Below are 250262 nucleotides of genomic sequence, written 5' to 3'. Positions count from 1 at the left end.
GAAATAAAAAAAAAAGAGAGAGGGAGAGAGCGCAAGCAAGTGGCTTAAACATTTTTGCTACCTTCATGAGAAAACCTTCCATGATGATATACTATATCACCATCTGGGCTAGCCCCGGAACCTCTTTTTAGGATTTGTGTACAGAAGCACAGCAGTCGCACACACACACAGTTTCCCCGTGCTGCCCTTAGATATTCTGGCTCTGTTGGATTCAGCAGCTCTGAAGCTAAAAGGCCGAGGAGCGATCTGTAGTCAGATGATCGACCAACATGGAAGAGTGTCACTCCAGCGTTAATTTCTGGGGTCCCACTTCTCATATACCTCCAGGAGGCAGGAAATAATAACTCCATAAGCCTTTTCCTGATTTAATCCAGTAGCCATTACGTGGATATGCCCGCATGCCCTTACGCAAAGTGTCTCTATCTGAAATGGAGAGCATAGCTGCGAAATGAGGGCGGCCTGTATCTCGGTAGTGTCTCACTACCAGTACGTTCTGCTTTCCCAGCTTTAACACAGAGAAACAACACAGCTGTCGACATAAGTAGGACACCTTTGTACAGGATGCGAGGTGCTATGGGAGAGTTTGCCTTTCATCATCATCATCATGGTATTTCCAATTGCACCACAATAGACTCCAAGAAAGGGAAGAAAGTGGCGCGTTTCTAAGAAGAAGTGATGTGAAATGTCTTCACAGGTGAAAATGTGGGTGGAGATTTGTAGCTTTCGAGGCTTCTGAAACTGTTTCAATCAACGAGCAGCAGAGGAAAAGTATTTGTTGAGACCGCTAAAGACTCAACAAGGAGGTCTTTTGAATTTCTGTTCATGTGGTAGTAACGTTTGGAAAGCAATAGAAAAGCTTCCACAAGTTTACACACACAGAGTTATCAGCCTATTTCTGTTCAGCGCTTCGCTCGTGGCCATTTTTTTTTTTCTTTTTTTAAAATCAGAATTTCTTTTTTTGTTCATCCCCCTTTTAAGCTATTGTTTTGGTTTCATTCCTTTGGATTTAGGTTTATATTACAGACCCAAGTGTCTTCTGTGTAAAGACTTTCCTAACACGTGTCAATCGGGTACAGCTAGAGAACACTCATTTTGGGCATTGGCCTTGTTTGTTGCTCAAATTCCAGAGATGTAGCCTGACATTGACAGTCACATGTCTTAGTTTTGCCCTAGCAGCTCTCAGAGCACAGAAATCCCCTCAGTACACCTAAGCTGACTGACTGCAGTGCGTCCGCCAGCGAAAGCTCACTGTCTCATTATGTTTACGTAATGAACGCTTTTTCAACAGTAGCCGGCACCATTTTACATTTGACTACTTCAGTAAAATCGATAATCGTAAAGATGTAGAAACACCCCTCTGTCATAAAGCGGCTCTGTTTTTTTTTTTATTAACCACTAATTCCAAACCCGACCGCGACGTCCGAGAGATGTGCCATGCTGAAAAAGTTATCCCATGCTACTCATTGTTATTAGAAGATGAATCAGGTTACGTGTGTCTTCTTGCATCCCTCCCTGCATTGTTTCAACACTGCATTCTCTCAAACGAATGTCTTCTCGGTTGAGCTGTCGTTATCGCACAGGTTGTTTAAATCCTGTCACCAAGTGACTCCCACGCTGTAGAAGTGGGGGGGCGTTCGGAACAGAAATTCCCAGGCCTTTTTCCTATGTCCACGAATGTTTTATATTCTGACACATTTCCCTTTTTGTTTTGTAAATGTATATAGTTACTTAAAAAGAAAAAAAAAGCACTTGGAGATAGGAGTGTTCTGTTGGTTGCACAAGGACTTCAGTTGCTCTAAAGTAGCTGCCTGGCAATGTGATGTTTTGATACGGTGTACTTTCATAATGTGCAGGAGGTGTATTGGATTTGCTGTGGGGTCATTAGAGTAACCTCATCCCGTGCTGCATAGAGGAAGAAGCATGCCACTCACCTCTGTGAGCATAATACTGTAGTTGGTAGACAGTCTGTAAACACTGTCAATCATAAAGTGTTATATTTGTATGTCTTATTGAAACTGGTGCGGGCTTTTTGATGTCTTTTTTTTTTTTTTTGTAAGGAAAAGAAAAAACTCTGGCCTGTCCTTGTTTCACAGCCGTCTCACCTTGGCTGCGTTCAACAAGGTGTGACACCCCCAAACAGATCCTCGAAATGACAGCAGAACAACAACAGACGCTCGTTTTTCAATGGTTCACTCTGCATTCTTTTTCATTTCGTCTACGCTCGACAACCGTGTTGGATTTAGAAATGGGCGGTGACGGAGAGAAGGGCTCCGACTGTGCATTCTGAGTTTAGGCTGTGGGGGGAGAGGCAGGGAGGAGGGGGGGTGTTCATACAGTGACAGTTTACCGTGTAAAATTTGTATGTAAGATACATAAGATTAAAAACTAATAAACCATAATACGTTACTCGGTGCTTTGTTGCCTTTTTGTGTTTTTGTACAAATATTCTGTGAGCCAGTTGGATCTTTCTGGACTTCAGGAGAAATGTTTTTAAAATGTAAACAGTTCTCATAACCTGTTTTTTAGAGTTTTTCAGATTAAATACAGTTTCTTGGACATTTCACTTTTTTGTTTTTTGTGTTGTTTTTCCTCACAAATCATTAAAAAAAAAACATTAAACATATTTTAAACAGATGTTGCATCCTTTACTGGGTACTATGCATAATTTGTAATTTCTTATTAATGTATTAGTTTTTATCTTATAAATTATTATTTTAATTAGGTTTGTTTTTCTGGATTGTATAGGGCTCTTGAACATTTCACTTTTTCATATGGACACTTTTTTTCCTGCTGAAGTTCCCTCAGGAGAAAAACTCATTTTTGTTGCAATCCTTTACTGGGTACTTTGCATAATTTGCATTGTAATTTCTTATTAATGTATTAGTTTATCTTATTATAAATTATTATTTTAATTAGGTTTGTTTTTCTGGATTGTATAGGCTTCACTTTCTCATATGGACACTTTTTTCTGAAGTTCCCTCAGCAGAAAACTCATTTTTGTTGCAATCCTTGTATCCATGTATATGTTTTATTCTATTTACTCATTGATATATTAGTTTCTTGTACAGGTTTCACATCAGTGTCGTTGTATGATAAACCACTGCGCGCCGTGATGACGTGTCCGACACGCTCATATCTTTGCGCCGCGCTTGTTGTTTTTTCGTGGATGCTTCATTTGGCAGAAACCCGTGAACACATAATCCACATTTAGAGCTTCGACACAATGTCCTTCATGGAAGATATGTCCTCGGACCTCGGAGAGGCTCGTCAGTCAAAGTTGGAGAGCTTCCTGTTCAGTAAGGACGATTCAAACAGTTTGTCCGCGCGGCTGTGGGGGCGCACACGTGGGTCTCCTCTGTGATGATCAGTGGAGATGCCTGCTTTGATATTCCTGCAGCCGTTCAGCGTGTTTCTGTGTCATGAGCCATTCATAAAATCTAAAAAAAGTGTAACTAAATGTTGGGTTTGTGTTCCAGGCTGCGAGCTGTCCTCCAAAGTGCCTTTCTACACTTTCCAAGGAGATGAAGAGGAGGACCTGGAACACTTCCTTGAACTCAGAACAGTATGTACATCTGCTGTTAGTTTGTTCATAAGTGTGTGTCGAAGTGTTTTCATGTTTTCTTTAGTGACAACTCGATAACTGAATACGTTTTGTGATCCCTGCAGGTTTGTCTGGGCGAGGGTGTCAAGGAGGAGAGTAATGTGGTGGAGGTAACGGCCATGAACCACCAAGGAAAGACCATTTCAGTGCCCATCGCCAACCTTCACATCAGCTGTCTGCCCATGGTACAGTGTGGTGATTTCTCTCTGTGCAGGTTAATTCATCACACACACACACACACACACACACATAGTCGCTGACCTTTTACCTTCTTTTCCTCAGGTGAGTCTGGGAGAGTTTGAGCTGAAAGCCCCAGTGACCCTCCGGCTCAGGGCTGGCACAGGACCAGTTACCGTCAGTGGGTTACACCTCATAGGTAACAATTCAGTTTTTTTTACTTAACAAAAACACGGTGAACGTTCTGCCTGTGCCGATCTTTATCAAAATGTCCAATAGTAAGAGAAATAAGAATAGTATAGTGACTTTCTCTATAAGACATCCAGAAAAATAACCGTTTGTGTGTACTGCTTTAGTTATTCTATTGGTTGATCGACTGAAAAATGAAATAGTTAAATAATTACTTAATCATGTCACTAATTTTTAAGCCAAAATATCAATAGTTATCAATAGTTCTTTGATTTCCGCTTGTGAATAGTTTTATTGAACTAAATATCTTAATTTTGCACCGGTTCTGGTCTCTTGGATGAACAAAACAAGCTATTTGAATATGGAAACATGGGCTAATTCTTCCCAATTTCTAAAATTCAAACTGACCAATCAATTAATTAAGAAAATAATCAGCAATTTAATTTATATATATTAATAGGCAGCTGGGCTACAACTGGGGAAACTTGTTTCTTCATTTAGTTTCTCTTGAATTTGACCAAACTATATGAAAAGTTTAAATGTGTCATCCAAGACCTTTGACACTTGTGATATGTGTTTAAGTCAGTGAAATGTACATTTATTAATACTGCTGGTAAGGCTCCATGATCACCTTCTCTTGCTCTATACTGGCTGTAATGAGTGTGTGCAGCCGCATATGTCTAACTGCATGAGGTCAACTGAGGGGGCAGATTAAATAGAGCCACCTTTTTGCCCTCATTATAATTAAATATAATACCGGGATTAAATTTAAAACGTTGATTGAACATTGTCTCCTGTTCTTGTGCAGCCTCACAGGTCGAAGACTTGGACCTGTCTGATGAGGAGGACGAAGACGATGATGAGGACGACGAGGAGGAGGAAGAGGAGATCACCCCCATTAAACCGGCAAAGAAGAAGCAGAAGCAGTAGGCGGCGAGGTCACTGATGGGTTTTTGGAATGGCCTCACTCAATCTCCCTGATACGTTTTAAAGAAATAACAGCTTTTTTGTACCAGACGGAGATATTTTACAAATTTAGTACTTCTTCCACACAGCCAGGTGAACGCTGAGTGTGGTGGCAGCTGAACACGCTGTAGGAGGAAGGAACATCACAGCGGACTCTTTATATTCTCTCCATATGTCTGTTTCTCACTGGTCTCAGCAGTTGAGGCTTTCACTTATAGAAGAACTGTTTTTGCTATTAAATGCTACCCAGTGTTTTATACTGTATATGATACAGTCACCACTGACATGGATTTATTGCAGCAGTGGTGGGAAGATATGTTTTTACCACCAGTGGATTCAGGTGTTGTTTGACGATACTGTTCCTGTTAAACATTGCGTGTGTACAGAAAAAAAAAGGGTTTCCAGATGAATTGATTCCAACTGAATGGTGCATTCAGACACATACAGTTTATTAAATGTTCTTGATGCACAAGAGTATCTTCATTTCCAGCTGTTTGTAGTTTCAAAATACTGTTTTTCTATGTGACGTGTCAATCATAAATGTGAAGATTTTGTACGTATAGTGAATACATCATGAAAAGTGTTTGTGTTTTCATTTATCCCCTTCTTCGAATTCAAACAGTCATTTTTAGCCTGTTAACACTGAAGGATGTACAGTTTAGGTGTCTACATGGTCACTGAAGCTTAATGCCTTCATCTGAGCAGCATTCAGGCTGGAAAAAAAAAAAGCAGAAATTAAATGAATGACTTGATGATTTTTATGTGTCATGCATAAATCATATACCCAGCACGGATGAGCTTACAAGACGTCATTATTTAGAAACAGGAGACCAGAATAGCAACATAAATTACAAATGATACTTAACAAATTCAAAGCTTGAGAAACAAATGTAGCCAACTGATACGCACACAACAAGGGCCAGAGGAAGGATTCCTGTTCTCAAATGTGCAACTAAGGACCTCTGACTCCTTGATAAGTTTGTTACGGTACAAGGTTCAGTGCCACGACTATGCTTGATTTAAATGTATTTTATGTTAAAGGTTAAAATATCCTGCAACCATTTTTTTCCTTGAATGTTGGACTAAATACGCAGCAGAGAAGCTCCAGAATGAGAGTTAGATGAGTGAATAAATACAGCTACTTGCCCGGAAAGCACCACTACCTAAAGTTAAATGTTGCTGTGTCAAATTATTGAATGGATAAATCATTGCTGTGGCTAAAGGGTGGCGGGATATCAGTTAAATCTTTATGAAGGCAGATGTGGTTGTATCAGGTTACAGTCCACATGATCAACAAATACATACATATATCCCATCTGCGCTGTACAAACATCCTCGTATAAACGTAATCTTTTGCAAGGCAGCTGTAAACAGCATGTGTGTGGTGGATTGTATAACAGGTTCATCTGCAGATTGTTTAAAGTCAGTCTGTTTTTTTTTTTTGAAGTAGAAATGCTACACTTTATCTTCATACTGAGGAGCACTGAAATTACAAAACCAGAAAGCATCATCACTCATAGAGGTGCAAAGAAGAACGCGATCCTCTAAAATAGAAAGTGTTGGATGGGTAACACATTAAAAATCATCTTAAACACTGGGAGCTATCACTCACAGCTCACCTGCATGAAATCAAACCTCCCCCATCTCACAATGACGGGCAGCGTGACTGAGGCACAGTGGGACTGAAGAGGGAAAAGTCAGGAGAGAAAATACTAAATATCGACACCGCTGAGCACCAGATGTCTATAAGAGGGTAACACCACCACAATTTTTGTCCCAACAACTAAATCATGCCAGGTGCTGCCATGGTAACATGAGAAATGACCACCTGTGTGATGCCCTTGATGGCAGCTTTTTGTTAACAAGCAAACAGGACCGAGGGGGAGGGTAGGGACGCTTTATATAAATTATTTTGCATTATTATGGTGTTAAACTGAAAATCATACCCTTCATTGTCCTAGGTGGTGCTGTTATTGTGACAGTGATACCATCTCTCTCTCTCTCTCTCTCTGGCAGAAGAAACAAGACAAGTAATAACCTCAGAAGACATCACATTGCCTGCTCTAGATTTTGATAGCGCTTTCACAGATCATGAGGGTATCTCAGCTCAGGAGGTAGACTCACTGAATTACACACCACCGGGGTGAGAAAACACTCAAAGGGTCATGTGACAGATAGCAAATCAATGCCTAACAATCCCCCAACTAGTTAATGTCACCTTGACTTGGAGCAGGTGCTGCCGCTTCTTATTTTCTGACTCATAAACCACATCCAACTGGTGCATGCTGAGTGGGAGCTTTGTGAACCCTTTCACCACTTTTATTGGGTATAAGGGTTTTATGGTCCAGCATCTGTGTGGTGCGTTAAGTCCTCAGCTTCATGTAGAGGTTACAGCTGTGTCCAGAGCAGTGCTTGTAGCATAAGTAACAACAATCTGCAACACAGGGAGGAGTGTTGAAAGAAATGTTAAAAATGTCAAGGCCAAATAAAATGTTTCTTTTTGCTGAAACTTTTCCATGTTTATATGCACCATAAATGTACAGATCTTTTTTTGTCTATTCTTTGAATTTCATGCTCCTCTGTCACATATTTTATATGTTAATTGGACAGTTAAGCGTCCTATTTTTTTTTTGTCCATATGACAGCAAGGTCTTTACCTTTTATCAGCTTGTGAAACATAATACAAGTCTATGAATCAACCAAATGATGTGAATGTTTACCTCATTATTTGCAATAGCTGTTTTCATTTTTTTTTTGCCACAGCACCTTTGGGTGCTGACAACATTTAAATTAGGAGAGGGCTTAGAACTGCTGATCTGTGGAAGTATTAAAGATGAGCATACACATGGATGACTGATTTTTAATTTTGGGCTGGGCTTTAATACAAATTGGAAAGTACCGTGAAGTACAGTGAGTAATCAAGTAACTACAAAGGAATCCAACTTCATTTTTTGCCAAACGTGGGCTCATCATTTATTTGGATGATGCTGAGTCACACATTCTTAGCTCGTTAAATAGCAGAAAAGCATGAAAATACCATACAAAAGTGCAGTGTGGATTATAATCCTTGACCCTGCTGAGCTTGGAGGTTCTGGACTCACCTAAAGTGACTCGCACTCAATTCATAGTTCACCAGTGTTCAGGTGGAAGATAGTCGTTTCTTAGTATTGAACAGCTGCTATCCAGTGTTGCCCACTTTAAAACACACGCATACACACACACACACACACTCATAAATAACATATCACTGTTCAAAACACTTCCTCTCCATACCAACTGAATGAATCATCCAGATATGTGCCATGGTTGCCAGGGACGTCTCTACCTGCAGCTGTCCACCAGTTCTCTGACTTTGTTCAGGGTGGCATTAGGACATTTTGACAGTTTGTGATATTGAGGAAGCGTTTCAGTCGGCTAGTCAAAGTACTCTGATCCCAGCAGGGAGTGTCAATACCGCAGCAGCTTAGACTAATTCTAAAGGCCACCATAGGGAGAAGTTAGGTAAAAATATGAAAGATTCATGTTGTATCTCTAACTTGCCTATTGTGGTCTCTATTAGCACACATAAAATGACATTGTTCTATGTTTGCTCTGGTATCTAATTTAGGACCGATGGCTTCATGTATGCCAAATTGACAGTCCAGACTTTTAGCTTTGACCATCAATTCACATTAAATACACCCGATAAAGACAACTTTATGTGATTTGTATGATTTGTGTTGCAAATATTATGGCCCTCTCGTATGTAAATGAGGTGGCCAAGATATTAGGAACATGTCTCAGTATAATGCAGTATAGTTTACTGCAAACAGCAACCTCAATGGTAAACACAATAGTTACATTAATACCTATGAAAAATGTAGTTGTGCACACTGGAAATATACTATATATCAAATATGGCATAAAAATACTAAAGTTTAGTAAGTATCAAACTAATATTAAGGAACATAATAGCAGACTATAAGAAGACTTTAATCATTTAGTATTTTTATCATGTTTATTGTATATTTTTCCCCCAGTTTATTAAGTAGTGTTGGAATCTCTTCAGTCCATCCAGAAACTAAGAGGAGCTTTGGAAAGTACAGTTATTTATAACACACCAATAAAACAGAAAGAGAAATTATGTCACTGCTTGAAGCTGCTGAGAGGCGCTGAGGGGTTTTCTAGTGGCTCTGTGTGTGTGTGTGTGTGTGCGGTAACTGGGGATTTCTGAGCGTTTATCTGCCCTGAAACGATACAAAAAGCTGCTGAACGTTGGAGGCAGAGGGAAGCAGAAGTAAATCTAAAGTAAACTGTAACGCAGGTGTGCGTGTAGTTGTTTTTTTAAAGAAGTTTATCCTGAACACACGTTTAACGGCCTGAAACGACTTCCTGTTTACTATCACGTCGCCGTGACGCCATCACGGAGCAGAGAGGACCGTAAATCTCTACTTCTCTCTCCCACACGTTATTATTAAACAATAACTCTGTGTTTCTACTACAACCCGCATACAGATAGATAATACAAAGTAATATTCAAACTATATATAATATAAGCTGCTTTCTCAGTTTCCACCTCTGCCACTTAAATGTGTCACTCCGGTCCAAAGTTACCATGGCAACAGCTGTAGCATGCCACTTTGTTTCTCCCCACCAAAAAAAAAAAAAACTGACACCGCTGTAAATGGACTGCACTTATTATATAGCTAGTCTCCCGACCACTCAAAGTGCCAACTGCTCATCAGTTTGAGGAGCTAACCATTCACACAGCCTTCGGGAGCAATTTGAGATTCAGTAACTTGCCCAAGGACACTTCGACATGCAGACTGGAGGAGCCGGGGATCGAACCGCCGATCTTCTGATTGGTGGACGACCCCGCTCTACCTCCGAGGAGGGGACTATGCCCTTTCATTTTTCTGCATCTGAAATGAGTGCTATATTGTCTACACATGGCACACATTTCCACTGGAACAGTTTACCTGACAACTGGTTTATGTTTCAATGATTTCCACGGGCAAAAATAGACCTGGGGATCAATAAACATTGGCCAGGGCTCTTTGTCTTTGATGTTTTTGCACTGTGTGTGTGTGTGTGTGTGTCCTGGATTGGAGTTTTGGCACAGATTTCAAAGGCCTTATCAGATGAAGGTTAGCATTCTGCATGGTTGATGAATAGCCACTCTGTATGCATTATGCCTGTATATGTTCTCGCTCCTGTTAGTGATGCTGGGAGGTCTGCTAAAAGTCTGTGTGTGTGTGTCCAGACTGTTAGCCACTCATTTAATCCACAAAATGTAATACTTAATGGTGCCCTTGTCATCCACCTCTCACATCCACTGCTGAACTGACACGCTGGTTATGCAAGCAGCAAGCTGTGCAAATGTATCCGGGATGATGTCAATAATAAGCATCAATGACCTGAGTTACAGAGGGAAACTCCAGCTTTAAATACTCTTCAGCCGCTATATACCACCAGTGTTGTTCGTGTTGTTCAGTGCATTCAAGTACTTACCCTGTGATGAAGTGTTTTCATACACCCGGTTTCTCTTTGTGAGTTTCATATTTACTTTTCACGCATAATTCAATCTAGGTGAAAAATGGTGACTCTACGAAGCTCTTTTGCTTTAACTCCAAGAGACTGACACTAAAATGTGAAGTGTTTTTAGGTGGCGTTTTATCTTCAAGACATACTAGTTATGGCTATGTGACATCCCTCTAACCCACAGTATCAATATTTCATCAAATGTAAATATGCTCTGTGAAATATAATAAATGCAAGGGCAAGAAAATGAGTGTGCATGAAACAGAGAGATAGTGTAAGTACCTCAAGCAACTGGCTAAAGCACACAAACAACAGCTGCACAACAGCTGACAGTTCCCCATGCATTGAAACACACACATGTCCACACACACGTACACACACACACACACACACTACAGTCTCACGTCCTGTTGCAGGCAGCGGTGTGTTGTACTCATACATATACAGCTCCAACACACCTGCCACAACAGAGCACAGCTGTCAAGTGCATCACACTTTTACCCTATATGTAACCTCACTGTGCACACACACACACAGAGTCTGCACATACATGGGGAAACACACAGTAACTGGCTGATTGTGCGCTGACACCTGAGCACACATACGCTTATACAACAGGATTTGACTTGCACCAAGCTTGCACATGAAGCACCACAAACCAAACACACACATACACACCTTTTTTTTTCCAGGCTCAAGTTTGTGCCAATAGATAATAAGATTGATTAACAGCAGTGCTGTTAGACTGTGTAATGATCTGCAATAAAATGTTACTTCAGAAAATAGACTTTTGTTTTTTTACTACTTTCAAACTAAAATAAGACTTTGACGTCTAAATCCATAAATTTGATGTTTTTTTTCCTGTTTAAAATGACATGCTTGATATAAACATGTAGCTATAAATGAAATTATTTCTATGTATTGAATTAATGGTATGGCCTCCTTCTGGATATCTACTGTATGTTTTATTAATAACACACACACAGAAGGAACCATGCTCAAGGGGAATGCTAATAGGCTTCCACACACACACACACACACACGCAATAAATGCCAAATTCATGCCACACTGTAACTAAACCTCAGCTCCTCCTACTCCTCTGCCTCATGTATTCACTGCTGAAGGGGGTCGGGTTCTGTGAAAAGGATATCAGAAATTTCAGTATTCACTCTCTAGAATTTGAATGATGAAAAAGAAAAACAGGCCGGACAAGAGGAAAGGGAGAACAAAACAGGAGGGCAGAACATTTTATAACCCATAAATAAGTGATGTGCTTCACTTGCTCTGTATCCCCACCACCACCACCTCTCTAACCATTCCCCCCTTTCTCATCCTCTCCTCCCTCTTAGCCCTCCACTCCGCCCCTCAGCTCTCTCCCTCTATCTCACTTTCTCGCTGACGGGGGGGGGAGGGGAACGATGAAAAGAACATGAGTGACAGATAAGTAGATGACTATGCTGTCCCAGCCCTCATTAAAACTCTGTGCTTATATCATCTGCCGCTCTCACCCTCGTCCTCCTCCTCCTCCTGCTCCTCCTCCTTCGCATCGAGCCCCGGCAAATGATACCCCAGGAGAGGAAGAGACAGAGGCGAGGGGAGGGAGGTGCCGCTCATCAGTTATTCCTGTTCTCTGACCTAACTTGACAACAAGCTCCAATAATGAGACAAAGAGGGATGAGACAGAGATTTTGCCTGAGACCAGGATGTTGACAAGGAAGTGAACTGTCCTAAATTGGCAGATAATGGGGCCTGCTGTGGCCCGCTCTGTAACAAATCATTGTCCAGACCTCCTCCACCATGTTCTGAGATTCCTCTGAATACAGCAGATCTCAAGCATGCGGTCATCCAGTGTCTTGTTTTTCCATTTACAAACTATGAATAGATTGTGGGTGAGTTGCAGGGTGGGATGCACTACAATAATGGCTTTTCTTTCTTTCTTCTTTTTTTTTTGTCTTTTACAGGAAGCTCTGACATTTACACTGTAACCCAGTGAGTCAAACTATAACCTCTTAACTTAAACAAATCACACAATGTGCTTCTTAGTACAAACAGACCTCGAACTATAATCAAACAAATGTGTCACTGGTTTTAAAATATACACTCTGACCATGGATAAAAACCCACAAGATTACATTAAAATCTGTAAACCAATGCTTAAAATACAACAAAAGGGTAAATTAATATCCTTGTTTTTACAATATTTTCCACTGATTTTGGTTTATTCATAATCTTGTATAAAAATTCACGAAAAACCTGACAAGCATTTGTAGTCCAGTGTGTTTCTAAAGCCACGTGGACTTTGGAGTGCATGGAGAGGCTCCCTGCATGCTTTCAGCCGCAAACAGGAAATAATCAAGAGCTAGGAACTTGCAAGTACAATAAGAGCGTGTTAACAGTCTTTTTAGGCACTGAAGTCTCTGGAGTCCCACGTCAGGACCCGTGATGAAGGATATGTTGTTTCTTTAGTTCACTGCTTGAATGGATTTAAGACTACATTATTCACATTAGCACTTCCAGTTGAATTGAAACAGAAAATAAATAAAAATCTAAATTAGAGCATTTGGGTCACCATGGGACAGGAAGTAAACAGGGCTCCCAAAGCTAACGGCGAGATTTCTGGTCAAGTTAATGCCAAAATAACATTTCAATGAAGGCATGTTGGATACAAAAACTGACAACAAATCTCTGAGCCCACATGGAAAGGGACAAAAAAGCAAACATGGAAATTCTGATGCCAATTCTGATTTAATACAACGGCATAAATGCTGATTCTGGTTTATTACTTGGTCCCGTAATGCTTGGTTGAAGACTGTCCATACAGCCCGTAGAAGTCGGGGTGCCTGGCTGTCTGTGAGGCCTCCATCAGCCCCCTCATGGGAAAATGCTGCAGTGGCTGGCTTGCAGGTAACGGGGCATGTGAGGGAAACTCCTGAGAGGTCATGGAGGGGAAGGAGTCTGACGCTGGGTACGGAGGCCGGGCACGAGTAGCGGGGGCCCTGGAGCAGCAACAGTTATTCAGAGTGCACATCAGTACTTTCCTCCCTTCGTACATGGCTTGTTGCGAGGCCCCTCCACTGGGAAAGTGAGAGGGGGGGAATATGGTCCCTGAGTGGTGGCTGGAACTGGACCCTAGACCCACCATGTGATGGGCTGAAGTGTCAAGGAGTCGGCTATGGCCGGGGCCAGCGTGTGGATTCTGGGAGAGGCCTTCAGAGGAATACATGGATGAAGCGTGATGGGTCTGGTCAGCCAGAAAAGGTTTTTTGCTGCCGTAGAGCAAAGGTGGAGGATCCTGGGAGGTGGAGTTTGATGTGTTATTCTCCAGGAAAGCCATGCCATATTTCCTCTTCTGTAGTCCTGAACTAGTCCCCATGTTGGAGCCAGGAGAACTGCTGTGAGACTGGACGATCTCAAGAATGGGCGCCTCATTGAATGGTTCTGAAAATGGCAAGCAGTGGTAGAGAAAGAGATGATAGAGAACAGATATCATATCTTGTGTCTAAAATATAATATTTTACTGAGCTTTATTTGGTGATTTTAATATTTCTCTTACCCTCCAACATTTTTCGCAGGTTCTTTTCTCTCATTGAGAGTTCGGAGAGCAAATAATGAGAGTTGAGCTGGCCCACTCTGAGTGGAGGGATGGCACTAGTCAGGTGTGAGTTTGACCTAAAAAAAAAGACATGCACACACACACACAAAATACATTGGACCAGATTCAATGAGCTGTCTGCACCCTTGGTTGAAACTCATTCTGCACTTTGAGACTTGAGTTTTATTGGACTGGAAGATTGGAAGCACACTTTGCCCATCAACTGAGGTATGCCTTACATGTAACAATGAGGCACACACCTCTTTTTTATGCATACACATTTTGAGTATGAGTTTGAGTATAAATGTATGTGAATAATGTGAAAAGATACAGTATAACAAGGGTGGTTGATTGCTTATTCCTCTAGATGTGTCCACAATTTGCACATTAGTTATTGGCTTTAAAACAGCACAGGCATATGAAAAATATGAAAAATTAATTGTGGTTGGGAAGAGAATATTTGACTGCTGAATAAGTGTCCGTGCACTGTGAGTGTTCAATGTTTAGTTCAAAGAAATTAACAGCTTTGTAGTGAGAGCACAGGAATATCAAATGACTATAATCTCTAACCGTTTAGTAATACCAAACAGTGAATACTAGTTTCTTGTAGCATGATGATAAACACTAAATACAATCATGTACCAGTGAAGTGAGATAAAATATAATTAGAAATGCTTACCTGTCCATTAGTAGCTGGTAAGGTTTTGTGTTCTGAAACAGACAATAAGATACCAAAGTTAGCATTGTATTCTCCTTTAAACATCTCACTAACAGCTGTTATGAGCAGAATAGAAGAATACAAAGGTAATGAGTCTGCTGCAGTCCATATATGCATCAATGTTCGTGTGCGGCAATGCTACTAAAATTCCAATATTTGATTCTCTGGATAGAAATACTGCAAAACACTTCCAGTTGGTGTGTGTTTTGTGTGTCTGTAAAGACATGAACGCATGTGCAGTAGAGAAAATCAGATTTGTACCTTCATGAAGTTAATGCTGTCTGATCTTTGGAAGACCGTCTGTACTGAACTCAGGAGTTTTTCCGCTTCCTGGCGCTTCTCGTTGAGCTGGAGAACCTGCTGGGAGTTTTTCCTCACATACATGGTGAAAGTGCTCTCCAGCATCTGCATGGTTTCAGCCTGGTTCGCTTCTAGCAGCGCGTGCATCCTCTGATACTGGGCTCTCACACGCTCCTTCAGTTCAGACACTGCATCCTATGGAGAGAAGACACACATGCACACACAGCCACATGTCAAAAATTATTTACTAGCAACCGAGTGTAAAACTCAGCGTGTGGAAATGGCTCTGGAAGAGCTTTTGTTGATTAATCAAGTTTGTCTCTCATATGTTTCTTGCAAGTCCACTGAAAAAGCAATATTAATGTGCTGGAGTGCCAATTTTTACGTATAATTGCAATTTATTAGTGTAAGCACCTAAACTTTATAAACACCATTCAGCAGAAAACAAGTAAACACCTGGGATAGGAAAATGAATTGTGTTCCAATGCACAGTAATGAATTATTGTGTTCAGTTGCTGAATATTACAGTATATTCCTTCTTTCTTCATTTCATGTAATCTGTGACTACGGGACTGAAGTAGGAAAAGTCATTTGTAAAATGCATTTTCTACTCTAATGCACTAGCCATTCAAAGCTGGAGATAAATTAAGTTTTCCAACAGTGAACGAAGGTACAGAGTCATTTCATTACACCACATTCTACAAAATTATGGCACAAAAAAGCCCACATGATGAGAAAGAAGTAAGGGACCAGTACTGATAATGTTTACAAAATGAGTCTCTGTAAGTATAAGAAATGTGTGTGTGGTACTGTACCTTCATCAGCGTCTTGTCTGACTCCAGCTTGGTGAGCTGCTCATCGATGTTCTGAACACGACCCTCCAGTCTGTCTTGCTGCCTCATTAGCATGGCCTGTGGAGAGATGACATACAAGAGATGGATTAGACAGATGAAACGCGACAAGATGCACTGAAAACAGAAAACAAACACGCACTTTCTTAAAACTCAGCCCCTCTGCTGTGACCTCAGCGAACCTGGGTCCTATTCATTAGTCACTAAGACAACCTCCTCCACAACCCTGATGAGACGGAGGAAACAACAGCTGCCAGCGATAACCACATGCATTTATCCATTAGGAGAGCACCAGCAAAGGAAAACACAATTGCACAAATACATCTCTGATTGCTTCTGAGTTTAACAGGGGCCATGCTACACCAAGTTAAGTCCATTGTTGGGGCCAGCCTACTTCCTCTGTGAGCTGAATCAGAATGCAAAAAGCCAGTATAGAGAGCCGATATACATAATCCTTCTCCATTTACTGCAGGACACGGAAATCAATCTACAGTCACAGGCTGACAGCTAACTAGGAACAGGAGAGGGCAGGTATGCTTTTTAATGAACTGTTTCTGCATGGGAAAAGGCACTATGCCCAAATAAGAGAAACCCTGCTGTCATGGCAACAAAGCCTTGTGTATGTATTTATATGTGGGCTAATGTGTATGTGAGGGAGCAGGAGGGAGCAAAAAGCGGGGGGCGTCTCACTACCCCTCTGTGCTTTCTCATTTTGCCACATGCATCGCTCCCATTGTTTGCACTGGCCTCTGTGTCAGTGACAGATTGTCATGTCTGTGTGCATAACGCCCGGGTCTGCTCTCTCCCACTCCGCATGAGTGTGCATGCGAGAAAGGGAACGGCAGGAAAGGCAGAGAGTGCTGTGGGGCTCTGCTTGCACATGCCAAGAACGGACAGAAAGAAAGTGAAAAAGACATACAAAAAGGGAGTGAAACCAACAAGAGAGAAAGTTTGAAGCAAAAAAAAAAAAAGAAGAGAGAGATAGGGAGAATGAGGACATTCCTGCGGTCTCTAGTGAGAGAGTTTCAGGGTAGCTACACTGTGGTATCACAGCAACAGGCCTCTTCAGCTGCTTACAACACTCATGAAGCCTTATGTACAACAACTGGCTGGCCACTATACTATACCACAGTGAAAACATCTTCATCTCGTTTCTAAAACAAAACAACAAGTACCCAAAGTGGATAAGTGCTGACAACTTTGTCACCTGTGGAAATCACAGTTTTAGAATAACCTTCATTATGACAGACTTTGAACTGCTGGTAATGAAAAACAACATAATGAATGAAAGATTCATTTAAACTGTTAAAGCAACATAAATTGATTTTTTTGGGGCCAGTGGAACAACCTTTGGCAAATTGTGAGCAAACAGTTTGACTAGACCGACTAGGACCAACGTTAAAATTCATTTTGAGTCATTGCTCTGGCTACCCAACAAATGCAGGTCCAGTATTAATTCTCCTTTTGGCTCTTATTTGGTCTTTCTACCATCTCCTGCCTGGTTTCTTAGCAGTAACTCACTATTAACTATACAGTGCACTATACTTTGTGTGAGTATCTGACGTCTGAGTGTGACTTTATCCATTATATAGTGCCCTCACAATGGAAAGAAAAGGGTATTGTCCATGGTATGTGTACTATTGTCTGCTAAGAATTCCACAACACAATTCTCCACATTTTGTAGATGTGAAAATTACTGTTGTATGACTCTACGACTGTCAATGATGGCGCCAAATCATGATAAGCAAGCGTTGATTTACTGCTCACTACTGAGTTAACGATACGGTTTGTCAATACAACCAGCCCTCACACGTTACACGCAGCCATTTGATCTGTTGTTCATATAAAAGCATTCATAAGCACAGCTTTAAGTGCTTAGAGAAATATAATATGATCATGCGTTAAATGCTGCACCCCTGTTGCAGTGTTAATGAGGGTGCCACTTGAGAAATCAAGAATGCATTTTCCTTTATAGTTGGCGATACTGTGGGCTACAGAGTGTGAGCACAAGACACGGGGACTAACCTGAGCTGTTGAAGCAAGTCCAACATCATATAATGATAAACTGTACAGTTGCTGGGGCAACAAGACTGCCTTTAATTAGCTTCAAGGTAAATGTATGTTGTAACATTTTTACTTTGAAGGAATACAGTTGACAGCTACACAAATCACTCAGATACTTTTCCAATAGCCTCAGCAACCCCAGCATCACAGAGCCTAAAAGCTGAGCGGTGCCTCATACCTTCTGTTTGACTGTTGTATTTACAAAACAGGAAAGACCACTTTGTTGGGTTATTGCTATCGTGAATGGTGCATGAACTGCTTTATGTGACTTGGCTTCACATAATGGCAACAGCTTTTCTGTGCCTGGATGCTTCTGCACAACAACTGTGTCTTCCTCATTTTGCCATGTTTCCTCCAATTCTCTTCTCTTGTTGTGAGCTTGAAATAGCATAAGGGGACAGGAGGGAACTGTCTGGTAGCTGATCTCTCTGTAGCAGCGTGAAAGCCTACCTTTATCAAGATTAAACCCGCCAATGATCACTTTCCCCACTGTCCTATTTAGGCATCCAGACACCCGCGGGTTGCCAGGAAGCTCATGTTTAAATGAGGAGCCTCAGGCTCAATGAACAGAGAGCCTCTTTCACAATCAACTGACAACTATTCCCCACGTCTGATGTCAATGGACTGCCCTCAGCATTCTGGGGAACTGACTCACTCCAGCCTAGATACAAGAAACTGCAAACGGCAGACCTTCTATGAGCGACGGTTTCCTGCTGAGGTGCCTGAGAAAACCAAGGTGAGGTTGTGTGGGAGGGTTTCTCCCCCGCCCGTCCCAAGGACAACATTATTATTATATTACTCTCCCTTCCTCGTCTTGAAATTACCAGCACGCCTGCAAAAGGTTTGTGTAAAAGCCTCTTATGAGAGCCAAAGATAACCAAAGATACGAACATTGGTTTTTTCCTTCTTTGTTTATCCCAAAAGCAACAAGAGTGCTGCCAGGGGAATTTAAAATCCTTTTACCAAAATAGACCACAGCTCTGTCAAGGAGAACAACCTCTCAGTAAGTAATGAAGAAAGCCACTCCTGTCTCAAACTACTTCAACAAATTACGCTACAAGAAGCCTACCTTTTGCCTATTGTTAGATTTATCAATATTCGAGCGCACTCTGTGTCTGAAGGCGCAAGTATGGACAGTGTTAATCTGAGAAGAGCCAGGACCTCTGACTCCTGGATAACTCCATTTACCCTGCGAACATACAGCAGGGTAAGAAAGGAAAGATGGGTGGGTGAGTGCATGTGTGTGTGTAGAGCAGCTGTGGAAAGGGCTGAACAGACATCTTTTGTCCCAATAATAGCTCTGAACCAGAGCAACAGTTTGCACCGAAGACTTCCACAGATTTTTGAACTTTGTGATCTCCACATGGGAAAGAAATGCGTCTTTAACGTTCCCAACCGGAATAATCTGATCGCCGAACATATCAACAAGACTGCGACACAGCAGATGCTAAAACTAATCTCATTCTCACTCATGCCACTTCACAGATAGGGGAGGAACAGGGAAGAATGTGTATGAGGCAGTGTGGGTGGCTGTTTTTTTACACCTTGCCAGACTTGTGAAAGGAAAGTGAACTGAAAATCTGTACAATACTGAGGAAAATACAGAAGTGGACACCGCCATGACATGCTGCGTCGCATTCCTCCATGCATCCTGAGGTCAACCCTGCCAGGACAGATCACTTCTTGTCAGTTAGATTAACACTTAAACTGCATAATCTATTTTTCTTTGTCTCCCCGAACGTTTAAGAATTCATTTAATAGAATCTGCCAACTGCCAACGCCTAGTTGAAAAGCAAAAAAAAAAAAAAAAAAAAACATACGTCAATTTATTTATCAGTCCCGAAATACTTGACAAAGTGTCATCGTACCTAACATAAACAAACTACATGCGGATACGCTCCACTACGGGGGGGGTCATCATTTCCGGCGGATACAGATTGCATCACAGCACTTACCCGAGGGCACAGGGCAGCTAATGTGAAGGTGTGGCGGTGTGGAATGTGTGCGGTTTGATCAAGGTTAAAAGCAGCGTGTGACGTATATCTGTGTGTGTGTGTGTGTGTGTGTAGGCTATCATCTGCCCCGAAGGGTGGCTTGCACCTGTCTAGTCCTTTCACATCAGATAAGATTAAGGAATGAGGCTAAGAGAGGAGGCATTTATAGACTGTTGAAGTGAAAGAAATGTTTGCTTCCTTGTAATTCAAAGGAAAATCTGTGGAGGAAGGAGCATCTATCAAATCTTTTGACAAGCACTCGCCTGCCAGCTGATAATTCAAGTGAACTGGGTGAGTAGGGTAGTATGTGTGGGCGCGTTTTATGTACCTGCATTTGTATGCGTTGGGTATCCACTTCGCAGACTGTGTGTCTTTGGTTAGTGCAGTGAGAGATGCAGCAGAACGGACACAGAGCCACCTGCTCTTCCTCACAGTGGAGCAGCCTGTATGCCTCATGACTGGGACAGGTCCAAGCGCTCAGCTCTTCGGCATCAACTAACAGGTGTCCCGGGGCTGCACACGGCTGCTGTAGGTGTGTCTGGATATGAGTTTGGCAGCAGGGCTCCTTACAGCGCAGGCAGACCTTCCGCACCGGCAACGGGGGGCCTCGTCTGCAGAGGACACAGTGCAGCACAGCAGGGACTTTCTCAGTGTTCAAGGCATTAAACCGCTTCACTATGTTGGCAAGCTTAAAGTTCTTCTCCAGTGTGGGTTTCTGGTCGTAGTCATGGTTGCATTCAGGACAGCGGACCGCAGCGTTGTCTTTAGCCCAAGCCTCAGAGATGCAACCCTTGCAGAAGTTGTGCTTGCATGGCAGCTGGATGGGTTCCTCGAAAACATTCAGGCAAATGGGACACAGGAGCTCCTCTTCGAAGCAGTTTTTCCAAGTCGCATCCATGATTTCAGCTGGATCCCAAACTGATGTTGTTGTGTGACTAAAAAAAAAAAGAAAAAAAAGGATGAAAACTGAGAATTACTTTCTAAATATGGATTAAATGCAGTCTTATACACAGAGAAAAATGTGGGCGTATGAGGGAGTGTATGAGGGAGTGTATGAGGCTACAACAACACAACAATCAGCTAATGGAGCATTAAAGAAAGCAGGTAGGATTAAGTGAAACCAAGTGCAACCACAATGAAACTTCGACAACACCAAGATGAACTGTTGTCACAGTGAAACAATGACAAACACAGTGTTTGCATTGCAGGATTCGTTCAACAGGAACGACACAAAGCTGTGGCGTTTGAGAGCAAGTGACAACTTGCTTCAGTGTAACACTGAAATGTGACTCTGTCTGACAAAATGTCACGCTGGGCAACACTGACATCCTTTTTTAACGCGAACACACTCCTGTGTGCTGTCATTAAAGCCCTATGGCAGTCACATAAAACATATTCCGACGTATTCTTATGGAAGAAAAGCAACGTTACCAACTATTTATTCCCCATGTCGTCGGCAGACTCCGGTGCACCTATAATGCCGTACAGCTTCGCATCCAAGCCCGAGATGAGATCCAGCTCCTCCGGTTAGATTACAGCAGTCTGTCCGACGCACAGCTCACCGCTTTGGGATTTTATAACGCACCCGGCTGTTAGTCAGCTGCTTTCGTTTTCCCGTCAACTCTTTGACTAATATTTTACTGTAAGTGTAGGCAGACTGTGACTCGGTCGGCTGGGAGCTCTCAGTGCTTTCACACCGACTCACTGGCCCCCCTCCGATAACGTGACCCGTCACACAGTTGATAAATAGACGGGGAGGAGCCGACAGGAGGAAGGCGAAGGGAACGGCCACAGCAAACTCTACCGGAGAGACTGTTAAATGACCGGGGAGACATCTGTGTGACCCGGCATCCTTTGCACTACTGGCTCCTGTAAAGTGGAGTCTTGGCAGGCAGGCTGGGATAGAGGCCCCCCCAGGGGCCCATGAGAGGGTGAGTGGATGAGGTGTTTCACACATGGCCTTCATTTTGCGGAAACAAACCACTTTCCACTAAGATACCCTTTATAACATGTTTGTAACTCATGGCTTTACCAAATGCTTTAATATAGTTTTGTTCATATTATACAGCAGGGCAACTTTTGGGTTGCCAGGTTGGGGTTATTTTCCACCAGTATAATAATGAGATTAGGGCAGGATGAGGGCAAATAGTGAGAAACCCACGACCTTTATTAATGACTAATTATAATTTTTAACTGCAGAAATGATGTAGGTTATAATCAAAAAGTGAGACCTCTATGAGTACCCTTAACTGTTTTTCATGACCTGGCAACCAAAACTTGCTCTTACGAATTTTATTGGATATATTATTATTAGTAATATAATATAATATAGTATTAATAATATAATAATTATATAATATATTATATTATATATAATATATATACTATAATATATATTATTGGATATATATTAGTAAATGCTTTATTACCTATTAATAACATTAGTTAATCGTTTATAAAAGGTTTGCTTACTTACCATATATTTGGTGGGAAATCCTGTAAATCAATATCATTTAATTTATCTACTGGGAGGCGAAATAGAAGAGGAAGCCAGCGACATTGTGGCCTTACACCATAACCGTTCAGTTATCAAGTTGCTCCGATATGTGCATTAATAGGACCATATAAAGTAATATTATCCAGTGTGTCTTAACATAGTATACATACACAAAGAGGCAATTGAAGCTCAGAAGATAGAGCAGATTGTCTATTTAGATTCCCAGTTTTTCCTGTCCTTGACCAAGAGACCAAACCCCAAATTGTCCCTGATGGTTACATTAGTACCTTGAATGTGGGAACGAGAGGCAAATTGGAAAGCACTTTGGATGAAAGCCCAAAAAAGAAAAAGAAAAAAAACACAAAAAAAGCTTTAAAAGAAATAAGCTCCTCTGTAACTCTCTGAGTTTTGCAGCTTTATTTGTGTAAATATCTACACTCTTTAATGCACTTGGGATTACAATCAGCCAGTTCAGTCAATAATATAGTAATTACAAAATACCACATCAACAAAGTCTAAACTTTACATTTGTCACTCTGAATAAAAAAAAAAGAGAGAGAGAGAAAGAAAAATAAGATGCCATCACAAGTTGTATAAGAGTACATTTTTGTAAGAAGACACTGTAGTAAAAGGTTTTCTGTTTTAGTGTTAAATTGGAATGCGAGGACAGGGATCAAGAAAAAAAACGAACAAGGCAGCAGTCCTGATTCAAAGTGATATCTTTTTAACAATCAGGGAGCTGTAGGCAGCATTAACAGTCAACAGAGACTACATGGTCCTTTTCAACTCAAGGCACTGAGGAATGTAACTCCGACTCATTTTCAAACAGGTTTTTATGTGGCCACTGGAGACAACACTTGAGGACACATAAACACAGATTCTCAGTCTTTGAGCGTTTACAACGGACCCGATGTATTAAATTTCAAAACTTTAAAAAACACGCATCATCATGCGTGAGAAAACACGTTCCAAGAAGTTATTACTCAATATGAAAGTCAAGTTCTTGGCACGAAGGAGAACAGGTGGTTTTACCTGCAGCATTTGCCAGATACCTAAGAAAACATTTCAGATGGTTGTGTTTATCCCAGACAAATAGGCGGTGAATAGTATTTAACGATAGTTCAAGCCTGCCTATTATTGCAAAATCATGACACATTGAGACACAGAGACAGTACTGGCAGGGGGCTGCCAACAGATAAAACTTTGGTATGACCACAAACACATAAAAGAAAAAATGTCCAGCATTTGTAAATACTATACACAAGCTCAACTGAAAAAACAAAACAACACTGATAAAAAAGGTTCAACATGTGACTTTTCCATCCTTTCTAAGGCCAATGGAATAAATATAACTGAACAGCAACCCAGTTATTGTTTGGGACACTGTCACGCTGTCTGATGATGACAGGATGTGTGCTCAACTGCATTAGTGACGTACATTTTGGACCTCAGACCTTGGCAGGCCTGACTGGAGTGACATCCTGTTATGCCTTACAGCTAGTGTGTCACCTATGATTGTTCTTACAGGTCGACCATCTGGACAGGCTGGCTTCAGGATGATTTGACATTCTCGAAAGCATTTCAAGCCTCAGAGAAATGTTGAAACAGTGGGGCTAGTCTGAGAATGCAGTAACAGGCAAAAGTGTTTAGGAGTGCTTCAGGAGTCAAACGGTCTCTGGTCTTCCACTGTGGGAACGACATATGTGTGCCCACCGACAGCACAGGGTCATTGCATGTCCTGGGAGGTCTCCTGTTCATGATGGTCCACTCTGGAAGTGTGTGTCTGCAGGTGTCTCTGTTGGTATTTTCTAGCATCTCATTGCAGTGGATTATCAAACACAGAGTCTGGTAGTACAGAGATCTTCAGCTTCTTTTCTGGCCAACTGTACTCCTTTGGTAACTTTGTCTATACAAAGAGAAAGGATATACAAGGTCAAAACAGACAGGAAGTTGAATATAACCCAAATCAAACACAAGTTAACATACAGTTTTTTTACTTACCTCCTCACGAGTGTTAAGTTCCTGTAAATCCCCAAGCATCTGCTCTACAAACTCTTCAGTCAACAATATCTATACACGGAAAGCAGAATGTCAAATAAATGCATGAAATACAAAAGCAACACAAGAAAACTTTGATAATATGTGTGGGTCTGTGTGTGCATACCTGAAGCCAGGGGCCATGGGCTGCATACGGATGCTCTTCAGTAGCAAAAGCTCCTTCAACTCCCGTGGACACAAATGTGATGGCTGTGTCTCCGTTGATACTTTTGTAGGTGAAGTGTCTCCCATGAAGCAACCGACCCCTGTTAAAGATTTAATACAGTACAGTATAAAGCTTTACGGAATTTAAAGACTTCCTGGACTTCAGTCTTTCCTTTCCTTGTTTGTGGTACTATCCTAAATTACCAAGAGTGTGGTAGTGGTAGTTAGTCTACCCATTTCGGTGATCTGAACACAAGTGGTAAGCTGAGACACACTGTTGTTTACACGTGTATCCACGATGTCCAGCTGAACGCGTTTGTTCAGATGTTGCTTCCACTTGAAAAAAAAAGTTCCAAGAACTAATTAATTAGGCCAAAGAACGCAGAAAACAACCACCACGTCTGAAACTGATGATGCATTTTTCCGTTACATCTTATCGTGGACACATCAGGACGCATTAGCAAAATGCAAAAAAGAAAAATACAAAAGATGTGGTCAAATGTGTGCCAGACCACTTTGGCGAGTGGTTTGAATAATCGGGTCACAGTGAGGCTTGGTAGTCTGTTGCACTATTTAGCACTGTCTACTTGTACTCTGTTCAGTCCAGTCTGTAGCAGAGTGTGAAATGCATGTGAAAATAATTTTTTGGCCAACCTTCACAGATATTAAAACTAACATAGTTTGTAGCCAACATTTGGTGTACATGCTCCATGCCTCCCTCACATAATTGGGCCCTTCACACTGCATTCTAACTCCTAAATCTCTTCCTCTCACACAAAAGGCCTCTTTGTCGATAGAGATTACATAAATGTATCATAAAAAACCTGCAGTTCCCGTTGGACATTCATTATTTCGATGGTATTTTGTCAGCAAAAACACATTCCAAGAAAATGTCACATGTTCCAAATAAAGGTCAATAAACAAGCCCAGATAGTTATCAGCCACAGGTGTGGGAATTTCACAAGCACAAGCACTTCAAGGCACAAATGTTAAGAGACCGCAAACTGGTATGTCTAAATTAGTTTTGTCACCATAGCATGGAATGAAATAACCTGCATGTTATTTTTGTTTCCATGTTTTTAGCCTTTTCTTTTTAGATATTCCTAATGTCTGTGAAACTTAAATGCAAGTTGGTTAACATGGCAAGCATCCACTGATCATGTGTTCATTATTGCGCAATAACAATATAACTTTATGGCATGATTAATGTTCATTGGAAATCCCAGTTTTAATCAACTGAAGCGTGATATTTGGCCTTCTGGCTGGCTTTTGACACACATCTGGTTGAGCAGGTGATCACTATAGTGACATTGTACTACAATTATGGTGTCAAGGGTCAGGAAAGAAGTAAAAACAGCATGCCAGTCCCTATCCTTTAAGTTACGAGTGACTAAAAATAAATGCACGATGGTGACTTCATTTACGTCACAGATTAGATTTATGTTCACTTTAAATGGTTTCATTCAGTTAAAATAGCCCTGGACATGCTAAAAACTGCCTAGTTTTATTTGCTTCGCACTTTGAAGTGACATCAAAGTGAAAGTAGGTGGAGGAAAATCAGAGGGTGACTTGCAGAAAGCCCCTTTGTAAACTTCTGAGAAACTGCTGTCATCTCTGCCCTGGTATTTTATTGAAGACATTCTGCCACACCCTTCCAACGCAAATGTTTGGACTATTTTTATTTATTTTTTTAAATCAGCCTGCCTTAGGGACATTCCAAAAGGGTAGATATCATGTGTTGGAGTTAGAAAGAAAACGGTGCAGTACCGCAGGCAGAGGGGCAGCAGTGTGCCTGACTCTTGGTTGAATTTCAGATGGACGCTCTCCAACTGTCGTGTTCGGACCAACTCATGAGGAACAATGGCTGCTGAACTCTCACTCTCCAAACTGTCCTTCCGACTCCTGAGAGACAGACGAAGACAAAAGAGGAGAAGAGGAGAAGTATAGGTGAGGACGCCTGATATGGTACAATAAGCAATGAGAGAATGGCTGGCTGTGGCAGCTCTTTGGCCTTTGTCAAAAAATGAGAATGTGTGGGCAAATATTTCACAACTTCTCTCACAGAGCTGTTACCTGACTCTGCGGAAGACTCAAAAACTTCAACAGAAAATAGCAAGTAATCCGTCACAAACCACCATATTATGCTGGTAGCTAAGAAACAATGGTGATAACAGTTCAAATGTCAGTCGTGACTCATTGCACAGAGTGGAGGGAGTTATCCTGATGCAACCCTTGTGCTGAGCTCAACCCATGCTAGTGTGTTTGTGTTGGTGTGTGGGAGGAACACTCACGGAGGTCTCTCATGGCTCTGTCTCTGGCTATTGATGGGTGGTAGCGCTGCCTTGCTGTTAAACTCCAGTCCTTTTCTCAGGGTCTCCCTGATCTGCTCTGTGTCTGTCAACACACAAACCGAGATCAGCGTGGAATTATCCCATCGTACACCGCTGACAGCAGGAAAGCAGAACTCCTGTGTACAGATTGGTTTAGCGTTCTCCGTCTAAATTAAAAGGATCGACTCTTGTCGCTCCTTTTGGGACTTGGCATACCTTTGTCCGACAGCCTCCGTGGCTGTGATCCTATGCAGATAGATCGGCTGTCCTCCTCGTCCTCTGGAGGCCGACTCAGATCGTCCCACACACATTTAGCGCTGACCCCGCTCAAGTTAGAGCCCTCTGTCTCGATACCCTGGTCCACTCTCTCCTGCTTAGATGAGCAAGAAATACATACGCAATCATTAACACTAGCTCACATAAAGTCAAAAAAGGTTAAGATATTCAGAAACATGACATTGCATATCGATTTATAGGCCAACAGATGGTGCTAAATACAGTCAGAGAGCAAAATAGGATTCATGTTGAAAAATAACAATGCCTATGAAGGCTTCACTTTAAAATTCTTTGTAAATGTAAAGGTCACTTTGTCTCTGAGATCTAGGACAAATCCTTGACCTGGTCCAGGTTTGCACTCAAAGTGATAAATGGCTTCCTTCTATTTATATCTTTATATATGAACAACCTGTTTCCTTTGGGTTTTCACTTAAAACGTAACTCTTGAGCTTAACTTTTTCACCCAGTTCCCTTTACTGGCCATCTATCCAATGACATGGCTTCACCATAAACACTTACATACAATATACTAGTGGACTGCGTTGATGCTACACAATAAAAAAAATACAACATACAGCAAGAGAACAAAAAAGAAGATCAACAGTAGCTAAAATACACAAGATTGTTCCTTTGACACAAACACACAAACGGACACTATAAATAAAATATTTTGTGAAAAATAAGTGTGCAGAAGTTAATAAAGCCTTACTTGTAGGTGTGGATCAATGTCAAAAATGGTTTCCCCTCTCCTCATGTCTGTGATTAGCCAGGGGCCACCAGCTCTGCAAGCAGAACAATCATCAAAATTAGTCCCAGACAACATTAACCTCAAGGTAAACAGAGTTAAGGCTAACACAGAGTTAATGAATGAACGAGTAACTACGCTCCGTTTGTCAAAGCAGACTTTACATTGGTGTGGCTCTGATATCACTGTGTTTTCGTCATCTATATTTGATTTGCTACTATACAAAAGAAACAGATGCATGATGGTGGATGATGGGCTGCATTAAGTCATCAGCAAATATTTCACACACAAAAGCACCAATAAAGACATGAGGCATGTGTCAAGTTGGGTTATATTTAGTGAAAATCTAAATGACAAGTGTTCCATCACATACTAAAATTGCTTATGTTGACACAGCAATGCTAAACTTCGGGAAAAAAAAAAAACTGGAATAATAACATACCCCAATATGTAAAGTATCATTTAAAATAAAAAAACTGGTGCTGATATGTGTACTGATGCAGACACTCACACTCTGACTCCACGCATCAGCTCCAGGATGCCTTGGCCGTTCCACTGTTGGGCCGCCTGTAGCTCCTCTGTACATACACCCACAATCTATAAGAGACGGTGCAGAGCATGAAAGGGCGCGGTCTACAGTTTTGTTACTTTCTAAATGCTGCTGTTACAAAAAAGAACAGATGAGTGCACAAACACTGTTCGGCATCAAGGATCTATCATTTTACTGGACAGTGAAACAGATTATACTTGGACTACGCAAATGTTTTCTTCTTTAATTTAGCATGCAAAAATATCACAAAAGTCCTTGATGTGAAATTACTGACTGACTGTGTTATTATCACATATTTCAACTCACCTGGAGAAAGCTCACTGTGCCAAATGGAGTTTGAACTGGTTGCATCTGTGGGTCCTCTGTAAGCAACATATGCTGGATACGAGATTCACTGTTGTCTAGTGGACTGTGCCACGATACGTGGTCGCCACTACAAAATGTGTTTTCTGTAAAAGGGAGAACAAAAGGAGACATTGATCTTTAAAGTATGACATAATATGCTGTTTTGAGTTGTGCAAAATGTGCAGTCTGTTATGAAAACCTGTGTTGAGCCAGGAGTTTTTATTTTGCATTATTTAACAGTAAAGAAGCAGACAGGAAACCGGGCAGAGCGAGGGGTAGAACATGCAACAAAGGTCACTGGCTGGAATCAAACTGCCGACAGTTGCGGCGACCATGTGGGCATGTTGCATGAGCTGTAACCATTCGCCTACCAACATGCTCCACAGTGCAGAATTTCCAAAGGAAAGCTACAGTAAGAGTAGAAAAAGGGGGCGAAGACCAGCAGGAGAATGAGAGAGAAATCAAAACCCAAACGTGGCAAAACAAAAAAGCATAAAAACTACATTTCCATCTGAGGAATGTGTCTGCCTGGGAGGTAACGTGCACCCAGTCCAGATTCGCTGCAGGAGAAAGGCAAGGGGGAAGACGGCCAGAAATCAGCATTTATTCATTTAGCTCAGGAGCCCAGCCCACCCAAGCGCAAATTGACCCCAGCTGGATAGCAGAGAAGGGTTGGGTGGTGAGGAGAGGGGAGCGCAGACAGAATAGCCTTCTTCTCTTTTCTGAGAGGCTTTTAAATGCCCCCTCCCCTCTCAGCCACACTTTGTGCGCATTATATACGCGACTGAAGGATTTAAAGAACTTAGTAGCACAGTATATACCCACTACACACAGAGTATAGATTCACACACAAGAACAACGGCCTTATTTACCATTTTAATAGGATTGTTTTCACAAATGGCAAAGGGAAATAAAGGGGAAATTAGACATCCTGTCAATACCGAGAGCTCCAACAAACACCCGTGATGTGTGCTAAACTTAGGACTACTCCCTGAAGCACACTCCCCTATTCTCTTTAAATCTAACACTGGAATTACAAGCTACGTTTACAAAAGAACACATTCTTCACTATCACAAAGACGTGACAAGGAGCCTGAAGGCATGGCAACAGCAACCAAAAGGGAGCTGCTCTATCGAAACCTTTGGAGATAAATCATTTACTGTTTAACTATTAAAACTGGGACTAAATGAAAAATGCAAATCACTACTCTTTGACACAAGTTTTCCAGGTGAAGGATGAAGAATGTAAGGTTGCAACAATGTTTTTCATTATATCTTAACCTTTTTGATTAACTCATTAAACAGTCTCAAATAACATAATGAGTCTGACTCAATGAATGACTGAATGACTCGGATGACTAACTAAAAAAAAAACAACTCTTTACAGTGTTAGCTGTCATTATTAATACCTAATATTCTCTGTTGCAACACAACTACAAACGATGAAGATGTCTAATGTTTGATTGGTTTATAACAGAGAGATTAATATGTAGCCAACACCTCCCTACATCGTGATCTTACCTGACTGGAACACATAGCGTGCCAAGCCTTGCATGAGTTCAGCTGGCCAGGTTGGCGGCGCCGTCTCTCCAACCTCTCTTTTGAGTCTGAAGGTGAGCTCAAAGCCAAACCCACTGGGACCGTCTGGCCCTGTGAATCTAACACACACACACACACACACAGTAAGAGGTGGGTAAACAAACCTTAAGAACATGTACTTTTATTCCATTGTTATGTACATGAGGGGCTGTGAAAATCCCAGTGCTTGTCAACATCCACAGCATGCTGCAGAGTAATAGAAAATCATTAGGTGCTTTAATAGTCAGTAGGGGGTCTTAATCTTCCAAACAAACATTGACTTAGAAAGGCTCTCTGCACAGAGGTCCCAGCTTTTACACTATATAAAATTAATTAAATAAACTCTTCATCTATCCCATCAAACATGTGTTGAAAGTTATCCAAGTCTCCCCTTGTGCAGCCAGAAGTTGTCCCATAAGTGTACTTACTCATGAACCCTATTATCCCCATACAGGTCACTCAGCCCAAAGCTGACATAGTGCCAGTGCTCCTGGATGTCCTGAGCTGGACAGCCCATACTCCGATACATACTGATGTAGTCTAACGGGTCTGGGCCCCCTAACCTGTGAAGAAGCACAAAACTATGTCAGGAAAAAAAAAAGTTTTTGTAATGAGTGGACTGTGTTTACTCTACAGTGCACCTATGTAAAGACAGCTAGGTTACTGCAGACGACGCAGCTTGTATATAAAAGTACAAAAGTACACATATATGTTTATATTTGTGGTTAATTGAGCTTTTATAGTTTGGTAGTGAATCTCCAAACCCCCCGAAACCTTCGCTGTGGCTCCTTAGCTTAGCAGCTAAGCTAACAGTTGGCTATCCATCACTACATAAAACTTGTTCCCCCTCACCCGACTTACAAACATGCCAGACCCTCAACAGCAGGAAAAAAAAGGTAGGGTACCTACCAATATTTTACAATAGCTGTAACCTGAAGCGGGTTAGCCTGCTCGGGGTAAAGTCGCCTGCATTCCCCGTAGATAGCCTGCAATCCTGGGGGAAACAGCGGCACCAGCCCGTGGGCTTGAGCACCACTGGTAGGCCGTGCTTCATCCATGCCAAGGCCTCGAACAAATCTACTTGTTTACTAAAAAACAACGTATGTGCAGTTATCTTCTGCTGTCTACCCCTAGCTCAACAAAAAGGTGATGAAACTAAATCATAAAGACGACTTAAGTAATAATATTTATCAACGAAAAAGAGGCTTAACCCCGAGCGTTGTGCTACACTCAGCAGGGGCACAGCCTGTTGCTTATCCTCTACAAAAAAAAGCAGCTTAGCCATTGGTTGGATGGGGATCGTGACGTAATGACTGACGGCTACTACTGACCAATGTGGGAATGAGATTTTAGGTATGTGCGGACTTGTAGATGATTTTGATTGGCTGATACGCTGTCAATCAAACAGTAGGCAGATGTGATTTCAGGGTCGGGGCTTCACAGTTTTCAGGGGCTAAATGACAAAAAGTTCAAAAGAAGTGCCCAGGTTCCTTACATGAAGTGGAAAAGCATGTAAAAATGTAAAATGAATCTATATCATTTGAGTCTAACTCTTCAATAGGCATAAATATGTCCCACATGACAGTATACTGATGTATTATTGTGTAAGCATCATTTTAATGCTGTAGTTAGTTTGGTGGTGGTGGAGCTAATTTTACTTTCTTACTGAATTGTCTAACATATGATCATAATCATCAAAGTCACACATTTCCGTCTGAAATGCAGTGAGATAAACTAGGAGGTAACATAAAATGTTGTAATATGAAATGTTAAAAAATACTACTTGAGAACGTAATTGTAAAGAACTTGATTCAATGTGTTTAGTTACTGAAACAGCAGTTGTATTTAATCACATTTTATATCCACCAATTATTTAGACTTTCTCTTTTTGGAGTTTATTTATTTACTAGCCCAGAAAGCATTAAACAAAATTATAATTGTACTGTTGCTAGAAAACATTTCATAAAAGAAAGTGACTTCAGTCAGAGCCTCTTCATAAAGGGTTATTAACATATCATGTAAATGTGACCATGATAACATCATTATTTTGTGGCGAATGTGGTGAGAATAATGTGCGAGCGGAGTGGCGGTAAGCATTGTTTTGTCAGCGGACAGGTTTCCACACATATATTACATCGTTACATGGTACAAGCGAGTGGTGTTTCCATTACGCCTCACTCGAAACATGCAGCTGTACAACAGTGGATACCATTTTCTGCCTATCACCACCACGCTAGCATACAGCCAGAACCTGGAGCCTGGAGGCCAAGACCTTTAGGACTAGATTGATAAAGAATACAACCACTACTATGGATCCTGTAAATGCTGGTAAATTGATGTGGGCTATAGTTCCAGGGAAAGGTTTGGACTGGTTTCTTGGAAAGGGTGTTTGTCCTGTCATGGAGCAAACAGAGGTTGTCGGGGTCTGTGTACAGTGCACGGCATATCCCAGAATAACACTGAGACACCACAAACAGAACTGCTTTAAACCAGTACTGGTGTATTACAGCTATCTATGATTGAGTCTGTGTCTCCTAAAAGTGCATATATAGAACATGTTGTTCTGTATTTATTACTTCAATAGCCGTGGCTGGAAATTTTGTTAAATTCCCATGATATTGTAACTGAAACGGATGTCGGCTGTCGTATCTAATCGTATTGTTTATAGGTAATCTACCTAACTGCCATCACCATGGCGGCATATTTTATGGAACTACAGCTGAGATAAGATCTAAAAAAAAAGGGACGTCCACATGTGGTTGAAATAGCATGTTAGTCATTGTATTTCTGAAAATCATTGTCCTTGAATGCACTCAAGATCCTGTTCTTGTGAAATGTGCTACTACTTAAATGTTGCAATATTTTAAAACTGAAACAAAATGTGAGCAAGAGTTAATAAAGTACAGAGGAAAATAATTCACTTTAATTTACTTTATTAAAAATACACAATCAACATCAACATCAACTTTGAAAAACTCACAGGAAATTTATTAATTTATATTATATTTATATTTATAATTTATTCATCATTTGAAGAAAGGTAACAATTTAAACAAACATAATGCGCGGTAAATGTAATACATGCTGGAGTCAATGTAAACCACACGTTTAATGTATTCTTATGGTCATAATTTCCGCTCTTGTGGCGCAGCAAGGCTGAAAAACTAGTACCATGCCAAAAGAACTGAGCCCATAGATGACACCTGAAGATGCCACCATCTATGGAATTCAGTTCTCATAGTAGAGCACTGATCAAAATTCGATCCTCAAGAGCCTCTTGTTCCTTAAACAGCTTTAATGTCTGTTATTAAGTCACGCTTTATGATGCTTTTTTAAAGCAGTTTTACAAATAAATCAAAAATAAAATAAAGCCGTTGATAGCCAATATAACAACACGAGAATAACTTATTTAACAGTAAACATGGGTTTAGGATATAACATGTTAAGCAGCAGACTGATTAGGACATTTATTAGTCACTTACGACCATCCCTTTTCTCAAGAAAAGCAGGGTGATGATACGATACCGTCAGCCCTACTTCTTTCACTGGAAGATTGAGCAATAGGTCATTGCAATGGCAACTACAGTTGAGTTTAACAGTGATGAATCATAGTTGGCATTTACATTAGTAACAATATGTAATTTAAAACATCTACTTATTCATAAATTGGAAGCAGATTGAGAGGAATTTTATGTAAGTGAAATAAATACGAAAGTGGAAAACAAACCTCTGAAATGAAGTTAAGATTGAATGGATCCAATGCTGTGGTTAGACAGAGCCTATGGAGGGTTTCTGGGTCATCTGAGGAAACCATCTTCTCAACCTAAGTATTCCTGGAAATGCTTCACAACCACTGAAATGAAAGTCTGTCTACTGGGCTGATGCAAGCACTGAATCAGAACATGGTGATAGTGCGCTGGTCAAGGAATGAAATGACTCATCAGTTATGGCCGAACACTCCCAGGAAAAGAACTTTGGGACAATAAGATTACTCACATTCAGTTTGATCTATGTATCTTTGAACCCTCCACAGTAAGTTTTGGCATTAACTGACCTGCATTGTATTAAAGGATCACTTCCTTCATCTAAAAAACCACCTCATTCAAGGGTTAGAGTCAATATTGACACTGACAGTGAGATAGTTTCTCAATGTTATCTCAGTTACTGTGGGTTGTACATTCTTTTAGGACACATGTAATACAGTACAATGAACTTTCTGAGGAAGGCCACACCTGAACACGTTCAGGAAACTATCTTTCCGGCAGTTGGACTGGGAAACAACCGGTTCTACAGCCTATTACTGGACAAGAAATCCCATATTAGGGCATTAACCCATTCTTAAAGCCTGTACTAATTTAAACAGCTCTCACACGAAGATCCGGTTGGTTAACATACACACATGGTTCATATGCCGGTGCTCAGAAAATGTGGAAGTTAGTATCTCTTTGTAAGAACACTACTGCATCCTCCTAAAAGAATTTGCAACTTAAAACATGTTGAAAGCTTGTGGCATGTAGTTTTGTACAGGTATATCTGACAATTTCAGTAAATAAATTGGTCATTTTCTACCTATATACTTACCCCAGACATTCACTGAAAATGTTCACGCTCCAGATCTTGAGTATATCAGAAATACATCTCCTAATGAAGGCCTCCCAGGACTGTGCTCTCACAGCTTTAAACAAACTTCAGCCGTCCCATCTCAACGAAAAGATGTTTTAGCGTTGAATCAGCAGAAATTCTTTCCAGACTGAATGAACATACAGAGGAGCCATCCCTCCTTATTTCACCTGCACGTTCTGCTCACTCTCCCATGTCCTCCAAGTCCCAAAGAAGGATACAGCATACTGTCTGACATTCAGAGCAAAGAACCTTAAATACCACCACCTTTCACATCACACATCAGTCTCCCTCCCTCCTCTCTATCTGTTTCTTATACACTCCCTCTGTTCGGTAAGCCTGACAGTCACTTCCCAGTAAGAAGGAAACAGTGGGAGTGAAGAGCACGCCCCCTCACAGTGAATCAACACATAATAGTTTCTGAGGAAAACCATCTGACTGGCCCTGCCCCCTGTTCCCATAAAGTAAGCAGGGGAAAGGCTGTGTCTACTCGAGGAACCAGGAATTCCCCCACAGACCATGAACAGCTGTCGAGATGAGAGATGATGACGAAGCTGACACACTGGAAGTTTGCTAGTTGGGCATATACAAACAGAAACTGTGTTTGGTGTTTTGTATGAGCGCAAGTGAAATACTGTTTAACACTATTGTGTTTACATAATAGGTGAATGGAAATTCTGTGGGTGTTGAAATGCACAGTCATGTTTGAGCTGGTGACACCATGTTTCCTAGAAAAGTGTTTTTATCTTTGCTAAATATTATTTATCAGCAGGGCAGCGTATACTGCTTGCGTCATGGGTGTGTTTCGGATGAGATCAATTCATGTGAATATTTGTGTAGCTGGAGTCATTTAATCAGGTGAGGTCTGATAGGGGTGTATTCAATAGCACAGCCTTTATAAAATGACTGTCAAAAACAGTTTTTAAACACGGCAGAGGAAAGTAATATTCATAGTTTTATGGTTAACTGTCCCTAAAAAAAAAAACTCCGATTTCCTCATCCTCTTTTTACCGAGTCACCTCATGTACGAGAAATTAGTCTGGACTTCATGCCTACTTCCTCAGAAAAAAAGCCCTGTCAGTGTAACACAATCAATTTCCTTGATCTGGACAAAAAGGGGAATCCACATACTGTTGGAAAAATTACAGCACAGTTCCCTTCTTGTATGTGGACACAAATTTACACATACTTCCTAGATGTATATACTCATTATGTGTCATGACTTTCTGTTTCGCAATGGAGCACACCCAGATTATGCAGTGGCTTTAACGGAGGGTAAAAAACCCACAGAATCACCAGGAGCCATTACTAGAATAAGAGGTACAGAGACCCCATAGAGTCCCACCATTGATGTGCAGTGACTCTAGACTCCACTTTCAAGCTACATCCTTGGGCTGGTGGGATAAGTTGCAATTGACATTTTGCGCCGGACTTCAGAAACAAGCCTGGCTTTCATGCTGCTGTTTGAACACTGGGGAAATCACTCGCAAAGGTCACTGAGCCCATTTCCTTTCTTTCCTCCCCATGCATCTCAAGACCTGTAACAGCCCTTTTCAACTGCACTTCACTTACTGGCAGAGATATTCAAATTTCTATATAGGAAGGGAAAGAGGGTGTAGGTAACCAAAGATCACATAGGAGATGAAACAGCATCTTTTATTACAGCTCTTCCTTGTTTTAACACTGTTGAATTAACATACAACTTACAGGTTCATATGGAAGATTCATTTTTTTTATTTTAACTTGCTTTAAAGTGTGTATTAATCATGATTCATTTTAAACAGAGCAATTATTACACAAATAAAGCTGCATATTACATCCAGCACTACTTTACTCATTCAAGTGTCCTTTGGCATTTTAAAACGCAGTACTACTACGTGTCTCTGAAGTCCTTCTTCGCCATCCCACAGGTGATCCAAAGAGAAAATACCCCTCTGCTCCACAAATGTCTCAAACAGGTGCAGCCCACCACCTACACCAAAGTAATGGGATTTGGTGGCGAGGTAGACCAGTCCACCCGGTGAAAGCAGTTTGTGAAGAGTCTCATGTAGTGTGGGGTAGTACGCAGTGTTGTAGATGGTCTCTGAGGTGAATATAATGTCATATTTGGGTTGTGGGTCCTCTTTTTTAACCAAAGCAAGAAATGTGCTCCAGTCACCAGAGAAAAATCGACACTTGGCTAGTAATGGCTGCTCAGATAGATCTATAGCTCTCTTCTTAGGTGCTGGGTTGCCTTCTTCTACATCTTCCTCCTCTTTCGCCTTTATTTTACTACCAAATTTCTCTTGTATTTTTCCCTTGCCGCTCGCTTCCTCATCTTCACTGTCTACTTTATCATCCTCTTGGCAGTTTAGTATTACATTTGGCACTGTGAGTTGTTCAACAACTGTACTGTTATAATCTTGGAAGTGGACTTTCTTGGCTCCTCTCTTAAGAGCCAGTATCCCCAACAGCCCTGCACCACAGCCCAAATCCAAAACGGTCTTCCCTCCAAAGGTCTCTCCGTCTTTCTCAATCAGCTCAAGGAGGTCGTAGGTGCACTCCCACACCTTCAGCCCTCCCTCGTACACACCAGAGATGAGATCAGACCTCTGCTCGGAAGTGCGCGAGAGAATGTTCTCCTCATCCTTCCTCTCCGATGCAGTCTTTTCAAAAACTGTCTCGTTGAGAAAATGAAGAGGAGGAAGCGTTCCTATGGTAACCGTTTCGGTGACAGCATCCATTAGGAGGAACTGTGGGTCATTTTGAGGAAGGTGCTCTTTGGCCTCTTTTAAAGGCTCTGCTGGTTTTGTGTTGTCCTCAATCTGAAATATAAAAAGTTGTATGCATGGTTAGGAAACAAATGTATTCTATCAGCTACATATGTGTCTGATATAAAAACAAGGAAGCAACATGTGTTTTAAGTTGACAATATCATGGTTTGAGGCACATCTAGCACTACAGATATATATCAGCAATACAGATATATATCAGCAATACACTCAAATGAGTGTACCTAGAAGCAACTACTCACAAAATAAGTATGCTGTGTTGTGTACTGTAAGTGTTTTGTTAAGAGAAAAAGTAAACGCTGTTTTATTAATACATAAAATATTAAAGCTGTCACTGAACATACAACAATAGCTTACTAATTGAACTGTCGTTTTAAGTCTTACTAGCAAGTGGTGATACTGAAACTTTTTTTTTTTACAGCTTTGACAACAAAACTGATTCCAGAAAAGTTGGCATGCTGTGTTAAACATAAATTAATGTTCAAACTGAACTTTTTTTTTTAAATATGCAGTACAAGTCAAAAAGACACATACAATGTTTTTTGTTACTTTCTTCATTGTAGATTAACACTGAAGACATCAAAACTATGAAATAACACATGAATTATGAGGTGGTAAACAAAAAAGATTAAAAAATAAAACTATAGTTAGTAGTTAGTACTATAGTTAGTAGTCAGCTTTTACTTTCATGACAGCATGGAAGCATTCTCTCAATAACATACAGTGCATGTTATGTTACAACATAATAAAAATAAATAAAAACCACTGAATGGGAAGTTTGGGCCAATCATTTGACCGATACTGTACACTCAGTCTGAAATTTTATGCTTGGAAGTTCCAGAAAAAGTTTGGACAGGAGGCAAAACATGACTGTGAAAGTTGCATAACGCTAAAAAACACCTGTTTGGAACATTCCACAGGTAAACAGATAACTGTTAACGGGCAATAGTATTATGATTGTGTGTCCTTGAAAGGCTTAGTTGTTCACAAGCAAGGATGGGTGAGATTCACCACTTTGCAGTCTTTGCAGTCTCATATAGCCACAGCGCTGTGCCAATTCTAGAGAAAGGTCTGGCTGCACCCACCATCATGTTGGTATCGGAAGAAAATACTCTGGAAAAGGTAACAAATGCTAGCTTGTTTATGTTTGTACTATTAGTGACCATGTTTAGGTAACCTGCCATTTGCAGCGTGTAGGCTGCTAGATAAGAGGTTGGTGTTTTCTCCCATAGCAAAGAGGATTCCGAAAACACTCGGGCTGGTACCACACAGATAGCAGAAGAAAGAAAGAATGCCATGTGAGTGATGCGTCTACTGGTAGGCTAGCACACACAGTCAACATCTGGTGATTCAGACAAAGCACTGCAAGTGAACAAACATCATTTCTCATGAACAATTGCAAGGAATTTAGGGATTTCACCATTTAGAATCCATGATGTCATTAAAAGATTCAGAGAACCCAGATAAATCTCTGCAAACCAACACTGCATGCCCGTGTGCTGTGGTCAAGTCCACATTTCTGTTTTTGGATGTCACGTTCTCTGGGATGAAAAGGATCATCCAAATTGTTACCAGGGCAAACTTCAAAAGCCAGCATCTGTGATGGTATGGGTTTGTGTTAGTGCCCATGGCATGGGCAACTTGCACATCTGTTAAGGCACCGACACACAGGTTTTGGAGCAACATATGCTACCTTCCAGATGACGTCTTTTTCTTAAAGGACATCCCTACTTATGTCAACAAGACAATGTCAAAGCCACAAAACAACAGTGCAGCTTTGTACTAACAGTGCACGTACTAGACTGGCCTGCCCGCATTCGAGACCTGTCTCCAATTGAAAATGTTTGACGTAATAAGAAGCACAAATTACAACGACAGAGGCCGCAGACTGTTGAGCAACTGAAGTTGTATATCAAGTAAAACTGGGGAAACATTTACAACAATTTTCTGTTGTCGGAAGAAAACATGCAACACAATGGAAAACATGCCCCATCTCGTTACGTACGTAACGTTCGTTTGTTTTTATTTATGCCTTCAACAGCATCCCAACTTCTTTGGAATCAGGGTTATAGATTAAAATTGGTTCACAACTCTTAGTTTTGGTTAAGAAAATGAATGTTGTGAGGTCAAATAAAGCTCTTTTCTTATAGGATCCTTTGGATTTGCTAGACATGCAAGAACTTGGATTCAAACTAATCTTTAACAGGGCTGAATGTTAGTTGGTTTTCAACAATGCTATAGAACATCCACATGTTTGTATTGGTTAGTCTCAACTCATTTAAAAAAAAAAAAAAAAAAGTTAAGTGAACTAATGAACTCAGACGCAAGACTGTTACAAATCAGCCATGTGATTTGCCATATGACTGAAACATTGCAAATATCATGTGTGGATTAGTTGTCCATGGAGTCACATCCAAAGCACGACAGTGAAAATAAAAACCCCTGACAAGTTTTTGCACGTCTCAGTACTTTTGGTGTCTGACAATACCAACTCACACGGACCACTTTCGGTATGAAAATGTATGACTTTCCCTATGACTTTTTATTGACATGCCTCGGCCCTGTGACGTCATGGCTCGTGGGCAATAAGATTGTCAACCTACACTCTCTAGTGGACATGATGATTAAGAACGGTGTGATGGAATCACTCATACAGTGTAAATTACTCAATTAAATGATTGCATATTTATGTTGTGTGTATTTGTGGGTGGGTTGTGCCCTTTTCTTCTGTGCTCATTTCAAAGGGCAACTCAATTGTATGATCTTAAGATATTAAAATCAATACCATTTTACCCTTTAATTTATTTTAAACTGTAGCCTGAAAAATAAAACATAACAAAAGATAAATTAATTACCATTATGATAGTGGGTAAACACCAAATTAACTCAGGACACCCCCCCCAAACTGATTTTATTTACAGGTTTAGATTTTTTTTTTTTGGTTTTTAACACCAGCAAATCCAGATATGGTCAAATCATGTAGCAGTTTCTTATACATTTCACCAGGTGGCACTTTTATCCTCTCAGTCCCCTCTTCTTAATGTATAGCAAGTGGACTTTTAGAGACAGCACTTTCATATGCAACTATCTATGTTAAGTTTTACTGTTTTGTTCTCTTCTCTACTCTTTGCTTTGGTGCTGTCCTGGCCTTACATGTTCTCCTATGATCATTCAACATTTTTACCCAGCTGACGTTACTCACAGGTTTTGCAGCATTGTCTTTCTTTCTGTTTTGCAATTCATTTCCGTCCACGCTGTCCGGATTTGTTGTTGTTTGTGCTGGAAGGTCGAAGTTAAAACAAAATGACATGTTGGCTGACAACAACACGCACACACACACGCAGCTTGAGACCCTTGAAAGTTAGTTTCTCCCCCCCACACACGTTTTTCTACAGGCTCCACATGGCGAGCAAACGCGCAGCAATGTGTAGCTTAGCAGAGCCGCTACGTCTAAGAACTCCAAATCCCAGAATTCTCAGCACCAGCTTGTCACCTTTCTATCAACTGAGTCAACAGTTTCAAGTCTGTTTGAGTGAGTTGGGTTTTAGAGGGATGTAACCGAGCACATTTAAGCACACAAATGTAAATTTCTGGAGAAACGATTCAAACGTTGTGTTTAGTTCCTGACTCAGACAACCATGATGCCTTTCGGGGGGCCACTCTGACGCGTGCGCAGTGTGTCCTGATTGGGACTGACTGTCAGAAGGTCCCTGATCCTCCTGCTCTTCTCCCGCTATTATGTGGCAATAATCCCGTTTTTTTGCCTCCTTTTTGAAAATGTCGACAGAAGGGGCGGTTGCGGCAGTTTGTATGCCTTCCTAGAACAGTGAGTATGCCCTGAAATAAATCTGAAATGTTATTAAATATGAAAACGCAGCACACGTCGTCGGGTTTTTTTTTTTTTTTTTTTTAATGTGTATGCAATCCAAACAAAGGGGATTTGCGTGTTTTACTCTTGTGGACAAATAAAACACTACAGCTGCTGACAGGAGGTAGCTTCAGAGCACAGGTGACTGAGATGACCTCAGGTAAATAGAAAACCTCAGCTCAGACAGCGCCCTGTCTGGAATGCGGCTCGTCCAGCTTGATCCTTGAGGAGTCAACCCTCATACATGTTCGTGGTTACCTTTATCATTATAACACATGCACCAGCGGAGGCTATAGCTTGCTGCTCTTCTAATGTTTAAATTGCAGTCGTGCCTGATGACAGCAGACAGATGTGGGGAGTTATAAAAACAACTTAACTACTAAAAAAAATCCAAGTTGGCTGGCTCCCAAATTCAGCGTTGGGTGAGTTTGGTATAAATCACTGAATCAGAGTTTAGTTTGAGTCACTTTTCAACCTAAAAGGCAAAACATTGTCTGCTTACAGCTACCCTTTTGTGTTGACATGCTGCTTTTCTGTGTGTGATATTAAATTGAAAATCAATGGACATTTTGACTATTTTATAGACCAAACCTACCTGTGAGAGTCTGTCATTTATTGTTTTTTTCTTTTTTCCTTGAAGGTGCGTGCATATCACAGATGCAGGATGCGGTGGTGTCCCAGCTCAGTGCTCCACCTACTGCGCTGTGTGCGGTTACGGCCCTGTATCAGGAGAGGAAGGAACAGACTGCCTCTGTGGGTTAGGGAAATATGGGCTTACATGAGCGTACTGGCACAGTCACTTTACTTTAACTCCCTCACAGACTCAGATGTGGTTTTCGACTCCGTCTTTGAACCGTTGTTTTGGACTGTGGATTATGTGACCCGCTGGTTTGGCACAGTGAGTGTGTATTTCTTTGTGTTCTCAAACATATCACACAGAGTTTTTCTCGGAAGAAAACTCAATATGAATGTCTCCTGTCTTTGTTTGTCAGGTTTTTGTTTTCCTGGTGGTGATACTGGTCAGCTCTATCTTGGCGATAGCCTATATGGTCCTACTGCCTCTGGTTCTCAACACATACTCCCCTCCATGGATTGCTTGGCATGTTTGTTATGGACACTGGAACCTTGTCATGATTGCGTTCCATTACTACAAGGCCACCAAGACAGCCCCTGGGTACCCCCCTACAGTAAGATATCAACAACACTTTTCTGCAGTATACAGCAAACAGCTTTACTAATCTAGACTTAAATTAAACTTTGTGTAGTAATGCAAATGCAAAAATGTCCTCTTTCATTCAGGAAAAAAACGACAGTCCATTTGTGGCAGTCTGCAAGAAGTGTGTCATGCCCAAACCAGCAAGAACACACCACTGTGGTATCTGTAACAGGTGTGTCAATGTTGTTTTTCTTTTGTTATTATAACTCCATTTTTGTACACCACCAGAGCTAAATGCTGTTAGGTTGAATTTCAATCTTCCAAAAACACAAGAAAGTAAAATGAAATGAAAGTTAGCAAAGGCTAATTAAATATATATAGTCATATGATTTTGTAACTAAATAATTAGTTGACTTAATTGAAAAAGAAATTGTAATTGTTTATTCACTATCGACCTTGCAGTCTTGCAAATATAGAAAACTAATATGTAGTAATGTATGTGTGCTTTTGATAATATGATTTTGATGCAGCACTGTTGTGCAGTGGTTAACACTTCGGCTTCCTCTCACAGTCCAAAGAGAAGCACTTACTAAGTTAATTAATGACTCTACATTATCTGTAGGTGTGACTGTGAGCATGAATGGTTGTTTGTCTCCATGTGCCAGCTTTGTGGTGAACTGATGACTCGTCTGGCCAGCTATGCCGGCTGGGATAGGCTCCAGCCCTCTGTGACCCTGATATGGATAGATTTTGATATGACTACCATTTTGTTTGCTAAATCTACATAAAAAGGCATAAAAAAACTTGCTTGGCTGACCAAGATCCTGTCAACTGCTTAGTGGAATATATAGAAATAAATGACTTTAAAGTAGGTGTGGTTGTCTGTTAAGTTTTCTATATATTGATATCAAGTATCAGTAATATTTTCTTTTTCTTTTGCAGGTGCATTCTAAAAATGGACCATCATTGTCGTATCCTTTTATGCTGACATTATTTTGAATATTTTTTGTACTATCAAGTGATGTTGATTATCCTTAATGTCAGCATCTCAGCCTGGTTGAATAACTGTGTGGGTCACTTTAACCATCGTTACTTCTTCTCCTTCTGCCTCTTCTTGACCTTGGGCTGTGTCTACTGTAGCATCAGTGGCAGAAACCTGTTCCTAGATGCATACAATTCTATTGAGGTGAGATTCTCAGTCTTGTTGACTGTTGGCCAGCTTGGTGTTTTTTCTTTGTAAGGCTTGTTAGGTTAAGTCTCTTACTTTTCCTCAGTGTCTGGTGTCTTTCTTTGTGGGGCTTAACTGTCCCTGACTGACACTGCCTTGTTTCTGTCTTTAACACTTGGGTTTGTGTATGCATGCTGTTCCATTAGCGCTTTAAACATTTGGACATGGACAAACCAGGGGTACCAGTAACAGGGATGGGACTTCTTATAGGGCTTCTACCACCTGGCCAGGTACAGCTTCAAAAGTACACACATGATAACATGACTAAGCTTGTGTGTATGTTAGTTATGTAACATGTGTTCTTTTTTAGACCAACTACCAGACACCTGCACCTCCATACACCTTTAAGGATAAGATGATTCATAAGAGCATAATTTACATGTGGGTGCTTACCAGGTAAGAAATGCCTTTCATGTTGCCACTTGTCATAGGGAGTAGGCCAACTCAGTTCAAAGCAGGTTTTGTGTATGTAGCATGTACACACAATAGAACGGTGACAAAATTAAGGATATCAGTATGCGTACACTTTTTGAGCATGCTGTTGAGGTACACTGTTGTCCAACAATGCAATGCATAAAGGAAACTAAAGAGCTGCTGTAAAAACAGTAGTGGTGAAACCCCTACTGAAGGAGGAAACAAACTAAAGTATTAAATGTTTGGAAAACCTCCTTATCACACAAAGGGGAGGCATTCGTAGTCAGATTAAGAGATACTTCCTGTTAGTACAAAACAATAAGATGTACTCTAAGTTGCATACCGTTAACAGTTAGTATATGTAGTATAGAACTGGGACAGAGTGGCCTTTGTATTATCTTGGCAGTGTTTCAACTAAAATCCATTTTGTTTTGTTTTTAGCACTGTGGGAGTGGCTCTGGGGGCGCTGACTCTTTGGCACGCAGTTCTTATATCCAGAGGAGAGACCAGCATAGAAAGACACATTAACGGCAAGGAAATAAAGAGAATGGCAAAACGAGGAAAGGTGAGCATGCTAAACATTATACATGAATGTTGAAGTAATTAAAAGTTGTGGTACATTAAGGGGGGCGTTCTTATAATATGTTTTTATTTTGGTCCTTTTTTCTTTAACTGTTCTGCAGGTATACAAAAACCCTTATAGTTACGGCAAGCTGAATAACTGGAAAGTCTTCTTTGGCGTGGAGAAAAAGAGGTGTGTTTCTGGATTTTTTTTCTGTTGAGGAAGCCATTATATCTATCAGCACCACTTCATATATCACAAATGCTGCCTTGTCTTTCTTGTAATCCCTGTTTTGCTTTATCTTTATGTCTCCAGTCACTGGGTGACGCGTGTTCTCCTTCCATCTGGACACACCCCACATAGTGATGGTTTAACGTGGGACGTCTTCCCAGTCAAAAAGGACTTAATACCTGTATGACCGATGATACTTAGGCATACTTGTAGCCTGATTTCAGCGGTTTTTGCTGAATTCAACTTACTCTGGTTACTTGATCTGGTTGGCTTACAGAATCCATGCATGGTAGCTCCATACAGCTGAAGAAATGGAGTCATGTCAACCTCCAATACCTCAAAAACATGCTGTGGCATTGCTCAAGATTTGACAGTCTACATTATTTGGAAGGTTTATCCTTTTTCTGGGCTTTACTAAGTCTTACAAACGGGTCTTACTTGTCTTTAAGCTCACGACAGGTTTGATATTTTTATAAGCCACATGTACTGACTGACATATTATTGGACTGAAGTACCTTTTAGAATAGTGAATTTTTTTTTTTTTAAAGCAAACTATCTGTTCTGCGCAAGGAAAAAAACTTTTTGGGACATCATTGCTCCTCCCAACACCTCCACCTCGTCCCATATGCACACTTCAGTCCAATATTATCAATTGAAACTAACTTTTAAGGAAAACCACAGCACCATCACAATGTTGTTATTTATCTGTATTTTGTACCTGTTAAGTTAAGAAATCTTTATAAATGACTTTATTTAAGCAGATGGTTGCAGTGAGTATTCAGTTATTACTAAAAATACACACTCACTGTTATTACACATGCACAGATTTTTGTACATCAAACTCTTTTTTATTGGCATTTATGCCAAAATAAAGATCAATTATGGTATTCATTTTTTTTGTCCCAGGATTACTTTGCAGTACTAAGCAGCTCCAGTGTTATGTCACTGTGTTGCTTTTGTAGACATACCCAGAGACATGCTGCTAGCAGGGGAGGATTAATTGAGATGCTACACCAGACCACATATTTCAGCCTGTTTCCAACCCTCTTTCACCTGCCGCTAATTAGATCCTCCCACTCCATCTGAAACACACTACAAACACACACACACACACACACACACTCACACACACACACCTGTCAATATGTAATCCTCCAGCAGATGGTTTGGTCAGTATGTTGGGAAAAATAATTGATCTTAGTAACTGAGAAAAAACATCAAGTCTAATAGTAATGAAACAGCATAATTTTAATAATTTATAATAGTTTTAGTATTATATTAGTATATTACTATTTTTGATAGCTGAAGGTTAACATTAATCAGTATGGTGCAAATATGTCTATCGTCATTCCTATCATTGGGTGCTTTAATCAAAAAAGGTAACAACCTGATACACACACACACACAAATGTAATGTTGTCATGAAGGTAAGAAGTTGAGCTAATTCAATTGAAAAGTATTCAACCACACAATATACAAAGGGTAACCCTCTTTATCAGGCACTTGAAGCTATTTATATTATATACTATACATTGGGAGCTATTTCTGTTTTTACTCTCACTGGTACTGTAAATGCATGTAGACATACAGTATCAGTGGATAGGCTAAATAAAGTTAATAGTCATAGCTTGCCAAGATTAAACAGATTTACTTGTTCCCAGACTGGCATACAACAGAATCCAATATAGATTTCAACTTAATAGTTAATTTTTATTTAGGCTACATACAGAAATAATCTTTTTAGTTTTAGTTTTGCAGTATATCAGGTTTCCACAAATTTACTCCAATGAAACTGGAAATGATTAAGCAGTATACTTTAATCATTTTTAAGTTATATAAATAAAACTCCAGGTTAAGATCAAAAAAGGTTAGAAACACTTTGGCTGTAAGGAAACGTCAATGGACACTTATAGTTAAAAAGAAAAAACATTTCCGCCTTGCATTTCAAAGTAAAACCCATAATAACAAGATTAATTCACATATTCTACAATAACCCAGTTATAATAAACCAGTTTCGTTTTGTTTTATTCACAAAGTTTATCGTGACGGCTGTTTTTATTATTCTAAAATCCTGCTTGTTTTGAAGCTTAATGGTTATTCTGGAGGGGTTATTTCTCGGTTTCCGCTTTTATTCCCAGAAGCTTGACGCAGGGATAGACATGTTTATCTAAATTGCGCATGCGTGTGGGCTGGAAAGGCTTTAATACTAGATCAGTGCAAACTGCTTGTGCGGCTGAGCTCCATCCATCATGATGCGGGGGGAATCCGGATATTGATTGCAGTTTTTGGGGAGAAGCTGTCAAAGTTTACCCGGAGGCTCTGCAGGGCCAGAGTGGTCACCATCCGGCCAGCCTGCACGGACTCTCCGCTCCCAGTTTGTCAACCTGCTGACTCGCATCTTCTGATCGTCGCGTCGGGGTCCAGTGATAACTTCACTTGGTAACAAGTTCGGATGTGGCAAGCAAACTGCAGACGGATGCATAATATAGCAGACTGGATATCCGGTAGGCAAAATGAATTACAGCTGTTTGTGTGTGTGTGTGTTTTTTAAATTTTTTTATTTAAATAAAGAAATACTGATATCAAATAAATTAAATCCTATCAGATGTATATATTTCAAATTACAAACAGATAACACTGTAATAGTGCGTCAACACGTTTTTGTAAATATGTGAATGGAAAGTCAGAGGTTGAGGCGCGTGTCCCCGTCAGCTGGCAGTACACGTGACGTAAACATCGCCGCCTGTCTGACCTCACAGGAACAAGGAGTGCTGAGCTGTCACTATTCCCTGATGATGCTTTTCATATAAGGCACATCATTTGACGTCACCTTTAACTGTTTGTTTCTCCGACATGATCACATTTGCACAATTTGAAAGCATGTCTACTTAAATATGTGGCAAACAATGTGAGTAGACTGATGATTTTTCCTCTTGGTGTGGGATGTAGGGACAGTGATGGGAGGCTGTGTGGGGAGGAATAGGATGGATGGACAAGGGAGTGCCCCAAGCTCGACAAGGAGCAAAAAACGTGGAGGTAAGAAGCTCAATGGACTATGTGTGTGTATATATATATGTGGTTATTTTGGTGAATGCATTAGAAACACTGCTGCACAAACAGAAGTGCTTTAAAAATCAGCAAATGATGTCAAAAACTGTGAATAAGACCGTTATTTCTACATGCTGAGTTAGTGCTGCTACAAATGAGATGAAAGGTGGTGAGAATGTGTGGCCATGTATTATAATTACATCACTGTCAGAACCAGTACGACACAGCGATTTTCACAATATTACACCTTGCATAGGACAGTGCAAAGCCGGCCAGCCAGTCAGCCAGATTAATAATTCATGCGATGATGCTGCATGCTTGCGTGGATGTCTTTCTCTGTCTGATAGCTTACTGTCTCAGGCGTCAAGGCTTTAGTCATGTGTCTAATCTGTGTTGAGGACCAGCCCTGACAAGACAGAGTTTTATAAATGCCGGTCAATCCATTCCTTGTGGGGAAAAAAAAAGCAGCTGTGCACTCAGCTGGATTGCCATGCATTATGCATTGAGCAGCAGACATGGTCTGCGCAGAGTTTTCACATCAAAGTTTGACCCACTTGGTGGATGATTTGCCTCAGGTCAACCTGCTGCAAAATATATTTACATGAGAGAGAAATAATTTACCTGCAAGACAGACATGACCTCTTAGATCATGCTCATACACCTCCTTCACTGCCCGACTTTTAGTTGTGGAAATGTAGTATCTGAGAGACCGATATTTGTTTATTCATAAAAATAGCTTAGTGAATTAAAACATCACCTGTTGGAGGCAGTTCACAGAGGTACAGCAGCTTCTCCTTCAAACAGACTGTCATAGTCTGACAGGGGTTTATTGTCTGTTAATAGGTTTAGCATGTTGTCTTTGGATATTTCTGTCCTGTCTCTACATAGAGCTGATAGGATTAGATCTCTTGTGCAAGGAAGTGACCTCCTGGCTGGGACACTCAACTTACTCCACCTGAAACTGAACGTCTTTCCATGAACTGATCCTGTGGCATTTTAGGTTTTGAAGTGGTTGTTATTAGAAAGAATATTTGTGGAGGGACTGTGGCTACTTTTAAACCAGCTGGGGAAATATCACGACAGTTCACTGAGCTCTGAATCTGAATCTGCACATCGTGGCACACTAGATCGGGTGATTGTTGTTGCCGTCTTGCATCAAGCTGGTTGGACACAGCAGGGCAGTCCACTTTCCTCAGGGTCGTCGGTTGCTCATGCAGACTTTAAATTGACTTACATTAAACCTCGGGGAAAGAACAACTATGGGAGTACCAAACTCCAGGGAATACAACTACTATCACACGCCAAACACACCCTTTAGGATTTTGCTGAAGAGTAAGTATGGATTTTTGTGTGGGTTGAAAGAAATGCTTTCATGTGTCCTGTTTCCTTTCCTGTCATGTTTATGCGTTTCACTGTGTTGTGCCAAAATTGGTTTCAGAGGGTTTTGTGTGTGTGTGTGTGTGTGTTGAATTCAAGATCGCCTGTGCTGTTGAATCTGTTGTGATAGTGTTAGGGTTTAGTTTGTCTTGTGAAGTGAGGTACCAAACAATTCGTAGTACTAAAAATGCAATAGAACAAATGACAAGCAATAAAAAGGAAAATGGCTCAAAAATACAGAAAACAAGGTTGTCCAGAGGTCATGACATCTATATATATATAAATAGAGTTGAAGTATTCATATTGGCGATAGTTGATCATTAACTTAGATGAAGGTGTTTTTTTGGGTTAATGCATCTTTTAGCATTAAAAGGGTATCTTCAAGTGCCTTGTGCTAAACTACTACTACTAGTAGTAGTAGTAGAAGCAGTAGAAGAAGTAGTGCAGCAATAATGATGGCCTTAAAATATCACTTGAACTAAGACAGTGGGTGGTTTTTTCATCCATCGGAATGTTTCTCAAGTAAGAAGAAACTTGATCCACTGATTTCACTGGAAAATTCTTAGGATTTGGTTCCAGGTAGCTGAAGACTTGCAGCTGAGGACAGGCTGTCACAGCTGACCTCTGTGTGCACTCTGTATACTCAGTTTTTACAGCAGTGATGTGGATAAAACATTCTTCGTATAATGCAGGTTTTCATCACTGATGTCTTTAGACTGGCCTTGTATTGTCTCTGAGTGTGTCTCACGACACTTAGGCTTGATAATTGTTTTTCTGTAGCGGTTGTCTGCATACTTCTTGAATTAATTTGTTATCATAATGGATCATCTTCATGTCAGTCAGGTTGCATGTTTGGATTCCAGTCAACCATACCATTTGCATTGTTTGGTTGACATAATGACTTCCTGCTTCCTGTACCCTGTCACCAAAGTAAACATGTATGTTCGTGAATGAGAAGTAAAAATAATAGAATATACATGTTCTCCCTGTGTCTATGTCGGTTTTCTCTCTGTGCCAGGTTTCTCCGACAGTCCAAAGACATGTAGGTTAATAAATTAATTGAAGTGTGAGTAGTTGTTTGTCTCTGTGTCAGACCTGTGATGAACTGATAACCTGTCGTGGGTGAACCCGCCTCTCACTTAATGTCAGCTGGGATCAGCTCCAGCTCAACCTTGCAAAGAGTGAGCTGTTATAGATACTGGATGGGTGGATGGATCAAAGGGATAGTATAATTCTTTATAGCTGTATATCTGTGTATTACTTTCTCCAGACTAATGTAATCATCGCTTTGAAAATGTGGATATTTGTTATTAAAACATTGCCTTTTATTACAGATGCATGAAATGTAAAATATAACTGCAATGTGAAAATTCAGGGTGTCATATTTATTATTATGCATCTGTAATGACATAAAAACATAATTGAATCTGTGCATATTGTATGATGGGAATGGCAGCTTAGTACACAGATGTAGACATTTGTTCTTGTTGTATACATATTTGACAGAAGTGAGGCCTGGTTTGTAGCTCTACATTTCATAAATGTGATCATGTGATGATTAATTTGAGAAAGGTTTGTGTTTGCTTTTTCCATCTGTTGTTTTTCGACTTGCAGTTGTGAGTGTTTTTGCTGGCTGTCATTGGCCAAAGAGTGCTCATCTCTCTAACCAATGCCTTATAGGGTAGGAGCAGATAAATCCTGTTATGTGGAACCTGATTACTGCCTATAATCCACTGGTCTGTGTGTGTGTGTTTGTGTGTGTGTGTGTGTACGTGCGTACATGTCAGTACTGTATGCATCACTGCCACTGCAGTAATCCACAACACTATAAATAATCACTTTGATTTTCCTCCCTCTTTAAATTAAATTGAATTTCTTGCTATGCTGGTACAGTTGATATGCCTGTGTTGAAAGTACCCTGTTTATGTGCTGACAAATCCATAGTGGTAATCGGCTTTACTTTCCTATCCTATATTGATAGACTGTGCATTTTAAAGTGTTGTCGAGAACATGATGCATTTAGCTCGTCTAATCTTTAAAAAATTATATCTTATACTGTTTGTCTGACTCAAATCAAATCATTTAGCCAAATCATTTGTTTAGTTCTGCTTAGGGAATATATCAGTAACATAGCTGAATTACACACATATATTTCTTATTTAATATCTTATAAAACTGCTGATGACAAAGAGCTCAACTATTTTTACAGCAGTTGTGACCTAACTATCTACATACTAAGCAGGTGCCTGAACTTCACTGCCAGGTGCTTTTACTGTTAATCCCTTTTAGCTGTTTTATGTCATTAGGATAAATTAAATACAAAAAGTGTTCCTGGCACGTTTTTAAAAACTGAAAGTTCATTGCATGGCTGTCAGGCTCTAATTATACTGGGATATAGTCTTTGTATCAGTCTTTAGATCAGACTAAACACTACCTTCTTTTTTCTCTCAGGACGCAATGAGCCCCTCAAGAAGGAGCGTCCAAAGTGGAAAAGTGAGTACCCAATGACGGAGGGCCAGCTGAGGAGTAAAAGGGATGAGTTTTGGGATACTGCTCCAGCCTTTGATGGACGGAAAGAGATCTGGGACGCACTCAGAGCAGCGGCCCTGGCTGCAGAGTGCAATGACCTGGAGCTAGCACAAGCTATAGTGGATGGAGCCTGCATTACTCTGCCACACGGTATGAAACTACCCCGATTCACATGAACACACACACACACAGACTCTCTTTCAAATATGGAAATGTGCTTAATCCAGCTATCAATTGTAAACTGAGAATATCCTGGATGCAATGCATAATGCACTGTAATAATTCTCAAAATGTCAAAGGACAGTTTCAGAATGGCATGCATCAGTTGCTCAGAGATTACAGCTGTAATAGTTACATAATAGTCGCAGTGCTGCGTGACCACTGTGAATGGATTGGCCATGACAGAGTGTGCTCGTGCACAGTGTTTTTGCTTTGAAGCGTTTTACTAGTTCAAGGACACTGGTGGTGTTGCTGTAAATGTGATGCAAGTAAATATAATATAAATGTGATGGTGTCTGTTTTATTAACAGTGACTGGGGGTAGAAAAGGGGGTTACAGTTAATTGCTGTTACTGATAGAAAGATTTTTGGAAACCTGTTGTTTATGTAGGTCATTTCTTCCTCTTCAGGCTCTCTCACAGAGAGTTATGATGAACTGGGCAACCGCTATCAGCTCCCGGCCTACACTTTAGCCCCACCTGCCAACCTCATCACTGAAACGTCCAGTGACAGCAAAAGTTCTGAATCCACACAAAAACAAACTCAAGCACCTCCATGCAGACAAGAGTTCCAACTCCGGGTGCGATTGTCAACAGGTAAGAAACACAGATTGTGATCTATAAATATATACTGTATAAATATGACATTTAAATCTAAAGAAGTACAGCTGCAGCTTTCTCCATGCATATGACATTTCATCACATCTTGTCTTATCTAGGCTGGAGACTGATACATAATTCAAATCTTCGTGTCTCACAGTGCGTTCTGAAATCTGTGTCAACTCTATTTATGCCTTGTGGATTTCTTAGGAAAGGATGTGCGTCTGACAGCCAGCATGGCCGACTCCATCGCTGAGCTCAAGAAGCAATTGAAAGAACAGGAAGACATTGACGTGACCCGCCAAAGGTGGTTCTTTTCTGGGAAGCTCCTGACTGACAAGACTCGTCTGCAAGACGCCAAGATCCAGAAGGACTTTGTCGTCCAAGTGATTGTTAATACGAACCCTCCTGTCAAAGGTAACTGAGGAGTGAGACACAGGGCCACGGAGTGAAGAAAATATAAAGGACGTGCCAGAGAGGGCTGCAGGAATAGGAGTAGAGCTTGAAATCGTTTTCAAGTTGGTATTGCAGTGGAATTTTGTGTACATTTTTATATAAGAAAATATTGCTTTTATATTGCTCCTTTTTGTATTTTTTCCTTTTTTCCAAATGAAGCAAGAATATTAAAAAGCACTGAAACACTTTAGATTAAAAGTAGAATCCTAAGATGCACATCCCAGTGTCTGTCTGTCCGTCTGTTTGTGTGGACATCAACTCACAGCTCTATTGTTTACACGCCTCCTTGTCATGTGTATTATTTGTGCTTATTGATAAACGGAATATGGTTCACCTGGGGATCTGGATAAGGACAATCCATCCCCTCTTTTTTCTTTTTTAAAGATTTCTGTCGTGCGGTTTGAGAAGTAGGTTAAGGGTGGCAGAAAACTGTAGAGAAAAAGAAAAATGTAAATATCAGTCTTCATATGTGTTTGGTCATGTAACTATGTGCAAACTACATTTTCAGTTCACCACTGTATATTCATGATAAATACATGGAATGTAACAAAGGCACCTTTCTAAAAGGTAACGAGATGATCTGTTTTTTATTTCATCCAAACAAGATACTGAAATCTTCTGTAGGCTACAATATGATGCTCACTGTACTTGAATAACTTATCAATAAATATTGTAAATTTAAAGTCATTCTCTGCATTCCTGATTCTTGGGCACCACAAGTCTCTATTGAAATGTTTGCAGAACTTATCCTAAAGCAATGTTTCCCAACCAGGGTGTCCCAGGGTAAATCTGGGAGTTCAAGGGATAAGAATGAAATGTATACACTCAACAAAAGTAAAAATGCAATGCATATTTTTTGTTGAAGTAAATTATTCTATGCACACAAAGGGTTCATTCATTAAAATCTGTGCCAGTGAGCTCTTCTCCTTTGCCAAGATAATCCATCCACCTGATAGGTGTGGCATATCAAGATGCTGATTAAACATGATTATGACAAAGAAGGGCAAAGTCATGACTCATCCTATTGTCTGGTTGGCTCACCCTGATATTAGTACTAGCCAATCAGAAGCAGAATTGGATGGGCAATAACTTTCCCCTTCTAAGAAAAAAGTATTGGTATCTGCAGCTTAATGTTAAATAGTTCAGTGACTAATAACAAATGTCTGCACATTTTAGAGTGACTTTTTATTGTAGACCATCCAAGGCAAACGTGTGTAATAATCAGGCTGTTTAATCAGCATCCTGATTTACCCCACCTGTTAGTGAATAGATCATAGTTGCAAAGTGCTCAGAAACTAGATTTTAACAAATATCTGAAGATAATTTGAGAGAAATAAAAGTCTATAAATAAATGTTCGACTCAAACAAAAAAAATGCATTTATATGTTTGTTGAGTCTATTTCTGTTGCACGATTTAGATTTCTTTTCTTAATTTCTGCTTTTTTTTCTCCTAACATTTCTCCAGGCCCATTTAAAAAATAAATCAAAGACCTATATTAATGTCCATTTCAAGGTCACACCTTGAAATAAATATTCTTGACAAAAATAGTACAAAACATATGTAAGTATTTAGCAGAGACACACATTTAGTGTTACTGGCTCTGTATTCCTGCACATTAGTATAATAAAGTATCATTCTACGCTATTAAAGGACTCTCAGCTGCAATTTAAGGATGTTTGCACTCACACATGGAGTAAACTGGTCCATCATGGACCAAGGTTTTGAACTCTCTCTGTATCACACACAGTCTCCATCAGTTTGCTCAGTTGTCATGGAAACGAAAGCTCATGAAGCCTTGAGCACAGTTGGAAAAAAAAAGTCCAAATTCAAGGTTCAATAGCTTTTCCTGTGCTTTTAATCGCATCACACGGTCTTCACGAGCATTACATATTTGGCTGTGCTCGATTGTGCAGCATTTGTTGTAGCTCAGCAGCTGTTTTAATGTTGTTTAGTGTTGAACAGCGCCACCTACTGTCCCACACACACACACACACACACACAACGCGAGTCAGACACGTGGGTCCACTCGTGACGTCGTTTGGTGAGCGACAGAGTCATCTGGAGCTGCACGGACAGGGTTTTGGGTAACGTGATTACTTTTAAACCCCCGCCTGAAAATGGTCAAATCGGGGAAACTTCGGTCCGGGACCGGCTCGAAACTCAAACGGTGGAAGAAAGGACACAGCAGCGATTCAAACCCGCAGACCAGCCGCTTTCGACAGGCTGCTAAAAGCCGCTTCTTCAGCAGACCCTCCGGTGAGCTGCACGTCACACGTGGGTCTCTGGCTAGTGCTAACGTTAGCTCAGCCAGCGTCAGCCATTTAACCCGAGCTAACTTCATGTGCTGCGACATTAAATGTTTGATCAGCTGTCCCAAATGAAGATGTCAGCGCTGAATCTAACTTCATATCAGCTGAAATAACTCGTCAGATTAGTTGTAGGTTAGAAATCACAACACATAACAACAACAATCACAATCGTGTTTGCGTGACCAAAACACACACTGTGTAACTATACTTAAGTATATAAGTATTTATCATTTAGTGCTGTTGGCTCTGTAATCCAGCACAAATGTATTTATGATAGTCTGGAGTTGAGTAAACTGTGCAGAAATGATATAGTCATACATGGAGGCAGCACAGTGAACTGTATACAGGACTTAGATTAGATATACTTTATTCATTCAAGTGTAGCATACACTACAGAATTAGGAAAAAAAGAAAAACACACAATAAACAGACTGAGGATAAAAGTGGCATGATATATAAAAAGAGTACTGTAATGTAAAGTGAACATAGTGTAAGAAATATTGCAAAGTAATGAAAGTGACCATAATACAAATAATAATATTATTGCAAGAGTGCACAGTGAAAAGTTTCACCAAGGATCATGGTGATGCATGAAACATAAAACATAGTGCAGACAGGACTACACTGAAGTGCACACACATTACAACACACAATACAAAAAGGGCTACATAAAACACACACACGCAACAGACTTTGATGTGTGTGTATGTAAATGTGCTCCATATGGATATGTACAGTATGACGTTAGTAGGTAGATATTGAATATAATTAAGTAGCAGCTGAGAGTTGTGAGAGTAGTCGGACTTATAACTGGTGCCGGGGTGCCGCTGTGTGGCTTGTCCATCAGTCCACCATCTTTCTATATTTGTGTGTGTATGAGCCCGCGTGGAACCGATAAAGTTGATGAAACACGTGTTAAGTTGCATCAAGGTTTATGTGTAGAAATGTGTTGTTTATCTTTAGGCTAAGTATGTATTAGAAAAAATGGTTTGATTCCTGCATTGTTCACCTGGCCATATAGTTGTTTCATGTCTGATTCAGTGTGCTGGAGTATAGACCCAAAACAACACAGAAAGAGTCTCTGTATAGTTACTGAAAGGCAGCACTGTGGTTGTCATGTTTCACGTCAGTCTTTTACGCATCGCTATTTAAGTCCTCCACTCTGATGTCTCTGAGTGTGAGACCCAATTATGCTCTTGGACAGCTTCCATTTCTCTTATAGGACGGTCACCTTAATGTTTTTTTTTGTATCCCTACAGAAAAGAGTGATCTAACAGTTGATGCTCTTAAGCTGCACAATGACCTGCAGACAGGTCCTCTGGAGCTTAGTGCAGGTGGCCGTCAAGACGCCAGCATGGAAGAGGAGCCAGATGAGGCGCTTTCACAAAGGACCTCTGGCACCTTCCTCAGCGGCCTGTCCGACTGCTCCAACCTGACCTTCAGAAAGGTGCAGCGCTACTGGGAGTCCAACTCAGCTGCTCACAAAGAGGTAGGCATTACATTAAAGGTACACCATGCATTCACAACAGCATAAATAAACAGCGTTATATGGCTGATGCTGTAACATTGTCACTTGATGGCATCCCTCACAGATCTGTGCAGTGTTGGCAGCTGTTACTGAGGTGATCCGTGGTCAAGGAGGGAAGGAGACTGAAACGGAGTACTTTGCTGCTTTGGTGAGTGCTACTTTTTTAAAAGATGTTTAATGAGACATTACCAAATACCTTTTTTTTTTTTTTTTTTTTTATTACCAAATACCTTTTTTTTTTTTTTTATTGAACCTCTGTGCTGTGTTTAGAAAATAAAGCATGTGTGTGCTTTTTGTAGATGACAACCCTGGAGGTTGTGGATTCAGCAGAATCGCAGGCTGCGGTAGCGTACCTCCTCAACCTCGTCATGAAACGGTTAGACTTCTTTCTGAAACAAAAAATAACCACGCATGTCGAGGCTGGAAGTCTGATTGTTGTGTTGTGTTCTCCAGGGTTCCTGCTCCTGTGCTCATGTCTAAGTTTTCAGACACCACCAAGGCTCTGATGGACGTCATGTCTAAACAGGCCACGTCTGACACCGCCTCAGCTCTCAGATGGGTGAGTAGATTTTTCTCTGCGCCTGTTTTTATAATTTTTTTGTTTGTTTAATGTTAATTTGCAGCAAAGATCGATTTATTGTTTTTGCACCTATAGATCTTGTCATGCCTGGCCACTTTGTTGAGGAAGCAGGATGCATCTGTCTGGACTTACCCATCTACTCTGCAGGCTTATCACGGCCTTCTCAGCTTCACAGTGCACAGCAAGCCTAAGGTCCGTCTCATCAGCATCACAAGCACTACATGTCGAATTCGGCATTAAATCAGGTGCTATAATTTTATGTCCACTGTCTTCCTCTCAGGTCCGTAAAGCAGCACAGCAGGGTGTTTGCGCCATTCTCAGAGGTAGTGACTTCCTGTTTACGGATAATGCACCAAGCCATCACCCTGCTGCAGTGACCACAGCCAAGTTCTGCATCAAAGAAATGGAGCAGGCAGGAGGTAAGATGGCATATTTTTACTCATAGCATTTGTCGTTCTTGCTGTGATGAAGGTAATATGTGATTCTGTGGTTGTCCATAAACTTGTACTGTATGTTTTTTGTGTTCTTTCCCCTCAGGCAGCAAAGAGGACACCACCACACTTCATGTTCTGGGTCTCATGAAGGAGTTGATGGGGACGTTTCCTCTGGGAGCTGTCAAGTCCTGCTGTGAGACTCTGCTGCGAGTGATGACGCTCAGCCATGTGGTAAGAGCATAATGTTCACAGGTGCAGCCAGATACCCTTTGTTCATCTATATGAATACTCAAATGTAGTTTTTAATATGTTTCTTATGTTGTTTCCGGTCGCAGCTGGTGACAGCGAGCGCCATGCAGGCCTTTCATAGGCTGTTCAGCGGGAAGCCAAATGCATCGACCCTCTCACCAGAACTCAATGCACAGATCATCACGGTGAGGGAATACAAACAGAACAAATAGGCTCAAGTCATAATGAAATAATGTGCTGTGAAAGCTAATATCTAATTCTCATCCTCAGGCTCTGTATGACTACCTGCCCAGTGACAATGACCTGCAGCCTCTGCTGGCCTGGCTTTCTGTCATGGAGAAAGCACACGTTCACTTGGCGAGGTAAGGAACTGTGTTTCTCACGACATCGTCACAAATCCTTTTTCTTGCAGTCAGGTTAATTGTATGTTTTTATTCTAGTCAGTTTAGTCAGCGGTCGGTGTGTCTTTGTCTAGTTTGCAGAGTTCTCTGAGTTTGGGACACCTCCCTCGCCTCTTCTCTGCTGCCACGTCCTGCCTGTTGTCGCCCCACACACAGGTGGTTTCTGCAGCCACCAATACACTGAAGGTAAAGACAATATCTTTGGGAAATCCACATGGAGTAACTCAAGTTAATAAAGATGCTTTCGTTTGTCGAGTCTTGCTAGACTCAGGATATTTCTGGATTGTAATTGAATCTTTAAAGATGCATTCCAGACAGAATGTTGGTAAATCCTCCTAAATCCTGACTTGCAGTCTATGCAGGGCACTAATTGATGATTTATTTCTGTTTGATCTGTTTCAGACTTTGTTGACTGAATGTGTTGGCCCTCGCATGGAGGAAATGGGCATGATCACGCCCACAGCCTCTGCAGGAAACCCCTCATATGTCTGCAAAATGTTCCGGTAAGCTACCTAACTGTTAACCAAGCTACCCTCTTTTCGTTGTAAGGACTCAACATGCTAATTGTGGCTGTGTGTGTTTGTGTTCTAGCATCGTAGAAGAGGGACTGTCCTATCGCTTCCATGCCTCCTGGCCTTTCGTGCTGCAGATCCTGGGCTGCTTCTATCGAGTTGCAGGGAAACGGGCTCACCCTATCATGACCAAGGTATAGCCGCAAAAGCTTTGTAGATCACTGTGCGAGTAAAGAACGAGGAATGTTAGACTGAGTCTGTTGTGTTGTGTTCTGGACAGTCACTGCAGTCTCTGGCAGACCTGCGCTCCACTCCTCAGTTCCCCTTCAGCGGTGAGTTGGACCTGGCTATAGGAGGAGCTGTAGAGAGCATGGGGCCTGAAGTTGTACTGGGTGCTGTGCCTCTCAACATCACCGGCTACGAGTAAGTGGAGACGCAAACACTGAGTAGAGATCTTCTTGCCATTATTGTGGTTTAACTGACTTCATGTTGTTTTCTTTTCTTTCTTTCTTTTTTTTTTTCAGGGATGACTTGGAGTTCCCACGCAGCTGGCTGGTCCCGGTCATACGGGATCACGTGAAGAACACTCACCTCGGTTTCTTTGCTTCTTATTTCCTCCCTCTGGCTTCTACGCTCAAGCAGAGAGGTAAGTGTGTGATGCTCTACTTAAAGTGGTCGAGTGACTTTTTTTTTTAAATGTGTATAACTGGTGACTCTGTCCTTCTTTTGTAGCTGATGAGTTGGAGGAAGCAGGGCAGAAACTTGAAGCCAAAGTCTACCAGACGTTACAGCTACAGGTAGCTCAATGTTGACTTAACTTGGCCGTATTCAGAGTAAAGAGTTCCAGTGAATGAGTTGTTCAGACATGCATGTTTGTTCCCATCCTCCAGATTTGGACCATGCTCCCTGGCTTCTGTACATCTCCTGTGGACCTGCTGACCTCCTTCAAAGGCATCGCCCGTGTACTCGGCATGGCTATTAACGAACGGGCAGACCTGAGACTCACAGTGTGCCAGGCTCTACGCACCATCATCACCAAGAGCTGCTCCACTGGTGAGAGGATGCACATGTTCATGGAGAGAGACGACACATTAAAAACTACTGAAACCTCTTACTGTTGAATCCAGTCATTACATAACCCTGTTGTGTCTGCTTTTCTGTCTACAGAGGAAGAAAAGGTAGAAGTGGGCCGCTTCTCCAAGAACTTCCTGCCAATCTTTTTCAACGTATACAGCCAGCAGCCTGCAGCCGGCGAGTCCGGCACCTACAGAATGGCTGTACTAGACACCATCAAGGTCTACTTAACTGTCACAGAAACACCGGTGAGATCTGCATTCTCCTGCACACTGTTGTGTGTTTTATTTTTATTTTTTTTCATACTAAACTGATTGTTTGAAAGGCTGTCTGTCCTGTGATAGACCAGATTCTGGTTCTGGTGTCTCCCCTAATTATAACAATCATCCTCAGATGATCTGCACATTCCTGCAAAAAGCTACAGACAGACTGAGCAGCGCAGACAGCACAGAGTTCACACGGTAGGCCATTAAGATGATATATTGCTATAGAATTATGTCTTTAATAAATCTGATATCGGTATACTTACTCTGTTTGCTTCTGTCTCTCAGGCTCTCAATGATGGACCTTGTGGTTGCCATGGCGCCCTCAGTAGACGAGGCCACCATGACTAAAACCTTTGAGCTGATTAGGCCATATTTGGAGGTAAGCGTACACACAGTGTGCTCAGTGGCATCGTCTGTTTGTTTTTTTTTTTATCCAGATCTTTCTTGTTAAGCATGTGTCTGTTGTTTTCAGAGCTCCAAAGAGCCAGGCATGCAGAAGAAGGCGTACCGTGTGCTGGAGGAGATGTGCGGAGGAGAGAGCGACGAGTGTAGGTCGTTTGTCGTGGCAAATCTGGAAACACTCAAAGTTGTCCTGCTCGAGACTCTGAAAAACGCCTCTTCACCTGCAAAGAGGGTGAGACTGCTGTGTAGAGATAAATGAAATAAAGCAGACTTGCAGGGGATTGAAGACTTTGATTTACAGCGCTGTCTGATCATATCTTCGTATTTCTATTACTTTTTCTCAGCCGAGACTGAAGTGTCTGATCCACATCGTGAAAAGGCTCAGCGAAGAACACAAAGACTTTATCTCTGCTCTGCTTCCAGAGGTACAAACACATTACTGCTGGCAGACACACAAACACAGAGAGTATAGATATTTATCATCTTCATGGGGTCGTTCTTTCTTTCAGGTTATTATATGTACCAAAGAGGTGTCTGTTGGGGCTCGTAAGAACGCCTACAATCTACTGGTGGAAATAGGAAACGCATTTGTCCGGTTCTGTGGGAACGCAAAAGGTAACACGCTTGTCTTCTTTCGGATGTGTATGTGTGGACACAAGTTTACTATTTTTAAGATTTTGTGTGTTAATGTTTAAAATCCTAACTGAGTGTCTGTCCTCGATCCAGATGCCATGGACCAGTATTTGCTGTTGGTGTACGCAGGACTCACAGGCTCTGTGACCATGATCACCTGCACAGTGTTGGCGCTAACTCGGCTCATGTTCGAGTATAAAGGTAAGACCGCTAACTTCCAGCAATTTCCTGCTGGTGTCTTTGAATGCTTATATTTGTGGAGTGGCAGACTCAGTTTTTGTGCACTTTGTTTCACAGACGCCATAGACGTGGCCACCAGAGAGCAGCTGCTTCACAATATTTGTCTGCTGCTGTCGTCTCGTACCAGAGAGATCGTCAAAGCCGCCTTGGGCTTCATTAAGGTCATCCTCTTCATCATGGACCCCAAGACGCTGGCGTCACATGCCACTGTCATGGTAGGCACGGACGTTATAGATATAGAATCCATGATAAAGAAGCGGCTGTGCCCTCATTTAACACTAATCTTCACTCTTGTGTTCAGATGGAAGGCGTTGGGAGCATCAAAGACGATGTGAGGAGACACTTCAGAACCAAACTGAAGAACATCTTCACTAAGTTCATCAGAAAGTTTGGGTGAGTGCTGTTTTGTATTTATTTGTATCATAAGCATGAACTGGGCATAATTCAGCTAACCTGAGGCTGTGGAAGAACTGAGTTTATTTTCTGTGCTGCTTTTCATCGGGAACTGACATTTGATCATCAGGGATGCATCTGTTTTTTGGTTTTGGAGTTTGCCTGCTACCAGTAAACACAACTGATTTAAGCTCTGTCTGGTGAAATTGTAATTATACTAATACTAATCATATGCTGACATTGACAAAGTGAAGCTTTGGGGCTGTAAATGAGATGGTTCCACATTATTGTACCATTATTTTATTTTTTTATTTTTCTACCACCATCTGTCACTATGCTTTTGTTTTGTGTCTGATCATCTGCTTCTTTTCTTTTCTCTTCTTTTTTTAGTTTTGAGCTGGTGAAGAGCATGTTGCCTGCAGAACACCACAAGGTGCTCGCAAACATCCGCAAGGCTGAGGCTCGCACCAAGAGGCGAAAACAGGCCGCAGAGCAGCAGGACGACTCGGAGAGCGAAGAGGAAGCACCTAAAGCAAAGAGCAAAAGGTAGACCACTGTTTCCAAACACAAAGCTTTGCCTTCTCTCATGCCATTAGCTCACTTCTTCCTTTAAAAACCACCTTTCTTCTACTCTAGTATTGAGGAGATCCTTGCAGAGTCAGACAGCGATTTGTCAGATGACGAAGGAAAGGCCGGTAATGCTCAGAAGAAGGCAGGCAAACCGCAGAAAGGACGGGCCTGGCTCAAAGAAGGAGGGGAAGATGACCCACTTAACTTCCTGGACCCCAAGGTTTCCCAGAGAGTGCTAGGTAATAGATGGTTAACATGAGCCAGCATTTTGATTTGTGGAGAAGAAAGTTTAATATATTCTGTCTGTATTTATTCACATGGCTTTTGTTGTTCCTCAGCTACAAACCCGGCAATGAAAAAGAGTGCCAAGGTTGAGCACGGCTTCAAAGTGACGTCAGACGGGCGGTTGATCATCAGAGAGGATGACGAGGAGGATGTAAAGGACAAAGGTAAGAGGAAATCCTGTAGGTAGTCCAACTGTTTTGCACATTACTTTCTGTCTGGACAGGCTGTGATAACCTGTTACTTTCCCCACAGACGAGGGAGAGATGAAAGATATCCTAGAAGAGGCTGGAGTCAAGAGTGTGAGTACTCTATATGTCACACAGAAATTTTGTAGCTTCCCTGTTGCTGTTGAGACATTTTAATTGCTGTTTTTCATTCATCACCTGTTTGTTTTTTATCATCGACAGAAAAAGACACAGAAAAGAAAGTTCCGAGATGACAACTTTGATGAAGACATGGACATTGAGCCTGATCTCAAATATAAAGGTAGGACTCATATTAAATCTCCCCAGTGAGTTGTTTGTAAATTTGACTATTCATTTGGATATAGGCAGGATTACTTCAGGTCTTTTTAGATTAACATTTCAGTAGATTCTGGAGTTGCAGCATGACTAGAAAATCAAGTCCATGATAACTTTTAAGAGTAAAAAGCACATCCTTTTTCCTTCTCAGCCGGAGGCTCGGGTATTCACAGACCCCTGGGAGGAAGGGAAGACATTGGGGGAGACTACAAGTCAAAGGTAAGTCCGACAGCACCCATAAACACACACTGCAGGAGTTGTTGGTTAGAAACTATAATCCTGAGTGTCTGTTCTCTCATCCTACGTCTCTCAGAAAGGAAAAGGAGACGTGAAGAAAAAAGGAAAGCTCGATCCTTACGCGTACATCCCTCTGAAGAAGGCCCAGCTCAATCGCAGGTACCAGTAGATTTTCTCAAACGTCTCTGAAAAATGATTGGTCAATAAGAATGTCGGACGCTAACATATATTTTTTTATTCCTTGCGTGTTCACAGGAAGCGTGCAAAACTGCAGGGCCAGTTCAAGGGCATGGTGAGAGGAGCACAGAAGGGGGCGCTGTCTGGGAAGAAAATGCAGAAGAGAAAGGGGAAAGCCTGAAGAACATGCTTATACTACTCCAAGGACTTGAAATGCGATGCGTGTGTGTGGTGGTGTGTTCATAAACATACTAAAATGTAGACATACACCTTGGATGTGTGTGTCTGTGTGTGTCTGTGTGTGTGTTTCAGACAGCCTGGAGGTGAAACCAGTTTGTTTTTAAACTGTTCCATCTTTGTAAGCTCTAGGACAACTCAATAATAGGTATGTGTGTGTTGAATGTGCCGTCCTGCCTTGATGGATATTGACAGACTAAAGAGAAAACTGTGACCTGCTGTGTATGCATCAGTTAAACTCTCCCTTTAGATAAACAAAAATGTATTTATGTATGAACATTGTCTAGATATGTAAGATGTACAATAAGTCTGGAGAAGGTTTGTGGAGAGTAATGTCCTATTTGAACACTTGAGGGCGCTGTAGACTTCCTGCTTGTTAACAGTGTATAAGAGTACTCCTGAATACATTTAAAATGATTTAAATACAAATTTAAAACAGTTTTTGTCCTGAACACCATTTATTCTTTTCGGAAACTTGCTATAATCTGTAGCCTGTGGTTAGTTTGTCATCTGATATTGCGCCTTTAATACAACTCTATTAAAGTCATGGAGAGAGAGAGAAAGACCCTGTAGGTTGTTGTGCAGGGTGAGTTAACCTAACATTAGCCTCGTGTGATTCATTTGCCCTGATGCATTGCAGTGAAATGAGTCACGTAGTCACTGACTGACCTAATCTCACTCTTTTGTGGTCTGAGCTCAGTGTGTCAGTCAGTTTCTGAGGAGGGGGAGCAGATGTCCCGGACTGATTCAAGACATTCTCAGACGAGGCATCATCAGCACTGAGGTTAAATGTATAGAAACCACTTCACTTTGACCCCCACCTTATTGTGATTTAAAATGGATTACATTTACTCTTTAACTACACATGATGATGAACTCCTTTAGTTTGCACTTTTGTGACAAAAAGATTTCTATCAGATCGGTGACATGTTCCCGGAAATTTGGCATTGAATAAATCCAAAAGCAATTACAAATCTTATTTTACAGGCTACCTATATAAATGTCATGAATAGAATATTAGTGTCCCGACAGCAGCGGAAGTGTAATTAGTTTAATTAAAGAACATTGCTTAAAAACACCAAACATCACAAATTGCTGCATCCTGGAATATCCAATTAACTAATAAATATGTCATTAGGCCTCTGTGGAACTGACCCCACTGTGTTTGTAAGCTGATTCACAATATGACTGTGCAAAAAAAAAGTCTTATTGAAATATAATGCCATCATTTTTTCAACACTTTTTAATAACTATGTAAGAAATCACAGCAAGGCAGCACATAAAAAATCCATTTTGTTTATTGAAGACAGACACAAAAGGTTGTTAATAAAGAAATAATACAAATGATCATTTCAGTCAGTAAATGCAATATACAGGAGAACCCTGAAGATACAAATTTTCAATGCAATCTTTCACTTGAAGGTGCCATTAAGACCACAAATACACCAGATGCCGTGCCAGAATGCTTCCTCATATCCAGCTCCATCTTCCCCTCCTGCAAAGATTTTAAAAACCCAGAAAACCACCTGATACTAAATAGAATACAGATGCAGACAGGGCTTGTATTATAATAAATAAAATATGGAGAAACTGCCCTGCAGTTGCAATGAGATCACTTAAGTTTTACACTAAAATTTAAGTAGAATGTAAAAAAAAAAGTTTCTTTGGTTGTAAAATTATGAATCTGCGTGATTTGTAGCAAGATAACGTATGTTTAAAAACCAAAGCCAACATAACTGACATTATTTTCATCTTTCACTACATGCTGTATTTTTCAAAAGATCCATGCTCAACCGTATTAGTCTCTACCAATCCAAAGTAAACAGGTGTACTTCCCAACATTCATTCACAAACTGTCACAATCTATCAACAACACAGAAATCCTTTTTGTTGAATTTCCAGAAAGGATTGCACTTACTCTTACTGTTTAAGTCAACATGTCAATGTCTAACACTGTACATACAGGTTTACTCAAATAACTACAAGCTTGTCTTTTCTACAATGTTAATGTGTTTTTTTTATAGAAATGTTATCTTTGATGAAACTCAGTAGCTGATTTTTGATATCAGATAAATATTTTTTTTTGCTGTCCAGCAACAAAGCACAGAGCTTCAAATCAGAGCTCCTGATTTTACGCCTCTTTGCTTTCTCAGTCTTTGGGGTTGGTGAAAGGAGGACATGTTTTTTTTTGTTTTGTTTTGTTTTTTATGGACCAACTTGATCTATCAGTTGTTTTATTGGAGGCCCCTCTCTTCATCATCAGAGCCTGGGTGGGGGTCGAGATGGCGGAGGTCCAGGGGGTGCACGAGTTGGGGGTGGACCTGGAGGGGGTTGGATCACAGAAGGGGGTGTGCGAGAGGGTGGCGTGATGCGGGGCCCTCTTGATGGAGGCTTCGTACGCGGGACAGAGTTAGAGACCAAAGGTCGCTCCTCGGCGGGTGGAGGAGGAGGCGGTGGCGAGGGAGAGTGATGTGTGCGAGGCGGGGCCTGGTGGTTCGGGGGGGACTCCCCATGTTTAACTCGTTGGAAACTAATACAGCGTCCCTGCAAGACAGACAGACAGACGAAGGTTATTCATTTCATTGCAGGATACAGATTAAAATGCAGTGCGCCTTTGTGCAAAATCAATGAGCTCCAAAGATCCACCAGCCAAAGTGGTTTGTTTGAGCCTTTGCCCAGCTCTGCTGACAGAGGCATGTGTGTTCGAGGCCCCCGGAGGGCACACAAAGCTGCTTCTGTCTTCTGTCCACACCTGCACTACAATAGCTGTGATGCTCGCAAAGACAGGCACTGACAAAGTTATCACACACACAGGCGGTGGCTTTCCCCGTTTCCCCTCCTATTCTGTAGTAGGCTCTGCTGTGACTCAGCCTCTCTTGATGCAGAACAGAAAGTGGTTTATGTCTCTTATGTGCTGTGACTTGTTGGAATGTAAAGGAGGGTATTTCACTATCCCCTCAATAGTTAACAGAGGCCCCTTAGCGTTTAACATAATTTACAAGTCTGGGAGAATGGAACGCTTCTCTTATTGTTCTCATTGATGGTCTTCCCTCTCTGTCCCCAGCATCCTTCTGCAGACAACACACACACACACACACACACACACACACACACACAAACCCCTGTCTTGCTCAGTCAGTGTTTGAAGGATGGAGAGTAGGTCTCTGTGTCACAGACCCTTGGTGGTCTCATTATAACACCTTATTAAACAGAGAGGCCCTAAAGTCCCACAGGGGCCAATAAGAGAACCCCAGCAGCAGTAGCTTTTGTGACTGAGGGGGCCATTGTGTGTTTGTGAGTGTGTATATGAGGGGTGCGTAATTGATTGGAGGAAGCCCGGTTGGGGAGGTGACTGCTTCGGTCTTGACTCCAAGGCAGCGGTGAAAAGGGCCAGTTTGTGAGCAGCAGAGCAGCAGCACAACACCAGAGACAACATATGGACACAATGAGAACACAAGCTCATGAATATGAGTGTGTTTGTGTGTGTCTGTGACTGTAAGCATGCCTCCGCCAGAACATATGGCGTGAATGAAACCTCTGCCTCATGAATAACAGAAACAGAGGAAGAGAAAGGTTAAGGGGCCGGCAGGAGAGAGCACCAAGAAACGCAGGATCGGTGGCAAAAGTGGTAAAAAGAGGAGATTCTTCTTTTATGTAGATGATATACAAAGATGAGTTATGTGAGAGGTCAGCAGTATGTCACTCGCGATGGTCAGTCCCTGTGTGCCCCTTTGGCTGTAATGTCTGTCACCGCCTTACTTCCCCTCTTGGCGATTGTTTACTTCAAACCCTCAACTCTTAAAAAAACAAAACACCTCCAGCATCCCTCTTCACACCACTCCTCTGTTTGTCCTCATGAGCCCCAAGACTTTTGCCCTTCCATCACAAACACACAAAGATAGTTTGTGGACGTTTACAGAGAACTGACTGTCACCGTTATAGTAAAGAAAACTGGAGAAAGACGAGAGAGTGGAGACACACATCTGACCTGACAGCTCTGCCTGTCACCTCGCATGACATTATGGCGATCTACTCGCTTAGGGAAAGCGCTCCATGTGTTAACGCACTTCACAGACAACATATGATGCTCTGAAATGCTTAGATAATGCCAGGATAACAGATCAGAAATGGAGAGGTTGGCCATTAAAGGGTCAGTTTACCCAAATTACACAAAAACATATAATCACTTACATTTCGTGGTCACCGTGTAGGTAGTAGGTAGTTTACTGGTTATAATGACTATAATTACACTAAAGATCATCCTCAAGTCAATCTGTGATCCTGTTTGTGTGTTTTCAGTTACAAGTGTGGCTAATTGGGATTTACTGCTCTGGATAATCAAACAGTTTTCACTGGAACTGCTTTCTGTTGAACAAAACCCAAAACAAATTTCCATGAATGATCTTGTGCTGTGCTCATTTGTTTCATCTGTGTATAAGGACGGAGGGACGGTGGCCGCCCTCTGGTCTGCTCTGTGGTTTCTGGTGCTGTGCGACAAGGCCATCAGTGCCATCAGCTCTGGGGACAAAAGAAGGGAATCTCTTCTGTCACAATATGGCTCGTGGCCTTTCAACTCCCCATCTGTTTGTGTGACGCTCACTCGGGAGAGCCGACACACACGTTACAGTGACACGCACATGCATGCACGCACACACAGCAGGGACAGATCAAATGCGTACAGGGAGTGTGGCAGAAACTGGCAGCCCGCTGATGGCCGTTTGCGGAGGCAGTGAAGTAGGAGTAATGTGCGGAGAAAGCAGGACGAGCTCCTCCTGAGCTGCTGGTTAACAATCTGCATTGAGGAGTCTGATCCGTGCTCGTTATCGCTGTGCTTTTCGCCAACATAGTTGGGCTTTTTTGTTAATCCTGCTGTACTGTTTGTCATCCGGCTTGCTTTTGCAGAGATGTTTGCCATTACAACTGTGAGGAATTCATGTTGAGATCTGTGCCTGGCTTTTGTCAACATGAGAGATCATTGTCGTCTTTCATGTCTGATATGGTGACAACCCCCCTACAACAAAAGTGGATTTCTTTCTCCTCATTTCTTTCCATGTGAGAAGTAGCGTTTTATTTTCCGCAGTTAATGGCTCGTGAAGGGACTTGTGGGGGTCATTGTTTGAGCGACTCTGTGAACCACAGCCCCACAGAGGGTGGCTGACAAAGACTTGAGAAACTTCTGTCCTGAAACAGAGATCAATTGTTCTGTTAAGAAAAAAAAAAAATCCAAGACGGAAAGAAGGGATAAAACCCATTGATGAGGACCACTTTTATAGACTCCAGATACAGTAGACACACACACTCACACTCATACAGTACTGTTGCATGAATCAAAGGAGAAAGATGAATTATGCCATTCAAAGAACAAATCAATAAATTTCACGATCTGGCCTCCGCTACGAAAGGCGACAATGAAACCATTTACAACAGAGCAGATGTTTCACCATGACAACCGGTATGATGATGAAAACATGTCTGTGGGGTTATGGGATGCCATACACGGGGTCAAGGCTGGATAACTCTGTTCTGTTGCACACACTTGTCACAATTACAGACTTTTTTTAGGAGCAGCACTGGTGGCCAGTAAAATAGCACATTAAATTTGGCACATTGGCTGTCTTTTGCTATAATTATCACTTGAAAGTAGAAAGCGAGTGTGCAGCATGCTATGTGGAAACATGATAGAAACCCAGTCATTTTCTGGGAGTCACAGGGAATCCTCCTCAAAGAAGAGGACAGAAGAGTACAGTACTCCTGAACAATGGCAGCTTTGACGAAGAGAGTGGTGTCAGTAGCTCATTGACTCGCTCTGTGTGAGAAGAAAATCAGTACCAAGCCGCTGTGTCAAAGCTGTACATGTTGCTCTCCGACACTTGTTGTCTTTATTCAATGTGACAGACGCACAAACAGAATGCAGATGCCCCATTGTCCACACACAGAGACGGAAAAGACTTCTGTGCTGTCCTAGTTGGTCAGGGTTAGGGTTAGGGTTAGGGTTAGGGTTAGGGTTGTATTAGTAATAATCCTTTTGGTACACCGGATTGTCTAGTCATGTTTTAGGTGGAGATAAAAATCATATGTGAGCATAACAGAGAGAGGCGGGCTCACCTGATCTCCAGGATGTGGTCTCATCAGAGATACCTGGTCGTAACCTCTCCTGAACAGAGCCCACAGAGCATCTAGCTTCCCCTGGAGGAAAACCCAAAAGAAAACCTTGATGCCAAAACATGCATTTCATATCTATATCTATATATCTATATATATGAATATATGAAACAAAACAAAAACCTTAACTATGTGTTTAACTCAATACTAACCTTGATGGGTGTGTACCACCTCCTCTGCTGTGGGGCGCGGCGGGGTGGTTTTCGAGGCTTGGGCTCATACGGTTCAAATTCCTGCTCTGGCATCTTTACAACTGCATTCTTGGGTTTGTCCAGCTTAGCACCTTCCTCAGTGGACCCCTTCTCACCCCATCGCACCTAGGAAAGCCTCATTGAAATTTATATTCTTGTGAGCACTGAAAATGCAAATCGTGTGTGTGTGTGTGCGTGCATACCTCCATGCGTTTGATGCCACCCACTCCTCTTCCTCCATAGTAGGATGCATCCACTGTGGGCCACCTCTTCTTGGGCATCCCGTCATCATCATCTGAGTCCTTAGAATGACACTCAATTACATCACACAGCTCTCCCACACATGCTATTAATATTAAAATAAATACTACTAAATCAATAACGGCACTAATAATGCAATAACACAGAATTAATACCCGCTTTTCCTCTATAGACGTCTGATTAGGATGAATTGGTACAATAAGAGAGAAAAAGCAAGTCTTACTGGTTCTGGAGGAGGAGGTGGCGGAGGTTCTTTGATCACCTGAAGATTAAAAATGAATTGACTGAATTGAATTGAAAAATAAAATGCAGTGAAGGAAACAAAAATAGGATCAATAAATGACTGAAAACTTTAAATGCTGATGTCTGATGTTGAAACTTACCACAGTGCAGCAGAGAGGCCAGAACCACCACATCAGCAGCAGAGCCAACAGCAGGAACACCACCAGCAACGATATGAGCACGATGGTGCCGTCGAACTACACACAAAACACACAGAATGGTCAGTTTAGGATTAAACTGAACTTAAACACAAGAGCTGCGAGAAAAACAAAAAAAGGTGAAAATGAAAAGCGGAAGTACTCACAGTCTCCTCTGATGGACAGAAAAACAGAGGAGACCTCAGAGAGGAAGGAGAGAGGAAGAAGACTAGAGAACCAAAAGAAAATAAGAAGGTTGAAAGACAGTTTACTCAAACAAGGCGGCATGCCAGAGGGAAATATCATGCGTTGTAGTGACAGTGCAGATGAAATACACACAGGATGTACTCACACATTCAGTAGTAGTGATGTGAACAGAGCTGGTGATGTAGGAGATGCCCTCGTTCATGCTCACTTGCAGGTAGATCACCCTACAAAACACAAACCCATGACTGATCTCATTCATCTGACACAGAAATGCACACATATCACACACTTGAGTGCACCACACATTCATGGTCTTGTTTCCGGCTCTCCGCAGGTGTCAAATACATTCCTCCATACACTTTGTCCATACTTGCTGCTTCATAAGCACACAAACATGCTGACATAGACACAAAGCCAAAGCCTTTAAAGAGGTCAGGGAGTTCTCCACCCACAGAAGGAATCTCTTCTCTTTGGTTCAGGCCCAGACCTCTAATGTGGAAACCACAGACAGCTCAATGACTTCTTATTCTCCAGGATTCAGCTCTGATATCTGCAGTGATGACTGCACAAAGATAGGCCAGGGGGGGGCAAGACACGAAGAGATTGTTTTTGGTTGGGATGATGACAGGATAGTGGTGTGATGATGGAAGCAAAGACTGCATAAGATTGAGGTAGCAGAGAGGAGAGTGGAATAGTTGGTTGACAGGTTATTCATAAGGCTCGTAAGAAATATGAACAAAAACAAGACGTGGTAGCCAAACAGGCGGATGAGGGTGGAAACGCAGACAGCTGGATTGTAGTTATAGGCTTGGAAAAGAATGGAGAAAGGCTTCTTGTGCTGTTCTTATGGTTTGGGGGTGGGCAGAGACAAGGGGGGCATTGAGCTCTGGGTGTAGATTTGAGGAGGGGGCGATAAAGGGGAGGAGGTCACTGCAGGGTGGGAGGCTGAAGAGGAAACAGAGAGTGGGGGGATGGTAGAAGGAGAGCCTTTCCTGTTCCACATCCCTTCAGCACTGTCCCTCCCCTCTGAGATCCCCTCTTCAGTTCCTCAGTCACTGACTCTGTTTTCGCCCCCTTCTGTATCCTCTGTAGCTCGTCTCATAACTCATGCTGACACTGACTTCGGAGTAGAAAATTGGCGGTGCAGGTGCCCCTTCCCCACAATATGGTCAGCCCTCCTATGAGGCAGGCAGGGGACACGGTGCTATCAGCTCCTCTCTGACAGATAGATCTCAGCCCCTATCAATCATCAATCTGCCCACTATATATGTCTTTGCCCTGTGTGTGTGTGTGTGTGTGTGTGTGTGTGTGTTTGTGTGTTTGTGTGCAGGAGGGGGAGCTGCATCCGGAAGGTTCACAGTCAAGATAGATTTGTGTGACGGGAGCGTCAATGACTTCATTATATGTGATAAGACTCTGGTGGAACAGGAGGTGAGCGGGGCTCTTTAGGGTCTGGGTGAAGAGGTGATGCTGAGAGCTGGAGTCCTTAAGAGACTTTACAACCCCAAAACAGGAAACAGTTCTTCTATAATGTGATCTGACATGTAAGGGGGATTTTTAGGACTGCAGCTGAAGATTATTTTACAGGATTAATTAAGTTTGGTCTCAAAAATGGTAGAAACATTGAGAAAGAAATGCAGTATAACTTGTCCTGGTGTGTTGGTGGGTAGAACTACTAGCTGCATGCCTTATATTTTATTTTAACCACTGATTTTCTTTCCTCAGTATTATTTAATATTTGTGTCATTATCACTGGTCACTGTTCTACGATATGCTATGATAATGGACTTCAACAGCTGAGCTTCAAGTTTCATTCTTGACCTTGAAAACTTGACAAACAATTCAAAACAAAAGGTCCACTTATTTTTAATTTTGAGCAATTCTATCCTCTGAGGGACCACGAGACAGGGTTGAAAACTACAAAATAAAAGTGGACCTTGTGTTCAGGAGTTGAGCAACGTTGGTGTGATGGTGCTGCTTTCTTGGTCAGTATGTGTTGTTAGGTTCTCTTGAATATAGATGTGTAAGTATAGGTATTAATCTGATGATGGGGTGATGAGAAGGAGGATCTTACTGAGATCTATTTTGGCATACAGAAGTTCACAAAGGAAATTATTTTGAATCATAAACACCTGTCCGACCTACACAGTGGTACTCTTGCACCACTACATAGTTCCACTTGCTCGTCGGCCAGCTGTTGGCCCCCTCTCTGGGCCCTTTAGCCATTCACAGCTGACTTCCTCTTTAGTAGCACTCAGGGTGTTAGGCAGCGCTGACTCTGTTCTAATGGGCTTCTGCCTCCTTCAGGCACCATTGCAATGTGTAACGATGCTCCTTGTTTAGCTCTGCTCTCAGGAGGTGCAGCCCAACCTGACTGGATATTCACTGGATTGTGAATTAAGCAAATTGTTACTGTTTTAATGCTTCTTCAGAAAATCTGTGTTACAATTCAAATTCAATGTGCCATGTCTGGTATAACGTGTGAGTGAAATATACTGTGTGTGACAGTCTATTACATTTCCCCGCTGCCACAGTGTGAAAACAAAATGTATGTTTTCCCCATCTCTGAGCAATACTTCCCCATCAAAGCGGGACTTTTCACTGGTGGACAAGACAAGCTCAAGTCACAGTAGAAATCTGAGTGACAGCAACAAGACAGATGAAGACTGGGAGGTGTCTGAGGCCGCAGGCTGGAGTGTATAATTATGCACAGGACTGCAGGCAGCGGGGATGGGAAAGCTGCTGGGCCTCTGTCCTCTCTGAGCACAGCCCACAGCATTGCTGTGTCTGCCCCGCAAGAAACTTCTCCTCTGAATCACCAGGAGCAAAGCTGGAAGCCCTCAAAGGAAACTTTACACTACCCCGCCAACTCACACTTTCACTCTCCCAAAGTGTCTGACAAAGATTGGGATACATCACACACAAAATAGACAAACAACTACTCGGTTGCGAAGGTCCTCTCCAGCAGGCTCTCATTAAGTCGTGTTCCTGGGCTCTACTCCTGTTGTTCCCTTGTGATTGGTGTCTGGCTTCGTTAGCTGTGACAAACAGTGATTGATCACAGACACTCAATGACTTTGGCCCTAATTTGTTCAAGGACAGCAGTCTTCTGTGTCCACACCAAACTTGCGTGCAGCTGGCAAATATCTGGGCTCAGGGTGTTACAGCTGAACATGGAGAGTTTGGCAACTGGAGCAATAACAGAGAGACAATGTAGGGGTGAAAATGAAGTAAGAGCAAAAAGAGATGTGCAGCTTACTTTCCAACCTCCTCTACGACAGGAGCAGGGCACAGCAGGAAAGTATCTTCTATCCCAGCTGGTCTCTCATCTGCACAGGGAAAAACAAAATCATAATTTCTGCTGTAGAAGTTTTAACATCTGCAGCCTAAACATGATCCCCGCATTCTTCTTAAATGCACAAGCCAAACCAGAATCCCACGATACATGAAAGTGTAAGGATTAATGCATTACAGTGATTTGCTGTAATCAGAAACATACAAAAGAAATGAATCAATCAGAGATCAGTGTTCTGTTCTGACAATAATTTGAGCGCAATAACAAGCAGGAAGTTTTATGTAAAGTTTCCAAACTTGATTAATCACGAACATTTACGTAAACATGAATTATTCTTTCTATTCTGTGCAAAGCACGCCCTGCTCCTTTGTGTGCGTCTGTGAGTGTGTGCACACGCTTGTGTACATTTGCAGAACTTACCCACAGTGTGTGTATCATTCAGTTTGAAGCTGCAGAGAACCTGGTCAATGTTTCTGGCATGGAGAAACCCATTGCCTCTCACAACCACCTGGAATCTCTCTGAGACAGAAACAAAAAACGTGCAGGCACCATAAGAGATGATATGTACACTCGTGCATAAAAGTCATAAGACACATATTTTCAGCTGTATGTGAGAAATGTAAAGCAATCAAAATTGACCACCAATTTTTGTTTTAAGTAGAAGAAAATGTCCTGTCTCCTGCTGTGCTGATGGCCATTTCCTTCTCTGATGTGCTCAACTTAAGCAATAGAAACTTGTGCATGCCTCATTACCACTTGTTTATATCTGTGTGCTTGTGCGTGTATGTGTGGAAAGGCCATAATAAGCTCCAATGGTGCTAATGCTAAAAGTGCTGCTATTCACAAATATGTACTGTGCAGTAGCCAGAAGGTGTGTGCGTGCGTGTGTGTGTGTGTGTGTGTGTCTTTGACCTTTAGTTTCCCTCAGGCGCTGTTAAAGCGCACTGACAGAGGCTTGCCAGCATATGCTGGAGTGTCTATGTGGCTGCTACCCAGCATATGTTAGAGAGTGAGGAAAAAAACAATTGCTTAAAAACATGCCTGCAAGGCTGACAACAGCACAGCACTGTCAAAGTAGGTTTGACCTCACCTATGGCACCATTAGCAAATGGATGTGTGTACATAATGTATGTCTAAGCATCTACATATAAGTATGTAGATGCAAGCAAGCAAGAATGCATGCATGTGAATGTGTTTTCCTCTAGCATTACCCTGCCTGATAGAAGTCAACATTTGCTGCACCTTTAACATTTAATGCTGCAGCGTGAAGATCACTGGATAAAAACATCACAGTGTGTGTGTGTGTATCTATATGTGACAGTATTTCCTTAAAGGTCAGACATGCTGCTATGAAAAGCCACAAATACAGACACACAAACTTAGGCAGAGCTAAGTGGAGGGGAAAAAAAACATCACTTATGATTTGTCTACACATCTCGACCTGTTTACAGATGCTGTAAAAATGCTGAAGAGTGCAGATTTGCTTTTGGAGCAGATCCAGAAGGACAAGTGGTAATGTACAAGACAGATGTGTACTCTCACAGAGTGGTGAATAAGTTGTTAAGTCTGTTATGTTATAGACATTAGATAATAAGGATTATGAAACACATTACACCTTAATTTGTAAAGACAGTGCAGTTATCCAGCCTTTAGATAACTCATTTGTCAAGTCAAATTTCTAAACTCTGAAAGTGTGCACACAGTTAAATTCATATAACCGTGTCCATCTGCGTGCGTGTGTGCACTTATTTACAGGCGTTCAATGACTTGTCAGTACTGCTCATGTCATTTCCTGAGCTAGACTCAGATTCTACTTGGTGTAAACACACACATACACACAACTGCACATACTGTATATGCCACCCGATTATATGCCCACGCTCCTCATTACAGACAGCCTCATCGCCTCATAATGTAAAACACAACCATAACAACCAGAGCAATAAATTAAATTAAAATAACTTGAATTGTATTTATTTCTGGTGGTTTATGTGGGTGGTAGTGGTTTGCAACCTCAACAATGTGCAACTTAATTAGAGGTCTTTATACCAATTATTCCCAGTGCTCAGCGCCTCGCCCCTCCCTTTCACACAATGTTAGCATCAAATAGCACGAGCTGCAACTGTGACAGACACAGAAAAACACATAACGTCGATATGGAACAGATAATACTCCAGTTCAACTGTATCAAGTAGAAAATGAAAATTGCTCACTAGCTCTGCTTGAACAATGAAATAATACATTGTATTGTAACTACCTGTAACAGTTTAATTAATTATCAAGATATCAAATGCGGAGTTACCATAAATATTCCCAAACCAAAATGTTCAGTAAAAATAAACATTGTTAAATACACTGTATCTTGTTGGTTTCCACAAATGTTTTATCAATCTGTACATCTTATACACACACCCTGACACACACAAACACACTGAGGCTTGATGGGCTAAAAGGTCAGTGCTGTCAGACACATGGTGGGCAGGGACTGGTGGTGCCCTGCTGACATGTACAACACATATGCTGCCACCCTTTCCTCTCTGCTTTCTGCCTGCGTCTGTGGCCACACGTCCATCTGCATCTACACCTGAATGTTTGACAAGGATTGCATGAATGTTTGTCTATGTGCAATGATAACACATGCGCACGTGTGTCTTGTGCGCGTGGAGGAAATGGGGGGTATGGCTTGTCCGAACGGCGGCTCTTCAATCACGTTAGTGCGATGGGACAGTGAAGGGCAGGGAGGGGCAAAGGAGGACGGGACAACGGGGAGGAAAGGGTCAGGCGTTAATGAAAGCAGCAATCTCTGCTGTCACGTTAGATCTAAGGCCCGACTCTCACTGTCCTCTCAGTGTGTGTGCGTGTGCGTGCGTGCGTGTGTGAGGGGAATCGGTGCTGTCATGTCGGATAGTGTGGCCCTACGTTCACTGTCCAGTCTGATGGCCTGTTTGCGGGCAGCTCGGTCTGGTCACTTCACATCATTGTGAGAGACGTGTGTGCACATGTGCTTGAAGATGTGTGTGTGTGTGTGTGTGTGTGTGTTTGCAGACGAAAGAACATCTTTACATGTGTGTGTGTGTTGGTGTAAAGCATGTATGGTATGTGACTACATAGAGAAAGACAGAGAGAGATAGAGAAAGAGACTGTCACAATACCTATGCAATATGTCAGTATGTACTAATGTTTAAATGCATCAGGATGGATGGATGTGGGTAGATGGTTCTATTTAAACCATGTCCACAGTCTTGTAGTGCTTGACAGTAACATTAAATCACATTATGCTAATAATAAGCTTTGAATAAACCACAGAACTGACAGTTATTTATCCAGAGCACAATTTAAAGCCATTCATGAGCATAAGATGTAAGCATTGGATGTGTAAAATATAAGCGTTATATTCTTCATGTCACAACAAAGGCTAACACAGTGCACAATGATCATGTGTTCACCACATTAAGATCTTGGCCCTTCATTAATTAGGCCAGAATCAAGTCTTGGTTAAAGTGGGTCCTTGGTTTCTTAGTTCACTGACCATTAGGCTGCTCATCAATCGAATAATAAATGAGGCTGTTGGAGGATATTTAGGTACATGTCAGCTGACACACTGTGGATTTGGCAAGAGACTGTAATTATCACATGAGGACAGCTGTGTCCTTATTACACCTTCCTCATTTTTGTCCTTTTAGGACAACATTTTCATTGTTCTCCTCTCATCTCCTCTCCAGATCCTCTCCCCTCCTTCATATCCCATAATGGACACTGATCTCCATTAGTTGTCCTGGTAGCAGGGCTGCAAATGCACTCTCTTAAGTGAGCCCTAATAAGGTCACGTCAAAGCTCATCCATCCTTCTGGCTCTCTCTTTCTTGTCGTCTCCCTCAGCCCTTATCCTGTCTCTTACTTCCTGAGACTGTCCAGAAGCAGAAGAGCTGGACATGGAAGAAGAGGTGAGAAGGAGGACAGGGTTGAAGACAACCACTTTAACATATACGATGTGGCAAACTAGGCCAGAGAAGCAGCCATGCTTAAAGATTCATGGCTAATTCCTCTGACCAACACCCCCCCCCCCCTCTCTCTTTTTTGCACACACGCTGTGCTGAAGCAGCTATGCTAATTTCCCCTGGCCGTGAATGACAATACGCTCTCTGTCACTCTGCGGTCATAAGCGTCCACGCGATTACTCAACCTCATGTTCCACTCCAGAGGCTTTAGATGACTGTCATCTGACACAATCGCACACTGTGACTGCCCAGTGTCTTAACAAGGAAGGGGAAACCCTTGCCCCTCACACTTCTTACCTCCTGCACACACACTGGATGGCTCTGCTGCTAGAATCTCAATGCAGGACTTCTTGATGATCTGAGAGAACAAAAAAAAAAGGAGAACAAGTTAAGTTAAAGGCATAAAATGATTTTATGAATGTCTCTCTGTGAGTGGATGAGTGTTTGTATGAGTATACATGTAGCATGTATGCGTCATACCGAGTCAATGATTCCCCTGAGGGCCTGGAAGCCTCCCCATACAGGAAACACGTGTTCTATGGTGTCTGCAATAGTCGCAAGCTAGAAAAACATACAGACACAGAAAAAAAGAAAATGTATTTGCTTGCTTTATTTTTTTATGTATTTTCCAGCATCCTCAATAACTTTCGGTGGTTATACCTGTGTCTGGTTGAATTCTTTGACCCCTACGCAGTAAACAATGGCTCCCATAGACCTCGCCCGCTGTGCCTGCAAACAAAGCATAATTAAAATTTCCCCAGGAAGGTGAGTCATGTTTGTTAAATACCAATTAGCAGCTTTGAAATTAAGTCATAGGAATTAAATAAAATCCACAGGAACTACTAAACAGTCCTGAGCTCACCAAAGCAAATTCTTAGCAATTAAGTGCTGAATGTTGAACCTTTTAAGTTGAAAGTAATTTGCATTCAAATTGCAGGTGCATCAATCAAAACAAACTGATCTAAAAATGATGAAAATCACAAAGGGTATCATTTAGACAAATCAGGAAAAACAACTCAAACCACGTGGACACATACAGAAACAAGACCAATGTTTGCAAGTGACTTTAATCTAAAATTCTTTGTCATCAGACGTTCGCAACATTTTGCTGATCACCTCTTACCTCTCGCTGAGCTGTGTCAAACTGCCACTCATTCAGTTCTCCATCGGTCAGAGCAATGATAACGCTGGCTGTCCCTGCAGAACACAAATCTTTTTTTTGTTCTCTGAAACAATGCAAGTAAATTTTGGCTAAAGTAATAATCATATAAGACCGGGCTTACCATGCCTCTCTTGATATATCTGCGTATTAGCCTGCAATTGCAAACAAGACGTTAAGATTCTGAACCAGTCTAGTCGAAAAGAAAATCAAGAGCAGACGTTACAACAGCCTGCACTGGGTTTAAATATGTTGATATTGTAACAAAGCCAGCCCGCAAAATCTTACATCTGCTCATTGCGGTCTGGCGAGGTTCTCTATGCATGCAGCTTAGGACAGGTGTCATTTCATGAATGCTCTATGAGTGAAGATTAGTAAGTGCTCTTTTGCAAGGACATCAATACAGACCTGACTGCATGAAACACCAGTGACAGAAAGTCATTCAAGATCTGAGCTACTCCAATACTAATCAAATTGGTCTTGGTTCCAGCTGCCAGGCTCAATTAAATCTCGGTGAATACTTCCCAGAGTAAAATCTTACATTGAAGGCTAAGGTAGTGTAATCTAGGCTGGTTTTTTACCAATGTGCTGTGTCTGTGTCAGCTTCATACTTACCATCTCCAGGCCTAGGTTCATAAATGTGTCTCCACCGGGGATAACCCTCTTTAGAGCTGTTAAGCCTCCAGTGATGGCGTCCCTGTGGGGTAAACAAAAGCAGCTGATAAAATACACTGGGAGGAAGCTGCACTTTTGGGGAAAGCTATAATACAGTAGAAAGAAAGAGAGGGCTGGAGACTGGTTGGAGTTTTCAAGTAATTGTGTGGCCTGAGTCGTATCCAAGATTAGCCCTCAGCCAAAGCCATCCTTAGTAGACTGAATGCAGTGCTTTGTATTATTAGATTTCCTAAAGCTGGATGAAATTTGTATGCAATTAAATTTGAGTTAGTTAGAGAAAATCTCGGTTTCCAGGTTTGGAAAACAAGAGATAAACACAACAAGAGAGGACATGGCAGTGTAGTGTAGTGCTACAGGGAAGGATTGTAACAGTTCAGGTGTTGTTCAGCTGTGCATCTCACCTGTTCTCAGTCAGTTTCATGATGATGTTTCCTCGTGTGGAGAAAACAATGAAGGACATTCGCAGCATGGGGCTGCAAACACACAGTTGTTTTACATTAACACGTAAAAAAAACCCACATAAAAAACACAAAAAAATCCAAATTCTTGGATGACTCATCCCATTTTTACCTGATAAACTTCTCTGCCAGCTGCTCCACAAAGGAGTAAATCTCTATCCAGTGATGCTTCACACTTCCAGATCTGGAAAACAACAAAAACACAACCTTATAAGGGAATAGTGTGATGTTGCCACAGATGACTGATTATCAATATATCTACAGCCAATTTTACTGAAGTAAACTAAGGATAACTGAGTAAAAGAGCCAGCTCTTCCGAGAAGTCTAGGCTTAATCATAAATACAGAAAATAAATACATGTTTTTAAAATCAAAGCTGACTAAACGCTATCATCCACACTACTGGTGTGGCTGTAGGGATGGCAAACGCTGGTCTGTCAGCCACTCAGTCCACCACTTTAACCAAAATATTTTCATATGGACTGCCAGGAAATTTTGTTCAAACACTGATGATCAACTGTGATAACTCTGACGATCCTTACACTTCAAATTTTAATTTGAATCAGGTATTTGACCAATACCTGCTGAACTAATCAGCCTCAAATGTACATTGGATTTCATTCCATTTGGTAAATGGAAAGACATGTTAATCATCAGCATTTTGTAGGATGATTCAAAGGTAGTGTAGTTATTGTAGGACACTGATTGGATGTAACATCCATGAGATATAAAAGTAACAGTTTATCTCCTCCACGTTTGAGCACATTCCCCCGGCCTTCCAGTCACATTCCATTACTTCGGACGGTAACCTGTCAGTGGTGAGAGCTGCTGGTTAGCCTGCTACATGCTGCTGTGTCCATGACAGTCTCCATAATGATGCCCAGTCCCAGGGGGCTGCTAATGGGGGCTAATTGCTGCTGGGCCAGAGGGTTGAGGTTAGACAGGGACAGATGTAACAGTCTGCCTCTAGCAGGGACCATGTAGCAGGCAGCTGGCCTGTGTGTCCATGTTTGTGTGTGTGAAGTGTTTCGATGACCGTGGATGTGTGTGTGTGTGTGTGTGTGTGACTGTGAGGGGGAACAGATGGTCCTAGTGAGCACAGCAAGTCTAACAACAGGTTGGGGGTCCACAGAGTGAAAAGGCTGCGACATGAACAACAGTAGGGAGGCAGAAGTAACACTCAGCGGGGGGTAAATGTGAGCGTGAGTGTGAGTGTGTGTGTCTATTGTAGGGCACAACATCAGAGAGCTTAAACACCAAACTCAGCAAGGCTACTGTGTGTGTGTGTGTGTGTGTGTGTGTGTGTGTGTGTGTGTAATTGGGTCACAACACTCACGATGGCTCCTTTGTACCTCCTGTTTAACCAGTCGCTTCCTGCTTCACTTATCCTCTTCCCTGGATGTGAGGGCATGATAAAAGGCCTGATCCAGGAGGAGACTCCTCAGAGATCACGTATCACACTTTGATTTAACAATCTTAGGATGCACCGAGTTAACTGATACACGTACACAACAAAAGCTTGGTTTCAAACCAGTGTGCAGGCCAGAAAGCATCTTACAACACTGTAAAAGTCAGAAAACAAAGCAAGGGCAAGTGAAGCAAAAGGCTTTTTATAGATTATGTGTATAAATGACTGAGAAGCAGTTGGTTTCATTAGGATTATACTTTTCTATGTGCGTAAATGATGGTTAATCAACTGATGGGAAATTGACAGGTGGAAGATTTGATTATCAATTAATTCAATAATCATGATTTTGTATTTGTTTATATAATTGAATATCTTTGGATTTTTGTTTGTTGTCAAGATAAAAAAAAAGGTATTTGGAGATATTAACTTTGTATTCGGGCTTTTCTCATCATTTTCTGACATTTTTAAAAAATTAAATATTCGATTAAATCAGAAAAGTCATTGAGAGATTGATCATCACAACAAAAACAATCTCTTTAGACACTGTATGAGTGAGTTTAATTGCTCTTAAACACTGCATGCATTAGTGGAGCTATACTGTACTATAAATCCAAGTCACACTGTAAACACTGAAGGTGATACATTTAAATCACTGCCATAATCTGACCAATTCAACAATTAGCCTTCACCTTTTTACCTCCTCATGTCAGCATAATATCAGGGTAGGATCTCCTTCTGTCTGCAAGTGGTCGGTTCGTTGAAAACAGTCCTCTGTTCAGAACCGAGTCTTAAAACGCAACACCTATTATTCTATTAGTGGGCAACCAGATAGAGAGGAAAAATGCAGACTGGTATTTGGTGTAGGTCAGACATGGAGTGTAGGAATGCGTGGATCTGATAGTGCTTTAGTTTTTCTAATGTTCATTCTGCACAAACACACTCTAAACTCTGCATGCCTAATAACTTCCTGGACAGAGAAGCCAAAGCCAAACATGTGAAAAAAACCCAGTGTGGACAAGTAAAAACCATCATGATTTTAGGTCTGATCTCCATCATCTCAATCACTGTGTGACATTTAAGATCTGAAAAACATCCAACAAGTCGGTGCAATATCTTTGGAAAAAAGAGCAGAAGCTTCCTGAAGACTTGCTGAAGCATGCAGGTCCAGACAGTCAAACAAACAGAGGCGTACCAGAGGCTTGGCCATGCGTGACGTGCCACAATCCCCAGGCCTCTCCTAAACTTTTTGCAGCAAAGGGTAAAGACTGAAGAGTGACTGACAAATGTTGCTGTGGACATCCGAAAAGAATATGAAATGTGCCATAACCAGTAAGTAAAACTCAACGTGTGCACCTCATAGCTTGTAGGTGGTGCGTTTAGAGCAACTGAGGACATGGAGTGAGCCTTTTTAAACCATCACCTCACTGTATCTATTCCCAAATGTCATACACAATACCACAGTGTTTAAGTGCTTCACCACAAAGTCACAGTCACTCTTTTCAAAGCATAATCTGTTCTTTTGACAATATAACCTGTTAACGTTTTTTTTTTTTTGTAGCCATGTGTTTTGGGTTGTCTCCCCCTCTCTCTCTTTACCTCTGCTCACTTTGCCTGTTTTGACATGTCTGATTGTTCCGCGTCCACAATTTCACCTTGCAACTCCAGTCAAGATACAGCAAAAACATCAATTATAATGCCTGAGCTGCTATGAACAGCAGGCACAGTCTGAGACCGCAGAGAGATCACACGTGGATAACTACTGCATAGTCAGCTTTACACAGCCCAAAAAGGTGGCAAAGACATCCTCACTGATCATAAAGCATAGACATGTGTATTATTAAGTATGCGAGATGGCCAAATGTGAATCCCTCTTGGCTTATAGATGGTGCCACCAAAATGTCTATCGAGTTTCAGGTGGTGAAAGTGTTAAAAATGGCATAAAGATATTCAGAGGGTAGTCTGGGATAGATAATTGGTATATTAGTGTTAGGGTTGTGGCCATCTTTGTGGCTTAGAGGTCTGACAGACATAAATGAAAGCAGGGTTTCTGATTCGAATCAGGTTGGGGGCCTTTGTTTTGTCATTGCTCCCTTATGTCTCATTTCCTGTCAACTCTACTGATAAACAAACATGCCAAAGAAATATTCGAAGAAAGAAACACATCTATTTTAGGATAAGATCAAGGTTCTGGTTACATTTCTAAAGATGCAGTAGTACCACTTTTATATGCAGCAAGGTTTATGATGCATATTTAAATAAGGGGTTTTAAATTGTAACTATAAAATAAATAGATATGAGTTCAGTTATTCTGCAGCTTTTTTCTGAAAAGTTAATGTTGACATCCTGGATACAAGGGATTTTTCATAACTTGGCAACCTAAATATTGTTATTCCATCTGAGCATTATTAAACGTATTAACCAGTTATAAATTGTGAGTAGTTACAATGTCTCAAACATGCTTTAGAAGTGTTTTGTGTGTTTTTTCTGGTGTTTTTGTTCCATAAAACATAATCAGATTTAGTGTTAAGAAATAAATAACTCCCTGCAGAAAAACAATAAAGAATGGACCCTGCTTAAAGTCACTACATAATACAGTAGATGGGGAGGAGAATAGTTTCAAGGATCACAGGGCCACATAGCACCGCTGTGGGGCAGCTGCTGCAGCTGTGTCCGCAGGCGTCATCAGCCTGAAACTCTATCCATCCTGCTCGCCCTGCCCACATCCCGTGGGTAAATCTCATTCTGTTGCTCTCCACTTTGAACCGGACGAAAAGAAAAGAAAAGCATGCCCCAGTGTCCGAAATATTGCTCCAATTTCAAATACAATGTTGTATACACGTGCGAAAACCCATTTAAAAGACAAATAATGAGGTTTAAAGTGTTTTTGTTCTCCGTGTAGTCATTCAATTAAACAAGAAATCTTATTTAGGAGTGTTTTTTTGTGATAGAAATAGCACTTTGATAAATGTTTCGAAATCCAAACTCAAACATGTTGGTTACTTTTTCTTTACAACAACAGAAACGTGGAGACTGAATCTGACTGATGCGCTCCGCGTTTCTAAACAACTAGGCGGTTGCATGGCAATGCGCAACGATGAGAAAGTAACAAAGCCATAAATAATATCGGGGCACTCACTTGTCCAAGACAAAATAGAGGTCGAATGCGCCCTGACAGGACCTCTCCTCCTCCTCCTGTTGCTCTCCCTGCAGCTCTCCTTTCACCGAGACATCGAGGAAGAAAATTCCCAGCAAAGCCAAGGCGAGGAACATGCGAGTCTGTGTCCTCGCCATCTTACCCGGTTACTGTTGACTACTCCAACACTGTGACAACTAAAAGATCTTCACATTTTCTCTCTATCGTCTTATTCTGAATCGACTGTACGCTTTGTTTCTCGGTGTTCTGTCCCGTTAGGTTGAGTGCATTCAGCCTACAGGGGTCTTGTTCAGTTTAAGCCGGGCTCTCCAAGTCTTCTCTTTCAGCTGAGAGAGAGGGAGAAGAGAAGAAAAAAAAATGCAGTGAAGCAGGGCAGGATGGAGGAGAGGAGCGACACCCGAGGAGAGATACAAAACTCCACTTTTACGCATAAAAAAAAAGGAAGTCCCAGGAAAAAAGTAGTGAGCAGTTATGGGGCGGAATTACACAACTATTTGAGAAGGGAGGAACAAAAAATCAAAAGGGTCTCTCATAAATCTGCCTTTGTCTTTTATTAGTTCATGTTTTGAAACATAAGAAGACCAAACCACGTGTAATAAACCTACATATTATTCATTATGTCCACGCCCTCTGAAAAAATGTTTCTACTCAATGTATATAGTTACTTCATAAATAATATTTAAGCTTTAGTGTGGCTTAAATGATCAATGATCTAATGTCATATTTAGTAAACCTGAATTTGCTACCTTGTTTTACCAATAAATAATAATTTGGTCATTTTTTGTGCCTCTGATTATGTGTGTTTTTTTTTTTAAAGGCCCATCTCTATCCATTCGCCTCCTCTCGCACTCAAATGCAAAACAGAGGAACAAGCGCAACTCGATTATGGGCCTGAATACAAATCGACCCATGATATGATGTGATGCTGAAAGCTTTGCAAAGTGTTCCTCAGATTATTATCAAACTTCCCAACACAGTGTAACGTAATAACCCACTAACATTGGAAGAAATGTGCATCTAATATAAAATTAAATATTTTGCAGCCTGTAATGTAATTGCACTTTAAGCAGACAGTTGGAGTTGCGCCCGAGGAGACTCCAGCAAAGGCTTTCATGTGTTCCCTCTTCCTCATTATACACGAAGTTGGCTCGATAACCACCAGGACATTTACCCAAACCGAAGATTTGATGCAGAATAATCCATTAAATGCTCATTAGACAGAAACATTTAGTTTATGAATAATGCATTTGCCCGGTGGCAAACCCAGACCACCCTGCATCATATCATGTAATAGTGGCCAATTTTACAATTTCCTATTGCCCACATTAAACCAGGGCCATTTAGACCACTCGTGTAACTCTCGTGCTGGACTTATTGTTTCCAGAAAACCAAAAACCTGTCTCTGAATCCCACATAGCGTGTATAAACCGTGTACTCTGAATATTTGCTGCAAAGTAGAGAGCACAGTGTGGTGGTTTTTATCTGAGTGCAGGCTTGGCAGAGGCTTGTGTGAGGCTGAGGTCCTCTAAGCTCATGGTTACAGGGTCAAATTGTACAATTAATAAGCAATAAGACCCTACCTTTATATTTAAAGAACTGTCTACAATGAAAATGTGCTCTTGTTTATTTCCACACCAGTCAGATGCATGCATGCTCTGGATAAAGAAGATGAAGATTGAAGATTAATGTGCATTACATGCCAAATTATCACCGTCCTTCCCGACTAGCGCCCATATTTCTTCTCTTTATCGGTTCCGACTGTAAATCAGACCAGAGAGGATTAGCCAAGACGTGTGTGCGCGTGTGTGCGTGAGCGCGCACGTGTTTACATCAGTGCGCCACGCTTCAGTGCGCTCTCTGAAGGGGATAAGTGGGAGTGGGAGAGGAGAGGGACGGCAGTACGGAGAAGGATTCAGTCGGATAAGTAACTCGTCACCGAGAAAAAAGAGAGAGGGCATCGCCACCGAGGTCCACTGCACCTGCTGCAACTTGCTGCCACACGGCACAGACATCCACCTCAATGTCCGGCGGGTGAGTCCACATGCATGAAGCACCATGGATGCACTTGTCTTCTTCACAGGGGTGCACGATTTTTCTCTCAAATGTCATTATTTTCACTAGCAGGACTGGCATTTTTCAGATTGGCACTAGATGCTGCTGCCAGGTCAACTGTCAAAAGATTACACCTTAAAGATCTGATACTTTATATTGATCAGAGATGGGAAAAAAATCAATCAATTCGTGCGTTAATATTGTTGATAAATTACAAAATAAAAGCACATTGAACTTATCCTGCACACAGAGGAGGCAGTTGGGCTGCACGGCAGATGGGAAGACAAAAGGAGAAACCGACTGAAAAACTGAGACAAAGGACGGTAGAAATCATTTAGCCTCGACACCGGCTGCGTCTGCTTCGCAGTTTGGACGCGTAATTCTGGTAGAAAAAACATTAAATACGTGGCTACAAATATTTATTTTTTCAATATTCCATGTAGGTGTGGGTTTAGAGCATCTGAATCCAAATCGGCTCACGGCATGTTAGACCATTCAAACCTAAATGTTATTTCTTATAACCCAAAACATTCTCTTTATAATTTGTTTGACTAAAACAAATAATAAAAAATGTGCATTAGTTATTACAGCTCATTATTTTAGTCTTATATTAAAGACTGTGTCTTGTGATTTTACCTTTACCTTGAAATAACCATATACATGGAATTAATCAAACCTAATTAAACCTATATTCTTTACATTACCTGTAACTAATAATAAACGTTGTATTTTATTACAGTTTAACGATGGATCACACTTTCCTGCCTCGGTCCATCTGGACCGGTGACAGTAAATTCCTCCAGCATCCAGTGGATCTTTACACCAGCGTGGTCGTTACGCGCAGCATCCCTGCAGGCACGTGCTTTGGTCCATGTGTGCTCCAAAACACTTTCTACGATACTATCGCCTTCATAGCGCAGAAATCCTGCGACAAGAGAGCGAAATCCTACATGTTCAGGGTGAGTTGTCATGCAGCATGTAATCAAACAGAAGACATCATTAGCAGATTTATTTTTAGTTGGTTATTATATAACTCGATGTGGATAGAAGCCTGATTTAATTTTGATGACATTTGATGAATCTTTATTTTATATGACAATATTTTCATGCTGCCCGTGCGCATTTTTGTTTGTCATGAAGCTGCTGTAAAAAAGGGCTAATATTTAAAATACGGATTGGATCGTTTGAAAAAAAAAAGTGTCACTAAAAGTGTCATCTGTAAGATTTAATTGAAAATTATCTTTATTTTAATATAGAGATTCAAATGTGGCAAAGCTCAGCTTTAGTAAAATTTTAGCGATTCCTCTCAACAGGTGGACCCAGAGGCCATGCGTAATTCTGCGCTTGTGCTTTCCTGGCTGCGGCTGGTGCAGGCTGCGCGTAATGGAGAGGAGCAGAATACAGAGGCCTTCCTGAAGGCGGGTCAGCTGTATGTGCGGACCATCCGCGACATCCGGCAGGAGGAAGAGCTGCTGGTGTGGTACGACCAGGAGCTGTCTCACCTACTGGGCTTCACAGATTTGACAAGAGGATCACGTGAAGGTGAGGAAGAGCTCTGTAAAGTTAAAGATAGTGACTGTGCCCTGCTGAACATGGACTTTAATTATAAAACCCCTCAACAGGATCACGAGCACCCTCTCATTTAAAAATGTCTATTTTATTGTATGTATTTCTGTGTTATATTTTATATGTGCATAGTCACATCGTGTGATTTTTTTTTTCTCTCACCCAGAATTCAAATGTGGAAGATGTAACCAGGTCTTCAAGAATGAGTACCCTTTCCTGGCTCACTGCCGATTCCTGTGTACTCAAGTAAAGAGTGACACCTGGAGCCGCGAAGCTTACGAACACAAGCATGTGGAAATTAAGAGGCAACATCGAGTGACAGATTTCCACAACATCGCCAGAGATTTGGAGCACAAAAAGTCTGGCAGCAACGAGGATGCGGAGATTTTCCCCAAGAGAAGGAAATACGAGGAAACTCTTTATCCCAAAGGACGGAAAACAGTTTTGTTGGAAAAAACAAATATTTCAAATGATGACAATATTACACAGCTGAGTAAGGGCCACGATGAGGCAGCAGGAGATGCATCTTCGTCTGCGGGGAAACTAAAAGCTGATAAGATCAAACCGGATCATTTGGGATGTAAGAATGATGTCTTTACTGAACAGAGGGAAGCCAAAGAGACTTTTACGCATGGTAGAGAAACAGACGCACGATCGGAGACAGGCGAGAGCTCTGGTGTGCACTTAAGCAGCAGCAGTGCATTTTCTCTGGTCCTGTCTAACAGTCAGGGCGAGCAGAAAAGTGCTTTCTGCAAACCGAGTAAAAGAACTTCCCCTATTGACCCTCAGACGCATCTCAGTGGCGCTTCAACAGCCCCCTCTAGCCGCCTAGAGGCGATGACTGACGCCTTTACCTCCAGGACTGTTATGGGATACAACAATATGATGGCGTCCAGCATCCTGAGCGGTGACTTACAGACCGTACCCTCCCCAGTTTCATTAAACAACTCTTTCCATTACGCACCTGAGCACTGGTCCAGGAACATTGGCGTACAGTTGCAGACCACATCTTCTCTCACGATCCTTCCACCGACTTTCACCTCATTCGGCGTGTCGGTGCAAAACTGGTGCGCCAAGTGCAACCTCTCCTTCCGCATGACCTCCGACCTCGTTTTCCACATGCGCTCTCATCACAAGAAGGAGTTTGCGGCGGAGTCCCAGGTGAGGAGAAGGAGGGAGGAGAAACTCACCTGTCCGATCTGTCACGAATACTTCCGAGAGCGGCACCACCTGTCCAGACACATGACCTCTCATAACTGAGACAAGAAGAAGGGACAAAAAACAAAACGTAATTTATTTCTTAAACCATGCTTGTATTTAAGAGGTTTAGACTCACGGCGAGTCTTTGGTCTATAACAGTGAATGTAGGTAGCTGTCCACTAGATGACGATAGAGGCACGCTGTAAGCTGATCTCACTGCAGTTTGTTGTCTGTCCTTTAACCCTGTATGTTAGGTTGATGATTATTTTTGTGCCTTATGGAACTAAGGAGGTGAAGAAAGACGGAGAGATGTCGAGGACAGCTCATGATTGTCATACACACTTTATTTATCAGCTTTTCTCTGCTCTGATTTGTACAGGAGGGTATGGATTGAGTGTGTTTGCACATTCGTTTTGAAATCTAAAATTATGAGAATGAAACAGTCGTGTCGAGTATTTTCTTCCATCATGTTGGTGTCACTTTTTGTCTGTTCCAATAGGCGGCGACTGAGACCAACTTTTCACTTTTATTTCCTTCTCTAGATCATTCAATGTAAATAATGACTATATGACCTGAATGTGACCAGGATTGTGGATGTATAGAAAGAAACAACAAGTTTCTGCGTCTGATTTCCAGGCTGCCACTCCAACTTCAACTTCTACTTTCATGGTTATCATTCATCTGCAGACCTGGATGGAATCCACATAAGCCAACTGCTTTGGATTTGTGATTTCATGTTTCTCCACCAACCCTGCGTCCTATGCAGGTCAGGTTGCAGACAGATGGACTTAAATAGCCATCTCTGTTGCAGGTAAATGAGGCGGGAAGAAACTATGAAGTTCATGGGAAAGTCAAGCCTCAACCCCGTTTAGTCATTTTAAACTTGGATATAAACCCACCCACACTGCTGTTATCTACTTTTATTTAAGTAACAGAGTTCAAACTGATTAGACTATCAGATGGTGCCTTCAGGGAGTTCATTAATACTCATGGAAATATAGGAGATTTGTGGATAATGGATATGTTTTACTCCTGGCACTGAAACCTACACAAGACATAGACAAGAAAAAATACACTGCAACATGTTCTCAATCTTTCATTGAGTTTTAAACCTCCATTTATCGTTTGATTGACTAAATTCTATTAATTTCCAGACTAAAATGGACATCTTGGCTTAATAAAAGTTTTTTTTTTCACTTTCTTATGGAAAAATACGATTTTTAAATAAAATATCCAGCGTCACCACATGATTAAATAGGTGATTAAGAGGCACAGTGTCACTCTATTAAAGCCATGTCCTAATGAATACAACTATTAGTTCTCTGAGCTCAGTAACCATGTGAGGAAAGAGCCATTTCAGCCCAGACACAGAAAATCCTCTGTTGTCTAATAATGGCTGTATTGCTCTCCTTTAATTGAACAGTCATCATGTGGAAAAACAAATATTGTTCTTGGTTCCCCGCTTGACTCCTTTCGTTTTGGCTTTTAGGCCCTGGGCTCTGAACGCGAGCCTAGACTACTGTGGTTTTCTCGGCTGGAATTGACCATTGTAAGTACTCTCCCGTGACTGTGATTGCGGTTGACATGGGGTTCACTTTGTAATAGCAGACTGTGGGTCCGGACTGTAAAAAGGATCAGTCAGGAAATGAGGAAAAAAGAAAAAAAAAAGAACCTGGATGTGTTCATTACAATTGGCCTAGCCTACTATGAAGCAAAAACATTTATTAATGTAAACATGATTTATAATCACCCTAATTACAGCCATCATCATAATTTAAATGGAGCTTAGACGCCATAATGGGTCAATGCGTAAAAAGGCTTGTTGTTGCTGAACATTTCCACTTGGAGATGGAGAGAATTGAATCATGCATTTGGTATTTCAGACATTTCTCTAAGCCCTCATCCGTCTCTCTCCATCATCCTCAAACATTAAAGATAATCTCTGTTGGCTTGTGATAGTGTTTATCATCTCATGTCAGTGAATACTCAGCAGCAGGCCATACTGTCTCTTTATCAAAACACCAGTAAATCACAAATGGTAAAATAGGGATGGTAAAATGATAGCATTTATGTTTTATATTTTATGTATTAGTTTAATATACAAAGTTCTTATTCTCCTTGGAGGTTTTCATGTTTTATTGCCTTATAATATCAAATTAGGAGATTTAATTTGTTTTTTATATCTAAACAAAAAAGATCTGTTTATATCCATGTGAAAGCAGATTTCTACAAATACACAACATATAAACATAAACATAAAATACATGTTTGCAAAAGTATTCACCTCCTTACATAAAAACCTAAACCTAAATCAGGTCTGGTGCAGCCAGTAAATAGAGATCTTGTGTGTCGTTAAGGGCTTTGATTTGACTGCAGTATACACCTTGAAGGTCAAAATTGTGCAGAGTTGATGTTGTATTCTTAGAGACATTAAATCCAATTTTATTTTGGTAAGACAGTAAAACATGACAACATCCAAAGAGGATAAATATTTCTTCATAGTTTTAATATATCTAATGGACAAAGTAATGCAGACAGGAGGGGTGAGTGTTCCTTGTTTTGTTTTTAGTTCTCTAAGCCCACTTGCATGCTAAAAGACTTACAGCATTATTCTCAACTGCAATGAAACAGTATAAGGGCTCAGTCTCTTCTTCCTTTCCCCCAAGCGGTTACTAAATGTCTCTGTCTTTGAGACAAAATTACTGTCCAGGCTTGGCGAACTTCAGAGCATTCTGCTGTCACAAACAGATGTGGTACTCTGTGACTGCTTTTTCAGGCTCAAGGCAAAAACAACCACAGAGTAATAGGCTGATAATCAAAAGGTTCCCTCTGTCATTTCACTGTCACACTGACACACTTCTTAGGCACCATGTGGGTCACCTTCTTCCTCTTGCGAAAGAAGTGACAAGAGTTTGAGTTAAAGTAGTTCAGATCTTTTGTCTGTAACCATCCGTTTAAGAAAAAAAGTCTATTGAGGAGAACATCCTGCACTTGGAAATGTTCTGCTTTTGAACGGGGGCGGGGGAGACAAAAGGGGAAGTGCATCATGTTTTGAAGTTCAAGTGGCTGACGTCCTAATAGGTGCATGCCTGCTTCCTCTATCAACCATTAACCTACGGCAACTGCATCAGTCACAGTATTTTGCTAGACAACAGACGTCTGAGCCTTTGGTGTGGGGTAATAATGGGTTCAAGGGGCTTTAAGGGAATGTTGGCTATCTTGAGTGGAACCTTCCTGCTTTTGTGCTAAGTTATTTTGGAACAGTTGTGCCCTTTTAGGTTTGTTTTGACAAAAAAAAGTCCCCCCCCCCAAGAATCAAACATTATATGCAGTAATGACCAAGAATAACACAACGTGTATGAAACAATAATATTCCAGAAAGAGCATTGGATTAAATTACCTTTTTATTCTAATTTATAGAAGGCTACCTTTTCATAATTTAAGCAATACACATGTACAAAACACAGTATCATCTAAAATATAGTAATACATAACCTAGTAACCATGACAAATTAATTTTAACCAAGTTTCACATTCAAAATAGAAAAATATTTCTGGTTTCAATATAACATTCTTGAAGTGTTATGAGGGGGGGTGGTGGGTGTAAATGAATTCCAGATGTTCTCTACAATTCATTGGATATTTCCTTTTTAAGATATACAGAGCAAGAATGTACAATAATCTCCCTGTCTTGCAAACAAATTACGTTGCATGTATGTACAATGTGGCGTCTGATTAGCTTAAAAGTAAGAACAGCTGTACACAGTATGTAAAGATGTAGAAATATGTTTCGTGATCTCATCAGTCATCTGTATGTGACTGTGTAAGCTGCCCGATGACACACTGATAAAGTCTTTTATTTATAACCTTTGCGTCCAAAGAAAACATGAACACAAACTCACTGTGAGCTGTTTGAAAAATGAGAAAGTTCTGAGATGAAAAGAAAACATCCCTTAAACGCTCCTGTTCATGAAACCCTCAGTATTATCTCAGACGCAGAATCAAAACAACTGGGCTTCTTGGACATGTGGAGCCCTGACTTTACATGTGTGACTCTGTTCCTCTTGCTAAGGCAGACGCCAGACAATGTGTCTCTTCAAGTCTGCTGCCGCAGGACAGAAGAGATGGAAGTGATTTCTCTACAGCCTATGTTCCTCAAGGAATAACAGCGGCCAAAGTGACGTTGTTTCTCAGTATCGAGAAACCACTTGACAAACAGAGGTATGGTTCTGTCTCCATTAGTGCTGTTTTCTGGTTCTCTCCACATCCACCCAGTTTTGTCCTCTGCCCCCATTGACCCTTCCTATCTGCAGGAGCAGGACTGGACGGACATGTTGGGGTAAACTTTGAGCACTGGGTTCCTGGATTCATCCTGGTAGAGCACAGCTAGGGGGGTCATCTTTTCTGGGACACAGCAGGGCTCAGGGACTCCAGGGATGATCCCGACGGCTCGGACTATGCTTTGGATGGTGGCGTGGTTAGACGGTCTTACAACCTGAAAGAGGTGTGAGTGGAAGAGAAAATCAATAAAAGGGAAACGATCACGCTATACTTAATATAAAATTTTGGAAAACATTTAAGTGGCTTAGATGTTTGTGCTCCTACCTTGGGCATGGGAAATCCACATGTGCCAGCGCAATAGTAGGCATCAAAAGCCTTGGGTGCTATGACCCACTCGCTCCAACCAATGTCTGCAAAATCCACTCTGAGGTTCCTCCTGGAGCAGCCTCTGTGCTGGTTGTCGCCCCACTGCCTCCTCCGGGCCTTACGCATGGTTTGTTCATCAAAATTTAGAACAGGTGACTGAGAGATTGTGCTCCCCTTGTGTTTTTTCCCATCCTTTCCCTCGTTTCTCCGCTCATGCTTTCGTCCATCGCTGATGTCTTTGAGTTTTTTCACAGTTGAGTCGTCAGGTTTGAGCGCCTGTGATGTTCCTTCTTCATCTTGAAGAAGCTGAGGTTCTTCTCTGTCACGTGCTCCTCTACCATGCTCCACTCCTTCCTCCTCCTGACTCTTTCTTTTCTTTTCCTTCTTTCCGGGTTTAAGCTTGGGTTTGAGTGCCAGGTACCAAGTGCTCTCCCAAAGGTCATCCTTCCTGTATCCATCAGGCCTGTAGTCAACCTCTGGCAGCTCATTGTTCTGAATGGGGTCAGGGAGCAGAGTTGCTTCCCTTCTCACGCGTCCTTTCAACTCTGGTGAGGAGTTGGGTCTGTGCAGGAGCTGAGAGGGCTGAGAGGAATGTGAGGGCTCTCCTCCCTCGCTGAACGGGTCATATCTCTGAAGGCTTGCAGACACACTGTTGGGCTCTGCTAAGGCTTGGTCATTAGCATACAGTAACAGGTAGGGCAGGCTGCCAGCGGACAGCACCTCCTCTGGTTTCCTCTGGTACTTCTGCTCCAACTCTACTGACACCAGGAGATGACCCTTGTCCCGTGCCTCCATTATGACCTGGGTCACATCTTTCATCTGCCACACCCCTCTCCTGTGGGGGTGGAAGGTCACATTGCCTAGAACTGACCCCATTGACCCTGATCTGACCTCTGACCCAGAGCGAAGGAGCAGGCTGATGGACGGAGAAGGGTGGACGGCTGAAGAACGACAGGATGGGCTTTTGAAGCGTTTACAGAACCAGGGTTTTTGATGAGGGTGCCGGTCAACCAGGAAGTGGAATGTTGCAGAGAGGATGACCTCGGAGTCCTGGAGGGTTGTAAGGTTTAGTCGATACACCGTGCTGTGGCCAGAGGGGTCTGCAAAGACAATCAATCAATCAGTGTCAGATAGTCAACTAAACAATCTGACAATTTTATTCACAAGATGGTTTATTCTAAAAGAATAAAAATTTCCACTGATCCTCGACATGAAAGATGAATCCACACAGAAACATTAGGCAGTTTTGTGGTTTACATGTTTGTGTTTGAAAAGGATGAAGTAGTTTTATGTGTCCCATTGTTCTTTTGTTGTTTTTGACAGGTCCATACTAATGGGCTGAAATATTTGACATGGTTTGACAGATGTTTTGCCAGTGTATGCATTATTTGTCAGAAGAATAAATGACTGGAAAATGAACAATTTGATGTCCTGGGAGGAAAAGGATTTGGGGAAAAAAGGGGTCAAATTGAACCAAAAACACTCCTGCAGCAGTTAAAAAAGTGTGACTATTAAACAGCTTTCCTTGTTCTGTGCTACATGACTGGGCTGTGTGGCTGGTGCTCCTTGGTAGGATTGCAGAAGGTGCCCTTAAGAGGAACCAGACTCTGGGGATCTGGGTAGTACGAGTAGAGGAGGAGAGAGCTACATATTCATGATGAACATTAACTTCAACAGCAGAGTTATTGTTCATTGTATAAGAGTTCAGCGGAAGTATGGACTGACTCAAGAGATATACATTACCTCGGATTCAGTGTGCATATGGAAATGCTTACCTCAGTTTCTTTTAAAGCCACCCCTTAAGCCTAATACAGCCAGCACTGTCTGCCCAGACACCAAGACATAATCAACTGTTTTAACAGATCTGATATTGTTGTGAAAACTCTCTTACATCTCTCCTTGTATTACACTCAGCCTCTGCAGTAAAAATACACACGTGTTATGATATGCCATCTGAGAACTACATGGGATATAAATGTCTATGAGTTGTGTTTATAAAAACAGCATCAGACAGAGAGGAACGACTGTGCTTTAAGCTCCCTTGACTCCAGGACGTGGAGTCAAACATGTCCTATAGCCACATCAGGAACACAGAAGCCACTACAGTGGTCTTTTTGCAGCGCCTAACTGCCGCTGAGGTTTTACTGTATTGGAGCTGGGCATTGCTCGCAGGGGATCGCATGCATTCTTGCGCTTATTGCGCGTCTGTCTGCGGTAATTGATCAGACACCACTGCAAAAGGGAGACAGCTGCTGCCTCAAACCCAGTGTGCCCACAGCGTCCCAAAATCATTTAAATACATTCTCAGACTGTTCCAAAACAATCATTTCTATTTAGAGCGTCTGACCGAGCCATGCAGACCCATTCAACGCTTGGACTTTTAATAGCCATCCATGGAGAGGATTATGGGAGCTTTCTGAACTCTCCTGATATTTATTTTTTGCTTTTTGCGTCAGATCACTTGCGAATTAAAGGCACACAATACTATTTTTCTTCTATAATAATAAAAAAATGTTTCCTTTGAACGCTTTTGCAGTAGGTGATAACTATCGATTGCGCAGGTTAATCAATGCATTCACACACCTTGACTGGCTCTGAAACTCCTGACAGTGTTTCCCTCTTTGAGACGGTTTTCTCTGTTGTATTTCTCGTACAGTTTGGACATGTGCTGGGAGACCATGTCCTGATCCAGGTCATCTGAGAAGGGGTCCGGCGAGGACGGGAGGAAGCTACTGTCCTGTGCGCTCCCAGAGCTCCCTTTCATGGTCCTAAGTGATGCAGCACCCAGGAAACAGTTTAACATCAACAGGAACAGGTGCGATGAAATCAGATTTGGAGCTGCCATTTAAGTGCTGAAATGAATACAGAATCCAAACAGTGCCGAAAAACGTTGTCCAAAACTATCCAAGGTGGGCTTTAAAGGCGCGCCAAAACAATCCAGACTGAAATGGCTGTGCGTAAATGTTCCACCTCTCCTCTCACTTTTCCGCTTCGTGCTCGGTGAGCCGTCTCACTCCTCTGTGTCAGACTGTGTGGGACGTGGATGCTGAATGGGTTTTAGTCCAGGCAGCAGTTGGAGCTGCTACTTTTACACTTTCGTCTGTGTGAGCGCTTGAGGCTTGAGGGGGTTATACTGGAGCGGCGAGAGGTGCTGACGTATACTCCTGTCAGCCAACGAGGTCTCTGCAGAGCACACAGCCAGAAGTGGAGGTCATGATGCTGACCCCCCCTTCTCTCTCTTTGATGATGATGATGATGATGGTGGTGGTGATGATGATGATGGTGTTGACGATGATGATGTCTTCCTTATGTTGTTTTCCATCGATGGAGTAATAACTGATCCAGTGGCTTGGCACAGTGTGTCAGGGCAGCACTCATTTGTTTAGGACTGGTCAGACAAAGCCACTGTTGAAACTCAACAAACTGTTTTTTTCTTTTCTTTGCAGGCAAAGTAATTCTACCTCACAATTTCCAGCTCTCCACATTATTTCCAGTAACTGCTTTTGACATGCTCTCAGTCACACATAATTAGCATAGAAACACCTACAATAATAGTCTGACCAACCACCCAAGGGCTATTGTTAGCGATAGTGATCCACATTTTGTACAGCGTGTTGCGTATGTGTGTGTGTGTGTGAAAGGCTGTGGTGTAGCGGTAGTGGTGAGGTGAGAGTCTTTTGAAGGACTTACCATGATTTTATTAATGGAAAACTCTGTACAGATTTGTCTATGGTGTGTATATATTTATGTGAATGTGTGAGTGTGTGTGTGTGTGTGTGTGCATAGGAGTTGTTGCCAGTGTGTGTCTCTGGTGTCTGGAGCTCTGTACCAACAATGCTTGTTTTGTGGAAGTGGTGGTCTCCAGCAGAGAGGTTGTAACTAGCTGGGCCTCTCGGGTCACTCTCTGCCACTAGACTCACACACACACACACACACACACATACATGCCCGAGCACACATACAGAGCTACATAGTACCTTTCTGGCCCCCAAGGGCCCCACAGGATACTCCTTTTCACAATGTTCCACAGCAGCGACAGGTCTTAAATCTGAACTATTCTGGAGATGTGTTTGGAAGTTCGTGTGTGTGTGTGATAGCGGAGGAGCCTTATGAGGGAGTTGGCTGAAGTGGCTTACTCTTGTCATAGAACACAAACACATTAATGCTTTTACCATACCATGTCTCTGTTGAAAAACAAAATATGATTAATTGTTGTGGTTATTTGTTTTCCATACATGCAATCCTGTTTTCCACTCGGTTGATTGTCGTCTTTGAAAAACACAGTGAGAAATTCCAGGGTGAGTTTAAAGTGCCATTTGAGAATGACCACTCTCTATAACAAACCCCCTGGATACACAAAGAGATATTGAAAGAATTACAGTTGTTTCTTTGGCAATAATAACATTTGGAAACCAAACAATAATTTCCAAACATGAAGCGGTTGATCTCTGTTATTAACAAGCCATTAAAACCTCCCTGTCATTATAACAACATAGGCGTAACCGTTTTATGATGTAGCACATGGAAATAAACAAGGAGATCTTTACATCATACACAAGTTGAGCAGCTTGAGTCATTATCTATCCAGCAAAACGTTTTATACTGAAATACCTCAAACTTTTTGAACAGACCTAACAATATGTGTGAGCAGGGAAAGAGTGAGGGAGAGTTAAAGTGATATCTGAAACCAGGGCATTAGGGTCATAATAAATAGTCCTGGGGGCGAGAGACAGCCCGATACAAGTTCAAGCGTGAGGATGACAACATGAAATGGTTTTGACCTCTAACCCTGATTATGTAGGGCAGTGTGAGATTAATGTTGGGCATTATCTACAATAATGCTGCTCTCTCCATCATGACTGTGAGGACAGCAACATCACTGTGTCTAGATCAAATAAGATAAAAAGGAAAAAGAAAACAGCAGTACAGAGAAACCATGGGTAAACGCTTCTCCAGAGAGATCTCCACCAGACGCATAATCTAAGGCTATGGTTACACGTGTCACTTCAGTACGACTTTAATGTTTCTGTCTGAAGCACAGAGGCATTAAGTGACAGCTTATAGCGCCCCAAAACTGGATTTTTGCTTATGTTGCTATTGGATCTTCAAAGCCACATGTGGAAGTATTCAGACTCACACTGAGATGAAAATCCCAACACATTTTGATTTTGATAAAGCCACATCACATGCATAACAGACACTTTTAGCCCAAGTGTGGACATGCAGCAATATGATCTATAGAGTCAGAAATGATTTTAAAAGGACAGCTGAAACTGCAGTCACAATGATACACAGCATGTGCACCATCGAGCGGAAAGATATGAAACAGAAACAACCAGATGGAAGCAATGTGGATTGTTGCACAACTGATATGTTAGTACATGAACTGGCTCAAGGCTTTATGGCTGAATATGAATTGTCGTAGCACAGTTTGAATGATTGTTGTATAATCCAAGTCTTGTGAGACGTGAGTCGATCTCTGCAGCGCTGCACTCTGAAGCCTCTTGTATCTGACTACTCAGGCTGTGTTACAGAGCCGCGGAGTGTTACAGTTTGTTCAACATGGAGGTCCCCTCGTAGGGCCATCCAAACCAAACAGGAGTTGTGTTCTGCTCTCTGTGGGGGTATGGAGGAGCGTAAGGAATTAACATGCCTGCGTGTGTGGTGCAAGGACTGATGGTTGGTTCTGGAAATGCTCCTAGTTTAACACCTTTGCGTGGTTTTGAGTGAGACTTTCTGGTTCCAGAGCTTAGCTCTGGGGGCCTGATAGATATTTGTATGTGGGCACAGGGGATTTGGTATGGATCAAGTATTGGCCAGTCATTCCCTATTGACTGATGTTGCCTTGAGTTGTCCAAAAAGAACAGTGCTGTGCGTGTATGGAGAGTAACAGGCAATGTCTTACACTTATAAAAATAAAGAGAGGGTAGTTTGTTCTCATGTTGTGTTTACAGCTCCTTCAAGGGGCTTTCCTATGTACCACAGGAATATTTTATGGCTGGACAAAATAACAGGTCTCAAGAGGTCATTCCAGATTGCGGGACTTAAGCAGAAAGTTTTATTTCATTGAAGAGTAAACTCACCCAAATTCTGAAAAAATTAATTTGCTTTCTTGGTAAGAGTTAGATGAAAAGATTGATACCATTGGAACAAGTTTTTTGGTTTTATTCGTCCAATGGGAATCTCAAAATCTTACAACTCTGAGATTTCTGTTTCCTACAAGATACAACTGAGCTGAAAGGAATTTTGTTTGTGGTGCTCATCAAGAGCAACATGTCTCTGGATAATCCCCATGACAGTTTTTGTATGGGCTATGATTGATAAAGTTCCAATGAAAACAGCTTACAGAGAAGTCTATGAATTATTCAGACCATGACTATGCCATTGTTTCTGCAGAGACACATCGGTGTTGCATTTTTAAAATGTAACGTTTCGATGCTTTAATCACCACAAACAAAATTCCATTCCACTGGGATCGAAGCTGAAATTTCAGAGACAGCAAATAAAACCAAAAACTATGTGCACAACTAGATACCAGTGAGAAAATATGTTTTGGGGGGATTTGGCTGAATTAATCCTTTAATGCTTACTTGTGGCAATGAAATCTTTGCTTCAGCATTAAGACTGATACCAGGAAGCACACACACTGCCTACAACTGGAGATTTATAGTTTTTGGCCAGATTCAGACAGTGCGACCGAACAAGAAGACAGGTTAGAGGGTTACGAAAGACCAGGAATCCCATCATGTGAATGTCTCTGCCTGGTAGGTAGGTGTGTGAGTGTGAGAAAGAGCAGGAGTGTGTTTTTGTGTGTGTGACTATGGAGACTATAGTTATGCTAGGGGGTGTAACTCTGTGACCCATTCACATGGTTAATAAAACATTCATAGAAGCAGAGGAATGTTATGGTTTTTGTGCGAGTGTGTATGCATGTTCGGGCAAACGTGCATGTTTGTGTGTGTGTGTGTGTGTGTGTGTGTGTGCAAGAAAGTGAGAATGTATGTGTGCTTGTGTCTGTGATGTTGGGCCTCCTGCAGTGACCCCACGGAGTGCACCATTCTGTCCGCAAACAAAGGGCCGGCTGTTCCCCCCCACTTCAACCGTGGACTGCTCCAACACCGCCGACCGTTCGCCGCCGAGCAAAACCAAATATTTCCCTTCCTGCTCCAAATTTGTCTCAATAAATAGATTTGTGTTTTGGGGTTTTCTTTCTCCTCTGGATCTTTGCCTTTGATAGAAGACTCCTGAATGCACAGGTGGCCATGTAATCCTAGAAAGCAGAATTGGACGTCTTCTTTTAAATCAAGATTGAAATCTATAAGACAGAACCTGGATTTTCTGTTTTACCTCATGTGCCATCCTGACATTTGTATGGAAAAACCATCTCCCAGTACAAGAGAATATTATTTCATGTGTAATTGACGTTTGACTGATTCAGATTCACCTTGGTTCATTTCTGTCTTCACAGCCGTGGCAAGGTATAGAGAGACACATTGTGCTTAAGATCTCACTGACTGACTGAGTATTTTCTCTGAGCGTGGCTCAAACCACTTGACAGGAGGACTGATCGGTGATTAAGAAAAATAAATGGAATGCATGTGTGTGTGTGTTTCAAACACTCGCAGGATTGATGTCCTTTTCCAGGTCTGACATACAACCTTTGTTCGGTGTCTCTTCATCTCTCAATGACCACGTTATTCACCGACAGAATCGTCAATGTCGTACTATTCGCCTCGGCTGATAGCTAATAGCTAGTACTATTCATCATGGTTCACATTCATGTCGTTGTGTTTCTGTGCACCAATTGCCATGCCGGCTCCATGGAAGTTTAATACCTTAAAAATGTTTGTCAGCTATGGCTAATCCGTTCATACAGTATAGTCTCCAGCTAGACTTATTTTGCAGACAGTAATAAGTGAGCGGCTCTGTACTCAGACACAGAAGTAACTGTGCAGTGTTAGCTGGGAATGCAGAATATTCTAGAGAGAGTGTGATTTGAGCTGTGACTGGTGGTGTTGTGTTTACTCTGACGCCCATGATATTCATTACAGGCTGCGCTGTGTGCTGCTACTTCCTGAACACGTCCCATAGGCCCGTGACCTTCACCTCCACAGGCTGCCCTTAAACTCCATTGGGTTGGAGCCAGGATGGAGGAAATTGCACTGGGAGATTGATTGGCTAAATCCTTTAATTATTCGGATTTCACAATGGGGCCTGACTGACTGTGCCTTTGGTAGATGACCGTATCAAGCAAAGATGTAAATGTTTTGCCTTCTTGACTGACCTTTTTTTTTTTTTATTCTAAAATTCAACTGAAATTTGAGGTTTCATTTGTGGTTTGGGAATTGCAGCAGGTTTCATAATATTGACAGAAGACAGAGAGGAAACACTTGGGAATGAGCTTGAGTATTTTAACTGTAAAACAAATCAAAGGGCACTTATTTGTCACTTCCTCCTCACTTCATGTTTCGTGTGTTTTTTAACCTGAGTTCTGACATGGGAAGAATAGACAGAGTGTATTTCTTCAGTGGGATGTGATAATTTCGTGCACGCATGCATTGGTGTTTAACCAGATTGTAATATGCCCACACACAGTACAATATCCTGCTGAGACTTACATGGGGTTTATTTCTGTTGGGCTGACTTTTACCCAATGGCCTCAAGGTTCCTTAAAAGAAAAGCTTGTTATCCCAGCGCTCCGGCTCTCTAAAGAAAGCAGATATGTAATACGTGTTGGGAATATGATGGCAGGGTCTTTTCATAGCTTGATGGATCTGTCAGATTGACCCTTGCTCTAATTTGCTTCTGTCTCCGACATTTAGTGAGCCGGTGTGTGATATTTCCCAATAAATTTACCCTCCTTGAAGAGTAATAACTCCAATATCTATTTCCCATTAGTGGGGTTTCAGGCCTCCTGTCGATCTCCGGGCTGTAATTGGACGTGACCAGTTCACCGGTGATGTCATGTCAGTGGGTTACAGGAAGAGAAAAGCCCGGTAGTGGTAAGTGACTGATCAGTGAAAGTCAGAGAAGTAAAAGAAAATGTTATATTTCTAAGTCATGTTGAATCAGTTTGATATTTCTTGATTCTGGCAATCGTTGACACAAGAGCAAACACTTCTAATGGGATCTATTGTCTCTGGAGGAGTTACAGGCAGGTCAGCCTACAGAACAAATATACAGTATGAGAGTGAGACCCATGTATATTGTCAGCCCTGGAAAGCCTGCTGTAAGGTCAAGGCCAGAGCAGCGGTGGCCAATCTCACAGGAACGCAGATTCAATTAATATCAGTGAAGGCCCTTTGTTGATAACTTCTTGGTTTTAAACAACGTGAACTTTCAGGTTTCACAGTGTTATTGCCTCTATTCTGGCATCAGACAAGAAGACAGGGGGGAACCTTTTTAATTAACACAGGGAACAAGCACTGCAACATATCAGGGACGACACCAAGATGTTTTAGAAAAAGTGATCGAAGATAGAGTTGCGATGCTGCATGAATTATTAAAGATATCAGCATTGCACAATATTAGAACATGTACATTTGAAGAAAGCAGGTGTGTGAATTTATGACACTTAATTTGATTTCAGGCAGAGAATCAAAACAAAAGTAATGTCCATATTACAGCTGGAGAAGGCCTGAAGATGAATGTATTAATTATTTAACCTTAGAAAAATCTGTATTTTGTTTTAATCTTAGAAATATTTAGAGATAAGTTCTTTAGATAAGTTATTAAAAAGTTATTTCTCATTCTTTCTCTGCCTTTCTCTGGCTCACATCCACTTTTCTTTGCAGGTGACTTTATTTGACATTTCCTCCCCAGAATTCCCACCACTCTAACTCTGCTGTGTGTGTGTTGTCCATGGAAAAACATAAATATCAATGATAGATTGCCTCTAGATTAAGCTCATTTTTGTTGTGTGAACAGGGAATGCTAAAAGGGATGTGATAACTGATACGTCTCCCAGTTATGTGACTGCTACCAGAGAGTCACAAGATGGAATGCAGCAGATTAAGGAGAATAAGAAATTTGCTGCTAAAGTTTCAGATGTTTAACTGCGTGGTTAAAATGAACAATGTCAAATTACGGGTTACCTTACATTCACGGTTCAGTAGAGTCTATATCGCTTCATGATCGATGGTCCCAGTCCACCTTATCACAACCTTTGCATATAAAATCAAAATATTATTTATGAATGGTTTCGGATGTTGCGGACACAGGCTGTTAACATTCAGTCTCCGTGTAAACTGAAACCTCAGTCCTGGTTCAGAGTCTTTCTGATTCACAAGGCATTTTTCTGAAATGAATGGACTTCCCCTCCTGACACGGTGGGAGCAGCAGGGAAGCGGTGTCAGATGTTACAGTGTGTGTGTGTATACCTACTGTGTGCATGTGCGTATGTGTTTGTGCGTGCTTGTGTGTGCACTCGTGACTGCCTCCAAGGCCATGGCCATGGACCATGAGGTCTTCACATTATGTCTGTTGTTTAACCTCTCATACCATCACAGACTGACTCCACAATCCTCACATTCAACTTAAAAGCATCCAAACCATGGGAGTCGAGGAAAAGCAACCCCGAGGCTGTACTATGAAAATGTGTACGCCTGAACACTCACACAGATGCACACTCCTCCTCCCGCACTCCCCTCTACATGATGTACCTCAGACATGAGGTAGAGGCAGATGATAGATTTGAGTCGGAGACGTCTGATGTCATGCTTGGCAGCAAAATAAGCCTGGAGCGAGAACAATATTCTGTCCAATAAGTCATTAGTGCAGTTATTCTAATGGAATGGGAAATGATTTGTTGGAATCGAAACACTGTGAATCTGTATGTCCTCTGCATGCAATGCGTAGAACTTGATGCCCTCATTATTTTTAGGAGTTTTGCCCTGGAAAACTCATTAAATATCAATTAAATCATCGTCAAATGAGCATGTGTAAGTGTCAGCAGTAGCTATGATCTCACCAACACATCCTTTTTAGCAGAGTTGTGGGGCCACATAAGGAAGATAAAGCTGTAAAGGGAGCACAGATTGGGTCATGACAGTGTCAGGGGTGAGACATGTGGCACACACCAGAGTATGTCTGCTAACACCCAGACGTCTGCTGTGCCACACAGAGCTGATTGTTCCACAGCCATGGGCCCTTCCATTCAGGATCCAGCCCATCTCTGGTCCATCCCGGGCCCAGAGAGGACTCCCTGCTCCTGGGGTGACTAATGCTGAATGACAGGCAGACACTGATCAAAGCTGCTCCTGGAAGCCCTCCTGTCACAGTTCAGAGGGGGCAGAGAGGAGACGATAAGTGGAGAGACAAGAGCAGTATGCCTGCTCTGGATCAGAGCCAAATATCAAGGATCAGACAGAATGGCTGGACTTTATTAGCTTCATCACAGACAATACACTCTCCACAGTGGACCTCCACCATTGCCAGATTATCTCATCTCTCTTTATAGCCCTGTGGCCCAGAGCCACACCACACTGGAGTTCTGGCCGTGAGGTGAAGAGATTCCTGGTTAATAGATGCTGATTCTGGCCTTTACACTTTATTTGCTATCATCTTACTTAAACCTATGCCTTTTCAAAGTACTTGTTAAAGCTGTCATGTCAAAAGAGTCTTTTCCAACCTAAGGTTTCTGTTTTATGCTCTATAAAATATCAGTTTTATAGAGCATAAAACCACTCATTCAACTTGATGTACAGTTATCAGATTCCCATGGACGTTCACCAGGCTGGAAAATGTATTCACAAAATATGAAATATGATTGAGTCTTTGGAAAACTATGTTTGTACTTGTGTGTTTGTGTGTGTGTGTGTGTGTGTGTGTGTGTGTGTGTGTGTGTGCGTGTGCACATGTATACATATATACTTAGTCCATTAAATATCCTGCTGCATGTCTTTCAAGTAAAAGCTAACCTTTGAGCAACAGATGAAGTAAACCTCCATTTGATTTTACCTTTAAAACATGTTTATATTTGTAATATAAAGTAAAGTACAACATGTCATGGTATATCCTGGGAGCATATTTTTCTCCCATGTTACCCATTCTGACTGGAGCCAAGGAAAACATTGCTTGGCCTGGACGGCTACTCTGAGCGACTGTCTACCTTTTTCTATCAGTGCGCTTGGTGAAAAGTGGAACTGTACAGCAAGAAAAAATGTATAAAGTGTTCTTTTCTTTTCACAGGAGACATGCTGCCAGCCTTTTTGTTAATCTGCTGAGCGACATCATTCTCAGCTGTATGAAGGAAATCGAGCCTTTTGTGCAATCAGTGGCTAAGTGGGACATGTGATGGGGAGAACATCGCTCCAGGGCGTTTATGAACTTAATAGGAAAGTTTTATCTTGATTTGACAGTGCTTTGATGCTTGTCTGTTGTTTCCACTACAAGGGTGAGGTATAGGAAGTTCTTTGTGACCTCTATGCTCTGCGCCTCAAGGCAGCTTTTACACTGAGCAGCACCCAGCGCTGCAGCTCAGTGGCATTAATTGCTGGTTGGAGCTCTGCGTTCAGAAAGTCCTTGATGTGATGGATGAATGAAAGGCACAGAGCTGCACTCTGGGCCCGATTGTGTTTCTCTTCAGTCACCACATTGCCAATACAAACCTGGACAGGCAAAGACAAACAGGAGAAAGGCCAATAAGTCACTCTCCCTCTCTGTGGTCACCAGCAGTTACATCTAGCTTGTTAGGTTGTGGAGGGACTCGCTCTGTTCAACAAACTAATAAATATGTTGTCCTTATGGGCTGAACACATCAATATGTTTAATGTACTACTGAGTGACTAACACCATTAGTAATCGTCAGCAGCCATCGTAAATGTGTCCATTTAGCTTTTCTCAAAACAAGCACATTTGCAGCAGTTGGGGTCATGGGCCAAAGTGGATCCATTTAGTATATAAACAAAAAATAAAATCATCCTTCATGCACTCGCGTGTGTGAAGTTGTGGCTGAAAATGCCCTTGACCCTCTGTCCTTCCTCTCTGGTTGGCTTCATGCACCGAAAGTAAAAACTATCCAGTATTCTGCTTTGCGTCTCTCAACAAATCTCAATATATCATTTGGATTGTTTATGTTTATGGAATTATTTCTTTTTTTTTTAATGGTGCCGGAGAAATAGTTCAGTGCTCTAATATTGCATTTCATTACATTGAGGATCTTCAAACATGTTCCCATAAATCCTGAAATGCAAATCATAGACCCGCCGGATTGCTGTGGTGCCTTGAGGTCTGAGTGCAGTTTTGATGGGGTGAAATTCAAAAGAATAATCATGGTTTTGGGGGAATGAAAACTGAAACCATAGCCAAGAAGGATCGTCTCTGAAGTGCTTCCGTATGCCTCCTGAGTCAAAAGGCCTATGATTTCATTGTTCAGCCGTTACAGTATGTGTTCTGAATTCATATCGTTCCTATTATTATCCACCCAAATCCACCTCATTAAGTCAGCCTCTCCTTGTTTCGGCGAAATTGTTTCAGTGAAGCTCAAAAGCGGCTTGTTTAATTTCAAGCTCCATCCACAACAATAAAACACTGTTATTGTGGCCCCCAGGCCTGCTCCTGAAATAGCACTTTAAGTGTCTGCTTTAATAGCAGAGATCAGCATGAGCGTCTTTGAAAATACATCTAGTCCGTAGCTCTGCAGTTTGGCCGACCACAACAACCAGCTTTGACAGAATGTGGGGGCAGATCCATGTGTTCAGGACATTTGGCTGCTTGACTCCAAATGTCTGTCTGGTTATGATATATAGTATGTATATTTGTAAGATAAGAAAAAAATGGAATATTCTTAGCATATACTCTCAGATAGTTTTGGTTATATTTGCACAGGTTTTGAGTTATCAGTCACTGCCGCCTTGTCTGGTAAGAATTACCCTAATCCAATAGAATAGATTTTTTTGAGATGCTCAAAGGAAAAGGACAGAACATCCTCTCAGACTAAAACCATTGACCGCATGTTCTTAGGATTATCCATACTGATGAGGATCTAGAAAGGCATGCTGCTGTTCAATATTTTAAATATAGTTTATTATGCTCTGAGCACCACAAATGACTGTGGTGGGGGGCAGATACCTCATGGATATCTCAAAACCAATGTGTTAATGTGTGTAATTTTGTTTTGCAAACACTTCAAAATGATTTATAACAACCAAAAATTCAAGGCTGTGAAAATAATTCTATTGCAAAAATGTAGTGACGTGCTTCATTACGCCTAACACCAAATGCAGAGTCTCATCTACGCCACAACCATGTTGTGTGGAGGAAGCATGCGGATTACTCTCATGTATTCTGGGTGGGAACATGTTGGTAATGCTGACAGGTTATAAAACACCCAAGACATGTGGTAACATAAAAATATTAAAAAGGGTTGATTCAAGTTCTGTTGGTGGAGACTAACAATGGACCTCCACTAATTTAAAGCAGCGGTGATTGAAATTTAGTTTAAAAAAGCAAATTATATAGAGATGATCAGTGAGTTAGGAATGTGCGTAAGCAAAAAGATATGGAGGCGAAGAAACAAATAAACAGGGAGAGTAACACTGTGTTGCAGCAGAGTTTGGTGGAGGGCCAGAGGACTGGGGTCCACTCCTTCTCATTTCTTTTACTGCATAAACCCACATGGCACATGTCCAGCTGTTAACAACCCTGAAAGAAGTCGTCTGATTGTTTTTGGACATTGTAGCATCAGTAAATGTGTCCTTAGCAGTCAGTCTGGCCACAGACACATCTCAAGCAGCTCTCAGCCTCAGCAGCATTCCATTACTATTGTAAATAATCATAGGAGTGTGTGATGAGCACCAGAATGTCTTTCTTCTGAGACCTGGCTGCTGCACGATGCCTGGGAGGAAGGAAGTAGGCTTTTCATTTGGACTGTGAGACTTTAAGGAAGATGACAGCTGACAGATGCATCGCTCTTGGTGGCCACTGGTGCTGTTGAAGATTTGGACTGGATCAGAGGGCGATGCTCATCAACCACTTGTCACTTGTCTCCTTCACAGAGCACAGCTGAGTGAGGTCCGGAGGGTTGTGCGGCGTGTTACTTGGCCTCAAGAAAACGAGAAACTGTGTCCTTCATTTTCACACTCCCACGTCTTTTATCTTATTTCTGCTCTTCTGCTTTAGAACTTGTGTCCTTTGATAAAGGCCTTCATGGTGGGCGGGTCATTGGGACCATGTGAGTTCCCATGGGAATGCTTGATCTGCCCACTGCTCCAGAAAGGTGATGTAGTTCAGTCGTTTCATTTTCTTGCTTTACCGCAGCAAGGCTCTTGCATGACATGACCCGCAGTTAATTTGGATTCTTGAAACCCCAAAGCCAGCACTTTATTCTTTCTTTGTGTTTTATGTTCTTTTTTTCTTCTGTGGAGCTGCTACTGAGTGGAGGAGCTTTATCAGCCTTGCTTGCCTGCTGGGGAGATAAAAAAACCTGCAGTGCTGGGTCTAATGAGTCCAGCTTGTTGATTTATTCCACCTCGAGATCCAAGTCCTGCATGTCTCTCTCCAAGTCTGTTTCTTTCATTCTCTTCCTCCCTCGTTAGGTCAGCGGCACAGGGAGGAGTAGATAAAGTCGTTTTTTTTTTTTCAGCATGGACATTTTCTGTTTCTCTCAAACACACATACACACTTAGACTGGACACTCTCACCAGCTGGCAGCCTCAGACTGTGGAAGAAGAGGGCTTTGTGATTGAGGGCGGCCTGCTGGGCATGCTCTAAACACACCCACAGTGCTTCAGGGGAGAGGAGCTGGGAAAGGAGAGGCCTGAGAGAACACAGAGGCCTCAAAACAGCAGCCAGCGACCCGGCTCGCTGCTAACACTTTACATTATCGCCTCAACACCATTACAATACACAAGGGAGGGAAAGATCCCAGTCACAGGCTTGGACACTCCTAAGTAGGACCTACGAAGTAAGAAATAAGTTATAAATGTTAAAGCAGGGGGTATGGGGCCTGCTGCACAAAGTCAGCTGAAGAAAGTTCTGTAAATTGTGTGTATCATTATTGAGAAACGAGGGAGAGAGGAGAAAGAGAGCATGGGTTTGAGACTTGACAGGCTTCTATAAAGTGTGGGGCACCTCGACGTCTAAAAGGTAAAGCCAAATAAACTGAGTGTTGGTGCCAAATCTACAACTGGATTTCAAAAAAGGCTTCATGTATTATTCAAAGATAAAAGAGCACATAACAGAGAAAGAATAATAAACTCCCTGCATGAGTGCAGTGGAGAAAGGCTTGTCAGTTGCCTTGAGTGTGTGTGTGTGTGTGTGTGTGTGTGTGTGTGTGTGTGTGTTTAAAGTCAGCAGAAGATTGATGATGCTGTCGTCTTTGGTGGTATCGCCGTATCATAGTAACTGCGTAATGGAGTGGAGATCTGAATTTGGAGGTAATGACTGTCAGATGCAGATGTGGCAACATCCAACAGGTGTGCCTTGCCTCTCACCACCTATTCTTTCTTTTTGAATTCGTCAGTGCTAAGTTTAGACTCACTGTATATGCGAAGCCAGTACCGAAAATGATTTTGCTGAACAACTTAAACAGTCTGCACAGCACAACTTTAGTAGAACCTGTGAAATGGGAATCGTGTCTATCACTTCACCCTCATTTCATGGTTAAACAGCCCCCCAAAACAAGCTACTAGAACATTATTGAACAGTAACAAAGCAGATATAAAAAACAAGCCCTGTGCTAAGCTAATTAGCTCAGTCCATAAGCAACATCATCCTGAAATGTATGTTTTTACAGTTATTCACTGAAAATCACACTACAGATTATTATTTTCTCATATAACACTATTAATAAGTGCAGGTTTAAGATTCAACTAAAGCCAAGCATTGCTGAGACTATGTCTCGTCTAAAATATCATAAAGACTTCACTGGGAGGTTTTGTGTTCCATGGAAAAGAGCACTTGTAATTTGGGGGAATTGTGGGCATGAAAATCTCATTTAAAGACATTATGCATGAGAGCAAAATATCAGTTACTGGCAAATTCAGTCCAAAAGTGTCATTTTAGTCCTTCTGATGGCTATAATCATCCAATCCTAGTTGATGAGGCAGAATCTCTTACATGCATCCAAATCATAGGTGTGAAAAATGTTGATTTTGTCTAGTTACCCATGACATCAAGTGCCAAATGATCCATGATATTCCATGACATAGTTCATCCTGCCAGCCGAGATCAGCCAGTGCCGCTGTCTGGATGTGTGACTTTATGGAAACTATTAGTGCTGAGATGTTGCACTTCAGCTTCAATATATTTCAGTCCCGAATTTGTCCGGCATAAGCAGTAGGGTGCCAGTCTTTCTGTTTATCTAAAATCCAGTGTTTGGAACGAAAATCACCAAAATGCTACCCTCATCGATGTCTGCTACCCTGCAAGGTTATAAGCAGTTGTGTTCCACTACCACTGGTGGTTTCCATGCACTCTTTAAGGCCAACTTTTTTGTGAAATCAGTTTGCAAAGGCTTTCCCCTCCCTTTCTCGTTAAACAGGCTTCCACGTTTAAGTTTCCAGCCTGTGTTCTCTCTGGGGTCTTTACCTGGTAAACAGAAGACTCATCTAAATCAGTGGAAAACTGTGCCTCATGGTGTTAGGGAGCAGTGCCTCCCTTTTACACTGCAATTCTGCAAAAGCATAAAACATCACAACCACATCAGCTGGAGACCACAGATTGAACATGAATATGAATATGAAATAAGGAGTACAATGTAGTCTAAGGAGAAGGAGCAGAGATGAATAATTGTGAGTCAGGAGGACTTTTATGAAGTATTTAATGTACAGACACTGATTCACCACTGTACTTGGAAAAGCTTCAATACGAGCTGACAGAATGACGTTCAGGTGTCTGTTGCACTCTGAAGGATGAAACAGGGTGTCTCGGTGCAGCCACACTCCTACGCTCCAGCTATTTGATGTCTTAATAACACAAATGAATCCAAACAACCTGCCGACTTCCTCCATGGCTTTTTATCTTTGTCCAAGAAAAGCAGAAATTAGCATGCCTCACTCACTCTGCATGTATGCATGTCATTGTCTATTAGCGTGTATGAGTCTGGGTGCCTGTGCGGGTGGAGGAAAAGGATGTCGAGGAAAGCCCTGGTGAGGTGTTTTCTCATGGAATCCCCCTTTAAATGCTGCTAGCTCATTAGAGTTTCCAGCCACTTATGAGAAACTCTGTTATTATAATACACGCACACACACACACACACACACACACACCTGCACACACCGACACACACGCACACACACATTCCGGCTCAGTCACATAACAGCCTACACAAATACAAACGTGCCAAACTATACACAACGTTTTTGATGAAAACAAGGTATTAATGTTCTCTAATGTTCTCAATTTTGTCCTGGCTTGTAATCAGATTCTGCCTCAACATAGACCAGAAGAGCGTCTACATATACCAGACTGTTAAACTGTTTGCTTGTTGAAGGTTGGCTAAGGCATATATGATAGGAGAATACTGTGAAACAGTGAATAAAAGCCTCCTTATGTGTTTTACAGCCCCTGTTATAAGGTCATAGGCACAGAGTGGTCACAGCTCAGTAATAGTTGCATGGCCACGGTTGGTTTCAGGGGTCTGATTGATGCTGTCCAATAATGATCTCCATGTCCCATGCTGTGAGGTTCACTAATTGTTAAATAGACTGAAATATGGGTTTGTACTTTAGCAACAGCATGACGGGCCCTTGGCCCAGAACCATCTGCTCATTTCAGCTAAAAAAATGTTAGACTTAACGGGGATTGTTGGCATCAAAGGTTTGTTAAATTTGTGTGTCTGCACACACAGGACTGTGTACGAATTTGATGTCTAATTTAGAGTTTCCCGCCAAAATGGACTTTGCTAATGGTCCCCCGCTGGAAAACTCAAGTCTCAAGTGGTTATAAAAGAAATGTGATTGATCATGTATGTGGTGGAAGGACGAAGATGATGAATCTATCAAAGTGTTTTGGGCTGTCAGCTCATAGCTGATGTGTGTGGGAAATGTCAGAAAGTTAGGGTAAGGTCACAGTCATGCACCCACTCACGCCCACCTACACACACATATTTTTTATTTTTTTTAAAAGCATAAAATACACACATCTTTGTACACAAGTTTTTTCACTCAATATACAGTGATTAATGACATTCATACAGTCTTTATATAACACTGATAAATGATGCTTAAAATAGGAATTAATGATCTCCGCTGTTCTTGCATACATGCACCTAAATGGCAATTTGCATCCGTAACGCCTCATGTGAGAATGAAGATATTTAGCTGTCAACAAATACCCCAGGGGGAATGGGGAAGCTTTTGTCTTCCCCTGCTTGTGGTCTCACTTCACAGCATCAGAAATAAAAAAGAAAAAAATGCCACTCTCCTGCACAGATTTTCATCCGCGCTTCAAAGTAAACATGTTTTCTAATTCTATTCTACATCCAAAGCTGTCAGCGCTGCTCTATTCACGCATCCCGCTGGACATTTACTCAACAAAACGTCATGCATGCACATGCAGTCATGATACAATCTGAGGAAAACACACATTACAATAGCAACCTGTGCTTCTAGATATACACATCTCTATCTTCACCAGTCTCTGGCACGGTCCTGCTGCCGTCTCTTTGTGCTCTAAACAACATCTTCCCGTCCTTAAAGAATGCCTCTGATGGGCCTCTTTGACATGCATTGTTTGTGCAAGAGAATTTAGACCCTCAGCCCCTGGCCTTGGCCCTCATCTGCAATCCAACCATAGGCAGGGCTGCCACTGTGACTAATGCCTTAGAGACCTGCCTCTCTGAGTATGTGTGTGTGTTTGTCAGAGAAAAAGAGAAAGTGTGACTAATGCCTACAGAATGGTATTTATACATTAGGGGGCCATTAGTAGTTTAGGCTCCTGGGTGGAACAGCAGGGAGGGAGACAGGCATTGTCGTGGCCCCCGTCACCCCTATCACAGACAGCCACTGCTGTTCATGCAACACACACAGCCATTTTGAGGATTTTAAAGAAACAAACAACAGCTGCCACTGCACTGGAACATGTTAAATAAACACGCTACTTAGCATCTAAATCAGCAGCTAGATCTTGCTTTTTTGTGGTCAGGTTGTTTAATTGTGCGTGCTGCCAAAAGGATTACTGTGACAGTATACCTTCCATATTTCATATTAGTTTCAATCAAGATGAAACATCCCCTGTAGGTGAAGACTAAACTTCATGTCCCACTGCTGCTACATCATTTTTGGGGCAAATCACTGAGGACTCTCCAGGTGAATTTTACTTTTGTTCAAATAGAAACTATATCAAATATCCCCTCCAATGTGTCTCCAGACTCTGGAGCATGTATACTATGTTATGAAGATGTTTCACTGTGAGCTTTTTTGTTTCATTGTGAGCCTATAGAGGATGGAGAGAATAAAATAAATGAATCAATGAAAACGAGTCAGTTTTTCTTACAGAATGTTTGTATCCCGCTTGTTAATACAACACTGTATTTGCTTCACAATAAGTTCACAATAAGACATTTGTTTTCGTCACCAGTGTTGCCACCTCAGACAGAACATGACCCACTATTTGTTAATGAGTGTGTCTTTGCATGATTTAATCAGAATATTTATTTTCCCCCAAGAGAATAAAGTTGCACCATCTCCTGAGGAAGAAGAGTGTTCGAAGGAGAAGAAAAGACAAGAAGACAAGAAGCTCCTTAAAAGTTAAAAAAAATTATCGGAGCAAAAGCTGTCTCCACAAAGACCCGCCGACATCAGTGTCGTGGGTGAGTACCTCAGCATACACACACATTTGCGCACACACATGAAACAAGGCTGTAGAGACTGAATCCATCAAACCAAAGTAAAACAAATCTACTTCAGAATTAATGATACTGAGATCTATTTGAATGATGCTGACTGTATTTGTGTGACAGGTTCCCCAACCCAGCACATATCTGCTACATGAACTCCTGTCTGCAGAGCCTCGAGGACTTTGTTGGAGCCTTCATATCCCAGGAGCAGGTATGGAGTTCAGACACTGAAGCTGCACTCATTAGGTACAGCACCCTTAAGAAATGTTGTGATTTTATCCTCAAGTTGTATCCTGTACAGAAAAATAGAGACAGTTCTTCTGACCCTTCATCCCCCTCTCCAGAGCATTTATGGATATCAGAGGGTCTCACCTTTCCAGTGATGCAGGTCATAAAATCCACCTCCTCATTGCATTTAATTTGAATTTGTACTTACACTGTTTGAGTAAATGCACACAGTTACAACCCACCATGCTGGCAGACAACATGTCTCTATTATAACTATGTTGTCTTTTGAATGTGTAGATGCGGTGCAGCATCCACCACTGAGGAGGAGTATACAAACCTGTCCCTGGGCCTGTTACCCAGAGGTGGAACAGTAGAAGAGATGCTCCATCATTACTTGAAGGTAAGAAACGCTTTTCCTGAGTCATTACCATTAGAACTGACTGATGTAATGTTAAAATACGATGTAGATAACACATTTCAATCCAAGCATCCCTTCTTGTGTTAGTACTTGTAGGGATGTAGTCGTTTTGCTTTTTGCTTTTGCTTTTATAGAAGTATAGAAGAAGAAAGCATGTCGGCTCTGTGCTGTTCGGCAGGAGACTGAGATAGATTATAACTGTGAATGTGGTGGCACCACATCATGCCATCGCAAATGACCAAATTCCTGACCACAGTGGTGATAATGGTTAACTCAGTCATATCAAACTGATCCTGAGGAGTAGTGGTGAAGAATAAAAATAGAAAAAGTTAGTAATGCCATATTTGATTTTTTTTCTCACCTGGTGCCCATATATCTTCTCTTTCTCTCTATAGAGTGCTGGTGTTGCACTTGAAGCGCTTTTCAGGTTTACTCCATCTTTCCAGCTCCAAAAAGTCTGTGACCATTTTGACCTCTTTGGAGACTTGGTGGTGTCCTCCAACCAGGTAAGGAGAAAACTAAATGATTAAATTATGATCATCAGATATGGGGCTGTTGTGAGTCAATATGTGAACTGCATGTGTATTAACTCTTTCTCAGACTGGTGGCTGCTTCTCTCTGGTCAGCACCATCAGTCATGTCAGCTACACAGCAGGATGTGGTAAGATAATCATCATGTCTCATGCAGCTGTTTCTGTTGTTTTTTAGTCAGATGCAAATATAAATATTTTCTTTCTTTTATACACTGAATCACAGTTGTCTGACATCACAGTTAAAGTCAGTATACATACATAACATTCATTGAGTTCTGTGACAGCACCTCCTTTCACATCTGTTATGGGGTAGATGTAAATGTGGCACAGGAGGACCCAAGTGACCGCTGGTTCACCTACAATGATGAAGAGGTCAATGAAACAACTGGAAGGTCTGTGTGTGACGAGCAGAAAAATATCTCCTACATCCTATTTTACAAAAGACATGTAAGTGGAAAATGCGCCATGCAGACTTCATGGAAATGTGGCAGTTTTTAAAATCTCCTCAGATAGCATGAATACAGTTGTCAGAAATCCACAGACACTGAACTTACTGCAAGTGTGTTTCCATTCTCAGGACCAGATGGTGGGACATTCCTCGTGGAAGTAAAGCCGTCAGTAGGAACAGGACCCTGGACTATACGCAATGCACTCCGAAGACACAACACAAACACTGAAATTCTTTAAATGTCCTCAGATAGCATGATCCAGAGAGCCTGGATCCTCCCAAGGTTTCTTCCCTCAGGGGGAGTTTTCCCTTGCCACAGTTGCCAGACATTAATTTTGGTAAATATAGACAGCTGTAAATGTGCATTTGTTATGATTATATTACTTATGATCAAAAACTAGCAAGTTGACGAGCCAAACAGCCAAACATCGAGCAAGTGCAACAGCACAAAACACAGTAGCCAGCTAAAATTATTAACTAGTCCAACCGCAACAGCTCGGCGTCTGTCTTTCAGCCTTTTATTTCACAAAGCTCTCAGCAACAAGTGAAAGTCAAATTTACTCTTGTCGAGCAACTTCTTGTTCAATCACTCTCTTTTTCTCTTTTATCCTTCACTTCTTGTGCTCATTCTGGTGTTTCTCCCTGTGTGAAGATCTTCCTGGAATTCAAAATGACAAAAGACAAAAAACATAAAACTGATAAGATATCATCATGTTGACAAAGGACACTGAGCACACCTCCACTAAAAAAACAGCTAGTTGTAACACTGAGGGGCAGTTTTGGAAAAACGTTTCATCAAAAGTTTGTTGATTTTACAGCACTTTAATAACATCTACTCACAAATCCATCTGAAGTCAAGACGGATGATTCTTTTTTTTTCTTATAATATAATCATGATTATGTCCAAAAGGCAAGTATTATAAGTTGTAATTTCTTGTCATCATGGTTTCCAAGTCCAGACTAGCCCAGACAGTGAAAACACCTTTTAAGTGAAGGAAAGGCTGTCTATTCACAAAATATACACTGTCTACCAGCTCTGCATCCCGATAAGGTGTTTGTATAACACAGAGGAAGTCAGTAAGTCCCCAATGGTGCTTGCTAATGGTACAAGCAGAGAAAAGCTGTGCAGACACAGATAACAGATGAGAAACACACCAAATGTGAAACAGCAGAGTGAAATAACAACCTCAGGTGGGAAACAAGAGCTCTATAAAAGCACATAAATTCACCATAATATGAATTCAAGGACTAGTATAAAGAATGATGAGGATTAAAACTGCTCTTGTGACATGGGACTCTTTTTCATCTTCAAGAGTTTCGAGTAGTGTTAACAATCATTTACTACACTGGCTCTGATCCTGACATTTGGTTAAACTTTGCAGAGACATGAAAGGGTGTCTCAGAGTATAAATGTTCAAGTGTTTTAGTATTTGTGTGTTATGCCCAATGAAGTAGTGCAGCAAGGCCAAGGTTTGCCCTTCATTGGATGGGCAGAGTTGGAAGACCCAGAGTGTGTGTGTGTGTGTGTGTGTGTGTGTAGGTGTGTGTTTGTGTTTGTGTGTGTGTGTGTGTGTGTGTGAGGCAGTAACGAAAGGTGTAAAAATACCATGCCGCTCCAAGATAAACCCTCTCTCCCACGGTCTGACATTTACAGAGGGCTGGAGCGTGGGAGTATGTTAGGGGGTTGCCCTGTGAGTGTGTTCTCGTGCATGCTGTTTGTGTGTGAGGTTTCCCTCCACCTAAGAGAAAAGCTCTATTGATGTAATCTGGTGCTCCTGTGCCCGTGTCAAGTGTGCCCAGGGTCAGAAGGAAACTCTGGGATTTTCCACAGGTATACAGCTATGTATGTGCGTGTGTGTTTGCATGTTTTCCATGTTTGCATAGAAATGTGTGACGTTTTAAAGTGTGTGATTCACACGTAATTGAGAGGGGAAATCTGTTTTCATGCCGCAGAGCTGTAGGAGGGGGGTGGATGCCCCTCTGTAGGCCCCCGTGTTGGAGGAGGATGTCTCTGAGTAACAATGAATCATAGTGAGTGTACATGGGCTGAGATCCCTTAACATATAGCTTTTTAAGGAAAAACTTAGGTTGTTACAGCTTCGCAAACCAGTGTGAAAAAATCTAATCGAATACTGAAGTAGCTAATAGATTTTTAGTTGTAACAAAACTCTCACAGGAGTCAGAAAAAAGACATTTTGATGTAATGACAGTCATCTACTGAGAAATAATCATAGAGCATCGCATGGCTATAATTATATGAGCCATGTAAAGTGGAATTGTTAGTGCTAAAAAAAAAGGTTTATGTGGAAATATGAAATATGGGCTTTGTTTAAAATCATTCTCTAAGTCACTTCTCCCTATGCAAACTCCATAGTGTGCTTTAAAATGTGCATTGAATTGGTGGATCATCATCATCAACGGTGAAAAAAAAATTATATCATTTTTTGCATGTTTTGGGAATATTGTCAGGAAATAGTGCACATGCCGTGGACTCCTTTGGTGTGATTGCTTGATTATTTTTTTACAGCATTATATACTGCATAAAAACTTGCATTATATAGTAAAAAGAGAATGATTTTAGACACAAAACATATTCAGTTTAAAGTTGAATTACCATGTGTTTAAATATCTGCATCATCACTTCTGCACATGCGGACTAAACATTTACATTTACTAATGTAACAAATTTGCATGTGGCTTGAGTTCATAAAAAGCAGAGAGAAAAAAGCTTTGAAACATCTAAGCTGTTCTTTCCTTCAAACTGCCGTGTTTGACATTTTCATGTCCAACACAAACAGCCCTTAACCATCAGCCTTTGCTGCAGCCTTGTCACCCTTTCCAGTAGGCCCCCGCCAGAGTCCTGTCAGGTGAATAAAATATGACCTTTGGCAGTGTACATCTGATAAAGTTCCTCACTTTACGTGGTGACAGTCTGTATTGGAGTAATTTACTGGGCTTCAATAAAGGAGCACTCAGCTCCTTTACTTCTCCTCTGGCTCAGTGGTTTGTGACAGGCGGGCAAGTGGAGGAGCGGCCCAGTCACTGACCCGCCATGGTTGATGTTCATCACAGTGACACTGACCTACTTAACTGCCATCTCCTCTTGGATGTCAAAGAAATCACTGCCTGACATTTGGTATAAAGCTTGGTCAATATTAGTCAGGCATGACAAATAATAACCTGCACCCCCCCACCCTGATAACAGCGACTACTGGCTAAATAAAAGAGAACAGAGAAAAATGACTCTTTACGGGATAGTCCCTATGTCTTATCCTGCATCTGATTGGTGTTGTCTTTCAGACGGTAGGTTCATTTGCTCTGTGCTCAGAGCACACACATGCCTAAGTAGAGGCCATCAAAGCTAACGTCTCAACTTAAATCAGACACAGATTGATGGTGGTGAGGCAAAGAAGGCTTCTCTGCCGTGTACTTAGTAAGAGGCGAATGTGGGAGGCAGTGACCCGGAGCAAAGGTCTCATCAGTGCCTGTCCCTGTCTGAGGCCCCTCTGCCTGTCAAAGTCACATTTTAATCGCAAACATAATTTGAATTTACACTAATGAATACAAATGACTCCCAGGACTCCACAAGCTGAGAGTAATAAATTATTATCGCCGCTAACAATCGCGTTTCTGAAGCCCTTTTTCAATTAGCCGCCCCTGTGGAGATGATCATGGAGGGCCTGCTCAAATGAAGATAAACGATGCCCCTTGCAACGCCGTGCGTCTGCTCTTCTGATTTAATAGCTTTCTAATTCAGGAACATCTTCGACGTGACGAGGCGTGAGGCTTTTTTTTAATGTTTCCAACCAGAGCTTGATGAGAAAGTCAGTTAATTGAAAGCAGGTGTTAATCAACCTTGCTCTGATGTGGCGTGTGATTTAGGAGGGAGTTTGACAAAGAGAAGATCGTCCTTGCCACTCAGTGGCACAGACCATTCAGTTCACAAGGAGGACTTTTGCTGCACTCTGCAATATTTGTAGAATTGTCCATTTTCCATTTAATCAAATATCTCTATCACATGATTTTCTTTTCTCTTTAACTCATCTTAGATTTGACAGATTCTAACTGCTAGAGGATTCGCACATATATGCATGTCATTAATCCTACATTTAGCCAAATTTCAATTTATCGTTTTGTTTTTTTGGTTACCAAAGTAGTCCATCCTGTACAGAGCATCTACAAACTCAAAGTTTATGCTCATTGACAGGTACTCATTTATTCTGGTTTCTTGGAGAGGTCACATGATAATTATGTTAAATTATGGTTGTGGAAAAAGATTTTTCCTGAGCTCTGTTGGTGGACTTGCTGCTCTAGCGCACACAAGCTAAACACCAAAAATACAATATTGTTCAACTTCTCTGCACTTTTACAATGACAGCTGTAGTTGTGTCACTAAAATACATAAGTGGCCAACTGGCATCTTATTTCAGACAAAATGCTACACAATGTTCTGCATCCATTCTCTCCATCCAAACATTTTCAGCACATGGACTTTATACCACAGTAAGCTCAGACTTTTACACACAGATCTGTGCTCCTCAGCATTAGAACACTGTTTATATTAAACAAGGTCTATACTTCTTTAGGGAAAAATGCTAGTGTGATAGAGGTGAGGAAGATACGTTAAGTATCAATACAAAGTCTTTGAATATCAATCCTAATACATAAGATAGATTCCAAAAATAATGGATTCAACCACATTCTGGGTATGTGAACACCATCACCTCATCAGGACAAATAATTCACACAACAAACCTTTTTGTTATTTACCACTAGATATCGTCTTATGTTTTAACATACAACTCATTAAGTAATTTAACATTGTAATGCAAATGCATTAAAAACATTAAAAGTTTCATGATGCATTTGCTTCATACATCATAATACATCATGTGACAGCTTTATGTCCTGTTCGGTCTGTATTGTTATTAGTTGTTGTAAAACTGTCTGACAATGAGGTTTTAATTTCCGTAAGACTTTAGCCACTCAAGAACTCCTCCCTTGGCAAATTGACTTGACTCTTTGACACAAAAGAACCAACAGAAAACGCACTGCTGGATTCACTTACTGAACACGATAGATATATGTATTTCTAAAGAATTATGATTACAGGCCAAGCTGTAAAGTGTATTGATGTGGTGTGTAGTTTATCTTGTTTGTTTTATAATTTTCAGACACAATAGAACAGACCAGGAAATGACATGCGCTCACTAGATAACTAACAGTCTCAGAAAATTAAATCCGTTTCACAAAGCACCACTGGATGTAATTCTAGACCCCATTGCAGCGCACCACAGAAAAGCCAATGGTGAGCCCAGCTATCCCTTTACATAACCAACTTAAAATAATTACAAGTGAACATACAAGACAAGACCCTAATCATAATCGGCTTCCTTTGACAAGTCTGTGGTTTTTGAAAGTCTGGAAAGCCACAAAAGTGACATTCTGCTCAGAGAGGGGATGAATGGCTCTCTGTGTCTCTGTCAGCGGGCTGTCAACACAGAGGAGCCTATGGGGTCGACTTACAAAGGGCATGGTCAACAACAACTCAACGAAAAACACATTAATGCTCATTTATTTTGCTGCTTGAAACCCAATCAAATCCCACATTTTGGCATACAGAGACAGTTCAGTTCCTTGAACACAGCTGCCTGCGGTGTAATACAATTAGTTTATGTAGCATAGGGAAACTTTTAGAAGTGTTTTAGGCTCTTTTACTGTGTTGATGACAGTGAGGCATTTGCTGACTTCCACCTTATATAACACACAGGTACATCAACATCATCTTCCATTGTCTGCTCGTGTAGAAAAGTCAAAACAGAAATGTCATTTTGAGCTCATTGTTTTGTTTTTTTGGCCTGAAGCTCAGCTCTGGTTCAATCTCACTGCTGTCACAGTGTTGCTTATGACTATAGCAGTCAGATATTTCCCTCACGAGTGGGTGGAGATAAAAAAACGGGACCAGAAGAGTGAATACTGGACTTCACATTCATGATGTGGCCAAAAACACAACTGCAAATAAATTAAAAATGTCTCTCCATAACTGCTGTATACAGTAGATAAGTAGCTATTGGCTAACATGTTTGACATGTCATCGTAAAGGTGATGATGGATCTGTGATGTACAGTATGAGTGAGTGTTGTGTTCATAACTTGCTTCTGCTGCCCCAAAAGTGTTGAAAAAATCTAATAAATAAATACATTTTAAACCCATTGTTTAGCCAAAAAATGAATTGTCACAGAGCTAAAACATGCATGCAACATGCAACAAGCATGGCTTTCACGGGACAACCACAATATTTTACATGAGATCCAAAGACCACACATTAATGTGAATGTTGGTGTGTTACATGGCAACTAATCCCTAGAAAAAAGCTGATGTTTTTACATGTGATTTCTTACAAATGGGAACCATCTAAAAACTGGTTAGGGTTTCTGATAGGTCTCTGATAGTTATTAGCTCAAGCTTAATCTTGCTGGTTGATCAGAAAACACGCGCTGGAATTCATCCTTGTGTTTTTCTGGGAATCCCAATGGTCTATGACGGGGCCTATTTTGCAAGCATCCTGCAGGGTAATAACTCTCAGACCTCTTGAGCTTAGCTGTAGTGGGAGGTACATACTTAACCTCTTAGAACCTAAAAGACATTTCAGGGGAAGAAACTGTGACAAATGCATGGTGTGCCCCCTGACTTTATCTTAACCTGCAGAACTTTTATTTTAAATTCTCGTCAAGATCCCAAAGTCTCTATTATGGCAGGCTGTAATACAGAAAAGGTGAATTAAGTGATGCAAGAGACTATCTAGGATTTTCCATGTTTCACTCTAGTTTGAAGGATGGAGCTGCATCAGTCACACGCACACACAAAAACACATAAATTCTTGCAAGGAGTCATTTGCCTGTTAAAAATTCAAGGTGAAATCTGACAGGAGGGGACAGGGAGGCAGTGAAGGAGGAGGATGGAACATTAGGAAGGTGGTGGGGGTAAGAAATTGTGTGTGTGTGTGTGTGTGTGTGTGTGTGTGTGTGTGTGTGTGTGTGTGTGTGGAAGCAGCACATAATTTGTGTGCTATTTTTAATCAGTACACAGAGAAACAGGCTTGTGTCTGTGAGACCAGCAGTGAGCAAGAGGATTTACTGAGAGCATATGAGCTCATTTCTACACGTACTTCACACCTTTAAATCACACTCTGACTGAACGGCCTTCTGTTAATGACTTTACCACCAACTTTGTTCCCACCTCTCTACATCCTCCTTGCTGCAGTACTGTCAGAACCTGCATACACATAGTACAGAAGATATTCTTCCCTGATCCTTGATCATATTCCTCTAATCCAGCCGTTATCAGCTGACTTTGGGGTGCAACAGATTTTCACCCTCCCTGCTATCACCTTTAAGCAAATGAGCCAGCCAGTAATTCTTCCCCTGACATGTGGTTTGAAATTCAGAGGACAACTGTTTAATAAAATAATACAATCGTTAATGTGAATGGGCCTTGAATAACCGAGTTTCTGTCACCCCTATCATAACTTACAGCAATAACAAGGTTTAAGTTGGGGAGCAAGGAGAAAGAGGGGGTGACTGGGGGTTTGTGTATGTGTGTGTATGAGAGGGGGGGTTGTAGAGATAGCACCCAAGGGCAGTGGGAGTAGACAGAGAGAGAGTGGAGAGAAGGTGAGGGAGTAAATCTGCTCCGTGGCTTCCCCCAGCGTCAGGTTTATATGTGTGCGGAGCGTGCAGTGTGTTTCCAGGGGTTTCCATGCTGTCACAAAGACCCCTGTGAGACCAGCTTATTTACCCTGCAGTAAAACCCGAGAGGGAGTATACCCTGCAGTAAAAGTGGAGAGGGGGCTCAGTGGAATTAGATTTAGGGCCGCCTCCGGCTCTCTGTTCTGTGTGTGCCGTCAGGGAAAACCCACTCCTGCCGCTGTTGTTCCGTTCTTCAAGTTGAATTATGTTGCGCTCAGAGTCAAAGGGGTAAAATGTGTTGTATAACATGCAAACAAGCTTCAGAATAGTTTTTAATTAAAGAGAGAGGTATTACATTGTTCTCAGTTATTGGTTACATAGTGGCTTGTACAGTGACAAGATATTAATTTAGCATAAATAAGCAGTTGTGCAATTAAGGATTATTACATTTCACAAGGCTATTGCATGAGCACTTGCTTGACTGTACAAGATGCATTTTCACAGATGAATGCAAAATGTGCTTTTGTTTGTTCTTTCAAGAATGATCATTTTCCAGGATCTACGGGAGAAGACATATCAACAGGATCTCAAAGAGAACATAAACTTGCACATAACAGAGGGTTACCTATTGCTAGAAACCAGCAGACCAGTATTGAATGAAAATATGTTGCCTACACAGTACAGAGGCTGACGGCTCTGCAAAAAAGCCATCCACATGGCAAAGGTACAGTACTGCATTAGTCTTACCAACATGCTCCAAACAGTCTGGAAGATGTTATTGGGTAAGAGGTTGACATTCTGCTCTCCTCTCCTCGTGGAGAGTATTGCTTTTGTTACATTCCACATTTTGATCAAGTCATTCAGTCAAACTCCAGGCTCAGACGTCTGTACTTTAAAGAGTCTGCATGCAATAAGAGAGCTGGTGTGAGTGTGATAGCAGCTGAAAGAATAAAGCTTACAAGCAGTTACATCCAGAGGTTCAGGTTCAAACCAGCAGCTAGAAATCATCTTTGATCTGTGACTTAGAAGTGCAGCTCTGTTGCTTTGTACATCATATACATCTAAAGTGGCAAAATGGAAAGTTTGTAAACCTCATAATATTTTTTGCATTTTTGGCTGAGTTTGTATTAAAATAGCTATGGAATACAGATAAAGGATGTTGTCACATAACAAATTACACCTAAAAGCTCAACAACTAATCAGTTTTGTACATTTTACAAAAGAAAATGGAATATTTAGTATTCATGCCTTGTCCAAATTTTAGTAAAAGAGTGAATTGAACATTTATGAATTTATCCAAACGTTTGTTATGTCGAATCATACTTTATCTGTATTAGGGTGTGCAAGTTGTGATTATGTGTAGTAAGACTTTCATTGTGATAGTGTTCTGTATAAAATGGGCCCACAAACAAAAAAAGATTGACAGGCGATGTGCAAACTTCACAATGTTTCTAAGTTACAACTAAAATATGTGATGTAATCCTCCTCTGGTTTGGATCAACCAAACATCCACCTCAGAACACAGACAGACTGAAAGCTATACATTCAATCTAACCACCGTTGGGTGCTCTCAAATCAGTTTCTTGCTCTTCGTCCCTGACCGCTTTTGACAAGTGGCTCTGGGTCAATGTGGAGCAAGCGGTGTGAGTCATTCCAAGGCACTTGATTCTTTTCATTTCCTTAGATGATGAACTGAAAAATCAATAGTGTTCTTTTGCTAATGCCCTTTTCTCCAGGGTACAAATGCACTTAATGAAATGATAACACAATGCTTAATCAAATCCTACTCATCAAGGTTACAAACAGATTCCCCCCTTTGGTATGATGATCTTAATGTACACTTGTGCACTTTGATGATATTAGTGACATTGTTGCCAGATAAAAGATGTGAATATTACCAGGTTTTAAATTCCATGCAACGTGACTATAAATTAATGCAATCTGAGAATTCAAAGGACACAGAGAAAAATAAATGATATACATTCAAATAGTGACACAAAATTTAAAAAAGATGCTAGAGACAGAAGGCAAATTACTAAGCCTGAAAAGGCAAACAACCTCAGTGATCTAAATTAAATTGACATAAAATCACAGCACCGAGAGCACATACAAGAACAAAACAAATAGAGCTGAAGTCATTGTAACTAAACAATAGGCCTCAACAAACAAAGTATCAAAACAGAGAAGAAGTACAGGTTTCATGTTATAGCTAACTAAACTACAGCCAAAAAAAAAAAAAAGGTATCACCAGTCTATGATGTGATAGACTGCACAAGGTTACCCAAACACAGTCTGTGCTTTACAGGTAGGTGAACTGGAGGTGGAAATATTCAAACTACTTTGTGGTCTCGGGGACTTTCAGGTTGCCATTGGTTGCCGTGAAGCTGTAAAATTCCCTGTAAAACCTCCAACCAGACTTTGTAGCAGAAGAGATACTGTTCCTGAAACGAGAGAGACAAAGGGCACGGCTAACTTTTGGGAACTATGTTTTTCTTTTTTAAAGCTTGAACTTTGAACTTCAACCCATCTGTCGGCACTGACCTTGGTTTGAATCATCCCATGCCGCTGAAGTCTCATCTCTTTTACAATGTCGCTCACATTAATCTGAAGGCGGAGACAAAAGGTTGTTAGGCAACTACAGCACATTTGTGAACAAGTCTATATGTATGTCTTCAATTTATTTCTAATATCAAAAAATACAATTACAAGCCTAAGAGTCTGCAGCCATGTTATGGGCTCTGTGAGGCTGTACTTAGGTAAATGTTCACCATCTTATTTTAGTGTGTTAGCATGTTAACATTTGCTAATAAGCACTAAGCACAAACTACAATTGAGGCTATTGGGAATATTTTGTAGGTATCGGATCAGGAACCAGAACTAATTAAAAATTCAACATGACGATGGTGTGAGATAAAAAGTCATCATTATAATTATTACAATTTGTTTCTTTCATAACAATGCACTAATCTGATGGTGGTGGTAGAGGAAAAGTCTGGGGGAAATAAATCAATCTTTCTTTCTTTCTTCCTTTCTTTCTTTCTTTCTTGCAATCCATTGGATAATTGTTGGAATATTTCAATCTGAATTAAAGCGATGGACATGAGGCAATTGCCATACCACTAGCAGTGCTACCAACACAAACATGGTATGGTAAACCTATTTGTAAAATTAACAGAAAAGCTTCCACTCACAGGTAAATCATTCTCAATGAGGTTGATGATAATGTCAGTGCAGATGAGAACTCCTGTGCGTCCGATGCCGGCGCTGCAGTGCACGGTGACTGGTCCCTTGTGGTGCACTGCCCTCAGGTAGCGGATGAAGCGAACCAGCTGCTCAGAGCTGTGCGGCACGCCGTGGTCTGGCCAGTGCGTGAACTTCAGGTGACGAACAAAATGGGCCGCACCAGTCTGGAACAATTAGTTTAAAGTTTAAGAATTCTTCCCCTTCCAGATGAACTTTAAAGTTTAGAGCAAACCATAATTTTTACAACAACAGACAGACAGACAGACAGATATTCTTCATAAATCCCTCACCTCTCTCTCCACCATGCGAATGACCTTGATGTGGAAGTACTCCAAGTACTGTTGGTTCTCCAAGTGAAGCTGGTACCTCCCGGTATCCAGAGGCATGCTCAGCTTCTCTGGCCAGTACTTGTGACATTTGATCCTTCCCCGTTCTACTTCCTGGGTCATCATGGCAATGACATCAGATTTGCTTTCCCAGATCATCTGCCAGAAGGCTGGCACTGTGGAAGGCAGCGGGCCCTGGCAGGAGATGTAAAAGAACTCTTCATCGCCAACATGCATGCGGATGTAGCTGGCGTTGATGTAATCCTGGTTGTCTCCAATGGCAACACGGGTTTTATCATCTACAACGGGAAAGAGACAGAGGCAAAAGACACCCTAAACTGCATGAATTCAATGAAAATACTTCCAGCAGCATCCTCTCACAAACTGACAGACATTCTGTTTTTTAGATGTTGATCATATACAAAAACACTGCTTACCTTGTTGTTTTGCCAAAAAAATGCAATCACAGTGTACAGTAAATAAAGCCAAATAAATAGCTCTGAGGTCTTGATTCAGGCTCAACAAAGCCAGCGCTGTGAAGAAGTTTGTTGGCGATGAGAGGGGTGATAGACGGAAGGCAATTAGGAATGTTTTCTGGGTTATTCCGCTGCCTCCTGCTTGTGAGGTCAAAAAAGCCACAGAATGGAAATCAGCCTTTCTAAATAAAATAGTTAAAGGCAATGAGTCGTATCGGTAAATAACTTTCCCTTTTTTTCTGGACCCTTTGCACAAACAGCAGTTGTAACAGGCTGCAGGGAATAAGGCATTTGGTGCAGTTCAGTGGTATTCTGGGGGGTCACTTTTCTTTTCATCACACTCATTCATCTCAACTATGACCCTTTTAAACCTAGCACACTCTTGGGGAATGTAGATGTATTTGTTTATATGCGTTTGTATGTGTTTTCCAACTAGGGTTACATTAAGAACATCCCTAGTAAAACATGTTCTAGTGTCATCATTGTTAACCACATTTCAAGCATGGCACACCAAGATGCAGACACACACACTGTCTCTCTGTTTACCCCCTGAAATTCCCATTAATAATGCAGCTTGGAATATTATTTTCTCCTAATGCTGATTCATTTATTAAAAATATAAATCCCAGATAAATACAAGGTTGGTAACAAATGACATCCTCTTAATCATTACATATTTGGCTGACTCCAAGAAAATTATAAGTGCGGTACCAGTGAATTACTGATACTAATGTAGGAGATGATTTGTTGTGCAGCCATTGCTTAAGCGTTGTAAACAAATATCTGCACTCCCTTCAGTAAAGACCTTGCAGTCAGCTTAAACTGAACGCCTAAGAAAGGAGCTGACAAACAGGCTCTCCTATAAATGCCAAGTCTGTGAGTATCCAACTTTTACAAGCTTCAGCTCACCAATAAAAAACTCCAATAGGGAAACATAAAGTGAAGCGCAGGGGTTTGAACAAATGGAGAAAGTAAAAGTTCAGATTCTGCCTGAAGAAAGTAAAAGTAAACAGTAGTCCTTGTTTAGACTTACAAGGTAGGATGTCTCTGTAGCGGTTCTTATCTCTGTTCTCAGGGGCTTTTCCCACCAGACAGTTGTCAGAAGGCTTCAGATGCTCCAGAGCCTGAAATGAACAATATGGACACAAAAAGAAGAAAAGTAAAACTACATTGTTTTAATAATGACAGTATCTATGTGTATCTGTGTTCTTTTTATGCAGCTTTTCCTTCAATGTGTCACAGGATAGTATATGTTATAATCTCTTTTGTAAAGCTCTTAATGGTAACATCATAACATGTACACACCATAAACTCTTTGACCAGTTCCTGCTGGTCCAGTTGATGCTGCAGAATCTGGATGAGAGCCTTGACCCTGGAGCCTGAATACTGGCTGGTCTTTGATGGGCTAATGAGAGCTAAACTGGCCAGTTCCTCCTCTGATACTATGGGTGGGCCTGAGGAAACATAAGAGGAAAAGAGAGAGACAAGCGTTGCTTGTATGGCTCAGCAGAGATGCATTTTACACACTGATACATCAGCACAAGAGTGGAGGAAAAGACACCTGTTTGGGGTGAGGTCTTTTCCCGACTGGTGGCGTCAAATACATCATCTTCTTCTTCGCTGCTCCAGCCATCTGACTGTTTTTTCCGGATGTCTTTGCAGGACTGGTCCAAAAGTTTGGTCACAATTTGTTTCCTGGGGGAGTCAGGGGGCAGGGGTGAGACCAGACCATTTTTACTCTTCGGTAGGAGGGGATGAAATCATGCAAGGCTGAGCTTCCTTTCCCTGCGACTTTTCCACCTAAAATACAGTATAGACAAGAGGCTAAAATATCTTTATACTTCTGCCATACTGTTTTGACGCTACAGATTTTTAGTACTATACACCTCCTAACTGTTACACTATTTGTCTCATTGGGGTTTACAGCCTATAAGCAACAGCGTTTATCCTAGAGTGGTGTTTTATTCATTGCTCTCTGCTGCCTCCTTGTGATTAACAGTGGAAGTCCGGCAGACAAACACAAGGAAAGATGCAAGAGGAGGAGGGAACGGAGAAGAGGGGAGAGGAGAGAAAGTAAGTCGAGAATACAAGAGGAGAGTAGTTTGGGTGGTTACTACCTGTCAGAAGCTCCATGCAACATGTCAGTGACATTGAGGGATGGGCAGCAAGCTTGATGAGAAGGGGTGCTGTTACAGCTCTCCTGTTCCACAGACAAGCAGCCAGAGGAGGCAACGGACAGGAGGAGCAAGATGTTAGTAGTAGATGTTAGTAAAGTGTTAAGGAGGGGTATGATTCCATTAAATGTTAACATCGTAATTACTACACTGCATTTTATGTGTGTGCTTGTTAGTGTACATGTTACCGGCTTAACTGAAGTCTCATCTGTTATAGTCAGTCGTCGGTGAGGTGAAGGAGGTGGTGAGGAAAGGAACACGCCAGCTTCATTGACCACAAGGTCTGCCAACGCCTCTGAAACAATAGTGGACACAATATATTTAGTTGAAGTCCTCTGAGGCCAAGTCAAGTCACAAGTCTTTAGATGTTTTCAGTGTATACTACTTTAATAATTAACTGAGTATGCAGCTTTGCAGTCCCTGTCTGGTCTTATTCATCTTTTAAATGCTTTGTAATGTTATCAGATCAAAACTTACATTTCAATTCTAAAGTCTTTTAGCATATTACTTTCAAGAATAGCAGCATAGGGGTCAGAATGGACTTGACCAAGAGAGATCGTACCAGGCGGGCGCTCAACTGGCTTTTTCAGCATGACGTCAGGTGAGGGACAGGCATCAGGGCTTGACACAGGAGCCGGTTGCTCAGCTAAAATAGCTTCAGTCTGAGCGGACATGTTAGGCGGTGTAGGTGACTCAGAGTAAGTCAGGGGCATGATGTCTCTGCAGATGGTGAGCTGTACAGTGCCCTCAGCTTTACGCAGGATATCCACCACCTTATTGTGGCTCAGTCCCGACACAATCACACCATTTACCTGGAATATACACAGTGAGGATCAGTTTTTTTTTCCCCTGCTGGGGAGATAATAAAAGAATATAGAAAGTCTGATGTTTTGTTACCTCAAGCAGAATATCTCCCACTCTCAGTCGACCGTCCTGCTCAGCCACCCCACCAGAGCAGATTTCCCTCACTCTGAGCATGCTGCCATTGGTTCCACCAACCAAAGCAAAGCCAAGACCTCCTCCTTCTGGTTTTGTGAACTCCACTTGCATGATACAATTCTAAATGTAGCAGAGGAGAAAAGCAGGAGAGGAAAAAAGAGAATTTGGAGGAATCAGTGATAGGGGAAGTGTGTGTGTGTCAGTGTCTGTTGGTTTTATCCCAGCATATTTACACTAGATAACTTGCCAGTGTGTTATTAATACATGAATCAGGTGTACAAAAAGCCTGACACACACACACACGCTCACACATGCAGACAGTGAACCCCAGGGGAGAATGCATTCGCAGATTGACACACAGTAGACTCATGTTACAGTGTGTGTTTCAACAAACACTTCAAAAGATATGCAGTTAAAAAACGGATAGATAGAGCTGACACCAGAAAGAATGAATTTTCGGACAAATATAAATATGGTGAGAAACTTACATCGTGATCTTGGGTGAGAGAGAGACATCTGAAATTTTCTGCAGACCTATATACAGGTTCAACTGGAAAAAAACAAGAAGATTTATCAATGAATGAGGAGACAGTGCAGACAAAACAACTCTAGTTATTGCATCCAAACATCTGGAGCGCGGCCATAAGCTAAAAGTAAAACTTTGGTACTTTCTGTACCAATTTCCATCCAATGCGACCATTTTCAGCCAATGAAACAAACACAGAGAAAAAACAACACACACCAACCTCCCGCCTCTTCGGCCATTTTGAAAGAGAAGTGTTGATGGGTGCCTCTCTTCTATGACAGGTCAACAAGGCTGCTCTTTTCAGACTGACCCTCTCCACTGCCCCTTACCGCTGCATGCACCGTCACCAGGCAACTGAGTTACCTGCCCCGTAAGACCACTGGCTGTATGGCACTGCCTCTGTGTCTGTGTGTGTATGTGATGACTATAACCCTGCAGTCCAATACACCAGTGGAGGGCCTGAGGCTTGCTAATTATTAATCCTGCTGTGAGAGCCCAGGATCTGTCTGTCAGCATTCAGATCACACACACACACACACACGCACACACACACACACACACCCACACACACACACACACACACACATTGCTGCAAAGAGTACTATCTTTCAGCACGAAGCTCCGGCTTCACGCAGACAATGGAGCAACAAGCAAAATGGTGAAAGGGAACCAGTTATGGTGCAACATGCAAGAGTTCGGATGGGATGAGACAGAGGTTTAAATGAGGGAATGAAAGAAAATACTCACCATCTTCTGTCTCCAGAGAGTCTTTCTCTGAAGAGACAGGCTCTTCAAAACGAGCAAAAATCTTCTTGTCCCTTTTCCAATCAAACAGACCTACAAAAAGCAAAACTTGTTAAAAGATGCACAACAATACAAAACAACCCTTTTTACTGCAGGTGCTAAATCTAACAAAAATGAACAGTATGTTTTTTTTTAGAGCTGAGAACACTTTCTGGTAATGATTGAACTTAAATTATCATTGTTCAGTTGAGCACAAACATATCTGGTTTCTAGGCAATACATCTGTGCATATAACAACCAAACTATCCTGTTTATGTGTTAACTCAAGCAGAAGAAACCATAAATCCTTCAGAAGCCCTTACCATTCCACTTAGCCTTGGGGGTCACTGGCTGGTCTTCTCTGTGACAAACACAAACATTCAAAGTCATTCAAAGACACAAAAACAACCTACTTCACTGTCTACTTTTTCAACCTTTGTGGCCACATACCTGAGGATTTTAAGTTTAACTTTACGAGGGGCGATTTCACAGGCTTTGACTGCATCCTCCAGGGTCATTCCCAGTGTGCACCTGCCACAGATGTAGAGGATCTTGTCATTGGGTTGTACAGTGCCCTCCTCGCTCGCTGGGGAGCCTGGCACCACCTGCAGACAGTAGATGCCCTGGTATTTGCTGCCGATGCCTCCGGTTAGTTTTATACCTGGGGAGGTAACATACACGTATAGCAAACACAGTCAAATAACACCGATGATGTGTCTGTGTCTTTGAAATGCGTGACAGTATGTACAGTGCCCCACCCAGCTGTCCTGATGGTGTTTTGTACAGAACTATATCAGGCAGGCTGTCACAGGAAGGCGGGGCCACCAGGTTGCTGACTGCCCTCCCGAGGGTCATACTGAGTCTTCTCGGAGATGACCTGAGAATTGTCATGGCAACATCATCTCCCACACGGGTAACATCGTGTCCATTTACCTGGAAACAAATGACAGAGAAGGAATTACTCTTAGTCAACTTGTACGGAAATTTACATAAATGTACAGATGTGTGTATTTGTGCCTACTGTGACGAGCCGGTCTCCTGCCCTGAGTCGTCCATCTGACTTGGCTGGGTTATCCAGTATTTCCTGTATGTAGTAGCAGTTGTCCAGCTTGCTTCGAGTAATGGTGAACCCAAAGCTTCCACTCCTGGACTTTGTCAGAAACACTGACAGTTCAAACTCTTTAACCAGTCCCTGACAGACAAGAAACAATCATAATTTACCTTAAGACATACTTTAATAATAAAGACATAATTTGGATTACCTCGTCTTAAAGCTTAAACTTGAAAACTTTGTTGACTTGACAATAGTTGCTTAGATCTTTAATTACAGATTTCTCATCACCTATCTATAACATTGGCTGCAAATTTGTTGAACAGATAAAGAGAGAGATATAAAATAGCCAAAATCCTTGTTAGAAGTCTGGTTTGTTAATGTTGTGTGGCATCACAACTAAAATGTTATATGTACAAAAGACAAAAAATATTCTGGTAAATGGTTTAAATTATTTTGCAAAACATAAACCACATTCAATCATAGTGTATCTATTTATGTTCACTATTGATTTCAAGCCAAATTAGCAGCTAACCTTTACCAGCCAGGCTCCCCAGCTAGTGATAGGCATTGACCAAACTTCTTGGAAATGCTTTTAAAAGTTCTGCTTGTCAACAAATCTGGCAGGTTTCAATTTTACATTGTATTTCAACCATATACAATATTTTCGGCAAGGGTAAAGTGAGCCAGAACACAAAAAACATACCTTTCTTCGACTTTCTTCCTCCTCCTCATCCTCCTCTTCATCATCATCCATGTAATCTCTTTCTTTCTTCTCTGGTTCTTCCCTTATCTCTATGTGGCTTTGTGCAGGAGACGGCAGCACTGTGGGGGACAGTGCCGGGGCAGGTGGACTGGTACAAGGAGGCACAGAGGACATGACCTGGGCTGTGATCGGGCTCAGTGGAGGAGCAGGCGGCGGGGGTGGAGGCACCATAGGCCTACTGTTCTTGGAAATGGCTTTGTAGTGACTTGGAAGAAGCCCTTGCTGGATCGGGTGGTCCTTGGCTTTCGGTGGCTGGGTTGTGAGTGGCTGAGAAGGATGGGACAGGGAGCAAGTGGTCAGGGTGTCAGATGGGAGGCCGAGTGGGAGGATAGGGGTAGAGGAGGTTTGAGAGCGCAGTGCTGTGAGGTTTGTTGTCGGAGTCTGAGTGGCCACACTGGAGGGAAGGCTGTGAGGAGGCTCCAGGGTGGAGCTGATGGTCAGGTACTCTTCATCTGCCATAATAGTCAATCCATTTCCCATCAGGCAGTAGGTCACACTTCCATCTGCCTCCTCTCTGACTCCACTGCAGATAAACAGTACATACTGGATATAATGTGCATAAAATAAAACACAAAGCAAGGCAGCTACAAAAGAGGAATAATTGATAGTTTTCAGTTTTTTTATGTGTGTATGCATCTCATACATTACCTAGTATACACATAGTTTGAAGCAGTCTTAGGACAGACATCCATAAGCATCAAAGATGAGCTAGTTGTCGTTGCAACCTCCTCTTCCCCATCCTTGTTCTTCTCCTTTGCTTCTGCTTTCTCTTGTTCCTCTGGTTTCCCAGCTGTTGGTTGTGACTCTTCTGGTGGAGCTGGTGGAGCTGGTGGAGCTGGTGGAAACCCAGAACTGGGTGAGGCAGGTGATGCTGGTGAGGCAGGCGAGGCTGGCGAGACTGGTGATGGAGGTGATGTTGGTGAGGTGGGCGACGGGGGTGAGCGAGGAGGAGATGGGGGAGGCTGGTTGACCTGCACTTCACTCTCCAGTCCCTCCTTGGTCTCTGGGAGTACTGGAGCTGCAGGAGGTTCGGGGTTTTTCTCTGCTGTGTTGGTCAGATCTTCCTCCTGGGTGGGGGCCTGGTTTTGGGCAGGTGGTTTGACATCAAATTGAAACTTCAGGAGTTGGCTGTAGTCCGATTCTCCAAGTCGAATGTCCAAAGAACGAGATCGAATCTCTCGGAAGAGTGCAGGACTCTGACAGGAGGTAAAACAATGTCTGGATTACAGCAACTATTTTTTTTCTGTATGTGTGTGCACTTGTGTGTGTGTGTGTGTGTGTGTGTGTGTGAGCACTCACCAGTGTGTTGTCCTCTACTTCATATAGTATCCCAGAACCTGGTCGGCAGATCAGTAGATGAACTTCAGATGGAGCTCCACGTAACAGGAACAAAACTCTCTGAAACACCGACAAAAATCCCAAACAAACTATGTCATGATGCAGGAATGTTTGAATACGGAGGGACTCGATACAGCTTGAGACAAATTTTATTTAACTGTTGTATGTTTAAATGTTTAAAGGTAAGTATGTGAATGACATTGTAGCTCTGTGTCAGTACACAAAAGATTAAATGAAACATCAAACGCTATGACACAACCAGTTTGCTATTTTTGGTTGTATGAGATTAAAGGATTAGTGAACCAATGACGTGGTCGAGATCTTAAGAAAGCACAGGGCCACTGGAGCCGCTCATAGAGTGACCTCATTCACTATTCATTAATATTTATCTATAGACTATACTATACTGTCATAAGTGAACAAAGTTTATGTTGGAAACAACTCTACAACCACAACAAATCCACCGGTATAAATAAGTGAATGATTAACAATCGCACCCTACCTGGTAAGACAGGTTCTTGACAGGGTTTTTGTTGACTGACAGAATGATGTCTCCCTCTCGCAGCAGGCCACTCTCTAACGCTGGCTGACCAGGGAAAAGGCGTTTAATGCGGACCACGCTGCCACGGTCTGGCCCTGAGCGAAGCTGCGAGATGTTAAAGCTGAAGCCGAGGCCAGACAAACTCTTCTTCAGTACCACCTCATGCGTGTTTTCTAGGAAAGAGGACAGATGGAGGGGAATCTTGGAGCATTAATGTATGTTGTGTAATGTTTAATCTGTAATGTATGCTGTGATGTGGTACACTATGATAAAAAAAGTGTCTATTACGACCCCCCAACACTCATATATTCCTTATGAGAGGCATTTATTTTGGCAGAAATATTTCCAGTGACAAAAGCTGTAGAAGCAGACAATACTTTTCTTTCTTTCTTTCTTTCTTTCTTTCTTTCTTTCTTTCTTTCTTTCTTTCTTTCTTTCTTTCTTTCTTTCTTCTTCTTCTTTCTTTTTTTTTTTTACATTTGTTTGTACCATTTCCAGTCAAGAAGCAAATAAGCTTTGTACAAATGAGGCACTGTCCCTTTAACTAAACTGAGCAGGCAGCTTCGAGGTTTCAGAGCATGCAGTCTCGGGGGGGACTGAGGGCGCGTCAGCTTTGGATGACTCTGACAGCAACCACAATGTAGCTGTCAGATGGCTCACAGTCACCTCTGGGCAATGTGAGCAAGTGTGTTTGTGTGTGTGTGTGTCTTTTTTTTGTGAGTGTGTGTGCCCCTTCATCTCCCCTCTCACCATCAGTCACAAAGCTGTAGTCCTTGGCTCGACCACTCAAGGTCGTTTCTATGGTGACTTCACTCCTAGGGGGCTGTGTTTGTAATGGACTGTGGGCCAAAGGGGGGCAGGGTGACTCAGGTCTGGGCTCCAATATTATTGTGGGTTCCCTTTCCAACAGCAGGTTCACCACCTGGGGAACAGATGCACATATACACCTTTATATGTTCAATAGTTTTCCAGAGCATATTCATAATCAGCTTTGAATGGTCTGAAATTAAAAAGCTTCTCAGGATTTCTGTAGAAAGGGTCGCAGAGTCCAACAAGTTCTTGCATCTAAATTCCAAAAAGGCTTATTTTAAGGGCTGTCTGATCTCTTAACTCTTTATGGTTCAACTTTAGGAAAGTCAAGCTAGTAGTAGTTAGGATTAGGGTTTATGAAGGACTGTCATTATGGTTGAAAGAAATCAACATTAACTTCTAAGAAATAGGGCCTGAACCCTCGACTCACTTTAAAAAAAAAATTTCTATAAAAGAAAATCATATTGTACTGATATTAATGCAATAATATCATAAGAGAAAGTATGTGTGTGTGTGTGTTGGCCTAACTGTTTTACTGCATGTGCATATCTGCATGTGTTTGTGTGTCCGTGCATGTGTGTACCTCCCCGGTCCTCTTTAGGCACTCAACAGCTAGATGGTGAGTCACGCCCCTCAGGTTGGACCCATCAACCTCCAGCAGTCTGTCACCTGTCATATACACAAACACAAATCTCATCATCATTAGCAACATCAATATATAAACGGTTTGTGTGTGTTTGTGTGTGTTTGTGTGTGTGTGTGTGTGTGTGTGTGTGTGTGTGTGTGTGGTTAATGGGCATGTCAACAAAACTAAAAGTCGTTCCTGTTCACTGAAGCATGAACAAAGCAGGCACAAACACAGCGCAGTGGCTCCAGCAGCACACTCAAATAACTGACAAAATAAAAAAAACATTGTCAATATTATCAAAGAATGCCATATACAGCGTCACTGCCACGCCTGAGTGAACATGTGGCACCAAATCAAACTTTTCAAGAACAGTTTTTGGAAGCCCTCTGATCACATATTCAAATTACAAATGAAAAACATTACCTATCTGAATGCGCCCGTCCTGCTCTGCAGCACCTCCACACACCAGACTCTTGATGTAGATGCCTCCATGTCGCACATTGGTGTTTATTCCTCCCTTTTGGCAAAAATAAATACACAAAGAAATGTTTAGTCAATCTCAAGAGCCTAAAATAATCACAGAAATGTACACTGACTCAGCGTGTCAGCATCCAAGTTACTGTGCATCGTTGCTTGTTGCCTCCCATTTAGTCCTGTAACTCAGTTGCCCGAGCTGATCTCACACAAGGCAGCAATGTAAATTGCTTGCATAATTTACTTGGGAGTCAATAGCTCAACACTGGAATGCGTCACAGACAGAGTCACCTTTTTAGTCATTGTCGGGCATGGAGAAAATAATCAAAACTAATCTAAATCTAAACTGTCAGTTAATTACATACACCTTACTATATCTAATGTCTCATGAAGGTTATAATGTTTGTGTTGAAAGTGATTTAGAGAGCAGTTGATTCAACTGTATGGTCCTTTGGGAGGATGCAGTTTTTTCTGCTGTCAAATTGTATTGTGTTATACTGTTATAGGCATCAATGAGGGTAGCCTAAATAACAGAAACATCTCTCTGTTTAATTCAATACATTTCAACTGCAGTCTCCAGGAAAGATTATACAGTCAAATCAACAGCTCTTTAAAAGAATTTCAAACAAAAGCTGAGCATTGTAACCTCCAGGACTGCTGTAATAGACCATATTAGTTTATTAGGTACTTCTTACTGTATAACAAAAGTAAAACATTAAAATTCACTCACAGCAACACTGATGCCAAGACTGCCACTGCTTTTCTTCAACTCCACTACAAACCGCTCTGCATTTTTTAAACTTAGGATAGACGGAGACCTGGAACACAAATCCTGAAAACCAGCAAGAAAGAGGTCAATAAGAAAAAACTGTTGTCAGGACACATCTGATGCAGGTGAATAACAAGTCAGAGTTTGACACAATAAAGATCACGCTTAATCCATGTAACAATTAGCAAAGGGTGAGCTCTTTTATTAGCTTTGACCTCAGGTTGAAAGCTTTGCTTCCATGGAAACAAAGACAGTTATGTCTAAACATTGTTATCTGAGCACCGGTTCTAACCTGAGCATCATGTATTCGCACGACAGGAATGTGAAGCCTCTTGCCCAGTTTTGGCGTTGCCATGTTGGACAGAGTGATGGCTTCCTCCAGTTCCTCCATGACAGGACGGTATTCTGTGCCACTCAGCGTTGTCTGTGACCCGAAGCCCCTCTCCAAAGCCAAACCGAGACTACTTTGAGACAAGGAACTCTGTCTGTCCTTCAGAGACTCTGATAGAAAAACAACCAGGTGGCATAAAGAACATCAGTACACCTATAGGTTGTATTTTAGTGTCACTACTATACATAGTAATGGTTTGACAATGATTTATGAATATTTGTGTGACCCTGTGAAATTCTCAGGCTGTGCATGCAGAGGAGAAACACTGAGCAGATCTTACGTTTAGGCTGGGACACAATGAGTTCCACCTCTTCGGGGCTGTTCTGTAAGATGGTGGCAGCGTCACTAAAAATCACTCCTTCCAAACTAGTCTTGTTTAGGGAGATGAGACGTCCACCTGGAAAAATGAACAAATCATTGAAAAATCCATGATATAGGTTGTCATGTGCAGCCCAATTTTGTCTCTAACAATGTTACGTTGTCCAGTTCTGTGTCTATGTTTCCGTTCCTATTGTCGGTGCTTCTTACCGGGTTTGATTCGTCCATCTTTGTCCGCAGGTCCATCAGGCACAATGGAAGCAATGAAGATCCCAAGGTCAAGTTTACCTGTATTGTCCTCGCCTACTATTACAAAGCCTGAAACAGGACCAGAGAGGATGTGAAGACAAAAGTCTCCTGTTAAAGAATCAGAAACGTGGCACTCAGCTCATTAATTTTAGATCAAGTTCACGGCTAATTCCACCATAATTAACTCACCGAAGCCCAGCTTGGGATCTTTCTTTAGGTTCACACAGACTATTTCTCTCTCTGGTGGGGTCCTGGATGGTGTATCAACTGCAAAGCACATATTTTACATATGAAAAATGTGCTACTGTAAATTCAGTAATATATGCACTATACTTAGCAGGTCAAAAAGGTTAACTCACATAAACACACACATGGATAAATTTGAATTTCCAAACCATCTAATCTGCATGTCTTTGACAGATGGGGAAAACAATCTTGTTGTGACATGACAGGGTTAACTAGAAACCCAGATTGTACATACAGACAAGTATAGATGAGACAAATTAAAAAAAAAGACCTCAGTGAATGGGAAGAGAAACAAAACAAATGCAGATGCTTCCATAAAGGGGGTGAGGTGTCTCTACAAAAATGATTAAAACTCCAAATGAGGGAAAAACTAAAAATGACGACTAAAGCTGTTCTGTTTTTTACTTTTAATTTGTCACAGAGCTTGTATGTCTGAAAAAATAAACGTATTCACCACGTATGGAGGAAGAAGCGTCAGAGTCCTGCTTCTGTAGTGAGACCATGGACATCATTCTGGGAATCGGCTCTGAAGCGCTACAACACATTTGTACAGTTGCATTACAAGGCGGTTTCCTTAATGTTGACAGAGATTCTGCAGAGACACTAATGAATGTTGTTATCATCAAGGGCTACCTCCAACACTGTCGCTCTTTCGTGTCCCTGAAGTCTCCTGTTTCAGGGAGCTCCTTGTTCAGCTCTCTGCTCATCTCCCTCCTCATCTCTCTCTGCTGACGTAGCCGCGCCTCCAACTTGGCAGTCAGGTCGTCACAGGACTTAGAGAGGGAGTCTGGTTGACCAGGTGTTAAACCTACATGGTTCAGCATGCTCTCTGAGCAGGATATGCGCTTCAGGTTCAAATTACGATTTCGGTAGACAGATATGTTATCCATGTTTTCATCTGGGGAAACAGGAGAATAAGACATTATTCTTGCTATAACCTTTGTGAGTTGATTTCTTTTATTATGTGTCAGTATTGTCATCAAAAACCATTCTTCACAACCAGTACAATTTCCCCACCTGGTATCATGGTGTGATTAAGTTGACGTGATGTCATCTCGCTATGAAACTTGTGCTGTGCTGAGCAGAGGTTCAGGAGGTACTGTGCTATTTTTGAGCTTTCTGTTATAAAACTGTGCTTTTTCCCGCTGGGTCCACCACACTCTATAATCAGTTTACGCCGCTGAAAGACAAGTCATCATACATTTACTCTTGATCTTCAACAACTGTACAAAATGAGCTGTCCAAAGTCATTTCTTATATTGCAAAATCTGACTGAAATGTCGTTTTACCCCTGTGGATATGGAGTCAGTTTCCCTCCAGAGGAAACGTCTGGTGACAGTGCGGAGGTGGTTCTTCATCTCGTACACGATGATTCCTTTGGCACAGACTCCCAAAACGTACTCTCCTATCTCTGGCCTTTTCTCTCTCCCCACACGGTGGAACATTACTCCATATTCCGGCAACTGCTGGGCAATCTGAGGGGTACACATTTTATACATGCATTAACTTTTAAATTGTAGAAATTTATTTTAACACTCAATCTAGCCTTTTAACGGAAGTGGAACAGTAGAGTTTTGCACAACCAGATCACTTTAACATATTGTAAGGTGAAAAAAGAACAATGTGAACTACTGGATAATCTTTCTGTGTGTGAGTGGATGCATTGGTAGTCTGGATACCTTTAGGTACTCTATTTCTGCTTCTTCTGGAAGCATCTGGGCATGACTTGCATGTAGTCTTGGCAACTCTTCCTTGACATTGGGCAGTGCCAGCTTCTCTAGCATCCTCTTGGACACATAATGCTCTGGCTGGTAATAGTCCTTACCATACAGCTAGGAAGACACAAAACAATCAAATGAGCTGCTGTAACACAAGCTGAAAAATGACATAAGATGATTTTTTTTGGTCCTTTCTACCTCTGGCATGTAATCCCCAAACTCAGCCTGCAGAGCAAGAGCAACCAGAAACAAGCCTGTCTCCTCATTACAGTAAAGCCTGTCTTCCAGGATGTCCTTACGCAGTTGTAAATAGTACTGGTGACGAGTTAGTCTGTGTCTAGGAAACAGGAAAGAAGATAAAGTAAAAAACAGAAAAGTAAAAAAAAAAATGATATACAGTATTTCTTTAAAAATGTATTACATAAAAGTAAAACACCAGTACTTACAAAATGAAGGCGATATCATCAACAAAATATTTGACTCGAAGAAACACCAAAAAGGAGGATATCTGTCCCTTTTTCCAACTGTCGGGCGCAACTTTGGAGATTTTCGTTTCATGCTCCAAAAAGAAATATTCATCATCTTCAGAATAACAAAGAAAGAAAGAAGAAAATACTATTTAAGCTCAGACTTCTGAAGTGACTGAAACAACAAAACAAGCATTAAAAAATGCATTCAACTTTTAGATTTTTTTTTCTAAAAATTTCACAAGTCATAAAAATGTGTTAATAATCAAAATATATACCCAGTTTACCCATGACGCCAATTGTGAGGGCACAGTATCACAATCAGTGCATTCAAGAAAGATTAGGTCCCATATAATTTATGCTCTTACCATCGAGGAAGGCAAGACCAAAGTAGAAATGTTCCACCAGGTTTGCGTGAGCCACCACCATGTCAAACACATCTCTTGCTTTGGACTTAATGTCACAGCGAACCATCACAAACTGTCCGTTGGGCAGCACTACAGTCACTTCTCTCTGAGACGAACAAGAGCGTCCCTTTCTGGACTGTGGTGGACAAACACAAACAAACAGACACACATGGATATAGAGAAAACAACAAACATGCTCTTACATAAATATACAAATACTGTACATGCAACTATTCAAACAGACACTTCAGAAAGAAAACAAGAAAAGACAAGTCCAAATAGTGTGAAAGAGCAGCAATTCACATTTCAAGAGGAGATGAACATAAATCATGAATTTACCACAATAGATCCCGGAAGCTCGAGAACAATTTGATGCTCGTCTGGCATTCTCACAAACTCAGGACCCAAAGCCTGACAAAACAAACATTCACAATATAAATAAGCAGCAACACATCCGGCTTTGTGCTTGTCTAAATGCTCTGCTGTCTGCTTTTAGAATTAAATTTGACCTTCACCCGCACTAAATACTCTACAGCTCACTGTTATTCAACTAAATACTGTATAGCAGCATCCCTAGGATACTGGTGGAAAAGCTGCTTTTAGTACAAATCCACAGTATACACTTTTATTTACGTTCTACTAAAACATTTTGAATGAATGAACGAATGAAAATTGTTATCTTACCTTAGCTTTCCTCTGGCTCAAGCTGATCGAGGACTCGCTAAAGGTGATGGAAGGACTGTGAGATCTGCCTGATGTCTTGGGAGAGATGTCGTGATGGGGGCTCCTACCAAGCCAACTGCAGTTGCTGTCCCTGTGACGAATCCCACGTGGGAGTCTGAGGGGAGAGAGAGGGGTAGGAAAGGACGGATTGTGTAATAGTTGTGCACGCAAGTTGGAAAACACAAACTCTGAGACAATGTCGTGTCCTCTCAAAGTCAATATGAACAATGAAGGAGCACAAGAGGTGAAGCTAATGGATTAATTTATGTTGACATGCATACACACACTTTGTGTATGTAGGTGTGTAAGTATGCACATATATAGTACAGACCTGTCTAAAGAAGACTGGTACAACGGTGTGGGAGAGCTCCTTGGTCTTTGTCTCCAAGGTCTCTGAGGTAAACTCCCTAGAAAATAAGCATAAATTATCAAAACAAGTATTTTACTGCTGGAACATACATTAAAGAGAGGTTATTAATGAATTCAATTAAAGGTTACATCCACACACCAGAGTGAGGGATTTTGTAAAGTGAACCCAAGACAAATTATTTTACCTTGTTTACCTTATTTTCAGTTTTGGTTTCACATGCGTACCTGACTTTGAATCAGAGTCCGTTGAGTATCTTCTCCCTTCAGCACTCCCATCACTGATGTCTGAAAATGGCCCTCTCTTACCTGCCAACCAGATAAAAATAAAAGATGAAAGCAGTGTTTGAGTCCTGTCTGTCTCTGTGCTCCTCTGTGAGAGGTTTGGGCAGAGGGTTTAGCCTGAGTGTCTGATTATTGGCTCTCGCAGAACCCTAATCCTTGGCTTCCTTTAGGTTAAGATTTTAATCCTGTTGACTACTACAATGTCCTGAGGAAAAAGACCAATGACTGTAACTACTTTTTTGTGAATATGTAAAGTTAAAGGTGAAATTGATTTATCATAAATATAATCAATAGAGATTTTGGTGAGTCTGAGTCTGAGCATTAAGACTGACGTAGTAACGATGATGTAATCAAACACCTGTTTGGTTGTCCAAGCTTATCAAAGATTTTGGCTCATGCGTTGGATGTTACTTGCATTTACAGTACATTCATCAGGACTCTAACATCATGCTCACCATGAAGTCTCTCTCTGATCATCTGGCTCCGGCCACTCAAAGGGACGTTACTGTCAGGCAGAGAGCTGTGGTCCATCTGGAGAAAAAGAAATCTTTACTATTTACAACTGTTATTTTTCTGTCATTATGCGGATCATTTTGCAGTACGCCTTTAAATTTTGACACCTACACAACATCCTGCAGAAAAGCTGAAATGCTTACAAACAGGAACATACTGTAGGTGGATATCTAGACTCACTGATTCATGAAAAACCTCCTCCACCAGCTGTCTGATGACTTTGGCGGGCGGCGGCAGGATAGAGGCTTTATGCTGAGATTCGCAGGCTTCTAGGATGCAGTTGAGATTTACCCTGCGGTGGGCCAGGTCCTCACACATGCTGAGGAGGAGGCTGTTTAGATGGTCACTCAACTGGACTGGCTGAAAGAAACAAGAGTGGAAAATCGTTACGATAATGTAGGTGTGGGACTATGATGGTACTAAATCAAAAATGACAGCGTTGTGTTAAAGGTTCCCACCTGATTTTGAGGTAGGTGAAAATCAACTGACCAGTAGAGAGTCATACCCAGTGAATACACCAGCATCTGTGCAAGAAAATGAATTAATTAACAACAAGACAGATTGGACACATTGTTATAATAATTAACTCGAAAACAATGTATTTGTGCTTAATGATACATTGATGTCTTTTGGATTTGGATTCAACACTTGCATTATAACTAAAATCCTAAGCTGATATTAATCATTATTATTATTATGTTTACACACAAAGAGATTTCAAGTGTATTAACACACACAACACTCTGTGGTCTTGAATGTCTCTATGAATTCAGAGGGACGTGGTGTGTCTGATAACTTCTTCTAATAGTTATAATCTATCATTTTAATTTAAATGACAAAGTCCTTAAAGTGTGTAGGATTTAGTGGCATCTAGTGGTGTAATTGCTGATTGCAACCCCTTTGCCTCACTTTCTATTTCCAAGCATGAAGAAGAAACTTGCAGCAAACATGAAAGGGCCCATCAAGAGCCAGTGTTTAACATGGTGGAAGAGGACTCACAGCATCTGTAGATATAAAAGGCTGATTCTAAGGTAACCAAAACATAGCAATTCTTTTTTTGAGGTGATTATACAATAGTGAAAACATACTTATGCGTATTATCTTCCATTTTGGCCATATTCTGTAAATAGGGCCCCCTAAATCTTACACACTGGACCTTTAAGTATGGTTTAATACATGGTAATTTAATCAATTACTGTTTGAACAGAACACATCAGTTAAGTAAAAGGCAACAATTGTTGTGATTTCTATTGAACAAATCGTGTATTGGTTCAGGACATAGCAAATATTGTTTTGTATTATACAGGAGGTGACATTTCCTTCAGCTTTTAAAGCTCGCTCAAATAAATGCTCTTCTGTCTGTAAGTTATATAAATACATACAGACATATTGTGACTACCAATATGAGCCATTTATCGAAGCAGATTACTTAAAGGTGTGTGTGTGAGAGAGAGAGAGAGAAGTACACATATATTTGATATTTTTTCTGTCTGTATAAAGATTTTAATTACTTCTTTACCTGTTACTTTAGAATATTTTCTACCCAGTGTTAATAAATCAGGGCCCTAAAGAGCAGAAAACAGAGTAGAGGTTCTTTTGTTCAGCCACTAGATGGCACGCTTTCACCTCAGTTGTCCTTCAAGTCCTGACATCCTGAGATTTTACACTCCAAGTAAAAAGACACATCAGGATATGACAGTGAGGTTTCAAGTTACTAATAGAAAAATGACACTCAAGCCTGTCAACTTCTGCTGTGAGCTATCAGGACAGATATGAGGATGTATGCACTGACCCTCTCTATGGCAGGTTTGGTTGAGCTGGCACGGCCCTGCAGCATCTCAGGAGCAGTGAAGGTGGATACCTCATCTGATAGGCCACAGTTCTTGAATGCTAAGGTACCAGTGGCTGACAGCAGCAAGGAGGTGGGGCTTATGATATTACACATATTGTTCTGACCTGAAAAAAAAGGAAGTACATTATATATATATATTTGATTCTGCTGGTACAGTTCACTAAAGTCACACTGGCTGAACCAGAAATACTGCAAGATAAATTGTTGTTATGTACATTGCAGTAACATAAGAGTATGGTCAAGGCATTAAGGGATGAGCCTGCACGAAGAAGGAGATATAGAAAATGCTTTACCCTTATAGGAGACATCCACTAAAGACTCTGCAGTGCCCAGCAGCAGAGACCAGACCTCCTCCTCCAGCAGAGGTCCCCCTCGTGCCTCCAACACTTCAGCTAATGTAACAAATGTGCTGCTCATCCTGCACACATTCCAAGCACGCACCTGAGGATGTAACACACATGTGCATATATAAGAAACACATACACGTGTACACACCTAAAACATCACTGATTGGTGCCCTAAAAGTTCTGGCATCTATAGGAGTTTAATAGATGTCTTACATGTCTTTCACCACTCACATAAACAAGTTAAGCTCTATGTTGCTACTCTTTGCTGGGTGTTAAGCTTGTTATCCTCTTATTATATTTGCGGCACATTTCTATTTCATCTTCACATCCTTCTAAGAGTTTGCTAACACAGCCTGTCAATGGGATTTTGTTTTCTGAGGCAGTTATGAGAGATAGTTCTGAGAAAAAGACAGTTCTTCGTACTGAACTGATTGGATTATCTTAGTCCATTAGTCTCACTGCCTCTCGCCCTCCTTGCCCCTCCCATTTCATAATAGGCTTTCTCATGACCAGAGGGCAGCTCTGACAGAGCTGTGCTTCTGAGCAACTGTGTCATGATCTCATGTTAGTTTGTTGTCACATACTCACCACAGCTATACAGTTGAGAATGTGGTGGGGGGAAAGAAACCTGACCTGACAGACAGAGGATTGTGTAGGAAATACTAAGAAAAGCTTTTTTATTTTTAATATCATTTGTATTTTTGCTAAACATTGAAATGTGTCACATACTGTGTGATTTTATGTATAATACATGCTATATTGACTATAGTCTACATTTTGTTCTTTCCTGACAAACGTAGCTAATACCAAAACATGTTAAACGCATAGATGTTAGAAGCATAATTTAACTGAACCAAGAGTAAAATGTGCAAAAAGTGCATCCATGCATTATAAAAGATTGTATTGTAAAGTAAAAATTGGGTATATCATTATTTTATCTGGGTGAACTACCTGATAAACACCTACACCTGTCACAAAGGGCAGAAATAACTGCAATACACTGATGGTTAAGTCCAACCATATACAGATAAAGCTGAGAACATGAGAATAACACTGTGAGTAAACACACTGCGATTATGTTTGTAGGTTGAGCTACATTTTCTCAATGACAGAAGTTAGATCCTGTTTTTTTCCCCCTGATTCATGGTGAAAGCTGTGAAACCCAACCACAATCCTTTTCATTCCACTGAATCATTTTCTTTTTTTCATTGTGACTGTTTGTTCCTCTCAATGTTCCAGAGCAGTAATACAATAGGCTACTCACAGCCAAACACATAGAGTACTGAACGAAGCAACATACTTCCACTGATAAACACCAACCTAATTAGGCCTGATTAAATCCTTGGCTTAAACTGAACTTGTGACACCCAGATTGTCGAATGAATCCAAGGAAAGTCATACAAGATTAAGTGTGTGGCAAAAAAGCAAACAAACAAAGAAAAAACGGTGAGGTTGTGCTGTGTAGAAATCCATTAAATTCAATTAAACCTTGATATTAATGATAAATAATAACATAAAATCATCCTACTGGATCTCTGCACGCTGGTTTGTCGTTATGACATAGAAAGGATCGAAGAAGATAGTAGGAACCTTGCCAGGTGCATTCACTCTTGAGCAAAACTTTAGCAGCTATTGTAAAGCTACTAGGGTACTATTGTGAAGCCATACACTGCTGCAGGAACCATCATAGAAACCTGCTTGACTGTCGTGTGGATCTGGCACATTTGGATGTTTTGTTGGCCTAGTCAGACTACCTGCTTTCTCCCACCATCAACATCTAACTTTCCATTACTGCATCCGCATTTCCTAAATCACAACATTTAAACTTCACAATTAAGTTGGAATAACAGCACATTTGCAGGATGTCTTATGCTGTCTAGACCAAACTCCTTTTAGCATTCAATAATCTGAAGCATATCCGTTTTACACACCAGTTGTCTCTGCATACACATAATTTTTTTTTGCCTTAAGTAAAAGCATCTATATCCTCCTATTCAGTATGTTTGGACCAAAATGCAGAGCACACCATGATTTGAAATTAACATCTAGTCTTATAATCCTGTTATAGACAAACCACCATATTGATCCATTGAGCAGACATGATGTAGACACAGACAGACAGAGGAGAAGCTGCACTGTAATTCAAGGGAATTTGGGACAACATGCTTCTTCGAGATGTAGGTCTCTTACACCCTTCTCTCTCTCTCACTACAGCACAAAGTGACAATACATCCCCACCTTCATCCTTCATGTACCATTAAAAACAAAGAGTGATCAGCATGATCTACTGTGGCCAGAGTCTAATTTAGCTACAGCATAATCAGCCTTTAACAAACAACACACATCACCAAGATGTTTTTGTCGACACAGGCCTGAATATAAAGGCTCTACTATGCATTTTATGACTCTTAAAGGTAAATCACAGCACAGTCCTGTGGATGTATAGCCTGGGCTAGTGCCTGAAGTGAAATCATCTGAAATCTCTAGTTAATTAGCAGAATCTAAACATGGAGACACCCACCTCAATTCAGCAAACTGTCAAACAGCACTGTAAGAAGAAGGGACATGATAAAGGATATAGCTCAGTAGTCGAAACATTACCTGGTACCATATGTAACCTATGTCAGCGGTCTGATCCGGTGTGTTATCTTCAGTGCTCCCACCTCGGATCCAAAATAATCCTTGTGATCATCGCATTGCTGCTTTGACGTCCTCTCTGTAAAAGGCTGCTCCTCTCTGGCAGGTAATTCATCAATGACATTAACTATACATGCATGCTGCCCCATGCATTTGCTCTATCACCGCCGGCACCACGCTGAACATCTGAAACTTTTTACTGTAATTGGCGCTATTCTTAGCTTCTCGCCTTTAAACACTTAATTGGATTAGCCTCGCGGTTTGACGGCGACAGGTCAGAGCCACCAATAGCGACTGGCGTGAGATCAGCTACACCGATTTAACTAATCCGTCTGACGCCCAAAGGTGCGGTGGATCCCCGGCGGTAGGTGCGCTACAAAGAAGCCTGGGAAGGACAAACGACCTCGGCCAAACGATCGGACTGTAGCCTGCTGCTGCTGCTGCTGTTGCTGCCCACAATGATCATAACACTGCGGACTCTCTTCGAACAAGGGGTAAGAAATAGTCTTGTCTGCTTGCTGCGGGAGTCCGTGCTGGGACGTTTATCCATGCCGGCGTACTGCACGCAGCTTGTCTCTGCAGGCCCCCGGGTATCTGCGCAGGGACAAGGATAAATAACAATCATCCAAGGCTGTCAGGTGGGTGCAGGGGAGAATTTAAACTACTCAGCGCTAAGTTAACGTAATTTTATCTAATGTCCTTATTCAGTCACATGCCTTCGCAGAGCATGGCTGCGCTCTTACCTCCGTTGTTGTAGCGTGTAGGAACTGATGGCTGAACTCTAGATGGTACCCTTACTACTATGCTATGGATTTCTGCAGAGCCGATGCATGTCATAGTCCACACATGATCACCACTGTTTAGAATATGGACGGGAAATAAGACGTGTGAGCTGACACAAGAGGCCAAATATTGCCCTGATGACACATGCAAATAATAACAGCCCTCAGTTCATTTATTCAGGTAATCACTGCAGCATCATTCTTTCTGGAAACAGCTACAGACTTTATTATTGGATCCAGTATGGAAACCTCCTACATTATCCTCCCCAAAAACATAGAAATGTCACTGTTATGGAAAGTCAAGTCAATATTTTTTTTTATCTTATAGTAAATTACAATTATACTAACATACAACAAGAGTTAAACTAAGATGAAAAATGACTTTTTGTCTCTTCATAAAGTGATCATGAAATAAACCTGTTTCCTCCTGTATTCACCAACATCAGATCCTACATGATGTAAGAAACCCCTTTAAAAGATAATGGTAACTTTACATCTTGCCTGTTAGTCTGCAAAACACCTGTCAGTTGTGAGGTTTCCATTTTTAAGACTACATTTTTGTTTATTAAAAAAGGGAAGAAAGAAAGAAAGAAAGAAAGAAAGAAAGAAAGAAAGAAAGAAAGAAAGAAAGAAAGAAAGAAATAATTCTTACAGATATCAATGTCAAATGTCTCCATAGATTATTTGGCTTGAAGCTGTGTGACTGTACTTCACCATATGCCCTTTATGTCCTTTCATTTACCTCTGTAAAGGATTTTGCAGCAAGGACAGTTTGTGGGGGAAACAGTGGGCATCAGTTTCCAATGCATTTTGTTTTAGTTACAGGAATACAGTATGTGAATGCATCTTTGACCTGTGTGCTCAGTGACCCACTCACCAAAAGAAAAAAAAAAACATTTTAAGAAATATAAAGCAGGAAAATATGCAGCCTCATCTTTCATTCTCCATTACACCACTACTGGAAATGGTTATTTCAAACATAACTTGTGTAATGCGCTGTTGGACAGAAATATGGCTAATATCTCTATCTGGAGTCTGACTTTATTATCATGCAGTATAAAGTCTATATTTTCAGTGAGGCCAATGTCAGCCCTCTATAATAGATTTACTGCAGGCATAAATAGCATAAAATAACATCTCATGTATCATGTTGGGGACGGAAGTGGGCTAAAACAAGTTAGTGATAGATAGATAGATAGATAGATAGATAGATAGATAGATAGATAGCCGGAAGGAAGGAAGAATGGATGGAGGAGGTGGTGGGTGTGTCTGTGGATGAGTGACGTGCTGGTGGGACGCATGCCCCGTGCGCACTGCGCGTCCCGGCCTGTCAGTAGCAGCCAGATGGAAACGTAGGCAAGTGATTCTGGTGAGGTCATGTATTTTTAAGCCGCACAACGGAATAAATCATCATTCACCGGCGGCATAAACAAATAGTCCGCTGCTCCGGAGCATTTCGCCGCTGATCGGACCTCGGTGATAGATCGATAGATTTCACGACAGGAGGTAAGATGAGCTTTTTCGTACCTCTGCTCCTCAGACGTGCTTATTGTTTGGCCGTGGGGGAGGGTCGTATGTCGCTTATATGTGCATGCTGCTTTACGGACGTGGTTTGTTGTTTAAGGGTGTAGCATTGTAGCTTCACTTACTCACTCAGAATCCAGATTATTTTTTCCACGTCCCTGTGGTGTTTTACGTCCATTATGCAGGCGATCGCGTAAAGATCGAGGCAGCAGCAGCAGCAGCAGCAGCAGCAGCTAGTATGATCACCGACTGCGCACTGTGTTTCACAAACGGGCCCTGTCATATCACGATACGGGGTGTCATTATCACTGCAATAATGTCTTCTTGTGCAGTGTTGCTGCTACGTGTATTATTTATTTATTTATTATTATTATTTTAGCATGCATGGCTTCTTTCTGATGCAGCAGCAGCAGCAGCAAACCGGTCATTTACCTGCTGCCGACAAGACGAGACGAGGGGTCGTGTGGCCAAGGTTAACACGCTGACATCCAATGAACATAAATAACGGGTCGATAGTGGTCCTCTGCTGTTAATCTGTGCCTGTGATGAGAATGTGGCGAGGTCTTTTTCTCTTTCTATGTGTCTTTCTCCGCCCTGCTGACGGTTTTCATTTGTGGATTGGAAAAAAAAGAGGCTGCTTTAGTTTTGTATAAGGTTGATTTTTATATATGAGGTATTTTTTTTTTATCCATAAGGTAGATGATAATAAATATTTGCATGGCCAAGATGTGTCCCTTTTCTCATCCGCCTGTGCCTGATAAATTAAGATGGTATTTCCTATAGGAATAATATTAATATAATTAATATAAATAATAATGTGGGTTTGTTTTATGCTACGTGATGCTACAGACAAGAAAGCTGCAACATATCTTTTAATAATGTGTCAATATGTGATTAAAGAGTCACACAGGTTTCCATGAATGTGTGTTATTTTTAGTATGACATTATTAGTTAACCACCATTGCCAGGATCTGAATTGTCCTTTTAAGTAGGCCCGTGTGCCTTGGAAGCCATTCATTAAATCATTAAGCTGTGGCAGCTTGTTTGGAGAAAACAGAGCATTAGAAGGCAGTGCACTCTAGGAATGACCCTGCTGTGTTTCTGCTTTTGCAGGAAATATACAAAGCACCGAGATGTATAACAGCTCCCTGCCTTCAAATGCATCCATCCACGAGGTCCAGACCTCTCAGGTGCTGCATGAGACGACTGATGTGGTTTGCTGCATTCCTTGTAAATACTGCGGCTGACACCTAACTGCAATCTAATAGTGTGTAATTTATTTCAGAGGAATTTGTTGATGCAGCATGTAGTTGCAAGCATCAATACTCGTTATTTCACAGCAGTACACCACTGTCTGTGATTAAATAGGAAGCGACTAACATCCTGTGGTTCCCTTCCTGCACTGACCTTACCTAGTTATCCTCAAAGATAGCCAATATTACAAAAAACAATGACCTAACAACAGAGCAACAGATAACTTTACATACCACCAACAGAACTGCATGTTAACTGAGATGTTATTCAAGCCATCTTAACTCAGACGAGCGTATTTGTCTTCCTGTCTGAAATATAAAAAGAAACGGCATGTCTATTTTCATGTTGTGAGGGAGGGAGATGTTATGCACGTCTTTGTGACGTCTGTGAAGGAACAGAAGGAGAGCTGACTCATTTTATTCTGGCAATTATATCCCTCATATGGAGTGTGTGTCGGGGAGAGGGAAACGTTGCTTATGTAAGAAGTGAAGAAGCGGAAAGGAAGCCGATGTTTCTCCTTTTTTAGATTTTAACAGGTTTCAATGCAAGATCAAACATGTTTCCTGAACATGTCATGTACACAAATTGGCATCTCTGTGTTGTGTGTTATCTAGGCTCACAGACTCATGGTGCAACTTGACCCACTTAACATGTGCATGTGGAAGACCTGCTTGTAGAACTAGGCTGGAGTCCTGGGCAGGGGTCCAAACTCACAGGAATTATCACTAGGCTTGGTTTTCCAGTGTGACAGAGTCACTCTGAGAGTCATGTTTAATATGATGGAGTAGACCTTCCGTTGGCCTGCTGTTCTGCCACCATTGCTGATGATATCAAATCTTCCATCCTGGAGTGTTTGCTGAGTTGTTGAGATAAGGAACCGCAGTGCTCGCCTCAAGTGTGAAATTCAGCAGTGTCTTTTCTCCTTTACTCTTAATCTGCTTTCTCTGGAGCAGGAATTTTCATTTGACTTTCAAAATTTTGGCTGGTCCTCTCAGCAGCTATTGTACCATTCGTGGTGTAGTCCTGGCACCAAAAGAAATGTAACCGCATGTTTGTTTTTGTCTACACAGAGGACATTTTTGGATGCACAGAGAGCAGTAATTGAAGATTTCACCATGAATAAAAACAAGAGAGAAAGAGAGTTCTACAGCCTAGATGTTGGGGATTCGACGTTCACAGTACTGAAGCGGTACCAGAATCTAAGACCCATTGGCTCAGGAGCACAGGGAATTGTCTGGTGAGTGTTCATCCTCATCCATATTCATTCAACAGCTACTTGGTGAAATATGGGTTACCACAACATTCATGAAAACATTTCATTTAATGTCAAGAAATTACAATAACTCCATAGAAACTGAAATTTGTGTACTACTATTTGCTTTACTAGTTGCTGACAAAGGTGGAGATGTTGACCTATGATGTCTAAAGACTATTATGTTTTATTAAGTTGTGACCATATTCTGACGTGATTCAACGATTTTGTTCCTCAGCTCTGCCTACGACCAAATCCTTGAACGAAATGTGGCCATCAAGAAGCTGAGTCGGCCCTTTCAAAATCAAACCCATGCCAAGAGGGCGTTCAGAGAGCTAGTCCTAATGAAATGTGTCAATCACAAAAATGTGAGTTTGCAAATGGATTCTTTCACATGATGTTAGTGGTGTTTTAGATATTAGAAAAAAAAATTTGTGTGCTTACATGTGATCATTCTGACTCATGTCATATTATACCCACAGATCATTGGCTTATTAAATGTATTTACGCCACAAAAATCATTAGAAGAATTCCAAGATGTGTAAGTAACCAGATGTGAAGTGTGTGTTTAGAGCACTTAGCATATATTGTTCATAAAACTGAATTACTCCTCCTTGTGGGGTTGGTTAAATGCTTCCCGACCGTTTGTGTAAACTGTTTCTGCTCTGACAGATACTTGGTGATGGAGCTGATGGATGCCAACCTGTGCCAGGTCATTCAGATGGAGCTTGACCACGAGAGACTGTCTTATCTGCTCTATCAGATGTTGTGTGGTATCAAACACCTCCATGCTGCCGGCATCATTCACAGAGTAAGGATCGGTTGGCTATGACTACACACACTAATGCCAGGCCAGTGTCCCAAAGAGGAACTGTTAAACCTGCTGTGACACTTGACACTAAAGTGTAAGGGCAAACAGTCAGACGGCGTTCTTGTAGATGCTGAATATAGTCTTTTATACTGCAGTAAAACCCTTGTGAAAATATACTCGAAATATTTTTTTACTTTCTATTAAAAAGTAATTTTTGACAGTATCTAACAGCTTGTCTGATACAGACCTCTGGCCTTTATATCGAATAGGGCAGGTGAATGTATAATTTTCCCATATGGATCAATAGTAAGCAGTAAAATGTATGCATGCACTGTGATTTGCAATTGCACCTCATTAGGAAGGGAGACTACATCAGAAACATGGAGCCAGGTGTGCATCTCATGACAGAAATGATGCCAATAATAATGTTATCACTGGTAATAGCTTAATAATTGCTGGTTACTTAAAAAATGTATTATGCAAAGGTCTTTTAATAAGGAATGTTATATCTTCAACAAAAAATATTCCTCATTAGAATGAAGAACCAGCCAATCTTTAAAAAAAAAAATCAATATTGTAATATGCCACTACTTAATTCATCTGGAAACTTTAAAAATGCTTTTCTTGCTAACAGGCAAAACACCTCAGTAAGCAATTTGTACCTCAGGGAAACCTGACATAGACAAAAGTAATCTTAAGAAAACAGCTGCAGCGTGAGCTGGAACCTGCACACTATCAGCTGGATTTTAGTCATGATGGATAATGTATCATGTGACTTGTACAGACAATACCATGATCACAAAACTAAACACAAAGCTATAAATAAATCATGTTTGAACAATACAGCAGGTTAAGATAAAATGATGTAATGTGTGGTCCATTTTGTCTCAGAATGTTGTGAAAAGATGTTTATGCCACTTATATGTATATGTCACTTCTCTCTTTTACTTAAAGACAGTTAAAGAGAAATCAGTACATTAGCTGCATTAAAGGGTCTTTTTTTTCAACCTGGACCTTATTTTCCATTTTTTGTGTCTGACTAATGGGGACAGCAATTCTTATGAATTTGGTCGAGTATTTGACCAGCAGCTACAACTCAAGCCTGCAACATAATCTGTGTAGGCAATTCCACACAGTCAAAATATGGCTATTAAAAGTACTTGTTTTTGTCACTGAACTGCTCAGTTTGTTATTATAACAGTATGACAACATTATGGAAACAATCCTACAAAGAAATATGTTCTGTACCTTTCTCCTGATCCAGTCTTTAAATCTCTTCTGTGGGTACAGAGTTACGGTAACATCACTAGTCTCCAGAACTTCACAGGCATGTTGCCCGTCTCTGTCCTTCACTTTGTAGTCTTACACACCAGCTCAAATTAATACAGGTGGCCATTGAGTGTAAAAACCCTCATCCACATTGTCAAAATCAGCTAAATATATAGCCATAAAATGAGACATAAATGTATTTACATAACATTAAGCTTTCTTTACTCAGAACATAATAAATTATTCCCTGCTGGAGCATTACTATGCTCACAGTACAGTACCATTGTTGACATCCTGCAACAAGTCAACTCACCTCTCCTTAGATTTCAGAACACAGCGGAGCAAGTGAAAGGAACAGAAAATGTATCATTTCTTATACTTATATTGGATGATTGCACAATTGTCCGTAGATTCAGGCTGCAGCGCTCTCACTCAATACACAACCACATTCAAAACTTGTCCCCATTAGTCACTTTGACACAGAAATATGGAAGTATAAGGTCCAGGTTTGAAAAGTACTGAATAACTTTTTTTTTATGTCCTTGCTTTCCATGGACAAAAATCTAAAAAGTTACATTTTGGTGTGCATTCCTCTAAAGGACCTCAAGCCCAGCAACATAGTTGTCAAGTCAGATTGTACACTGAAGATCTTGGACTTTGGCTTGGCTCGGACGGCTGCCACAGGCCTCCTGATGACACCGTATGTGGTTACACGCTACTACAGAGCACCAGAGGTTATCCTCGGCATGGGCTACCAAGCCAATGGTTAGTGATTATCTATGTGCTGTATCTGCGACCCCAAGTGTAATTCCTTGTTAGTTTTCACTGTATAAAAATGAATTGACATTGACAGTGACACTGTAGATGGATCTATAGTAACCAATGAACAGGGATAAATCTTGCTGTTAACACTGTGTGAAAGCTGCATGCTGTACATAATGCAGATTTTTGTATGAAAATGCTCACTAACTAGCCTTCTCTGTGTAACTAACCTGTTGTTGTGCATTCCTCTCACCTCTTATTGGCTTTGTTTACCGTGTTCCACTTCACTAGTGGACATATGGTCTGTGGGCTGCATTCTGGCAGAAATGGTACGCCATAAAATCCTCTTCCCAGGAAGGGACTGTATCCTTGGGTCTTTTTAAAATGCTTCACACTGTTCATATTAACAGTCTTTAAAGTGTTTGTGCTTCATGCTGTGCAAACTGTCAGAACGTTCCCTGGTCAGTTTTCGCCTTGAATATTAGATTTTGTTCCAGGCCTCGGGGCAGTATAATGTGCCATATTTGAAGCCTTCTGGCAGTTATGGGCTGTAGATTTCCATCAGCATGTCTCTTTTCAGTTTTATCTGCTCAACACTGCATTGCTCTCTCTCATATATCTGGCTGATGCTGCATGTTCTCCATTTTCCATTTCCACATATCATCACACCACTGTCATTGTGTTTGCATTCTTCTCACTGTTGTTGTGTTTTTTTTTTCTCCCTTCACCATTTTGTTTGCATGTCCCACCTCCCTGTCATCTAAACGTCCACCTCCAGTGGATGTATGGTCAGTGGGCTGCATAGTGGCCGAGATGATCAGGGGAAGTGTGTTGTTCCCCGGCACTGATCGTATCCTTCCCCATCATTGATTGATCACTGTGTCATCACTTCATTGTGTGTGAAGAGATCCAACACCATCCTGAGACTTTCCCTCTGTCACTTTGCTATCCATTGTCAAATTTTCCACCCGACAAACATGTACCCGCCATCATTGCTCTGCTGCACCCACTTATTGGAAAAAAAAATCAAACGGTAAAGGGCGGTAGCTGCTGAGAGAGTCTGTGCAATAGTTATGTATTTTCTGAATAGGAAAGTGAGTGAGTGGCTGCATCACTGTAGATCATGTTATCTAGGTGTGGGTGTGTAGACACACAGTAGATCTGTTGGTGTGTGCACCTTAAAGAAAATTAAATGTCACGCTGCCCTAATGGTGTGTTAAAGTGTGTGTGTGTGTCGGATGCAGTAGTGTGTGTGTATCCTCTTCCCTTAACATTTACACTTCAGACATCGACCAGTGGAACAAGGTAATTGAGCAGCTAGGCACTCCATCTCAGGACTTTCTAATGAAGCTGAACCAGTCAGTAAGAACGTACGTAGAAAACAGGCCACGCTATGCTGGATACAGCTTTGAGAAACTCTTCCCAGATGTGCTCTTCCCTGCTGACTCTGACCACAACAAACTGAAAGGTAGTTGGGGTTTTTTTGTGCTTCATTGATCCTGAGCTTAAATCATAAAGATCAAACCACATTTGTAGACTCACCTATTTGTTGTTCCTCACCTCAGCGAGCCAAGCCAGAGACCTCTTATCCAAGATGTTAGTGATTGATGCCTCCAAGCGCATCTCCGTAGATGAGGCCCTGCAGCACCCCTACATTAATGTTTGGTATGACCCGGCCGAAGTGGAAGCGGTAAGTGGATCACCGATCGGACTGCTTGATCTTTAAATGGGTCCCTTGAGATTTTAGTTACATCACTTGAAGTGGAAAGTTGGCATCACTCTTGTACCACCAATGTGCCATTTAAGCCATTTTCTCTTTCGCAGCCCCCTCCGAAGGTCCTAGACAAACAGCTGGATGAGAGGGAGCATACTGTGGAGGAGTGGAAAGGTTAGACAGTACATTAAGATTCTTGACACTACACTCACACTTGTCAGTTTCAGTGTATTATTTACCCTCTGGCTCCTGATGCAACACAACAAGGATTAAACCACGGCACTACGAAGAGGTTTTATTCAGTAAAAGTGAATAACCTGATAGGAATCAGAAGTAGATAACTACAATTTGGTTTTATTTTTGTGCAAATCAGATGTGTTTACAATGAGATAGAAATGGTCAGCTGGTAATCAGATGTGTTTACAATGAGATAGAAATGGTCAGCTGGTCAGATTCGATGATTGCAAAGAAATCCAGTGGCATAGCCAGTGAATGTGTAGACATGCAGTCATTTGGTCACAGACATTGTTTCCCAAGGAGGTCTGTATCTCCACTAGAGTTGCCAGAGGGTGTGTTGCGTGACTTGAAATCTCCTTTTAAAGCCTCCCAGTTAGTGTTTTCCACTGTGGGGAACCTGATTCTGTGGAGCATGCAAGAGTTTAAGATTGTGAGTAAATATCACTTTCAGTTGTGCAGCAGGATGAGCTCATCTTGACCCCCTGCCAGGTGATAATGTCCCCTCACTCATTTTTTGGAAGGGTCACACCGGCATAGCCTGTCAAAATTAGAAACATGACGCTGTTTGGACTGTACAGTATGTAATACGCTCTGACTGTAAAGAAAGTGTATCACACGATACACGCATCAATGATGTCTTTCCTTTCCTAATTAAGCTCCTTGTGTTCTTTCATTTGTAGGGCTAATTTATAAGGAAGTGAGTGAATGGGAGGAGTGGACAAAAAATGGAGTGATAAGAGGCCAACCACCTCCTTTAGGTGAGTAATCATTATAACTTTGGGAGATAATAAGAGGTGGAAAGGATGAATTAGAGTGAGTCAAGGCAATTTTGTTTGCTCGAGGCACATATTTATTTTATTCAGGGGATTAATGTAGACCTGAAAGTGGTCTGACACTTACAGTAGTCTGTATGATTGAATAATGAAAAATGCTAATACTTTTTATCTCATATCAAGAGTAAAGAGAGGTGACATAGCCTGCAGACACAGACTGTGTACTGGTAAAAGTATGCTGCCTAGGAAAATAGAAGATGCACATTTAATCTAGTCTACGCAGTTCAGTCATAACATATAATAATCTGTTCTCCCAGATAATTCTGTTACTTTTTAGTATAAATTTATTTTTGTTGCAATATTGTGAATTTTACACAAAATATTGCAGCTTTACTCTCAAATGGACTTTATTCTGGAAATCTTTTTATTTCTAACTCCTTACTTATATTAAGTTTAAGCACGTGACTCATCAGATAATGGTAGCATCCCGTGTATTTCAATGAAACCTATTCGTTGACGTGTGTTTTTCGCAGCACAGGTGCAGCAGTGATCGACAGCCCCCCTCAGCCCACGTCCTCCTCCTCTTCGGCCAACGATGTCTCGTCCATGTCCACAGAGCCCACTGACCCGAGCAGTGACCCCACCATGACCTCTGAAACAGACAGCAGCTTGGACAGCCACACCTCTCTGGGTGCACTGGCCTGCTGCAGATAACGCACACATACAAACGTACACATTCACACACCTACACACAAAAGCAAACCTTTCCTCATCAGTGTGTGTGATGGGAGAGGGTTTAGGCCAATGGAACTTCTCATGTTAGTTTGTAGAGCTAAGCTTTTAATGTACAGTTTGTTTTTATTTCCCCTACACTGCTGTAAATGACTGTGGTTTGAAATTGTATCATTATTACTGTATTTTTGCTGCAAAGAATCAGAGTATGTTTTGATGTGAATCTGTGATGTATGTTATGAAAGAGAGGGATTCGAGTGTATTTTACACATTGCTGTTTTTTAGCTACCGCTAAACAGTCGAATACCATACTGTTAGCACTGCAATATTATGTTGACTATATTTTTGAATTGTTCATTTGGCATTTTTGTATTATTTTTGGGACAGTTGAATGAATCTACACCAATTCTCTCTTTAACAGTAGACTATAGCACATTTCATCTTGGATCCAATTGCAGATGGATGATTTTATTTTGATATTGTTCCTCATCTTTCTTGTAGAAAGCGTCGCTTGGTTTATCCAAGTTAACTTATTTCTTAGTATTTTGTCACCTCTGATTGTGTGCATCTTGACAAGCAGTCAAATTGTCTATTACCCTGACACTGAATTTCTTTTTTTTACTATAGAATACTGTTAACTGACTGTATTTTAACTTGTTTATTTACATAGATGTCATTTGTAGGTGATGGTCTGTTGGATGAGGAAGAACAGGGTGAATGTAAGTGAATAGAAATGTGAGATAGTGAGGAGCCAATGATTAATGTTAGCGCTGTAACAAGTTAATATAGGCCACTCCAATGGCTAGAATGAGTTCTGTACTTGGGGACTGTCACCAGAGACTAAGTCTAAATTAGTCACTTTACCCTTTTGGCCGGTTCTTTCAGACATTATTCACAGCTGTCTGATATTTAAGATATTTCATTTAAGTGTCCTTACTCAGTTAAATGATTTTCGGTCCTCTCCGTGGCAGACGCCCCTCTCTTCTGTGGTGCGTCTTTCTGAGTTCTACCTCACATATGCACACACACTCAAACACATTTTTGAAGCATACAGTATGTATATCATGGCACACATCATTTGAAAGAAATGAGAACAAAAGATCTTTTTTTTTTCTGTATTTGTGTTATTTATTTATTTATTTAATTTATTTCAAGCTAGGAGGCGTCTATTTTATGTAATGTACATTTCATTCGGAAGTACTGTTTATATGCATTTTGTTTCATTTTTTTTGTTTTCTGTGCAATATAATTCATAGATTAGTATAGTCAGTGATTGATCTGTACATTTTATTGTAGATGTATGTATGTTTTCTGAGAGTCAGGAAACAGGCATTTGCTACCTGCCATGATAACCTTTTGGATGTATTTGATGGCTCAAATTCCCAACCTGTCCCTTTTGCCCCTTTCATGGTTGGGCACTCTAGGCAGTTACCCCTAGCATCAGCTCTCAGAATGCACTTTGGGGATTGTGACGCATGTCCTGACCCCTTCTGGGCCACATCTCAACTAGACTGTTGTGGCTCCCTCTTTGTGTGGTTTTCCTCTCCTTCATTTCCTCAAAAATAGAAAAGATAGAATAGACTACGCATGAGTTTTCTCTGAGCAAATCTGGTTTTAGTGCAGGTACATTTAGAGGAAAGAAAGGAAAGCCATTCAGCACTACTGGGATGATGCTGCAGTCTTCTGATGGTTTGGCCAAACACTGACAGCAAAGAGTTAACCTGTTGTGGTGTGTTTTGGTAAGGCCAGTTGTGTGAATTTTAAGATCTGAAATTGCCTCACTAACAGACTAATTATATACACCAGAAATGGAAACTGTCTACTTTTAACTCCAGCAAATAAAGAAGTTGAATTTTAATGTCTCACATTGTTGTTTCTTTTACTGTCAAAGTTAACATTTCTGTCAAGAGTTCTCGAGGGAAATGAACAGGGTGTGTATGGGAAGGCTAAACCTTGCATGTAAGGCTTTTTCTGCTCTCTAACAGAGGAATTTAATCAATAAATAATTAGCTATGTGACCTATGGTGTATAATAGTCAGGGATTTTGTGGAATGGTTAAATGAGAGCTGCTTGGTCCAGAAGAGTTCTTGTTTGGCACCGGCACTGGTCAGTGTAGGCACAAGACGGCTGTACTAAAGAGGACACGATGGCAAGTAGTACTGCACTAGAGGTATTTGGTCTTCAAAGCTTTGGGGCTGGCTGATCTTTCCAGTAATCAAGCTCCTCCTCCTCTGCTGGACCAGATGAAGGCAGGTTGGCTTTGTCTAGTTGGTCCGTGTAGCCCCCGTGGTCAGATCTCCAAGGGTTTTGAAGAACTCCTCCATCTCTTGCTGGAGGAGAATGTTTCGGTTCTCTGCGTCTTGATGAGCCCGCTCTGAGTTCCTGAGTCGGATCTCTAGCATGTGAAACTTTTTCTTCTCCTGGTCAAGTTCCTCCTCAAGGCAGTTTACCTGGGACTGGTACTTAGCACAGGACTCCTCCAACCTCAAGGAAAACAGAAAGATGTTACAAATAACACATCATGCTGATTTTAATTTGTTATTTGACAGGAAATGGCAAGTGACTCATTCTTACTTGCGAATGCAGGTTTCATAACTCGTCCTCTGTTTCTTCAGCTCCTGCTTGAGCTCAGTCAGCATGTTGGTAAGACCCTCATTTGTTCCTGCGAGATCATCCTCAGTACCACTTGCACTGTTGTCCAGAGTATTTGTACTGTCCCTCACCTCTGTGGATCTCTCTTGACCCTGCCCTAATTTTACTGCCTTATTGCTTCCCTCTGGCTCGGCCAATGAGATCTCGAAGGATGTCCAGATGGAGGTGTCAGCAGGCAGGCTTAGACTGGACGGGGCAACGTTGTCATAGGCAGACAGTCTGTGGGATTGGAGGAGGGCTCTGTGTGAGAGGGATGTTTGAGGGGAGTCTTCATCAGAGTCTCTATGTGAGTCCTTGAGTGAAAGAGTGGTCTCTTTAAGGGAGAGGGTTGAGTCCTTCAGAGACAAAGTAGAGTCTTTAAGTCTTTCACCTGATGAGGTTGTGCGCCTGTGAGCTCGGAGGGATGACAGGCCATTCATCAGCCAATTGCTCCCAGCAGCTGCTGACACATCTCCTGCTGACCCCCCGATTTTCCCCCTTGGCCCCCCAGATGCGGCATTGCCCTTGAAGGAGCACCTCCAGGAAGGCAGGGCTTTAGATTGTTTACTGGGGCTAATGGCTACTTCACTTCCACCTTTCTCTTCTGCTTTGCCATCTGCTTTTTCCTCTGTCCTGCTCTCGTCCTTCCCTTCAATCTGAACATCCTCACCTTTTTCCAGCGTTGTTATGGGGCTTGGTGCTGTTGGCTTACTGACTGCAGAAGGGGTGGAGGGTTGGGGTTTCTCTTTCGGGGTTTTCAAGTCTGTGCCTGAGGAGGGTGGAGGGTCAGTGTTTTCTTGTGAGAGCCATTCCACTTTGCACCGTTGGATAGTATTCTGCTGTTGCTGTGGAGGAATCTTGATCTCAGTTTCCGGCTCCTCCCGTTGGTAAAGTCCAGCGTGTTCACTGATCAACACAGTCATCAGATGCTGCACCTGTGAGCTTCCTGTTTTTGAGTACACACATTAGTATACACCTGCTTGAAATGTGTCCTAGTATTGTGCATATTGGAAAGCAATTTTAATATATTTTTACCAACCCTCCATCATTGTGACTGGATCTTCCACTCTGGGCCGAAGGATATTGGGCCCAAACACAGTGGCCAGATTCTGAACACTCATCTTATTCTCATTGGAGTAAGACTGAACTTCATCCAGAAACCTGAGCAAACAAAAAGCAGAACCTATTTCTACATATGTTTAATCATCAGTGTTGAGTCCTCTGCTTCAAACTATTAGGAACCAATCATTCTTTTTTATTCTGTAGAATTCGAGCTGATGAAAAGGAAGACTGAGTCATGACTCTTGCTGGAGTGTGGGCTCAGCTGACGTAGATGATATAGATGAAGAAGGCACAGAGGATATATAATTAAACACACTCAGAGTCAATCAATGTGATGTCACTTCCCATGATGACAAGGGTGTGGGTGTAATGAATCTTATTTCTCTTGTATGACAAGGTGTCAAATCCTCAATCGTCAAAGAGTGAATGGGAAATAGCAGCAACAATAAAACCCATTAGAGTCACATCAGTGTGTTTAACAGCTACTGATTTATACAGGAGAGAACAAGACATTGGTTACTCACTTGCAGATGTATTTAAGGAGGTTGTAGTTGACCTGAGGAAGGGATTTAACCTGTTTGCCTAGCTCTAGGATACCCTTGAAAAAAAGACATGTTTACTGTAAAAGCAGGAATTTGCAAACGTGTTAAGGAGAAAAGAAATGTTAAGGAGACAATAATTACCGTTGCTTTATCCTTGGTAAGAAGCTGAGCACAAGAGAGAAACTGTGTGTATTTGGAGAATGGGATTATAGGCTCTGGAAGCTCCCGTATGTACAGCTTTAGCAGGGATGCCACTGTGTGGACGTCTGTGGTACTGTAAGAGAGTGGACATAAAGAATACTATCCAGCATAAATTATAGCTTGGCATGCTGCTATAGAAAAAAATGCCCCCTTCCGGTGCATCACCTGTCAAACACTGGCTTCTCGCCACGGTCAAATGCATCCTGCAGCTCTCGAACATGATTGGTCTGTCCAGGGGCCCTGAAAAGGCCCTCCTCCTCAAGCCCATGTTCACGTATGAAACACACACACTGTTCAACCAGCACAGGGACCAGTCGCTGAGGGCCACATTGGGCCTCGTATAACATTGTCTCCTCTAGGTGCTGCCCAAAGACACCTACAGCCACACAACACAACAGATGAACACAAATCAGGTCATTAATAGCACAGAAGGTTTTCTTACAGTATGTGTGTTTAAGTCCCTTTTTAAAATAATTGATTACTTAAGTTACTTACAGTAACTACAATAAACAGTACTATATGTAGACATTTGTGTGTATGTGTATGCTTATGTTTAAGAATATCACCTCCTCCGAATGGAGCCCATATGACTCGACGTATGGCCCTGACCCATTCCTCCATGTCGCTCTGAGAGTTGGCCATCAGCAGGAATGATTCATGGCTTATTCCTGTTCGATCCTTTTCTCCAGTTCCCCCTGAAAACACAACCGTATTTCATTACCTTATCACTAACATCTCTGAACCACTGCGCTTCAAATATGCAGAATCATGCAGAGAACAGATACAGCTTTTGCAAATGACTTTGCTTATCACATAAGCTGTATCGTCTATAAAACCGGGGCTAACACCAACATAAAATAACAGTATTTTCAATAACCTTATTAGCTCCAGCACCCCTGTAAAGTACAAAGATACAGCCAGGCAGCTCTGCCTCCTCTTCCTCTGGCTGTACGCAGCTTGATACCACCCAGTTTGACATTTTAGTTTGACATTTTAGTGTATTTTAGTTTTAGTTCCTTAATGTAACTTTGTAATCGCGTGAGAGGTACAGTAGAAGCACTGCTCAGTTACAAATCAAAACAGCTATTCATAGCTGAAATGTTCTTACATTTTATACTGATGAAAACCATTTTATAAAAACAATCTATAAGACAGATTTTTGTGAGTTGATTTGGGGTTGCACATCACTTGGTGAGTAGGCTTTATAAGTCCTGCACTGTGGTGCATGGTGTGTTGTGTGTAAGAGAAATGACCCAGAAATAGTAGTATTCCCTGTGGACACCAGCAACTGCACCGTGCCTTTCATGCAGTGTCTTTCTGTCGCGGGGCTTTACCTCTATCTTTTCACTAACAAAATTTCTCTAGAAAGCGACACTGGATGCCACCTCATGTTGAAAGACCACACTAGTGTATTTGCATGTTTTCACCCCTTTGACTACGAATCGCACATAATTTGCATGACTGCCAACAGTTTTCCCAGGGACATCATAGATTTTTAAGGGTGTTTTTCTTCATTTTTAGGCAGCCATTCATTTGTATTGGCATTGCAGATAACTAATAATTTATTAGTACCAGTAATCAGTGGCTGAATGTGAGGTGGGAAAAAGAAGAAATAGGTTAGGACATCATTGCATGTATTAATCAACAATTATGAACAGTTTAGTTGAATTAAAAAAAATAGTAACCATAGATCAATATCAAATTACAATATTGCACTTCTGCAATAAATTTACAGTTCGCTAACTGAAGAATCAATTGACTCAGTTAGCCCTCTGTCAGTGTTCATTAATAGTAAATGAGTTTAAATGTGTGTTCCACTGGAATGGTCCTTTAAGTGGAGCTGTGCACAAACACAGAAAGGCCACATACATAATTAAAGCCACTATGATGCAGTGTGTTCCTTTTACCACCATGCAGTCCTGCAGTAGCTGTTAAATGTGCTGACATTAATGTAATTCTAAACACAGGTAATGTGTGAATATGTGCTCACTGTATGGGAGTGTGCGCAAAGATCACCAGAAACTGAGGCGGTGCAGCAGAACAGAGACTGACGTGCTAGTGTTGTCAGACAAAATATCACACTTGTTTCTGTGCACAGTGAAAGAACTGTCGCTTTATTCTTGCAATACTGTGTGTTTATCTTGGGTCGCTTCTGGAAACTATACACCAAGACCTTGTCAGTCCTGCCAAAACTGAAAGCCAGAGAGAGACAGAAAGATATACAATACATTTTAATAGTTTAATCTGCTTTCAAAAGTATTTAGTATAAGGGTTACAGTATTTGTACAATACATCCTCCTCTTTGATAATCAAATCTGATAAAAATGTACTTACTACAATCATAAACCGAAACCTCCACCTCAGGATAAATTGTCAGGGTATTACTCAACCTGCTGCAGTAATGGCCCATGGTGAACCTGTATCGCCAGTGGTAAACAGGGGCTACAGCTGAACAGTGGCTGCCTTTAAGAGGAATGAATTGCTTGCAAGTGAATCTATGATGATATGAACCGAGATGCCATTCCTTCAGAGCCAAACAGAGGCACTGCCATCTTTCTTTCTCTCTTTCTTACTTTGTTTTGACCGAGCAGCCCCTCTGATCTATGTGCTGCACATACTGTCCACTGTTCTGACCGTAATCATGCCAACCCCACGCTGTCAAGAGCAGAAATGAATGAAGTCCTTGTTTAACAATCCGACTCATGGCTGTGGCAATCACATCTATTCTGCTGTTCTACATATTTCATGCATGTGTTACAGACTGTGACTCATATGCAGCTATGATTTACTTCTGTTCGAGTCTGGGTCGACAAGGTTTATACAGAGATTATGACCTGCTCTATGTACAGTATAATAAATCACAGAGAGATATTTTCTGTAATTTATAACAAACCATCAGGCTCATTCTCTCATGCTTGTTGTGTATGGACTGAGGTTACACAGTTTGGGATTTTATCACCTACCAAGCACCAAAAACTCATGGGTGGCAAGTATAGCGAGATGTGGTACTATTAGCACTGAGTTCAGCTTTGATCTTTATGTCTTTTTCTGCAAAAAACATTTAAAATTCTTGGTGTTGGTGTAAAATTATGTTAGACATGCTTGATCATGCATTTTTAAACAGAAATGTAATGGCTTAGCCCACAGGTTTTTCTTTCTGGCACTCAGTACTAAACAGATGGTTCAGCATCACTTACTCAAGAGGCTCAACAAGACTTACTCATGTACTCACTTCCACACATCCGACTTGTCACTGTGCCAACTCACCTGGAACAATTTCAAAAGGGTGGCGACCAGGCTCATCCTGATTGGCAGGTAGCTCATTGACCTGACTGCCCTGAAGAGGAATACAACCCTGTAGGAGAAAGGAGAGTAAGGCACGAGACGGACAGATACACAGATAGAAGGACAGAGTGACTGACAGACAGACAGGCATGAGGAAAACATCAGTATCAATGGTATTCAAGGGCCAAACAAGAAATCAATTAGTGATTCTGGACCTGGATGTGTAGTGCATGTTAAACATTATAGGGTTCTGAGTACACTGGACTCTGGGCATCCATCCAACAGAGGGAAGTAATGATGATGGAGGGAGGGATGACTCAGGGAAACATCTTTTCATCTATTTATCCCTCTGGTGCTTCCTGATGTACTTGCATTTCTAATCTTTCCAGCATAGAGGAGGTCAAAGGTCACTTACTAAGTGCTAACAGCAGAACCACAGGGCAGCTAGTTACCACATTATCAGTGTGTGTGTCAGGGCAATAACAACTCACTCTGGCTGTAATGGAGAATGTGGGATATCTTAATGGAGGATGATTTTTAAGTGAAAGATGTATTTATCCAGCTATAGTTTGACACCAAATATATAAAATTGAGAGAATGTAGCTTTAAAAATCGTGGTCACATAATACAGAAAAGTGCTATATCTTACCCAAAGGCTCCAAAATGTATTTTGTGGTCTCAATAAGCAATTTTTAGTGTTAAAGAACATACAGTGGATCGACCCTGAGGGAATCAGATAAACTCATGGAGCTTATATCAGGTATTGAAGCAGAATGAAACCAAAGCGGCGCAGCCTCCCAAGGCAACAGGTAATATCAGGTACCTGTCTTGTCTCATTTTATAAGCATCACCTGTGCCTTGGTTTCATCCTGGTCCTTGTAGAAATACAAAGCTTCAGTCCTCAGGACAAACCAACGCAGCTGCCAGTTTTTCATGATACTCCGCTGTCTCTTCAGCCAGCCTGCCTTCAGTGCTTTCTCCTGATCCAGAGGAGAGCATGGCCTGGAGACCCGAGACAACTCTCCAAGCACCATGCTCTTGGACCGTGCTGCATGGACACACACATAAAGTGAGCTTACTGGATTAATAGCATCAGAATCACAGTGAGTCAGAGAGATCAAGAAACAGAGTTACATCAGCACAGAGGATACATTCTTTTTTTGTTTTGCTGTTATTCTAAGAAATTCAGCGAGAGACGATCCTGAATCATTCACAGAAATCTCCCATAGGTACAGCTAAGCCCACAGGATTGACCATGCCTCCATGTTTCCACCAAGCCGTGGTCTCCATTTTACAGCAAACACATCCAAGATAAAATCCATTGATTTATACTTTTACATTTTATTATATGGTTGTTATAATTGTTTTTAATGTCACTTCTTTGCATAGAGGAATTCTGCTTTAGATCAGGTTGCACTTTAACTATCAACATGGATTTTATATCAGCATAGGTATACCAAAGGTATAGAGCAAAAACAGCTACAGTAGCGTGATGGGAGAGAGGAGAGAGAAATCAATGGCGTTTTTTTCTTCCTGTTAATTGCATCTTGCTTTCTGCTGAGGACAGCAGGGAAGGCATCTGCAAGGGTCTGACTGAATTCTCTCTCCAGTTTCCTCCCTCCCTCTCTCTCTCTCTCTCTCTTGCTTATCAGCTCTCTGTCTGGACTGCTCATTTTATTTCTCTCCTTTCTGGATGCCCTTCATTTGCAGACTCATGATTGCTGGGAAGGGAGTGTAGAGATGAGGCCACGTGAAGCAATCATTAACAAAACTGTATGCTGACAGCAGAAGCAGGCAGAACAGGATCTAAAAATACGACTGACATAGCTGCGTCTTGTACTGCTTTTTTTTTTCTTTTTCTTTTTTAAAAATGTGGAAATCACAGGGAGGAACTGTCTACTGTGAATGAAAATTATAGTGTACAAGGATGTCTTATGTTATATGAAATGATATACACATCCACTTAAGTACTTTTATGTTACTAATGATGAATGATGATAATACAGGAAAATGGCCCCTTTGAGTGTTAAACTACTTATGTTGAGTTATTTTTACATATGCATTAATATGTAAGCAGCATATCATAGTTAGTGGAGGTGGAACTAATTTAATGTCAAATCTTAATCTGTAGAAAAACTAGTAATTATATCTGTATAATAAAAGTAAGTATGAGTTATTTCCCTTTGAACTGTAGCGTATAGTAAACTATGTAAGTGTACTGAGAATATGTAAGTACAGTTTGTCAAATCTGTACTTAACCTGAGTTGTTACATTACTCATTATGTTTGAAAATGGCCCAGTCAGTCATTATATCATAATTACATTTGTTACTAATGATGCTTTGCTGCATCATTTCGATGTGTGTTGATGTGAGCAACAGCACATAAACTGCATCTTGCTGTGAAATCTAGAGCCAGTGATCAGTTTGTCTGTTCTGAATTACTGTAGAAACATAGTGGACTTACTGAAGAGGACCTTCTCCCTTTGTAGATATAAAGGCCTAATTATAAAGTAATGATTGTAATTTTCAGGTGATTATAAACTAATGGAAACATGCGTATAGATATGACCTTTAAGATCATGATACCTTTCATATATACAATCTTATTCTGTTAAGTAACTGTGAGATGGAGTAAAAAGTACAGTGACGTACAGAAGTGACGTAAGAATGTCTACAGCAGCGTAGAATGGAAATACTCAACTCAATTATGTTTACAGTACTAAGGTACATATTGTATTTACACACACATATTAATGGTCTTACTAATATATAAATTAAACTATAACAATATTTTGTAATTATTATTAATAGTATCAAAACTTTTGGTTTTAAGGTCTCATTAATGAAAATTTGAGGCAATAATAAAATGCTATGTCTCAAAAAGGATCACATCCTGTTGATTAAAACCCTTCATTATTTATTCAAATGTCCACATACTGAAAATGATTCAGCCACACAGATAATCGAGAGAAGCCTCCAACAACACCAGTAACATCTTCCCATGTAACTACTTAACAGCTTTAGGATTCTGGTCTTATATCCAAGCTTCTGAGTGCAGATCCAGCTCTGTGATGCTGTATGAATCTGCCCTGAATGATGCTGCATTAAAGGGTCAGAGGAGAGCAGAGCTGGAAATCTAATCAAAGGAGAATACCATTACAGCAAATGAGAGATGGCAAGCGCACAAAACGTGGCAAGCAAACTGAAGTGGCTGCTGCACTCTCCAACTGTGTTCGTGAAGGAGAAAGGAGAGGCACTTCTCTTTCCCATCATCTTTTATAGTCTTATTTTTACAGCTGGTTTAGAATAAGACAATGACTGCCAGGGGAGAATTGAAGCAACAACCATGCCTGAACACACACAGAAAATAAGTGATCTTAAGGCTTCTGCGAACCAATATTCTGCTCCGTTAAGTCCATTTTCATACAAAAATGTGATATTAATTCAAGGCGATGACAGATCCCCACAGAATCTTTTACTATCTCCTGTCATAGTGAAAATGCCTCTGGGGATATTCTTGAAAAAAACAATGGTAGTGCATTTCCTTGAGACAAGTTGGCAACTGGCACAACTCCCCAGGCGACCTGAAACAGTGTGTGTCGGTTGTCTGTAGCAACCACCTGCTATGAAGAGCACAGCAAGTATCTATATTCTGCATCGTGCTAATCTCGGTGCCAGGAGTTGTTCTTGTGATTTACAGCTTCCTTATTCATCTTCACACAGTCATGTGAGAGGCATGAATATATGGTGTCCCCACTTCAGCGGTCACAATTGGATTTTACCCCGCGTTAGAGGAACTATGTTTGACAGTCAGCTGTTGTGATTTACAGGAGTAGAGAGCCCTGCATTCCTCTCTCCTCTGATCTATCTGTTGCCGACCGAATACTAACCCAATAAACCCTGAATAAAATAAGAGATGTGGTCATGCGCTCAGGTGTGAACATGTCAGGATGCAGACCACTGTTGGAGGATTTTCCATCCAGCAGCCATGTTTACTACAACCCACAGTATCTCCATCAGGATCAAAATCTTCTAGGAATGAGGACAGCATAATCAAGAGACACAAGGGATTACATCACCTTATAGTAGAGCCTGTTAACTCTCATTAAGCCTTGGACACAGAAGATAAATACCTCAACACTTCAAACCATGCAGGAAAACTCAGGTCATTGCTGATTACAATAGTCATTGGGATGCAGGATGACACTGGTGTGCAGATTCTGTGCTAACGTGGCACTGTTACACCTTTCTGATGTCATAATCAATGAAAGCACTGACAACAGTATTGATGGTACATTATTACAAAGACAGCAGGACAGATGGAGCTCTGCAGAGGCAGAGAGAGAGAGAGAGAGGGAAAGAAGGAGGTGGACTGCAGAGAGGACAGAAAGAAGCATGGAGGGAAAAAAAAGAGATGGAGCGCAAAGGAGTGATGGAGAAAGGGGAGTAGGAGGGACTGTGCTTACCCCGGCGTGCCTGTTTTATCTTGGGGCTCAGCATGGTTACCGTTGCTGTGCTGCTCCCTCTCACAGAGACATGACTGCATCCCTCTGTTCACACACTATTCCTCAAACACACACACATACTCAGTGCCTCTCACTGCTGCCTCGCCCTGTTACTCCTCATCCTCTACCAGCATCTCTCTCTCTCTCTCTCTCTCTCTCTCTCTCTCTCTCTCTCTTTCCCTCCCTGGCTCACTGTCTTGCACTTGGACAATGTCTGGTTTCACACACACACACACACACACACATACACACGCTGATAAGCACTTAACCACACACTCTCCTCTTCCTCCCCTCCTCTTCCTTTCGTCTCACTCCCCCCTGTCTGTCCCACCGGCCGGGCGTGCTGTTGTTCTTACATACCTCGAGCCCTGCCCACTCTCTCTCTCTCTCTCTCTCTCTCTCTCTCTCTCTCTCTCCCTGCTTTGCTCTCTGTCTCTCTACCTTCTGCTGCACACTCTCAGTATCAATTTCTCACCGTCTATAAATATGTCTGGCTGTGTGTCCTCTGTCTTGTCACCCATTTCTTTAAATCGGCTCCCTCACACAGTTCCTCCAGCTGTTTGCTGGATCTAAAGTACAACCTCAGATCAATACATTTGATTTAACTGACACCATTTTTTACCATTTAATGAAGTGGTCAAGTCATTGTATTGTCTTTACCTATAAACCATAACAGACGTGTGACAAATCTGAGCAAATGTCTGTTTAAAACTGACGAAACTCCACTGTAAGACATTTAGTATCCTGACTTGTTCAGGCTAGGATTCATAGACTGGGGGGAAACGCCACACTACTCAGTCACTCAGCAATCTGTAAGGTGAAAGCCACAGCACTCAAGGGTGTGATGTTCTTGTTCCTATTCTGCCTGGTAGGATTGTAGTGGATGTTATAAAGCAGATAAATGCTGCCGTTTGAGAGGCTGGATGGGACTAAAATGCAGCCCAGAGACAGCTGACTGAGGTTTCTCATAAGATGAAAATACTCAGCTCACACATAACAATCATTCACAAATGGTTAAAACTCTACACTGCCTTGATGATGGCTTTATAAAGGGGTTGCAGTACTTGCATACTTTCATAAAAACAGCTCAAACCCTGACAGATAGAGAAGGGCTCATACAGATACATATAAGACAGAAATTGTGTGGACCCAGATATACGTATATTAAAAGTAGAGCTTAACTTTACATGAGATTTGAGACAGCCAGAAAGTTGTATCATAAAAAACATAACAAACATCATAAAAGCAAACAAAAAAAGAGAACGCTTTACCTGCCAATTCCTTTTGTTTGTCACTGGTGAGAGATTTCCTGAATGGTTTCATGGTTACGAACTCGTCTACACAGTGTATACTTCTGCGCTGGGGCCATTTCTAGAACCACAACACACACACACACACACACACACACACAGACCCTCAGAGTCTAAACAATGGCAAGACTGAGATCTCAGTCCTCTACTTAATTGAAATAAATCAAATGACATTCACATACCCAAAGAGAAGTGACTACTATAGCTACCATCTTTACCACGCATATGACGTGTGCCTGAAGAATGCTGATGTGAACAGACTCTGATAGAAGGAAGGAAATAAACAGTCATGCGAGTATTACTTGCCATGTCATCTCCGATGGGCAGACCAGACGACTCTCAGCCTGGAGCCAAAGTCTCCGTGCTGCACAAGAAAGCATCATATAGTCCCAAGAAGCTGCAGTGATAGAAAGTGATTTCCAGAGAAGTAAAACACAGCTGCAGTGGCCTTCTGCCCTCCTCTTCTTTTTCAGTCTGTCGCTCACTAAAGGAAGTGAGTTTCCCTGATGGAGAAGTGAAAACTGCTGACTTCTGTGTAAACAATATTATAGAAAAACTAAACTATTTTAGTTTCTCCCGCATTGCTCACATTGTACATACTGTACACAAAACTGCTTCTGCTCTGGCAGTTAGTGATTTGCCTATGTAAATGGAGAGGAAAGGTCACAAGCTTTGAATTTGAAGATATCAATTTCTTTCTAGCTACACAGAGAAATAAAAGAGGACGTTTTTTTATATATATAAATGGCAGACTTTAGTGATTTATTAAACATATTATGTCATCTCAGAAACCACAGATAAAATACATAGTACACATAAAATTATATTTGGATATCAACAATTGGCAGCCAGTTAAATACAATAACACTGATCCAGGAACGGAGAAATAGAGAAAAAAGCGCTCAGTTTCACAGGCTTACATGCATCCATCTTAACCACTCCAATATGCATGACGGCCAGTACAGTAGACACTAAATAATATCACGTGATGTAGCCACTCACATAGTCCAGACACACGAGCCTCTGAGGGGTGTGGAGAACATCATCTATAATCTAGAAATATGGTCCTGAGGGACACATAGGAAATGAGTGTGTTTAATTGAAGGCATGAAAAAAGCATGTCTCATTAGTGAGAGCAGAGGAAGTGTCATGGCCCAAATGACTGGGAGCAGGTCAGAGAGGCAGTGACATTACGTTAGGAACAAAGCCTTTCAGTGGACTTGCTATTAACCATTATCGATAGCTAATCACAAGACGTGCTAATGTTGTGAGTACACAAATCCTCACAACCTTAAATTATCGCCTTACACTGTGACACAATTTTATTTAATACAACAATAACTATGATGTTAAAAAAAAAAGTATGCTGATGTGGAGTATAAAAACAGGTGTGACTGTGAGCACTCGTTCAGACACTGCTAAAACACAGTTTAGGGAATATCCAGTACTTTACACAGAACAATATAAACCAATAAGTTGATTATGACAATTATTCAGTGAGGTCTCTAAAAACTAGGGGAACATTTAAACTCTTAGTGCAAGTTATCCTGCTAGTCACTTTGTGAACAAATATGTTGATGGAACTATTCTATATCTTACTGTATATTAAAATAGAATATTAGGATATAACCATGTTTCTATTCAAGTACAACATGTTATATGGCATGAAATAGTTACCGAATCTAAAGAGGACATTCTCACAAAGTTGAGTGCACACAAAATACTCTGTAAACTGAGAATGTACATTTGTAAGTGAGTTATGATGTAACAGATGGCTAGATACGAGACAGACTTTTAAATGTCTATGGCAGTTTTGTCCTCTCTTATTTGTCCACTGCCCACCCGTCTCCGACCCTCCAGCAGGAATGACAGCACTATAACCCAGCGTTGTCCTAGTGACCTCTGTCGTGCCGAGCTTTCACACTGTCGGAAGTAGGTGGTCGTTCCCGTGGCAACCGCATCAAACTGCTCGGTCAATAGCCACACCTCCCAAAGGAGTGTCAGCGCATTCATGATCATCATGACCACAACCCAGAACTCCTCCCCCAGCAACGTGAGCCACAATGACCAGCTGCGACTGCCTGCAGGCATCTTGTCAAACAGGTAACTTGTTGCTGTGGCAACAAAAAGAAGGTGGGCAATCACCATGGAGAGGATGAAGAAGAGGAAGAGGCGGTGGTTACCCCGGCCGACGCACCGGTTGAGGAAAAGGCAGTGGTGGTCGTAGTCTTTAATGCACATGTCACACAGCTTGCAGTGTTTAGTGTAGTCCGGCGGAAACAACTGTGAGGAAAGCAGGGGAGAGCAACAGACTGGTAAGAACTAATCAAACTTTTAGCATGAATGTGCATATTTAACTTCACCTTCAACCTTGTGTTTTATTCCCTACCTTTCATAAATATTTTATCATAGTTATTTTCACATCTATCTCGTCAGAACTATATAGTTAGATAACTACATACATAGGTTAATAAGGGTAATGCAGTAACAGTATGCAAAACACCATGGCTCTCTGAACGATATCCAGTGTGCATGTCTCACCTCACAGTATGGACAGAACCTGTGAGGGCTCTGGTTATTCTCCACCAGATCAGCGATACAGGAGAAGCGTGGATCTGCATCTGCTCTGTCCAGTGTCCCGGGGTCCTGAGTCAGAACTTTACAGAACAAACAGAGAACTAGGGAGAAGTGGACCATTGACACCTGGACCAGAGCACTGGTTGGCCACACACATTCACAAGGTTAAGGATGAACACTTGTCACTCTAATATGCAAAGTCCTGGATGATATTTGCCTTACTGTGTATATTTAAATAAGCAAATATATGGTTGACAATATTCACAAGTAAGCTTGCAAAGAATTTATAATTTACCAAATTTCACTACATCATACCCATTACATTATTTCACTGAGTACAAGTGGAAAATGTAGATTAATGTTGTCACAACATGGGCAATGACCTCTTTATCGATCACAATGTTGGTTAACCTGAGGGTGGCACCATAATATTTAGGAATCATCCAAGGACCATAATTATCAGTACCAAATTTTAAACTTCTTTGGATGAGATATACATAAGACCAACAGACCAATGACATTGAGATCCTTATGTTATATCACTAGCAGGACAAAAATACGCCAGAAGACACAAAAATGGGCATGGACATGGGCATAAGATTCAGTGTGTACCACTAATATGTGTCTCTTTGTTAAGGATATTAGGCATTACTTTTCCATAGAAGCAGAGTAGGGAATGAAACAAACCAGCTATAAGGGTTCCCAAGTAGATTGGATTGGGTAACCTGAAAGAAAGACAGATGCCATCTTAACAACGATATAACAAACAATGAACATTTTTGACTTTGTGTTGAACATGTACTACAGTTTTGTCAAACCTTTGGTATGTGGTCATGCGGTGATACTGTGTGAAGATGCTTCTGGCCAGCCAGGGGAAGAGCAAACCGCAGGTTAGACCCCCATAGCCTCCTAACATGGCTGCTATCAGCAGGATGGCAGCTCCACTCAGGGTTGGAAAAAACAGTGTCCAGTAATACAAAACTGGTGCGAAAAGACACAGTTAAAAAACAAAAAAACATACAAAGATGTGTGAAGAGACAGTCTTGTGATCAAAGTCATCATCCTTGTTTTCACCGCTAAATGAAGCTTATATTTACCATGAGACTCTCTGGGCTTGTGGTGTATTGGCTCATTACTGTACCGACTCAGGAGCTTGGTGAGTTGCTGATGTCTATAGAAAAATACACAGTATAGCAATGTATTAATCAGCATCAGGATCCCAGGAGAAAAAAAAAGCAATCTAGTAAATATGAACATACTGGATAATGAAAGGTACTGACAGGGTGTTACTATCCCATGATGCTTTTTATGCTGTCTTTATGATATTCATGTCATGCTGTCATTAATGGTTGTTGATAATATTTTTGACATTTTATATGCCCTTTGTGCGAAACAAATTCCCCTTGTGGCAATAAAGGTTTCATTCATTCATTCATGCAGCGCAAGTCAGTGTTTTTCCAGAGATTTCTAGGAGCAGCAAATTCACCTAAATGTTTTCCCCTGTTTGCTGAGGTCCAGTGGTGTGAGGCCACTGTGGTTTTTCTGATAGAGCATCCTGCACCCTGTTCTCTGCAGCAGTGTCCAGCACACCTCCACTCCGCCCCTCTCTGCTGCAACATGAAGCGCTGTCGCTCCCTGCTGGTCGACTGCATCCACAGCACATCTCTGATACAAAAAGAAAAAGGGATGAGGCGCACAGCTGCTAAAAAAAGAAGCAATTACTCTGTTAAAGAAATGCATCTTAAGATTTAACTGATGTTTGTCACATTCCCATCATTATCCTCAGCCCTGGTTATATTTATGAGGACTGGGGCCATTGGGGGGGGGGGGGGTAAACAGCTATTATATATACCTTCAATGTTTCATTTTTTCAGTTAGTTAGTTAGTTGTTTATTTCAACTTGTAGCTATTTTGTGAAGGGTCGTGTAGAGGTATTGGACTCATCTGAGCTTATTTGCTAAAATATGTAGAGGTATTGGACTCATCTGAGCTTATTTGCTAAAATAGCTGGCTACAGTTTTATATGAGTGGTTAACGAGAGTAACACTTACTATTTACATACTGTAAATTTGTGGGCCTGTGAACCAAAGTGATGAGCTAAAGGTGACTAAAAGCAGCTAAAGGCTGAGCAAAGTCACAGTACATTATTGCATGTTAATCCTGTGTGGCAGCAACACCTACATTTTTAAACAATTCTCCATCATTCTCAAGTTTTATACTGTTCATCAACTACAGCATTTAAAAGAGGGTGAGGGCGAAGAATATATTATACCTCATCTTTGAGCAAATACCGAACCACCTCTGTGTTGCCTGTAGACGCAGCCAGGTGAAGGGGTGTCACCTGGTACATGTCTGTGTCTGAGAACCGGAACATGCCTGTCTCCCACAAATAATGCACTGCGACACTGGAAAAGATAACAGTCAGTGCAAGCATGATGAACTTATGTGATTGTGTCATAAACACAAGACAAAAACATCAAACTATGTTTGTGATGTGTGGTTTCCTCCACTTACATGCTTCCCCCACTGACCGCATGATGCAGTGACGTTTTTCCCTGCAGGTCTATGAGGCGCAAATCAGCTCCATACTGCATCATTTGGTGTATGATATAGATGTTCCCTTGCCTGATGGGAGTCAAAAGTACAAACTGTTACAAAGAATCAAGTACATCATGACATTGTCACCTTGAGAATCTAGGTAAATATACAACTACTGCTCACCTGCAGCCAAAATGAAAGGCCGTCTGTCCTGCATCACATGCCATGTTAGGGTCCGCTCCATTACTAAGGAAAAGGTCAACCATGGCACGGTTACCATGGAGGGCAGCGTAGTGGAGCGGGGTGAAGCCACCCCAGCCTGGATGAAAACAAACACATCAGGTTTGAAGATGCAGACCTTCAAACTTATCTTCAGGCTCTGTGAATAACAATATAAGCCTGACGTAAATGCACGGCCTGTCAGCCTGTTGATCTGTAAAATCCTCTGGAGTCGGGGTTAGGATTCCTTTTGGCACAATGTGACTTTGTGCTGTGTTGTCACAGGATCTGTCCATCTAGATCTATGCCAGCCCATCTCACAGAGGAGCTGCAGCAGGGTTAGGTTACCTGTTGGCATTGTGACAAAATCACATCAGGACACACCAGCGCAAGATAAAGTTTAAACGGGGTCTGTTATGATAACATAATATAAAAATGACTGTTCAGTACTATAATTTGCACATAATTAACTTGCAGATGCAGATTCAAGAAGACAAAATGTGTATTACAGACATATGACATTGGCGTAACAGGTTTGTTCTTGTTCAACATTCATCAGCAGTTTTCTGGATTTCTAATGAGTAAAAGAGGAAATACCATCACTGACAGTTAAAGGCTGAAAACTAAACACTTGAACACAGGAAGTAGTGACATGTAGTTTAACAACATTAATATGTTGTAAATAAAAAGGGCAACACTGGCCAGATCAAGAAGTGGTTTTTTTTTTATTATATCTTATTCTTACCTTTTTGCTTGAGGATTGATCGATCATTTTGAAGGAACTGTATACACAGTTCAATGTTTCCTCTCTGTATACAGTCAAATATGTCTCCGCCGCTCACGGAGCACACAGGCATCGGATGCATTATTACGGCGGGTGCACAGGAGAGGCCTGTTGTTATTATCACTTCCTCCCTATAGAAAACTGCAACGGAGATACAATCAGCTGCTCGGACGAGGCGCTACAACATCACAATGAAAGGTGAGAAGAGAGATCATTTTTCGCTGCACAGTTAAAGGATCTTTCATTGTGCTAAACTGATTGAGGCAGACCACGCCCTGGACAGCTGATTGGTTGGTTGGTTGCAGCAGGTCACATGATTGGTAATGTCATCCGCGTCAACAAAACACGTGGTCTCTATAAATAAGAGAGCGCCTTAAAAGCAATAAGCTGTGACACACTGAGCATGCACTTGTAGGTACACGTATTTTATTCATAGTAGCTTGAAATAAATGTTTGAACCTTTTATTCCTAATTGAGGCAAGCTGTTTATTAAGTTATAAGAAGGAAAATGCGCCATGTTTTATTTCTCTTAAGACCCTCGCCTGTAGGTTCACCAACCTGCAGGCAGTCTGCGAGTTTACACCACCTGAAAATTACTTAAGTATCGCGGCAACTTTAGTTACACCATACCTGAGCACACAAGTGTAACATTATCAGCTGGAGGCAACACCAAGAAAGCCTGCAGACGGTATACAATGGCAGGTAAATGGAGATAATGCGGCATTGGTGGAGGTATCTGTGCGGTGTTAACTGAGTGAAAAAAACAGGCTCCACTTCTTGTAGACTTTTTGACTTTTTTTCTTGTTAGGTAAATTAATTTTCACGTCAATAAACTTTGAAATAGTAAACACAGGTGTTACCAATGATACTAATTAAGGCTCCGTGCTACTCAGGTGTAATAGAGTGAAGCTGGTGTATGTTGGTTCACTGGAAAGTCCCTGCTGCAATAAATGGGACTGAACCTTAATTAATATCAAATGAAACACATGTGTGTCAAAAAGCTGTATTTCAGCGCCAAACGAGCCACAAACACCAACAAACAAAATGTTATGAGACATGGTGTGTTTTTTTGGGGGGGGATTGTTAGATACTCGTATGATCCACAAGGTGGCGCTGTTTGGCTAGTTATGTTAAGCCATGCTGTTTTCTACGTCATCAATACAAACACACAGCTGTTACACAATGTCAGTGAAGTCAGACTCCACAGGCATTCAAACCACAGCAGCCTTGTTTGAATTGAATTCCCAATGTGTGAGACAAATGTCATACTAATAAAAAAAAAAAAAAAAAAGGGCAAGATGACACTAACAACATCTGTTCGGATGTTTTCTGATGCTGTTCAATGTTTATTTTCAAACCATAAATAAACCTCTCTTTCCAGTTATTATCAGCAGACACTGAATCCAATTGTAGGTCAATGCCTTCAGTTTATCCATCCACAAACCCTGTAATTTTTTCGCTGGCTTCTTTAGTGAATCACTGGATCGTGTCACTGTGATTCAGCTCATGCCTGACATAACCTGTCTATAAAAAGCAAAGGGACTCTTCTTAGAGCTGTAGTGGGAGGGCCCCAAACTAACCAGCTAAACAACAGTTTTTCACTTCTGCTTCTCTAAGGAAGTAAGAAAGCACATGACCTGGGCCAGCTGATGTGAGTCGCTCGGCTCGCTCAAAGTTCAGTCTACATGTTGCAGATTAGTGAGGGGCGGGCAGTTTTACAGCGGGGTCTGCACTGGAGGCACTAGTCATGTATTTGCAGGTTTCTGCTTGTCTTTCCTCCTGACATGGGAACAGAGATAGACCACTCATTCAGCTGGAACAACACAACACTGATGATAGCGTACTCCTCAAGATAGGAAACTCCCAGATGGCTCTCATACAAATGCAGGTAAGAATATCAGGATGTAACTGTTGAATTAATATTTTTTCTGTTAAAGAAGTGTACCTGTACATGATTGTGTTGTATGTCACTGTAAAAACAAAAGACGTGTGCTGCTTTCTCATTTCACATGTAAGGAGAGACCCAGAACATTCTCATATGAGAAAACATCAAAATATAATCTGTAGATGTGAACTCTACAAAACTTTTCCTTTACTCACAACTTATTATATTGGCTCTGGCTTATCAGTTTAGCAGTTTGTCATAACCATTGACCATCATGAGTGCCAAATATAATAATATCACAATATAAAAAAAACAATGCTCTAATCAAGCCTTAATACAAACAGTAAGATGTCTGCTTCCTAATCCACGTGTCACAGAGAAGTGTAACATTTATATTGGCAGCCTCCTGTGGGAAGAGGAATTGTTTCACATGATTAACTACTTTGGTAATATAAAGTCACAACATTGAAAGTAACAGAACACCTGGGATTTGTCTTTTGCAAATTAAGTAAACTTGTAAAGGACAGGGCTGTTTGGGTATTCCTGAACTGCTGGTCCAAATGTTGGCGCACTGCAAAAGTAGAAAGAATACAACCACATTGTACAAAACATGATTAGTAAGATGTGTCCATGCACAGGTGAATTAAAGTTTGAAAACCTTTTAAGACTTACTTACATTATATTCTTCCAATTACTGAACATTGGCTGTCAACGACTCCATGTGGGTACCTCACAGACAGACGTAGATAATCAGTTAATGTGAATGGCACATGACTGTAAGTGGTCTGTTTTTCTGTCTGGTGATTTCTCAGTGTGCTCGTTGGGTAGGGGAGGAAGCAAGTTTTGGGACAATTTAAGGAAGGAAGTGAGTGAGACAGACTAAATCAGTAAGATTACAAGTAATTACAGATATTATGTAAACTCAGGGTAGCTAAAAAAAGATGCAAGAATTTCTCATTTTTTATGCTCTTCCTTCTTTTTACCCTTCCAGAGCCATACTGCTAAAGTGGAAAGGATCAATAAGGAAACTGGAGAGCTGAGTGCTTCGGGGGAGTTAACAGTCTCTGTGGAGTTGAAGGTGGACAAAGTGGAGGGCTCTTGTATGCACCCTCAAATCCCACAAGAGCTCAAAGATCAACTACAGGAGCTGGGAGTTCACACATGCTCGAGCCCTGGCGACAGTAGTGACCATGTTCCTTTAGAGCAGAAAGAGGAGCATCTAGTCAAAGTCCTGCCTCTCTACATTCAGGTATAGACCATTTCATTTTCTATTCACAATGAAGGCAAAGTCTTTCTGCTGTCAAACTCAAACTGGAGAATCGTTCACTGATCAGGAGAATGCATGAGAATTCACAGTTCAAATGAATACTCTGGTTCAATGGATGCCTCGGGACACTGTAGTTTCAAAAGTATTCCAGACTGCTTGAATGAACAATAAGAACAACATGAGGCGGCAGTCAGATGTTTTGCCCTCAGCTAATCCCATCACTGTCCCTTGCATGAATGTCTATGTGGGCTCTCAGTAAATCTATACAGTTTACTGAACTGTCACATGAAATACAAAAGTGCTTCAGTTGTATAGCTTCAGACCTCGCTTTGGTTAAATGGAAAAAGAGGAAAGGAGGAGTTTTTCATTCATGCCTGAGTAGCGTCACAGTGATTTAAAAAAAAAAAAAAACTTTTTACCCGTGCACACATTGTGTAAATTCCGTCATTGTTCTGTGTGTGTGTGTAACACCATTGATCGGGCTTACAGCTGCAGACGTAATCACTCTTTGGTACTGTGTGCATGCGTGTGAGCCTCATGACCAGAGATTTGACCAGAAAGTAAGGCTTACTTAAGAGCAGCAAACTCTGAAAAAAAGCATATAATAGGCACGGTCATGCATCAGATGTAGTAGACCAGAAATCTTCAGAGGAAGTACATCACACATGAGTACCTTTTATACTGTATGACACAACTCCTAAATAGTTTAACATTTGAGACATGTTCACATACCATTCCTCCACAAATTTTCAGTAGATGATTACAGACACCATCTCATGTTTCATTTTGTCAGTATAAGCAGGCTTCAATTGTATGATGAACTCTCTCCTCTGTGATCCCAGGCCTGTGAGGATGATTGCAGACTAGAAGGTCTGAACATAAAGGGGCTTGCAGCTCTCACTGCTGACATTGTCATCCATAACATCCACAACAGACTGGCAGAAAGGCCTGCAGGTACTGACATGTGCTCACATCAGGAAATGCAATGTATCTTTTCCCAGTTAGAGGGGCATTCTACCTCCCCTGCCTACTTCTGCTTTTTCAATGTGCTGTTTTTTCCCCCCTCAGATCATGTTATTGAAAGTGGAACACCAAAGAACATGTTATCTGTCATTATAATGCATAGTTCTCTCTTTGAGGTTTTCTTGATGTTTCCTTTGTCCTGTCTAACAGTCACTCGTTGTTTTTTTTATTGTATTTTTCTGGAGGTAGGAAGAAGGAGCTTTTTTGTTTTTGTGGGGAAGTAGATTGCAGCTCTGGTATGGGTACAAGGCACATGTAGTAGCTATTTAATACTTCTAACTGTTTGTCCTGACAAGTGTAACTTTTCACAGCTGCTTTTTTTATGGGCACACCTTGCTATATTAAAATAACTTTTCAGGAACTTGTCTGTAGAACTTGTATGTAGCAAGTAGCACATACCAGTTTCTTTTTAAAATAGAAGTGAAACCTTTACAGGATCACTTTTCCACACAAAAAACTGTGCATGTTGCTTTCTTTTTCAACACTACTACTTGACTAAATTATGGACTTAAATTTTACCAACTTCTGTGATTGTAGAATAAAAGCACCTACAGTATGTAGATAGTCTTGCTGTCTTTGGCTTGTTAAGAATCTTAGAGTCACTGTTCAGCACATGTTGAGTCTTTTTTTGTGTTTACAGAGGGGGCTCGCAATGAGGTGGTGCAGTTTTTCCAAAGGCCGGATACGAAGGAAACTAACTGTGAGACGACAGACAATAAAGGATGGCTGCTGTTAAAGTCTCTGCTGCTGTTGACAGCTGACAGTTCAGTGAGTGATAAGTTTAAGAGTGAAGTGAAATTGTGATGTCAGGTTTCTGTAGTTGCAGATGATCATTGTTGTCAAATTTAATTGAATTTTATTTTTTGATTGTAGTCATAAATTATAAGTATTACGTATAAGTATAAATAATTATATAAGGTCCTTGATTCTTACCTTATATTTATCACATTGATCATTATCATGTGTATCTTCAAAATGCATCAAAGATCCCCAAACTAGGACCATATGAATATCAAATGTTTGTTTGTTTTGCTTTAAATAAAATCAAAATCTAAACGTGAATCAAAATATACACGATTGCTATATTTTTGTGTGTGTATGTGTGCTTCTGCAGGATATACTGTCAAGTATAAACCCAGGGCTCCCTGCTGCTTTGGTGAAATGTCTGTACCTGCTAGTGTGCCTTCCAGCCAAAAAGGAGAACATGGCTGTAGAAGAGACTTTTCAGGAGCCACTAACACAAGTGAGTTGAGGCAAAAAACTCATTTTAGGTTTTGTTTACTCTTTGTATTTTTTCCTCATTAATAGTCAAGCTCTCCTTGTCTATCCCCTGGGCTGATTTTATTCTTTTCTATTAGATTTTGGTCTCACTCTAAACTTCTTCCCCTTGCTCTTTTCCAGGTTCTCATTCAGCTCTGTAGGCAGCCAGTCAATGTGGAGAGACTAGTGGAAACTCAGGAATTGCAGTGTCTTATCATTGGCCTCACATCACTATGGGACCAGACCAGCACCGCCTGGAGGCATCAGGCCTCCCGTGTCCTCAAGACAGTCTCTGCTGTAGCAACAAGCAATGTTGTCCCGAGTTTGCAAGGTGACATAACTCGAATTACATAACATTTCTGTTTGTCTTATAGCTGGTTAATTGTTTTTCTTCCAACTTATAATAGATTCTATTTCGTGAGTTTCATTGAGTACACAAAGACAAGTATCAAATACATCTGAAAACTGCCAGCACAGAGAGTGACTAATAAGATTTTGTCAGGGAACAGATATTTTTGTTCCAGTAATAAGTTGATTATACAGAGACACATGACCACACATCCCAGCAGAGAGACATACTGCAAGTATGTTTCACATGATGCCTCCATCTTCACAGATAATTCACTTAAATGTTCTAGTACACACAAGTTAACTTGGATTTGTTTGGTTTGGTTTGTTCACCAGTATTCCCAGCATGATATTTTGCACGTGTTACTCTATAGCTCTTCATCATTCTACAGCAGTTTGCTAAACATGGGTGAAGTCAGGATAAGAGTGAAAGATTTATTCTACCACAGGGAGCAGTAGAAGGAGAAGAGCGCTTGAACTGTGATACATTTATTGAAATGATGTATTGTATATCTTTAAGAATGTCACTAACCAAGACTGTCTTTTGTCTTATTAGGCAAGAACTGTGTGCGTATCTGCACCCAGAACCTGTTGCACATCAGGGCTGATGTCTCAGGACCACTGCTGGCTGAGGTGGCTGTGGCTGTGTTTAGCTTTATTAGAGACACCTATGCCCTCAATCCAGCACTTTTTGTGGAATTTGACACCAACAATGGCTACACAGCCCTTGAGAACATCCTGAAACGGTGAGATAAAATGACAAAACAGAGAAACTAAACAAACTGACTGAGCTTACTGAGAGTGTGCATAGAGGGGACATTCTTGTGTAATGAAATGAGAAGGCATCAGAAGAGTTACAATTTAGTCTTTTTGCTCAATAGGCTTTCTTAGAAATGTGGAAGTAGAAAAAAGGGAATTAATGGACTAAATATAGTGTTCCTTCAAATTTAATTTGTCTGCTCTTAGAGTCAGCACAGAGAAATCTTTACTTCTGTTTCCTTCTCATTTAACTTTAACTTTTTATCTCTTATTATACAATTAAGCTGCGAGGAAGGTTTTTCTGTGGATCAGTTACAGCCTGTGGAGGAGTTGCTGGCTCTCATTGCGTCTTTCACCCTGCTTGGAAAAACAGAGCTAAAAGTGGCTCTTTGTGTCACTAACCCACAGCCTCCAGGCTTTAAGTTTGACCCGCCACTCACCAAAGGTAGGTCAAGTCTTGACTATTGGTTCTGCATTGTTATTCTCTTTCATCCCTCCCTAATTATCTCTATCAGTTAATTGTACCATGAGGATGAACTCTGAATCATCCCCTTCGAATTCACATTCCAAACCATCTAATTATCATCACATGCATAGCTCAGCAAAGATAGACTTAGGAAAGAGAATGGGACCCCCCAAATGACTACGCAGTTCATCCCTCCTTTGCACTTTTGCCCTTTTATAACCCACCCAAACTGCACCACTCCCTTTCCCTTATTTCCCACACACCCTGACACCCCATTCCCCCACTGCTACCCCGCTGCAGTGCCCCTCAGGTTAACAGGAAGCTGAGGTGATTATGTCTGGGATGATGAAGTGGAGGCTTCCCCTCTAACTCTGTTAGGATGCCCCACATCCATTCACCACTGGCCTAGAGCAACCAGCCATCTATCATAGATGCACACACACCTCCATCCAACACTCATAAATAGAGTGTCCATAATAAACACACACATACCAATCCAAACATACACACAGACACACACACCAGCACCCATCCATCACATCAAGGAGTAGATCTCCTTCCAGCAGAGGGACCAGGGACTGTTTTGTGCTGATCTTATTTGGTTCTGATGCAATTTTGACTAAGTGTGAAAATGAATCCTATTACTAACCAGGTATGTATTTATTCACAACAAACACAAGTGCGTTCTGGTTCCCAAATCTAAGACCTCCTCTAAATTTTTTGACAATGCAGCAAACAAACTCTATCAAGGCAGATTATGCTACTTTTCTTTTGCCTTCAAGCATGTTGTGTTGTTTGTTTTCAATCTATCTATGTAACTGTAACTGAATTGGTTAATGGGATTCAACACCGTGCTTCATGTTAAAGGTTGTTTGTAATTTATTAGTTTTTTGTTTTTCAAAGAAATTGACTGTCTGACCTTGCCAGAGCAAAATCTGATAAATTGATTTTTAAATATGAAGTATCTTTGTTAAATTTACCATAAGCTGATGTTCTTTTGCAATATTTTATGTCATAGACTAGTACAGAACATAATTACATTATCTCCTAAATAAAAATAGATAAACATACAGACCATATTCTATTCAATATGACCTTTTTAAAAGTGCTAAAACCATCTTTGGCAAGTTATCACTTCATCTCCTATTGTCTCCAGGTTCAGCAGTAAAGAACCTGCCAGCCTTCCACCTGCTGCAGGCCTCCTTGCTGCGTTCCCAAGACTCTCTGCTGTGCTGCCAGCTTCTTCGAACCTTGCAGTCAATATGGGAAAAGGACCCAGCAAATTTCTTCCTCTTGGAGTGGACTGTCCAGTCGATGGCCCAGCTGGCTGCCTGTGTGTACCATAAACCAGCACCTGTCCTAAAACTATTCTTTTCACTGCTGGAGATGGTATGACTTCTAATGACAGCAAAGTCTCTGTGCGTATTTTTTTCTTTGACACAACATACATACAAGGTCTGATGAAATGCTGGGTTTTCCTACAGGTGGTATTTAAGATGAACTACATCCCCCACGAGACCCTGCGGGCACTGTTGGGTGTGCTGAAGCAGAGCTGGGCTGGGACACTGGCTGGAGGAGTTGTGGGAATAGAGTTTGGAGTGGTGGCTCTCAAGAGTTTTCACAGGTGAGTAGTGCTATAATTATTCAGGAATGTTCAGGATGCTATTTGAAATATTTTATCCCAAACGTGTCCTCAGATAGCATTTGTTGTTCTCCTTTCAGTTGACAAACACGCTCATAGAACTAGTCTAAATAAGAAATACCCCAAAACACAACCTTGCAACAGCTAATGCAACAGCTTGGTTAGTCTGATTATTAAGACATATATTATGTCTTAACACAACACGTGACAACTGATGGAAGAGAAATACTTTCCACCCGTTTTTTCTTAGGCTGAATTAAATATATATTGCTAGTGGGGTGGCTGTGGCTCAGTGGTTGTGGTAGAATGGGTCGTCCACTAATCAAATGATCGGCGATTCGATCCCCGGCTCCTCCAGTCTGCATGTCGAAGTGTCCTTGGGCAAGATACTGAACCCCAAATTGCTCCTGAAGGCTGTGCCATCGGTGTGTGAATGTGTATAAATGGTTATCTCTTCAAACTGATGAGCAGTTTGCACCTTGCATGGCAGCCAATGCCATCAGTAAATGAATGTGTGTGAATAGGTGAGATATGTAGTGTTAAAGGGCTTTGTGTGGTCGGAAGACTAGAAAGGTGCTATATAAGTACCATTTATCTCTCCTCATTATAGGATGACGGTGCACAATGGTATGCTGGCTGAAGTCCTGACTGACTGGGGTCTGCTGGAGCTGCTGCTTGGGGAACTTCGTAGAAGAGCTAAGATCCTCAGAAAGGCTGGAGTTGTCTCTTCCCCTCAAAAAGGTGTGTGTTTCCTCAATGTCTGTTGTAATTGTGATTGAACAACTATTGAGAGCAGACACTCTCTTTTCGTTTGACACAAGGGAGTCCCTTTGAAATTGAATTTCCGTCGTCCTCAGCAGCCAAACTTTACATGTTAAACTTGTTCGTCTTGTATGTTTACTCTATAATTTACATCTGATTTTCTTGTTTTTAGATCCCCAGCAACTGCCATGTATGGAGGACAGTGAGAGACTGCTCACCACCTATATGCTTCAAGTTGTGTCAATCCTTACTCTGCGTTCAATCAAAAACACAGGTATGCACATCTGCATCATTTTGTGTTGCTTTGATTTATGGTACTGGTCGAAACTGCTGTTCTATACATAACATTTGCATTTGTTTTCCAGTTTCAGTGCGAGACCTTGGTATGGTTCCCTACATAAAGATCTTCTTGGATCAGGATCAGTATCGAGGTCCCACTCTGAACATTTTGGAGCAGCTAGCTGAGATTAACCCTGAGGAGTTCATGAGCACGGCCATTGGAGCCCTCTGCTCCTCTACACAGCAGGAACTTGGATTGAAGCGGGACCTTTTGCAGGTACTTACTGTACATGTTACATGCACCCACAGACAACAGCACACACAAATCCAGAAACACTCAGATTTGCAATTCTGTCAGTTGAACTGTATATGTAGTCTCCACTCTACATCAAATCATAACAAATTGTAATGTACTTAAAACATTATAAACTAGTGAATTTATTTTCTTAGCATGTGGGACCTGATTACATTATAAACAAATGCAGATTGATTTGCTAAAACAGGTTTAGGTGTTAACTCTTGACCGATTTGATTAGGCCAGCAGCCTTGTGCTGTGGAACGCTGAAGATTACCACCTCTATCAGATCAGTGAATGGGACAGAGATCTGATTAAGCTTAACTAAGTTACACCCCCCCTGTATGTGTCCGTTTTTATAGATGGCTGCGAGAAGAGTACTTACTTGATATTGTGTGTATTCAATGTGTGCGAGCGTGCGCTTGTGCTTGTTTGTGCATGCATGCAGGAGCTTGTGTGTGTGTGTGTGTGTATGCTCCTTGTGCTAACGTGGTTAAAGCAGGTGGCAATCAGATTGGGTACGACCTGGGATGGCAAGTGTTAAGAGCCATTGTGATTACTCCAGTTTCAGTTAATCACATTTTCCTCTGCGTTCAGCCTCACACATTACCTACCTGATGGATTAGGTCTCTAAACTGAATAAAGCTAATGTGATTTTGTTCACCTCCAAAAACTAGTTACCAGAAATGATTTATGATATATCTATATGTTTCATCTATTTTTCATGACAATTTTTTAATTGACTAGAGAGACGCTTTTAAAAGCTGAGACTTTGACCAAAGCTTAGTGTTTTTCATAATAGATATGCTTTGTCATATGTGTGATTAAGTTTGATGATTCCACATACTCACTGCCCAAATGATCTGCCTGATTTATATGTTTCAGTCGGTGCTGAAGGTGCTCGAGAGCCCTAGCAGCTGGGACGCCTTCAGGAGAGCTGGAGGCTTCAATGGACTGCTGTCTCTCGTGATCGACATGGAAGGAGCGCTGTCTGACCCTCCCCAGGGAGAGGTGTGGAAGTCACTGGGGCATCAACCACTGCTGGACCTCCTCCTCCTCACTCTTCACATTCTGGCCTTGGCTGTGCATCTTCACACAGTAAATGCACACCATTTTGAGACTGGTGGCTTTTATGAAAAGCTGGCAGAGGCTCTACTCCACCTTGGCTGCTTCCACACCGAACGCAAGAAAAACAAGTTTGATGGAGAAGAGGGCTTCTGTGCCAAGACTTCAGAGGACAACCAGTCTCCTGGAATGAGCTTCCACCAGTTTGTTGAGTTAGCAGAGGCCTCTGAAGCTCCTTCCTCTCCCTCTACCAACCCCGCGCAACCCAATCTGCCTGTTACACTTCGAACATGTATAAGGCTGCTCTCCTATCTTGACCAATTTGCCACTGGGACCTACTCTCCTCTGGAGTTAAACCTAGGACAAGAGTCTAAGGATACATGTGAGGGAGATAAAGAGAAACTAAATGAACAAGCAGTGTATTCAGGTTCCCCCCCTGTCCATTTGGGAACAGACCCACAGTCTATGGAGGACACACTGGGAAGATCCAGAAATGCTGCACTCAGTATTTCCACAGTCTGCACTGAGTCTCAGTTCAGGTGGATATTTCTAACCATTTGAAGGTGGTGGAAGACTCAGCCATATTTTTAATGAGATCAATTTCTTCTACATATCTAGATTGCAGTAATAAATGGGGTCTAAGTGATTTCATAAGTATTAACCCATATTTTGTTTTTGCGTTTTTTGCTTGCCTTACTTTAGGTTCACCTGCGATCATGTTATTCTTCATCCAGGAGCAATCCGAGTTGTTATGACTCTCCTTCCATCAGTGTTTACCCCTGAAGACCCACAGGTATTTTTTTTTTTTTTTTAAGGAAAATGTTACACTCCCCAATGCTGCATGCTGTTTAAAACATGATTGGGCCTCAGTGTGAGACTTTCTTCACCTCTTTCCCAGCTCTCTAGAGAGGTCCAGTTCTCACTAGCTCACCACATCCAGGCCATGGTGAAATCTGAGCGAAACCGCCAAGTAATGTGTGAGGGGGGGCTTGTTTCCACGCTCCTGACCCACTGTCAGCACATGCTTCTGGTTTCAAACCACCCGTTACATCTACCTGTTACACGGATATTGGAGAAGCTCTCCTCCCAGGCCATCACACATACAGACTTAAGGTGAAACATACTTTGTCTCTGAGGCTCAGATGCATGCATTTCTTTATTGTACTGAAGATAAAAAGAGGTTTTGGATTTATTTCTTTTTTTTGTACTATGTTTGTTTGATTGTTTTCCTCCTCAGAAAGTTCCTGTGTTTAGGGGACCCTCTGTGTGTGGCAAACAAAACGGCCATGCAATCACAACTAGACAACCCGCTGGTTAAAGATGTTTCAAATGGTGCGTACTTGTTTGGTTATAATAACTTAATGTCACTGTAATCTGTTCTTTCAAACACAGTCAGACATTGGATTTTGGTTGTGTTGTCTAAACCAGATCACAGTACAGAGGCAGCTACCTCTTCTGGAACTGCAGTAAAGACATTGAAGCGGACCTTCAGCTTGATACGCTCCACAACTCGCAGTCAATCCTCTGTTGGTTCTGCAATCCCTGTCCACCAGATTATCAGTCTGGTGTCCATGACATCACCGCGCACCTTTAGACCACACAGAGTCTCATCCTCACCTGCCTTTGTCGAGTTTGATATGAGCGAGAGTGGATATGGGTGAGTCCTTATTCTACAAAAATTGGGAGTATATAAAATGAAAAAATGTGATTATTGAGAAAGTAATAAGTATAATAAAGTTCAGAATCTATTGTATACAGTATATCCTACATATTTATATATATATATTATGTGTAATTGCATAGCATATATGCTGCAAGCAATGCATCAGTGAGGTTTTCTTTGTCAGGAAATCACCATGTAATGTAAAATAATGTAAATGCATCATTCATTAACTGACTTCTTGCTTTGAAGCTGCCTTTTCCTGCCTTCTCTGGCCACAGTGAAAGGAGTGACTGCGGATTCAATCTCAACAGGTGGAATTGGAGGAGGTAAATGACTACGTCTAAACGTTTAATACACAAATTAAAATCTGACTAAAATGTCTCATCATCTCTCTCTCATGTTTTTAGACTGCCGGGGTTTCCCCCCTACAGCTGGTCTCTCATTTTCCTGCTGGTTCCAGATCAACAAGTTTAGTTCGGCCTGTGATTCCCACCCAATCCGACTACTGTCAGTGGTTCGCCACATGTCCCGGACTGAACAACAGTACATCTGTCTGTCTGTCTCCTTCTCAGCCTATGACGGCTGTTTAGTCATCTCCACAGAGGAGGAAGCATTCACATACCTAGGTAAGAGTGATAAAGGTTTAGTCAATATTTGCTTTTAGTAAACCTTACATAACTTTTATTGATGGCCAAAAGCTTTGAAGAATTTGTTTAGCTTAGCTTTCTTTCTAGCTTTCACTGTCAGCTTATTCCTTATCAGCTGTGTTTAAGGTAGAACTGCACATCATGAGATTATGCTTCAGAGTTTAACTGAAGGTCTTACTCTATCTCTGTTTGACAGATATGATGGAGCCAGAAGTTTGCACTCCCACTTCTTTGCCTACATCATTGAGGTTTCGCTGCTCCAGCATGCTGGTCCCAGGTCAGTGGCACCATCTGGCTGTGGTCATGGCCAAAGATGTGAAGAAGAGTTGTCTGGCTTCAGCATACTTCAATGGCAAGGCAGTGGGGACAGGAAAGGTATGACAAGAGGAGAGAGACTGAGGAGCTGATGATTGAACTGAAGTCTAATGTGGCATTTGTGTTCATGCATCACAGCTTCCACCTTTCATTTCTGTCAGATGAGGTATATTCAGCCATTCCCTGGTCAGTACGTCTCCATGGACCCCACAGCTGTGATTGATGTGTATGGACTGATAGGAACACCACCTCTCTGGAAGGAGCACGCTGCTCTCGTGTGGCGAATGGGTCCCGCCTACATGTTTGAAGATGCTTTAAGCCCTGAGGCTGTAGGTGTCATATACACACAGGGCACCGCCTATGTGGGTAACTTCCTGGCTTTGCGCAACATAGGTGAGTTGCACAAGATGTGCAAGAATTTCACAGGATTTCTACAGTAGTTCTTTTGTTTACTGTAAGTCATCCTGGACAAGAACAGGTACACTTTGAACTTGTAAATGCATTCAGTTACAGTTCATGACTAACAATGATGCTAGAACTAGATACAGTTGTCTAGATGTGTAAGGAACAGAGTTTTGATCAGTCAGTTTTTTTTGGCTATCCTTTTTGTGTTATGTTTTCCCAACATGCCAGGACATGCAGTAAATTATGTTGCCATGGTGTTTTTTTTCCACGAATGCACAAACTGAGGATGTGCTCTGATATGGGAGCATCATATATACTGAATACTTCAAATATGTCTACATAGAAATCTTTTCTTATTAGTACTTTAATGACTAAAATACTAAAACAACAATTTTTCTCTTGAAAACCAGTGTGTAGGATTTAGTGGCATCTGGGGGTGAAGTTGCATATTGCAACCCACTTGTTTCACCTCCTCCCTTGTGTAAAGAAGAAACTACAGTGCCCTTGAAACACATGATTAACGCAAAAGCTCCTGGAAGCCTATTGAGGGTTGTGTTTAGAAAGATGGCGGTTCAACTTTGCAAACTCTGTGGACCTGATAGATTTAAAAAGAGAACGGTTCTTATTTCCATGTGATTATACACTATATAAAGAAACATAGTTATACATATTATATTCCATATTCTGTAAATGGAGCCTGCTAAATATTATACACTGTTCCTTTTACAGTGATAATTATGGTGAAACATTACATTTGACTTTTGTTAACATACTGTTATACAGTACCTACAAGTATTGCCTCATCTCTTTGTTTGTGTCCAGATCCAGACGCTGAATCTCTCCCTCTCAGGCTGGTTCCTGAGGAGAGAATCTCATTTGGTATCAATCCAGCGATTTCTACATTAACAACTGTTGCACAGATCAGAGAGGATTACAATGAGGTGGACTGCAGGCTGATTGCTAAAGAGGTAAAGTGAGTCCATGTTGAACCTATGTGTGTGTTGTTTTGATACAGAGGGGCAATCATTATGTCCAATTACAGATGGGGATAACATCTCGAGATCAATCCACCCCTGTGCTCCTCGTTCGAAACATCAGTCAGCACCTGAGTGGTACAGCTCGCACCATAGGAGCAGCCCTAGTTGGACATTTTGGTAAATGAGGTGTTATTCTGAAAAGTTTTTTGGCACTTCAGTGGATCTTTGCACACACTAGGTAAGCATGTGTACCCTTCCTTCTAGGTGTGCGTACTTTCACCCCCAGGGGTGCATCCAATGGTTTCCTGTATGTCGGCGGGCCTGCAGTTGTTCTCAGTCTAGTTGCAATGGCACCAGATGATAGCTCTCTGTACGCAGCTGTTAAAGTTCTTGCTTCTGTGCTTGAGACCAACCCTGCCATGCAACAGGAAATGGACCGCATCAATGGATACAAGGTGTGTTGGATCCTGTAAAATCACTGGGGGAACATGTATAAACAGACATCAAAATCGGCTACCATACTGTTGTGATCTGTTCTTATTTATAATTTTCTCTGCTCGTAGCTACTGGCTTTCCTGTTGAAAATGAAGAGCAATCTGCTCAGCCACAGGACCTTTCAGTTGGTTTTGTATCTCTCAAGTTCAGTGGATCTGAGCTCTGGGTCTGGTTACCTACACAACACACCTGCTTTCCAGGCCCTGCTGTGTGACCTGGAGGTAAGCATCCAAATTTTTATGTCCACCTTGTATTCATTTGGCACAATTTTTATTGCATCTGGAAGTTAATCATGTTTTGTTGCTCTCCCGTTGCAACATATGTTCAGGTGTGGCAGAAAACGTCAGATAATCTGGACATTTCAGTTCTAAACCACTTTGCTGAAATCCTGAAGTCCTCAAGGTAACTCCAAAAGCTTATCAGCGTGTGACCACACAAAAAATGTCGCTTTAATCTAATTTACTATTAACTCACATGGTCAGTAAATTACATGACACCATAAAGAGGTTCTTGTTCAGGATGGGTGACAGACTTTATCGGCTGTTCTGCCAACATCTGCAGCAGCCTGTCATCAATATCACGGAAATGTACAACTGAAATAGTCACAGGAATGTTCAACAGAATCAGTCACAGAGGCTGAAGAGAAGAGCATGACTGTGTGCATGGATTGCTGAATTAGATTTTCTGTCTGTGGGGACAGATTGTGATTGATATTAACGCCCCCTCTGTTTCTCTCTCTCTCTCTTTATTCTCAGCAGTGACAGCACAAATGTAGCAGTCATGCACAGTATGGGCCTGCTACCAAAGCTGCTATTCAAGCTATCTGATCCTACCACAACTGTTCAGAAAGTTAAGATCATTTCTGGTTTCATCACATCCCTGCTAAAAGCTGACTTTAGTCCTCTGGACATCAGCAGGTACAGTCTGGAAATACACCAGCCACAACTGTGCTCCTATGTTACAGTTTTCACATAAGATATGAGATTTAAGTTTTTGGGAATAGTTCTCTATTTCAAATATGTTTTTCTTTTATTTGTATTTTATTTGTCAGACTTGGTCTCTTCCTGGTCTACACACTTCCTACTCTTAGTAACACAAATGAAGGAAACAAGATATCCGACAGTGATCTTTCACAGGATACACCAGGTACACCATTCAACACCCATCTTAGACAGTACAATATGTGTCCCACGTGTCTCACAATAGTAATCGGTACTGAACATGACTTGTCTTATCGGTGCTATAGGTCAGAGTTCTGATCCCGCCAGCCTCATCTGGATCCGCAACCAGATGTTGTTCGCTCTTTGCGAAATCCTCAACTCAGCCAGGCTTCTAATAAAAGAGTGAGTAGCAGCTGTTACCATTTAGCTAAACCAAAAGTGGAACAAAACATATTTTCCCAGTATTTCATGAGTCATAATGTCATGCCAGGAACATAAACTGAATCAGTCTGTCATGTTCCCCACTAGTCAGCAGAAGGCCTTCTTCGGTGCCCTGGGCAGTGATTGGTTCCTGCTCTTCCTTCAGCCCCACCTTCACCCCTCCACCTTGAAACTGGGTCTTGTCTTACTCACACACTTTCTGTCGAGTCCCAGCCAGCAGACCAGCTTCAGAGAGGGGGTACTCCCAGGAACATTCATAGACAGCATTGAGGAACCTTCTGCTGTCATGGGTATATATAATATAAGTTGACTAATTTCTCACAGTGAAGCAGAGAAATAAGTTATTGTTGTCACTTTGGCTCTTTCACTGGAATCATGTTGTAATTCTGTGAAGTTAATTGGATACACAATTCTGATGTCTAAATTTGGAGGTTTTGTTCTACATCTCAACGTTGGTTATGTGCAGTTTGGTGTAATGAACAACAGTTAAATCATCAGATTTAACAGATTTTTGCACCCATGAACTGCATTGTGACTTGAATCTGAAAATTAATATGGAAATTACAGTTTTTAATATGAGTGAAACAACACAAACCACAGTTAATTAAAATTTAAGTCTATTTGAATATTTTGAATGTCTTTCTTTTATCGGAAAATCTATTCATTGATTTCTTGCCTTGCCAGACAACCTTGGAGCCCATTCTCGGTCTTATGAGTGCTCCAGCACCACGTGTCCAGGCTTTGATGTTCTACAGGGGCTGCTGATCAGACACTCTGGCATGCCTCAGGTTTATACAGCCCTGGCTGCTCTGCTGTTGGGGAAGAAGGCCAGTCACACTGCAGAGGGAGAGGTGAGTAATTTTTCATCCTGTAAATCATCTCCCTCATCATTCCAGTCATAATGCTTTATTATGTGTCATCTACAGGTGCATTTGGATAATGTCCTACAGTCATTGATTGACAGCCAAGCAGACTCTCCTGCTCAGCACCTCTGTGTTGAAGCTGCAACAATACTGCTGGAATTAGTCAAAGTCATCGTCACTCAGGTAGGAACATAATAACCTCACATCTTTAGTAATTCAAGATCCTAGATAATATATAAAACATTTTTATTTTTGTTTTTACAGCCTGTTCCTCTAACAAAGCACAACTCAGGCACTGATGCATCATGGGAGTATCAGCTCCCAGCAAGTGTGATGCAGTTTTTCTGTCTGCTCCATAACCTCCGGCCAAGGGACCCACTGTGGTCATCACCAGAGTTCCTCCATGCACTCGCTGGAGTTGTGTACCCAGTGGACAGTTCAGAGGTTTGTGTTTGTGTCTGAATTTAAACAGTTCTCATCTCTCTGGTTTTATTAACTGTTTTTTACTTCTTTCAGACTGTGGTTGAGCCTTGCATAATGAGTGAAGCTGAGGACACATTCAAGTCTCAATCAAACAGGAAGCCAGTGTGCGATTTCATCCGTATTCTGCTAATGGACAGTCTTCTTAATGTGTCTGCCAACACCAGCACACATCCTCTCATTCTGTTGCTGGAGGTGAATGTACACACACACACACACACACACACACACACACACACACACACACACACACACACACACACACACACACACACAGACAAACACACACATATACACATATATATGACTAATACAAGCCATTATTACTGTAATTCTGTTAGTTCACGGATTACACTCGAATATCGACATGTATGTAAAAAAAAAATGTATTATTTCCAAAATGCATCAGCACTTAGGCTGCAAATCTGTCATTTCTCCAGAAGGTGCCACTCTTTGCTCAGTTACTAAATTAGGCATAGACAAGGTACTGCTGATAAATTTATTCACCACTAGGAGGGAGAGAACACCAACAGGCCAAGAACTACAGATTTCTTTAGAGGTGTTTTCAGCTAGATGAGCTTAACCTGCATGCATACACACCACCAACACCCACACTTGAGACAAGGGCGTTCTCCTCACTATCAAGCATAATAGAAGTAAGAGCTGTCAAATATCAAAATGTCCTCCTATTTGTTCAGTTTCAATCATGTTTTGATGTCACAGTTTTGTCCTGATGGTGCATCACTGGGACAGAAGCAGAGTTTCCAGACTGAGCTACTGGAATTTATCATGGACATCATCTACATGCTCAGTCAAGAGGAAGAAAACAGCACTCATCTCATCTCACAGGGTAGAATTACAATGCTTTACTAACGGTTCAAACTGGTATGACCATGTCCTTGCAAAAAAAGTGATCATCTGAATGTGCTTTTTTATCTCAGACTCCCAGAGTGAAGGACAGATGGGGACATTGATGGAGAATGTGGTGCTCTTCAGTAAGACTCTGCTGCAGAAACTTTACAGTGGAACATTCTTGGCAGACTCCGAGAGTTTGCTGAACTTCCTCACAGACCAGATTGTAGTGGTGAGACAAACTCATAGAGAAACACGCGCATACAGTAGATACTTAATATGGAAAAAATATTTTCTCCATAAATCTGATATTTTAAAATCTATAAAACTGCAAAGTGTTAATTACAATGTGGAGTTTTGTTTAGCTCTGAATTGTGAAAATCTGCCCACAGATCAAAAATATTTCATGTGAGTTTTATACTAACTGATAACGGATACACTGCTGTATACTTCTAGGCTCTGGAGAAAGGCCAAACTCAGAAGGAGAAGATGGTGTCTGCCCTCTACTCGTGCACCAATAAAGTCCTGCTTTATTTCTTGTCTCAACCGCGTCAGACCCAAGAAGAAAAGGAAGTGGTCATCAGGGCATTACAGACCTTTATGGAACGCTGGGATGTTGTCATGGCAACTTACAATTCAAATGCGAACTTCATTACATGCCTCCTTCGTTGCCTGTTACTGATACGATCTTGCAGGTAATAGCAAAACCAAAATTCACATGCACATATACACAAACGTGTAGTTGAAACCAGGATTCACTGGTATACTTTATTTCTGTAGCTACCCTGAAGGTTTTGGATGTGTGGCACAAAAAGTGCACCACAGGAAAACTTTGTCAGTCCTGTTTGCTACCAAATCCAGACCCCTCAGCAACAGAGCAGACATTACCACAGGTATGACGGCTTGTGAGGATTTATTTCCATTCATCACTTTAGCTTGATGTTTGTGTAGATATTTACAAAAATATTAGTATATAGAGGTTTTTACGTAATCATCAGAGAGTTCAGAACAAATGTCTGTGCATGTTTTCCAGATGAGAGAGAACTAGTGTCCTTAGCAGAGGCGTGCTGGTCAAAGGTCATGACGGAGAGGCAACACATGCTTGAAGAAACCTTTAAGATCGAGATCTCAGCAAGCCACACAGCAGAGACTGGGCCTGTCAGGATGACGGACATCAGCCCTCTGTGGGAGGAGATGGCACACAAATCTTGGCTGCTATTTACAGGTTAGCTCTCACTGTAATAATAACTGCAGAAAAAAATAATGAATGTTAGCTCCATGTTCTTGACATTTGAATTTTGATTTTATATCTTCTCAGAATCTCAGAAGAAGAAGGTAGCGAGCGGCTCTCAGAATACATTTGAAATAATCAGCAGCGCTGTTCGCTCAGCTCTGGGCAGACAAGGCAAAGAGTCAGTAACAGTACAGGTAAATACACACTCCCTCCATGTTTGGTTCTTTTGCACAAGATAGGACCTAGACAAATGTATGCTTGTGACTGCTGTTCCCCTTGAGGAGTGTGGGGTCGTTTCTTTTTCCCAGGTGCCCCTGCATCCCGCAGCGCTGTGCCCAAACACTCATCCAAAAGTCACTGTCTATGTTTGTGCCGTGGGCCGTCCAGCCCTGTGGGGGTGTTTGATTATTTCTTTAAATGGATTTGGATTATCACAGCTGATTGCCCCTGAGTGGGCATAGTAATTGATATCTGTTAGGCCTATCCATGGGAACACTCGCTACAACACACTGTTTGCTGCTGAAGGTTAAAGACGCGTTTATTGTTGTTTTTCCCCCCGAAACACGTGGCCCACATCATTAGTTCCCCCACAACGCTTAAGACGTCGAGCCATCTGGAGCAGGGAGCGGGGACATATTACTCAGGCACACAGGCATGAAATTACCGCGTCTGTGTGTCTGTCTCACCCCCACAAAGTGTGTGTGTGTTCTTGTTTGTTCGCGTCTCTTGCCGACAGAAATCGGGTTGGCAATTATAGTGGTACCAATCTGATGAAAACATTATTCATTTGATGTTATTCTTTATCATATCAGTCTTTGACAGGCTATCAGAGAGGGTGATGAATTGTTTTTCCATCTGAGAGGCAGAGGGAGGGACGTTTTTTCCTCTCTGCTGTGTGTTGCACCACTTTGCTCTGAGTAGGTTGCAGCATGCGGCGAGTGTTCATAAAACTGATATTCAAATGATCAGTAGTGGTCAGCCACTCTGCTCATTTTCCATTCATCCTCATGAAGAAAGAAGTGAGTCATTAATTAATTTCTGGATCATCAACTTGTGACCTTTGGTTGGCAAGTCATGAGCTTGTGTGGAGTCTCTTTTCAGTCATTGGATCCATACTAATGTATTTCCACAGAGCACTGAGCATAGTTTCCGAGTCTCAGATATCTACTTTTCTTATACAAAAAAGCATTTTAATGCCTACAGTAGGTAATGAATGAGAATACAGAGACTGATAGACAGACTGTGTCCTCAGTCAAGCTTCAGTGCAATCCTTCCAGAGATTTATTTCATCAGCGAATGCAGTTTCCATAATCATATCTGTGTCCTCATATTAGAAAGATAATTAACAGCACTAATGATCACGTTAAGTTCATTACACATTCACTGCCAGCCCAGAATGAAGTTGACATTATGTTGCCTTATCATCAAAGGTGGCGTATTGTTGGGAAGTCATTAAAATGGAAATGAGTGTGATGTTCTGATGTTAATTGCAGAGGGAAGAGATGAGTTATGTATTTAATGCAGCATTTAAAAAGCCAATGAGGTTCCTATCTGCTAAATAGGGTAATTAATGCTATATATTACTTATGTTTGTCCAAATGAAGGAATGAAATTAGGAGATGATGACGCCGACTTGCTGTTTATCTGTCGCAACACGGCTCTAGTTCGCAAACTTCATTATTACTCTCTTTTTTGTCTGTAATATTTCTATAATCTCCCCTCAAATTACTCCTTTATTTCTTTCTGTGCACAACTTCTCATTTGAATAGGCAGTCAGTCATTTGGAGAAACAGTTTTCATTCTCCAGAGAGCTTGTCAAAGTTTTGTCGTCAACTTTACGCATGGGTTTATTCTGAAATCATGTGAATTTTTGCATATTTTTTATAACAGTAGTTGTTTTGTTTTTTTTAATTGTACTTGGAATCAATTATTGCATTCATGGGGTTATACTGCAAAACACAGAATCAGCATCGGTAAATAAGACTCGATATAAAGAGTTACTGCATGTTCATTCAGTCAATTAAATGGCTTTCCTGGGTCAGCTGTGAGGATGGACACATGTTGTTTCACTAGTCTCTCAGCGAGCACTGCTGTGATGATGGGCTTAATGAAGCAGTTAACAGTCAGAATATGATCCCAGTGTGTCTGTTGAACATGAGCATCCTGCAGTGTCAATACGGCTCTGTTTTGGGTTTTTCCATTTTTTTATTTTATTTTCTCTTTTAATCGACACATACACACTCACTCACACACAATAAAGGCACAAGCACACTTACCTTGCCCTTGACTGTGGCTTGGCTCAGTGATATTAATGTTTATGTTAATTAGATCACACCAACAAATGATTACATTTCCAGACAGGGTTATTGTAAGCCACTGTAGCCACTAGCTTATTTTGCCCAGTGAATGCAATTTAGAACAGATGTAATTGTATGAATGCATTGTAATTGCATGAGGAAACAACAATACCATTATGAATATACAATCTGTGAGAACATGATGTGTGTTTTGTGTGTACAATATGAGCTAAAGGAAGAACGATTGTGCTTCCCGCTCTTTTCATTTGCACCCATCATGTTACTCTTGTTTCTTTTGTAGGAGTTTCTGTCCTACATGGAGTCACATCGACTGAGAGGCCACAGCATGTTTGAGAATATGAGGACAAACCACTTACAGGTTTGACAATATTGTTACCATGAATATGCTGAAATAAATGTTATTAAAATGGCAGAATTGCATCTGTAATAATGTTTATTTCTGTCTCATGTATTCCGTCTAACCTGAGCCTGTTTCTGTGCCTCAGCTACAAGCCAGTATGTGGGAGGGAGTGAGCTCCAAGTGGCTGCATGTGGAGGCTGAGCTACTGAGAGAGAGAGCTGTGTTCGGCCCTGGCCCAGGAGTGCTGCTGAGCCGAGACTGGGTGCAAGATGCTGCTGAAGGACCCAACCGGACCAGGCCACGCATCCGCAGAAAGGCTCTGAGACGGGTAACGCCTTTCACTTTAGAACAGGATCTTTGGAGAAAGCCCTGTTTAGTGTTCAACTAGTACATAGTCCAACCTTTAACAGTGTCATGTATTGTTACTACAGGTACAAGGAACGCTGTGTCTGGGTTTAAGAACTGGCATGTCAGATGAGAACAAAAATAAAATAGAAGGTGACACAGGTAAAGAAAAATGTTGCCTGTTGAGTTTTTAAAATGTACTTCTTTAATGTGGGTGTTGGCTGTAATATCAGGAAAATGAATTTCCTTTGTTACAGAGCCCAAGATCTTGTGTGAAGTTGGAGCAGAGGCTAAAGAGGATGAAGAGGAGGGGGGACAGGATTGTGACCGTCTGACCTTCTTCCCTGTTTTGAAAGAGACAACTGCAATCACAGAGGATGCACTCGACCCCTTAACACCCGAACCCTGCTCCCACACACAAGATTGCCCCGACATACGCATAATCCTGCAGGAGCTGCACCCTGGAGCTGAGGTACTGCAGCACAGAAGGGTGTGTTGGTATGCTGCGCTAAAAACAACATGCTTAAAGACAAGCGTAACTTCTTCTCACCCTGCTAATATTCACAATCATAATTATCTGATAGCGACTAAGGGATTCCAATAGCCCAGCGCTGCTATCAGAATTTCATCTTTCCTCATTAGTGTAATGTTTTAATGTCGAGGCCCAGCTCAGCTCTTCTCATTCTTCCAGTGAGTTAGAAACCAAGGCACATGTTGACGGGGACTCTCATCACTCCGGCAACCAGCCGCGGCTTTTAATGTTTCTGACAGAAGTATTAATAAAAACAGTAGGAGGTGATGCAAGCTGTCTTACATCCGCTTAGTAAGTGTGTGATGTGTGCAAGTGTGTCCTGTTGTCTTGCAGTGGTTCAGTGTGTGAGTCCTGCTGAGCTTCCTGTCAAATGAACACAGTCATTAGCTCTGAAAAATGCACACACGCATACACACAGACTAACACACACACATGCACACAGAGTAACACACAAAGGGAGACCCAGTCATAATTAGCTTGCCAGCGCCAATAGTGTGATTATGACAGTAATGTGTGTGGGGAGAAATCAATGGTCTGACATTAGGCTCTCAGTCAATAAAAGTCCTCCTTTTCTCTCCTTCTTCCCATCATCAGCTAAATCACCCATAGACTGATAACACATATCTGTCCAGAGCACAGTAGGGAGATAAGAAAACAAGTTTATTGTTATGTATTTAATTATTAGTTATTGTTGGGGGCAGTAGGCCTGATGTCAGCTTATGCTTATTGGTGGAAAATTCCATAAAATCTGACTATATAGCTCAATATAGGATTTCTGTGCCACAAAGCTGAGATTCACTCACCTTGACTCCTCTTAAATGCTTTCACATGTCAAGTGATATTATCCATCACAGCATGTCTTATGTGTGCTTTCAGACAAGAGGTTCTGATCACTTAGCAGGTTTCCCATTGTGTGTGTGGCAGTGATTAATTCTCCTAATAATGGCCAGGCATGGCCTCCTCCTGCACCAAGCGTGTGACTCCGTGTCTGGGGGTAAGGAGTCTGATTTGATTAGTATAAATTGTGAGGGGCCTGCGGGTGTGTTGGGGCCCCATATGGTTTTTGGGTGCTGCGTCCCAGGGGGCCTGCAGAGGGGCCAACACAGAGACAGCCAGGTGCACACACTCACTGTGAAATGAGGGGAGACAATAGAATTAGCCGCACATTATCACAATGCAGTTAGCATTAGCTACAGCCAGCGCTGAAAGCAGCATGTGGGTCCACTTTGGCACTGGATGAAACACACAGCTGAAAAAGGGGCTGGTCTTTCTCCTCCCCATCAATCAGCTCTGATAATGAAGTGTTCAACTGTGTCTTTTTAATAATGATTAAAATATGTGATTAAAATGATCAATCAAGTAAAGCCTGAAGTGCCTGCGTTGCTGCCATGTCATGTCCCAGGAGAGAAATGTGCTGATGTGTATTGTGTCTCTCACATGGGGCTTAATGTATCTCTCTTCACCTCTCTTTCTCTCTCTGTAGGTAAAGGCTAAGATGTGTGTAGTGATGGTGAGCGGCCTCAGTGTGACCGAGGGGGTGCTGCTGTTTGAGAAGGAGAGCTTGCTCTTGTGTGAGGGATTCACTCTCAGTTCAGCTGGAGATGTCTGTTGCAGGAAACACCACCCCAGCAGGTACAGCTGTGTGCTGTTAGAGCAAAAACGTAATGAGCGTACGTTATCCTATCAGTTGTCTCAGTCTCAGCCCCTGTGTCCCTTTTTCTCCCTGCCAGTGTGAGAGATTCCTCTATTTCCACCACGCTGAGTAAAGAGCTGCCAAAAGCCAGGTGCAGACGCTGGCCGTATGAGGATATCAAGGAGGCCCGCTTCATGCGTTTCCTTTTAGAGGTCAGACATGCTAACTCTTACCCAGATGCTCTGAATTATTATGCATCTTATTAGATGTTAGTTTGTCTTTAAAGAAATCACATTTGTTGTACATTTTACTTGCTCTTGCAGTTGTTTTAAATTAAATTTTATATATTTGTATATTTGATATGTTGTATCAATCAAACTGCGTATGAAGTCTACATTTCTAGGGAACTGATAGATAAAAATATCCACTTAACACAAAAATCTTATCTGAGTTACTAAAAAGCCACTGTGCCTTTTTGTTACATTCAGGACAATGCTATTGAGGTCTTCATGAAAAATGGACTTTCAGCCTTCCTGGTGTTCCTGAATAGAGACCATGTCTCTGCATATAAAAGGTACCACATTTACATAGACTGAATGTCGGGAAAAAAAAGTTTTTATTTTCAACATTCTGACTGATCTTTACTCTTTTCTGTCTTTGCAGGATGTGCTCAATAGTGCCAGCATTAAAAGGCAGAGGGGTTGCTGAGGTCATTGCTAGTGCCAAGTAAGTGTTCACAGTCAGTCAGAACATTTTGAGACGGATACACTTAATCACTAATTTTTATTTCATCAATTGAAATGGAAAATAAATCACTTCTTTTTATTTCATCAATTGAAATGGAAAATAAATCAAAGAATAGTTGTGTGATTTATATTAAGATATAATGGAAATATTATTTACGTTTTTAAGGCTGCCTAAGACATTACGATAACAGCAGCTTTTTGGTCATTTGACCTTCCTTATTCTCCAAACATCTTGATTGACTTTAGCCACTGAGTTTGGCACCATCAGTCCTGGATAAGTCCTTATCCTTTTGTCCTCAAACACGTCATCTCCTCCTCCCCCTCCACCTCCTTTTCCTCCCATAAGTTTCTCCCTCTGCTCTTTACATCTCTTAACACATGTCCTGCACAGGCTGCTCTCATGGACCAGGTACACATTTTCCTCTGGTTCTGATTTTACCTTCATCATGTCCTCACCATCCCCCTGACCGTATGATAGAGGATTTCGTTTTATGTTTACTTTGGTGAGGTTAGTACGTAGGACTGTCACAAACTCTGGTAGCTTGATGAAGAGGTTATCAAACAGGCCTAACTCTTCGAGACTATCTAGAGCCACTATAGTGGGAGGTAGGGTGTCTAGCTGGTTCATCCCCAGATTGAGACTCCTGAGGCTGGTGAGAAACCCCAATGTGGCAGGTAAACCTGCAGAGGTTAGGCGGTTGTTGGAGAGGTTGAGGTAGGTCATTCCCACCAGGTTGCCAATGGACTCGGGCACAGACTCCAGTCTGTTGCTGTGTAGATCCAGCCATCTGAGTGACGAGAAGTTCCCAATGTTATCTGGGAGTTTCTGTATCAGGTTGCGACTGAGGTCCAACTCGTCCACATTGGTCAGTTTGAGGAGACACTTTGGGAAGATAGTAATACCCATGTTGCTAAGGGTGAGTCTGCGCCGTCCATCCTTGGTCATCCGTATTGCCTTTTTTGCAGTCTTGAGGGTCACCTTGGTCCCTTTGGCTCCCTTCCTTTTGGGCATGGTACTGCAACACAGAAAATCACTAAACAGTTCAGGTTCAAATTTCAGCTCGGCCACACTCATGAGTTACCCCCAAGAGGCTGATTTACAATAATTTATCTAATCTACAACACCACACAGTACTATAGCAAATAAATGTGTTGTGTGTATGTTTACGTGTAAGTATGTGTGTGTAAGGCTGATGTGATTTATTCAGATACAAGGGCTTATGTATGGCCCGGGGCAGTAGGGGAAGCATGCTCTCTGAGGTATGAGAGCTTGAGCTGTGTGTGTGTGTGTGTGTGTGTGTGTGTATATGTGTGTCTGCACTAGTGTGTGCTCACCCAGTGTTGCCCATGGGGGTATTTAAGAGCACGACTCTCTAATTAAGGCTAATGCTGGGGAACAATAGGAGTGAGGCGACACTGGGTAATACAGCAAAAACAAATGAGTGCTGATGCTCCCTCACCATTCAACTGATTCAGCTGTTCGGCTCTTTTCAGGCAAGAACGGTGTGCGTGTGTGACATCCACATGCAAGTGTGTCGACAGACATGGATGTACTGTACTAAAGTGCGCGTGCATAAAGAGTCAAATCAGGACTTTGATAAATGATAGTTAGGTAGTGTTGGGAGTGTGATGAGGGCTTCGCTCTTCTCCCCTCCCTGTCTAAAAGAGCAAGGTGTGTGTCTGTTTGTGTCTGTGTTACACCCCAAGGCCCTCTCTCGCCTCATTCATCATCCTCAGGATGAGAGAGGTTATCCACTGTGCTTGTTCCTATTATAACCTCCTATAGAAAACTATTGCATGAAATTATTGCCTGCAATTAGATAACACATACTGAGCCAAATGCAATGATTGATTTAGTGTAGTTTTACAAAATAATTTGGTCATGAGTTATTGGACGAGGGGAGGTGTTACTGGTGTTAGAAATTCGATACACTTCAAGTAGCCCCTCGCTCTTTTAAACCTTTTTACTCTATGCATCCTTATTTCAGTTTTCAGCTGGTATCCTACTTTATTCTCGTCCAAAACTTGTATCCATATTTTCATAAATGAGGGTATGTACTCACCATATTTTATCTTCTTGTTCTCTGAGTTGATATTAATCAAATACTGAGATTGTCTTCAGCTTTAGAACTGACGATCCAGCATTAAGCCTCTCACCTATGGACCAGAAAAACAAGACATAGCACCATAAAACTACAGTTCCCATTTGGTCAGCATGTAGAAAGTGTACTAATAATACCTTGTAGTCGTATGTCACACTGTGGCGATGAAGTCAAGAGGAAAGATCAAGGAATGCACCGTTTGTGTATATCAACATTTCCCTAGCCTCCCTACACCAAACAGGGGAAGTCAAGGTTCCTTTTGTTTAATAGCGTTACTTAGCAACTGGGGTGCTTGGCGCCAGGACTTTATTGCCATGTTACTGGCCACAGAGGGAAAAGAGATTTCAGTAGCAGTTTAATGCTTTCCCAGTTTAGATTAAACAAGTTTAGATAAGTGTTCCATGAGTGAAATACTGATGAAATGTTCAGCAACATTGTCAGATGTTTTGTTTACCCAAACACACATTGTGATAAATTAACTGGAAACCAGGTATTTTGATTGAGCAGTTTTATGAGTGTGTGCCTTTATCTGAGTGAATGCTTATTAAAGGATCCCCTTACAACACTCTTTAAACACACACACACACATAACTAAATTAAAAAAGCAGCTGTAGAAGAAACTATTGTTTGTCTTAGCTATGAAGCAGGAAATAATTTTTCTCCTGCGGCAGAAAGGTGTCATTCCTGTTTGACCAGTAACCATTAACCTCTGTGTCAATAAAAAACGCACAGTGCAAGGAAAAAATATTACTTCCTCTTTTGAAAAGCTGATTTTCCTGACACAAACTAGACTGATAGGTTACCTAAAGCATATTTCCTTACAACCTACCAATGGCAACATGTGCTGCATCCTCCACGTCTCTACTCACTCCTTATGCTACCTATTGTAACTCACCTCAGTCCCATAACTGCTCTGACAGCTGTGTATACATTTCAGTTTCACTCACTCACCTCCACTCTGCTGCTTCAGAACTCTGCTGTGTTACATTTCAATGCTGGTTGCCAGGCAACAGAGCAAGCAAAAAAAAAAAAACTTTGTGTCATAGGCACTGCTCAGTGATCAGCCTGTGATGCTAATTCAAGGTATTTGTTTTTTTCATTGTACTTTAGGAAGACTCCTGTGGTTGAAAAGGCAGCCCTTGTAAAATGGCAGGTAATGCAATAAACATGACACTAATGGAGACATGGAGAAACCCACCATATCTATGTCATATGACTTTTAATGAAGAAATATCTCATTTATAACATATAAATAACACACTTCAGAGAAATTTTAATTAGCACATTTGTTTCTTTTCTGTTGGTCTCCAAATAGTATTCAAACACAATTATATTCACTTTACAGGGCTAATGGTGAGTCAAATTAAAATTACCATAGCAAGTTAGACAAAAGTTGAAAAGTAAAATGTCCCTTGAAACTATTGAGTTTAGGTTATTTAAATGTTTGTAACAATTCTTCTTTATTCCTTCTCTCTTCACTTATATTTTGATCTGGAGGCTGCTTTAAAAGGATTGATAGGGATAATAATAGCTAATGTTATTGAAATATAACATTAGCTTTAACATTTAAATGAAACTATTGCAAACTTCCTCTGTAGACTATAAACTAACCCTAAGCTATATTAAAATGATTTTTTTATAAATTATTATTATTTTAAACTTCTTGAACTTAAATGAAGCAGTCTTTTCAGTGATAAACTCAGCACTGTATGCTGTGTCTAATCTACCTAATACTTGGTCACCATGTCAAAAAACAGTAGATTACATTACATAACATTAAGATGCTAATAGCAGTTAATTCAGCCAGGATACAGTTTAGCTAACTTACAAATGTTTGACTATTACTCGCTGCAAAATGTTGCTTTGATATGATTCATAGGAATTCAGTTCCACTTTTGTTTAAAACTATATGCTTGTGTTATATAATGTGGTTTCATAATATTCTTGTCTATCCTCTAGAAAGGGGAAATAAGTAACTTTGAGTACTTGATGCATCTGAACACAATCGCTGGGAGGACATACAATGACCTGATGCAGTATCCAGTCTTTCCCTGGGTTCTAGCTGATTACCAGTCAGAGGTAAGACCACACACAGTGCTGTCTTTGTTTTGAACATGCATACTGCTGGGGGCTAAGGTAATGAAAGTATTATGGTTTGATTTATCTCTATCCTCGATAGACCCTCAATCTGTCAAATCCTGCAACTTTCCGTGACCTGTCTAAGCCAATGGGAGCGCAGACAGAGAAAAGGAGACAGATGTTTTTGCAGAGATATGAAGACGTCGTGAATGATGAGGAGGAAGGTATGTGCTCAGCTCTTTACTTTTCATCCTCCCTATTTTTTCTTTTTTTTTTGCTATTCATTGTACTTGTTACTCAACATACTTTAACTCTGTAGGAGATATGTCTGCACGATGCCACTACTGTACCCACTACTCCTCAGCCATCATTGTAGCGTCCTTCCTTGTCAGGATGGAGCCATTTTCACACACCTTCCAGACACTGCAGGTGAGGCCATTAAAACGTGAAGAGGTTTATTGATAAATAAAAGACAATCTAAACTTCTGATGGCACCACAAGGTTTTCATTGTGTCTTTGCCATGCAAGACTCCTCTTACAGATTGGAGCTCTGCAGAAGACTTCACTGCCACACATATGGATGGATGCATATGCATGTATTCATACAAACTCATGTCACTGTAAATATAGGTATAATATAGGTTAAATAAATTTTATCACTGTTGATCACTGGAGTTTTTTTTTTTATTTCTCTGAAGAAATGGAAGAAAGTTTGTTAAATCAGTCTATTTTCACTAAGGCCATTCTGCAAACCCATTGCTGTAGATGCCCATTGACACTCATAACTGTCATTGTATTTTTTTAACTTTCAAACATAATCTTGCTAATGATATGGCTCTAATATGAGCTCTCCAACTCCTGTTTCAATGCTGTTTTTGCTATGAAAGCTGATTATAGGGAGATTTCAATATATATGCAAATAATTACAGAAAACATCTAAAAGAAGCCAATGCAAGTAGCCACAGATGTTACCAATTTACAATACAGAATCCAATTGATTATAATGAAAAGGCATGCATATTTGATAGTAAGAATAAAGCAATAAAAATGTTAGTCTGGTGGCGCCTTTTTGTCTTCTGAAGCGCATAACGGGTGTATAGTAATATCCGTAACTGGATTTACATCTCTAACCGAGTTTACAAGTATATATGCTATTTTCATTCATTGAGGTAATTGTTTTACTCTAAATTACATTCTCTCTCATGAGATTTCCATCATAGATTATGGAATTTTACAGAAAGATGAAAAGCTTCCTTCAAATAGTAGCAAATATTTCCTGCTTACATAATACAATGAAGAATATAAAATATAGTTCAGTACACTGAATCAGACAGACTACTTTTATTAATATGCCTGTTACAAAGTTCGGTTCAACAGTGTGCCGGGCGTCTGACAGTGTTGTGTCCCCACAGGGAGGGTTTGATATCCCAGAGCGGATGTTTTTCAGTGTAAAGAAGGAGTGGGAGTCAGCTTCCAGAGACAACATGGGGGACGTAAGAGAGCTGATCCCAGAATTCTTCTACCTGCCGGACTTCCTGCTCAACTCCAACCACATCGAGCTGGGTCAGGCAAAAAAATCATCCTCTTTGTCATTTAGTGGTCTAGTGAATATTTACAGCAGCAGCATAGTGTATTTGGGACTGAAAATTATAATGGTAATAAAAAATAAACTACAGTGTCAAAAGTAATGAGGGAACATGTCAACCAGTGCAACGGTGTGGCTCACTGATGTGTTTTAGTTTTGAAAAACAGTGGAGGTCGGGTGCACAGAGGAATAAGCAGTATTAATCTCTGGCTACACAGCCAGAACTTTTTAGTTAAATTACTTTATTTTGGTTTTGGTCTTTCCATCATGTGTACAATATCACTTTAGCCTTTAAAGGTACCATGTCTTCTTGAAAACAAACACAAATATGCTCACTTTATTACCAAAAGTCATAGAACTGTGTGGAATGAATTTCCTTCCTCATGAAACATTTTAGACAATTGCATTGCAACTGCTTTGTTTATATCGGCTTGCATTGTATATCTGCTTTTCGCTTGCATATCACTGTTTCTTGGCATGTTGCTACCAACAACTGTCAATCAGTGGAATCATGTGAAGCTGTTGTTGGGGGTCACATTACATTAGGTGCTAATGCACGTACATGCCAGATGGGAAATAAGCACCAGCTACATGTACCAGCCAAATGCTGGTAAAATATGAATGTGGCTGCTAGATTTCAGACATGAAATAATTATTTACTATTGAGTGAAAAAAAAAAAAAAAAACTCCACAGGGTGTCTTTAAACTTCTTTTTAAAAGATGACACACCGTGATGTGTTGTGACCGGGTATGTTATATGAATTGTATATCCATATCTCTCTCAATAGGCTGTATGGAGGATGGTACAACTCTGGGAGATGTGGAGCTGCCTCCATGGGCAAAAGGTGACACCCAGGAGTTCATTAGAGTCCATCGAGAGGTCAGTGAACCTCGACCTCACCGAGCCTGTCCGTTACGATTGGCCAGTCTGGCCTGTTACATACAGGGACTTTTCCCATAAGACTTAATGTTTGCCAATACTAGCTGATGTATGTACGTAGAAGATTCACCGCTTTGTGTCCAAAACAAGTATCCCCTGTAATAGTGTTGGTTGCAGTGAGTCTTCATTCTTTCTACCAGAGTATAAGAGACAGATCTTATTCACAACACTCTTATTCATTATATTCTCTAAAGGCCATTTTGTCTCATTGAGTTTGGTCCTTTCTTTTAGTACTGACTGTTTTCAATGGCCAGTTGTTTTTCTTATCAAGAAATCTCAAGTTTAGATGGCAGACACTGAAGACACAAGACTCTCTATTTTTCATAATGCCATTATTTCTGCCAGCTGTTTATGAGATGAATATTCTCCCTCTTTTCTAAGCTCTTTCTTCTCTTTCCCTGTGTGGGGTTATTGTATATCTCTGTTCTTTTTTTCTCTGTTGTTCTGATTTCTTCAGTGTGACCCTCCCTTTTTTCATTCCCAGGGCATCTAAGATGGTTATCACTCTGTAATCTACTGAACTACTCATATTGCCTACCATTCTCATAAAATTAGTGACTTTAGAAGATTGTTTTTTTTCTTCCATAGACAAATTAACTCAGGACAATATATCCTTGTTATGATGTTTTTTTCCCTTCGGTTTGATATTCCAGGATGGGTTTATTAAGATTGGGTGCAGGGATATACATGCTGGTCATAATGCCCACTTTCCCTTATTAACTCATCAAAACCAATATCTGGCTAATTCTACCCAAATCATTCTTTAATTCAAACATGAAGACGCTCATACCACAGCTGTGCAGCTTCTTGCTGTTCGAGACTTCTAAATTGACTTTTGAAAGAAATCATACAGTACCTGAATAATTTGATTGGTTGTGCATCCTCCAAGAAGTTTCATGTGTTTCTAAACTCTCATATTAACAATTTGACTGATGGTGTTGGTCTCACTGTAATAATAAGCACAGTGCATGTGTAGTAGTTTTGTAATATTACTTTACTAGGTAGTTTGTACATCTCCTGCATTGTTTCCCTTAGGCCTTGGAAAGTGACTACGTGAGTTCCCACCTCCACCTGTGGATTGACCTGATTTTCGGGTACCGGCAACAAGGCCCTGCTGCTATAGAAAGTGTGAACACCTTCCATCCTTACTTCTATGCTCAGAAAGGCCGGCAGAATGCTAAGGACCCTATTGTTAAAAGCACAGTTTTGGGATACATCAGCAACTTTGGCCAGGTTCCCAAGCAGGTAAAAAGAACAAGCTAACCGGAAAACTACATTACACCATGCATTCAGTATTGTCATACTGTTTTTAAAATAATCCTTTTATGTGAATCATTTGTGCCTTTCAAAAAGCTCTTCACCAAGCCGCATCCACCTCGCACTGGCTCTAAGAAAGAAGGATCATCCCCAACCCATCCAACTCCGTTTTTCTTCAAACTGGATAAACTGAAGGCCTCTGCGCAGCCATTCAGAGGTACAGCTAGACAATAAAAGAAGAGCTCAGACAGCAAATGAGCTATCTGTCAACAACAAATCTATCTTAAAGCTATCTAAATCTTATTTGAATGATTTGACATTTTGAGAAGTAGACTTTTATGCTTTCTTGCCAAAAGTTAGATGAAAAGATCAATACCCCTCTCAGGTCAAAAAAATCTGGCTATGTGCATCTCTAAGGTTTGTTTTTACACTTTGATTCCTCCACACATTAAACAAATGAGATATAATGTGTTCACATGCTGGTACAGAAATTTTAAGAGCTTTTGACAGAGCCAGGCTGGCTGTTTCCTCCTGCTTTCCAGTCTCTGCTAAAATCCCTTTGCATGAATGTGTAAAATTAAAGCATCATAATATAGTCTTAGAAACGACATATATTTTCAAACAACTGAATAATTGCTATTTTCTGCTGAGTAACCTAAATTCAATTAATTCTAGTCCTCCTGCATTTGGCACTATGTTGCATTGTTCCCCCTTTATTTTATCTTACACCTTTTGATGTCAATTATTATATACAAGATGTGTACAGGTCTCAAGGGGATCGTTGAAACGGAGCGAGCATGTCCATAGATTAATTTACACTATGGAAGGGTAAAAGCTATCTGTTAGAACTACAATATGGAGATGACTCTTCCGCTGAGCCCTACTTAATAATCTGAATATCCCTACAGGCCCACTGAGGGAGAGGAGATGAATCTGCGAATGCTCAGGGAGAGATTCCTGCAAATTACATTTCATATTAAATCTTAGAGTGTCTGATCTGATCAATAAGCAGATAGAGATGAATAGGAGGAGGAATGCTAAGGCTAATGCAGACACAACTTCTTTCCGGGGACTTTAGAAGCAGAACTGACGATAGGATATAATGATTTCTGCCTGTTCCTGCATGAATAGGTCAATTACAGGCACAATTACAGCCTCTCTCTCACTGCCTCTTCCTTACAGACACGCACACACAACAGCTAGTGCTGTCCAGGATGCAGGTGTCCCCCTAGGACACAGCCTCAGCTTGTTGTAACCTGGGAATAGCTGTTTTAATTGCCCAGTCTTCTATAGTCAATTTAATGAAATTCTTTACAAGTTTACTGAGCTACCAAACTCTTTAGTGTGATGTTTCTGAAGAGCTATTACCTTTATTTGGCCAGGCAAGTTTATTCAGGTACACAAAAGGCAGAATGAGGACACTTTCTTCTATTTTTAAGTAATAAAAACTTTTTTATGTGTGCATATGGTTTAAGTGACAATTTTACTTACTTTGTTTCACAACTTCTTGCTGGTGGTGCCCCACTCTCACTGTAAACTGAACACTGAAACCTTTCTGCAGAGCTGCCGAGAGGCCCAGTTGGTCAGATACTGTGTCTGGAAAAAGAGGTTATGGTCCTGGAGAGAAACCGTCTCCTACTGTCACCTCTGCTGGGCTGTTACTTCAGCTGGGGCTTCCCTGACAACAGCTGTGCTTTTGGAAACATTGCCACAGAAAAGGTATGTGCAGTATGACAGGCTATGTAGTAGAGACACTTCACACTGTTTGTATTATTGCACAACCTTCCGGCTCTGCCAAGTTGCATGAATCAAACTGAGTGCAAATCCTATGCAGGCATGTATGGCCATAAAATATAGATTGTTTTTTTTAAATATGCTTATTGGCTCAATAAATTAATCCAACTTTATTAATATACATTTGCTTACTTTCATTAATTAGATAGTGCTCTGTATCACTACTTTTTTATGCCCATTGAGGGGTTTACAACACTCCATATGTACAATGCATGGAACAATAAGATAAAAGATTAATTGAATTAAATTAATACCAAGATCATTTACCACATTTTAACTGTTTTTTTTATTCACTCCATCATATATACTTAACACACACACACCTAATCTACTTATGTATGTTCATATCTAGACCTTTGCTGCGTGTGAGAGTTTGTGTGACTGGGGAGAGACGTTATGCGCCGCCTGTCCCAACCCAACGACCATCGTCACTGCAGGAACCAGCACTGTGGTTTGTGTGTGGGATGTAGCAGTCAACAAGGACAAAGTCACTCACATGAAACTCAGACAGGTCAGTTTGTCTGTTTTATAATAAAGATTTAACAGTAACGCCCAGGATTATATTTGCAGACAAAAACAATGACCCAGTTTCTCTTCACAGCCGTTATACGGTCACACAGACTCTGTGACATGCTTGGCCGTGTCTGAGGTCCACAGCATGATTGTAAGTGGCTCCCGTGACCTCACCTGTATCCTGTGGGATATGGAGGAGCTAAGCTACATCACTCAGTTAGCAGGACACACAACCAGCATTTCTGCACTGGCCATCAATGAACTCACTGTAAGTTCACCTTCTTGATCTCATTCTTTGTAATTCTCAGTCTACCCTCCTCTCAAAATCTCACTCTTTCCTCTTTGTCTCTATGTTTTTTGGCTCACTGTCACCATGTTGTTCCCTTTCAATCAGCTCACAGCATGAGGAAGAAACGATTTTCACTGTTGACAGCATGCATATCCTCTTTGTGCGTGTTTTGCCTTGTTTGTGCTTCTCTGTGTGTCTGTCTGCGCTCATGGGCGTTAACACCATATTATTCTGTCGAAGGGTGAGATTGCGTCATGTGCGGGACCTCGGCTCTACCTGTGGACCATGAAAGGTCAGCTGCTGACCTGCACTGACACTTCCTGTGGGCCTCGGCCAGACGTCCTGTGTGTCAGCTTCACGCAGCTACATGAGTGGGATGCCAAGAACGTTATCATCACTGGCTGTGCGGATGGCATCATACGGGTGAGGGTCTTTTTTTATTATTATTTTTTTAATGCATGTAATAATGTGATAGTTACTCTGTGTATGAGGAATATTGTCTGACTTTAAAGTCACTGTCTGGCAGCTCTTTGTAGAACTAATAGATGAGAGAGAGGTTGCTTTGTTTTTATACAGTATTCCAATGTAGCAGTCATTACTTTGGTATTAGCCTTGCAGGTAGCAGCTTGGATGTCCATCAAGGTATTAATAACAGCATATGGGTTGTGAGTGTGACTGCATATAAGCATATGCTGCAATCAAAGCTGCAAACTCTAAATTGGGCTTCACTTGGGAGTGGGTGCCCATGCCACATGCACAACACGCACACACACAAATGGTATTATTACTTTATTATTACCTTGAGTTATGGGATGTGCGCGCATGGCTGGTGCGTATGTGAGTGTGTTTGTTATTATGTTGAATTATGTCTGATTTTGCTACTCGTTATGTGTCTCTCATACAGATATGGAAGACAGAGTACACCAGAACACAATTACCTGGCCCTCCAGAAGAGCCTGTGTCCCCAGGGCAAGACCGAACAGAGAGAGACGGTAATGTTCCAGGCAGTAGGGCAGGATATGCATATAGGTATTGTATTTATAACAACACAGATGATGGGAGTGTCTGACAGTAGTAAAACTGTGAGGCTAAGATGCGAATGCACAAAATGATTCCTATGTTTTGTGTTTCAAAACGAAACCCATTTCTATCTAATTAGATAAATCCTTAAGTGTGAGATGATTATTTTTAACCGCTCATCTCCGAGCTAGACAGTGTAGTTTTCAGATGAGAGCTTGTAATGCTTACCCCATCCCTCACTAGCATTAGGGCTAGCAGGAATTATGTTGTTATAAAGTTATTAAACATAGAGGCAGTAAACACTGATGAGTAATTCTGCTGACGTGTGTGTGCTTGTATAATTTAGAAAGCAATAATACCCAGATCCAATTTGGCATACGTTGGTTACAGCCCCGCGTCACCTCATAGGAGTATTATGCTTGGTAAATTACATTGAGACAAGTCTTTACATAACGCTGAAGCATTTATATTTGAGGGATTTGTCCTCCCTTTAACAGCCTGCTGACCATAGATAAACACTGCGTTAATGCACATTTAGATTTTTTTATTTTTTGTGGGGACCGCTGGGTCAGGGTTACAGACAGAGTGGACACCTGCCCGGTGATTCAGTAATAAATGGGGGTTGATGTATTCTCACGATGTATCCACAGTGAGCAACTCATGCCAGGTTAAAGGCTGGGAGAGACATCTGGTGTTGTGTCAAGAGCTGAACAGAAGTCAGACTGTGTCGCAACGCCGCTTCAAGAATAATCCGGCCATCACAGCGCTGGCCTTGTCCAGGTACAGTAAATATCATGCAGCTGCTCAAAGCAATGAGAGGAGGGGATTCAGTTTACGCTTAACAACTTCAAACTACATTTAACTCTTTGTTCTTTAGAAAAACATTTCATTTTAAGTGTTTTCAAATGTAATACACTTTTGGAACTGATTGGAAACTGAATTCTCACCAACTCTGACTCCCACTGTTTTATTTCAAGCTTTATGACCGAATACATTTGCATAACGTCACTGATTTGAAACGATTATTTAAGCACACTCTCTTCTGTGTAGGAGTCATGCTACTCTGTTGGCGGGCGATGCCTGGGGCAGAGTTTTCACCTGGACCTGTGAGTGAGAGGTGGCAGGTTTTGAGTACAATCATGCCTCCGGCCACCATTTCTACACACCCTTTATCCTCTCAGAGAGACTCTGACACTGGAAATCTATCAGAAGAGTCCCCAGGGACAAGACCGAGCTGAGCACTGAGAAATGCTGTATTTCAGTTCAGGTCTGTGTGTGTGCATTCAGGGAGATCATTGAAGCAATATTTGGTATATTCAGGTCTCAGACAATATAGAATATTTCATCTCTTACATGATATTTATTTCTGTATGTTTCTCTGTAAATACTGAATTTCAACAAATATGAATAAAACTGTTGACGTTTGCTTAAGCTGCCTCCTGTGGATCTATGATTCATCACTGAAATCTGAGTTGGCCAGGCTTTTGTTTTATCTGGGATTCATGAAGGTGAAACCAGGGACACTGGCTAAAATTCTTTTGAACTGCTGGGTGAATTTACATTTGCTTGAAAACAATACTTTCAATGAACCATTACTGCTCCAGCAAAACTGGTTGAATTGGGCAGCTTCAAACTTAAAGCAAGAGGGATTGTCTAAATAATGAACAAGAGCCTACGTGCTTGGTCACGTTCCCTGAAAAATATATATTTTTTAACACTGTTGTAAAGCTGGAGCATTTCATTTCTCACGAGCTGCACGACAAGCATCCATTATCATAAAAAGTATGGCATGCAAATGTCAGCATTTTGTTCTACGAGGGTTGTAGTGTTTTGTTTTGGTAAATGTTTGTGGTACCAATAATTCAGGATGTTTAGATAGCTGTAAATAGTTTACTGATTTTCTTTGTTGTTTTGCGCAATGTGTTTTCAATCTGCTCTGTAATGTGGAATTTGTATTTGACTGCTTTTTTCTCTATTGTACCATTATCCTTCGGAAGTTTACACTCATCATGTCGCTCAAGTCTGCGTGTTGTGGATGATGTAAAATGTGACTGCGTCTTGTTGAGGTATCCTTTATGCTTGTCTGAGCTTTTTGTGTGTGTGTGTTTATGGTTAACCAAGGACAAATATGCCTTTTTAGCCCCATCAGACTGTTTAATCTGTAATCATTGTAAGGCCTCAACAACAAACTCTTGGTTAAATGTGACTCAACTGAGAGACCATATGAAACCCTTTCAGCAACGATCTTAATCTTTCAATGGAAAAAGTACAGTACTGACACTCCTACATCAATGCACTGATAAATAATTAAGATCATTTTAAATGATGGAGATTATGGAGGCTTGTTCTCTTTCTGTGTCTGCCTTTCTCACTTGCTCCCTCATGCACATGCGCCACTCCTCTCTATCATAAAGGAAGAGGTCTCTCTCTTTAACCTTTGTGTGTGTGGCTAATTGTGCTAAGTGGAGTAGCTTAATAGAGTGGAAAATAGTCCTCATAATTTTCCCAGAGAGCGAGCAATGACCTTCTCTAAAGACAACGGCCATCTCCATTCTCTCTACACCGCTGGTTTTATGATATGAAATGTCAAACCACTGGGTTCCTCAGAATAATTAAATCAAATAAATTATTGCACCTAGGCAGAACCATCTTGTAGCCTAACCCAATTATAATGCACTGTAAAGCTAATTATTAACCATGATTACAATTAGTCTAATTTGAATAAATGTAGTCATTAGCGGGTTCATCCTAGTCAGTGAGTCTGAACTGTGGGGGATGATGGTCTCTCTCTCGATCTCTCCCACTCACGGAGAGAGGGGTGCGGATGTGCATCGTTCTCTTTCTCTCTGCGTCTCCATCCTATTTTTCACACACTGACCTTCACAAAATGGCCTTCACCCTTCACCTTTCTTCGGTGCTTGAGCATAATGTCTGCTGCTTCCAGGATTTCATGTTTGATGTTTATGCCCATGCCGTGTTGATCAGGTTTTGAAATCCAAAGCAGAAGACTCCCTGTGCTGTTTCTGTCCCCCCCTCTTTTTTTATGTCCTTGTTAGAAAATCAAAACGTAGACTTAATATTGGCTCCATCTGGTAGACATTACACCAGACTCGTCTCATATTTTATTTGGCAAATATCAGCTTTTGCCATCAAAACAAAAGAAGTCCCACTGCTTACAGCCATAATTTCAATATTTTGGGAGATATTTGTTTTCTTGCCAAGAGTTAGATGAGAAGATTGAAACCAATCTCAAACTAGTCTGGAAAATATGAAGCTAGGACCAGCAACTGGTTAGCTTAGCTTAGCACAAAGACTGTAAACAGGTGGAAACAGCTAGCCTTGCTCTGTCTGAAGGTAACAAAATCAGTCTATTGGCATCTCTAAAGCTCTTGTGTGTGGTTTTTCCAGAGGGCTAGGCCTTTGTGCCAGGCTATTTCTTGGCTGGGGGTTTCTCCTGGACCTCACTCCCTTGCTGTACAGAAGTGAAGTAACGGATATTAACATGTGAGCTTTAGAGATGCTGGTGGGTGTAAACTGTTAAATGACTTTTCAGTAGCCAAGACATGTTTAGATGTTGTGTCCTGTGCTGCTATAATGTATAACAGACACTGAATGCACTGCAGCTGTTTGTAGTATCATCTTTCATCGCATCAAAAAGATATTGCTTGTGAACCCAGACATATTGTAGACAAATCTTTAAAGAGACCATTTAAAACAGTATTTTTATAAATCAAAGACTGTATTCTTAAACGTCAGACCCAGGCATATATTTATTTATTTGGTGTATTAGTACTGGAATTATAAATGCAGTTGAAAAGTGTTACAATGCCTTACGACACTGCAGAGTCTGGACAACAGTTTCTTTCCACACAGTCTCCTGAGTTTATACAGAATAGTTAACAGTAAGAGCATTCTTATAAACATCTGGCTCACAGGCCAGCGATGCCAACAAACAAAACAACAGAATTATAAGACCCCAAAACTGCTGTGCTGGAATGGAACTGCGCAGAGAAAACACAAAACCCTCATTTACCAACAGTTGTAGCGTACTTACAGCCAAAAAACAAATGCTAAATGCCATACTGATAGTTCATAAATATAGTCCTTTGGATCCCACTCCACATTACAGTTTGGAGAGCTGAATCTCTGCCCTCACCAGGAGGCACCATGACATCCATGTGTCCAGAGCTGCTGTCTTTACAGCTGTTTTTCCTGGAAGAGTATCTGAGCGTACACAGTGTCCGGGCTGGAGGGTGTGGGTTCAGGGCTGGAGGGGGGCTCCGGCCTTGGTCTGACCAACTCCAGTTCTGCATATGTCAGACTATCCTCCTGTGATACTCGAGACTGGAGGAGGGAGGCAAAGAGTGAGATAAACTTGAAGGAATTTAGCTCAGAGATAAGACAAAATAAGAATTATATACTTGTTAACATAGACCTTCCAGAAAAAAAGATGTGTACTGTATAGGGAGTGTTGTCTGCATTTAATCGTCAGCAGACAGTAGTATTCTTCCCATCTCCATGGTTAACATCCCCTCAATGCTTGTCAGCTGCAGAAAGTATGTGTTTACAGGGTTTGCAGGACCTCTTGGAACATTCAGTTTACTCGAAAAACATTTGGTACAATAGGATTCCTATTCGACATCCTCAGATCCTCCTAGTTGCACTAATCCAATCAGTATGTTCGTGCAAAAAAAAAAAAAAAAAAAGCTCACATCTCTGGAGCTTCATTTCACTACAAAATCACAAGAACGCCATCAGTAGAAATACTGATGATCCTTAGTTTGAGTAGTTTTCTTCTGTATATACTTGACATTTTTATTGTAGATATAAAACCAATGAAGCACTCTAAATAAATAATTGTGTTTGAGAAGCAATAAAACCAAATAGAATTATCAAGCTCATAACTGAATGAAGAGACGGCAATAAACTCCTGTAGACAATCATGCAGTCGTGAGACAAATTCCCTCTTGCACGTATCTCAATAAGAACTCTGTGCATGAAAAACATCATTTCAAAATATTAATAAATACATTTGAACAGATATACTGTATTAAGTTCAAATGATTTTATGGAAGAGGTCGACGTGGGTATTTTGCTTGTATGATGGGTGAGAATGAGGAGACTTACAGTGGCAGAACTCTTTAGATGAGTCTTTAACCTTCTGGGCTTCTGAGGTCTCTTGACAGCAACAGGCACTGAAAAACAGAGACTGCTTTAATTGACTCAAAACAACAGCCAGGAGGAATGAACGTAAAAAAAAAAAAATGACTATGGGATTGAGAGAAAATCATCCTTCACAACCACTTTGTATTAAACCTAATCAAGGTGTAGTTGAGAACACAAATAAGAGATTTATTCTTTCGTTTTCAGCGTCAATGTTTATTTTACCTCTGACAATACACTCCGCATGACCCAAATACAGTATAAAGTTTCATTCTCAGACTGTCCTCTGCCTCCCAGAGTCTCTGAAACTATCCTGTTTTTGTCATGGAAATTGAATTATGCTAGCTATATCACTTTCTTTTGTACTTGCAGGGAATTTAACCCCTAATTCCTTTTCTTGAGGCCAGAGCCTCGTTCAGCCCCCTGAGACTGTTATAATGTCTCCAGTATGTTTAGAGAGGAAACTAAAGTACTGATAAATTGTGAGGTGACACTTTCAGTCACTGTCCCCCCTTAACAAAACGATTAGACTGGGGTAACATCTGATCTTGGTGGTTCAAATCAGAATGCAGTTTACTGTGTGATACATTTACACTTTTATTTATCTCTCAAGGCCTATAAACTTCTTTAAAATTAAACATTGTGAAAAAAATACCCTTTGCTCATAACTCATGCGCATAATGAGGACATAACCTGTAACGAGGGGTCACAAGTAGCCTTTGCTCCATTTTAAAAGGTCACAAGCCTAAGAGTTTGGGACACTCTGGCCTAGTTGAAAGAGTTCAAAGAATTTAACCTTTCCAAGAGGTTACATTCTGTCTTTGAAATATCACTTTACCTTTAGCTGGTATGTGTGGTGGCTCCTCGGGTAGTTTAGGTGGTGTTACAGTTACTCTTCTGTCGGTTTTCTGTCTTGTGTCTTTCCTTTGGGCTCTTGGGGAGGAACTGGAGGAACTGCTCGAACTAGTAACAGTCTCTCCTGAGCTGCTTGGAACAGAGGGGGAAGTTTTTAATTACTGATGCAATTGACGATTCTTTGTTTGATTATCTGTTGAATATTTTTGCGATTGATCAATTGACTTAATGTATTAAAATCTCTCAAACCAGCAATCCACATCCTTATCCTTATTTAATGATTTAGTCAATTTGATTATCAAAATTGTTCATGATTCATTTTCTGTCATTTAACCAATACATACCTACTTTCTGGACACTTGACCAGAAGATAACTGGCTGTGGAAAAAATAGCAGATAAAAGCATGTTGACTTGCATGAAAGTTTTGAAAAGTAAAGATGTTAAAATGTTGAAAACAAATAGTGGTTTTACCTTTGAGCCTGTGTCTTCTGTAAAAGTACTGGCAAGTGAGAACCAGCGTGAACAGGAAGATGGACAACAGGCCCAGTGAGCAAATCAGCACGGCACACAGATACACATCTTCAAAACAAACATAGAGAACCTCAGAAAGAGTCATCTTATATTAAGACTTATATGGTGAAGCCAAACAGCAGGAGCACTAGAGATAAAAAACAGTACCTGCAAATAAACGTAACAGTCCTTCACTGGTACCATCATCAAGAGTTAAGTGCACTGGAGAGAAAAAAGTTATAAAAGTCAGCACAGACAGTATGTTGAGGGTAGGAAATAGTGCCCAGACTAAGTATCTTTGTAAATTGCTGTTTTCTAAAAGCACTGACCCAATACAGCAGACAGACTCAGTGGTTTCCAGAAATATCAAAACTGCTGTCATGAAGGGAGATTCTGCTGCTGCATTAGCCAAACGCACCACACATGCACACACACACAGGCCCGCCTGTATTGCTGTTTTTGGACGGTGTTCGGGGGTTCCCCGCCGCTCTGCATCTCCATTTCCTTTTGTTGGTAGCTTCACAATTGTTTAATGTTTCAATTTTCTTTGTGTATTTTATGGTGTGAGAAGAGAAGGAATAAGGAACTTGTTGTCAGTGTGTGCCAATGAATGATGGGTTCTTATAGGTCAGGGGTATTTAGCAAGAGGTTGAGGAGAGTCAACAGAGGCTATGTACATAAATTAGTCTTCCCTATAATGAGCTTTTAATATGTCTTTGATACCCAGGTTGATAAACATATTAATAAGATATGATAAGATATTAACTCTAATTGACTTCTTGCCTGTTTCCAGACCACTGAACTGCCTGTTTAATCGTCAAATGTAGTCTTGGCTGTTCAGGCTCTATATCATGTTAATTAATGTCAGGGAGAAACACAATGGCTTTTTATGTTATGACCAAACATGAAACACTGTATCAGATATGTCAGGCATCAAATGCAGCAGAAGATACACCTTAGATAACATCACACAAGTGATATGTTACTGTTGCTGCCTGTATTCGATTAGCTCTTTTCCACACATACAGTATTTTAATTCTCTAAAACTCTATGGTGTTTCTGTTATTTTGTCCAACCACTGTTGTTTATTTAATGAACAGTAATGACAGCCAAAGAAAAAGTAGACAAACTGTAGAGTCCTTCTCATCTAATGAGGTGACAGGCTACATTTAACAGGCATCTCTTGACTATATGAGCAGTTAACAGTTAATGTAAGTAAACCACACATCTGAACTTTACACCGTGGTTAACCACATCTGATCAGTGCACGCCACCCCAGGTTAAAAGTTTGGCTGTTAGGGCGCTATTAGAGTACAAACTCTAAAAATGAGCCATCGGCTAAAACTCTCAGGGTTTGAAAGTATGTAGTCTTAAATTCTGTTCATTTTACCAGCAGAAATCATTCAACCCAAAGGTCTGAATTTGAGTTTAGAGATGTTCGAGAGAACAAACCATCTGTGCAAATTCTTCTGAATAAGAGTAGCCCAATTATCTCAGGGTGTAACCTTTGTTCTGAGATCTGCAGAATGCAATCTGCAGACAGAGGGGTTCCCTGGATTACAGTTATAGCTTAGTTTTTTCTTTGTTTAACATTATAATGTCAGCTCTTGTGTTTCTGGTTCTGTGGTCAATGCATGTCGGAGATGCCTGAGGTTGTGTGGCTTCCTTAGTGGGACATTGCCCTGAATATAGGGCAGGGCGTTGTCTGATGGCTCTGTCTGACTCAAACCTCTGTGCTTTTTCTGCCATAAAACTAGTGAAAGGTAAACTTGGTGCAACTTCGTCAGCTGTGGCTATACCTACACACTGTGTTGCAGCTTCGTAAAGCTCTATTGTACCCCCTTTTTCCAGTGCATCCCACAGTGAGTTGTCTTCCCTGCCAATCAGTCCAATTAAATCAGATAAACAATCACACTGTATGAAAAAATATTCATTACTGTGCATGATTTTAAAATAGTCCTCAAGATGATTTGTTCAGGTTGTTTATTGTAGGTACATATTGGCACAGACTAAAAAAGTTCCACTGCAACTAAGTTCTCCAGTAAATTTTCTCCTGAGACTGGCATAAAAGTAAACCCAGAGTGCTGACGTCATGTGTTTCAGAGTTTTTGAACGTAGCCAGCTCAGCAACACACTACCTTTTACTCCTCACACTCAAACACAGAGAGTGATATTGTTGAATGTGGTTTGGCTGTGTGAGCTCATTGTTTTGAGATGGAAATGCCAGAGGATTGGGGTCACACATCAACGTAAAGCAAATAGCACAGCTGGAGTCAGAAAATACATGCTACACATTTCTATTTGCCCTTCGTCCTCTATTGAATACTGCTGCTCCTTCTTTATTTGCTTATTTCCATTGCCAGATAACATGGACAGCGTGTCTCAGCTCAATGTGTGTGGCTGTAAGGGGATTCCTTGGAAAGGAATATTCCATGGAAAACGTCAGTAGTAATAACACCAGAAATCCCTTTTGTGTTTGATCCTGTCTTGTCAGTGACCACCAAAGGTATAGAAAAAAACATAGAAATGTAAAACACTTGATTCATTTCTTGTTAAAGGCCAGGTGGTGTACGACACAATGCACAGTTTTACTGTTTTGCCAGATGGTGATGAAAGATAGATTTGTTTTTCTTGACTCGCCTACCTTAACCAAGTGAAGGTTAAATCGATGTTAATATATTCCCTTGCATTTAATCTGACAAAAGGCAAAGTAAATGCTATCTGACTCCCGTGTCTGCTAGATAGTACAATACTTGAATACTTAAACCATTGCACTACTGCACACTTTTGGCTTGCCCCTCCACCAGGGGACAACGCCCAAGTGCTGTAGGGCTTTAACATCTTGCTCAAGGACAGGGAGGATGCTTACTGAGAAACTCCTAAAAACTTGGCCAACATTCACCCCATTATCAGCCAAACTGGGGCCCTGAGTCTTTCCAGAGACAAATGTGACATATTGAGCAGGGTGTGCAGCAATAGTTACCTGTGAGCTGTGTGGTGCTGGTGCCATTGGATGATGCTCTCCATGTGCTCCTGTGTTTACGAATCTCCTGAACTCTACAGGTGTAGAAACCCTGGTCCATTCCTGTCACACTGAGAATCCATAACCGGTACACTTCTCCCTCTGTTTCCTCATACAGACGAAACTTTGGCTGGGGGAATCGACGGGTGTAGTTCCCATACAGCTTCATTTTCTTTATGCCCATCTTCACAATCAGAAACTGAGAGCTCTCAAGGGCAGGAGGAGAGGGGGACGGAGAGGTGGGAGGAGGGGTGAGAGTTGGTGCAACAAGAGGAGAAAAGAACCAGCGAAGGATGAGGACACTTCCGCTCCTCTTCCTCTGAGATACGAGGCAGGAGAGCGTCAAGTTGTCTTTCTCTGTTACCATGATAACAGGCCCAGGGGTCACTGTCACATTCAGGGCATGACATACCTCTGTTGACAAAGGACACAAACGGTACAGGTAGTTTGTACAGCTGTCATTTTTTGATACGAGTTCCTTTTTTCAGTATATGTATTTCTTTGTTAATATTTTTGTAAGTCTGTGTGTACTGTTTTATAACAAAAGAAATCAAACCAAACCATAAAACTTTTCAAAACATGAGGACATTCACAGAGTGATCTGGTAGCTTGTGTGACTCCTCCCTGCTTTTTAAATTAGTAATTAACTCAAGCTGGTAATGTGCCCCACATGGAAAAAGTCTTCAGTTCATTTTTGCAAGATGTTTGATTTCCTGCCAATTAAACATAATTGTAGCATTTAGACAAAATAAGTTGCATGCCCACAGTGGCTGCTTGGATTTATGGTGTTAGAGCTCACACTATCACCGGTTCTGCTTTTATATTCATTCCATCACTCGATGGGAATTCAGTCTGTAATCACTAGAAAGTGTAAGAAGACTAAGAATGAGAGAAACTAAAACATACTTTATGTGCCTCTGTTTTACTTTCCTGGAGGTACTTGAGTTTTTTTCTGCTGCCAGCTGGGTCAGGTCTGTCTAGAAGAGACATAGAGTCTGGGCACAATATGTGTGATCAGAGAGGCAAAGAGAATCTACAGGTGGGAAACATTCATCTTATGGTACACCCTGAACCAGACAAAGAGAAACACGACAAGATAACACCGACCATCTGGGCTGCATTGCTGTTTTTTGTTTTGTTTTGTTTTTTTGCTGTGTTAGTTGGGGAATCTCCCTCAGGGTCTGTCTTATACTATTTAATGTGACAACAAAAACAGCAACAGGGACTCAAACCAAAAACAAAACTGAGTATAATCAAAACAATATAAGTTATACATCAACTTTATGTCAATTTATAGAATGCAAGTCATACATACTTCTAAGTTTTCTTTGCTCACAAACAATGAACTTGCTTAACTTCACGCAACTGGTTTGATTTTAAACAATTTTCCTGATTTGTTAAACACATTTTGCTACTTCAGTATTGACAATAATACAGTAATCATGATTAATAGTAACAGTAATCATGATTAATGCACTTGCAACTTTAGTTGTTGCAGAAACAATGCAGATTAGACAGTGTTTTTCCATAAAAGTTCCATAATACACTCAAAATGTATGGTTTCGCAGTTGTGTATATTAGATGACAGACCAGGTTAATACTTTAGACACATTCTCTTTCTTTCTTGCCTGCTTGCTCACTTTTTTTACTGGTATATATTGTTATAAACAATGTAAACTTACCTGTGACCAGAGCCTTAGTCAGGACAAGGACCACTATAGAGAAGTACATTTTCCACAGTCAGCGAATCCATAAACCCAGACAACTGCACAGCACTTACACAAGCAGCTACATTGAAAACAGAGACTGACTGCACAACCCACCAGAGCCCTTACCCACCATTAACTCTTCTCCTCTTTCTCCTCTTTTCTGTGTAATATGAAACAGTAAATGCTCTGTTCCCACTTAGAAACTCCCACTCACTCTCCCAGCTCTCTCTCTCTGTCTCTCTCTCTCTGGCTTTTTCTCTCTCACTCTCTCTTTCTCTGTGTGTCCTGCAAAACGTAGGAAATGTCATTTCCTGTGTTCCTGTGAAGAGTCTTGGACCACAGCCCAAAACCCCAGACCTCTAAGGCGATGGTCAAGACTCGTGGTTTGTGTGTGTGTGCATGTGCCTACCATACTGTGTCATTTTGAGAAGCATATGCAATAGAGCTCTGAACATGCATTTCCATTACCCAAATTTCTCTCTTGGGGTAATCCTCATCTTGCATCTCCAAATAAAGTTTACAAAGAGCAAATGTTGAAGTTCATGTATGTGACCTCTGTGTTTCTGTGTCTGCATGCATGTATTCATGTGTGGTTCATATGTGGATGTGCGTGAGTATGCTGGGACCTCTCCCTGTCTGGCTGCTGGACAGAGTGGCATGGGCTTGTCTCTGGCTGTGGTTGTCAGACTGTCCCAGCGGTATGAAGCCTGCTGCTTTATTGGGCAGGCTAAACTGCTGAGGCAGGGCTTCTGCTGGCGCTTCGAGCTCTGCCAAAGCCAAATGGAATTACACAACAGATTTAACCCTTCAGGTCGTATGTGGATTTTCTTAAAAACATGGATTCAGTGGAAAATGAACTGTGTTGATGAGGTAGTTTGAAATGTTTTGTTTTGAAAAGGTAGTAATTGTATTACATATACAGTATATACAGTACAGCTCAACTTTGAGCTATTAGTATTAGTTGAGTCATGTGTGTGAAAGTACTATGGAGAAATATTATATATTCTTAACTACATTTTGTACTTGAAGTTTGTCTCAAATTTTCCTTTACATAAGTGTTAAGTTCAAGTCTTTGCTCTAATGGAGGAACCGCTCTCCTCTGCCCTGCAGTGGTCAAAGCAGGTTACTGCTTCTCAGGGGATCAACTTGAGTTTACTTTGAGACTGGAGAATATATTCAGGCACTCTCACCACAGCCATTTACATTTAATCTGAGTCTGGCAAATATAAAAAAAGACATTTTCACACTGTGTTATTTGTGTCATTGGATCCCATAGGTATAGTATGCAGGGATTTAAGCATTCGCATTGATTCGTACAGTAAAAACACATGCACGTACACACAAATGTCACCAACAAAATGTAATTTTCTCTTTTTGTTTATGAAATCTCTCTGGACAGATTATTGTGCTCTCTCATGAACATGTAATTTTATATTGCACTCAGTGAAAAGACTCTTCATTTTGAGTCATTCAGACCCAGGGTACATTTCAAGAGTCAGAACAGGATGCCAGTGACATTAACATTATATTGTTATTACGGTCTTTTGAGTAATAAAATGAAATCAACCTAGCACAGCACTCTTTCATATTTCCTTTTTGTTTATTTATAATCTTTACAAGGTGATTTTGAAAGACAATAGTTGTGGTGTAATAATTTGGTTGAATTAAGTGTTTTTTATTGTCCATGTCACACTACTCTTTCACAGCAACACAGAAACATTCTCACAAACCTCCAACTTAACAAATGGACTACTGTATGATATTAAACCTCTAAAACGGCAATAATCTCATCACGACTGGCTTTGACACAGTGGTTGAATACATAAACGATGCTTTTCACCATCTGCAGATCGACGCTTTGATTGACGCGGTGGGTTTTAACAATATTTCATGCATCACAAAATGCCAAAAGTAGGATTTCACTAACAAGAAAAAAAAAATGATGAAAACTTAAGCAGACCTGTCAGTGTTCATAACAGAAACTAGAATTTCTCCACACGACTAAACACCATTGACATACTGTTGCTGTTCAATGTATGATAACTAACCTCCAGGTTTAGGAGGCGACGGAACACTGATCATCATACTGTATACACAAGAAATATACCGTAGCTTCTCACATTCAAAAGTCAAATGGAATGGTGAACTTCTCTGTAACACAATAAATAGTTCGACAGTGAATCTTCAAAATCAACAGCAGCAATATAACAGCACGTCACAGGGACTTTTTGAAACCACAAACCAAAAACATTCTGAGACTATTTTCACTTGAAAAAGTCATTTACAAACACTTAAAATACTGCATATAATGATCCATTCATACTGTGCTTATCTTTATCTCATCAAATACTTTATTTAGCTATGTCTGCGTCAAAGCTGCAGCAGTCTTTATTCTCACCAGTCAGACAGCTCCATAAAATCCTCCAGTTCACTCATGGTTATTATATCACGGGGCTGATATCTTGAGTGGGCTGAGCTATCATTTTGACAAACTGAGCTTCCTGCAAGCTGGCTGTTTGTGTCACACTCTGGTAAAGACTCATATGGGCCATGTGTGTTGTAAACTGTGTTATGTGTTTTGTCTGTATCATTAACCGTGTCCATGTATGGAGTCTTCTCTGGACTGTAGCGATGCCCTTCAGAGTTCTGTCCGATTTCAGGGGCTGGATATCCGTAGCTGTGGCTGTCCATGACAGGCTGCTGGTCTTGATGGAGGGTCACAGGGGCTGATGACCTGTTGTTTGGCACAGAGTTCATAGCCGCAGTTTGGTAGCCTTGTGGATAACCATGATATCCTTGATACAGCACAAGGGGCTTGCCAGCTGGAGAGTCCTGGGTGAGGCGCTGTTGTTGTGTGTTGACATGGACCTGGGGTTGGAGCTGAGGCTGTAGGTATGTTTGCTGAGGCTGGGGTCGGGACGTGCTCTTGGCAGACTCACGCACATTCAGCTGAACATACTTTCCTGTCTCTGGGTCAAAGAAAGTCTTCTTTTTTACTTCAACGGGCACATCCACAACAAAATACTGACCAGAGCCGAGGTCTTGCAGCACCTTACGCTGAGTCAGTGGGTAGGACTGCGGGTAGTTCGACTCTACATGGTACTGGGTCACTGGAGCTGGGTGGTTGGCATGATGGAGAGTGGGAGAAGAGGGTACATCAGCAACTATCTTAGGAGCAACAGCGTGGGAAACAGGGCCAGTAGCATGAGGCGAGGCAACAGGGAGAGAAATGGGGGCAGTTGCGTGAGGTGAAGCAGTTGGGAGGGAGATAGGACCAGTGGCATGAGGGGAAGCATAGAAAGAGCTGTGAGAAGATTGGTGTTCTGTGTTGGAGGAAGGCAAGCTAGACCCCACTGTTGGGGCATGAGCAAGGGAGACAGGTGGGGAAAAATGAGGGGAAGCCACAGCATGGAGTTTGGAGGAGCATACCTCAATGGAGGAGGAGGAAGGTATACTGGAGTCTTCTTGAAAAGGTTTCTCAACTTCAACAGGACTGTCTGCTACAGCTTTGGACAACTCCTTCTTGATTCTCCTGGTAGTCAACCTTTTTGCCCTGCGCAAAGCTTTTTCACTCTTGGGGGGAACAACTGGAGGCCTGCCCAAAGAACGTGACACATCACTGCTGAAGCTACAGGCTGATTCTGGCCTCTCATAGTCATACAGGCCTCGTATATCTGCCAGATCTGCTGCACTGGTGGCGAAACTCTCCACATCCTCTGACATGTTGCTGATGACAGAGCGGGAGTCGTCCTCATCCAGAGCGATGCTCCTCCTGGAGTAAGGCCTGTGATGTGGGAGAGGGGCTGAGTAGTCCTGTGATGAAGATGCTGACTGAAAAGTTGAGGATTCTTTGATAGCAGCAAGTCTGTTTAACCCTGTGTCAGAATGGAGAGGAGTTAAAGCACTGCGTCTCAATGTCTCTTGCTCCTCCTCACCTCTTTCTGACCCCATGGGTGAACCCACTCGGAAATCCTCTCCAAAGTTCTTATGGAAGCGTGGTTTAACAGACTTGGTGAAAAAGGGCCCTCTGTTGGTGTTATCCTTCACCCTGAACATTAAAGGTTTGGTTCCAAGAGCAGGAGAGGAGGTGTTGGAGCGGGGTAGAGCTGGAGCTGGAGATGCAGGGGCATGTGGCCTATAAGCCCTGGTGTGGGAGTCTTCAGTCGACTCAAAACCTGATGAGTTATTTCTTTGTTGAGAAGGTGAAGGGGAGCTTAGTTGTCTTTCTCTGGGTTTCCTCTCTGATTCTGTTGACGTGATGGCATAGTATTGAAGAGAATCCACACTCTGTGCTGCTCTTTTTTGCTCCTCCATTTGATCAGCTCTCTCCTTTTCTCCGTAGACGGCTAACTTTTCTTCTTCTCCTCTCTTTATAGAGCTGATCTCATTGTTTCTTTGAGCTAGCATTCGTTCTTGTGCTACTTTCTTCTCCTCTTTTTTCAGTGCTGCTTGGCTCTCCTCAAGGAGTCTGGCCATCTTCTCTTTGGTTTGCTTTTCATCTCTTTGTTTTATAATTGTTTTCTCTATTTGAACAGCTCTTCTCTCATCATTCTCTCTCTGTGTGCTCATCAATTCTTCTCTTTTCTGTCTTTCGCCCCTGTGCTCTTTAATCTGGTGATCCTGGGCCTGTTTGATCTTTTCCTCCTCTGGAATTTTAGCAGCTTTCTCCTCCTCTCTCTGTTTTCTTTTCTTTTCTTTCTCAATATTAGCAAGTATCTCTTCATCCTGTTTAGCTTGCCTTTGCTCCTCTTGTGTAGCTCTTCTCTTCTGCTCCTCAATCAGAGCAGCTATTTTTTGCTGCTCCTCTTGAGCAGCTCTTCTTTGCTGCTCCTTTTGAGCAGCTCTCTTTAGCTGCTCCTCTTGTGCAGCTTGCCTTTGCTGCTCCTCTTGTGCAGCTCGCCTTTGCTGCTCCTCTTGAGCAGCTCGCCTTTGCTGCTCCTCTTGTGCAGCTCGCCTTTGCTGCTCCTCTAGAGCAGCTCTCTTTTGCTGCTCCTCTAGAGCAGCTCTTCTTTGCTGCTCCTCTTGAGCAGCTTTCTTTTGCTTCTCCTCTTGAACAGCTCGCCTTTGCTGCTCCTCTTGTGCAGCTCTCCTTTTCTGCTCCTCAATCAGAGCAGCTCTCCTTTGCTGCTCCTCTTGTGCAGCTCTCTTCTTCTGCTCCTCAATCAGAGCAGCTCTCCTTTGCTGCTCCTCTTGTGCAGCTCTCTTCTTCTGCTCCTCAACCAGAGCAGCTCTTCTTTGCTGCTCTTCTTGTGCAGCTCTCCGTTGCTGCTCCTCAATCAGAGCAGCTCTCCTTTGCTCTTCCTCTTGTGCAGCTCTCCTTTGCTGCTCCTCTTGAGCAGCTCGTCTATGCTGCTCCTCTTGAGCAGCTCGTCTTTGCTGCTCCTCTTGTGCAGCTCTCCTTTTCTGCTCTTCTTGAGCAACTCTCCTTTTCTGCTCCTCAACCAGAGCAGCTCTTCTTTGCTGCTCTTCAACCAGAGCAGCTCTTCTTTGCTGCTCTTCTTGTGCAGCTCTCCTTTGCTGCTCCTTTTGTGCAGCTCTCTTTTGCTGCACCTCAATCACAGCAGCTCTTCTTTGCTGCTCCTCTTGTGCAGCTCTCTCCTCCTCTTGCTGTTTCAACATCTTCTCCTTTTCTTTTATCTGCTCTTCCTCTCTCTGCTTTGCTCTCATCTCCTCTTCCTTTTGAGCAGTTATCTTTTCCTCAGTCTGTTTTGCCAGTCTGTTTCTTTCTTCCTCTGCCCTTCTCTCTGCCTCTCTCTGTTTTTCCCGCCTTTCCTTGATCTGAATAGCTATGGCCTCCCGCTCTCTTGCTCTCCTCTCCTCTTCTCGCTGAGTGGCTCTCCTCTCTTCTTCAGCCTGAGAAGCTCTACTCTCCTCAATGATGTGCTTTATTTTAATGTCTTCTGCTCTTCTGTCCACCTCTACCCTAGAAGTTTGTTCTTCCTCCAGCTGTTCCTGCTCAGCAAAGCTCTGCTTTGCCATGGTTTCTTCATGGTGAGTTATGAGTCTTTCTTGTCTCAGTTTTTCTGGTCTGTTCTGTTTGAGTGCATTTTCAGTGTTCTCATCTTTTCTTAGCTTTGTTTGTTTGCTATTCTCTGTGGTGTATGCTTCAAGTCGCTTTATATGTTGTGACACACTAGTGTTTCTTGGCTTGTTGACTTCAGAACATGTTGTTGGAGGAGGGTGGGAGGGAATACTTTGAATTACTTGAGAAACTCTTTGGATATCCGTTCCAGCCACTTGTTTTTCACTTCCCTGGTTCTTGAGATGAGTTGTTGGTGACTTGTCTCTTTCTTTGAGATGCTGTGAGTGTTTTACCCCAGGGTCCAATACATCTTCACTGGTTTTGGCATCTGAACGCATTTTCTCTTGTCTTTCTTTGTCTCCCAGTTTGAACATCCCAGTCCTTTGGTGTTCTTTTTCTGTTATGGGAAATACTAAGGGTTTGGGCTCTTTGTTCACTTTGGAGTTGACCTCTGTCTTATTTGGCAAACTTTTCTCTTTCACAGAGAGGTCTTTTGGGTCGGCAGTGAACACTGGACGCCTGCTATGATGAGTTTGTATTAATGGAAAGAATCCTTCCTTTTTGTTTGGTGGAAATTCCTGAATTGTGTTTGCACGGTCTTCTGAAGCAATTACTTTTAACCTGGCGTAGTCTGCAAGTGCTGTTATCTCAGGTATTGTGGATACCTTTTCTTTTGGTTTTGGTTTAACTTCAGGTTCAACTGTATTTTCCCTTGCTGGGTGTGAACTGTTTGAGCTCTGTCTTTCCCTTGCTGATATACTGGACTGGTTCTCTGTGTGCTGTGTGCTGTGTGTGTGTTTTCTGATATGAGTAGTTTGACCTGCCTCTGTCTTCTCATTTTTATTACTTCGTCTCTCTGTGGAACCATCCCTCTGATTTGAAGCCAAATTATCTTCTTTTTCCCTGTTTTTCCTTTTCGTGATCTCATCTTGAACACTTACTGAACTTGATTCCACTGTTTTTATTTTACTTTGATCCAACACAAAGACACTTTTTTCTTCATTGCATGATTCATTCCTGATAGTTGTTTTGTTTGGTACCAATCCTGGAGGTTCCCTTCCCTTCAAAACAGCATTAGATGTATCTCCAATATTTACACTATTGTGTGGTTCATTTTTTGTTTCTGCTATCCTTTGCACTTGGAAGTAATCTCCCTCCATTGGTTGTATTTTTGATTCATCCACTGATTTCCCACTTTTAGCTTTTTCAGGCTTCCCATCTTCAGCTTGAGTATTCTCACTGGTTGTGTTTACGCTGTTCTGTTGATTGCTGATTTTTAATGAATCTGGCAGTTTTTTCACACTGGACCACACATGTTGTACTCCTAATTTGTCTTCCAAATTGTCTTTCATCTGCTTCTCACAGCTTGCTGGGGTGAGGTCTTTTATGTCTTCCTTGTTTGTATCCACCTTTTTCTCGTGATTAGATGATGCAACTTGTGTGTGTTCATTACCTGCAACTAGACCAGAAGGGACAGTTGTGACATGATGTTTCCCCTCCGTTTTTAGGTTATCCTTCTCAGTTACTGCTGGCACAACTCTGATGGAAATGCTACCTATATGCACATCATTCTGAGTTAAATGATTAGAGGGATTGGTTTTGTTCAATGGCTTTGCTGGTGTTGAGTCACATCTCTTTTCCTCCAGTAGGGGTGCATTCTTGGCATCTATGCTTATGATTTTGGATGGATTTATGACTGTTGTCATATCTTCTTTTAATGATGGTTTGATGTCATGCATTATCAAAGTTTTAGCATCAGACTTGTTTGAATTATTCGTGTGGTTGATTCCTGTGTTCACTGCTTTGGCCATGAAGGTCTCATTGCTGTGTGCTTTTTGTCCTTGTGGATTTTTCTCTTCAGTATTACTCTGTGCTTCACCTTTCTTTATGCTCTTTGCTGAGTTCTCTTTGCTTTCTCTTGCTATTGTGTCCTGCTTGTAGAGAAGGGGTTCAGCGGGCACTTTATTTTTAGTAGGTACAGTGACTGCCGAGGGCACAGCTTTTTCAGCCTGTGGCTCTTGGAGTTGTGTTTCCCTTTGGGATTTTGTATTTGTGGAAGTACTCGCATGCTGAAGATTAATCCTTTTCACATTCTCTGGTACATTGTTCTGTCTAGTCTCTAGGGTTGAAATTTCCTGCATGGTTTCAGGATGATTATTCATACCAATTTTGCTGCTAACATCCATTGAAGATTTACTTCCTTTACTTACTTCAAGACCTGAGCTCGGATGACATTTATCTATCTTAGAAGTATTGCTCTCTGTTTCCTCTGTATTCCTCTGACCATTGTTCACAGATGGCTTTCTTTCTCGTACAGTTACCATTATTCCCGTGATCTGCAAGCTGTCATCAGCCACGGGGGTCTCATTCTGACCAAGGACAAGATTTAGTGAAGGTACTGTGTCCTTATGACATGTCTCATGTTTATTTTTAGCCTTTTCTGTCATCACAGGTTTGGAGCTCTCAGTTTTGACCAGAGCTGTAGCTTGTGGTGGATCCTCTTTCTCCTTGTTGCGAGTGTCTTTGAGTCTCTCTTTCTGTTTTCCAGAGATTTCATAGTTTTCTTCCTGTTGTCCTTGCTTGTTCTTGGGTACCTCCTCTTTACTTTGCATTGGTGACTTAATCCCAGACTCATTCACTTTCTTTTGATTTTCTACCAAACCTTCATCTGTGCTCATGGTATAACTTTCTGCTTGTTTTCCTTCTCTGGGTGTTGGTACATTATCCTTGCTCTTCGTGGGATCTTTGGGAACTTGTTTCTGTGAATGGTCTACTAATTGACTGGTGGTTGCTACAGACTTAACTGGTATTGCAGCAGAGCTGGGATCTGAAACAGACTTGACTGGTTCCATCTGTATTCCTGAAAGCTCCATATGGTTCTTTGGTGTCGTATTACTGGACATTGTGCTTTCTTGCTTTTTAGACACTTCCTGTGATGGTGGCCTCTGTCGTATATTAATAGCCTGACTACCTAATAGCTTGGTAGACGTTTTGGATATAAACCCATCCCGTTTAGCAAAACCCTTTTCTTTAATTGCTGAAATCTCTTTTTCAGCATGAGCTTTTATCTTGGAAGTCAGAATCTCCTGCTTGGTTTGAGCCCTCTCTTTATGGGACATTGCTTTGGTAGGGGTAAAATGTGGATCTTTACTTGGACCTACACTGTGCTCAGTTGACTTGGGTTTTCTTTCAAGGGGGGTCGTTTTAGCCAAACCAAAATCTGCTTGCTGGGAAACATCAGTGTTTTTCGGAGGGTCACATCTTTCCAATTTTTCAACACTGTCATCCTTCATTTTATTAGTAGCAGCATCACTATTTGCTCTATCTACATTGCTAGGTAAATGATCAGCACCAGATAATTTGAATTCTTTGGATGACTCACTGTAAACATAGTGACTTTCTGTCACCTGATTGGATTTAAAGCTGCCTACATCAACTTTATTTTCTGTGTTAGCTGTTGCAAATCTGTTTGTAGGGCTATGTCTGTCTTTTGATTTCTCGGTTTTTGTTGTCTCAACTTTATCAAGAATTACAGATGGAGTGTCACTAGCATCATTTGAAGAAACATTTTCTGCAGGTTTGTTTCCCTCTGTTAAGGCTGTATCTGTAAAACCATATTTCTCCCTAAGACACGTATAATCATTAGCCCCTCTAATAGCATTATCTACACTTTGCCTCTGGACAACAACTGAATCTTCTTTCTGTTTATGTGTTTGTTTTGCCTGGTCCTGATCTTTGTCCTCTTCATTTTTATTTAGATTTACCCTTAAAGGAGAGCCTTTCGTAATCCCATCTACTTTTGTGCAAACTGCATTTTTGACTTTTTGCTCTCCTCTCATTTTCTCCTTTATTTTAGCCAGTTCTGCCTTAGCTTTAGCCAACTCTGTCTTGACTTGTTCAACTCTATCTGGCTCACTTTTGACCTGCTGCGTCGCTGTTAGTTTTGCTGCACAATTAGCTGACCTTTCCTGCATGTTCTCTGTTTTTGTTTGCTCTGCTTTAGCTAGCTCCACTTTTGTTTGTTCCAACTTTGCCTGCTCTGGATTTCTATCTGTCACCTTTTCCTCTTTGACGTTACTTATTTGTGTTATAGGTTGCTTTGCATTTATTTGACCTGCGTCAATTGAATCAACTACCTTAGTCTTCTCTTGTTCCGCTTTAGCTTGTTGCTCTTTTAGCTGCTTGAGTTTAGCTTGTTCTTTATCTCTGCGCTCTGCTTCAGCCTGTTCTGCTTTAACCTTTTCTGTTCTGATTCGTTCTGCCTCTATTTGCTCTCTTTCAACTTGCTTTGCTCTTGCCTCTTCTTCTTTAAGTTGCTCTGCTTTGATCCTTCCTCCCCTGGCCTGTTCAGTTATGGCTTGCTTTATGCTTGCCTGCTCAGTCTTGGTCAGGTCAGTTTTTATGTGTTCTTCTTTTAGCCTCTCTGCTTCGACTTGTTCTACTTTGACCTGCTTTTCCTGCACCCCTCTCATGTGCTCGTCTCCAGCTTCCTCGGTATTATTTTTTGGCTTCTCTGTTACCTTTTGTGATCTGGTTTGCTCTGCCTTAGTTTGTTCTTCTGAAGTCTGGTCTGATTGTTTTTCGCCGTACTGTTCTGGAGGTTCAATATGTTCTGCTTTAGCTACTCTCTCGTGTTCTGTTATTTCTGCTTTGCTCTGTTCTGCTTTGACTTTCTCTGAACCAGTCTGCCCTGTTAAAATTAACCCAGCAGACTCGACTTTGGGTTGCTCCACTTGAGCCCAGTGCTGAGCCTTTGCCAGCTCTGCTTGGGCGTGTTGTGCTTTTATATGTTCTGCCATGGCCTGCTCAGCCTTGACCTCAGCAAATTGTCTGTGTTCCACCCGGTTTGCTATTGTGGGGGCAGATGCATTGTCAAAGTCAGATAATGACATTTTCGTCTTATTATGTTCTAACTGTGGTTTGGCTTCTATTGACTGGAGACTTTGTATTTCATGGCCCTTAGGCATTTGCTTTCTTTGACCTGTTTCTTGCATGAGCATAGTTTTGTCATGATCAGCATATCTGTTATAATTCTGCGTCAAATAATTATCTTTTGTTTCATTTTCCTTATTGTATCCGTAAGACTTTGGAAGTACTTGTTTGTCCTTAAATGCCTTAGGTTGCTGTTGTCCAAAATCCTTTGGATTTTCTACAGTGTCATTACTAAATGGAGCATATTGTGGCAGTTGGTTTGAAATGTTAGGATTGACCAATCCAGCTTTTTTATGACATGTTCCAACACCAAAACTCTCCCTCGACTCTGTTTTCTCAAGTTCTTTATTTTGCTGATTTTCCTCTCTGTATTTGTCTCTTGGTAAACTTAGTTCCTCCTTTCTCGCAGCTGCTCTTTGGTATGCCTGTGGATGTTGGTCTTTTTCTATTAAAGCAGTTGTCTCTTGTTTCCATGGAGAGATAGCTGCTTTCAGACTGATATTTTCTGTGTCTTGGCTGTTTGTCTGTCCCCACCTATCCTGTGAGGACACATTACTGTAATCATGTTGGTTTTCTTTGAGCTGCTGATATCTATCCACCTTTGTGAATTCCCTTCCCACTGTTTCATTAAAATGTTGTTCAGTATTTGCCTTACTTATTAAATATTCTCTGGCTTGATTGTTGTCAGAATATATTCTCTGTATTTCTGTAGCTGTATATGATGGTTTAAACGTGTCTCCCCCCAGAGTTTGTACATTATCAATCATACCTTGCTTATAGGGAGGAAATGACGATAAGTCTTCATGGAGATTCTGTCCATTAGCCAGCTGATTGCTAGCGTAATTTTCAGGTATTAAACCAGTGAACCCAGAGTGATGAACAATCTCACCTTGCATCTGAGCTGTTTGGTAATCACTTGAAGTGTATTCTGAATATTGGCCTGTATATGCTGTTGCAGGTTGAGAATTTAGTGTTGCAAGTGGCAATCCAGGGTTATGATACTGGTTTACATATTGATGTGAGGCAGCATTTGCTCTGCTGGATGCTTCTACTTGGCTAAATTGAATATCTGGATCTGGAAATTCAGGGATATCTATTACAGTGTCTCTAGGCTCCTGAAGCAAAGGCTGTTTGTTTTTCTCTGGTATCTCCAAGCCTTTGAATTTCGGAGGGCTGTAGGTGCTTTTTACTCTTTTCCTGTTGTCTTTGAGATTAAAGAGTAGGCTTGTGGCTCTGGATTTGTAGCTGGACATCCGAACATCAGGATTGGCTCCCCGGCTTTCTGCTCGCACTGGAGGATGTTCCATAGGTTGAGGGGAAACTGCATACTGCTGGAGCTCTGATCGCTCTACTTCTTGATGTGCATGGACTAATGGTGCGTGCGGCTGGCTGATGTTATAGGATGCTGGTGCCACTGTTTGTGCATTGTTGCCAAAGGGAATTAAATTATCATTGTTGTAAAGTACTCCTTGTTGATTCGCTGTCATTTCAGTTGTAATATTTTGTTCTGTCATCATTTTGATTTTTTGCTGCAGAGCTTTGACTGAGCTGATGGTGTCCTGGACACGCCGGGACATCTCGATCGTAGGTGATGCAGTTGATGGGCGTTGGGATGGGAGCCTGTTAGTTCCCAGGCTCTGTGTCCGCTTCCTGTGAGGGTAATGACCTGCCAACTCTGACTCACACCGTTTCTCAACAGCCAAAGCTTTCTGTAGCATTGTGGAAGTTGAGGTGGAGCGTGAAGGAGTGGGAGGAACCACAGGCGCCAAGTTATTCCTCGGGTGTCTGTTACCCCTCTCCTCAAACCTATAAGGACCCTGTGGTTGGGCCTCCAGTGAAAGCTCTTTGTACATAGGTGTCTCATACCATCTAGGAAACTCTGAACAGTGCATAAACCCTGAGACTTGTCCTTGTTGGAAGGGAAACCTGTTATGGTCCCTCCACACCTTGAACGGACTAAACTCACTGTGTATAAAGAAGTTAGAGTTGCAGTTGACCTGCGTGGACATGCTGTGTTTACTGTGGGAAGAACTCATAAAAGAGGATGCAGAATTCATATGAGCCACTGCTGCTACTTCAGAGGCGTACAAGTTGGCTTCTTGGGATGAGTACGGACCAGCTGAGGGGTAATAACCACTGTTAAAGCTTTGCTGGTATGGTGTTGAGAATTCAGAAAGTTCCCTTTGGATACTCATCAGAGCTGATTTGTCCCAGCTTGTCTCGTCATTCCAATCTCTGAGTTTACCATCCATCCCTGCTCCATCCCTGTGTCCCTCAGAGTTAAAAGCTCGGATGAGGGAAGAAACTCTAGAGCGGCTTCTGCGTTGTTGTGAACTCAACTCTGTGGCACCATTGCTCAGGAAGGACAGCTGTTCTTCCATCAGAGATTCCCCCTGTTGAGAGTTTTCCACAAAAGAGTGCTGGAATGTGGCAGAAACCCTCCCCTGTGTCCTTTCCCCATAAACCTCCCACTGTGGATCTCTCTGGATCTCAGCCCCGTACATTCCTCCATGGATCCATTCCTGTCCATACTGCTGCATCCTGAAGCTGAAGCTCTCATGTGCAGCTCTCTTAAGTTCCTCCCTTTCTCTGTCTTCTCTGCCTCTCTCCTGGCCACTCTGGCTAAATGCCAGCTGCCTGTCCCTCTGGGAGCAGGGTGAAGACGAACAAAGGTCTGAGTCATTATAAACAGCCTCATCTCCAATGCAGAGACTCCTGAATGCTCGATCTGTCAGATTGCTGACCTCACGGTCAGTCTCATCCAGAAAGGACCCGCCACTGGAGGTGTCGCTGTAGCCTCCATCACTGTGCTTTCGATGCCCGCCACTCTTTCGACCTGAGCGTCGCTTCTCAACTGAGGTCATGATGCAGGCTCACTAACAAAGAGCTCTGTCCTCAGTTGTTCAGTCATTCATGCAAGCACAGACCTCAAAATTATATACTGCCTGATGCTGGAACTACAGGGCCCAGAGTTTGGGGGCCCCAGTCAGGATTATGCACAGCCAGAAGGTCCTAAGGCATTGTGCTTCTTAGCTGGCTTCGAAAAAATCCTGGAATTTGTTGTTTTCCTACAGGAGAAAAAAAAAAGAAAATCAGTGTAGTCCTCACTGACATTTACATAACCATTCTTCTTAAAAGAAACGGTTTCATAAAAGTGTTTGCATGATGTGCGTGATGTATTTAAACCTTCAAAGCTCAAGATATACACATTTGTTGTAGTGTCTTATTTATAATAGCTGGCCTTGGTTAAGAAGTTTTTTTCCCCTTTGTATTAAGCAGCAATGTACTGTATGTGGTTCTGAAAACAGCCCTGTAAATCCTTCTATCACTATGACCTTCAGAGACATGTTGTGAATTAAACTACACTGTTGCTAGGCACAGTAAAGAGAGCCTCACGTGAGTTATTTTGAGAAAGAGGGACGCGCCGTACAAACTTAGATGACTACAGAGACATGCACAGAGCTAGACTTGATTGATTGATTGACAATTTGATTGCCTTGGATTAAAAACTAGTAAACTAATAAAGAGTTTGGAATATTCATAATAGATTAGACCAACAGGTTAGACATTCATCAAGCTGTTTCTCTTTGAGTGAAAGATTCAAAAAGTCTGGTTAGGATATTTAATCTTGTTGGAAAATCTCTTGTTTTACAAGGTACTACAGTATGGAGAGAGCAGGTGGAAAGTGGGTTCAAATATCCTCAAATAGTAGTTAAGCAGAAGTGCTGCTAAATTGAGATTTTGGAGGTAAAATTAGAAAGTTAATTGCTGGTGTACATAATCTGTCATCTAAAATGTGACATTTAGGTTAATAATATATATTTTTTTAAATAACTGTATATATGTTTAACTGTATTTCTATGAAAATTTCAATGTGCAATGCTCAATGATTAAATAATTTCTTGCTTCCGACCTGAGAAATAAGCCTACTTATAGCCTTCTTTATTACATACGTATCTGTTGTACTGTGCCTTTAAAATAAAACATTTGTATATTTAAAGGCAACAAGGTAACGTCATGGGTATGTTCTGGTTAAATTTACTGCAGCTGCCAGGCAGCCGTCACCTTGCTCAGAATATCCAGTAGTTCATTAATATCTTCTGACCTGGAGGCCATCCATCTCATACGCATCTGCAGATCAGCTACACACACCACACAGTGTCAAATAAAACTGGTGAGCAAACGTAAGGAAGTTTCAAAATGTCATGCAAAATGTTGCTCCTTAAGCAGAAAACAAGGGCAGCTCAGGAGGGCTTGACTTTTATTTGACATGATACTCTATCTCTACCCACATTCATACATCAGAGAGAAAAGCCTTAAAAATCATGCAGAGTTATGTTAACTGTTCCTAATCTTTTTTTCTTTTTTTTAAAAACAATAATATGACAACTGTCAGAGTGATTTCTGCTCATTCTTGCATGTGATAGGTTTATTTTTGTCCAGTGAAGGGCCTCCAACTGTAAAACCTGACACCAAAGGGGCCTAGTTTTTAGAGGGACTGTGGTCCAAAACGAAGACTGAACAGCAGAAAACCTGTCACTTCTGTGAGCAGAAAGGATATGACTAAATGTTTATAAATGTCAGCAACTGTCAGTGGAATAAAATAAAATTCTGTCAGTCAATACCTTTAGTAAGTGAATGTATATTTTCTTTTGGAGATTAAAGCAAACGATTTTGTCACATCTTTTTATTTATTTATCTGCAAGAATATATCCACTCTTACAGCTAAACTCATTGAAAATGAGAAGACATGCATGTGTGAAAGGTTTAACTTTTGTCTGAGGCTTTTGACATATATTTTTTTTGCTATGCCTCCTTCAACATGGACAATAATAAAGAGTGAACTCTTGTCTTACCTTCCAGTTTTATAATCCATAATTTGGGCCTTATTGTAAACTCCGTAGAGGGCTCTGTCTCCCCAAAAAGGCCTTGCTGATCTGATCCTGTCACCTCATACAAACCCTCTTACGCAGCTTTGGCTCTTGCTATTGACAACAATCCAAGGCAAAAACCTCAACATAGTCCAAAGTCAGGTCTTTGAGCATCTGACCAGCGGCAGGCAGCGGAAACCGGGCGCTGGAGACCAGACAGAAATAGAGGAGTTGTCCCAGAGAGAGTGTCCACCATGGGGGGACAGAATGAGGGCTTCAGCTAGCACGCGGATCTGTGAGATCCTTTGGTGTCGAGTGTCAGACGATGAAACAAACAGCCTCACAACTATTTATAAATCTGGACAGCTAACTGTTGGCCATTAGTAGCAAGAGCTAACTAACACAAACTGGGAAGGTGTTACAACCGCCTGAAGAGCTTGTGGGATGTAAAGCAGGGGAAAAACCTAATTTCTTGAAGATGTGGTATTATTGTGAGTATTGGGTGGGAGAGTGGGTGCCGTGGGGGCGACTGTATTTTGGTTGCTCCTTTGGGAGACATAAATAACTCAATTGGCTCACACTGGAGTGCCACCCTCTTTGCTGAACAGAAATGACAAGGACTATATCGAGTGTCAACAAGTGGCTGTTGGTCATCACCCTCCTGCTATCATCACCATAGACTTGAATGGGGCATTATATTGACTATAAAACCATATGAGAGAAACATTTTTTTTTTTTAATTTTCCCATTCATTTCTTTTCACAGGGGTTTTTGGTTTAATGCTACATATCCAAGAAGTTCAATTCAACATGAATTTTACACTCACTTATTACAGCTCTAAAAGTCAGATCTCCCTGGTTACAGCCTCACTCACCCCCCAGCAGAAAAGGCAATAAGGCAGAGGAAGGGGAGGAACTGTACCTCCCCCTTTCACCCCTCCTACAGCCTGCTGCTATAATAGGAGATTGCTGTAGCAGATAGTTTCCTGGGATTCTTGGCGGGTGAAGGGCCGGCCTGGCTGGATGATGGACACACACACATGGGCCTTAATGGAGGCGCACTCCTCCACATATGCCCACACAAACACACACACACACATACACACACACAGATGGTTTTGCATACAGCCCACTAAACTATGAGAAAGGCTGAGGTAATCCCTTTTTAACTAATCTCCTTCCTCTAAACAATCTCCACCCACACGTCCTTCACCATTTTCCCCTCCACGCTGGACTTTTGTCAGTCAGAAACATCCATCTCATGATTTCCTCCATGTTGATGAGATAATTACCTTCGCAGATCTCAAATCATCCTCATCCAGAATTTGCAACTTGCTGCAAAATCTTCTTCTTCATCATCATCATCTTGCTTTTGGGCCTTCAATACTCAGCAGTTGTTAAAAAATGGTTTTGATTAATGAAATTTAATTTACAAAAACCTCCCTCAGCAAAAAATAGAAGTTTGAAACCTGCTGTGGGGAGTCTGGACAAGTTTCCTGCTCACTAAGTCCCTCTAGTGGCCAAATTAAGAACTGGATGTACTGAAATTTTGACTTTCTGATACACACCATTTTTACACAGTGCAATTTTGCTTCAACATAGTTATTTTGTGAAGCTACTGAGGACTGTGAGCATTGATCACAAACCCCAAGGATGCTCTTCCCGGTGCTGAGTAAGGAGGAGCAAAACTGTGGTTACGTGGCAGACAGCAGACAGGCACATTACTGTACTCGCTGCATTAAGATATGCTTTGTTTGTATTATCTCCATTCAGAGATCTGCTTAATTGATTCTAATTGATTGGGTTATTGATCAGCTTTGTTTCAGAGATGATACTGGCTGTTTTGGCCCTTCAGTGTACCGGCCCTGAATGCATTTAATGTCTGACTTTGGACGCCACATCCTTGAATAGTAAAATTTAGGTGTTGCACCCAATGTCAAGTAAAATAATTGTATGTATGTGCCAGTCTTTCTTGAGCATACTGTCTGTTTCTATATGCCTTATATTGTCTGTGGATTGGTGCATGTGCACAACGTCTCCCTGTTTCAGGACATATTTACCCACATCCTTGCAAAATATTTCATTACTGCAACAAAAGAAGCCCATTAACTGCACTGTAAGAACAGAGTTCAACTGCTGTCCCCCATATTCACCATGTTTGTCTGCTTTTCTGGCCGCTCTCCAGCTAATTTGATATAACAATGCTCCACAAAACCGCCTCAGGACTTTTTTTAGGTGACAGAAAATTATCAATGATGCCACATGCACAGCTGAATGTCAACACCAACTTGACTTGTTTATCAAATATTAAAGCAGTGAATTATGGGCACCATGCAGAACTTAATGATGATCGGAGTCATTATAACTTCAGCATCCTTTGTTTTGGCTAATGATTAAATTCTACAACTACTGTATTCAATTTTGGAGAGACTGAATGTGTTTTTCACGTCTTTCGTATGAGTTGGCTGGATTCCGTCTTCCATATTGGTACATTTTCGGAAAAGGAGCTGATTTGTATAAGGATATTGTGTTATCATTAGCTGCCATGTCAGGGGGCTTAACATCTTTGCTCTGGAGCTCTCTCATGCACTTAAAGCACATCATTATATTATGACATGGTGTTTTTGGTAATATTATTTGGGGCACAAATAGATACAGTACCTCCTATATAACAGACCTATATTATGATACCAAATACCTAAAAGAAATAGTCCATAACTCTAACATAACATTCTGATTTTCAAACTTTATTTTGACTGCATTTTGTCTAAAAGGTGTCATTTTGTTTTATGGGTGGTGTGTGCTTTTTTTGTAGGGAAATATGGTGTTCCAATAAAATAGAATTAAAAAAACAAAACAAAAACTCAAATCTTAAAAAGTGTTAATGTCACAAGTGGGGGGTTCATAGTCAGCGAAGGCGTCACTTTATTGGAATATTTGTTGTGTATTTACAACATGCACACATGATGGTTAAAAAAAGGGTTTTGAGTGCTCTGTACTCTGTGTACAACCTGGCACGACTTCTGACATTATCTCCCTCTTCTGTGTCACCAGGGTGTCGCCTCATCAATTATTGAACCAGTACTTCATGGTAATACATAATTTCTTATCAATTATTCATGATAATGTGTGTGTAGTTTACTTAATTGTGTTATTGACTATCAAAAGTAATTTCCTGAAAATCCTCAAGGACGCAAATTGAATCAGCCCAACTACTGGTCGTGTGCTCTGCGGTTAAGTATTCTCAATCTGATCAGCTGATCCTTTATTCAAGAGTCATTCTAGTGAGGAAAGATATTTAGGCAAAATAAATCATCAAATGTATTGCCTGTGATAAACTGCTGCGTGAGGTAATGGGAGATGATATTTTTTTTAAATGTAAATTCAACATTAATAAATAGCATATATCATGTTTAATGTTTTTTTTTAAAGAGAGAAATGCTCAGAGAGAGGGAGAGAAAAAAGAAGAGGGTGAACGTTACTAAAAGTAAATAAATAATAAGAGTCACGGTTGCTCTCCTCTCCCGGCTTTAAGGGAAACTGATAAATAATGTATCAGAACAGATGGCTGGAGCGAGAGGCAACAGGAGAGGAACATGAGCGACTACATCTTTAATTGTTTTAAAG

The 250262-nt window shown here is 41.4% G+C and overlaps 19 protein-coding genes and 1 long non-coding RNA gene across 48 annotated transcripts in view; 7 read left to right on the top strand and 13 right to left on the bottom strand.

The window, feature by feature from the left end:
• Positions 1 to 440: 440 nt before the first annotated feature.
• On the bottom strand, positions 441 to 10930 carry LOC113745630 (uncharacterized). The gene is made up of 4 exons (XR_003462263.1): positions 10919 to 10930; positions 9365 to 9368; positions 8006 to 8009; positions 441 to 738 (listed from the first exon to the last, which is right to left on the bottom strand). It is a non-coding gene; the product is annotated as an uncharacterized LOC113745630 (long non-coding RNA).
• On the top strand, positions 3112 to 5650 carry npm3 (nucleophosmin/nucleoplasmin, 3). The gene is made up of 5 exons (XM_027277766.1): positions 3112 to 3296; positions 3477 to 3562; positions 3667 to 3786; positions 3884 to 3977; positions 4776 to 5650. Exons 1-5 carry the CDS (start codon positions 3224 to 3226, stop codon positions 4895 to 4897), a joined length of 495 nt encoding a protein of 164 aa, XP_027133567.1. The 5' UTR covers positions 3112 to 3223; the 3' UTR covers positions 4898 to 5650.
• Positions 10931 to 12576: 1646 nt separating the features above from the next.
• trim8a (tripartite motif containing 8a) lies at positions 12577 to 21766 on the bottom strand. 2 transcript variants are annotated; one of them, XM_027277764.1, is made up of 7 exons: positions 21409 to 21766; positions 20302 to 20908; positions 15880 to 15975; positions 15026 to 15259; positions 14726 to 14757; positions 14008 to 14123; positions 12577 to 13892 (listed from the first exon to the last, which is right to left on the bottom strand). In XM_027277764.1, the coding sequence occupies exons 1-7, from the start codon at positions 21420 to 21422 to the stop codon at positions 13234 to 13236; spliced, it is 1758 nt and encodes a 585-aa protein (XP_027133565.1). In that variant the 5' UTR covers positions 21423 to 21766; the 3' UTR covers positions 12577 to 13233. The 2 variants fall into 2 exon arrangements, with proteins under 2 accessions (XP_027133565.1, XP_027133566.1); XM_027277765.1 differs by having other exon boundaries at positions 21405 to 21763.
• A 1104-nt stretch (positions 21767 to 22870) lies between these two features.
• sufu (suppressor of fused homolog (Drosophila)) lies at positions 22871 to 31921 on the bottom strand. 2 transcript variants are annotated; one of them, XM_027277992.1, is made up of 12 exons: positions 31406 to 31921; positions 30925 to 31059; positions 30440 to 30576; positions 28880 to 29022; positions 28535 to 28620; positions 27988 to 28060; positions 27219 to 27372; positions 26964 to 27066; positions 26440 to 26574; positions 24635 to 24773; positions 24472 to 24540; positions 22871 to 24376 (listed from the first exon to the last, which is right to left on the bottom strand). In XM_027277992.1, the coding sequence occupies exons 1-12, from the start codon at positions 31552 to 31554 to the stop codon at positions 24287 to 24289; spliced, it is 1413 nt and encodes a 470-aa protein (XP_027133793.1). In that variant the 5' UTR covers positions 31555 to 31921; the 3' UTR covers positions 22871 to 24286. The 2 variants fall into 2 exon arrangements, with proteins under 2 accessions (XP_027133793.1, XP_027133792.1); XM_027277991.1 differs by having other exon boundaries at positions 27219 to 27375; positions 31406 to 31915.
• A 4830-nt stretch (positions 31922 to 36751) lies between these two features.
• Positions 36752 to 41476, bottom strand: mettl18 (methyltransferase 18, RPL3 N3-histidine). The gene is made up of 2 exons (XM_027278097.1): positions 41090 to 41476; positions 36752 to 37920 (listed from the first exon to the last, which is right to left on the bottom strand). Exons 1-2 carry the CDS (start codon positions 41195 to 41197, stop codon positions 36955 to 36957), a joined length of 1074 nt encoding a protein of 357 aa, XP_027133898.1. The 5' UTR covers positions 41198 to 41476; the 3' UTR covers positions 36752 to 36954.
• Positions 41477 to 41566: 90 nt separating this feature from the next.
• Positions 41567 to 46237, top strand: zdhhc16a (zDHHC palmitoyltransferase 16a). 3 transcript variants are annotated; one of them, XM_027278094.1, is made up of 11 exons: positions 41568 to 41713; positions 42396 to 42653; positions 42748 to 42942; positions 43055 to 43143; positions 43854 to 43882; positions 43964 to 44097; positions 44286 to 44369; positions 44450 to 44535; positions 44995 to 45118; positions 45237 to 45307; positions 45431 to 46233. In XM_027278094.1, the coding sequence occupies exons 2-11, from the start codon at positions 42420 to 42422 to the stop codon at positions 45531 to 45533; spliced, it is 1149 nt and encodes a 382-aa protein (XP_027133895.1). In that variant the 5' UTR covers positions 41568 to 41713; positions 42396 to 42419; the 3' UTR covers positions 45534 to 46233. The 3 variants fall into 3 exon arrangements, with proteins under 3 accessions (XP_027133897.1, XP_027133895.1, XP_027133896.1); XM_027278095.1 differs by lacking the exon at positions 41568 to 41713 and adding an exon at positions 41831 to 42177 and having other exon boundaries at positions 45431 to 46237; XM_027278096.1 differs by lacking the exon at positions 44286 to 44369 and having other exon boundaries at positions 41567 to 41713; positions 45431 to 46237.
• Positions 46238 to 47522: 1285 nt separating this feature from the next.
• ubtd1a (ubiquitin domain containing 1a) lies at positions 47523 to 53902 on the top strand. 2 transcript variants are annotated; one of them, XM_027274916.1, is made up of 5 exons: positions 47523 to 47850; positions 48296 to 48382; positions 52223 to 52450; positions 52929 to 53114; positions 53328 to 53902. In XM_027274916.1, the coding sequence occupies exons 1-5, from the start codon at positions 47799 to 47801 to the stop codon at positions 53540 to 53542; spliced, it is 768 nt and encodes a 255-aa protein (XP_027130717.1). In that variant the 5' UTR covers positions 47523 to 47798; the 3' UTR covers positions 53543 to 53902. The 2 variants fall into 2 exon arrangements, with proteins under 2 accessions (XP_027130717.1, XP_027130723.1); XM_027274922.1 differs by lacking the exon at positions 47523 to 47850 and adding an exon at positions 48017 to 48184.
• Positions 53903 to 55559: 1657 nt separating this feature from the next.
• rrp12 (ribosomal RNA processing 12 homolog) lies at positions 55560 to 65061 on the top strand. The gene is made up of 34 exons (XM_027277672.1): positions 55560 to 55830; positions 57143 to 57372; positions 57476 to 57559; positions 57711 to 57787; positions 57865 to 57970; positions 58067 to 58183; positions 58272 to 58410; positions 58529 to 58656; positions 58761 to 58859; positions 58945 to 59036; positions 59150 to 59261; positions 59478 to 59578; positions 59667 to 59781; positions 59868 to 60010; positions 60112 to 60233; positions 60320 to 60384; positions 60478 to 60640; positions 60755 to 60909; positions 61055 to 61122; positions 61213 to 61306; positions 61400 to 61561; positions 61674 to 61754; positions 61839 to 61944; positions 62056 to 62163; positions 62260 to 62417; positions 62504 to 62595; positions 62986 to 63141; positions 63232 to 63404; positions 63504 to 63614; positions 63703 to 63749; positions 63858 to 63936; positions 64123 to 64190; positions 64285 to 64367; positions 64464 to 65061. Exons 1-34 carry the CDS (start codon positions 55692 to 55694, stop codon positions 64564 to 64566), a joined length of 3876 nt encoding a protein of 1291 aa, XP_027133473.1. The 5' UTR covers positions 55560 to 55691; the 3' UTR covers positions 64567 to 65061.
• A 1722-nt stretch (positions 65062 to 66783) lies between these two features.
• antxr1d (ANTXR cell adhesion molecule 1d) lies at positions 66784 to 90700 on the bottom strand. 2 transcript variants are annotated; one of them, XM_027277673.1, is made up of 18 exons: positions 90590 to 90700; positions 81559 to 81630; positions 81390 to 81461; positions 80929 to 81010; positions 80438 to 80468; positions 80278 to 80351; positions 79815 to 79883; positions 79635 to 79715; positions 79452 to 79512; positions 75578 to 75676; positions 75122 to 75191; positions 72008 to 72086; positions 71620 to 71715; positions 71460 to 71498; positions 71179 to 71277; positions 70937 to 71101; positions 70728 to 70808; positions 66784 to 67166 (listed from the first exon to the last, which is right to left on the bottom strand). In XM_027277673.1, exons 3-18 carry the CDS (start codon positions 81455 to 81457, stop codon positions 66882 to 66884), a joined length of 1479 nt encoding a protein of 492 aa, XP_027133474.1. In that variant the 5' UTR covers positions 81458 to 81461; positions 81559 to 81630; positions 90590 to 90700; the 3' UTR covers positions 66784 to 66881. The 2 variants fall into 2 exon arrangements, with proteins under 2 accessions (XP_027133474.1, XP_010735863.1); XM_010737561.3 differs by lacking the exon at positions 90590 to 90700 and adding an exon at positions 85990 to 86439.
• znf488 (zinc finger protein 488) lies at positions 87890 to 91203 on the top strand. The gene is made up of 4 exons (XM_019254297.2): positions 87890 to 88038; positions 88799 to 89018; positions 89373 to 89601; positions 89792 to 91203. The coding sequence occupies exons 1-4, from the start codon at positions 88028 to 88030 to the stop codon at positions 90883 to 90885; spliced, it is 1554 nt and encodes a 517-aa protein (XP_019109842.1). The 5' UTR covers positions 87890 to 88027; the 3' UTR covers positions 90886 to 91203.
• Positions 91204 to 93150: 1947 nt separating this feature from the next.
• gdf10a (growth differentiation factor 10a) lies at positions 93151 to 98617 on the bottom strand. The gene is made up of 3 exons (XM_010737596.3): positions 98056 to 98617; positions 95431 to 96572; positions 93151 to 95320 (listed from the first exon to the last, which is right to left on the bottom strand). The coding sequence occupies exons 1-3, from the start codon at positions 98315 to 98317 to the stop codon at positions 95129 to 95131; spliced, it is 1596 nt and encodes a 531-aa protein (XP_010735898.3). The 5' UTR covers positions 98318 to 98617; the 3' UTR covers positions 93151 to 95128.
• A 27177-nt stretch (positions 98618 to 125794) lies between these two features.
• Positions 125795 to 151176, bottom strand: ptpn20 (protein tyrosine phosphatase non-receptor type 20). 3 transcript variants are annotated; one of them, XM_027277183.1, is made up of 48 exons: positions 150894 to 151176; positions 148239 to 148386; positions 147886 to 148049; positions 146552 to 146617; positions 146274 to 146453; positions 146036 to 146111; positions 145524 to 145604; positions 145261 to 145336; positions 144891 to 145044; positions 144546 to 144617; positions 144168 to 144342; positions 143779 to 143914; positions 143531 to 143669; positions 143294 to 143446; positions 142904 to 143089; positions 142632 to 142794; positions 142248 to 142512; positions 142069 to 142148; positions 141558 to 141635; positions 141330 to 141437; positions 141082 to 141198; positions 140703 to 140911; positions 140372 to 140473; positions 139591 to 139684; positions 139123 to 139208; positions 138480 to 138651; positions 137691 to 137902; positions 137150 to 137248; positions 136499 to 137046; positions 135791 to 136373; positions 135055 to 135225; positions 134792 to 134966; positions 134484 to 134694; positions 134357 to 134394; positions 133998 to 134087; positions 133213 to 133274; positions 132683 to 132844; positions 132348 to 132597; positions 131974 to 132080; positions 131729 to 131811; positions 131173 to 131306; positions 130917 to 131065; positions 130645 to 130735; positions 129100 to 129434; positions 128758 to 128973; positions 128108 to 128170; positions 127906 to 128007; positions 125795 to 126467 (listed from the first exon to the last, which is right to left on the bottom strand). In XM_027277183.1, exons 2-48 carry the CDS (start codon positions 148360 to 148362, stop codon positions 126459 to 126461), a joined length of 7146 nt encoding a protein of 2381 aa, XP_027132984.1. In that variant the 5' UTR covers positions 148363 to 148386; positions 150894 to 151176; the 3' UTR covers positions 125795 to 126458. The 3 variants fall into 3 exon arrangements, with proteins under 3 accessions (XP_027132984.1, XP_027132991.1, XP_027132996.1); XM_027277190.1 differs by having other exon boundaries at positions 125795 to 128007; positions 142072 to 142148; XM_027277195.1 differs by lacking the exons at positions 125795 to 126467; positions 127906 to 128007; positions 128108 to 128170; ... (2 more) ...; positions 130645 to 130735; positions 130917 to 131065 and having other exon boundaries at positions 131190 to 131411.
• Positions 151177 to 151345: 169 nt separating this feature from the next.
• mapk8a (mitogen-activated protein kinase 8a) lies at positions 151346 to 163897 on the top strand. 5 transcript variants are annotated; one of them, XM_019254313.2, is made up of 12 exons: positions 151346 to 151423; positions 155560 to 155726; positions 155980 to 156109; positions 156224 to 156282; positions 156414 to 156552; positions 158421 to 158586; positions 158875 to 158946; positions 159869 to 160051; positions 160149 to 160273; positions 160408 to 160471; positions 161215 to 161292; positions 161846 to 163897. In XM_019254313.2, exons 1-12 carry the CDS (start codon positions 151388 to 151390, stop codon positions 162019 to 162021), a joined length of 1395 nt encoding a protein of 464 aa, XP_019109858.1. In that variant the 5' UTR covers positions 151346 to 151387; the 3' UTR covers positions 162022 to 163897. The 5 variants fall into 5 exon arrangements, with proteins under 5 accessions (XP_019109858.1, XP_010735860.1, XP_019109857.1 ...); XM_010737558.3 differs by lacking the exon at positions 151346 to 151423 and adding an exon at positions 152976 to 153217; XM_019254312.2 differs by lacking the exons at positions 151346 to 151423; positions 158875 to 158946 and adding exons at positions 154354 to 154425; positions 159362 to 159433.
• On the bottom strand, positions 163149 to 176070 carry arhgap22a (Rho GTPase activating protein 22a). 3 transcript variants are annotated; one of them, XM_027277206.1, is made up of 12 exons: positions 175759 to 175829; positions 175538 to 175637; positions 174228 to 174322; positions 170612 to 170808; positions 169743 to 169830; positions 167042 to 167170; positions 166641 to 166851; positions 166416 to 166548; positions 166257 to 166330; positions 165710 to 165831; positions 164614 to 165616; positions 163149 to 164523 (listed from the first exon to the last, which is right to left on the bottom strand). In XM_027277206.1, exons 3-12 carry the CDS (start codon positions 174259 to 174261, stop codon positions 164304 to 164306), a joined length of 2211 nt encoding a protein of 736 aa, XP_027133007.1. In that variant the 5' UTR covers positions 174262 to 174322; positions 175538 to 175637; positions 175759 to 175829; the 3' UTR covers positions 163149 to 164303. The 3 variants fall into 3 exon arrangements, with proteins under 3 accessions (XP_027133007.1, XP_019109854.2, XP_019109853.2); XM_019254309.2 differs by lacking the exons at positions 174228 to 174322; positions 175759 to 175829 and adding an exon at positions 175883 to 176070; XM_019254308.2 differs by lacking the exon at positions 174228 to 174322 and having other exon boundaries at positions 175759 to 175823.
• Positions 176071 to 176319: 249 nt separating this feature from the next.
• On the bottom strand, positions 176320 to 182003 carry si:ch211-223a10.1 (putative ZDHHC-type palmitoyltransferase 6). Of its 5 annotated transcripts, none has more exons than XM_019254267.2 (11): positions 181656 to 182002; positions 181420 to 181484; positions 180875 to 181258; positions 180668 to 180778; positions 180426 to 180558; positions 179640 to 179818; positions 179251 to 179324; positions 178972 to 179134; positions 178796 to 178878; positions 178118 to 178308; positions 176320 to 177859 (listed from the first exon to the last, which is right to left on the bottom strand). In XM_019254267.2, exons 3-11 carry the CDS (start codon positions 180955 to 180957, stop codon positions 177371 to 177373), a joined length of 1506 nt encoding a protein of 501 aa, XP_019109812.2. In that variant the 5' UTR covers positions 180958 to 181258; positions 181420 to 181484; positions 181656 to 182002; the 3' UTR covers positions 176320 to 177370. The 5 variants fall into 5 exon arrangements, with proteins under 5 accessions (XP_019109812.2, XP_019109811.2, XP_010735895.3 ...); XM_019254266.2 differs by having other exon boundaries at positions 181424 to 181484; XM_010737593.3 differs by lacking the exon at positions 181420 to 181484 and having other exon boundaries at positions 180875 to 181010; positions 181656 to 182003.
• A 73-nt stretch (positions 182004 to 182076) lies between these two features.
• On the top strand, positions 182077 to 220982 carry wdfy4 (WDFY family member 4). Of its 4 annotated transcripts, none has more exons than XM_019254325.2 (65): positions 182077 to 182105; positions 183489 to 183582; positions 184571 to 184828; positions 185689 to 185800; positions 186510 to 186637; positions 186984 to 187112; positions 187271 to 187460; positions 188034 to 188223; positions 188521 to 188681; positions 189859 to 190091; positions 190187 to 190326; positions 190955 to 191085; positions 191279 to 191380; positions 191472 to 191662; positions 192566 to 193284; positions 193448 to 193538; positions 193644 to 193858; positions 193983 to 194077; positions 194174 to 194402; positions 194658 to 194734; positions 194816 to 195034; positions 195252 to 195430; positions 195532 to 195763; positions 196598 to 196743; positions 196818 to 196929; positions 197017 to 197207; positions 197316 to 197468; positions 197576 to 197649; positions 198006 to 198164; positions 198299 to 198393; positions 198494 to 198590; positions 198717 to 198919; positions 199314 to 199480; positions 199556 to 199675; positions 199757 to 199936; positions 200009 to 200167; positions 200696 to 200822; positions 200914 to 201056; positions 201281 to 201519; positions 201605 to 201717; positions 201858 to 202049; positions 202143 to 202252; positions 204657 to 204734; positions 204862 to 205044; positions 205148 to 205223; positions 205319 to 205533; positions 207077 to 207225; positions 207324 to 207438; positions 207715 to 207800; positions 207890 to 207952; positions 211185 to 211227; positions 212034 to 212153; positions 212254 to 212377; positions 212473 to 212582; positions 213566 to 213716; positions 214527 to 214618; positions 215714 to 215923; positions 216032 to 216152; positions 217497 to 217654; positions 218082 to 218240; positions 218331 to 218510; positions 218772 to 218954; positions 219436 to 219523; positions 220202 to 220331; positions 220602 to 220982. In XM_019254325.2, the coding sequence occupies exons 1-65, from the start codon at positions 182098 to 182100 to the stop codon at positions 220663 to 220665; spliced, it is 9801 nt and encodes a 3266-aa protein (XP_019109870.2). In that variant the 5' UTR covers positions 182077 to 182097; the 3' UTR covers positions 220666 to 220982. The 4 variants fall into 4 exon arrangements, with proteins under 4 accessions (XP_019109870.2, XP_027131920.1, XP_027131929.1 ...); XM_027276119.1 differs by having other exon boundaries at positions 198003 to 198164; XM_027276128.1 differs by lacking the exon at positions 182077 to 182105 and adding an exon at positions 182147 to 182396 and having other exon boundaries at positions 198003 to 198164.
• Positions 208146 to 211040, bottom strand: lrrc18a (leucine rich repeat containing 18a). Of its 4 annotated transcripts, none has more exons than XM_019254328.2 (3): positions 211026 to 211040; positions 210036 to 210129; positions 208146 to 208988 (listed from the first exon to the last, which is right to left on the bottom strand). In XM_019254328.2, exon 3 carries the CDS (start codon positions 208982 to 208984, stop codon positions 208175 to 208177), a length of 810 nt encoding a protein of 269 aa, XP_019109873.2. In that variant the 5' UTR covers positions 208985 to 208988; positions 210036 to 210129; positions 211026 to 211040; the 3' UTR covers positions 208146 to 208174. The 4 variants fall into 4 exon arrangements, with proteins under 4 accessions (XP_019109873.2, XP_010735856.3, XP_019109872.2 ...); XM_010737554.3 differs by lacking the exon at positions 211026 to 211040 and adding an exon at positions 210970 to 211010; XM_019254327.2 differs by lacking the exon at positions 211026 to 211040 and adding an exon at positions 210904 to 210919.
• Positions 220983 to 223310: 2328 nt separating the features above from the next.
• On the bottom strand, positions 223311 to 231594 carry vstm4a (V-set and transmembrane domain containing 4a). Of its 2 annotated transcripts, none has more exons than XM_019254326.2 (8): positions 230942 to 231594; positions 229064 to 229516; positions 226249 to 226302; positions 226042 to 226149; positions 225914 to 225947; positions 225553 to 225698; positions 224679 to 224746; positions 223311 to 223895 (listed from the first exon to the last, which is right to left on the bottom strand). In XM_019254326.2, exons 1-8 carry the CDS (start codon positions 231117 to 231119, stop codon positions 223749 to 223751), a joined length of 1188 nt encoding a protein of 395 aa, XP_019109871.1. In that variant the 5' UTR covers positions 231120 to 231594; the 3' UTR covers positions 223311 to 223748. The 2 variants fall into 2 exon arrangements, with proteins under 2 accessions (XP_019109871.1, XP_010735855.1); XM_010737553.3 differs by having other exon boundaries at positions 230785 to 231012.
• A 503-nt stretch (positions 231595 to 232097) lies between these two features.
• On the bottom strand, positions 232098 to 247273 carry ciiih10orf71 (chromosome III C10orf71 homolog). 3 transcript variants are annotated; one of them, XM_027277340.1, is made up of 4 exons: positions 246622 to 247273; positions 236284 to 244833; positions 234241 to 236253; positions 233841 to 233927 (listed from the first exon to the last, which is right to left on the bottom strand). In XM_027277340.1, the coding sequence occupies exons 2-4, from the start codon at positions 244627 to 244629 to the stop codon at positions 233919 to 233921; spliced, it is 10368 nt and encodes a 3455-aa protein (XP_027133141.1). In that variant the 5' UTR covers positions 244630 to 244833; positions 246622 to 247273; the 3' UTR covers positions 233841 to 233918. The 3 variants fall into 3 exon arrangements, with proteins under 3 accessions (XP_027133139.1, XP_027133140.1, XP_027133141.1); XM_027277338.1 differs by having other exon boundaries at positions 232098 to 236253; positions 246622 to 247269; XM_027277339.1 differs by having other exon boundaries at positions 232099 to 236280; positions 236338 to 244833; positions 246622 to 247268.
• A 2265-nt stretch (positions 247274 to 249538) lies between these two features.
• The window catches only part of drgx (dorsal root ganglia homeobox), a 6201-nt gene continuing 5477 nt past the window's right edge, over positions 249539 to 250262 (bottom strand). For both annotated transcript variants that reach the window (XM_027277361.1, XM_019254288.2), the window contains exon 7: positions 249539 to 250262. This exon is cut by the window's right edge and continues 1124 nt beyond it. The gene's annotated coding sequence lies outside the window, so the exon portion shown is untranslated.

The sequence above is a fragment of the Larimichthys crocea genome, chromosome III, assembly GCF_000972845.2.
Source record: "Larimichthys crocea isolate SSNF chromosome III, L_crocea_2.0, whole genome shotgun sequence".
Lineage (NCBI taxonomy): Eukaryota > Metazoa > Chordata > Actinopteri > Sciaenidae > Larimichthys > Larimichthys crocea.
Note: the sequence above shows the minus strand (reverse complement) of the source record. Positions and strands in the feature narration are given on the sequence as shown.

Excerpts from the sequence above, each read along its gene's own strand:
- rrp12 (XM_027277672.1), top strand. The coding sequence starts at position 55,692 with ATGGTCAAATCGGGGAAACTTCGGTCCGGGACCGGCTCGAAACTCAAA. Across the intron at positions 61,562-61,673 it reads CCTCTTCACCTGCAAAGAGG|CCGAGACTGAAGTGTCTGAT; the intron begins GTGAGACTGCTG and ends ACTTTTTCTCAG. Across the intron at positions 64,191-64,284 it reads GGGGAGACTACAAGTCAAAG|AAAGGAAAAGGAGACGTGAA; the intron begins GTAAGTCCGACA and ends TACGTCTCTCAG.
- ciiih10orf71 (XM_027277338.1), bottom strand. The coding sequence starts at position 244,629 with ATGACCTCAGTTGAGAAGCGACGCTCAGGTCGAAAGAGTGGCGGGCAT. Across the intron at positions 236,254-236,283 it reads AGCAAAGAAGAGCTGCTCTG|GTTGAGGAGCAGAAAAGGAG; the intron begins GTTGAAGAGCAG and ends AGAGCTGCTCTG.
- antxr1d (XM_010737561.3), bottom strand. The coding sequence starts at position 86,144 with ATGGCGAGGACACAGACTCGCATGTTCCTCGCCTTGGCTTTGCTGGGA. Across the intron at positions 79,716-79,814 it reads AAGAATTCAACCAGACACAG|CTTGCGACTATTGCAGACAC; the intron begins GTATAACCACCG and ends ATGTTTTTCTAG. Across the intron at positions 71,716-72,007 it reads ACATCACTACTACTGAATGT|TTCGACGGCACCATCGTGCT; the intron begins GTGAGTACATCC and ends TTTTGTGTGTAG.
- zdhhc16a (XM_027278095.1), top strand. The coding sequence starts at position 42,420 with ATGCGGTGGTGTCCCAGCTCAGTGCTCCACCTACTGCGCTGTGTGCGG. Across the intron at positions 43,144-43,853 it reads CACTGTGGTATCTGTAACAG|GTGCATTCTAAAAATGGACC; the intron begins GTGTGTCAATGT and ends TTTCTTTTGCAG. Across the intron at positions 44,536-44,994 it reads TACATGTGGGTGCTTACCAG|CACTGTGGGAGTGGCTCTGG; the intron begins GTAAGAAATGCC and ends TTTTGTTTTTAG.
- gdf10a (XM_010737596.3), bottom strand. The coding sequence starts at position 98,317 with ATGGCAGCTCCAAATCTGATTTCATCGCACCTGTTCCTGTTGATGTTA. Across the intron at positions 96,573-98,055 it reads GAGTTTCAGAGCCAGTCAAG|ACCCCTCTGGCCACAGCACG; the intron begins GTGTGTGAATGC and ends TTGTCTTTGCAG. Across the intron at positions 95,321-95,430 it reads GTGGATTTCCCATGCCCAAG|GTTGTAAGACCGTCTAACCA; the intron begins GTAGGAGCACAA and ends CACCTCTTTCAG.
- ptpn20 (XM_027277183.1), bottom strand. The coding sequence starts at position 148,362 with ATGAGCAGCACATTTGTTACATTAGCTGAAGTGTTGGAGGCACGAGGG. Across the intron at positions 145,605-146,035 it reads GATCAGAGAGAGACTTCATG|GTAAGAGAGGGCCATTTTCA; the intron begins GTGAGCATGATG and ends TCTGGTTGGCAG. Across the intron at positions 132,598-132,682 it reads TGGGAGATATTCTGCTTGAG|GTAAATGGTGTGATTGTGTC; the intron begins GTAACAAAACAT and ends TGTATATTCCAG.
- wdfy4 (XM_027276119.1), top strand. Across the intron at positions 188,224-188,520 it reads CTTGAGAACATCCTGAAACG|CTGCGAGGAAGGTTTTTCTG; the intron begins GTGAGATAAAAT and ends TATACAATTAAG. Across the intron at positions 218,241-218,330 it reads CTCACATGAAACTCAGACAG|CCGTTATACGGTCACACAGA; the intron begins GTCAGTTTGTCT and ends TTCTCTTCACAG.
- znf488 (XM_019254297.2), top strand. Across the intron at positions 89,019-89,372 it reads CGAAATCCTACATGTTCAGG|GTGGACCCAGAGGCCATGCG; the intron begins GTGAGTTGTCAT and ends TCCTCTCAACAG. Across the intron at positions 89,602-89,791 it reads GACAAGAGGATCACGTGAAG|AATTCAAATGTGGAAGATGT; the intron begins GTGAGGAAGAGC and ends TCTCTCACCCAG.
- trim8a (XM_027277764.1), bottom strand. Across the intron at positions 14,758-15,025 it reads ACAGCATTAACTTCATGAAG|AACACAAAACCTTACCAGCT; the intron begins GTACAAATCTGA and ends TGTCTGTTTCAG. Across the intron at positions 13,893-14,007 it reads CCTGCGAAAAATGTTGGAGG|AACCATTCAATGAGGCGCCC; the intron begins GTAAGAGAAATA and ends TGCCATTTTCAG.
- arhgap22a (XM_019254308.2), bottom strand. The coding sequence starts at position 175,788 with ATGGTAGCTATAGTAGTCACTTCTCTTTGG. Across the intron at positions 175,638-175,758 it reads TAGTAGTCACTTCTCTTTGG|AAATGGCCCCAGCGCAGAAG; the intron begins GTATGTGAATGT and ends TTGTGGTTCTAG. Across the intron at positions 166,331-166,415 it reads TTACCAAGGATAAAGCAACG|GGTATCCTAGAGCTAGGCAA; the intron begins GTAATTATTGTC and ends CTTTTTTTCAAG.
- lrrc18a (XM_019254328.2), bottom strand. The coding sequence starts at position 208,984 with ATGCCCAAAAGGAAGGGAGCCAAAGGGACCAAGGTGACCCTCAAGACT.
- mettl18 (XM_027278097.1), bottom strand. The coding sequence starts at position 41,197 with ATGTCATTTTGTTTTAACTTCGACCTTCCAGCACAAACAACAACAAAT. Across the intron at positions 37,921-41,089 it reads AAGACAATGCTGCAAAACCT|ATTGAGGACAACACAAAACC; the intron begins GTGAGTAACGTC and ends TTTATATTTCAG.
- si:ch211-223a10.1 (XM_010737593.3), bottom strand. The coding sequence starts at position 181,776 with ATGCATCCGATGCCTGTGTGCTCCGTGAGCGGCGGAGACATATTTGAC. Across the intron at positions 179,135-179,250 it reads CAAGCCCAGAGAGTCTCATG|TTTTGTATTACTGGACACTG; the intron begins GTAAATATAAGC and ends TTTTCGCACCAG. Across the intron at positions 177,860-178,117 it reads GGTTCTGTCCATACTGTGAG|TTGTTTCCGCCGGACTACAC; the intron begins GTGAGACATGCA and ends CTTTCCTCACAG.
- vstm4a (XM_019254326.2), bottom strand. The coding sequence starts at position 231,119 with ATGACATTTCCTACGTTTTGCAGGACACACAGAGAAAGAGAGAGTGAG. Across the intron at positions 229,517-230,941 it reads AAAGAGGAGAAGAGTTAATG|AGGTATGTCATGCCCTGAAT; the intron begins GTGGGTAAGGGC and ends CTTTGTCAACAG. Across the intron at positions 223,896-224,678 it reads ATCTAAAGAGTTCTGCCACT|TCTCGAGTATCACAGGAGGA; the intron begins GTAAGTCTCCTC and ends TCCCTCCTCCAG.
- ubtd1a (XM_027274916.1), top strand. The coding sequence starts at position 47,799 with ATGTGGCAAGCAAACTGCAGACGGATGCATAATATAGCAGACTGGATA. Across the intron at positions 48,383-52,222 it reads AAGGAGCAAAAAACGTGGAG|GACGCAATGAGCCCCTCAAG; the intron begins GTAAGAAGCTCA and ends TTTTTCTCTCAG. Across the intron at positions 52,451-52,928 it reads CTGCATTACTCTGCCACACG|GCTCTCTCACAGAGAGTTAT; the intron begins GTATGAAACTAC and ends CTTCCTCTTCAG.
- npm3 (XM_027277766.1), top strand. The coding sequence starts at position 3,224 with ATGTCCTTCATGGAAGATATGTCCTCGGACCTCGGAGAGGCTCGTCAG. Across the intron at positions 3,297-3,476 it reads GTTGGAGAGCTTCCTGTTCA|GCTGCGAGCTGTCCTCCAAA; the intron begins GTAAGGACGATT and ends TTTGTGTTCCAG. Across the intron at positions 3,787-3,883 it reads ACATCAGCTGTCTGCCCATG|GTGAGTCTGGGAGAGTTTGA; the intron begins GTACAGTGTGGT and ends TCTTTTCCTCAG.
- mapk8a (XM_019254312.2), top strand. The coding sequence starts at position 154,369 with ATGTATAACAGCTCCCTGCCTTCAAATGCATCCATCCACGAGGTCCAG. Across the intron at positions 156,110-156,223 it reads AATGTGTCAATCACAAAAAT|ATCATTGGCTTATTAAATGT; the intron begins GTGAGTTTGCAA and ends TTATACCCACAG. Across the intron at positions 160,274-160,407 it reads ACCCGGCCGAAGTGGAAGCG|CCCCCTCCGAAGGTCCTAGA; the intron begins GTAAGTGGATCA and ends TCTCTTTCGCAG.
- sufu (XM_027277991.1), bottom strand. The coding sequence starts at position 31,554 with ATGGATGAAGCACGGCCTACCAGTGGTGCTCAAGCCCACGGGCTGGTG. Across the intron at positions 29,023-30,439 it reads ACGCTATGTGTTCCAGTCAG|AAAACACATTTTGTAGTGGC; the intron begins GTAAGATCACGA and ends TCCCTTTTACAG. Across the intron at positions 27,376-27,987 it reads ACATTGATCCACACCTACAA|CAGGAGAGAGTGGACCAGGG; the intron begins GTAAGGCTTTAT and ends TGCTCATCTAAG.